General features: G+C 40.2%; 6 protein-coding genes across 12 annotated transcripts in view; 4 read left to right on the top strand and 2 right to left on the bottom strand.

Moving 5' to 3' along the window:
- The window catches only part of DRGX (dorsal root ganglia homeobox), a 14,243-nt gene extending 737 nt beyond the window's left edge, over positions 1-13,506 (top strand). The window contains exons 2-6 of the mRNA XM_085229360.1: positions 1,109-1,206; positions 1,343-1,444; positions 3,664-3,836; positions 4,329-4,441; positions 13,244-13,506. Of these exons, the coding sequence (XP_085085486.1) occupies positions 1,109-1,206; positions 1,343-1,444; positions 3,664-3,836; positions 4,329-4,441; positions 13,244-13,506 (749 nt within the window). The remainder of the gene's footprint in view (positions 1-1,108; positions 1,207-1,342; positions 1,445-3,663; positions 3,837-4,328; positions 4,442-13,243) is intronic.
- Positions 13,507-27,640: 14,134 nt separating this feature from the next.
- Positions 27,641-55,277, bottom strand: C8H10orf71 (chromosome 8 C10orf71 homolog). Of its 5 annotated transcripts, none has more exons than XM_010714481.4 (3): positions 55,220-55,277; positions 34,986-35,151; positions 27,641-33,391 (listed from the first exon to the last, which is right to left on the bottom strand). In XM_010714481.4, the coding sequence occupies exon 3, from the start codon at positions 33,213-33,215 to the stop codon at positions 28,641-28,643; it is 4,575 nt and encodes a 1,524-aa protein (XP_010712783.2). In that variant the 5' UTR covers positions 33,216-33,391; positions 34,986-35,151; positions 55,220-55,277; the 3' UTR covers positions 27,641-28,640. The 5 variants fall into 5 exon arrangements, 4 of the variants coding, with proteins under 4 accessions (XP_010712783.2, XP_010712782.2, XP_085085384.1 ...); XM_010714480.4 differs by lacking the exon at positions 55,220-55,277 and adding an exon at positions 44,715-45,025; XM_085229258.1 differs by lacking the exon at positions 55,220-55,277 and adding an exon at positions 44,715-45,025 and having other exon boundaries at positions 34,990-35,151.
- A 20,359-nt stretch (positions 55,278-75,636) lies between these two features.
- On the top strand, positions 75,637-95,187 carry TMEM273 (transmembrane protein 273). Of its 2 annotated transcripts, XM_010714479.4 has the most exons (6): positions 75,637-75,780; positions 80,235-80,282; positions 80,807-80,917; positions 82,186-82,210; positions 93,003-93,029; positions 93,716-95,187. In XM_010714479.4, exons 1-6 carry the CDS (start codon positions 75,726-75,728, stop codon positions 93,759-93,761), a joined length of 312 nt encoding a protein of 103 aa, XP_010712781.1. In that variant the 5' UTR covers positions 75,637-75,725; the 3' UTR covers positions 93,762-95,187. The 2 variants fall into 2 exon arrangements, with proteins under 2 accessions (XP_010712781.1, XP_010712780.1); XM_010714478.4 differs by lacking the exon at positions 82,186-82,210.
- A 17,318-nt stretch (positions 95,188-112,505) lies between these two features.
- VSTM4 (V-set and transmembrane domain containing 4) lies at positions 112,506-143,673 on the top strand. Of its 2 annotated transcripts, none has more exons than XM_085229266.1 (8): positions 112,506-112,686; positions 117,655-118,053; positions 123,753-123,821; positions 125,319-125,426; positions 128,717-128,750; positions 133,204-133,310; positions 133,733-133,791; positions 141,926-142,232. In XM_085229266.1, exons 1-8 carry the CDS (start codon positions 112,632-112,634, stop codon positions 142,073-142,075), a joined length of 981 nt encoding a protein of 326 aa, XP_085085392.1. In that variant the 5' UTR covers positions 112,506-112,631; the 3' UTR covers positions 142,076-142,232. The 2 variants fall into 2 exon arrangements, with proteins under 2 accessions (XP_085085392.1, XP_085085393.1); XM_085229267.1 differs by lacking the exon at positions 141,926-142,232 and adding an exon at positions 142,256-143,673 and having other exon boundaries at positions 112,509-112,686.
- An 8,268-nt stretch (positions 143,674-151,941) lies between these two features.
- Positions 151,942-274,824, bottom strand: WDFY4 (WDFY family member 4). Its single transcript, XM_031554435.2, has 62 exons — positions 274,691-274,824; positions 270,135-270,396; positions 265,950-266,064; positions 265,263-265,366; positions 263,824-263,961; positions 263,042-263,231; positions 261,998-262,187; positions 259,856-260,016; positions 259,086-259,538; positions 257,362-257,466; positions 256,020-256,210; positions 252,993-253,603; positions 250,148-250,241; positions 244,406-244,620; positions 243,515-243,627; positions 242,613-242,817; positions 242,264-242,340; positions 241,417-241,635; positions 240,370-240,554; positions 237,990-238,221; positions 236,092-236,243; positions 235,461-235,572; positions 235,139-235,329; positions 233,389-233,541; positions 232,420-232,493; positions 231,450-231,611; positions 229,753-229,844; positions 228,691-228,790; positions 227,772-227,977; positions 226,993-227,162; positions 226,343-226,468; positions 225,782-225,943; positions 225,470-225,670; positions 224,139-224,256; positions 223,519-223,676; positions 222,864-223,102; positions 221,650-221,759; positions 220,624-220,815; positions 220,077-220,216; positions 207,478-207,555; positions 206,802-207,005; positions 205,960-206,011; positions 204,771-204,937; positions 195,282-195,430; positions 194,018-194,138; positions 191,415-191,500; positions 190,209-190,271; positions 180,260-180,302; positions 179,354-179,473; positions 178,681-178,798; positions 177,925-178,034; positions 173,355-173,508; positions 172,208-172,299; positions 167,389-167,601; positions 166,725-166,872; positions 165,667-165,824; positions 164,011-164,169; positions 160,112-160,291; positions 156,683-156,865; positions 155,769-155,856; positions 153,494-153,605; positions 151,942-152,528 (listed from the first exon to the last, which is right to left on the bottom strand). Exons 2-62 carry the CDS (start codon positions 270,393-270,395, stop codon positions 152,462-152,464), a joined length of 9,582 nt encoding a protein of 3,193 aa, XP_031410295.2. The 5' UTR covers position 270,396; positions 274,691-274,824; the 3' UTR covers positions 151,942-152,461.
- LRRC18 (leucine rich repeat containing 18) lies at positions 183,523-190,378 on the top strand. The gene is made up of 2 exons (XM_085229248.1): positions 183,523-183,867; positions 187,852-190,378. Exon 2 carries the CDS (start codon positions 187,933-187,935, stop codon positions 188,716-188,718), a length of 786 nt encoding a protein of 261 aa, XP_085085374.1. The 5' UTR covers positions 183,523-183,867; positions 187,852-187,932; the 3' UTR covers positions 188,719-190,378.
- Positions 274,825-275,095: the final 271 nt, after the last annotated feature.

The raw sequence follows: 275,095 nt of genomic DNA, 5'->3' as shown, positions 1-275,095 counted from the left end.
CGTGACCCCCGCATATACCTTCAGCTCGGGGCAGGTCCCCACTCCCTGCCTCGGTCTCGGCCTCCAGCGCTCCCTGCCCCGCTCCTTGTCCCAATGCAGCCCTGTAGGAGCCGGCCCGGAGCGGGCGGGACCCCCCCGGGTACGCACGGAGGGCGCCTGCAAAGTGCGCTCCGCGAAGTTGTCTCGAGCTGTGCCGAGCTCACCGAGCGCCTGGGTAGCTTTGTTCGTTAGTTTTTGGCAGAGAGCTTTGGAAACACGCTTTTGTCTTTTTGGAGGGGGGAGGAGGGGGAGTTGTTGTTGTTTTTTATAACCGGTGCGTGCTTTTGGCGGCCCGAGCTGGGGAGCAGCCCCCGAGGGCAGCGGGCGGCAGAAGCGGGAGGGCACGGCTTCCCCGTGCGGGGTGACAGCGTCCGGCGTGGGGCATTCCAAGTGGCAGTAGCAACACCACTTCCTTACACCCCCAAAACCAAACTAACCCAAGAAGCGGCAACAGAAAAGCCCTTGCTGAGAGTGCCTTATCAATACGCCTGGAGAGAAGCGACCAGGCTCTGTGGTCACCGGGACGGCATTTGTTTCTGCCCAGGGCTGCAGCGAGTGGGGGGAGAGGACCGTTCCCCAGCGGTACTGCGGGCTGAGTGTGGTGCCCAGCCCTGGTGGCCCGAGCGGGAGCGGGGCTGTAGGACACTGGTGGGGCACTCTGTGAGTCGGATCCTGGAGATCCTCAGTGCTGCTGTTGCGGGCCTGGGGCGTGAGGACTTGTAAGGGTTTGTTTGTTCGTTTCATTCTGTTTTACTCTACGTTGTCAGGAAAGAGAAGGGGAGCTATGTTTGAACAAGGCACCCCAGCGGGCTGCCTGCCCTCTACAGGCCTTCCCCCAGGGACCAACTCGTGCTCCGTCAACCTGCCGAACCCCTTGAAACCCCTGGCCGGGAGGGTTCACCCCTCCTCACGCACACCTTCCGTTGTTTTGAAACACACGCGACCCGAAATCTAGCCTTTCCGGGAGGCAGGCTGCCCCTCACTCCTGGGGAAGGTGTGCTGGGGCCGGCAGGCTGGGATCGCCCCCCCCCATCCGCCCAGCGACCCCACCGCGGCTCTCCGCCCGCAGGCGCTGCCCCTTTCGGAGCACACTCCGCCGGCGACTTCGACGACGGGTTCCTGCGCAGGAAGCAGCGTCGCAACCGCACTACCTTCACCCTGCAGCAGGTAGGAGCGCAACCCCCTACCCTCCCCAGCCTCGCTTTCCCCGGTTCTGTGCCGAAAGCCCTCCTCCCCGACGGGCAGGATATCCCCTCGCCTCCAGCGCTGCCCTTGACACCTCCGCTCTCCTCCCCTCTACCAGCTCGAAGCACTGGAAGCGGTTTTTGCTCAAACCCACTACCCCGATGTGTTCACTAGGGAAGAACTGGCGATGAAAATCAACCTGACGGAGGCCCGGGTGCAGGTAAACATCCCGGGGATGATTGAACTCTCGGGGATTCAAACCAGCAAACTTTTTTTTTTTTTTTTTTTTTTTTTTTTTTTTTTTGACATCATGACTGCAGAGTGCACATTTGGCCAAAGAACGCAAATGAAGACGATCTGTCATTTTCATGATGCACTTTAATAACATCAACATAATGTGGAATATTAGATTAGGTTGATTAATCGGTCATTCATAATTAACTAGTGATAATGTTCTACACTAATTTGTCCGCGTCTCCAAGGTACTAAATTACATCAATGCACATCCATTTCCTTGCTTTTGGAGGGGGTGTGCATGGAGAAAAGAGCTGAGATGTGGTTCTGGCGGCCACTCGGACCACTGGCAGGCCATGGGCTGGGGCAGCTGGGGGAGCCCCGCTGCCAGCAGGAGCTTTTCTACCTCCTCAACTTTTCTCCCTTTCCTCTACTTTCGAAACACTTAATTCTGATGGCTATAGAGCCTGTAAAGCAATTCCCATGCCTTTCGTAAGATCCAACGAATGCCATTGGCCATAATCACTCTTTTCCCCCCTTTCTGTTTTCCACACTTTCCTACTTTCCTTCCTTCCTTCCTTTTTTTTTTTTTTTCCTTCTCTACCCTCCTTCCCCCCCCCCCTTCTCTTTTCCTTCCTTTTTTTTTTCTTTTTTCTTTTTTTGGCCCATGTTTGTGTTGTTTTTTTTTTGTGTACTCAGAGATTGACTTTGTCTAACTGTCTACAAGCTCTACTAAGAGCAGAACTCCTGCAGTTGTAAGAGATGGATCCATACAACTATGCAGGCATCCACACTGACTTGCAAGTCATTTTTTGAACCCAATTATGTATTCATTTTATTTATGGGGCTTTTCTGCATGCTGTTTTTGTTTGTTTGTTTTGGTTTTTGTTTCTTTTTTGTTGTTTTTTTTTGTTGTTGTTGTTTTGTTTTTTAAGGTGCTCGGGGTTAAGACTATGCAAAGATCTAATTGTAGGAAATATAATAGCTTGCCTTTTGTTCCCTAGGGTCATGTTAGTATCTCTTAAAACCCAATGGCTGAAGAGAGATAATGGAATTCACCGCAGTAAATTGGGGATTGTAAACAAATTATTTCTTCTATAATCAGATTATGCGATTCTGATTATTAAATCTGAACATGAATCATTGGTCATATGCGGGCAAATTAAACTGATTATTATTTGGAAATGAAAATCTCCTTTTGCCAGTGCATTGTAGGTACTGGCTTAAAAAAAATAATAAAAAATGCCATTTTGGCTATTGGTGTCTAAAGACTGAACTGCAAATTGAGATAAATGGGACAATTATTGAGCATTCAGAAGTGGAAGATCATAACTTCTTCCTGAAAGGTGCAAGGGTGAGATAGGGGTGGTGACAATTGGATTGCTGAGGACGGGTGTTTAGCCTTGTTGTTGGCTATTATGCAAACAGACAATAGATGCAAGCATTTGTTTAGCCTGCTTTCATGCAGGGACATGGGGAAACACAGAGGATGGGAGATATGTTTACATTTATACCCCTTGCTCATTCAAATATGATTAATGTGCTATAAAGCAGAGTCTTAATCGAAGATGATGTTGTCAAACAATAACTAAATAGGGAAATAAACGACTTCATCATGCTCTTTTCTCAGAAGCAGGCGAACTGTCAGTGCAAAGTCATTAAAATATGATAATGAAAAATAGCTCAATTAAATGTTGTTATAGCTGTGACCTTCATTCAATTAAGACGCAAGGAAGTGTCTGCATTTTGCTTTGCATTTAACTGCTCTAAATTTAGAATATAGATAAAATCATTATTCAACGTTTGCTGATATATGCAATTAAAAGGCAGCTAACTAAAATGGAGTTTGAGGAGGAGAATAATAACAATCTTGCCTATACTTGAAGTCATGTATTAAAATGTGGATTCCTTGACCTCAAGGGAGGTTTGGCATTTTCCACCACAAATATGGTGGTCTCAGAGCATCTGCTCCAAGGTAACAAAAAAATCCTCAGAACTTTTGGACTTGTTTTTGGCTTGTTTTCTATATGGATAAATATTCAAGAGAGAAATGTAATATTAAGACTCATCTAGGATAACAACATGGACACAAATGAGAGATTTTATCCAAAATCCAATCTCACCAGAGTAAAAATTTGGCAAATGTTGACTTGCTTTGTATTTGGCTAAATGTGGCATTCAGCCTGGCTTGATCTCCTGTTCCAGGTGTGGTTCCAGAATAGAAGAGCTAAATGGAGGAAAACAGAGAGGGGGGCTTCTGACCAAGAAGGCTCTAAGGAAGCAATGGCTGAGGTGGCACCTCCTGTCAGGAATTTAAATTCCCCTTCTCCAACTGATCAAACCAGGAATAAAAAAGAGAGTCTGGAGATACAGCAGAGGTAAGAATAATCAGCTGCTGTTCTTTGGGACAAGCATGCATTGTGTTTATGGACATACATGCATTGCTAGATGCTAAGCCTGCACCTGGATAGTATCAATTTCAAGTACAACCTAACCTATCAAAAGATGAACCACCATCAACTCCCTTCCGCCCATGTGGGTGTGGGGAACTGGTGGCTGTGGGAGGCTGATGTTACCCAGGCTTAGTGCCCTCCAGTTGGTTCTCGAGACAGCAGTACAGAATTATAGAATCACAGAATATCCTGAACTGGAAGGGATCCATAACGACTATTGAGTCCAATTCCTGGCTCCACATCAAGCCCCCCCAAAATCAAACCATATGTCTAAGAGTGTTGCCTGGACACTTCTCAGTTCTATCAAGCTCAGTGCCTTGACCACTGCCCTGGGGAGCCTGTTTTGTGTGCACACACGTGCACTATTTTTGGAGTCAGCTGCTCTAGTTCTAAAGGCTGCTTTCTCCTCTCCCTCAGCCTGAGTCGAGCAGTCGGTCCTACAGGACCCTTCTTCCCCTCCTGTCTGCCTGGGACTCTTCTCAACACAGCCACCTATGCACAAGCTTTATCCCACGTTGCATCTCTAAAAGGTAAGTGACTTTAACTTTTGATAGCAGCTTAAAGAGCAGCCTCATCATTGATGGATGCTCCCACCTTTGCCAGTGAAAAGTAGTTGGGATGTGGTAGATCCTTTCTGTTGCAATTGGTGATAGTTGCATTGACTGATGCTGTGGGCTCAGAAATGGGTCTCTTCTGGTAGCGTGGTTTGCGGATAAGCTCTATCATTTTACTCCATTATCTTTAGTGAGGTCAGGTTTTGCCACCAGGCAGGTATGGTTTGGTCATTCAAAGCATGTGTTTCTTTTTAAAGAGTCAAATTTATGCTACTAAATTAATTATACACACCCTTTTGCATTATACATTGCCTGGCACCATTACTGATATTTCATCCCCTCTTCGCATGCAGTTTCCTGTGCAGTATTTCTCTGCAACTCTTAGACCTTTCCCCTCTTGACTGGCACATCTTCCTGAAGATTGAACACAGTGAGTGCATGGGGACAGAGCACCATGCAAAGTAATTCTGCATTACGTGGGATCCAGGCATCAGGATGCTTATATCCAGTGTCCATATCTCTTTGGGCTGCAAAAAGCAGCAGTATGCATCTTTTAAAAATAAATCGCCAGCTGATCCATTAGCTGTTCCTAGTCTAGTAATTTCTAAGACTAAGGGTGCAAGCAGGATGAATTCAATTTATAGATTTATAGGATGTACAGTCTCATAGCACTGCCAAGCACAAAGTGGCACGTAGCTTTGCTCTGTGCTCAGTGTGGTGCAATATTTTGTGAGGAAAATTTCCCTGTTGAGGACCTTCTGCTATGAAAATTGAAGTCCTCTACAGTCTCTCGCTATGCTCCCTGGCATACCTCATGTTCCTCTTGAGTATTTCCACTTGAATCAGTGCAGTTGAGGTTTATTCCTGAAGCAATTCTTTGAATTGCAGAGTTTTGCATTAAGGCCAATGTCCTGTCCTCTCTTCCCTCTTTTTCCAAGTCTTTCCAAAAAGAGCCGAAAGCACAGCAAGTGCCATTTTGGCAGGTGATTTTGAATCGAGAAAGGCCACAGAGGTGTAACCTAAGCCCTAGAGCTCAAAGGATGACAGTCAACCCAGATGCTGTGGCAGACAGTGGCTGTTAGATTGTGCAGTCCCCTCCACCTCTGCTCTGTGACCATGAGCATCTCCACTGGGCAGGAACAGCCTCTCTGGAGTAGATACAAGCTATCTTAGGGGGCCAAAAAATCATTTGATGGCAATGTCATCCTGGGTGTGAAAATAGGATTGATTGTATTCAGTAAATAATTTCAGGTGGAAGTGGCTTCTTTTTTCCTTAAAATTAACAGTTAAGTATTTTTTGAAATTGAATGCATCAATACCTTCTCACACTTCATGCTTAAATTTATCTAAATTTTAAGGAAAATAATAGCAATAAATGGAAGCTCAGCAAAATGAAATAAAAATGGACAAATAAAACATTTGTCATGAGGGTTTTTAAAGTTTTATTTATTTGAAAGACTTATGGATCTTCTTCCCTGTGATTTTACGAGCCAGTCACTAAAAAACTAATAATCTGCTCCTTTTTGCTTGATAGCAGTTTTACAACCTAGGGGCAGGAAAAATCCTAGTCCCGAATCTCAGGCAGATATAATCATTAGGCAGTCAGTTGCCCAGGCTAACAGACAGTGCCCCTGAAACACCGTTCCCAGAAGAAAATACAGATTTTTTGTAATTTGGACAGAGATGGGTAGCTGTCTTGTGCACGTATGATGAATTTCTCAGCTACACTTTCAGTTCCTTGCTGAGATGCTTTGGTTTACATTTCCTTCGTGACTCTTGAAGTCTCTAGATATGTGCAAGGAGATGGGTATATTGTAGGGTATTGTGATTTTAAGAAATCCATCTGCAGATCCTACTGTGAGCTCTGTGTATGCCTGTTGACATGTTGTCATGCTTGCTAGGTTGAGATGCTCCCATCTTCTGCAGTTAAGTCTCAGTGATATCAAATGTTGGCTTTGGTGTTGAGAGGGAATGATTTGACTGTAAGGTGGCAGGTTTGATTTATATGAGCAGAGAATAAATGTAGCATCTTTCCTGTGGTATTACATGTGAAATTATGTCTTCTCTTTCATTGTCTCACCACTGTAAGTTCCCTTTCCCTGTTTCTCCAAGAGCAATTCACCTTGACTGGAATTGGGTCTGTTCACAGCAGATCTGTGCTTCCCTCTGTTTAATTGGCAGTCAGAAGCAGGACCATCTCTAAGGTCCAGTGCAGACCAAAAGGATCACAGGCACGATTCATGTTCTGTTTTACTCTGGTACAGAAACGCAAGTGAATGACGGTCCTTCTAAACTAATGTGATTGGGAGCACAACTGAGCTCACACGCAGGTCTGGGAGAAGAGAGTGTAGTTGTGAGAAGGAAGGAAAAGGCAGAGAGGGGCTCAATGTTCACAAAGCCTTCTCATAGCCTTCTTTGTCTTGCTCAATTCAGAGATTTTTACTTTCCTTCTCATTTCCCTCTTTGAGGTAGGAGCTGGTTTGTACAACTTCAGGTCTGTTGAGGGAGAGCTGATCCTACATTTAGGTGGAAATTACTCAGTGTTCTTCTGTACCTTAATGAAGTCTCCTAAGCATCTCCCTTGAAAATCTAGTCTCATTTTGCAACAGAAATACTGACTGAGCTCTACCATGATGATTCTGAGAGCAGAGAACTTTTGAACAACGCAAAATCCCATTCAACTGTACACAGGGCATAAAATTCCAATATTTTGCTTTTTTTTCCACAAGATTTTGCACATTTTATTGAAAAGCCATGTGGCTACGAGCTCTTTCTGGCACCTATCTTCACCCTGACTACATTTTGGAACTACGAGGAATTCTTTGTGCTTTTGAAACCAAAATAATTCCTCCAAAGTCAAAGCCATTTCACTAGCAGTGGAAGCATAGCCCAGCTTTCTTCTATGCAAATTTCAAAGGAAATACTGATAAAGAGGTCCTCTATGTGAATCCTGTAAATAGATATGTATTGTCTCAACTGGGAAAACAATTCTGACATTCTCCAGTAAGACTGTAAAGCAGACAAAAGGGCACTCTGAGCGCATCAGACACCACTGGGAAGTTTAGGCTGTTTCCTTCTGAGGAGGCAAGATGTGTTTTGTCAGGCTTGTGAGCCAACACTTTGTTGGTGTCAGTGAGTAATATTTGATGCTTTAGAAGGAGACAACTAAAATCAATATAGTGAATAACAAGTGATGATAGTGATGTAACTAATTAACAATTATTTTATCTCTCTGGGACCGTTTTCTTTCTGCCACCTGAGAGTTCACTCTCTTTTATAAAGGAACTAATACCTCTCTTTCTCCTTCTCTGACTTTGATGGTTTGGCTCCAGCCCCAGATTTCCAAGGCTGCATAAAGTATCTAGGGTACATGCTATCTGTATCTAATTCATAATGTAAGGATATAACAAACACAGTTTCCCAGATGAAGTTAGTCTAGCAGGACAGCCTAGCACTGGGCAGCAGCTTTGCTTTTGGACAGGCTGCATGTTGCTCAGTAAGCTTGCTTTACACTCTGTGTAGTTCTGCAACCCTTCAAAGGGCAGCACTCCTCTGAGCCCTGCACATGCTGCTTCTGGGTAGCTGGTGGATATGACTGGAAGATGAGTCTGGGTCTGCACTGAAAACTGAGCAGAAAACTGTTATCCCTGTGCAATTTCTCATTTGAATAATTAGTATAATGTCATAATGTTGGTGGATTACTGTGTATTCTATTTCGGGGTTTTAGATCTTCACTGCTGCTCATGGTCAGGAAGAAGTGTAGCTCACACAGATGAAATTTCAGTTGTTTGTTACTTTCTGAACTTGTCCTAATTTGACAACTATGCTACTTCATTGTGGCAACTTCGACATTTCCATGGTCTTACAAGATGAATCACTTACTGTAAACTATGCATCTGCAGTCCATTTAGTAGATTTAATTGCAGACCTCAAATATGAAGGGAAAATACTTGTTTTATTTATGGGCTGTATAACAGTAGAGTCATCAGGAGAAGCTAGCATTCTGTGCACAGAGAGACCTCAAAGTACCTTCTTAATGGATGACAGCATGAATGCAATTCATTAATGCAGAAGATGTTATTAATGGGTGTAAACAAGAATCTCCGGTTTTTAGCGGAAGTGTTCTACCATTTCTGGTGACTGAGGCCAAAAGTGTATCTGTTACATTCCGCTGAAATTTCCCCAGACCCTGTGATTCAAAGTGCAGTGTATGAGGAGAGAAATAATTACACTTGTCAGGGAATTACTTTCATAATTCACTCCCAGCTTTGCACTGTGCAAGTTATAGCTCAGTTGGTTTTTATGGCACCTCCACAGCACTCGCTGATAGAAAAGCAAGGCTGCATTATGCCCACCAAAGTGGATATTCCAGAGGATTATGTTCCTTCATGGTTTATTGCTGCCATGGTTGCTGTTGTTCCTATTAGCGGAGGCTTAATTGCAGTATCCAGGAAAAAAAATCATACCAACAAAGAAGCCCCAGTTAGAGCTGTTCATCCATTACATTTTGATTTCTATTATGAAAAGATGAAGAGAATTTGCCCAACATCGTTATGCTATGTAAGCTGAGAAAAAAGTGTTCAAGGACCTGACTTACTCCTGAACTGGTGCTTACTGAATTGAAGTGCCTCTGTTTATCTTGAGATTGGGGAACTGGAATCAGAACTTGGGAGTTCCTCTGTTTTCTCTGTCATTCATTTGTACTCAGTTACAGATGTACTGACTTTTCTCAGCATGTTACTATGACAAATCATGTAAAATAGCAAATTAGCAGGTGAATTCTGTTTAACAAATGCATTTTCCACAACAGCACAACTTCAACAGGCTACTCTAAATAACGCTGTAAGGATCTGGTGCCCCCCCATTTCGGCATTTGAGTCCATACCTTTCATATTCTTCTGAATCTCTTGTTTCACAGCTCTAAAACGTTTGGATAAAACTACCTAGTTTTACCCACTTATTCCTCAGGCTTTAATAGACACAATTTTGGCAACATATATGAAGAGCAAAAGGGAGCTTCCTTTGGAATCAGCTCTCACTGGTAAATGACACTATGAACTCAAGGTTGTTTTTGACCTTCCAACCAAATCAACATGACTACGCAAAAAGTATATTTGATATGAATGTAATATTTTCACTGCAAAGTAAACAGAATGCATTGATAGGTGATGATTTAAAAGCGAATTTTTCCTCACTTCCCCCCCCCTATTTAGCTTGCTGTTCAGCTGTTCACATCAAACGCGGATATGCACAAATACTGCAAGAGGCAGTGAACTGAGTTTTTGCATTTTGAAAGGACTGCCTGTTAAATTCGTTAAACTGTTGGGTTGAAATAGAAAATATATATTTTAAATACTCCTGTATCAATATGAGCCCCACTCCCATCTCACTCTAAGCTGAAACTGAACCTGGGAATTGCACAGAAAGTACCACAACCAAAATTGTAGATCAAATATCATTACAATTGAAATGTAATGTTGGCAGAGACAAGACAGAACTAATTTAATTTTTCCTGTCAGTCTCTGTAGTAGATCAATTAAACTGCCAAGTGGATCAAATATTTCAGACTGTATTTATGACATTAAGTATTTATGTTCAGGCTGAGCATTTAAAGTATGATCTCATATACGTGGAGGTTCAGATCAATTCAGCAGAATTTGCTCTAAGTTAATGGAAATCTAATTGTGCATTTTAATTTTGTGTACAAGAGGCAGTAAGTTCCTAAAGGAAAGAAAACAGTTCTCTGTCTGTATTGTAGTAACCAGCTCCAAATCCCATTAAAGCGATATCAAACTGCAAGAGATGTTAGAAAAAGCTGGATTGGGTTCTAAGGCTAAAGGTCTAACCCTCACTCATTTTGATGGGAGTTAGATAGGTGCCTAAACTTCTCTGAAGATGTTAAGTAGGAACAATTCCTTCCTCTCCCACTGTAAGCTCAGGTCTACTCCAATAAGATATAAGAGAATAGTGATGACTGCTAGTGTGGATGCGACTTTCTTGGGTCATGGGCTGACTGAATGAGCTGCTGATTCACATATTGTTTGTCCTGGCCTTTATGCCAGCAAAGTCCAATGGATTTCATTAGATTTGCTGCCTGCAGACACAGGCAATTGCAGGGTAGATTCGATCTTCTTTTTACATTAAATAGAAATAGGGCTAAGTCCTATTCTCTTATTCTCTAGCAAGATTGTGCTCTATATTTTTTTCAGGTGGGAGCTGTTGTTTGCAAGTGTTTTAACCTGGAATTTTTAAGTGAAAATGCAAGGAGTGATTTATGGGTGAAATACTGATAGATATCCTAGTTCCCACTGCAGGTAACTCTGCACCCTCAGGTTGCAGAGCCACGGGTAATATCAGCTCTAATTATTAAGCAAAGAGCTTAGGTTGGTACTGAAGGCTGTTAAATATTTTATCCCTCTCTAACGATGGAATGAAAATTATTCTTAGGAGCTGGAGCTGGTTTATGTTCTTTTGAAAGGGACTCTTCTCCACTTCTTCCCTCTTCCGGCTTGGCAGTGTGTTCATTTCTGGTGGAACATCTTAGTGTGTGAGAGAGCAGCAGTGCAAATACAGCTGATGCACAGAGAGACATTTACATGTTCCATTTCAGAAACCAACCTTTAGTTAGTGGGACCTACTAGCAGTGGAAAAAAAGACTTTCCACAGCTGAAAGACCTGCAGATTGCAGGTACTCTAAGTCACCAGTCCTCCTCTCCTCCCTCTTGTAATGGGAGGCATTCAGAACACCTGAAGTGGCTGCATTTCATCAGGGCAAAACATGACTTCATGAGCACAGTTAGTGGTGGCAAAAAATGTGTTACTGAGTGGATTTTGCTATAAACTTCTGTTGTGTTCAAAATGATCACAAAATTAAAGATAGATTTTCCTAGCGCAAAAAGCAAAAATGGAGGATATTTGTCAAGTAGTAATATATACTTGTGTAAATCATTTGAATGTCTAAACTCATGGAAATATTGTTCTGCTGATCAGATGCTCTATCAGGGAGTGTAATGAGAGTAAAAGGGATTACACTAAAAGGAATTACATTAATAACTTGTGCCTTGTAGAATCTTTTTTACTTCTTTTCTCGAGAACCTTACCTGCAAGCTGCTACTTTCTGATAGTTGTTGTGGAGAAGTCTTGCCAACGTCCTAAAAACAAACAACTGTCTGCCTTCATCCCTCACAAATGGGTGCTGACCCTTGGCTACCAAGAGCAGCAGTGGAAGAGAAAAACTACCTGCTCCCTGCAGATTATTAGTTCCATCAGTTAGTCATGAGCCATTTAACTCAAATATTAACTGCAGAAATTAAAACAAGTCCTTGGCTTGAAAAGATCAGAGGAAGACACTGTCAGGTTGTGAGTAGCCCAGCTGTTGCCTGCTCTGTGTATCAGCTGAAGATGTGTTTCTGCCAGGGGCTGAAGAGGATATGTAGTTTGTGTGGCCACTGATAACCCTGGGGAGAATGGTGTCCCACAGTGTCTCTCACCAGAGAGCAAATCAAAGTGGCAGCTCAGCCATTGCACTCCTTCTCCACTACTATATTTCCTGCTTGACACAGCCTGTGTTTGTCAGATTGTTGGAGTGAAGATAGTCTGGCCCACCCCTCCTGATGAGACTCTAAGCCATCTCAACAGCAGCAGCTTTAGGAGGCTTTGGTTCACTTCTGGAGACCATTCTTTTTGAGTCATCATACCTAAGTAACACAGAGGTTGTCTCTTGAAGGCAGAACAGACTCGTGCAAGCAGACTTGATGCTTGTAGTTGGGGTGTGGACAAGAAAAATCCTTTCTCATCTTACTGTGCTGTAGGAGAAGGTCATTAGGTCCTGCATAATTGCTAAGATATTTTCATTTTCAGCTTTTTATCTCTGCAGTAATCTTCCAGATGCAGGGATGGGAGCCCCACACTCACCTAACAAATGCTGCTGCCCAGACTGATTAGACTTCAGTTTGCGGGTGGAGGGCAGGGGACACCTCCAGCATGGGACTGAGGGTAGGCATGGAGCAGTAACTTGGGATAGGAACTGGAGACAAGGTCCACCTTGGTTGTGGTGAAATCTGCATGGTCTAAGCTTTGCTGCTCTCTTCTGACTCAACTTGCCTTCAATTGCTCCATCTGTCACCTGCTTGTCTCGCAATATATGAACTCTCTATAGCTACCTGAAAGGAGATTGTAGTAAGAGGGGGGTTGGCCTCTTTTCCCAGGTAACTAGTGATGGGACAAGAATCAGTGATCTTAAGTCACACCAGGGGAGATTTGGGTTGGGTAGTGGGATTAATTCCTTCTCAGAAAGAGTGGTGATGCATTGGAACAGGCTGTCCAGGGAAGTGGTTGTATCACTGTCCTTGGAGGCATTCAAGAAAAGGGCAGATGTTGCACTGAGTGGCATGGTCTAGAGTGGTCACAGACATGGGCTGATGGCTGGGCTGGATTATATTATTGGTCTTTCCAACTTTAACAATTCTACGATTCTATGATTCTTTCCCTGTGGGTCTCAGCAGAGCAGAATCTAGTTTTCTAGAAATAATCTACATCCTGAAAGCATCTACACACCTACTAAAAGTCAACTAAAGAGGGGACTTATGCCACCTGAGATTCCAACCCCATCCCTGCCTTCTCCAGGTTGACTGTTGAAGGAAAGATACTGTGTATGGTGTGGCACTTGTAGGCGTGTGTCACTCAGACCAGGTCAGAAGACCATTCCCATGAGGATGCCCTGCCGCTGGGAGTATACCTTCTCCAGCAGTGATGCTGCCTTGTCTTCTTCCTTCCCAGGGGGCCCACTGTGCTCATGCTGCGTTCCAGACCCCATGGGCCTCTCCTTCCTGCCCACCTACGGCTGCCAAAGCAACCGCACCGCAAGTGTAGCTGCATTGCGCATGAAAGCCAGGGAGCACTCAGAGGCCGTGCTGCAGTCTGCCAACCTCCTGCCCACCACCGGCAGCCCCACTCCTCCTGCCAAACCCAGCCCAGAGAGCAGCCAGGACAAGCAGCCCTCTCCACCCAAGGAGCACATGGAAGGGGAGAAGAGTGTATGAGGCCAGATTGATGCTGGCCCCACAGCCTTGGAGCCAAGACCAGACACCAGGGCTTTGCCATCAATGGAACTGCAGAGTGGCTGTGCCTCAGTAGCACATCACAGGGCCACCAGGGACCTGGTAAATCTGAGTGGCCACTCTGGCTGCCTTTCACACACCCTTGCTTCTTTTGCACCACTGTAGGTTCATTCTCCTGATTTATCGGCACTATCTGTGTTTGGAAATATTTGTGAAACTGTTTTTAGCTCCCCTTCCACATCCCAGAGATGCAAAAATGCCCAGGACACTGACCTGCTTCTGCACACCTCGGCCATGCTTCCCAAGGCTGCATTTCTCAGCAGCAGGGCCAACCCAACTGTCTTTGGGACTTGAACCACCTCTACCTGGTTCTGACCTTCCCAAGAATAAGAGTCACCATGTGGGGAGCAGGGCTGCTCCCTGAGGATCACCACTACCAATAGTCCTTTATCCTGCATGAACAGGGCATGGCTGCCAGGTATGTGGTCTGGGGCAGGAAAGGCTTCCAGGCATCATTTACCCTCATTGTGCACAGGCACATGAAAGTGCATGTTTACACCAGCTTGGCCTGATGTTTTCTGATGACATTTGACTTCTTAATAAAATCTACCCCAGGCAGGCCAGGTGTAAGAGAAGCAAAATAATAGAATGAAGCTCTTTGTAATTTTTCCTTCTTCCTTCCTTTCCCCTAAAGCCAAACTTTCAGTGGAGTAGATTACTGGGGAATTGTTGAGATCAGCTTATCCATAAATAAAAATCCTTGCACAGGCTTCCACGTGAACATTAGTCTTGTCATTCCCAAGGTTAGACATAAAAGACGCACGACTCCAGAGCAGCATTCTTAGCTTCAAATGGTAATGCTGGTATTTTAATGGAGAGTGCAGTTATGTCTATATGCAGAAAGCTGGGGGGATTTTAGCATCATTCTTTTGGAAAGAAAGACTGGAAAACAAAATCATCCTGCATAGCAACACTGCAAATATGTCCTTGCACGATGAGTTTTTAATAAATAGGAAATAAAACTTGGAAGGATATTCCTTTATGCCAGCCAAAATTAGACTCTTTTGTTCACTGAAGGCTGATTGGAATGACTCTGGACATGAAAATGTATGAATTATTACACAGTGGGCACAGTGCAGAGAAGATATTGATGCCTCAGGAAATATGCTCTTATTCCTGACCCATAACACTGCAGAGCAAAACAGAATAAGACCAGATGCTCTAGCATATTTCTTTCATGGGCAATGTAGAAGCATGTTTAAATTTAATGATAAGGACTTGCTTCACTCAGATGCCTTTTGCAGATTCCTTAGAATTGTCCACAGATGCCCGCAGTGAATAGAATGAAAACACTACTCTAAGACCATATCAAGTAATGTGGAAGCCAGTGGAAAGATTCCTGTCAGCTCCAAAGGTCTTCTGAGCAGGTCCTTTGTGAGTATGGTGCTCAGGTCTGTCCTGTTGTAAGAGGAGTCCATTACAGCCCTTGGAGTGGTGGTTTTTACCATAGGGGCTGATTTCAGCACAGAACCTCAGCTAGCAGAGTCTTCAGGTTCTCATTTAGCAGTCCAGGTTTTTCTGCCCCATTCATTGCTGACCCTGTGGTTTGAGGATGTGTTTGGAAAGGCAGCCCCAAGTAAGGTTGGCAGCAAAATTTTATGTTCCCTACCCAAGTGATCTCAGCCCACAAACACCACAGCACCTGGAATTTCTCTGGGTCTCACAGGAGCCTCCTGTGATGCTTTCTCCAAGGCAGTGTTTGGTATCAGGACCCACACGTAGGGTGGAAGCCCTGATGTACAAGGGATGGACTGACAGCACCAAGTACCTTCTTTGTGCTGGGAGTGAAGGGTGCTGGGAATATCTCCAGGGTGGGATCTATTTCCTCTATTGATGAACCATCAGGGAGGGAGATGCTAGCTCTGTCCTTGGGCTTAAGTACAAAGAAAAGCCTGACAGGGCCCACATCTCTCTACTGGAGTCATTTTGCTTTACATTTGCCACACTGTTTTTGCTTTTTTTCAGGCAGTCCTGAACTGTCCTAATTGTGGGAGTAAACATGCAGCAATCTGTGCTCCTTCAATGTGCTCCAACTTCAGGAGCTGCTCTGCTGAGCTGTAGAAGGACAGCATTTCCCTGACTGCAAATTATGGCTTAGTTTGAATGACAGCAACAACCTTCTTACACCAAAATAAAGGAGATCACGATGTGCTTTGTTGTAGGGAGCAGTTGGAGAAGAAAGAATCACTGGTTTCTTAGTGATCTTCCCAATCATAATTTGTTTCTGAGATTTCCACGGCCTCAAAAAAAGATTAAAAAAAATTATTTCCACTCTGAAGAGGCAAGCCCAACTTCATTTCAACATAATTACCTTACATTCAGTTGAACTTCAGCCCTGCTGTATACTAACTCTTCAATCTAATTGTTTGATTAAACTCGTATTTCCTCCAGAAAGGTACATAAATAAGTGAATTGTTGAGCAAATTAAGAATACTTAACAGTATTGCATCTGAAAAGTAGTTATGCTGATTAAATTTTCTGTCCTTGAGGATTTTCAGGAAATTACTTTTGATCGTCAATAACACAATTAAGTAAACTACACGCACATTAGCATGAATAATTGATAAGAAATTATGTATTACCACGAAGCACTGATTTAATAATTCATGATGCGACACTCTAGTGACTGTGCAAAACTGGATAACATCGACAAGTCTGCCTGATGTTGCTGGAAATGCTGCAATTACAAACAAGTCCATAGTTTTGTTGTACAATAAAGAAAAGTATCCAATGCATGCTGTAGTTTCTGTTTGTTTAATACATGAATAAATTTAGAAAGAACACCCTGAAAAGTTCCTGTCCTGTTTTCATTCAGATTAATTCCTCTATCCTATTTTTGCAGTGATGGCTATCTTGTTCTGCTTAGACCACAGTGATGTTGCAGAGCAAGGAAGCTCTCAGACTCGCAGCTGGAACCTGGGTGTTTTGCAACCTGCAAAATTTGGGGGTTCAACATTTTGCAGAGCCTCTTGGTAGGAGCAAAGCTGCTTTAGCCACCCTAGAGCCTGAGCTCAAAGTCTTTTGGTGCATGGTCTGATATTGCTATTATTATCATTGTTCAGCATGATTTTTTGGATAGTTGCTTTGTCAGCTTTAAATGAAACTCTTGGATTATGTATGTTTTGAAACTGCACAATGCCATGTTAAATGCCTGGCCCATTCACCTGCTGGTCTTCCAGCTTGTATCATATATGCATTCTTAGTAGTAAATCAGGGGATGCTAAACCACATTATCCTCCCAGGTTTTGGTCTGAGACAGGGCAGTGCAGCCCATGGGAACTTGCTGGAGGTTCCGGGGCAGTAGTACCAGGGTGAGAGAAAACTCAAGGGATGTGTCCCTGTTATGCCCTCATCCAGCCACCAGACCCTACTCCCTCCCAGACACACTGTGAATGAGCCACCTGCCCACCTCCTGTGCTGTCATATATCAGGGCTATCTCTCTTAAACCACTTCTGAAATGGCCATCTCAGTAGCTTTGATTAAGCTTGGCATTTAAAAGTTTATAACTCAGCTATAAAAAGCCACTCAGGCTGAACCCCAGTGTGCAAGGCTTCAGCCCAGGGGGATGATTAATATGCAGCCTGTTCCAACATCACACTTTTTTCAGTTCTGTGATAGAAAATGTAAGCACAAGGTACGAGGGACAGATGGAAGACAAAGATTTTTTTGCTTGATGATCACTGCATTTATCACTAGATCCCATGCAGTTATTCTCTGTGTATTTCTAGACTATCATGAGCCAGGCACAGTGTGAATGGCCTCTATGCAAATATCACTTGCATGATTTTGTCAAAACATCTCCAGTTCCGGGCTCTTTCTTGATGTGGTCACAGACACCTACAATGCCCAGGCAAACTCTGTGTGGGCCATCTCTGCTGCCTCTGCCTGTGCTCTCCCCACTCTGCAATCCCCCTCTGCTCTGTACACAGCTCACAGCTTGCTGCCAGGTCCTTGCAGCATGTTGTTCTGTGTTTGTTAATGGTCTCAGTGCAACACACCACAGGACCTTCACTATAAGTCTGCATGGCATCCTCTCAGACCTCCGTGTATTGTCTGTCTTGCAGATCTGTTTAGGTCTCCTTCTGCCTACCTACAGTATAGCAGGAAATGAGGAGCAGAGAATGCAGTTTCACTGTTATGCTGTTGGCCAGTGCTTCCCTCACTGCATGCTGGATAGTAATGAGATTGTTAGGCTAATTGGCTCTTTATTAAGAGTATTATTTACAATGATGCTGCAGGCCATGTGCATGCAGAAAAGCACAATCAGACTCTTCCTTCTTGTCATCAAGAGGCCGGAGATGTCCTTCTCCCAGCTCCTGGGTCTCCCCCACCCACTTATCCAGGAAGTCTGTACTTGCTTAGTAAGGGTAGCATTCATCAGGGCTGTGTGTGTAACTCCTCTCCTTGAGGAGGCTGAAGGGGAGCCTCAATACAACTCTAAAAACCCCAAGAAGTTTCTGCAATGGAGTGCTCATGTGGATCTGAAGGCAGGAGAGCCATTGCTGAATACTGTCAAGCCCTCACATGTAGGCATGGCAACTGCTCTCCCAAACGTCAGAGAGAAAATCAAAGCCACAGACCATGCTTCTCCAGCACCACTCCTGCCTCCCACACCAGGCAGGATGGTGCCGGAGGAAGTCATTTGCTATTGAGCAGACCACGAGGGAGCAGAGGATGGAGATGAAATACTTGTGGTATGCTTCTGTGGCACGCTCTGCCTCTCAAGGAGCTGCTACTTGATAAGGATCCTGTTGTGCTGGTTGTCTGTGTGGTGGAACCAGCGTGTGAACAGGGGAAGTGAGAAGCCCTGAATGTATACCCATGCACTCAGCACATAATTCAGCCCTCTCCACTGAAGGAGTCTGACATCCCTGCCATAACTAAAGGGGCAGCCTCTGCAGAGTGGAGTAAATAATGCTTTACTCTTTCTAGTTAAAAACTTCCTCTTCACTGCAGTGAAATATTGACGTGGTGACCATATTACCGCAAAAAAACCCATCTTTTCCTGATACCCACTAATGAAGTTTTTACATAGATCTGGCCTGTGAGAATGAGAATTTCTTTAGCATATGGCACATCCAGCCTTATTGAGGGTGATGCATCAACAATATTTTAATGACCCAAACACAATGCCCTCGTTGCAGCCTTGAGCTCTATGCCATGAGACAAGCAGGTGCTGCTCTGCTTCCTCAGATATCTGGGCACCATTTTTCGATGTCGTGGCAGGTCTCCTTTGGTAAACAAGAAGCAGTTACAACTCACCAGAATTTAATATACTGTTCTGCATAGTTTTTTCAGTATTTAAACCTGATGGTTTCTTATGTAGTCAGTGATTTTGCAATACTGCTGAACAGCTGAAACAGAGAGGGAATGAGATGTCATTCAGAGAAATTTAGGCTGGAGCACTAGGTACAGCACAATATCACGAGCTTCAACAAATCCAAGCACAAGGTCTTGTAACTGGGTTTGGCCAAATACATCTCATTAGCTTCCAAATTCTATTCAGTTACATCAGTGCCTGGATGCTCTGGGCTGTGCCCTTGGCCCAGGCTGGGACCATGGTGTGGTCACCAGGTATGTCCCAAGAGCGCAGCCTTACTTAGGAGGGCCATCAGAAGGCAGCCTCAACACAGCCAGCCTGAGATACTGTTCCCGGGGACTGGTCAAGGCCAGGAGAATCATTCATTTCTAATTACATTGCTTTTGCTTTGTCAGCTGAACTGATTTACCTTTTAGTTCTTCTGCTTCAGAATTTTTGTTTATTAAACTCCAGCATTCTCCAGTATTGGCCCTAGAGACTAACACTTGCTGTAGTGGCAAATTTATTAGGCCTCCCTTAGCTATTGAATAGGCTGAGGTTTTTTATTATATACACACAGCTTCTTTACACTCACACGGTACATGAGCCGATGTGTTAAATAAGATCCAAGACCCATTAAATGAAGAAGCCCATCTCTGCAGAGAAGACTCCCCAGGAACCAGAGCTCTGCCCGTTATATCACAGCTGGCTCACCCCTGCTCCGTCGTGCTGGCTTAAGCCATTCGTTTTTGGCAGATGCCTGAGAACCAAGATGTTGATGTGATCACCAGTCCTTGGCAGAGTGAGGCACAGGAGCATCCCTGGGAGTTGTTTGTTTTTATTAGAATTTTTTTTTTCCTGTAGCAGTGTGCGAGAAATTGGCTGCCGGCAGAGAAGGAAGATCTACAGGAGGATGAAGTTGATCCTATCACTCCTCTGAGACATTACTCCCGATCAGAGCAAGATCTACTTGGATCTGAGACAGGCGTTCTCCATGGAGGATTTCACAGTCACAGTTCAGTGGGGGTCAGAAAAGAAAGCTTCAAAATATAACTCAGGAACCCAAATACCTGAGGCTTTCTGCAGTGCTGAACCCAGGAGTCATCCAGATTTGTGCAGTTTGTTCGGAAAAGTGCCAGTGAGAACAAGCAGCCAGGCATTCCTTGGTGTGTGTATGCATATGAGTGGGGGCGTTAGCAAACCCAGATTTATCCTTTTTGATGAGCTATTTGTGGATGGTGTTACAAACCCAGTTTCATCCATTTTGATGAGCTTTCTCTCCAAAGGCCTCAGGACCTGCACTTGAGAGAGCCAGCTCCACACCAGTTCCATGCACCCTGAGTAGTCCAGGACTGCACGCAGCGTTTATCTCCACTTTGTTCTCTGGGTCAGAGCTCGCAGCCTATGGCCAGGGGTCTACTTTAATAACTGTGCCAGACTCCATTGTGTGTGACACCCCCTCAGTGAGGACTCACAAGCCACTTGCTGCTCTATGATATACTGCCCTCACTGCATTCTGTTATCATCAGGAGAGAGGAGCAGCACATCTGAAGATATAGGAGATATTGTTTGCCCTACAGAAATGAGTGAGATCAGGGTGGAATTTATTTATTTATATATATTTATTTTAGATAATGGCAGCCAAATTCATTACATTTTATTAAAATGCCTCAGGTCTGCTGCTCTGCACAAATGTTGAGAGAGCTGCTGAGGCTGGGAAGCCTCTTGTTTATGGGAAACTCAGGAAAACTTCCAATTTCTATTCAGCTCAGATCAAATCAAGGTTTCTGAAAAATAATCCGGTGAGTTAAGAGCTATGCATTTGTACTAGCGCTATGAATCAGAGCTTCTCATTAAAATGCCTTCAGTGACAGCCTTTTTTTTCTGTTCTACAGGGCATCATTTGTCAGTATAGCAGAAATGCTGAGTCATGGCTTGAAGCAGTGATTGAACACCCAGTGGGAAGGTAGGGCCAACCCAGGGAGCTCAGGTACATGCAATGCACCTGAGTGACCATGTGAGGCGGAGCCAAGGATCCACCCCTTTCCAGACCTCATTCAAGGGCTGGCAGTGGAGGCAAAGGGATCTTGCTGGAGATCCCTGCTGACCTAAGACCTGCTGGAGGTGAGCAGCTTTTTTTTCCGCCCCTTCATTTCTGCATCTGACACTGCTGCTTTTGGGCTTGTCCTCATTTGCTGTAGCTAAAGACTTTGCTACCCTGCTATTATTGCTGTGCTTTCCATCACATTATAGCATTACAACCAGAAACTTTGAAAGCCAGAAAGGAACATGCAAGCTGCAGTCATCATTATTAATTAGACTCTAGAATCTCATTAATGAGCCAGGAGAGAGAAGCCAAAGACCTGGAGATGCCTTGCTCCTATTTTCCCCTGTTCAGGCATGTGACTTGGCCTTCATTTCACAATCTGTTTCTCAAACTTGTCGTATTCAGCCAAAATATGTTTTGCACATCAGGGTGGGTACACTTGGGCCATGGTTTAACAAAGCTCATGAGAAACCTGTTACAGAGGAGAGTTGCATCTATCAGATGTTTGGATTTTTTTAAATGAAGACATCTGTTAACCACTCTGCTCTTCTGTGCCTCCTTCCTCCCTCCACTCTGTCTGTGACCAGCTCTTTCCCAGCTCAGCTTCTTGCATGCCACCAATGGGGGAGAAGGTGGAGGGGGGTGGTCATTAAGAGTGAGTGAGAGTTTACTTAGATTTGAGCTGGATTTAGGATTAACTGAGGAAAAAAACCACACACCAATATTCTTATAGCTCCGCCTGTGGCCTCTGAACATTATATCATATCATATCATCCTTCCTATCAGGGCTACTTAGCCCTGCCCTGTGTGGTCCAGCAGCACCCATAGTATGGATGCAGGTACACATACGAAACCTTTGTTTTACCACTTGGGTGACATTTATTTAGAGGATGGGCTTACTGCCATGGCACAAAGCTGAGTTTTGCTGACGAAGCCCTGCTGCCTGAAGATGTGCTGCAAGCACAGTGTGAACGTACCTTATAACAGTGCTACTGTGTGGCTGGAAGCTTTTCAAAGACCAGGATGTTGTTTGGGCTTTTCAGATGAGAAGCTTAAAAATTGACAGGTCTAAAGCACATGATTAGCATCCTGCTGAGTATGATCAGATAACATCACTTACTATCCTCCAGGGATACTGATATTGCACACCATTAAGCATGTCGTGGATGCCCAGAAGGATATAAAACCACAACCGGGTTCCTCTGCCATTTGAAAATGTGATTGGTTAGCAGCAGGAGCAGCCTCCAGCACTGATAACAAGACCTCCTGCACAGAGCTCATCTCACAGCAGATGTATGCAGAGATGTGGGCAGCCCAGCACCAGAGGGATCTCAGCGGTGGCAGCTGCATGTAAGCATGAAACCTACTCAGTTCCTTTTAGGAAATGTCTCAGCTCACAAGGAGGCAGCTGAAAAACCCAACCGTGAGCAGGAGACCTAGGTTTGCTCCCTGCAGGGCAGGTACCAAGGTAACTGTAGTTAAGCAGGGTAGTATGTGGCTCTTAGGAAACTGTTGGAGCCAGTGCATGTCAGAACGTCTTGGTTTCCAGTACTCCAGCTGCTATTTGACCTTGCTCAGTGTATGTGAAGGCTCAGCTGGTTGCTAAAGGGAGAAGTTTACTGCTGGTTGGAGCAGTGCTATGACTGACCCCATTGCCAGCAGAAGTGTATATTGTCTCAGGCTGACAATCTAGGGATTTCATGATCAGAAAGTCCAGCTGCTCACTCCTCTGGCAGGACAGAAGGAAGAATGAGGGCATCCTAGGTACACCTCTCCCTCCTGGACAAGAATATGGAAAGAGGTAAATATCTTCCTTGGGTAGAAGAATGTGTCTGGAAGACATAGGAAGCCCTATGAGAGGGAGAGTAGAGCTCCTATGGGACAGACAGTGCAAGAAATAAGACATGCAGACAAGTAGGTGGAAGAAGCAATGAATGGGAGCTTCAGGGGCACTGTTTAGGTCATGTCCAGACATTTCATTATAACATAAAATACTATATTTATAACAATTTAAATGGACATGTAGACATGAAACACCAGAAACACTGTTATATAGCCCTACATCCATGTATTGATGTGCTATTAAAAATAACATTCTTACATTGCATTTTCTTCTAACTTTTCTCTTTGGAAAAAACAAACAAACAAACAAAACACAGCCGATTTTGGCAATTAATAATTCTGAAATATTTCCATCACTTTCCTTGGGAAAGTATGCAGTCCCAGGAGAACTGATCCAGGCAGCACTCACCAGCAGAAACTGATTATCCCAATGGACTTTCTCAGCATGTCAAAGAAATCTCAGTATGATCAAAGAAAGGGTTTCTCTTGGGCCAGATCTGTCTTGCATCTTCTGCAGCTTATCAGCACTTGTAATAAAAGGAAGGATCTCTGTTTATCTCAGTCTGTCTGTGCCATCTGTGGCCTGTCAATGTAAAGAAAATCTTGGTTAAAGTCACCTGAGCTTACCTGAAATGCTCCATGTTGTTGGTGACTAAGGGCTGTTACTGCTATAGTGAAAAAGCACAGTCTCCATTTTTTGTTGTTTTGTTTTGAATGTTGCTACTCCCTGTGTCAGATTTAAGAAACTGGAGGGGCACTTGAGACAAGATGAGGGTCTGACACTGAATGGGTGGGAGTAGGCATGCACTAAGAACTCCGGAAAAAGGTTGGCCAAGTAAGCATAAGGGAGAGTTAGGAATGTGCAGGGGAAGATTGACTTTGACAAGCCCTGGCTTTTCAAAGCATTCCTAGGTTTAGACATCTATGACTTTTTGCTGGAGTTCAACTTCTTTCCATTGCCAGAAAAATTTCAAAGACCATCCCTACTTCTCACAGCATCTTAACTACCTCCTTCCGAAGTACCTCAGATGTTGATTTATTCATCTTTCCTACTGGACTTTGACATGGGAAGGTGTTTAATTTTTAGCATGGAAAGCTGCTTCCCCAAAGTCCTGAGTTAAATCTGTTTTAATAAAAACGCAGAGATTTAAGCAATTTGGACGTAAATGATTTCTCTTCTGCACTATTGAAATGCTGCTTCGTAAGTATGTTGAGTAAAATATTAGAAACAAGCCTCCAATTGCCCATAGAGTACTGAAGACCTGTCTACCTAATGTAAAAAATCAACATCATAAAAATTTTGAGAATACTGAAAAGGAGTAACGGAAGACCATAGGTAATTTTCAGCCATTCCCTTTCCACTTCAACCCATTATTACATTATTATCTTTAATATCAGGGGACAGTGGTAAACATAAGATCATCATAAGACTGAAATAATGATCCTAAAGAAGAAATAAATTAATTGTTGACCTCTATTGTTACAATGGGCTTTTGCACACACAAAAATCACATTAATATTCAATTTACTCAAGTTTTCTATGCCCTTTCTATCTTGTATAAGGCTCTGAAGCACAGTTTCCTTAATAAAAATGACTGATGTAAATGAGTTGCTCCAAATTACACACTTAAGTGTATTCACTAGAGCCCACGTAACCCATCACATGCAATATCACCAGCTCCTGATGCTGCTTTTGAGTGAGACAGAGGATCAAACATAGAGGTCTTAATTTTTACAGGAAGAAAACAGAGTGTATCTCCCAAATACAGAGATGCAAATCTATCGAAAGTGTTTCTGGTAAGTCACACCTAGTAAATTTTTCTGCTTGAGCTCTATCCTAACCAAGCCACAGTAACATTTTCATGCTTGGCTAGTTAGGGTTCAAAGCAGGGAGAATCTGAATGAAATTGCCTGTCGGTACAAAAAGAGAACTGAAACCTCATTTAGAAGTTTCAGCAGTATTCTGTAATGTAACAGACAAAGAGAGAAACTGAGAAGAAACTGCTGGACCAGGGGCTGGTGCCTCACCTGCAGGGCCTCTGACTAGACTGCAGCCCTCATGGTGGGGTGGAGGTAAAGATGGCTGTGGTGCTGGCACAGGGTGCACTCACTTAGCTTGCCCTCCCTTCTGTAGGACAGGTAGAAAGCAAGAGGAAGTCTTGCACGAGGCAGCTCCAAGACTTATGGTTGTGTACTCCACACATTCTTCACTGGTGTCAATTGTTTTGTGGGCATAACTAGAGATAAAGCTAGAGTGAGACATAATTGTAATGAAAAAGCTGGTTTGAAGTCATCCCAGTATTGCAAAACAAGTCCCATTTATTTTATTTGTTAATTAATAATTACTTATTTGCAAATACAGAGTGTGCTGATGACACATATGTTCCTGGAGAGATGGTTAAGAAGGACCTGAACACCCAGGGAGGGGATGTTCCAACTCAGCTGCACTCTCTGAAACAAATGCAGCATTTTGCATGAGGAAAGATGAGTTCCTGGAACTGAATCATGGCAACGGATTGGCAGACCCCATCTGTTGTGTGACAATGAGAATTGCCTTCTGGCTGCCCCAGAAGGAGAAAGGCTCAAAGTGAGGAGGCTCCAGTGACAGGGTCTAGCTGAAGGTCACCTGCTGCTTTCTGGGCCCGTGTTTGTCCCTGTCACACTTAGCAAGGAAGATCCACCACTGCAACCAAGCCTGGGAGCACCCAGGAATGCAACATGGGAAACAGAAACTGCAAGAGAAGGGAACAGTGAAAGCAATGGCCCCAGCCCCTCTCAGCCTGCTGTGCTTCTCTGCACAGAGCCATAGGCTGCTGCAAGGCTGAATTCAGCTCTGTTTGCCTACACATCCCTTCACTCTACTTTAACGTCACGGTCATTAGCATTACAAAACAGCGCTTTTTTAATAAACGTTTTAGTGATTATTGCACATTTCTCACAGCTTCCTCTCCAAAAGAGGTCAATTAACAGTTGTCATCTTATCCAGAAGACCTAGATTTTCCACTACAGCAATGGAAAATGAAACCAAACAAACAGAAGAGCGCAAGGTGGAGGGAAATATTTGTTATTTGAAGAGTTGTTGTTTTGCCACCTTTTAACACACAACCATTTTGTGTTTACCATCATAGACATTACTGCTGTCTTATACTGACATGCAAACAGCAGTTCTATAGGCGCATAAAATACATGTATATTTAACTGTAGATTTTTTTTTTTTTCCTATATGTATATATATAAATAGTTTGTCTGAACCTGAAGCAACACTTGTGTAACAGCATTCGCTCTGTATGTCAATGCACTCTGGGGACAGGTCTGAATACATGATAAGAATCATTTTCAGACTTATTTTCAAAGACCTCCAGCTCTGGATTTTATTTCATTGAGCTACAAATTCTCTCTGTGACACGTTCTAGAGAAAATGCTAAATTACTGCATGAAACAGTGACTGAGCACCTGGTGGGAACGCAGGGCCAAACCAAGGGACCAGTAGGAGTGGAGCCAGGATCCACCCTTCCCAGATCTCCTTTAAGGTTTGGCAGTGGAGGTGAGGTTATCTCACTGGAGATCTCTGTCATCCTTGAGGCCTTCCAAAGGTAAGCAAATTTTCTTCTCTGTTTCTGTGTCCATGGCTGCTGTTTTTGGGCTTGTCCTCATTTGCTGAAGCCTAGGATTGTGTCACACTGCTGTTATTGCTGTGCTTTCCATCGCATTATAGCATTAAAGCATTACACACATCCAAGTTTAGAGATTCAGTTTGCTATGAGTGTAGATCCCATTAGCTAACAGAAAGCGTTGGCTAAAGGTTTGGTATTCAAATTAGTACTGTCTCCTCTTCAGACATCCAGGCTTCGCTTTGCTGTCACAGAAATTGAAAAATTCACTCTGCTTTCCTCATGTACCTAGCAGTTGTATACTGGAGGATACAATTTTCCATAGTGAGAGAAGAATCTGAAAAAAAAAAATGGAGCGCAGAAGGAAAAATGTGCACATAAACAAACAAAAGTTAATCAAGCTAAAGGTTTGTTTGTTTGCTTTAATGCAGTTCTATGTTTTGCTAATCAAATTACCATTTTTTTTAAACGTGTACAGATACTTTGTACCCACAGACTCCTCTTGGAAAACATGCTGTTATTCTGTTTTTTGGGAGCCTGCTCACTCTTGACTTCTGGCTCTTAAGGGTATTTACATTTGTGAGATCAAGCAACAAAAAAAATGGCTTGTACATTCTTCTAGGCTTTCCGATCACATAGGTTCCTTGGAAAACTTTAATAAATCTATTTATTGATACTTTGATATGACAGATGACATCCTGTCCTACGCTGGATAGGCATTATGTTGTATACAATGAAAGCAGATACCAGAGAAGTACGGTGTAAATGACACTATGTCAGTTTGGTGAAATATTTGTGACCAAAATAAGGAAAAATATTCATAATAGGATACATTTATCTTAATTTAACAACTTGGTAAGTGATTCTTGTTTCTGAAACACTCTTGATTTTCAAATTATTTATTTCTTCCAAGATGAGCTCTGTTCTAGGTGAAAATAGATTTTCTGAGTTCCAAGTCAAAGTTCATTGAAAAATTTGAATGTCTGAAGACATTAAAATACTCTTGTACTTCAATTTTGATAAAGGAAAACTATGAAATGAGACAGGAAAAAAAGGGAGACCATTACTCCAAATATGTATATTTATAAGCAGACACATTACATTCTGTTTTTTCTCCATCTTTTCAGCAAGGTTCTCTTATTATCTGCGATGATAAAAAATATCTTAAGCAAGGATGAGTCATAGTTTGATACAGAGCTTTCAAAGAATAGTGATAATCCAAAAAAGCACTTTTTCAGGAATTAATACTTTGGATGTTGTCTCTCTTTTTTTTTTTTTTTTTTTTTTTTTTTTTTTTTTTTTTTAATCGCAGAATGCATGAAAACAAAATTAAGAACAACATTTTTCAGATTTTAAAAGTTAGCATTGTATTTCAGTGGGAGCCTAACACCAAACCAAAAAGAAAAGCATTTCAATTATATCAAGCAGAGATCTTTTCATTATAACAAAAAGTTAAATACTTTGTGTTATGGGATTTTATTCAACCTTGCTCCTTACCAAAATATTTTGGGCCAACTATCAAGAGAAGTAGAAGTTTAAAGTTGCATTATAAATAACCCCTGATGCTAGAGGAGCATATTTGGAAATTATCAACAAATGTAAGGAATTCAGCAGCATGTTAGTGGACACTACAAGAGTATATAAGAAGTCAAGAGCAGCTGCAACTGTATTCTGGTTGTTTAAATTTTTCTTTGGTATGGCTGTTGTACTGTGCATCTTTATTAATAACATCTGGTTAATCAATGTGAGCAAAAAATGAATCTCAGGTTTGTGGCATGTTTGTAGCATTCTGCCTGCCAGTACAGTTCAAAGGCACTGAGTGAGGAAAGTTCAAGAGATGCAGCATCTCTCTTACTTCTCAGGATGGACAGGATGGTCTCATAGGCTTGACTTTCTGCCATATATCATGCAACACATCTGGGCAAAAGAACGCTTGCTTTGGCAATCCCAGGCCACCCTAATGGCAAAGCAGCAGTAGCAACAAGCAGTGGCTTCATACCATTGTGTTTATTTGTTTAGCTGACATTGCCCTTTTATCTCATTGGTGATTTGGGGCTCACTCAATTTTACACTTCTTCAGAGAGACCGTCTCCTCTTATCTTTCAACATGATCATCCTTCATTTTCCTTCCCACCCAAACCATAATGAGATTCAGACATAGTGTTGTACAAACATAAAATCTGTGTGTGCTCGTGTGTGCATGTGACTGTCCAAATGGATCTTAACACCAGCTGGCATGTTTTGTTGCTTCATTTTTCAAGATACTCCTTCAGCAGAAAAATTATCTAAATTAGTGAGAGACACCAGGGCTGTATTTGGGGTTGAGCTCATGTCCTTTCCTAAGCAAATGTGAGTTTCTTCCGTATCTTGGCTGCAGGAGTGAGAGGCTGGTTCAGTACAGGGCTGGTTATCCACAGCTCCAGCGTATCTGTAGTCCTGTTGACCATCTTTTGGTAGTTCTGCCGGTTCTCCTTGTTTGGCTGACATTAACCAGGTAGATTCAGAGAGCTGAGAAGGTGATCTCAGCACTGCCACAGATGAAGCTGGTAAAGGCAGTGCTCTAGGGTAGGAGGCATAAGGAGAATTCCTGATTTCTGAAGATGAGGGCTGGTATGCATTTTCTTCGGAGTAAGGGACTGAGACTTGAACATACTTGCCAGTTTCTGGGTCATAAAAAGTCTTTACATTAACTTCAGCTGGTAAATCAACTACATAGTATTGGCCAGAATCAGGGTCTTGGAGAAGTTTACGCTGGGTCAAAGAAGGTGAAGGGCTTACTGCAGATGCACCACTAAGTCTTCTTATACTGGTTTCTGGAGAAGTAAAAGTTGAATGAGGAGCAGGATGGATAGAATACCCCAGTGGTGAGGGAGATGCTAGTGTGTGCCCAGAACGAGAAACTTTTCTCCCTGCAATGTCTGTATGCTCTGCCTGATGCTTTTTCTGCTGCTCTTCTATTTTCTTCCTCCTGCTTGCCAGCTTTTTGGCCCGCCGCAGAGCCTTTTCTGTTTTTGGTGGCACAGCAGGAGGCTTGCTCGCTCCTCTCTCCCCGAGTCCCAGTCTCTCAGCTTCCCCTGCAGGATCAAGTAGAGGATGCCTCTGTGTTGAATTGAGTATTTCTTCTGCAGATGTATCAGCTTGACTCTTCAATGCCATGTTCAGTAAGGCAGGGTTTATAGCACCTTCTGTCTCTCCAAGGCTAGAAATTGTTGGTTTCTCTGATGGTAAACTGACAACAAGAGAGTGCATTGTGCTTCCTGATCTGGGGCTTGTAACAGCAGAGCATTCAAGGCTGTCTAACAAAACTTGTGTATCTTCCATGTCTAGCATGTCCTCTTCATGGGATACAGAAAGATATGTATGGTCCTCTGGTATGGATTCAGCCACAGGGGAAATTGTCTCTGTGGTTATTATTTTTTTTGCACAAGAACCACCTCTGCGATTAAACAAACGATGGTTCTTAAAGTAATTTACCTTTCTTTCTGTTGGATAGCTGGGGCTGTTTTGTGCTTGGTCATTTTCTAGACCTAAATTTGGCTGTGTTAAGCTGTGTCTTGCCTTTCTAATCTGGGGCTTCTTTTTATCTCTGCAGATACTTTCCTCATTCATTTTCCCAACTTCATTTAACAAAGTACAAGTCTCTTCATCTTCTTCCATCAGCTTCCCTAACAAAAAGCTCTCTGTATCTTCCAGAAGATTGGGGTCCAGTGTTGCTGAAGTAGATCCAGTCTCACTGGCATCTCTCCCTCTGTCGGTTGCTCCTTCCCTCACATCCTGTTGCCCTATGCGCATCGATGCCAACCAGCCTTGCTCCGGGGCATGCAGCATGTCCTGGGGTTGCTTGCTGTGTGCAACTGGGAGTGCAAATCTACCTTCCATTTCTTTATAACTGCTGCTCACTGTATCATCTAGGGAAAAGGATCTAAACAGAGGCATCTTGACAGCTCTTATTACCTGAGGTGACCTGAATTTGTTATCTTTGATCATAAACAGACAGGGTTTGGCTGAACTTGAAGATGGTCGAGTTTGTGGCTCCTCAGACCTTGGAGTGGATGAGTCTTTTATGCTGTCAGAAGCAGAATCCATGCCATTGGCTTCTTCCTTTTTCTCTTGTCTTAGTTTTTCTTTTATCATGCTCCTCTGTTCATTCTCAGTAACTGTACCCTCCTTCCTCTCTGATGCACCAGTACCAGAGCTGACACAAGCATAATACTGCAGTTTGTCTTCCCCAACTGCATTCCTTCTCTTCTCGTGACTTTTCTTACTTTCTGCACTCATTTCAGCTTTAGTCCTCTGGCTTTCTTGAAGGCTTTCCTTCTCCACCAGGAGTTCTGGTGAAAGTTGCTCCTCCTGAAATGGTTGCTCTACTGTGGAGATGAAAGACTGTTCAGAAGAACTAGGGCTTCTTTTGCCTTGTGCTTCATGGTCAGTGACTGCCATGTTGGTTTGGATGTCGCTGTAAGGTACATCCTCTGCTGGTGAGAGTTGGCTTGGGAGTGTTTTGAAAGCAACATTTTCATTCGGTTTACCAGCCTCTCTCTCCTTTTCCTCAGCTTGGAAACTGGAATTTTGCAAGGGCTGCCCAAGTGTTGTATCTGTATCGTCTCTACTGTATAGTTTCATTGCCGGATAAGGCAAACTTTTTCTTAAATTGGGCTCTTCACACTGATGCCCTAACAAGGGGTAGTCCTCATTACCCCTTGTATTTTTAATCAGATCTTCATGTGTTGAATGATCTTGCTGCAAATTGTCTACAGTCTGGTGAAATAAAAAGTCTGCTGTTGTCTGGGGTGAACTCAAAGTCAGGTAATCGTCTGTGAAGTGTCCAGCTAAATCAGTTTTATTGTCCTTTTCATGAATACTCTCAGACAACGCTGAAGTTATATCACTCAATTCATCTTTCTCTGCCATCTTCATGCTATTTTTCTCTTGCAAATTCTCCTGTATACTTTCCCTAGCCCTATTTCTATTTTCCAAGACTCTTAATAGAGGAGAAGGGGTGTAAATAGTCTTAACACGTTTACGCACATCTTTCAAGTTGAACAATAGACTTGATGCTTTTGATTTGTAACTGTCTCGAGACCTGTAATCACTAAACACACTCCCTTCATCATCTCTCTCTGACATGCTCTCAGTAGGAGGAGGCGTGAGCGGGATCATTTCACTTTCCATGGGATCAATCTCCTGTTTTGGTGGTATAATGGGTGTTAAGAGTTTAGTGATGTTAAAAATGGGACTGACCGATCCAGGAGAGTTTGCCTGTTTAATCAGAGGAGTCACATCCTGATCAGGTTTGGCTCCAGATGCTTTTTCAGACAATAAACATGTTTCATTGCTGGTTGAGAACTCCTCTGAAGTTTGTCTCCTCTCTGATGCTCCTTTTGTAGCCCTCAGCCTCCTCCAGGGTAGACTGGTGGCTTCCTGTTTGGTTAAGGTGGCTGGGAGCCCTTGTGGAAGTGGAACAGGTGCCTGGGACAGAGATGAGGGAGAAACCATCCTGTGGGACATGGACTGGGGTGAGATGGAGGTCTGGGACATGGCAGGAGGGGAAAGTTGATCTGGAAGCGGCAGGGGTGGTATAGGAGGGGCTTCACGGATGGGCGGTGTTGGGGGATGTGGGGGAGCTGGGAGTGGAAGTGGCTGAGGGACTGGAGGTGGCTGAGGAGGATTCTGGTGCACGTGGATCCTAGGTGGAGGTACAGGAGGAAGAGCAGCAGGAAAATCAGTTCCAGAAGGGAGGGGACCCCGAGGTACAAATACAGCTGGGAGGGGGATACTAAAAGCAGTTTCTGGTGGAGTTGGCTCCATCTGAAAATCTTTCTTCTGATTCTTAGCAACAGTGGCCTTGACGGGTGGCAATTTAAGTTCACTTGCATGAGATCCTTCAATAACTGGCGTTTCTTCGCGGTATGTAAGACTTTCCTTTTCTGTTACTGGATCAACAAATTCCTCTTTTTCAGACAATTTTCTATGATGGACATTCCATGATTCAAAAGCACTATTCTCACTGTGAAGAAAATTGCCTTTTTTTGCTGGCTCATTAACTTTCAAATTTTTGTTTTTGAAAGCATTTTTAGATGAACGGGAAAAATTTGACTTGGCTACTTTTGACATCTCAATCAGCACAGGATAACAACCATCAGAACCCCAGTAACTCATATCTATTTTATTAGGTCTTTTCTGTGGCTCATGTTTGCCACTGACATGGTGGCTATCTTGACTATCCTCAGAAAATCCAGACAGTTCCTTGTGGATGTTTAAAATGGCTGTGTTATCCCAGCATGCCATATCATTTCCATGATTTAATTTACATCTTTGAAAGCTATTTTTAATGGGCTGCTTGCTGGCTATCAGGGAATCTCCTGACCCTTGATTTGCAGTCTTATCGAACGTCTTAATCAGTGAAGAAACTTTTGAAACATGTTTATTGTTCCTTGGACCAGGGACTGGCAAATTCAGCTTTTTCCTTTCCGTACCAAGGGTGTTATTCTTGGCACTCTTTTTCTCTTCTGGAGCACACTTTGGTAACTGCTGGAATGTTGAAGCCCATATTGCATTTTCATTGTTTCTTGCTGCTAGCTTGTTACAGCTTGCTGTTAATTTGATGGCATGGTTTAATGCCCCTGGATGAAATTTAGCAGAGAACTGGCGAGTGAAGTCAGGTGAAATGCCAAGATCTGGTTCATTATAAGAGTCTTCAAGTTCTGCCACACACAGACTTTTGAAAGCCCGATCTGTGAGGCTGCTCACCTCTCGGTCTGTGTCATCCAGGAGACTCCCAATACTTGAGGAGTCGCTCTGTCCTTCTGTATGTTTCTTATTTCCCTGCATTGTTCATGGGAGTCATGAATGAACTATCCAAAGGATTAAAACCAGGCGTCAAATGGGCAGATGACTGTGTTGCAGAGTTCCAGTCGTTTGCAATTTATAAATATAAAGCAATTCCTCCAGTCAGTGCTGCAGCATACTGATTCATCTTATGGAACAGGTGAAGGAATCTTTTTTCTCTGTAAAGACAGATTATGAATAATCATTTTTATATGGTAATATTATTAGAAAAAGAGTATTTTCTAGATAGATCGGTCACTGACTAATTTGTTGCTACATGTATTAAAAAAAAAAGCTAGGAACACGTTAAACAGTATGGAAAACAATTATTATTTCAGTCAATTTGGGCAGTTTGCAGTAGATAGTTACTGAAAAAGGCCATTAAGATTCCTTACTTGAGTTCTTAAAGACATAAGAGGCAAATTTCAAGTACTTTACTTTGCTTACTTCCAACACTTCCAAGTGCTGTGGAGGTTGTCTTTTTTTGGCCAGGATGAATAAGCAAATTCAAAAAAGAATGTCAGTGTACATCAGTGCACACTATGTCTTCAAAAGTGAGCCTCTCTGTACCAGTCAAGCTTTGCTTTGATAATTATCAGCCTGAGCATGAGAAAAAAAAATGGCACTGTAAGTAAAGCATTAAAAAATAATATAAAAAATAGTTTGCTGTGCATTACATGTTCCAAGAAAATATTGCTGAGGGAATATGTTTTAGCCACTCATATTCAGATATGGTTGGGTTGATGTACTGAAACTGAAGAGGCTGCTAATATCAGTTTAGCCAGCAGAAGGCAGGAGTGACTAGGGGACTCTATAAGTTCCAGTAAAGGAGTGCAGGGAACATTTGGTTTCACTTCCAGAACTGATGGCAGTGAACGGTAACCCATTCAACACAATTATAAAATATCAGTCTTCCATTAATCTCTGATTGCAATGTGAAGGCAGGATCCATATCAAGGTCTATCTTTACATCAGTCTGGAGACAGAATGGGGGAATCCTTGGGTGGAACGAATATAAGCAGTAGACCTTCTGCTATGCTTGAAATGTATACTCTAAAATCCTTCATAGTTTACTTTTTAAACAATTTAGGTAAGTATTCTCACACTGAATGGCACACTATTCACACACTATTGGCTAACTACAGTGACACTAAGTTTAGAAGCATACTTAGGAGCCAGGTAAAACCCACTCCCTAAAGAAAGTCTGATCTGTATTCCATTTTCCAGTAGAATTTCATAATTAATTTGTAATGAGCTGAAACACCAAAGTTCCCATCCAAAGTAGCATCCATCTATCCATTCTATACAGGTGGAGACATCACCACCTAGAGCTTGGATCCACTGTAGAACCGAGCAATGAATACAGAATTCAGCCCCTCCAATTGTCCAGATCCACGACTCCACTTTGGCTCAGATCTGTAAGACTCCTGGGAATGGCACATCTTTCCCCATGAGGACTCAATACTAGCAAGTGTGAAAAACCAGAGGAACTGGGGTTTCTCAGCTGAGTTACTCACAGTTCTTCAAATAAAAATGCTCCTTACCTTCCTTTTCTATTTAAAAAATTCAGCCAACATATTTATAAACTGAAATTATCATGGTGAATCTTGATTCCTGTCCTCCCAGTCATAAAATCCCAATGACTTAGGTAGAGCTAACATAGATTAGCACCAGAAATAAAATTAGCTTTTTCCTTTTACACTGTACAAAGATTTTCAAAGCTGAGTTTTGTTTCCATCACCCCACATAATTTTTGGAAATACAGGTGCATACTCGCCAATTTTGCTTCTCATCTCTAGAACTTCCTCTCATGCTTGTATTTGGCTTCATCTCCGAACATCTTTAGTGAGGAGGTAAAAATAATCCAATGATGTAGCTTCGACAGAAGTAGTTTATTGGGATGTTTCCAATCTCCAGCATTTTTGATCTTAAGTGAATTCTGTAATTTGAAAACATTGAAGACTTGTTTGCATGGGATATTTTCACACACTATACTCATTTATATATATACACATATACTCATTCATTTGTTCATTCACATTTTACAACCATTTCAGGAGTGACTTAGAGGATTTCTTACCAAAAGAGACACAGTGATAATAACCTGATAACTTGGGGGTTTGGTAGCTTGTGGAGTGCAATCAGGTTCCTAACAAATAACTGGCACAACCTCCAAAACTCTGGCAGCCCCAGCAGAGGGTTGTGCCATATGGCTCCTTCCTTGCTGCTTTCTGCCTCCCAGCTGTGCCACCCTTTCAGAAGGGCTGCAGAGGAAAATGTGCATTTCCACTTCAGATGCATCTGACTATCTGCTGCCAACAGGGATAGACAGAGGTCCATCTGCTAGACTGGGAAGTAAAGATGCTGAGACCTGAAAGCCCATCCTTTTTTCTGCCTCTGTTGTAAAGGAGAGGAAACATAGACAGATGGGATAGTGAGGGGCAGTAAACAAGGAATCTTTGTGCTTCCACACACAAGTCAAAGGACGCTAAAGGAAAGCTCAGTTATGGTGGACACAGACGGCTGCTTCGCTTTAGCTGTGCAGAGCCCCATGGCTAGTTTGTCTAACCCTTGCAAGACAATATTTATTTCCCACAGGGAAAACTGCCTGGCACTAAGGTAAGGCAAATAGGATATAGGAGTAGGTACAGTAGATTTTCCTGACATAAGAACCCCCTCTGAGGAAACTTCTGCGTAAACCTGCAGCAGCCAAAAAAAAGCCTGGAGAAAGGAGCAAGAGCTTGCTCACTGGGATGGTCACCTACACCTTATCTGAGGAAGGACTGTTGTTACTGTTATCTTAAGGACAACCATGTACCCAACAGAACTTTTCATGGTCTTTTTTAAGTTTCCTGGCTAAAAAATGTATATGTAAAAGCAAAGAAACAGAAAAATGCCACATTTGGTTGCAGCCAGATGTAGAAGAACATCCTCACCACAGAGATATGTGACAAGTTATCTCTTTGCTCTGAGGTTAAATTATGATTTTACGGCTTCTGTGGTATTCTTAACTGCGCAAAGCCAACACAGCTGTGGGAGCATATGATTATGCTCTGGCTCACTCATCAACAGAGCTGTTGACTAAATTCCAGTGGCACAATGCTTATCCACTATTTATTGGTGGTGATGTCTGAACTAGGAAGAAGCTTGGCTTTCAGATCTCATGGGCAGAGGTCTGAAGAGACATCTTGTCCCATGTAAACTGAGAACATTTGCTGAAAAGTGAGTAGGATAACAATAAACACTGGGATCATGAAGCAATCCCAGCAATTATTTTCCTAGATGGAGTCACTGTTATAAAAACTACTCAATGCTGCTGATTGAAATAGGCTAGTTTCTGTCTCTGAAACCTCTGAAACCTTTGTGAAGATCCTTGTCTCGGCAGGCCATAATGTTAGTACTTGGGCAGTGTAGTGTTTAAAGTGGGAAATGTATCCTCTTCAAACGTTCAAGATATCCGTCACTACAAGGACTGGATTGAAACAACAGCACTGTACTGGTCTGGCTATCATTTACATAAGTATGATGGCAGCTTCTGAACTGCTGAGGAAAGAAACTATTCACAGTCTGTTTGGTTATCTGATAAAATCATATTTCTCTACTTTTTTGGACAAACAGCAGTCTGCAAGAAAGATACAGTGTTTGTGCTTAGCTCAGTATTTACTCAGTTCTAAAATTTCAGATATGTGAATTTAGTCTATTTTCCACATAGTGAAAAGCAAAGCTAAACATATGAAACTGCTTGGGAAATGCTGAGGAACATGTCAGGTACCAGGCACTGGGTACCATCTGATGTAAGCTACTGAAAAACCTTGTATAAATGCACAGATTTCAAGGAGTTTAACCTCCCTTCCCTTCTAAAAAGAAGGCTTTTTCAGTGGCTCTTTTAAGTGTCTAGCAAGTTGTTGAGGAGGTTAAGTTACAGAGACTATTCCTGGCCTGGCACAGACTGAATGTCAACTGTTTTCACTAGGCACGAGCTGGGTGAACCAGCAAACTTGGCTGTAGAGAGTGACATCACTGCTGCTGCAATACATGAAGGCATGGTTTGTTCTTCCACACCCCCATGGGCTGCTATTTGGCTGAAATGTTTTGCCATCTCAGTGGCATTTTGGCAGCACCCCTGCAAGTTACACAGCAGCCTGAAGTCAAGAGCACTGCCTCCTCCGAGCATGGAAAGGGAAGGTTTATTACTTTTCTTAATCTTTGTGAGCTGTTTTCTTTATGTGGTTGTCTTTGTATGGCATCCATCCACAAGGAAGCTCCAAACCCAGAGATCAATGACTACTGGATACTTGAGCTGCCAAGAGTGCATGTGTTGTTGGTCATCCTGGGCTGCATCAGAGCTAAGTGCTCCCTCTGAACTGTCCTGGTGCCTGGGCATCTCCACGAGCACTGCTTCTTCTGACCATTACTCAGGGCATAAGCTCTGGGGGAAGGATTACAGCACCCTCAGCAAGGAGAGAAGCTCCTTGCCAAGAGAGACAGTGTCACTTCTGCCACATTTCCCCAGTTGATAAGAGAAGGCACTTTCTGGATTAAGATGGTTAAAAGGTGAAAGATCTTAGCACAAGTCTTCATTTCTCTCATCCAGCAAGATCACTTTCATTTATGCTCTGTGATCATAACAGATGGACAAAGCAAATTCACCTTCTTGGTAGAACAGATACTACGTTGCTGAGGTACTAATACCTGCACCAACTGAAAGAAGATGGAGAACTGGGTCTGCACAGTTTACAGTGAAGACCTCAAACATTGACAGAAAGTAAGAGCATAGAACAAGGTGACTTCAGTTATTCCAGCATCCAATCATTACAAAGATCAATCAGTGTAGACTGGGGTCCATTCACCTTGAGAATCTGGCCTAGCAATTGTGTCTCAAAAAGCTTGTCCTGAGCCAGAGAAGAGGAGACACTGTTCTTGACTTTGAGCCAACTTCTGTTCTCAGTTACACTTGTATAAATCTAGAGTCATGTTACTGACGTCAGTAGAATAACTGAGAACAGAATTGGTGACTCAAAATACATCTAATTCCTAAGCCAACACTGGTGCACTATCCAGAAGGCTACCTAAGTAACTGTAGTCATAGTAAAGAGAAATCCAACATCTCTCCAGACCGAAACCTCATTCCATGTGGCATTCAAACCAATACGTGAAGGAATAGGATTTGGAACTTATAGTAAATTGCTATGCTACCAAATTGTCTCCTCTACTGCCAGAACGTATTTGTGGTAATTTTGATATTTTCCGCACTTATAACAAGAGTATCTAGATCTGAGAGTGGTGTGGTAGACCCCTCTAAGACCCCCCAGACTGGATTAGCAGAGTTGGTTGGCAACCTGAATTGCCACTGTGCGACATGGCAGGCCATGAAAAATAGCACGTAATATATATCTGAGTAGTTAAAATTTATTATTATTACTGTTCTTAACTCAGAGAGAGCAGTTTTGCATGAATTAAAAATGCTCATTTATTTCCTGCATCAAACAATATTCTGATGGTGCTGTGACAGGGATGTGGTCTTGTTTTGAAGTTTCCCTAAGTAAATATTCTAAATGATGATAAAAATCTACTCCAACTATTTTTCTAGAGGAAGTACTGTTAAAATAAATATGACCATTATTTTCTTTGTTTAATCAAAATAGTTTTTTTTTCTGACGAAAAAACAGCTGAAGCCTTTTTCTCTCTGTGAGTTCTACTGAAGCTGGTGTTTCTGCTATCTGAAACTGGGGGCTCATCAGACCTGCAGCTCAAAGAAGATTGTTGCAGCCTGGTAGAAGCATGAATGCAATTAAGGTATATACATAGCTGATGATCTATCCTTACGTATCCTGCTCTGTGTTCTGCCTCCAGAGAGAACCTTCTCCAGGCCTCAGCTGGAATGTTTATTTCTTCTGTTCAAAATGCAAACCTTCAAGCACTGAGACATGAATTAAAATGGGAGGAACAGAGACTCCTTGCAATACTTATGGAGAATCATGGCAAATCTATATTTCTCCTTCTGGTTCAATGGCAAAGACCCAATGGTTATTTCCAGCTGTTCTCTAGGCTGCCAGTGTCCTCTACATGCCCCATCCTGTCAATAGGCCTGTCAAGGCTAGAAGAAAGACATGTCTCTCAGACAGGGTTGTACTTGAACTTTCTTGCAACCCCTGCTCACTTCTTCCACTACCTGAGCCCTGTTCCTTGTCTTTGTAGAGTCACTAGAACACAGAAAGGATGGAAAAAGGCAAAGGTGCAAGGCACATACCTGACATAGGCAAAGGGCAGTTACTGCACTTGACAAACAGTACAGCTCTATAAGAATCACAAGGCAAGCATGATGCTCCTTCCATGACTTCCAGCAGAGACAACTGACATTTAAGCAACTGAACCCAAACAATAAATTTCTTGGTATTAAATGTCTGACTGGAAAAGGCCACTGTCTGCAACTACATCAGTCATTATACTCTGGGATATTTATACAGCTCCCCAGTAATATGGTATGTGTACACCTCATGGTTATCCATAGAAACTCTCATTCTACAAGAAGGATTCTATCTCATTTACACTTCAGTAGTGAATACTCAACTTCAACTGATTGACTTGCTCAAGATCAAACAAAACAACTGTAGCAGGGCAAGGAATCTAACCTTTATATTCTGAATCCCAGAAGAGGTGCCTAACCTTTGGGTGTTAAGGCAAAAATAGTGTCCTTCTACTGCCCTTCCTAGAGCATGGTAGTTTATCACAAGCTGCTGCAAGAGCAAGGAAGAAGCTTTATGGTATAAAACCACTCAACTCAGTATGGTGATGTAGTTCAGCATTACATTACATAGTGAAAATCAGGCAGATCTGCAGGTGACTGTCATACTGCAAAGCCCCCATCTCCTCCTCAGGTTCCTGACACCCGTATCTCTTCTTGGGATTGTGAAAACTCCAGCCTTCCTCATCAGTTCAAAGTGATGACTGTCACTGTATTGATACTGCCCTTTTACAAAGCACTGACAGCATTTTGGCTAATTAGACAGTTATTCACCTCCTTTCATTTAGACTCAAGCAAGTCTTAGAGGATGAAAGTTGAGTTACTACTCTCTGAGTGCAGGAAAGGAGATTTTCCCACAGCAAAGCAATAGAGTACTGCAGTGTGCAATAGCTAGAGATGAGGGAGGAGGAAAAACATAGATGAGAAAACCTGGTTACCTTGTAAAGGAGTGTGCTGGACAGTCCCAACTTTAGTCAGGCGAAAATTGTAACGATACCAGCATTACCATACCATCTGCACCTTCAAGTTTACACTCAGACCACTGAAGCCTCTAGGCAAGGAGAGACTGGCCTGCACTCACTCACGTAGAATACAGTCTTAGGAAATAACAGGCTTGCAGAAAACAACTATTGCTCTTTTTACAGATAGTCTCACCTGCTCCTTTCCTTTATATCTTCTGGGTGTATCTTCTGGACACGAATTTGCACTATCTATTTATTTTCTATTAAATTAAAAAAAAATAATTCAAGACATATGTAGGTGCTAGGATTCATGTTCTAAGTAGTTTTATGACCCAGTGAATTCCACATGATATGTAACATCATAAAATATCTGTCCTATGTTACTAAAGAAACCTTCCAGATACATCAGTCTTGATTTTGGAAACACGCAGAACTTCCCAAAGGCTTTGTGAGACACAGATGTTCACAGATTGTGTTCCTAGAGTTAACCCAAAATGACATGCAACACATTGTCTCCAGAATCCAGTGCAACTAATAGTATCCCTAAGAAACACCTATCATGGAAGACACACACAAACACACAGCAGAAGAGCAGAGAAGACACAACACTGAACTGAGGTGAATATCAGCATGTGGCAACCTGTGACAGGCACAATGCTTGCCAGTTGCACTGTGAGCCTTACTATCCACGGACAGTCTCCCTGGACTAGCAGCTAAGGCCATCTCTCTGAATGACAGGGTGCAATCAGTGAGGAAACTGTCCATAGCTGAAGGACAAGAATTCACATACCCAGTTTTTATTCATCTTCAACACCTGAGTAACAAATGATGATTTTCATACCCTGTAAACTGTCTGAACATACTAAAATCAAGCCCCAGTTTAATTTTCTTCATTGAAGATTTGCACCAGAATGAATTCATCAGTTACAGCCAATCTCTGTTTTTTGTCTTTACAGAAGATTAAGGTAGGACCAAGGCTCATGAGTACGATCTGTTAACAACATCCAGCATAATGCAGAACCAATCTGGAGAAAGAAAGCTCTGCCTTAGTAACATCCCTGCAGACAGAATCAGACCCCAAGAGCTTAGATAGTGAACAGTTCAGACCAGGGGATAGAGGCATACACTTGAGCAGGGAAGAAAAGGTGAAGGTCTTGGTTTTCAAGGTTTTCTGGCTCAGGCTGCAGAAAGAGAGAGATTTCTTACTTATACCTTGCTGCAGCACTCAAATGCAGTCAAGAGAGCTCAGTTCTTAAGTAAGTGATGTGGAGGCAGGAAAATAACACTTCAGTACATGTCATAACATATGACTCGAGCACAGAGCCATCCATTTGCTTAACATCTTTTCTGCAGTGACAAACTGCACCTCAACCATTTGCAATGATAGCAGAGCCATCCCAGCTGAAGGACAAAATACAAATTCATGCCTGCTACTTGGAAGTTAGTCTGACAGCTACCCATCCATTGGAGGACTTTGAGAGGGCTGGGGAAGCCCACCCACCTGTGCTTCCAGTTGGTACCTATGAAGGTTGCACTATTTTCTTCCTTTTGAAGAGAAAAAGCCAGCTAGTGGGCTCCTTGTGAACAAGATGAAAGCCCCTTCCAATTCCCTCTTCAATGTGAAATGGGTTCTTTTATTTCCTGGGAAGTGAAAATTCCTTTTTCTTATTCAGGCACTGATTCATTGTCATGATTTAACAGTGTGTCCCTAAGGACCTTCTTCATTCTTTTACAGTTAATGCATATGCTAAGGCATTTCTTGAGATTATCCTGTAATGGTTATATAAAAATAAGAGAGAAAGAACAAGAAAATATGAAGTTTTAAGTGGAATCCACCCTTGTTCACTAAGAGGGAGGCCAATGACTGGCTTGAGAGAGGATAGCCCAGACTAGCTCCCTCAATAGCATCACTCAGCAACTTCAGTGACACTGTGACCACCCTAAAATACACCTCAGCAGAGCAGGAGTCATCAGAAGTGTGCAGAATTGTACAATGGTTAGCACTGAAGCTGACAGACAAGCCAAACTGACATGAATGTGTGACAGCTTATGCCTGATTCAGCTGTAGCCTGGCGGAGGCACACCTGAGACTGAGGGTCTGTACTGGCTGTAAACTGCCGGGTAATGCTGTTTGCTGACTGCGTGTAAAGGTGTATCTAAATGTTAACCATATGTATCCCTTTCAGAGATTTACCTCAGAATTTCACAGGTTTTCATCTATCTTTTATAATTGGAAGATATGAGTAGAGTGGCCTTCAGGTACCTGGCTCTGTCACCAAAACAGCTTCAGACATATTTTCTAAGCAACAAGGAAAACAATCCTGAAACTGTTGCAGTGCAGCTAGGTGAGAGACTGAAAAAAAAGATGCATCAACATTTGACCTGCTTAGCTCACAGGAAGGTTGGTGTGACTGTTACTGGATGATTTAGATTAATCATTACTAGCTAATGCCTTCATGTATATCATTACTTGCAAGCACAGGAGATGAATAATAAAGAAACCCAGGACTGTAATTAAGTATCTGCTTTCTATCCCTGCCTAAAGAGGTTCATTTGGCCAGGAAGAGGGTGATCAGGGAAGGCCTGTACTCTGATGGCTTCAGTCCTGCCTCAGTTTCCCTGGGAGCTGCCTGGAAACAGGGTCTCCATGGCAGTCTCTCTGATCACAATACACACCCCAGCTGCATGCAAGCCAGCACAGCTAAGCCTACAGCTAACAATCACTTGCAGAATTCCTCTCTGCCAGCAGCTTTCTGTGTGAGTAATCCCAGCTCCAGTGGAGAAATTAAAGACTGATGCAGTGGTATTTTCTCCCAAGCTGGACCATAGATTTACTGGCTTTTTACTGGTCTTACATTGTATTCTGCACAGCTCAAGTAATGCAAGCAAAGACAAGACAAACATTTCCAAGAAGGAGATAGGATTAAGAGGCTGCAGAGTGAAATCTTTGTATGTGGATTTGTGCTGCAGGGATGCAGTTACACCTGCACACCCTTCCTTGGCTGGGCCCTTCTAGTTCATAGGTGAGCACTTGTTAGTAATGTTTTGCTAAGTAAGCCATAAAAAATGCACGTAATTTAAATATTGTTCCAGTGGGAAGTATGGAAGGACAGAGAAATTTGTTTCAAGCCCCTGTATGCAGAGAATCTCTAGTTTGTTAGTATTTTTCAGAAGTCTATCCTCCAAGCAATTAACTGGGGGTTTTTGCTCCTTACATGGGCAGTTCTCTGAAGAACTAAAGGGAAGAACCACAAGCTTTGAGTCTGTTCAGAAAAGGAACTCCTTATTTCTTCTCACTTCTCCTTCCCTTCCACTCCCACACCAGCAATGGCAGGATACCAGCAAGGGATCTCTAACTGAGAGCTGACAAAGTCAGCCTCAGTCAGCCACTATGGCCTGGTGCGAGGATTTTTTTCCTTATTCAAAACTAACTGTATTGACTATTTACAGAACATATAAAAAAGCACAAGTGATTTGGGTTCCCAACCTTCACTTCAGCTATTCCCGTTCTTGCTTTGCTCTGAGTTCTGCGCTAGGCTCACAGCATGTTGCTCTTTCGGATGGCAGATGAAGAAGTTCTGCAACAACTGGACTCAGAAAAGCCTATGCCATTTAAGAAATTTTCCAGTGATTAAAAGTGGATACAAGTCCTAGTCACAGTATTTATAGTGGCCTCTTAGCACTGCTGAGGTATTTAAAGTATTTTACTTTTTCAGGCTCTGTAGTGCACTAATTGTTTCCTATAAAATATTTAAACTGTTTCTCTTCCTATTTGTTCCAAAAAAGCCAAAAAATCAAGAAACATAAAAAACAAAACCAACAGTACCAGAAATAAAAATACCTTCACACCCCTACACAAATCACTGAAGTACGTAGGAATATTTTTATCTCTAGACAGTAATCATCTAGAAAATGAAATCAATGTATATCTGTTTAAAATTGCTTACTGCAAAATGTGCAGGACAATTAAATGGAGCTTCATAGCAATTTAGCAGTCTTTTTTTAAAAAAATCCCCCTTTACTGAATAGCTGTGTCAAAACCAGTAATCACTGCATAATACACTGCATACTATATGTATACCTTTTCCCATACACAGATTCTCAGAGGCAATCCAGCATTTTTAAGAGCAGAAAAAAGCTGGACAAAACGAAACGACTTTCTACCTCTCATCACTGAAAAAAAATAAAAGTGCTGTTTGATTTCTCTAATCTAATTATTTACACGTTCACATGCTCAGACACCACTGTTCTTCATCATTTTCAGGTTTTAAAAATGCCCATATGCTTCCCCCTTACCTTTAATGCTCCAGCTTCCTGATCAGGGACAGTACAGTGCTGCACTTTCTTCCCTTAAGTCAAAGCCCCAGCACATTTTGCAGCAGTCTGCTTACTATTAGCACTTCCCATTATTTATGTGTTTCAGACTCTCCTCTGAACATGGTTATCTTAACAGAAACAGTCACTGAAAAATAAACAATCAAAAAAGAAAAGTGGAGAAGCTAACCCTTGAGTCCTCACAGACCTGCCAGGCCAGGTGAAGTGAGCAAGGAATCCAAAGTTAGTAAAATGTATTTAAATAGTTATCAGGCAAGGGGAAGCCAAACGGAGATCATGGTGGGGAAGAGGCAAACATACGTATTGGAATAACCATGCGGTGTCAAGTAACAGACAGATGAAACAAACAGTCATCAGCTATTTTTAATTCAGATTTGCCCGTGGTAATGCTTGAGAGATAACTAATACAGAAAGTAATGGTGTGCAATTGGCTTGCTACAGCCAGTGATTCAAACCTGAAAGCACCGCATTTTTGTACCCACAGGTGGGAGTTAGTGTTTATTAAGGTCACCATGAAATATATCGTGTAAGAAATATGGGCATGAGTGACACATTACTGTTCTACCAATGCCTTTTCATAAATAGCTCATTTCATCATCAGAGCTGGACAAATGTATCCAGAGTTCTTAGTGTAAGAACCTCATTCCACCCTCCTTCCAAAGCAAACAACACCAGCAGCCCTCCTGGAGGCACATGCCAGCATTGAGTTTCATTTGGTGAACTGCAATAGGACATTGAATAAGAAGGGAAATATGCCACAAAGTCAGCAAGCTAAGTTTTTGTACCACAGATATAAACAATGGACTGCGCCCTGTGCCCTGCTAGAGGTGCAGAGCTTCTTGCTGTAGTTACGGGTTTCTCTTCGGGCTTAGCACTGTTCTGGACTTGAGCTTCAGCCCACAGCAAACAAAGATCTCCTATGATTATGGCCCAACTTCTACTTTCATGCTAGAGCAGGGCTCTATGTGAGCCTGGTGTTCACCTGCATTTTAAGAAAAGCTTCTAATTACATGGATACAGCATGAATAAGGCAGCAACCATGCTGTCTCCACCGCTTGAGATTCTCTGAGCTCTGGGAGGCTTGGGATAAACAGTAACTCTCTGCAATCCAAGAGCAACCTGAACTCACCTGTCCTTAGAGGGGCAATGATCTGCCTTCCCCAAAGCAACGTTCAGCCTTGATTTTCCCACCTGGAAGAGGTGTACTGCTCCCCACATATACCAGCAGGAAAATGTTGCTAAGGCCAGTCTCCTAGGCTCCTGGTCTGTGCTTTTGGTGCTCAGCTGCTTCTGCTAATTCATCCCAAACCAAATGCTCATCTTGCCAAATATCAGGGCATTTCTGTCAAGTTCTGGTCCCAAACTGTACACTCCAACAGCTACTCATGCCCATACCTCATGACAGCACCTACGTTAAGATCCAGTGTGTGCACAAGTCATGGCCCCTATGAGCTGAGCCATCCAAGAGAACTGCTGCATGCTGTAAAAACAGGTTGGGATGAAAACAAGCAGTAGAAAAGCAGTTTTCAGGAGCCCACTGACACTAGTGGAGGCAAAACTGTCTGTATACATATCCCTGTCTCTCCCACACATTTCTGAAGAAGGGTGGAATGTATTTCTGGAATACTTGTGCTAAAAATAAATCCGTCTCTGCTATCTATGAAGAGAGGCAGGTATAGCCCGGGTTTCTGTGAGCCCATGAACTTGTGAACTGCTTAGAGGCTGAGTAACAACTAAAAAGACCCCTATGGAAATTGACTGTGGATGCTTGTGCAGGAAGGGTGGCTGAGGGCTTGGAAAATCCAGAGGCCTCTCATGGGGAAAGCAGCTGGGGCTAGTGCTGTGCATGATGAATGTGCTGTGCAGGCTCCAGCTTTGAGTGGGCTCACATCTTAGGATAGGCATTATATTCGTTCAAATACGATGATAATAAATACAAATATTTGCAAATTCAGTGCTCAGATGAGACTCTGGGATCAGATGGCCTGCCATTAAAATAAAACCACTTCTGGGGAAAATCACTGAACAGTACACAGCAAACACAACCCAGAGGCACACAGATGTTGTTACCCTACTCCCAGGAAAGTTAGAAAGCAAAAATTCCTGCTGCTTCCTTTCAGTGAGTGTGGAGCAATAACAGATCACATCGAACTTTAGTAGACAGCTATTTGGACTGAAATTCTAAATTTATGTGAAATGAGAACACCATTAACACAAATATGTCAATATCAAATGAATTTATGCAGTTTAATGAACTCCATTTTTCACACACACTTCCTCACACATACAAATTTGAAACTCAGTATGCTTGGCAAGGCTGAAGGCACTCACATGAAAGCCTTATACTGCAAAAGCAGTATTTTTTCAGGATTTTCAGAGTTGTATCCCACCACTTAACACTTTCTTCAGGGAAATAAATGGAATTCTGCCCTACTAAGGGAGTCAGGGCTTTTCTTCATTACCTTAGCTGCAAGTCCCACAGAAACAGTATTATGCAGACCTCAATGGGATAATGGACCAATTACACGCAAAAGGTCCCTGGTACATGGAAACAAAAAAATGCAGAAATGAAAGTGTGCCACTCTAGACTACGAAAATGCAAGCATCAAACTGCTTTGATTGTAGAAAGTAAATGGTTTATAATTCTCTTGGCATGGACAAGCAAGTGGCCTACTTAATATCCCCGAAGTGTATTAGGATTACATTGAGTTTTCAGTTGTTTGCTTAGAGCACTTTTTGCCCCACAGAGAAATACAGGTTCAGCCCTCACCTGGCAGGCACAGGCTGAATGATTTGTTGACTGATACCCCAGTCAATGCAATAACTTCACCTCTGGGCAGAGGACAGGCATACCACACTGCCTAATAACACCTTCACCTGCTCCACATGTACACCACCTGAAGTTTTGCAAGGCCTGTTTTTCTAGGGTACTTCTAGCACCTGCATGACTGCTCCTGGATGTGCCCAGAGGTGCAGCAGCATTGCAGGGCTGAACAAGGAGTCATGCTGCAAACCAGGCTCTGTTCCACCTACCCAAGGCCCAGTGCTGTTTGCCAGCAAGAGGGCTCCACTGCCACAGGACCTGTCTGGATGGGGAGATGGCTGCCAACTTCTGTCCCATTCCTGCAGCATGTCAGCAGACCCAAATTCTTTCCAGGCTCAAGCTGATCTGAATGCACATCGCCTCTGGTAATAGAAATACAGTTTCTGGGGAGGGAGTGCTCAATTTATTCCTCCTCTTGCAATCTCTGCATTTCACATCTGAAAGGAGGAGAGAGAAAGCCTGAAAGTGAGTCAAAGTCTCCATTTCTGCAGTCTCCTTTAGGAAGCACTGGGCTTGTCTGAGCATGTGCACATTTTCTCTCAAGTGGGAAAGCATCATTGCTTCCTCAAGCAGGTGGATTTTCTGCAAAAACTCTGCTCAGAACAGCCCCTGGCCTCTCCTAGCTGCAGGAGGCTGCAAAGGGCTGAGGGTTCTGACAGAAGTCTCCTTGTTATTGCTATTGCTATAGGTGTTTTCCCACCCAAAGAGAAACTAAAGCCGCATCTTCTAACACTGCATCAGCATCTTTTGTTAGCTAACACAGGCTATGCTGCACCTGGCAACACAGGAAATGACAAATAGATCTCTGCCATATTCCTCTTCACCTTTGTCCTTTTCTGCATTCAACCTCAACCCACATGCGAGTTCAAAACAAACTTCTGTCCAGACAAACAAAGCAGAGCAGACATAAGTGAGGGCAGATAGGAGCAGTCCTGCAGCCTGCTCCCTTGCAGCCATTTCTCCAACTTGCTGGAAGGGCTGTTTACCTTCACACCCCCAGAGCCATCATCCAGGGCTACTTTTCAAAGTACGAACCTTGCCAGAGGTCCTAGAGCTCTGACAAGGAGAGAAATTCTGATTTATGAAGTCATTGGATCTTTCCCTATTTGCCCTTATTGCAGCTTGGAAGGAAGACTAGAAAAATAAAAATTTGCTGTAAAAGAAAGCTCTGAAAGAAATTTCAGCATGGGTCAAACCAAAAGAAACTTTCCTTGATTTTACAATTCAGAATTTTACAATACATTATTTAATACAATACAAAATCCAAATTGTTTTTGGAATGCCCTTTGAAAGTATTAGGAGAGGTTTTCTTCCCACTGACAGAAAGCTATAATTCTTCCCTGAAATCAGATTTCTCCTGAAACCAACAATCTTTGCTGCATCTCAGCTTTGACTGCGCTTGTGAGCTCTGGCAGATGTTGGCTATGCTATCTTTTGAGCTCTACCTTAAATTCTCTCCAGCCTGACCTGCTCTCTCCACTGCTGCCCAGTCAGTATCACCCAGTCTCAGCTGACTCAGAGATGGCTCCTCTGGATTCCAGCCCAGAGCACCCTACTGAAAGCCCTGGGAGGTGCCTTGCCTGTAATGGCAGGCCTGGGCTCAGCAACCCTCTGATGGCTCCCAGGGACAGAAGTTGCCCTTGAAGGACTTTGAAGACCAGAAGACTTTGTGACAAATTTTGGCAAGGATATCAGTCATGACCACATCCTATCTATTTCCCCCAAATTATACTGCAGTCAGGAGCCAAGTCTTGCTTTTGACAGTAAGATAGCAGCATCACATACCTTGATCATATCTGCACAACCCCAAAAAGATGTTTTTTGCACAGCAATTTCATGTTGAACACTCTGCTGAGAGCAGAAGACAGATATGACTTAAAAGAAACCTACTATGGAAAATGCTAAAGAGCAGAAGATAGGTAAATTACTCTGCAAAAAAAAGGGTCCAATCCTGGAAAGCATTGTAGTACATAAGTCAGTAAGCAAAAAAACCTGCCAGGTACCAATCTGCATCTGGGCACCAATTTACCTTGGAAATAATTTTTTTTCTTTACTTTGGCCACCAGGAATTGTCAGTGCAATAAGCAAGAACTGTGAGAGCGTCAGCTAGTCCCAGGATGAGCAGTGAAGTAGACTTCCAACTGTAGGTTAGGAAATGAGCAGGCTTGTGACAGATCAGATGAAGGAAAAATACCTGTGAATAGCTGCAGTGACCTAAAAATTAGTCCTCTGAAAAAAACATTACAGAGAAGCCGGTGACATTTAGAGACGCTAAGACAAATGCATTAGGCATTTTATAAACATAGCTCTAATCCATCTGAGTTAAGAAAAGAGGTGGGAGGAATGTGGATTTACTGGACTAGTATAAATATTTCCTATTTACACATCACAAAGCAAAAACCAGAGACCACAGGCTAATTAAAATAGCTGGACAGCAATGATGGGAAACATAAGCTGCTATTTTTAGGGAATCATATGAGCACCCAACAAGCTACAAGTCTGGTCAACGTGGAGATGTCACATGGCTGCCCAGAGCTCTGAGCACTGTACCTCGCCACCGCAGACTGTGGACCAGCCACTGGGATTGTTTCCATTCCCTCTCCAGATCTCATCCAGATTTTGCGCAGTTCTTTGCATTTCGCACAACAGCTTGGAAGATTTTCCATACATTTTTCTTAGGGCCACTGACATCTTCTGCAGTTAAGAGATGGGCTTTGGATAGCATTTGCAGGGGTAACCCCATCAGATTTGGGGGATTGGCAGTGTTTTATGGGAGAGAGCTGTGTCACACCACAGTGCAGCTGGTATTGCAGAAGTAGCTGCTGTTCAAGTGTGGGCTCACTGCTGGGTGGGGAGGAGTCAAGAGGCAGAAGATAAAACAGAACAACTTGTTATTGGCTTGTGAATTTGCCCTGCTCACAGTGGTTTTCATTTTGTGGTTTCCAGAATATACTGTCTGGGGGCCCAAAAGAGGAAATAGCAGAAGAAAACATGAGAATTTAGTTCCTCACCAGGAAAAAAGCGTATTTATGTTGTCTCCTAAATTCAGACCACTGCACAGTATGCTCAGAAAATAAGAGGGTGCAAATGTGTGTCTGTGTTGTTCCATGTTTGAGCACTGGCGGGCAGGGATGGGAAGACCAGACTAGCTCAGGAGAGAGACCCCATTCCAGATATGAATCAGACAGGGAAGGCATTTAAATTTGCATTCCCAAACCAACAGTCTTCTGAGCTCAAAGCCTTCTTCAGAAAAGAAGTTCTGGAAACCACACACAAAAAAAAAAAATCTGAAAATGCTTCAGTTTTGCATATCCTGAACATTCCATTGCACGAGAAATGCACTCTGCCTGCGTAAAGGCACTTTGTCTTCCCCACAGCCCTTCCCCCCAGGTTGCTGCCAAGCCAACACCATGGGCACAGCACGCGAGCTGCAGCAGACACCACTGCCCAACCTGTTTCCAGCCTATTAGCAGATCAGAGTGCACCAGCTAACTGGGGAAGGCAGCCTTTTGCTTTTTCCCATTCCAGTAATCCAAGGAATTAGACTATTGTATTTCTAAAATGGTACAACTTTAAGTTGCACTAAAGGAGAGCAAATAATCTAAAATTGGCTCTCAATAGGACAGGAAACATGCGAGAGGGAACTAGAACTTGATGGCCAGCCTTTCAGAAAAAGCCAATGTGTAATTGTTCGGGGTTTCATTGAATGTCCTGAATGGAAGATTAACAAGCCAACAGATGGTGATGATGAGATTATCAGGGTTAGCAGGAGGAATCCAGGCAAACACAGAACTGCCAAGAACAGCAAAAACCTGCTCTGAAAGACAGCAAACGTGTTTTCTGTGCAGAGCAGTGCTGTATAAGTCTGGAAAGAAAGAAGTCAAGAGAATAGAAAGCAGCTGCTGCAGAGAAGCAAGAAAACAGCAATGCAGCCATCAGAATTAGAGCGAGGTTGCATAGATTCACTGCAGGCACCAGCTCTTCACCTGGCACTCGTCAGGGTCATCTACTGTAGCTCAGGACCTGGCTGTCACATCCTTGGCTCCATCTGCTTTGGAGCTTGAGTGGCTTGGGAAACTGGGGACAGGTCCTCAGCCTGGAGCTAAGCCTGGGCAGCATAAGGGAGCCTGACTGTTGGTCCTAAATATTTTGTCACAAACCCTTACTGAGGATTACCCAGATGAGTCCCTGGTTATCAGAGACTGCTCTTAGAAGTAAAGTGATTCCTGGGACTGAAACTCGCTGTACCAATATACGAGGGTTGCTCTGAATATAATGCCTCCTATTTTATTCTGTTGGCCTACAAAGTCAGAGGTAGTGAGTGGTGCGTTTCAGCAGTGTTGACGGAGGCCGTGAAGTACCTTCACTCGTGCAGAGTTTGATGAGCGTGGCATGCAGGTTTCTGTTCATCCCTGGTGAAAATGCATAGCAATGACGGTGACTATATTGAAAAATAGTGTTTTATTGCTGAGAATTTGTTCTATCAAATAGTATTATTGTGCTCTGTATCTGTTGCACTTTCCCTGAAAATAAATAGGAGGTATTACTTCTGGAGCAATCTACATACTAGAATGGCTGGTATTAATAAAGAGACAAAGGCAAATAAAAGAACCATTCTTTAGTCCCTTTCCTTTCAGAAAAGAGCATATGGTTTGAATTATGATAACAAAAACCACTGACTGCAGACATTTTTTAAAGGGTCGTAGTCTGCAGAACTCATTACAAAATTTACATTATCAAATATTTCAGTAAAAATGTAATGAGAATAAAAAGACAAATACTGAGATTTTTTCAAAGTCACAACTGTTTTCTTTAAATTTTACAAAGATCTTTTAGACAAAAAAATAATAAAATGACTACAGATAAAAGTTTTAATCCTTTAAAATATATGTGATTAATTATCTTCCTGTAGAGACTTTCCTTAGGAACAAAACTAAACATGTTTGCAGAATCAAGGCTATAAGCATGTCCATAACTTCACTCATGCAGATGTTCTCACTGATTTCAGCAGAAGTGTTTACATACAAAGTAGAGCACAGACTGAAGCATTTAAGCATGGTGACCTCAAAGTGCATTTTTATTGCAAGAAAATATTGTTTTTTTCAAAATACAGCAATACTACTCAAAGCCAGGGTGTATCTGCAATCCATTAACAGACTGTGTGTGCAGACAGAACAAAATGAAGAGGAAAAGTCTGTTGTCTCCACTGATGTGTCCATGTCACTTGGGATCACAAACCTATTGATTTCAATATTCCAGCCCTGCTGAAGGACAACAGCTCCCCAGACATTTCAAATGATTTGATGTGCTGAACTTGAATATTTTGGAAATTAATACTGACTGCAGGAGCAGCCTGGCAGATCTGTCTGAGACAGCTCCAATCAAGAGAAACCCTCCTAGAGACATGAGTGAGGAGCTAGAACACACTCTGTTCCCATACTGCTTTAAAGATGGAGCTTGTGCAGTTCTCACAGAAGGGATGCTAATGATACCTTGGGATAGTCTTTTTCCAGCCTAGCTGAGCATGACAAGCATGAAACATCTCTGTAGAAAAAAATACCACAAGTTCTGAGAGCGTGCAGACTTTCAGGAAAGCAAGTACTGAAGTTCTTAATGTCAATAATTTAAATGCAGAAAACAGGAAGAAAGCAAGAAAATGGTACTGTGAACAGAACAAAGTAGGAATTAAATGTTATTTAAACAGCAGTATTTTTACATTCTTTGACTTTGGATACTCTTGTCAATTCCAGTGTCAGGATCCACATTTGTCTTTGCACCTTTCATGACTACCATTTCTGTTGCCTATAAAAAATCAAGCTGCAGATTCACACAGTCCTTCTTTTCACTCATGATGTGAGTCACATTATTTTGTAAAGTCTCTTATTCATTCATGAGGTTTTAACAGTAATCACCAGTTATCTTAGAGGTTTCTACTGTGGCCAGTACCAGAGTAAGCAAATGCCTAACTTTGCATTGAGTGGTGATGATCTTTAGAACCACACCCCAGGTACACCTAGTCCTGTATCTTAAGACAAAAACAAACCAAAACCAAACATACAAAACAAACAAAACCCCAAACTAAACAAAAACCCCAACCAAAGAAACCAACAACTGTCCATTTAAATTAAACCATTCTGCAAAACACGTAGAGATTTATATCAAATACTTGTATCAGATGATTTCCTTTGCTGAATGGCTGCAACATGCTTGTGTAGATGTGATTTAGATTCAAAGCAACTAAATTATATAGCAAACGTTACAATAAGAACCAATAGAAAAGCCAGGAAGAGAGTCCAGATTCCAGCAATATGGACGATTCGTCAGATTAAGTTGAGTCCTAAATGGGAAAATCTCTAGGGGAGGATTTTTATTAGCACATTCTGCCTTCTGAAAATTACTTTGATATGATCATAATGCCTTTGTGCTTTTGTCTACTTATTGGTAGTATTTAGAAAGTGCCTATTACTCTCGAGTCTGGAGCTACATAAACAACAACAATAATAATTAATAACTTTTGCAATTAAATTCTGCCAAATGAAATCTCATATTCAGCTTCAACTGGATGCACTCATCTGTCTTAAGTTGTTGTCTAGGGTTGCTGTGCACTATCTAACTGTTGGTATGATCTATCCCAAAGGTGGATGGGAAACTTTGAAGCTCTATAAATAGAATATATTATTATTATTAATACTGGGAGATGATAGGACTGCAGCAGTTCAGCCTCAGGGGACAAAGGCACTCAAGAACACTTTTAGCATTTGATGCACGGATGGTTCACAATCAGTGATAAGAGGAAGAGAAAAGCTCTAGTACAAAACATCCCATAAGAGCACAAAGATGAGATTCAGTGGCTGGAATTAATCACACTCAGCCCTGGCCTTTTACACGATTAAGCTGGCCACTTAGGCTGTCTTTCTCATCAATGTAGGGCTCTAGGAGGTCTGAAATGCCTTTCTACCCACAGAAGAAATCGCAGCCTCAAGGGGTCAGTTCCTCCAGAAATCTCCTGAAACAGTCAAAGAGGGGTGGCAGAGCCACAACCCCAATAAGGGACCAAGACCCAGCACTCCCACAACCAGGAAATACAAAGGAAAGGTGTAAAGAGGAGAAGGGATATAAAGGGAGTGAGGGTACTGGGAAAGTCTTACAAAAACAGGGAAAGGGAAGATGAAACAGCAACAATCACTGGTTTTCTGGCTTTGAAACTCTGTGGGTCTGATCCTATTTCTCTTAGATACCAGCAAATTCTCTCTGGCAGGAAATATGAACAGAATAAGATTGCACAGGACCAGAAAAAGAGCGTTAAACAAATGAATTAGGCACTTGCCTGTACATTCCCTCACTTTGACTTCCTCAGCGTGACAAGGAAGATGTGGGCCTGCCTAGTGCCCTGTAAGTTCTGTGAATATAGTCAAGCACAGTACTGTTGGCTGGCTTTGCTGAGAGCTTTTGCTTTCATGCCTGAGTGTCTTTCCTGATCACTGCAGTGCAGTGGGGGTGGACACAGAAACTGTCAGCAAATCTGAGCAAGATGGAGCATCACAACAAGGTCACATAAGTAAAGGGTGTTGTATGTCACTTCAAAGTCAAGCAGGAAACAGCATTTTACCCAGAGAGATGAATAGAAGAGATACATACATACCCTCATATGGGAACCCTGCTGGAGCAGACAGTCTCCTTCCCTGCCAGCTATGCTGTGTCAGAGTATGACAGCATGACCCCACCCCCCTGCCCAGATGTAATCAGGTGCCTGCGGGGCCTTCCAGCAGAGCCTGTCGCTGACAAGAATGACAGCAAACCCTGCTTTCACCTAAAAAGACAATCGCGTTTAGGTCTGCTTCCTTTCACTGTTTGTTTGACAGCCATGCAGAGCACATGTCCTTGGCTCTTGGTTTGCTGAGCGAGGGCAAAGGAGAGCCATGGCCAGGCCTCATTTCACTAGCTGTTTGCCTGGATGCCATGGGGGGCTGAGCAGTTACGGCTTAGCTCTTCACTCATCCTAATGAGGAGCTGACATTAACTGCACCTCATTCTTCTCCAGAAGAAATCCAACAAAGGGCCACAGCTGTACAGCCTGCCCCTGTCCAGTCTAAGACAACACCAGCTGATCTCACTCCTGCATGTGCCAAGTGTGAGAGAGCTTGGAGGTAAGGTAATGCTCATACAACAGCCTGGAGCCAGCAGTCTGACCAGCAAGGGTGGAAAATCAATAGGTATGAGATGTAGCCATTGGAAGTTTGGTATCTGAGAAACATTCTCCTCCATGCAAACTCTATTACGTAGTGACGTAGTGACAGTAGAAAAAAATAGCTTGCCTCTGATTCTGGCCAGAATTATCTTTCCAGTGGTATTCACTTTGTGGTTTGTAGCTCCTAGACTCTGAGAAATGGTAACAGCCCATCCCATATGTTATCTTTCTTCTAAGATGAAGAGTTGAACTTATTTAATCAGTTTTCATGGGAAAAAAAAGTGACTTCTGAACTTTTCTTTCTTTCTTGTCTAATCTATTCTCGCATCCTTCTTGAGGTGACAGCAATTACCACAGTCAGTATTCAGAATGGCAACACAGTATGATTCTTGATTGCTTTCCCAGTCTTCTGTTTGTCTTTCTGACTGCTGAGCACAAAACAGACATTTCAGAGTCTTGAGTCTATTCTACCAGCATGGAGGGACAGACATCAAAGCTAACAAAGCAATACACTTCAGCAAAGTGTCTTTGAAACCTTTGTTCCTTTTAGTTCTGTTCCAAGAAGTTCCACCGCAAGAGCATGTACTGCATCCACTACAAAGTTGAGGCCTCAGCAACTCCTGAGACCATTTGTGGAATTTACCACCTACTTTAGCTTGTCCGTGATTTCCTTAAATACACATTCCCAGTGCATGATATTAATCACTACTCAGGGATTAGTGGTCAATGGCTCAATGAAGATCAGTGATGAGTGGTGGCTCTGTACTGGGATTGATGCTCTTTAACAACTTTATCAACAACATCAACAGTGAGATTGAGTGCATCCTCAGCAAGTTTGAAGATGACACCAAAATATGTGGTGCTGTTGACAGGCCTGAGGGACAGGACGCCATCCAGAGAGACCTAGACAGGCTGAGCAGTGGGCCCAAGTGAACCTCATTAGGTTCAACAAATCCAAGTGCAAAGTTTTGCACCTGAGTCGTGACAACCTCCACTAACACTACAAGCTGGAGGGATGTAAGGATAGAGCATAGTCCTGCTGAAAAGAATGGTGTACTGGTGGATGGCAGTCTTGGACATGTGCCAGAAATGTACCCTCGCAGTACAGAAAGCCAACTGTTTCCTGGGCTGCATCAAAAGAATGGTGACCAGTGGGGCGAGGTACGTGATCCTGCCCCTCTGCTCTGCACTGGTGAGGCCTCACCTGGAGTACTGCATCCAGATGTGGAGTCCTCACTAGAGAAGAAACATGGACCTGTTGGAGTATGTCCAGAGGAGGGCTACAAAAATGAAACAAGGAATGGAACACCTCTCCTATGAGGACAGGCAGAGACTGGGGCTGTTCTGCCTGGAGAAGAGAAGGCTCTGGCGAGCCTGAGGGTGGCCTTTCAGTATCTAGAGGAGGGTTAGAAGAAAGAAGGAGACAGACTCTTTAGCAGGGTCTGCTGTGACAGGACAAGGGGAAATAGTTTCAAACTAAAAGAGAGATTTAAATTGGATATAAGGAAAAAGTTTTTTCTACGAGGGATAGTGAAACAGGAACAGGTTGCCCAGTGACATGGTTGATGCCCTGTCCCTGGAGACATCCAAGGTCAGGCTGGATGGGACTCTAAGCAACATGATTGAGCTGTAGATGGCTCTGTTCATTGCATGGGAGTTGGACTAGATGGCCTTTAACGGTCCTTTCTAACTCAAACAATAATATCAATTTACAAGTCTGTGATAACCCTGACATAAAAACTCTTTGCTTCCTTTTCCAGTGAATTAGTCATTCACTGCCAGTGCACACAGATAAAAAAGAATGAAATTATGTCAGCTAATTTGCATTCAGTGGAAGCTGTACCATAGGCTAGCAGGAGGTGTCCTACAAATTCTTATGCACAGATTAGGAAAGTTATTTGCAGGTACCTGCAATCTAGGCTAGTATTGGTGAGGTCAGGTCTCGATGGTACAAATACTCAAGGTGCTTATGCTTCCCTAGAAGCCCTTGCACATCTGTCATGTTTCTAATGATTTTATCCAAAAGCGTGATCTATTTGCCTTGAATTCAGAAGTGCCTTCCATTTGTGGAGTTAATTAATGTCTTAACAACACCACAAGGCAGGTTTTTGTGGTCAAATATATTGCCACATTAATAACTTCAGAATATTACACGAAGCACAAAAAATGAAAATAAAAGAATAAATTAACAGAAGAAGTCTTCATGGCACACTAGAGAATTGAAGTGCCATTTTATTACACACACCTTAGAGTTAAAGTTTTAATTTTCTTTTAAAAGACAGCAATATATCATTTTCATCCTCCATGTTAAAAAACAAAAAAATAAATACTTCAGTTGATTTGTTTTTTGTTGTATCTGCAGGACAAACAAAATTGTAGTCAAGTGACAATGACCAAATCCCTAGAATTTCAGAAACAACTGAATTGTTGATATAATTCTTATTCATTATTGCTCTAATAGGAAACTTTCCTCGAAGGATTCTGATGCAGTTCATTTTTATAAAGGACATATAAGGGTGGATACTAAGACAGAGAGGGGCTAACTGGCATCGTTTTCAAAGCTACTGGCTTTGAAACAGTTCCTAGTTAGCAGTTTGGCTCAGGTCAAAGATCTAACCCTAAGTCAGAGGCAGTTCCAGGAATAATTCCCAGCCCCCTGCTTGGGGCACGCCTCCCTGTCCAGATGTATGGCTGCATACATTGATACAGTACGAGTACAGTACACACTGCCATGGGTTTCACTTGCTCTGCTGAGCCGGCACTGGGGAGCCTTTAAAAATGGAAAGGCATTCAGAGGCATCTTTTTCTTTTACAAGCTGCAGACATTTGCCTCTTAGCAAAGAAGGTCACCAACCAGGCATAGGGATCTTGGTGGATATCACTGCAGTGCAGTTTCCAAATGGCTACTCAATCCCACAGCTCTCCCCACTGCCTTATATTGCAGCCCAGCAGAGCTATATTTGGAGATAGATACAGGGGTTACGCTCCCAGGAGCCTCTCATGGAGTAAGTTCAGAGTGTGTTGCCATGATGGACATGCACACATGTGCCCTAGCAGAGTAGAGGTCAGCCATCATTCATGAATGTGTGGAGACCACTTACAGTCCAGTTACAGCATATGCTAGTAACACACATTTCCTACCCACCCTGCTTTCTCCCCAGTAAGCTGCTACATTTTTAATGCCTCCATTAGCTCTCAGAACAATTGACAGCTCTCAGCCTTTCCCTGCAATGAGCTTCAGTGTGGAAACACCACATCACTCAGCTTGCAGTCATAGGTCAAAGGAGACAAGATTTCAATACCTGAAGAAAAAAAAATAAAAAATCTACCCTCTCAACCCTACAGACTTAATATATGTTATTCATAAGAAGCAATAAATGTACCTAGCACCTGCAATATCATTCATCATTGGAAACTGGACATGCTGAAATCACAGGTAAGTGTTTGGGTTTTTATTTTTCAGTGCTTTCACATCTAAGGCAAGGTTGCTGGTCCTAAAGCTTCTATTGAGAGCCATAAGATTCAGTGTTTAGTGCAGATACATTAGCCAATCCCCATAACGCACCAATTTTTGCATTTCTTTTAGCATAAGAAATGATTCTTTCATTAAATGAGAGGACAGTAAGGCTGAATGGTTTCTACACAAGGCAGTCAGACCTCACTCTTCCCAAAAATGCTTATGCTGTTGACATTCACAACTGCAGAAGGAGAAAGCCTGAAGGTAGCTGTGTTACAAAGGTTTGAAGTGCCAAGCAAATAGAAACAAAATAAAGTACCCGCTTCTCCTAAAATGATGAGTTTTAAAGAGACGCCACCAGGCCCAAATATCGTGAACCAGTAAAGGAAAACGTACTTTGTTGTGGATAAAATGATGCTTCTCTAAGTACCATATGATTTAGTCTGGGAGCAGAAAGTCACCCAAGGCTCTTAATTGAAACATCACTGACAATTATGTTATGAAAAGTTGGCTCAGTTTTTGTGTAAGTGCCGAGCTATGGAGAGGCACAAGCCTGTTTCCTCTCAGGTGGTTCAGCTCTTCACAGCTACCAGGAATAGGAAGAGGTAAAATCATACTTCTGTCACTGAAAGAAGCAGTGCACACAGTTTGAACACCAATTTAAATCAATTTAGAAAACAATTTTGTTAAATCAGATCCATCCCTTGGTATAGTTTCTTTGATTTTAGCTTGCGAGTACAATTTTGGCTAAGGGACTGAGTGAAGCAAGAACAAAGCAGGTCACTGAAGCTGCAATTATACATGCTGTGCTGATTGCTGCCAAGCCAGTCAGGAGGCTAGCGCCCAGCAGTTTTCTGGCTTAGTCTTACTGCCCCATCTTCTCACTCTAGATCTTACTGGCCCCTTTGGACTTCCTAGCCTGACTTTGTAGAAACAGCACAGAATGAAAGTCATCTTAGCAAGTACTTAAAGTAACCTGCATCTGTCTGATAGAACTGGAAGAAGCCACAATAATTAATGTTGGCAGACCCATAAGGACAGTATAAGCCCCTTAGTAAGTAAGTAGTTATACGTGCTAACCCATATGCTAACTCAGTCTGAGCCTTAAGTTACGCTGCCTAAATCTTTGCATAGGATAGGCTGAGAGAGCTGGGGCTGTTCAGCCTGGAGAACAGAAGGCTCTGGGGAGACTGGGAGCAGTCTTTCAGTACTTAAAGGGGGCTTTATGAAGGAAGGGGACAGGCTCTTCAGTAGGTATTGTGGTGACAGGACAAGGGGAAATGGTTTCAAACTGAAAGAAGAGAGATTATTATGGGCATAAGGAAGAAGTTGATTACAATAAGGGTGGTGAGGCACAGGAACAGTTACCCAGTGAGTTGGTGGATGCCCCATCCATGGAGGCATTCAGGGTCAGGCTGAACAGGACTCTAAGTAAATTGATCGAACCCAGGTGTCCCCGTTTGTTGCAGGGGAGTTGGACCAAGTGGCCTTTAATGATCCTTTTCATCTCAAATAATTCTATGATTTGACTTGGTTCAGTTGTCCACCACAAAGCTTTGTATACCACACTGACCCTCCTTTGTTCTCCTTTGAAAGACTGGGTTACAGGTTCGTCAACACAATCACACATCAGCTGAACAACGCTGACCAGCCATGGGCTGGCTGACTGCAGTAGCTTTCAGCAAATCTGGTGTAAAATGTGTTAGCTTAAATTCCAGTGTGTGTTTAGGTTTACATCTGGCAGAATGGCAACATAAGGAAAACTGCTTTGTGAGGACATACCACTTGAGATGAGTTAGGGATGGTGCATGAGGAAGGGCTGCCTATGTCAGGTTCCCAGTGCAGGGGTCCAGTAAGGCACTTCCCACTCCCACTGGCTGGGCCATGGGGTTGTTACTCTGCCATCAAGTCTCACTGTTCTCTTGAACTTAGACCTTCCAGACAGCGTCAAAGCATGCAATCAGACATCATCTTTTAATCTTAATGCTCTCACTCCAAAGCCCTATTTTTAAAAACTATGTGAGTGTGTAGGAAAGTAAGTCTCAATTAAAATTAATCTGACATTAGCACTAAATCTCTTTGGCACTTTCAGAGACATATCTTGACTTCTGCTTGTACAGTATGGCCAGGAAAACCCTTTAATGCAGTAGCTGACAGTCTATCTGCAGAGCACAGCTCCTCGAGCTCCCAGGAAACCTTCAGTTCTGAATGAGACAAAGCCAAAACAGATCTCGTGTTAGTGATAAACTAGCTCTGAGGAGGAGACTAAAGAGATTCCTTGCTACCTATGTTCCACCGATTTCTACGGCACAGGAAGGAGAAGGCACTGGCAATGAATGACTCCACATCCATCCTTCAGCACAAGAGAGCCAACTCCTCTCCTCTTCAGCATCCGTCAGCACGACAATCTTCAAATTATATACATTTAATTCTCTGTAAATCGTGCTGAGTTCAGGAGCAGAAACACATCAGAAGACGTCAAAAAGACTTTTTTTTTCTGTCAGAGATTTCAGAGGAAAATGTGAGATGCATCTATTCTGTTGTGTCTTTAGCTCTACATTGAGAAGTGTATACTCTTTTCCTGGGGGAAAAAAATAGAAACACTGTATTGTTGTTGGAGACTTACAGATCAGACATTTCTGCTGCAATATGATACCATGGAGTTCAAGAGAGATTGTATGTGTGCTCAGAGGAATGAGTGAGTCTTTGTAAATGCTGATACACTGTAAATAAATAAATGAAGTATTAATCATCATCACCACCAAACTCTGGGAGAAATCTATCTTTGTATTATTTGGATGAGACTTTGTGATTAGCTCAATCCTGCCATTTTTAGAAATTATTAGTCTTTTATAGCAGGTCTGAAACTCTATGCCAACGAGACTGTGATTTCAATGCATATTAATTGGACAAATGGAGGAGGGGAAAGGAAGTTGATACGATTCCCTTATAGAGCGGAATACTAAATAAGAAGGTTCCAGCTGTGCAACAGGAAAGTTAAAATGGTTTGTTTGGATCATTAATATTGCAATGAAAACTAATTAAACCTAGAGCTACAAGGAGGAGCTCATTAGAGATTTGAATAGAGGCAGCTCTCAGCATCCTCTTGTCTTAGCAGTTTCTTTTATCACACCAAGTGGGATAGCAAGAGCTCACCAAACAGACAAGGGATAGTCTGAAGAGCTGAGGGATATGGATGCCCAGTCCAAGAGCTGCAAATGTTAAGAGGTACCTGACTGCTGCAGGCCTGCTTTTGGAAAACCCTGTGTAAGTTTTGGAGCTCTGTAGGATGTGGCAAGCCCTTCTGCTGCCCCTCTGCTCAATCTATTCCTACACAAAATACTGTTCTCAGCTCCATGCAAAAGTCCAGCGATATGGGCATATATAAAATTCTTCCTTAGACATTTGTCTCAGGAATGAATACTGCTCAGATTGGCTCTCCCTAAATCTGCTCAAGTAACCACATCAGCCCTAACTAAGCTACTGCTTATCCAACAGAAAATCTAGAAACAGTGGCTATGTTTCATGTCAATAAAGGCTGCAACGAGGAAAGGATGGCCTCTTAACATGACTCATAAGGGACTCTGGATGGGAAGGTTCTTACAGCAGAAAGACGCCTTACAATTTTAGTAACACTGCCTCAATGTTGCAATGATTTGGGGAGTTTTACTATTCTTAAGTCATATAGAAAACTAAATAAGATACTAAACCAGTAATACTAAACAGTACATATGTAACTCTGGAACTTTACTTGGCAGGTTGGATAACCAAATGCAAAAAAAAAAAAAACCAAAAAAAAACCCCACCAAAAAAAAACAACAGGAAATGAACCCTTGCCTCCCTTAACATCACTGTCAGACCATTTGAACATAGGAAAATCATGAAGTTTTCAGTGATCCAAGTGATAATCTTCCCACACACTGAAGTGCTGACTCAGGGATTTATTAATTTTCTTCATGTTTGTGCATCAAGAAAATAAACTCTGAACCCTCTGTTGCATTCACTTCAAGGAAACAGCACAACCAAAATGGTTGGTAAGAACAACAAAACAGAATAAAAACCATCAACAGTAGGAACATCAACAACAAATACTCAGAAAACATAAGACAGATAATTTACATCGAAGCGTAGAACAGATGAAAATTGACTCAAGCAAGTAGGCAAGAGATTGGCTCTAGCCCAAACTGCATTTTCAGGCAGGAGTTAGCAAAGCATGGACTTGCCTAGCTAGCCAAGGAACAGGAAAAAGAATAAGAACCCAAATGAGGCAAGAACGTACTTTTGATTGCCTTTGAACACAGCAGTCATGACCTGAATTCAGATGCATGAATGTACACTGAACCAGATTTATACAAAAAAAAAAAATCAGTGTTAGAGATCTAAGGAAATGTTATCTATAGTGTTTCCACTGCTCTGGGTAAGTAACAGAGGAGTTTGTAATGATGGCACTTTTGTCTTTTGGTGGCTTGTAACACTGAGAAACTAATTCCACTTTCTATTTTCCCCTCTCTGATGCTGTCCCTCAACCAAAGTTCTCAACAGCATAGTTTTGGAATGACTAATACCCAAGCTTGAGTGACTGCAGTAACCTCACATTCCCTTTTCTGGTGCAGCTTGCATAGTACAAATTCACATACTTCAAACTCAGCCTCAAATTCTTCACATAGTGGTTCTGCTCCTTCCACCCCAGACATCAGCACCTCTGAATGACCTTACATTACCTCCAAACTGTTGCATCTGATGTACTCTTGAATGAAAAGGATGGTGACAAATAAGGAGGAAGGAAAACAAGAAACCTGTCATAGCCTCGGGTTTGATCTCCACAGGGCAAACATGACCACAGAACACACTGCTTCACAGAAGTTGTGTGACCAATGGTCACCTTGTATTTTTGTGCATCACATAAGGGCTTTTAAGGACTTCAAATAAATCTATGTAACAGAATGCCAAATTTTAAGTGGAAGGGGGCAGTAGGTGACTCCGTATAGGCTATCTACAGACAGACAACACAGAGGAATGGTATCTGCCCAAATCTGGTGTGCCTCAAGGATTTAGTGGAAAAGGCAGCCTTGTTCAGATCCCTCCCATAAGATTAATTTGTGTTGTGATGCACGAAGAAACTAGTAATGTAGTCAAAGTCGAATGCTTTGGCTGTCATTTGATCATGCATAGTGATGATTTTACTAGCAAAGTGACTGTGCATTGAGACGCTGTTTCTGCTTATTGCTCATCATTAACACTGTCTCCATGGGAAAGATCCCAGGCCTCATCTGCCAGATAGACAACACTGGTTAGATTCTCTAACCCCATTTAAGCATTTAAATCCTAATGTAGGTGCATAGATTCCCATGGAAGGGGCTAAAACAGATCATCACTTACCTAACTATACATAAATACCTAAAGAAAACAGGGAGGTAACTAGGAACAAACATACGCCTCATCTCAGACAGTCAGATCAGGTGCCCTTCTTCCTTGTTTGTTCATTAACACCTTTCCATTCTCTCTGCTCAGCGTACCAGAATAAGGCAGGCACCACAGATTTTTTGGAAGTTTCTGCCAGGGCCTGAAAGCTTTCAGGTTTCCACAGCACTATGCAGAGGAGCAAAATGACTGTCTTCACAGACAATACATTTGAAGGGACTTTGCGTGGAAATGAATGATGAATGGTTGTTTTATTTTAACTTGGTGTTTATGAAGATTGCCTAATGACTTGTAATGCTTTTCAACGTTTGCAAAAGGAGAAAAATCACATAACCTCAATCCCAAAGAAAGGCAATTGGCTTGTTTATGCCTATTATATTCCATTAAAGAGGCAATATCTGCTTTGTCTCAAGAGAAGCCCTAGCTTATTTATGCCTGGTGTTAGGGCAAATATTAGTTAGCACCAAAATGGGATGCAGTTAAGTGTAATGCCATGTCACCAGCATTGCTCAAATTATAAACAAAATGACTAGCAATTACTTTGAGGCAAAACTAGGTTGTTTGTTTAAGTTCTAGTGTATGTCCATTCAGAGTTTGCCTCAACAACAAGGCTTTCTAGTGTAAAATGCAATGTTTGTACATTTAAGATACAATCTAAGCATGCTTGTTAGTTTATAAGAGCCAGCTTGCTATCCACTGGTCATCACTGCCCCTTATTAGTGGTGTGATATCACACCTTTCCCTTATTATCTGGTACATAGCTAAAGATGGTCAGGATGTTTAAAGGCTTTTTATCATTAAAAAAAAAAAAGTGATCCAAGCTATTCAGAAACTTACTGTGCTTTCTTACTAAGTTCATACTAGTTCAGTATCACACATTTTGTGCATCCTTTTTTTGGATAACTGAATTCACTAGCCAAAAAAAACCCATCCCAGGATGCATGAAATTTTTTGCTGTGCCAGTGCAACACATCATTCTGTCCTCTGGTTACAGCACATCATGAGAATGCAACTCAGTTGGCGAACCAGCCAAGAGGGAATAACAGGGATATGAAGTACCTGAATCACAACTTGGATTGGACACATCATCTACATTCTCAAAGAGGAACAACTGGTGTTTTTCAGGGGTTCACTTCTGATAGAACCTCAACTTTTTCATGTTTTATTGAAATATTTCTTCTATTGGCAATCCTATTGACTCCTAGGAACAGAAGATGTTCCTCCAGAGGAAGGAGGAGGAACACCAAATGTTCATCCTTAGTAGGTTGTGTGGAAGAATCAAATTGCAGTCATTTGGCCATAAAAAAAATTGACTTCTGCCCGGACTAAAAGCAGCAATGGATTCCTAGACTTTTCTATACATTGCCTAGCCAGCGAATTGCAAAGCTACTCTGAGAACTTCTTGTATTTATAATGCTATTTACCTATAGAAGCAGGTAGTAGCTATAAACAGTTTGTTATGATAACCTTATTATTTCCTTAAAATGCATATTACTGAATCAATTTGTCACTTTTATATTTCAATACATCTCTAAATTTCCTAGATCACTCATTCTAGCTTGCCAAGTGGCGATGTCAGCCATGATCACTTAAACATGTTCTCACCTTAATGAAGTTCTGGTGTCAGAAGCAGGCAAACCACAGATAATTTTTTTCCTACTATATTTGAGATACATAAGGACAGCTGTGCTTTCTAAGAGGTACCTGTGTACTATGAGGGATGGCAGTCAGCACAATTTTTATTAAAAAAATCAACGATATCTCACTGAAAGATGTATTTGCTCCTCAAAGCCTCTGCCTCCAGAACCAGATGCCATGCCATTGACATCATTACTCTTGAAATACTGAGAAGCTACTTTGTCAGCACGCAGCAAAATGCTGCATCCCCCATTCACCAGTCAGAACAGCGAGTGACCTTTTTGCTACCCACAGAGGCCAGCAAATGCAGATTCTTTCAGATCAGTGTTGGGAGAAGCCAGGGAAGAAATCCTCATTCCCTGCCCTTCCTCAGCAAAACAATGAGCCTCTTCATTCACATGCTTTCCTGGATGACAGCTGTTGCAGGGAAAGAAATCTGTAGCTGCATTAGCAAAAATGCTTAAATTAAGATTGAGTTTATCTCAACTAAGCCTACATTTGCATTTCATCCTAATTTTAAAATATTGCAACTAAAGACAAGTTTCTGTCATTATATTACAAGATTCACTGTGAAAAGAGTTCAATCAGCATGAAAGCACTTGAGTTCCATAAAACATCTCTCTTTTGCTCCATAGGTGTAAGCTACATGTTAATAAACACAGCCATACTGTAACAAATGATATTTTCCAGGGTGAAAGGGAGCTCTGAGGGTCGTAGTAAACCCTCCTCCATTTCTCTCTCACTCCCCTGCAGCGTCACTGGCAATTCTCACGTGCCCACCTTTTCCTTGATCTGTTGCTCATCAGCACAGCAGGGCCTGCTACATGATCCAACACAGATCTCATTGCATTTGATGAGACTGTGACCATGAGCTGCAAAAAATCCTTTCTTGCTCCCCAGCTGCCCCATCTTCTCCAACACTGCATTCTGTCCTGGGCCAAATTCAACAAAATATTTTCTTTTCCAGACACCAACATCACTAAAACAAGAAAACACACATGTGAGGACTGGAGCAAATTACCAAATCACCTCCACTATAGCTTCTGAAATCAACAGAAAATCTGTCATCTCTGACACCTTCTGCTCCCATCTCCCTTACTTGATTCTCCCCTTCAAAGCCTAACTGATTCATTAAAAATAAGTGTTATTACAGGTGGGCAGTTTTATTCGGTCATCCTCTGATAGTACATGCTAAAGAAAAAGGATGATCAGTAACTTTAAAACTATTGTTATCCAACAAACCTTAAGAACCTGTAGAATTTGAAGTCAAATGCATCAAGAGAAGGTACAGTTCTAAAAACCAGGAACTCTGCTCTGGGTGTCTCATCTTGCTCATTTCACATCTTAAATATATATATAAAACATATATATATATATATATATATATATATATATATATATATATATATATATATATATATATATATATATATAAAAAGCATAGGTGTTTTAGAAAAAAAGCAACAGTAGAAGCACTCAGTTTTGGCTGTGGTATCATTATTTTCATATTATTTGACTTCCTTATTTCTTTTCTAAGCACCCTTAGATTTACAATTAACACAGCTATTTACTTTTATACTTTTATCTTCTGGCTAAAGGTTGTGCACTGCTTTCCAAGTTAGCAGTAAAATGACAGGCAGATTTTCAGAAGTACAGAGTACCTTTTGGAGAGCAGAAAGAGTTGCTCCCTGTACCTGGATGGCAACAGCAGTTTAGGATGAGCGGGACTCAGCTTAATATAGCTGGTAGCTGCCTCACAGTCCTGCACTTCTGCAAAGCATGGAACTCTGGAGACAATATGCAAAACAAAACCCCAAGATTTCCTCTGTATTAGAACCACACACTGTTTGGAGGGGGCTAAGCTAAGTCTTCTGCCTTGATAGTTTATTCCAAATCTATGATGGTTTAATTTCCTATAAATTATAACTTCAGCTCCAGATTTTCAGAGCTTCTACCGTTTGGCCTTTTTTTCAGTATCTGCAATGCTCTTACAAGAAGTATTTATCCCATTTTACACTCAGTGGTTTCATTTCAACAAAGTCTAACATGCCTCCCCTTCTCTACTTACACAGAGTAGAGGTAGAGAGGACATGCAGGAACTAGACATGCTTTACCATTTGTCTAGCTATGAATTTTCCCAGACAGTGCACTTTACCCCCCACCACTCATGCCACCTGCAAACACAGCCATTTCCAGAGGCTGCTTAGAAGCTTTCCAAGTTATCATCATGCACTTCAAAGGTATTTTAAGACACAGATGGGTGTATCAGAATGTGCAACAACGACAAAGCTGGGCTGCCTGGGATGTTTTGTTTGTGTCATATGAAAACATACACAGGAAAAATTCCAGGAATGCTTTATCAACACAGAACCCTCCAGCAACTGAGACACACTTGATAACCAGAGGAGCAGACAATATCAGCCAGTGAGTACTGGGGCCTTCATTTAAGGTCACCCAAGCAGAAGCTCATTGCTAGAGAGTCAAGCTCACCCCCAAAGACCCACAAAGAATAGTTCATTACAAATGCAACATAGAGAGGTTTTCCAATATGATGCTAAGCGTATGGAAATCCATGTGGCCTAAGAAGAGGGACCCTTTTCTCCCTGAGCAGTCTCAATTCCAGTCTGGAGCTAAGCTTTACAGAGAAGATGCTAGCTGAGAACAATGGGGGCGGAGAAAAAAAAAAAAAAAAAAAAAAAAAAGCAGACACCTCTCTTTCCAAGCAACATAACCAACATATCTCTCTGATGGAGTTGGATCAAGTGGTGAAGGACATCTGCCAGGAGTGAAGCTCAGTGGTGCAGAAGGGCCCTCACAATGCTGCTCTGTCATGTGCTCAGCCACAGAAGCTGTCTCAGTTGCCAAAGTGCCTGCTTATGTGTATAAGTAGATTTGTTGGGATTATACAAGTTTGTTCTGCTTGGCATGGACATTGTACAATAAATAAGGCCTGTCACTCCCACAGCATGATGGGAAGAAAGAGATATGCTGAACAACTGCCTTCTTTACTCTGCTTTATTCACCAGCAGTTTCAAACGAGGAAAGGATTTGTTCTTGAAGTCATGTGGGAACATGTGGGAGAGGGAAAAGGGAACAAGAAGGAGTGTACTACTAAAGACAGTTATGGAAACGTGCAGCACATTGAGTTAACATTTCTTACTCCAGATGTTTCCCATAGTACCATTTCCAAAAAGTTTGTCTTACAGCAATAAAGTTCTCCTAGTGCATTTTTTTAATGCTGTAGTTTTTTTGTTTGTTTTGTTTTTTCTTTTAATAAAGAGAAAAAATACAAATTAGATTTTCTGGCTTTGTAACACCATCTGTTCAAGTATCATCAGGGTTAGACTGCTGAATTTTCCATAGTACAATATCTTCTACTCAATACAAGAAATCCATCTATACAATAGAGAAGGACATACAGGCAAAAAAAGCAATACATTATCCATGTGGACACATTCTTTAGACAACCAAGCCCAAAGTATTGCAAGATATCTCCAAGAGGTTGGTGAGAGCCAGGATCCATAGGACCTCTATGGATCAGCAACAGGACTATGTTGGTATGATTACAGAATTGCATATGTGTGCACATCAGACCTTCCAAAGGTATTTGAACTCACTGAGCTACTTCAAATTTGAGAGTTGAAGTATCTTATAATTGATGAAGTTTCTGTAGATTTAGAAGGAACTTCCTACCTGCTGGCTCTCTGAAAAATAGGAAAAATGAAGTCTTTCATGTGAAAAAGCAAATCAGATCAAGTGGTCTCAAGTTACTACTAAAATGTTAGTTGCTTCTATTAAAAATAAAACAAGCACAAACTACAAAAACAAGCAGAGCCTCTGTCTCCATTGACTACTATTTGCAATCTTGCTTTTGGAGAAACATAGGCTAACTTTCAGTCTTCTCAATTCCTTTAAACTGCTAAACTCCTGCACCATATGTTCCCACGCATCTCTCCCAGTGATTCATGGACTCCTATGTCTAAGACAGGATCCTGATCTGTTTCCTATTTCGTCTTTCCTTAGCTCAGTCATCTCAAGCACCCTCCTGCTTGTAGGCTCTCACAATTGACAGGCCAGCTGGTGAGATTACGAATAGCCTGAAAGACTGTTTTTTAGTAATCTTTTAACCTAAATAAACTACTTCATTCTAGACTATTTGTCTCCAACACAGCATAAACATGCTAAGCAACAAGCTCCAGATTGAAATAGGATTGTCTAAAGACAAATAGGGGTACAAGTTTCTGTAAAATCTTTCCTCTGAGATGTGGGACACAAATACATGAGGCTGTGCATTATGTTTAAGGGTCAACCAAAGGTCACACTAAGAACAAATCTGTAGGTCTAAATGTACTACCTGGAGATTGAGACCTCTCCTAGCATTTTTTTTCTTTTTTTTTTTTTTCCAATTGTTCAAAACCAGGAAGGAGTTGAAATCCTTTGGTCTAAAGTGTCACTCTGGAAAAAGTATCACCTGGTCCCCCCCCAGAATCCAAAACCTTGCTTTTGGCAGCGGTAAGAATTTAAAACTCAGTTGAAAATTAATTAGACTGTTTTAATGCACCAGATATGCACCTTTCAAGCATAAAGATTAGCCACAGTTTTCTATCTTGATTTGCCAATTCAAATGTGTGTGTTTGCCCACCTGCATTTTATTCCATCTCCTAATGCACTAGTTGATAGGCATTAATACAAAAGATATACAACTTCCCAAAGAGATGCACTTCATCATAGAAAAAGGAATTGCCTTCTGCTGTACCCTTCTTCTCTGCTGAAGCATAACATAGATCAGTCCAGTTTAGAAATGCAAAAAATCCTCTCCGTTAAGAAACAAGGAATGACACACAGATGCAGAATCCCTTGGTATAGAAGTTAAGAAATTCTACACACACAATTTTATACACCTTGTGAGAATAGAGCAAGATCTGGTTCAGGACGTCTGAAATTGAAGACTGCGAAGATGAGCTGTGAGCTGCTTTGACATTTTCTTTCATGGTGCTGCATGAAAGAGACTTGAGTACAACCTGTCACAAGGCTTTCTTCTTCATCCCCTTACACCTTGCTGTGTTGGTAATAGCACTAAGCTATAGCATCCCTCAAGAAAAATAAAGAAAAAGATATTTTTAAATGCATGAGCATGTTCCCCCATATTGAAGAAGAAACAGAGAAGGAAGAGAAAAAAGGAATAAGACTGAAATATTGAATGTTTTCCTGTACTATTCCTTAATGTCAAGGGAAGAAGGCACTAAATAATTGGTGCAGGCGTGTTTCCCTTTGTTAACATACCCAACATTCTGTTGTATGTGATTCTGTTGCTTGCTGAGAAGTGGAATCCCTCCCAGTTGTCCTAGCATCTCAGAGTCCTGACAGTGGAGGAGACGGAGAAAATAGAAAAGGAAGAGCAGCTGTGAGTTTTCAAGCATGGTTTCAATTTGTTCCGGATGCCCATAGCAAAAGACCCTCAATTTTTTGGCAGTAACCAACTGGAACATGTTTTCCTTGATTTGTTCCATGATGTCAAATGGCACGTTAATGACATCCACATACACCAGATAACCCTGAGATTGCCTAAGATCCATTGATACCCATCAAGCCATATACACAGAACTTTACATATTTTTCTTCCTAAAACGTCTCCAAGACTTAAATGGACACACTGAAAACAAATTTTGAGTCTGAAGACTGGATGTGTGCAATGATGTACTTCCACTAAAAGCTGCTAAGGGAACAAAAGAATCAGACCAGTGAATCATCTCACCCCATTTCTGCCTGCAGTGTATTGGCACTTTAGCCAATACAGAGGATGTTATCAATGGCGACATAGACCAGTTGGTGACTAAACGTCCCAGTTAGCCCCTAAGTTTACTTTTAATTGCTCACTTCAGGACTGACATGCACCCTACTGCACTGGAGTTCCCTATTTCTCTTCAAAATGTTGGATTGCCATTACTTACAGAGCATTATTTTCTGCTTAATTTATTTTGCTGGTATTTTTCATTTCACATTTTGCTGTCTCTCACACCTTGCTTATTTGTCAGATTTCTCCATTCATGCTGTCTGTGGCAGTTCTTTATATTCTTTATATTGTTCTTTATATTGTTGCCATGCTGAAAGTAACCTGAATTTCCTTCTCTCTTCCTAATACTTTAGTTCACTACATGCTTTGCCCTGTAAGGAATTAATATCTGCAGATCAAACAGACAGTCCTATCTCAAACAACTAATACCAGTGAGAAAAGTGTCCCTGCCATGAGGATAAAGGCTTTATGGAAAGTGCTCCTACATACTCAAATCCCTTTTTCAGTTCAGCATCTTCACAAACAATGCTATGCCTGTTAGAGCAAAAAGGGAGCAAGCACTTGCACACGTAGGCTCTAGGAGTCTTCTAAGAGGGTCAATTTCTGAACACACTGCAGCTTCCCTGGGACCTCCCACCATCACTGGCTCCTACACTTACCTTACCCTGTCCAGTTTGTGTCCTGCTTTATTACTGGTTTTCACACATCGGGAAAAATTCAGTAGAGAATCAAAATCTGCCAGAAGGACAGAGATTTCTTCTGAACCTCAGATGGAAGAGAAGGAACAGCACTTCAGTGTGCCTCTAATTACAGCCACCATGACAGTTCATATGTGTAGCAATAAAAATAACCATAAACCTACCTAATCATTAAAATAAAGTAAACAGCTCCTCTCTGTATCATCATACACAGGTACTGGAGCTGCTAATAAACCAGGAAGAGCACTGAGGCACTGGAGGTGCATCTTCCCTATCTCCACAGTTTCTTAAACAACTTTAGAGGCATATTTTTATTAAGTATATGCAAGGCAGATGATCTTAAACCTCAAAAAGAGTCTGTATAATAATTGTGTGCTCTTCTAATGCTCTCCAAAGGCCTATTCAGAGTCCATTCTGAAAGAGAATAATATATCAAGAACTTCTGCAAACTTCCTTCTAATGAACACATGCCAATTTGAGACCAAGAATTCTGGCCTCAGAGGACAAAATAACCACTGCTCTTAGTCTCTGGGTGTTTTGCTACTTTATTTCAGAGTGATTCAAAATCTAATTAAATTTCTAAACTCTAATGAAATTACAGAAGAAAAATCATTTAGGATTATATTATATACAATTACTCACAGCTGAAAATTACAGTTAGCCTCTTTCACCAGGATAGGGTCTCCTGAGAAATCCTTGTTACTCATATAACATATAAATCTGACACTGCTCCCACTATTTACAGGTCAAAGGTAAAAGCAGAATTAATTAAACATATATATCCTGCTCAGTGGCCAAGTGGAGGAGATGGGTAACAGAGGCTTGGTAGTGATGATCATGCTTGAAACTACATTTCCCAGCTTGGCCAAGAATTTGAATATACCTGCTTCAAAGTAGGAGATTATTAAGTCTGGCTTATTCTGATCAGTGCCCTTCCTCACCAGAGGAACTGATTGGAACTGCTCTGAACGGGAATAGTGAAGCATACATGCTCAGCAGTGCACAGCCAGCCAACTGAGTTATCTGAAACATTTTGCAGACAACCAGCAACAAGATAAACCAAGCAGCTTTAAGTTTTAGAGAATTCAGCCAAACAAATCATATTTAAATGCTTAGTTTATTCTTTGAAGTAAGAGACCAATGAACTAGGCCAGTGGAAAAAAGAAAGCAAGCAAGAAAGAGGGTCAATGTTTATGTTATTTATTCCTTCCATTATAGGTTCTCAGGATCTTAAGAGCATGGGATCATTTGCTGATGACATACAAAAACACTGAGAGTTTCTAACTAGAATCTTGCTATCTTTTACCTTCATCTGGTGCAGAGAATTTTGTTCGGTTTTGGAGTTTTCAACTCTGATCCCAGATAAAACCATGAACAATAAGAAAACAGCAGTGAATTACACATGTGTGTATCTACACACTCATAATGGGTCAAACCATTAACAAATACTATAGTTATGGGTACCACATTCAATCAGTTCTACTTATGCCTCACAAAGCAAAATGAGCCATAAATTACTACCACCTTAGAGAGTTCATGGGTCACTTTTATTTCTATTTTTAGTGCCTTCAGAGCAATATCTGTTGCCTAATCCTGTGTTTTCCTTATTCTTTCACAATCTTCATCATATCTTGCCAGATCAACTAAACACTCATTCATTCATTCTTCTGCCAAGGTGGCCATACATATGCAGTCACTAGCATTCCTTATGGCCTACAATGACCTCATTAAAAACAGACTTCTGGAAGTAGGGCTTTACAGCTGTAATTTTCTCAGCAAAAAAGATATTTCATCCAGCCTGTAGATGCGAGAATCTGCTGAAACACTACCTCACAAAGAGGAGGAGGAAATATCCAAAAGGTTTTCTCTTAAAAATTTGCACTCAAGTTTTGTTTCTGGTTATTTTGATTTCATTATACAAGCAGCTGCATGAAATGAAGGTACTAGCCAGCAGAAGATTAACCTAAAGCAGAAAAGCACATCAAGAATCAAAAAGTAAAAGCAATATGGAGACCTTCCAGAGATTACTGGGTGAAGTGGGGAGTGGGCAGTGTTTTGTGTCTTTCATCCCTAAGGAATGGACCTGAAGCAACTTTGGAAGTATAAGTTCATTTAAGAGAATGTGTTAATATTTAGTTTCCACATCACGTGGTCCCTCCTCGGTGGGAACGAGCAAAACTAACTACTGCGTTCACCCCCTGGACACAAGTATTAAGCTGTTTTACTGTCATTTGGTTTTGCAGCAGGTTAACGTGTTTGAAAATGTGAATTTCCACAAAGAAAAAAATTTCTTTTTTCCCCCACCATGGTCCAACAAATAAAATAAATGATATCTAGAGATCCCTTCCAGCCCCTACAATTCAGCCAGTAAGTTGCTGTTTTTCAGTTCCTACCATGTCTGGACATTTTTCTAGGATAGAAGTGGCATTGATGGCTTTCTTTTCCTAGGACTCACTTCTAACGTATTTGCAGCTGTGGTGAGTTTTTTTCTACTCTGTGTTCAGCCAAGTACTCTTCTCCTGAAAATATCATAATGGCATAAATGTTGACTTAAAATACATAAAAATAAATAGGCTGGCAACAGAAGGTTCTCCTTCTAAGGCAGAAAAGCCACTTGCACCACACTAGATTTAGAAGATTTCATCAGAGACCAATCCACTCTGGTTGAACTTTATCAAAGTTGTAAAAATAAATGTTAGCATTTAAAACTCCCTTAGAAGCCAAATAGCTGAATGTTGCTCTGTTTATCTTCCCCAGAGTATATTTATTTATGATTATTGTTTATATATTGAACTTAAGCCCAAAAAGAGAACTTGTTTGCAAGTTTAACTACGCAGGATGTGACTGTTACTTCCCTATACACCACGTGATCTGGCTTTTTTGTCTCCCTCTTCACTACAGAACTAAATTCAGAAAACTTGGGTGAAATTACTCTGTTGTCAAAACTTCATAATGACCTCACAAACAACCTGGATACCAGTCCTACTGACGTTTCTTCTTCTCTTACGTAAGTGGTCTATTATATTTCTTTTTCATCCTTTTAGAGAGATGCTTTTTTCCCCTGACTTTTGTGGGGTTATTTCCCAGTATGACTGCATGTATGTTGTTTAAGAATTTATTTAGTATTCTGATCCTTAGGGAAGGAACTTATGTTGAAACAGTGTAGAATTTTACTGGGTTTTCTAGCCAAGATTTCCTAGCTTGAATACTAAGGCATCATCCAGAAGACACCCTGAAATTAAATGCGTGCAACTTTGCAGATGAGATGGCAAAGCTGCCGAGCATCCTGTTTGCTACAGCGCAGGAAAGTAGTTCAGTGGAGTATAGGAAGAAATTGATCCACATGCATGCTACCTGAAACCACTTTTGGTCTCCGTGTCTCTCACAGGATGTTGAAGCTCCTGACTCAGGATGATGCTTCTATAGCTTTCAAGCCAATGCAAGGCTTTGCCACCCTCATAACTTGCCTCTTGCTTCATGGTTTCTCAGCTCCATTTTTTGTAGGGAAGAACTGGATCACACAGATTGGAAGTATCATCAGAACTCATGTTAACATTGGGGCTGAGGTGGACTACCAGAGAGGAAGGAGTTGACAGCAACTCCATAGCAGAAGCTTACATGGGTTACGGTGACCTCCAAGATGTTAGGTAAGGGGGCAGGCACCCTCTGGTGGCAAAAACCTCATTGTCACCAGACACCCCATGCCACCCTACTTTGAGCAGAAATTCACAGAAAATCACCTGTCCCTAGGGAATCCCACAGGTAGTTTTCCCCACCTGAAGCACGCAAAGCAGTCATTCCCCCAAGCATTCACTGGAAACATGCTCCTGCCTCTGCAAGCAATCCTATCCGTAGGTCTAGAGCAGTGCTCTGTCCTCATTCCATCTTCCTTAGTATGCATAGAAATTTGTCACTCTCAGTACCATTTTGTTGGTTTTTGATGTTCTCTGTGCCTTCCTATGGATGCTCCCAAGGACCCAGAGGAACGAGGCTGTTTGCCACAAAGGACATGGGTAACCAGCTGTGCTTATAGATGTGAAGAGAATGCCAGCAGCAATTGCTCCCTATTACTGACTAGCTATTGCTCAGCAAACAAATAGTGCAAGTCCCATTAATACAGCAACATTTCCCCGGAGCAAGGAGATGAAGACCTAAGAACAGCAAGATATGCAAAAGCTACTCTGCAATATACAGGGAAAATGCATTAACATGCCTCCAAGCATTACATAGAAAGGTGCAGGCAATGCCTTGGATAGAGAGGAGCCTGGCAAAGACTAGAGGAGTTCCTGCCACCTTGTAGGAGGGACACCTGTCCTCATCTATTTCTGTGGAAAAGGACAGAGGAAGGAAACCATTTACATGGATGTGAATAGTGCCCACATTACAAAATTTAGATTTAGCTTAGATTTTTGCTGCATCAAACACCAGGCAATTTATTTTATTATTTTTTTTCAAATTATGCTGTAACATGATGGAAAGTGCAGAAATGACAGCAGAGTAGCAAAGTCCTAGGCTGCAGCAAGAGAGGATTCACTCAGATGTAATAGTCATTAGTACAGAAATAAGGGGAAAAAAAACTGCTTACCTTCAAAAGGCCTCAGGTATGCAGGAATCTCCACCAGGATACCCTTGCCTCCACTGCCACCACTTAAATGAGGTCTGGGAAAGGGTGGATCCTGGCTTTACCTCTTCTGGTCAATCAGGAGCATTGCATGCACCTAAGTTCCTCTGGGTTGGCCCTGCCTTCCCACCAGGTGCTCAATCACTGCTTCAAGCCATGACTCAGCATTTCCACTACAAACGGTTTTCAGTGGAGTTATTGCCAGTAATACCTTCTTTGTTGAAGTCATTCTCTATTTGACTATGGAGTTGCTCAGATACACACCGTGAGATCTTTTATTCCACCTCACCTCTGAGCTTCCCAGTTATTTTCTTCCTTCCCCTTTGCTCCCCCTCAAAGGAGGCAGATGCTGAACCCTTGGCTACTTCAGTGCCACAAGGCCAACCACTACCTGCTTTAATGAAACGGAGAAATCTGAGAGAGAGGAGGAAGAAAGTCACATGGAAACAGAAGGCAATAGAAGGGAGTCAGGAAAGAGCTGTACATCAAGGGAGGCAAGGTGCATGTTTTTATTATGGCAGGTTACAGGAGATTCAGGTCCACTCGCAGTCTGGGGAATTTTTATATATATGGTGCAAATATGTATATATATATAAATTCATCACCTGCTTGGCTGTTTAACCTCCAGGGTAGTAAATAAAATCATGGCTCCTGGTTCAAACACAAGATGCGACATCAACAGTATCAGAAAACAGATGGCATTGCCATCTGTTGGCCTACGTGTTTTTATAAATCCACTCTGTAAACACAGTCATATTTCCATAAACTCCAGGCCTATTGGAACTAGTGCAGCCACTTCCCCAGTTGGTATCTCCAAACAACCACACAGGGTTTGTTTGTTATCAGAGGACTTCCACTGTCCCCTTGACAAGAATCAATTCCACCTTCTAAATATCCAGTACAGATCATCATAGACAAAATCATGCCATTGCAGATATCGATAGAATTACACGTAGAATGTTCTTTTAAGGTACCATGACATAATTCAAGTCACTTGCTGTTTTACCTCCTTCGCATTCTGCTCCCCACCCAGATATCCAGTACTGCAGATTAGGCTGGATTTAGGCAGGCAAACTGGCCGTACAGTGTCAGTAAAACTCAGTGGTGTCTAACACAGAGTCATCTACCTGCATTATGGTGCAAATTTCATGTTATGTATGAGTCAGCCACATTTAAGGGGTCAGAAAGCTCCATCAGTTACCTCACGATCCTTTGAGAATGACCCGGAAGTCACTCCAATAGAGATATCAAACTCATCTTCAAGGTTGTATGACCCAGAAGCAAATCTTGTCCAAGTTCAGAGGGTCTACAGAAAGGATAGGAGATAGTCTGAACCCAGAGGTGAGAGCCAGTCAGAAAGCTAGAACTGTGCTGCAGAGCATTGGGAATCACTGCTATCACCCTTGAGGATTGCGTCCATCCCCAAGAGATCAGAGCTGAAGGCAGGACTTAGATCAATCAACAACATGTATGTGTATGGGTTGATGGCTATGCTAGATGACTATGCTAGATGATCTCAGTGATATTTCCAGTCTTAATGATTCTATGACTGCATTAATCCATTTCTTTCCACCTAAGGAAAAACCAAAGCAAACAGAAGACAGCCATCTAACACTCACTCCTCAAAAGCAAAAGGTTTTCAAGGAGCATCCAGTACATGATATTAATTGTTAATTAAAATCATATTGGAAGTATGAACTGAAAACATTCTCTTCTGTCCTATGGGTTTTTAGAGATTTCCCTCCCTCCTTTTTTTAAAAGGAAACTAATAATTAAATCTCAATATATTAAACTGACCTACATAAAATATTCCATGTAAAATATTATTTCTGCCATAAAACACATAATCTGTCACTGGTTTAATTCCATTAGAAAGCATACATTAAGGTCTATGTATTATGACCATTAGGATAATAAAAGTAATACAATATAACTTTTATTATGTTTGAATTTGAAACATTCTTCATATGAGCACAAAGAATAATTAGAGAGGTGGAAGAAAGGTGGCTTTTTAAAAATTATTTTTAATTTATAATGAAATAAATTCACAGGCAAGAGCAAAGAGACTAAAAGAGACTGATTGTGAATCTGGAAACCCAGGAGCTTTGCTTTTTACACCAACAATGTAGTCTTAGTTTTATTTATTTAAGTTTCCTTTTCTTTATAACTTCGATTTTGGTCAGGTTAAACAAACATCTTTGTGGTCGTATCCGGAAACAAATTCCTCACACCACCCAACTCCCATCTCAAAGCATCATGGGATTTTTGAAGAGAAAACTGTTTTGTTTCTGTCTGTATAAAATAAATTTCCAGACATTTTGATTACGAAGAACAGTTTGGGGGGGGAGAGGGAAATACTTTCAGCTGAGAATTACAGCTCCCAAAATACATTTGGTTTAAAATGCAAGACTTTTTTTTAAGTTTCTCTCCATAGCTTTGAAGCTTGGTTCATAATTTATGAAAATTTGAGATTAGAAATGTGACTAAGATCAGTAAATAAATCTGTTCAGAGCCACCCAATAGATCAGATTTTTCGACATCGTGGCAGAATTCCCAGAGCCCATGCTCAGCTCAAGAAAGGTTTTCAGCCGTCTGCAAAGCAGACTTAAGGTGGACTCTCTAAAGGGACCAAAATGATTGGTTGTGTGGGTTTGGGAAGAAGAGGATTATACTTCAAGTTTAAACGCAATCCTATTTCTAGCATTCATTTTACTGGAAAAGAAATGAAAGCACAGCCACCAAAGAAGGCAGAATGACTCATACACCATTCTCAGTTTTATCCAGGTAGATATAGAACATTTTTCTTGATGTCCTAACAGGCTAAAATATTTATGTTTCAGAGTTTTGGAGAGCAAAGGTATATGCTTCTGGAAACTCAGAGGAAATAGGTAAGTTCATGGGGACAGAAAAGCAAAAAACTATATTCCTTTTTGCATTATATACATAGAATTCACATGTTTTTTATGTATAGAAAATCATACTCTGCTTATGTGCTTGTACTTTTCCTAGCACAGTAAAGTCTTGCCATGGGACTATGGCCTCAGCCTGATAGATGAAGTGAAGGGCATTTGGGATTTTGGGATCCATTTTGAGGGAAAAATTAGAGTTGTAGCTATAAAACTCAGCTGAGACTTGGACACACCAGATGCTAAACTTGCTCATTACCATAAAACTGCATTGAGCCCATTTGCCAACAGGCTTGCGCAGCTTCATGCTGTACAGAGGCAGTCTGGTATGTTAGTATTCTCAGCTAACCTGTCTGGCTCAGCTTTGTCAGCCTCTTCTCAAGAAGAGAAAATCAATAAAAATAAACAAAATTTTAACTTTGCAACTTTGTGTTACCATATCTGAAACACAGATCTGTTTATTAATCATTGGTGTGTATTCACAGGTTTGTTTTCCATTTTTACAGATTTCACGTATCTTATTATAGGAGTTACTCTGGGAGCCTTTCTAGCAATTGCTTTTATAGCAGTAATAATTTGCATGATCAAAAAACAAATGCTTGACCATGTCTTTAGAGGTAAGAGAAATTACTCCTGATTTCTTATTCAGAGTTCTAGATTTCCTTGTGCTCTGGATCAGCAGATCTGAGCTCTGCTGTTAGTAATTGCATGTGTGTTGCAACTCCAATTTTCCTCTGAAGAACTATTCTAAAATGTCTGAAGTGCTAGGGACCCTAGAAATTTTCAGTATAACTAAATCAGCTATTCCACTTAACTAGAGAAATATGATTCACTACAGCTTACAGCCTAGGTATCTTTTTGGGTAACAAATTTTTAAAACAAAATTCTACCTATTCAATGTAAGTAAAAGAGTCTGTTGGATTTGTAGGATGGACAGGAGTGGATTTCAAAAATCAACTTTGCAGCTCAAGTTGCATGCAAAGCACCAGCTCTGTGTAGTTCATTTTTCAGAACAAAGGAATTCCCCTAAGCTTAGCAAATTTCTACCACTTTAAAAATAAAAGAAGTTATTAATGATGTCAATCAGAGAAATGCAGTAAGAGAACTCAGTGCAGCCAGGCTGCTACAGAACAGGATTGGGAACCACTCATCCGTCCACCATATCTAGAACTTGGTTCTGCGACTATACCTTCACATTAGCCTTCATGTGACAAACAAGAAGCAATGTCCCAGCATCCTGAACTGTGTAACTAATTCAGCAGTTTACGATGACCCAGCCCTTCAACAGCAGATACAGTCTCTTGCTTAGTAAAAAGAAAAGCAGAGCTGTCTTGTGTCAAGCACAAAGTAAAGTAGACTGAGCTCCAAGGTCTCCATCATAGCATAGATTCAATGCCATTTTCAGTAAATGCTGATCTCTTAATGGATATTTTTGCAAACAGACTCCCCAAGCACCCCATGAGGACACACATTATATTGTAATGCCACTTCCTGAAAGACAAATGGCTGATGTCTTCTTTATGGGCAGTACACAGTGGTCCTAAGGGGAAACTACTTCCTCCCAATTTTCATCAAGCATTTGTCCTTGAAGTTGGTCCTCATTACACTCTGAGGATGTTCTACAAACTCAAAACAGCTAAAATAAAAACAAAAATAATTTTGAGAAAAATTGTCAGGAGAGATTCCTGACAATTGGAAGGAAGAACTGAGAAAGGCTTTAGGAATGTCATATGGCACTGCTAGTATCAAAGAGTTTTACCTCAGACAGGATAGCTTTGCCTGCTTCACCACCAGTTCTGGTTGCATCCTCACTACTTCTGAACAGGCCTATCACCACTCTGTTCCTTGTTTTTTAACTAACCCCATTTTCCTGTTCTCTCTTTAGAGTCAGAGGGCAAAATGGATAGAAGGTAAGAGTCATTGTTCCTGGGGTTTTCTGAGGTGCAGTGAGATATGCCAACTGCAGTAACTAACTCTGCTGTCTCTATGCATGATGCTTCCCTGCAGCTGTGATTTAAAAGATAACACAACATACATGCAGGTCTTTAGAGGACCATGCTACCCAGTTGTAATGATCAGAAAGATCAATTTTGTGGAATGGTGATACAGGAAGTGTAATGACAAAGAGACTAGCGCAAATGGAAAGGTGTTACAAAGAAAAAGGAAAAGTGCTCACCAGTCTCTGAAACTCTAAGCTCTCAGACAAAACTCCACAAAGGAGGGATCCCCAACCAAAGAACTTTCCCCAGTGGCAGTCAGCCCTTAAATGGGGTCTAAGAGAGGTGCAACCAGGCTCCATTCCTTGCGATCACGCAGCTGAATTGCTTTCACCTGTGCTCTCAGGGCTGACCCAGTCCTTTCCCCTGGTGCTCAATCAGTGGTTCAGACCGTGACTCAACAGTTGCCATACACCAGTATATCTAGTGGAGCAGCATGGAAAAGGGAAATCCCATTCAACAGGAGTTTGACATGTAAGAACTAGGAAAAAACCACCTCAGTAGGATGAGATTTCTTTTAAAAAGTAAATCGTTCAAATGCTTTTGATTCTGCCTATTTGTTTTGTACTACATATTATAATTGCAAGTTTTAATCACCAACCCTCCAAAACAACATCATCAAAAAACAAACCAACAAAAAACCCTAAAACTATTAAATGAATTACTAGATGAAACCCAAAGGCCTTGTTTCAAGGGTTTTCTTTCACACTGTTAGAATTTTTCTGTATTTTTTGTTTTCACGATACTGATATTTTCAAAATTGCTTTGGATTAAATATATACAAATCCAAGCAAATGGCTTTGTCCAAAGCTTCCCAGTCACTATGACTGGACCAGTTCTGAGATTTCCCTTTACCCCAGGTTCTTAAAGATCAAGTCATACAGTGATCATTCTGGAAGGGATGCATTTTTACCCTTTACTTACTTTCCCCCTACCCAGAACCAGCAACTCCTCTGTATGTTTTGAGCACCTAATGGGCTCATAGATACAAGGGGCAATGCCAGACTGCTTGGGAGATGGCTGCTCCTCATCTGAGGTCATTTAATAGGGCAGAGATGTACAGAGTGGGAAACGTAGCCTGCAAGTTGTCTGTTGGATCACAGTAATCTGCAGGAGTAGATGATGTTTTGTGTTTCTCCAAGACATTTTATAAGTAACTAGAAAAGAGATTACATAAATTAATCAGCATTCTCATAAAGTGAAGGCAACAGCTGTTCTCAGTGACCTAAGAAAAGCCTTTTAGCCTCTCTCAGAGAGGTGAATATGAGTGCTAATAGGCATGTCCCCATCACAGCCATTCCTCACAGAGGCTATACAACATATGCAGACACTCAGCTGAAGATCAAGGCAAGGACATTTCTTGAGAAAAGTACTTCAGTGTTTTGCTTGACAGAAAAAGGCCGCAGCCTGGAGCATGTGATGTTTTCCAAGGGAGATGCTTTCACAATCTAACCCAGCTAATGGGCACAAAACCCATTTCCTTTCACATCACAGAGCATTCAATTTATTTTCTTGCAAGGCACTCACAATTTCTGTCTATCAATCCAAAAATTAGGACTATCGTAGAGTCAGAATACAGAATATGAAGCATGTAGTAAGCTGTTTTGGTGTGCTAAGGACAGTATGGACAGCGGATGAGGAAAAGCAGGTGAGGAAGAAACTTAAAGCAAACCATAGACACCAGAGTCAAGAGAAGGAAGAGAATAGACAAGGAGAGATGTATCTGAATGAGATAGAGATGGCATGATCTATGAACATTCTACATTGGATTTTGTTTAACTATCATAAGGCTGCCTACTTTGTATGATATTTCCTTCAGAGACAATATGAGCATCCATGATACCTTCTCTCTGATCTTCCTAGGGGAAGTGGCTGATTTTATCATGGCAGCAAAATTTAGCAGCCTTAATGATGATCTTACACTGGCCTCTCAGATGATTCCTTGTCCCAGTCTACAAGCAGTTGCTAAAAAGTAGACGTTCCCAGTTGCATGTAAAAGTTCTGATCTTCAGGCTGGAAACAGGATGAAATGCATATAAGTTTTTTGCCTTTGAGCCACCTACACTGATCAGTGAGAGAAGCTGTAACTACAGAATATTTGGGGGCAAAACTATGTATGCTAAAGATTATGTTTTTCTGTTAAGTAGAAAACAACTGGAAATCCACCCACCATCCCGTCTTAGTTGTACTTTTTAACTTTATTATAGCACTGAGTAATTTATAAACTCCTTTGTTCTTGTTCTACTATGTACTACTCCTTAGTGGATTTTAAAGAGGTTCTATAAAATGGAAGTTGATCTGAGGAAATGATATTTACCTTTACTGGTCTTGAGGAAACCATTGTTTTGTAAGTGTAATAGTCAGTACATAATGCAAGCCTCAGTGAGTAACAAATATGTAATTTATTCTTGTTTACCTACTGTAATGATAGAGTAGCACAACTGATGAAATAATGTGGCAGATGATGCAAACATGTACATTAGGCTATAAGGAGCTTTTGAGGATATGAGTGAGAAAACTAACAACAGTATTACCTGTGAAATGCAGCTATTCTTGAGATAACACCACTTTTTAGCAAGGAAGTATATACTGTAGTTTGTTTTATAAACAAATCTATGCTATTCCACATCTCAGCAAAAACTAACTTGTTCTTGCACCATCATTCTTCAATATAAACTACTGAGTCACAGAAAAATCAAAGGAAAATGCAGCATATAAAATCCAATGTCCTATTTCATCTTTTCTCCTACCCTTTATAGGAGGACCTTTCCACAGGACTCCTATCCATACTGGCATCTCTTCTTTGTAGGACTCAACAAATGGTGGTATATGTTTTAGATTTTAACATTCATCATTTAAGTGGTTGAGGACATTTGTATATGTCTAAAAACACGATGTAGGGGAGGGAGCTGTTCCTAACAACTTGAAAAATGAAAAAAAAAAAAAAAGCAAAAAAAAAAAGCAAAAAAAACCCCTCACAACACTGCAACCCCTCAGGACGCTGGACCAGAAACCATCACTTTCTTGAAAGCCACATTTAAATATCATAATCATCAAAGTTGGAAGAGACCTCCAAGATCATCTAGTCAACAGTCCACAAATATTATTTACATTGAATACTTACATTGTAAACACTACAGTATTATCAGTTCTGTGAATTTCCACAGGAGTAACCAAGCTATATGCTCATTTTATTAGATTCATTTTCTCCTATAGGTCAAAGGGATAACCTCCCATTTACTCAGGTCAATGGAGACATGATAATCAGATCTAACCTAATTTTCATTACTTGCTTCAAGGACTCCGAGGACTCTAATTTTTAGGCCAGTGGCTCATTCTGGAAAACCCTTTTGATAAAGAAAACTCCTCTACCACAAATTGCTACCTCCTAAGTTTATTCTAATCAATCATACAGGCATTCTAAGTCATAATCAGTGTATCACTCCTTTAGGACTGGAGAGGAAAACTGGTATATCATCTGCAGACAATTTTCTATGAATCTACAGATCACTGATTGCTCAGGGAAAAGTAAAACAAAAACCCACCACCTTAACTCAACTGACACCACACTTGCTGAATTCATGTTCAATGAAATTTTGTTTCAAATTTCACATATTGTACCCATAAGTGCCTCAAGCCATCCCAGTGACTGTCATAAACTTAGGTGGATGTCATCCAAAGCAGTGTCATCATGGTCATCAAACTTACACCAGTCAAAGGAATGCAGAGAATCCCCTTTCATTCTAGAGCCCTGGAACCTAGCCTAAGAGAAAACACTGTAAGGTCATGTTTTTACTAAAGTCAGATAGCATTCCCATGTGTCACTTTCACTGCTTTCCCAAACCATTACAACAGAAGTGTTTCTAGCTCCATATGATACCAGAAGTTCACTGTGAAATAACTAACAGTGTTTACCTCTTTACTAAGTCAGGCATATAACACAACTTAAACAATCAGTTCATAATGGGATGCCCTTAAACGCAACTGAATATTTACTAACACCTGAGAAGAGAAAGAGCCTTGAAGCAAGCTGCTGTCAACTAACAAAACAGTAATTTAGATGTCAACTGACAATTATTTAATGTCCTTTTTTTAATTAATAGCTCATGTCAGTTTCAAATATCATCTTGGTGTAAGCTTAGTAAATTATAATGCCTAAAATTTCATGCAAGTTTAATGTATTAATAAAAATGTCTGGGCACATTTAATGCTAGCAATATTTTGAGTTAACTACAGTGTATGGCAGCCAGATTTATTCTGACAGGAGACAAAGAAAGAGGCATACAGAGACAAGGAGAAGGATGGAGAGACAGAGGACATGGAGTAAAATGGAACAGGCACATGTTTGAGCCTGCTGAAATAGCTAAAATAATCTGTTGCCTCAACACATTCTTGGCAGTAATGTATATCAGAGCTCATCATGCAGCTCTGTGGGTTCTACAGGGTCCTATGTAAATCACTCAGCATAAGATCAGGTTTTAAATGCAATGCACAAGTCATTCTGATATGTGAGGGAGGAGCTTCAGAGCTGAACACACAAAGTACCAAGCAGATTGGTGATTTTCTTTTGCTACCCAAAGATGCATCTAGATGTTCTCTTGAGTTTACACTTGATTTCTTCCATTTCTTTCTATTGCTGGACTTTTCCTGTGAAATGCGTGGTATGCATTTGTCTTTAGACAAAATGCAGAGGGCTTGTAACTAAACTAGATCTCTTTTTTGAAGGGAAAAACAACTCAGCTAAATACTATCATCCTTGCATTATTCTCAGCTGATGGAGTTCTTCCAGTGGGTTGTAGCAGACCGTGCCTGTTGATACGAAAAACCCTCTTTCCTAATTCTGACCACACAAAATCTGTGCACTCCAAGCATGAGTGATGCACCTTCCTGGTCATGTCAGATTTTCATAAATAATAGTAAGGTCAATAAGCAATTTCTAGGCAGTAAGATACTTAAAGACTATAATTAGAAGCAGCTCCATGAAAAGCAGTTCTCCTTTCTTCCTACACCCTCATGAAACAGGCAAAAGATGTCCTTTCCAGCAACAAAATCACATAGAGTGGCACATGATGGCACTGTGTATTCTCTACGCTCACAATAAAGGCTCACTACAGCTCAGAAATGCAGGACACAGTTGCATCTCCAGCTCAAAGGTGTTCCTCTGGGAGGCAAAGTTTAATTTTAGCCACATTTAGTTTCAGTCTACCCAGTTTCACTGCATAAAAGGAGCCCGCAGGGATGGGCTCTTGCACTGAACATCCCCATTTAACAGAGGCAAATTACAATTGCAGAGTGCAAGAAGTGTTTTGTACAAATAGCGTGTTACTGTCCAGGCTGCCGGCAATCTGTAAAGGGCCTGCAGCTGAGCAAATTCTCAAAGCTCCCCTGAAACGATAACCTTTGAGGCTGAGACAGGGTTTCAAAGTCACGGCTCATTGCTTACATCTAACCTCCCTCTAAAACCAAGGGGAAACAATCATTGCATCTTGAAAGCCTCCATTCTCTATGTTGTTCAACTCTAAAAATATTGCTATGGATTAAACAGGAGGGGTAATCATCCATTTGGAAAACATAAACATCAGAGATAGATGGCACTGCAAAGACGTGTTTTGGACAATGAAGTACAAGTTTGAATGTTGAGCTGCAGTTTCTTGCAGAAGCTCCATAGGTTATAGAAACTGTCTCAGCCTATACATTTAGGTTAAGAATCTTTTTCCTGTTTTATTACCTTTGGGCTTGTATTCAGCTGCACAGACAGGCAGAAATAACGAACATTAACAAGAGCTGATCTAAGTTTCAGAGCTTCTCATCAGGTTTAGAGTCACAAAGAAAGAAAAACACCTTATTTTCGAGTGGAGAGCAGTTCTTAGTTTTCTTTTGATCTAAGTAGTCCAGACTGGTCTATAATACCATGAACTGCAGGAAGCAATCAAGTAGACATAAGTCATACCACTGATACTATTAGTTGAAGTCTGAGCTCAAAAACTTAACTGGTGACCTTATTTTAATGCTAGGGTACTCGAGAAAGTCTCAAGGAGGAATCCTTCAAGGGCCAAAACTCACAAATCAAAATCTTTAAGTAAAAATGCATTTAAAAAGAAGAGGCCTTGCCCTTATTTAAATGTGTCATGGGGAATGGTGGTGCATGGGGAAAAAGAACTAAGATCCAGAATGTGTGCTGTGCAGGACTCTGGGCTCTGAAATGCTTTGCAATGGCTCAACCCCTGGATCAGTTATCCACACGTAACACTATACATGTCCAGCCTCTCAGCCACTCTACTATCCATTGAAATCATATCTGCTTAAGATGCAAACACATACTGCTGCTGTACTATAGGCAAATTCACAGGAAAAAGTTCTTGAAATAGCAAGATGCCAAAAATACATCTGCAAAGGAGTTCTATTTTATAGTTACTAATCAGAGTAACTCTGCAGAAAATTTTTAAATGAAGACAGGAGGAAACAGGGACTGCTATTGGTTTATTTTATTATCTTAAGCCACGATAGAGCAATTTTTGTGAATTTTAATTACTTTTCAGTGCAGCAATTTCCTCCTGTGGAAATATGTCAGCCTTGGAGGTGGATGTTTTCTTTGAACTAATGTGATGTTAAGAGGACATACTTCCCAGAAGTAAGGTGTTTCACTTTTCAGCTTGGAGACATCTGTTATAAGGCTAGTCCTTTCTTACTGTTTCATTCAAGCCATGGCCCCGTTCAGGATTCGTTCAGACATCTGTGTCCATGCTGCCATTCAGTGCTATTGTTCCTCCCTACAGAAGCTATCACTACTTCAAAGAAGCTTTCTCATGCACATTCACGGAGCATCTTGTAACAGAATTGAGGCATCAAAGGGAAAAGAATTAGCTGTAACTTGCATCTCTGTTCTCTTTAAATTCCCAGTCATCCAGGCAAACCCAACTTCCCTAGCATCACTGAGGCACCGGCATCTGTCCTTGTTTTCCTAAAACAAGCCTCTTTTACTCTCTTTTTAAACTATGACGGTCAGTGTTTTTTCTTGGGTCTGGAGAAAAATCAATCATTCAGTAGAATCTCTGACACCTTTAGGGTCAAAGATCAGAAAGCTTTCTCTTACTGTTCCTCAGCTATATATACCTTGAGCTATTCTTTCACCATTCATACTTTCTCCAGAAGACTTTCTCAAATTCTCCCAACTAATGCATTCTCCAAACAGCACAGTCATCAAGTCAATGGGGTTTTCATCAATCATTAAAGGTTTACAAATAAGGAAAAACAAAGACATAGCCTCCATAACCCAAATGAGATTTGCAAAGAAGGCATCTACTTTACCAAATCAATCAAAAACGATCCTTTGTGGTCTGCTTAGATGGCAGAGTTTCCCTTTGCACTGTCACCATGAAAAAATATCAGCAGAGAACAACTACTGCAGGAATGTGAGCAGAAGACAACTTGGAGAGTTACTGTCCACTCTGGCAGTGGGAGTGCTTTGACACTTTGCTAAGGACCAGTGCAAACCTGCACAAGATGAGCCCAGCCAATATACTGGAGCAGGTCTGATTCTTTGCTCAGTTTTAAGGATAGACTGAAGGTTGCATTCATTCCATCAATTCTTTGGAAAAAAAAATCCAAACAGGTGTTCTCAGAATGCACTCTGGGAACTGAGGTTAATGAAAAATGTTTAAAAGCTACCCAAAACTGTAGTCATGCATGCGATTGCAAGTAAACATATATAGAAACAGGCAAAGGTGGTCTAAACAAATTCATGTGTATTTGTGTAACTATATTTTAAAAAGAAGGGCAAGTAATCCTAGTAAAAATGGCTGTCTCAACCTCCTGCAAATTCATAATTGCAGAAACAAATTTTAAATACCCATTCTCTGTTAAGGCAACAAATGGAGCAATAAACTGGCTTTTCTACCTGGTTCTGTAACTATCTTGCCTAGCAGGAGGTTGCTCTTCTGAACAACCTTGGCAAGTTACTTTTGCTCAGGCTACCCTTTAAATAAAATGAAATTAATCTTTATAATTACATACTTCAAAACCAAGGACACTGAGCTTTGTACTGTGCTGTGAACACCAGGCTTTAAAAAGCAGTTGCTAAGGCAATTGGTAGGCACTTTCAGGCCCTCAATGACTTTAGCACTATTCATGAAACCAGGGAATATTTAATATACAGATGCATACACACAGAAGTAGTATTATAAATGCATAGCCCAGACTGTTAAGGTTCATTAAATCCCATTCCAGGATACTTCACTGATGCCAGCTATTAGCCTGATGGGCAGAGCCACACTTCTGGCTATTTTTTCCTCTTCCTGGCCACTTTCCACATTCTCCAGGAGAGCATCTGCCCCAAGATGCCTGTGCTCTCATCAGATCTGGGGGCTGCATTTGCAGTTGACCTTTCTACAGCTGCCAAACAGACAGGAATCCTTATTCCTTCCTCCTCCTCTGCACAACTGTTTGAGGCTAGTCCTGAATAGCTCTAAATCATTTGATTGTAAGAGCTGGTCCCAAACCTGCTGAGTCAGGAGAATGCTTTCCTGGTAATATTCAGACACCTGTCAGAGGCAATTCCTTCCACAGCCATCGTGGTCTTTGCTGGCAAACCCGCTGCTGCCCTGACTCCAGCACTAAAGAATTCTGCCTTTCCCTCGAGCTGATGCAAACCTAGATACAAGTTCACAGGTGGAAGACCACCCTCTGTACTGCTACCAACACCCACCTGGGGTAACTCCTGCCCCGGCTGCTGCAGGGCAGAGGGCTCCTGCTCCCAGAGAGCACCTACCCAGCACCCTGGCTAAGTCTGTCTTCTATCACTGCATGCACTCACCTCTATACTTCATGTGCATTTTGTATGGGGCCTCACTGGATATCACAGTTTTGCAGCCTGGTATCTGAGAGCTGAAAAAAAGAGCAAGTGTCACAAAACGAAACTCTGACTTCTGCCTTGCAGGCTGCAAGTGCCTGGGGGGTCTGTAGGCAATTTCTGAGGGGTTTATAGGGCCTTAAGACTTTTCACGTGTTTAAATTTGGCTTAAATATCATTCACAGATGCCTATACTTCAACAGAAAGCTAGTATGGACTTGTAAATAGAAAAAGACAGAAAACCACTAGCTGAAAACTAACTAGGGTATTTTCAGTGCATTAAATCACAACACTTGACCCACTCCCTAGTTTGATTTACTGGTACAGAAGAGGTGGTGGAGCCAGGAGCAACTATCCTTTAGTTAACAGTACTGCCTTTCGAGTCCTTGTGAGCTGGGAGTGAGCTTCCACTGCTCTCTGGAGCAGAGCACGGTACAAGTGTGAGCTGTTCCCAAAGGATGGTCCCATCTCAAAGAAGTCCTGCCCTGCTCCCCATTCCCTCCCAAAACATGTGTGCTCTGCTCAGGGAATCAGACCTACTGCAAATCTGCATGGCATAGCAACAACCACTTTTAGTGAGAACAGGCTGCTCAAGGATGGCCAGCACAAAGGAAGCAATGGAATTCTAAAGCCAGCGTGCTTGGGAAGGCTGGACCACCTTTTGTGTGCCAGCTGGCAGTGCCAATTGTGGGAAAGAAGCCTGAGAGTATCAGCAAGAAAGCCATTCTCTGTAAGCAACTTACCAAGTACACAGGGCAGCTCAAAGAGCATCAGCCTCCCGAGCAGTTCTTCTCTGCTCCTCCCAAATGCAGAGAATTCAAGTTATTTAGGACTAGGCTGCCAATCTCTTCAGAACAGGACTGGAAGACAGTGCCTGTCCCAGCAGCTCCCTGCCATCTCTCCACAAAAACAGGCAGGGAATGGGATCAGGTGAGCATCCCTAAACCTAACCCACTGCTGGTTCACTCCAGTTAGCTCGGATCACTTTGCACTGGCCTCATTCTGCAGCTGCCGTGGCCAGAATAAAAGTGGAGTCATTACTATTATTTTAATGACTGCAGACAGGCAGAAATTTGTGTGACTTAATTTATATGCTTAATTTTCTGTCTTTTTATGTGCGTGTGAAGAAATTTTGACAAGTTCATAAGCACTGCAGACATCAGGTCCCTGATGGTGTTTTCAAGTCTCCCTCTGAAGAGAGCTGGTATTTAATTGTAATACCCCAGACCACAGCAGAGCAGGCTCTCTACTTGGAATTACTTTGTCTGCAGAGTAGCCTGGTGAAAGCAAAATGGACAAGGTCCAGGAACCTGTGGGCTCTGTATGCTCTCCCGTGGACTTTATGCCCAGTTCAAGCTAGAAGATTGCAGATCAGCTCTTAGCTGTTTCTTACTGACACAAATAGTTGGCACAGCAAATTTCACATTAACAGATAATTTCAGCACAACCTACAAAAAGAACGATGTGATAAAAGTTTTCTCAGAGGAGGAAAAAGTTTGAGGCACGTTACAAGAAATCCATCCCTGGTTGCCTGATGTCCTGCGGGTATTTCTTTAGCAAAATCATCAGAAAATACTTATGTAGTATTGAAGGAAGGGGACTGAATGCCATTCCCCACCGAGTCACAAGATCTAAGAACACTTACAGCTGAGGGCTGCAAGGCACGATGAGATCTTACTTCCAAGTACTGACACTAGATGGAGTAAAGCTGAATAAAACATTAAGAGCAATGAAAGAAAGAGATAGGAGGAAAAGTTCCTGCATTTCACTAGCTGCAGACATACTGATGTTTTGTGCATTTCTTTTGAAGAATGCACTGAAAGCTGCTATTAATATTTCACTTGTTTTTCTTTGCAGGTCAAACATGGGATCAAGCCAGAACAGGTGTGTTTCTGTGTGCACACGGTGCTAGGGACAATCTGCCTGGTTCCTACTGACACCCAGACAGTTCAGGTCTACCCTATGTGGGCTGCAACAAGCCATACAGCTGCCTCATTCTCCTATATCCCAGCTGCACACCTGGGATTCCCAAACGTAAGGCATAGTGCAGGCTACCTACATTATGGCTCGACTGTGCTGCAGTGCAGCTGCTCCACATGAGCAGCCACTGGAGCAGTGAGCTCTTGGTGCTGCAGCAGTAGGATACGTGAGCTGTTCCCCACTGATGATGATGATAAGGGGTCTGTGGAAGCAGCCCGAAGGGCAATGATACAGTGCAATTCTCTCATCAGGATGCTGCCCTAAAGTGCATTGCATGCCCCTACCTAGCAGCAGAGGGAGCATCTAGAAGTCACATCACAGTCAGGATCCCTCATTCATTCTGTTAGCTCACTGAGAGAAAACAGGTACCTCCAAAGAGACAAAAACGTATCTGGGAAAGAAAAGAACAAGTGGGAAGGACTTCATGAATGCAATTACAACCCCAATAATAATAATTCTGTAGAAATCCTGTAATTTTTCTCTGTATAGCACCCACCTCAGTTTTTATAATGATGCTATGGATTATTTTTAGATAAACCAACATCAGAAAGTTACTACTAACCTGTAATGCTATCTTTTCTTTTTTTCAGAGATGACACCAACACACCAGAACAGCAGTGTTCAAATAAGCAATAATCCTTTTCCTGTTGACAGTTACCCAGTCTGAGAATCAATGGATATCTCTTGCCCACGAACAGGAATCTCACTAGCAGTAATTCCTTTCTTTGTTCTTTAATTGAAAGACCAATTGATTGATTGATTACAGGAAGAGCTTGCAGTGCATGCTAACTTCCATCACCTGCACCACAAAGCCTGTAATCCCCAACAGCATGTACAAGAAGGAAATGTAGGAGGAAAATAAACAAGATGAGCTCTGCTCATTAACAGATTCTATTTAGTCTGTGACAAGAGTATGATTGATTTCTAAAATCAATTAAATTCAGGGTAAATGAAAAGCTAGCAATACATTTCAGCTGCAGAATTCATAGTTGTGCTCATATTTCAAATGAGGTTGAATTATCTTAAAACTCATTCATTTGAGGTTAATATAAGATGGGAAAAATGATTTGTGTTAATTTGAAAACATTTCACAATAAAGTTATATTTTTTAAGTTTAGGATCAATATCGCTTGTTTAACTTTAGATGACAGTGTTAATTACGGCTATTTTAAATGAATTGTGGTCAATTACAAATGTTTTTCCTGTTTTGCTTTTAGAAAATTGAAATTAAGATACTGTTGTATAGCCAAAATAAAAACTTTCTAGACATCTGAAATGAAACGTTCCATTTCAACTTTCTACAAACAAGCCAATCTACCACTTCCAAAATCCACCCATCTTCATTTTTTTCAGTATAAAACAATGGACCAAATTCAATCTGAATTCATGAATAGTTTCAGTCTCCCACTCCCTTCATTCTTGTTCTTGTTCTTGTATATTCTGTTCAATTTGTTTCAATCAGCTCTACGTTACTTGGTTCTGGTTACAGCCTTCTTATAAATGACAAGAAGAAAGAAGGGCAACTGTTAGACTCCACTCCAGCTTGGAAAATCCATATCTTATTGAAAAACTCATGGGTACCAGGTGCCTCCCAACCCAGTAATTAACTTCCAGACTGTGAACAGCCACAAACAGCCCTATGTGTTATAGGCAAAGCTGATAGCCTGAGTCAGGGGCTTAGAGTCAAAACTGTCAGAGCAGAAATGTCAAAATTATGTTTCTATGAGGAAGATATTCTACTAAATACTACTTGAAACTGAAACGATTTGGATGTATTTTTGTTCTGACCATAGCAAGTCAGGTAACGTTTCCAAATGTACAAAGGAAACCCTATTACTTGGATTCTAATTTTTTTGCATGTTTTGAACAAGAAAATGTAAGTTTTATTTCAGAGAAAAGTGATATATTGAAATAATTTCCCTGGGTTCTGTAGGTGTCTGTTACCCACTTCAGTTCCAGTGCAGTTCATTAGTAGCATTTGCTAATGGATAAACTAAATGTGATACTTGCTAGTAATTATGTGCGTGTACATGTGTAAGTGAATAAAGCATCTTGTAAGGTAGGTATCGGTTAATTGATTTGCTTCCTTTAGTACCATTTTAATTAAGACTTGGAAAAGAAGAGAGCATGTGGTCAGGGAGGGAAGGTATTACCTTCCCTTATTTGTGTAAACAAACATTTCTTTTGCATCATTTCATTACTTGACAGGAAATAACAATGAAAACAAACAAACAAACAAAGAAGGATAACTTACAAGCAGTAGGGGGGAAAGGCCTGGAGAATAATAATCATGATCAGCCAAAGGCACTGGACTGGAAAATACAAAAATCTGCTCCGCGTGATGTAAGAGAAGAGCCAGATTCAACTCTTTCCAAACCGAAAGGACAGCAAATTTCCTAACAATCAAAACAATTGAAATCTGAATCTTCTTTGGTGTCTCACTCTCATGGCTATAAGTGAAGAATCAGAACATTTTAGTCAAGTATTTTTTTGTTTGTATTTTACAACCACACTTAAATAAATACAAAATAAGATTATTACAAATACTTCCACTAGCTATTCTCAAACAGGAAAACACAAACAAAGGACACCTACCAAATCTGCTTAATAAAAAGATGTTTATGCTCACCTACAAAGAGAAATATAAATGGAATGTGAATCAAAGAAAGGGCAAAGAGGTGTAGCACTGTATGATGACACAGACCAGGTATGGAATACCAAGTGCCTGCTAATGCTGAATCATAGAACCACAGAATCATTAAGATAGGAAAGGACCTGTAAGATCATCTAATCCAACCGCTGACACCATGCCCACTAACCATGTGCCTCAGTGCCACATCTCCATGTTTCCTGAACACCTCTAGGGACGGTGTGTGACTCCTCCACCTCCCTGGGCAGCCTGTGCCAATGTATCACTGCTCTTTCTGAGAAGAAATTTCCTAGTTCAGAATAAAAGTTCACCTTCTCCAGAAACCTCTTTGCCACAGTGGCTAGTAACAAACACTTGCACAAAGTCTAAGCCCAGCAAAAACATGCCTCTACTTTCCTAGAATATACTACTGGCCTCTAGCATGCTTCTGTTTAGCATCACTAAGCCAAAAGAGATGCTGTTGAGTTTGATATCTTCAGATGTACTTACTTTCCATAATCAGAAGTAGTGGATTCCATAGAAAATATATCTACTAAAAAAACAGAAACATTTACCCTCACTGTTACTACATTCATGAATTTCCATGGTCTCTACTCCCACGGTGTGAAAGCAATTCCCATACTCCTAAGAAGGCATGTTCACAATTTATAGAGAGGGGAAATGAGACATGGAGGTGCCAAAGTGCTGTGCCAAAGGCCAATGCAGCCTCAGCAGAGCAGAGAATACAGACATTTTCCAAGTCCAACGTGGGAGACCTAATTATTATTATGAGACCATCATTCTTCTTTACTGCTGCCTCCAAGAAAAATACTGCTTTTGGAATGGTTAGGTGTTAAGTATTTCACCTTATTGAATATTATTGGTCTTGATTCTCATATTTCAGGCTTTAAGCCATCGAATATCCCTATGCTTTCATTCACAGCTGTATCAAGCACTAAGAGCAAAGTCAGTGTTATCGCTCTGGGGTTGAATGCTGTGCGTAATAAAAACAAGCCCAAATGCTTCACAGGCAAACTGTGGCACAGTGTGCAGGTCATGTCTTCTGCATTTAGTTATAAAAATATCTTCCCTCTTACAAGTCATGCAGTGCTTGCAGGAGGCCAACGATGTTTCATCTGCATTCCTTACACCGCTGCTGGCAGCACTCTATCATCATGCAGGAAATCCATAAAGCCGTTCACTTTACAGATCAGATTCCACTTCTTGCTATCAGAAATCTTTCTAAGTCAATGAACAATTAAAATAATTACCTTTAATCATATTCTTCAATTACTCCACAGCACCAAGGGAAGACTCACTGGACTGGGACCAGATGCAAAGATATTCTGCTGTGATTAAAACTAGCTGAGTTGTTCCAGTGACGATAAAATACAGACAATTCGCCCCCTCTGGGAGAAACCCCTGTACATTTTAAGCAGTTTCATATTTAACGTCATTAGAGTGGCTCAAAGGAATGAATGGATACCTGTGGGGACTCCTTCAAAAGAGGTGCCACTTTGAAAGGAATATAAAGCAGAAAACAGCTACTCAGAAGCAAAGGCTGCTGCATATTCACAGGATGAGCAAAGCAGTTGTCAGTGCTGGGCAGGCTGGTTGATGAATCTATCCTCATCCTCCAGCAGCTCTGTGCCTCTGGGGGCTTGCTGTCTCTACTCAGGCCTTTATATGGGACAGTACTGGTGGCTTTTTGTCCTGGGGGTAGTTGCAGGTTGGCAGAACAGTCAAGGGACTTGGCCCGAGAACGCCAGGGGAATTGCTTTTGATAACAAACCAATGACAGAAAGGAGAACTAAATACAAAAGAGACCTGACTGGCGTTGAGAAGTACAGAAAGTGACTGCAGAAGAACAGATATAATACATGAACAAGCAATCACTTCAAGGCAGTGTTGTAACCAATTCAGAACCAACAGCGAAAGCAGATTGCTGCCAATAGACATTATTTAATTTGAAGTTTTATACTAGCTAATACTTTACTTGAGATATCGGGTCTTCAAAGTGCATGGTTGTGGCAAACCCCCCTCTAAGTTAAAATATATCGTGCTCTTGGGCTTATAGAGAATAGCTAGAAGCTCTGATCTCTGCTACAACATACAGGCTCAGAAACCAGGAAATCAATAGTAATATTAGTAATTAATAGTAGTAATAATAATTAAAAAAAACAACCAAACACAAAACTTCTAAATTGTCAGGGCTATTTTGTGCCTGCTTGCAGACATTTGAATTTTCAGAGTTGCAAACACAGGCTTCGTAATGGCAGGCTCACACCAGCTTGCTACTGGAGAGGCAGTCACTTCCCAGTGACACACATCAAGCCCAAGAAGTGTCTGTTGTACCAAGGGCAGAAGTCCTTTTGGACTTGGTGTCCAAAATGTCTGTGCCCGGACAGACCAGCTCACGCCAGGCTGAGAACCTGCAACTTGTTGCACAGTGAGTGTCCCACCTTGGCTCATCTCTGCTCAGTGCTGGAGCTTGAACCGAGCAGCATCCCAGCAACATCCACTAAAACTGGGCAGTCCCAGAGCAGATGTCGAAGCCTTCTCTTCAAGGAGAATTCATGTGGTATAGCCACCAGCAGTCCCTAAGGCACATTTTGCTGAAGGGTTTAGCACAATTCAGAACTTGTCATGGCTACAAGTGGTTTTAATTCTTCTGTTGAGTTTAGTGGGAACAAGATGAAGATATGACTGCACCATCTGTGTAAGCCATAGATGTCTTCCCACCCTGACTAAGGAAAAATAAAAAACCTCATCTTGTGGCCTTGATTATTCATGAAGTAAGAACCAGTCATGGGCCTAGCGGCATGTGGCTTTTCAGGCACCTTCCTTGGGAATGCCATTGATCTGAAACTGGAAGGAGCTAAGAGAGACTTGTCCTCAGAGGGACCAAAAAAAGCATCCACAGCTCAGGGTGAATCCAGAAGCAGAATCAGAATCAGAATCAGACCAAGTAACAGCTGCTAGCTCCCCGCTCCCAAGCTTTCCTACTGACTTATTTATTATCTCCTCCTGCGTAATTTGTCATAATCTCTGACTCGTCAGGCCAATTAATCATGCTTCAGAAAAAATGAGATTTCTCACAAGGAGATTATCTGTCTCTGACAAACAAGGGATAATTCAATTAGTTTCTTTTTCTAAACATTTATTAACTGGTTTTGGTAAATTAGTCCTTTTTGTAATTTAGCTATAATTTAGGAAGATTTAATATGTCATTAGGCACACCAAATTCTGTGATAATATAACATTATGGCTGAGATTTTAATTGCCCCAGAGTCAGGAACTATACATAAATGGCCTGATTCCCACATGGAAGCAGCTGATAGGAGGTGCACAGAGCTCTACAGAAATTCTCCTTAAAATCTCTTTTTCCATGAGTTAAGCACATGCTAAAGGACTCTGGAGAAAAGGATGCTTTCTCTGATTTGGGTAAGAACTGTCAGATAGAGAAATATTTGTGTATTTGTTTGCAGATCTTTTACACTACACAGTTTCATAGTATACATGGACTTAACTCCCCTAACAGTTCTCAAAGATGCTATTTCCCTAGAAAAATCCTAGTATCTAACCAGCAGCTGATGGTGACCTGCCAGCTGAGAATGTCTTCTATTTCATTCTGAAGGAGAACGTCAAAAGGAGTTATGTTTTTTAGGCATTCTGGACTCTTCCAATTGATAAGATTTCGAGGCATTAAAGAAGTCAACATCACTTCATACTGAGGGTAAAAATCAATCTTTTGCATGCTGGGGAAATCAAAAGCAAATCAAAGCACCTGAGTCATGTGGGAATTATAAAGCATATGAGAAGAATCAGATTCAGTGTTAAAGCAATGTTGATTAGTTTCTCACAGCAGAGTCACATTGACTTTCTCCAAACTGAAAGTGTAGAGTTGGCTCTGAGGTGGATTCATCTCTGCACCTTGTAGGCTGCAGCCTGGCTGTGGCATGGGTGCAAAGCTTCACACCTGGTCGCTGGAGCTGCTGAACTCAGGGCACATTCCCTCAGCACATCTTTACAAACAATACATTTGAAAGCAAGAACCCACTATGAAGTGATGGGATTTCTGGAATCTTCCCTTTCAGAGAATTTTGGAGCTCCATTCACAGCAGCCTCCTCCCACCAACTTCTGACTAGGTCAGCCTATGTCAGAATGTGACAAAAGGGCAGAGGCCACCAAGACAGCTCCGTTCCAGTCACTTTCATAAAGTCAGGAAGCTGGAAAATGCCCATTCTTCTCTCCAGAGTGGATCCTGGTGCCTAAGAAGACACAAAAACCTGTTTGAAGATTTTTCCAAGACTGGGGTGTTCTCTAGATAACTCTTTATAGATTACTTGACACCTAACTATAGCTTATTTAGCTAAAAAGCCATTTAAGCACACAACACAAATCTGTTCAGAACCGGACTACAGTAGTTCTGCTGCACCCAAGACAAATTTGCTTACACTTGAAGAACACAGAACACATGGCAGGAAAAGAGCCTATTCAGTTCACCCTATCAGGCTGCCATAGCCAATGTATGCCAATTCTGTGGTAAGCCACATTTAAGAAAACAGAGTTTTTTACTGCAGGCAGCTGCCTTCTGACTCCCCAGTTGGAACAACTGGTACTCATTTGCAGCTGAGGTGACCACGGTAATCCCCAAACCTGCATGATCTCATTCTCTACCTACTTTGAAAATAGCCATTGCTAGCGCAACAGAGGAACATACACTCCTGGAAAAAGCCAGGCTTTGTAACCACTCTGCCTGTGTCCTTGTTTAGGGAAAATAAAAACTTTTCTTAATTTTGTTTTATGATGAACATACTCCAGAAGCCATTGGGTGGCATGCTGTGCACTAGTTTAAAGCCATAAATTTGTATTTGAAATAACTGGCTTTTTTCATGTGTTGTTTCAAGTGGTAATAGAAGGAATGATTGTCAAGTGGTAATAGGAGGCACTCAGCTACACCAACAAAAACTGGGAGACTTCATGGAATTACTGCAGGAAAGAGTAATGCGGACAGAAGGAGAGCAGAGCCTATGTATTTTTTTAATTTAAAATGTTCCTATATTTAACTACATCCCCAAACTCAGTAGTTATTACTACTAAGGGATCTATTAGTTAATAGTCAAGGACTGTTCTGGAAAAAGCCCAGCTCACCTCAGTGGGAATTGTGCCTGAGTAAACTTCCCACTGGAGCATGCAATACTCCTTATGTACTCACACTCACAAGTATTAGCAGAACTCTGTATCCGAAAACTATTTCATTAACTCTCAAAGGTGTCAGCAGGGGCAAAGCTTTAAAAACTGTCAGGACAAATTCTCTCTGTCCGTTTTTGGTCTGAGTAGTGTCCATTAATGCTCCACAAGCAGCTGGACGAATGCACAGCCCTGGCCTGCAGGGTGCATTAAGATCTCTTAACTTTTCTTTTCACCAATGCCACTCCAGGGCATAGAGAAGATAGGTGGAAAGGTAAATGCCCCAGGGAAAAAGTACTGTTCCAGCATATGTGGGGCTGTGATGGTAGGAGATGTACAGAAGGAAATGTTCAGCTTGACAGAGGTTTGTGCAGAGTAATACCGACAAGTTTGAACATCATATTTACAGTCTGTCAGTCTGCCAGGCTTGGCATTATCTCAGGACAGCATACAGTACCGGGGGAGAACTGAACCAGAAAACTATTCTGCACGAATTCAGAAAAGCATGAGTAAACTCTCTTCCAGTGAAAACAAACCTCTGAGAAGTCCTGCACAGTCTCCACAGCTAAAAACAATTTTTCCTCTCAGAAGGATACTGGGCAGAAAGTCAATTTATTTCTGATAAAAGTTGGATACAAAATCAAGGTTTTTAACAGTCTTCAATTAAGATAGCCAAGACTCTCACAATGGAAATGGATTGCAGAAACTCACATCATACGACAGAACATACAGGCAAGATGTTTTTAAGGCAAGAAAATAAAATGGATAAAAGGCAAAAGTGTTTGCAATTGCTCTAAGACTTGACAGTTGGATTATTTTTCAGAAGAAGAGAGGAAGGTCCCTGATAAGAGAAGATTTCTTCATCGGCATATAAGACATGCATACACATATAGTCAGAGGCAGACTAAGAAAAGACCCAGATATAACATCTGGCAAAACATCTGGAATCTGCCAAGCAAAGGAAGTCACCCAGACTTGACTAAATCTTAAAGAGTGCAGACTGCTCTGATACAGCAGCTATGAGCGTATATAAAAAACACTCTTAAGTTAAGAAATCAAGACAGCTTGCACATGGATCAGCAAGCCCAAAACATCAGTACGTGACAGCACATGAGCCACAGCCATACCCAGAGCACAAAACAATGTGAGAGTCACAGTTCTCAACGAGCTTTCAAGCAAGGCCTGGAAGTTCAATGATGGCAACACCAACACTGTTACTCCTACAGAAGTATAGGCAGTATGGCTACAGACTGGGACTTGGCTGCCAACTGCAGGATGCTTATTGATTTTGTTGGTGATTTGCAAATCAATAAATGCTGGGAATGTTGTTCACACTACAGTGGTAACAAAATAAATCAAAGGCAAGACTCCAGTAAAGAACTATATGAATTAGATGTATGGATGTTTAGCTGGAAACAAGGTGATTTTCTAAGCCTGGGTGAAGAAAGAAAATCTTACTGAAGATCTTAAAGTCTGAACAAGACAGAACATTCATTGCACAAGGAGTGATTGAAACAACTAGAGAAGATTTAAGGGTACCTTTCAGGCAATTAGGAAGCTCCCAAAAAGTGCAGAACAGAGCAGAAGGGACACAATTGCCTCAAGACAGGCCTCCAGAAAAACTTCTTTGGGAACAGGGGGAAGAAGAACCAACATGGCTGTTGAACATCTGTCTGGTTGCTGCAGTGAGAAAACATACAGAACTCCTGGAAAGACAGAAATTCCCTGAACACATGCTGATAAAACAGAAATCATAGTATGGCTCAGGAAATTATCATTTTTAAATTTAAATTTTAAATGTGCTTTTGCACGTTTTATTAATCCATAGAATGTGCAGCATTTAAAAAAGGAAATATCCTATCTAGAAAGAACTACAGATGTAAGTAATTAGTGGCACATTGCTCACATTTCATCGTAAAACAGATGTGTGTATTATTTTAATTACAATGACTAATATAACATATGCCCTTTATATATAACATTTTCTGTGAGTCAGTGCTTTAAGTATGTTCTAGTTTTATTTACTTTCCTAAGTTCAGTGTTGGAGAAGGAAAGTATAGTTTTTACATGCTAACTGTTCAAAAAAACAGAAAATGTCTCTGTGCATTATTGGAAACCTGTGTTTTGGTGGTACACATTTGCAACTGCTAAGAGGAATGTTATGATCTCTGGCTTCACTCAAATTACTTCTTCTTAATGATAATATTTCCTTATCCTGGGGATAGGTCACAAACAATTATGGAACATTTTGTAGCCCACATTGTATGCTGTGACTTTTAAAAGATAGTATCATGCTTCCCTTTTTCCCCTACAATCTTTTTCTTTAGAGTGATGTTCAAACATATTCCTTTTTGAAAACCACTTTTTTGTGCCACGGCCCATATTATGTATTGGTCATTTTACACTGCAGTAACTTTTCAGTTAAAAAAATTAACTGCTTTTGCACCAACAGTCAGAGAGGAGTCTCTTCAAAATATAAATAAATCAGACCATAGAATTGTGGCAGACATTCAGAAAGCTACTAACAAATTTCATGAGTCAACCAGGCAGAATTCAGGTGCTTTCACTTACCTTCCCTCTTTAATACTAGAAGTTCTGCAGGTTCAGACACGACTTTGTGTTTAAGATCAGCATGATGTGTGTTGTGAATCCCAATGAAAGAGCCGAATCCTGCCCCTCTCTGGTTGTGTCTGCGTGGCCACGCAGGCACACACACACACTTTTGAAATGTAATCCCACAAACTCATAGAATGCCACAGAGAGGTATTGGCTATATTTACCAAGCAATCCTTATCCAAACCATGGAAATATTAATATGGAGAGCCTGAAGTATTTTAACCAAAAGATGATGCATGTATATAGGCATTATAAGTTTCACCCTCTGACACTATTTTCTCCTGTCAGATCCACAAAATAAAAAAGATTATGAAGTACAGTCATGGACCATTTTAGCAAGTATGTTGTAAATCACTATGGTGGCAAATCAGCAAATGGCACTCTTCTGTCCCCAAACTCTCAAAATGTCAGCAAATGCCTTTATCCTGCTGCGAAAACTACCAGTCAACAGAGATGTAAGGCTATGGATAACTACTAGCCTATGTGCATGAGCTCAAGTGTATCAGCTCTTCTATTGCTCTCAGCACTGCTGTGTCACATTTGCTGGCATTTTCCCAAAGTTTCATACCTGACCTTTTAATAATTTCACATTTTAAGTTCAGATTGACATATTGCTTGTCACTGCACTCAGCCGTTGCTTATGGTACCTTCCTTCAGCAATTTCCATCACAACCCTCCACTCCTACTATTAATAACTTTGACAGACTGTAACTATCAGAACAAAAATATTCTATGCATGGCCTCTCCAACAGGAGTTGTTTTCTTTTCTGACTGAGCAAATATTAGTCATCTGTTTGAAAACCAGAGAGCTTTGCCAAAATCTGACTTAAAAACAACACAAGAAACTTCTAATCTCTCCATAGGTGGGAAAAAAAATCAACTGTCATACTTCCAGGGAGTAATGTAGAGTTCAGAAGTGTCTTAACCAAATAGTAGAGAATCATTCATACAGGTTTTCCATCATTTAGAGAGCGCAGAGGAAAGCCCCCTTTTGTATTTGCACAGAGGAATTTTGCAGATGCTTGCTTTTGATTCTGCCCACGTCCCTGCTGCCCTGCACAGACATTGTTTCATGTAGCCATGGAGCCAGCAAACCAGGAGGACACAGCCAAAAGAGAGTTGGCTGTTGCTACATCACATTACAATCGCTGTGTTGGCTCAAACAAGACCTCCCCTCTTCCCCCAGGCAGCGTCAGTATTTGGGTAACTTTCTACAGCCCACTGCTGAGGCAGTTGTCCTCTCTATGCTGCAGAAGGTATATGAGGATCTTTTGTTGTTTTGTCATATGAGGAGAAGAAAGCAAGAAAAAGGGATTGGGTTCTTTTTTATTTTTAATATGTGCTCCAAATTTGAAGTTTATGAAAGATTATTTTTGAGACTGAAGAAATGCAAACTAGTTTTGCGACGTGGCAACCCTATATCTTATCCAAGTGGCCAAAACACTGCTAAGAAAAATATGTTTGGTTAAGGGGTTTATTCCAGCAAACGGTATGTTCAGTATGCAAAATGTGCCTTCTCTCATGTTCTCTGCAAAGAATCATTTAACAAATAGCACCTAAATTTATGTACTTTGAGAAAGGAAAGATAAAGACATTATTTTCCTCCTTATTTTTACATTTAAGGGAAAGAATGTGAAGAACACATGATATTCAGCAACTAATAGCTATGTGAAGGAGATGCCTTACTACAGCATTTTATTTTTATCTTAAAGGCAGATACTGTACATCTGCATCTACAACAAGCAAAAGGCTATACCTTAAAACATCCAGTATTTGACAGGCATAAAAGTCAATTGTTTTGTTTATTCAAAGCTGTGCCAAAAATTCTTCAGAGCAATTACTGTAGAAACACAAGCAAGGTAATTTTTTTCAGCACTTCATGGGCCTGCTGAGTAACTGGATGGGATTCCTTCAGTATTTCACTGCTCAATGGAAAACATAACCACGTGCCTCATCTGTAACACCTCCTAAAGCTCAGAAGCCCAAATTTGGCCACTACTCAACCACAGATAGCATGCAAATTTGTATGGAGCTTATGGCTTGAACTATCCCTGGTAAAGATCTTTACTGAGAGATTTCTTTAAGAGACAGTATGGTTTTTCTTCTGATTTAAAGTACAGAGAATTTGTTTTGAAGTTAGCAGCTGCCAAAGTGTAGCAAGACCATTCCTGATGAGAGAGCAAAAGGCAAGCACATCTTCCAGGGACATTCCTGAGGTTAGAGAAGGATTCCCTGCTTTTCTGACAACAAACCATGCTGTGGGTACGTGTGTGGGTACTTTGCTTCCAGGCTGGAATGTTTTAAAAAATGCAAAACAGAAATACATCCAAATCTAATAAAAGCAGAAACACAGGAGAGTCTAGGAGGGGATGGTAGAAAATGGAGATAAGGAGCAAGGTGCTATCTGTGTCTGAATGGGGAAAGGTACCTTGTTATTCCTTGGGATGTGAAGAGCTGAAGTGCCTTTTCTATTGCATGTTCAAGGATTTAGTATTATAAGGGAGAAAACATAGAGAGAATGTGAGATGGTATCGAACAAGAGGCTAATAAAGCTCTCTGGATCTCATTTAGTTCAACATCCTTCTGAAGAGCTGCTTGGCCACCCTTAAACTATTTCTGACACATGTTTGCGTAGTCTACATCTAAAATCTCCCATAAGAAGGGCCCCTAAGCTCCCTATTCCAGCCCTTAACTAAACTTGTGGTTAGAAAATATTTTCTGCTATCTAATCTTCCTTCCTGCAATTTAGATCCATATTTTCTCATTTTACTGTCAGTGGATGTGAAGGGTTGTTTACTCCCTCTTATTGCAAGAGCCCCAAAATACCTGAAGATTTATTATACCTCCCAGTCTCCACTGAGAAATCCAACTCTGCAGCATTTCCTCACAGGCCATGTTCACTAGAGCTGTGACCTTCCTTGAATAATGCATTTTTTTTTTTTTCCCTAGCTGTCAGCTTCAGGTCTTTCCAAAGCTGAGATTGCAGTTTCTAAAGTCACAGCAGTAGTTTGGTTCCATTTGTTAGAGTTTCACAGCCAGTTTTCCAGACATCTTGGAAGAGGCAGATTCTCAATGTATCATAGGTTTTTAGGTAGGAAGAATAGTAACTAAAACATAGGGAAAAAAATGTATTAGTTAGAAGCAATACTTGAGCCATTTTGGTTTATATCTCATCTACCTCTTCATTATTCACCTTATGTAAAACCATCATTCCATAGTCATTCATTTCTGGACACCAACTCCAACTTCAATCCTCAATGTGTGGTGGGGTAAGGACAGATCAGAAATGCCAGGAGCAGGCAAAAGGAGCACTTATTGTGGTATTTCTGGCCTGAGCAGAGCTGTCAGGCTGCAGAACTGATGTGGAGACCTTTATTCTTAAGATTAATCCTGGCTGAATTTAATAATCTGGGAAATTTGTTGCAGAGGATGTGGAATGTTTGGATAATGGATAATAAATCCAGATATAATCAGACAAATGCTAGACATGTACATTGTACGTTCTGATATGAATTCACTGCTTCTGTTGGTGTGATTTTCCATGCAAGCTGTGTAGCACCAGTTGAGAGCACTGGCTGTTTGAGAGCCTCCATGTGGGCTTCTAAGATCTATTTAATCTCAGAAAGCTTTCCCTCCACAAGCATTGTGCTTTACTGCTACCAAGGCCACATCCAGCATCACCCTGGTCAGGGAGGCAAATCTACACTGGCAAACCTTATCTTTCTTGATGTTGACACAACATCTTTGCCAAGAAAGTAAGTGCTGCAAATCATTTGAAGCTGGAAAGGTCTCCTGGGAACACAGTACTGTGTGCCTGTCTTGTGCATACTACTCTTCTCCAAGCATTTGCTGACAGCCAGAGTCAGAAAGAGGGCACTGAGCTGGGTGGATCACTGCTCTGTACTGTGAGAGCCATTCTTACCCCCTTCCATGTGATAAAGAGGTCACAAGACATCTCTTAAAGATCCAATGTTGCTAGCACAGGGTGTGCAGAAGGCACAGAGCAAATCCCACGAGGCAGCAGATATCACCGACATACCAGGTCACACTTCACCAGACTCAGTCACATCACTTACTGTGGAGGCAGATGAACCAAAGCAGGAGCCATTACAGTACAGGACCAGGGCAGAACACTCACCATGCAGCCCTGGGGTCTGTACCTCTTGAAGCTAGGCAGACTGGGATGAGCAGGCTCCTAGTGGGCAGCTTGGCGAAAAGCAGGAAGAATGTTTTAGCTGGGACACGTGCCTAATGAGAGTGCATAGCCAAAACATATTAATGTACTGAAAAGGCTCTGAAATCTATCTTAGCATGACATGTGCTCACATACTGCCAGAAATAAGGACAGCTAACATCTGCATTTTCATATATTTAGAGAACAGAGATGGAACTGCAATAGATTTTTTAGGGAGCCTTAATGACACTGCTATCTACTGCTATATGAAGCCGAGATTATGCCTTTGTGCATGATGATGCATAGTAAGACACAATAAGACTTAATCAGATTTCAGCAACTTGCTTACCTGTAAAGAAGTAGAAAATACAGAGGTTGTCTCATATGATGGAAGCTCTTAGCACTTGTGAAACACCCACAAATCTTATTTATGCAGGTTTAGCAGTGCCCTCCAAATTGTTATGACCAAACTTAAAACAAGACCTGAAAAACCCATAATAAATATCCTTTCTTCTTATGCAAACCCAAATGCAATCAATCATAAAAGTAGTAGCAGAAGCAAGTTTCCTGGACTCAGTAATGTACTCTCATTTAAAGAAAGATAAAATGGAAAAACCATAGAATCATAGAATGGTTTGGGTTGGAAGGAACCTTTAAGATCATCTAACCCCCCTGCTATAGGCAGGGATATCTCCCAATAGACCAGGTTGGTCAAAGCCCTGTTCAGCCTGGCCCTGAATGCTTGGCTGGATGGGGCTTTGAGTAACTTGTTGCAGCGTCAGTTCTCCGAATAGGATTTCATTTATCCAGGAAACATCCTACAAAACTATCAGATCCTACCCAGGTACATCAGCAGCATTCATAAATCTGAAAGAAAAGGGGAAAGTTAAAGGTGTCCTTTTGCAGTGTCTGTATTGTCTATACAGACAAACAACTGCGAACCAAAACTGTATTTTCCAAACACCAGTCTACAACGTAGCCAGGGAGAAGTATCAGGGTAGAATTTTTAATCCCAGACCAAGTTATTACACAGCTTTGGACTGTTAAAATCTAAAGTTAATTTAGCCTATTAAAGGGATGGGAAAATCTGGATTCAGATCCAAGCTCCCTCCATACTTGGCAATATGAACAGGTCTGGATGTTCTCCATCTCTAATCACTAAACATTCATTTGCAATCAGGATTCTCTGGGCCATAGACTTACCTGCTGCTAGATTCTTAAGACCTGGCTGTAACTGCCTTCACTGGAAGGTTTGGGCAGGCAGGGAGCATCCTGCATGAAGTGCGGTAGGCAGAGAATGGGCATGTTTGGAAAACCTATGGGATGATAGAAAGCAGGAGGCTGTGGCTACCTCCCCTGATTGTGGCTGTGCATGGAGGAGCAACCTGCCCAGCAGAGCTCACCTCAAGCATGAGCCCCCACCAACTCTGCTCCATGGGCGGAGGGCTCCAGGCTCCATGAAAAAAGGAGCCCTGACCTGCGTCAGCTGCTCCAGAGTGCTGAGCAGGCACTTTCCTCCTCCCAGCAGGCCTGTCCTGACAGGAAACTGGGCTGTATCACTATTGCCAGAGCTGAGGAAGCAGTATCCTGCGGGGCAGAGGCCCAGCTCGCCTGTGTCAGCACATGTCCAGCAGAGCTGGGAAGGTGCACAGGCTGACGCAGCCCTGCAGGAATTGCACTGCACACTCCTGAGGCCTCTGAGATCTCTGGTGCACAGATTGTGACCCTATCAGGTCAGCAGCACGGACAGACTGAAGAAAACATTTTATAAAAGCAGAAGAGTAAGTTTTATAATGCAGCATAATGGGTTGAAGGAGTGAAAGACTTTAGCAGTGAAATAATGCAAACCATACAGTTGCAGCCTTTCATCCGAGTTGCCGAAGTATTTACAGTCCCTTCCCAGGCCCTTCCAATCCAGTCAGAAGAAGTTTACAGATCACCCAGCTGCAGCCCAGAGTTGGGGCCAACTTGAGTCAAAGCATCCCAGAAGTCAGCACAAATCTGAGAAGATGGTGGGGGCAATGGTCTGTGTTTCCTCACTATTTGCCAGCCTGACTAGTGCTGTCTTGCCCAGAAGTACATCCAAAAACAATGGTAATAGGCTTATTAAGTATGTAAAGTGCTGTATTGCCCAACAGATGCATCTGAAATGCAGATCAGTGGCAACAGAGAGGCTCATGGGTCCTGCTTCCAGCTGAGAAAAGCTCACTCTTGGTAAAAGACATACAATGTCAGCATTAAGTTTGTTTATTTATGTCATGACAAGTACAAAAGAATTTAACTTGAACCACTTCTAAAAGCGCTTTCAGAAATTAAAAAGAAACACCTCTTTAAGAATAAGGAGCACTTCTCTCCCTGCTATATTAACAAAAGCGTTTCAGAGGAGGAGAACCCAACTAAATGCTCTACTCAATACAGAAATACCACAACACACATCCAGAGGTTGCAAGCTGCAAAACAGAGGTAGCACATTTCAGTGAGCTCACAAGCACATAAGACTGGAGAAGCCCAGGTGGGCCTCTAACTTCTGTCTATGTTGAACCACAGGCAAACACAACACAGTAGGTCTTCTCACCCACTGATTGATTCCCACAGCTCATTAGGGTTCTTGATGCAATTAGAAGAATTTAGCGCCACTGATAATGCGTGGTTGCAAAGACAGATATTGATTGAGGCTGATTCTCACAGTGCACTTTTAGGCTACCTAGGTTCAGGTACCCATAGGAGAGCTTAGGTATACCTTGTTGATATCTTTACATCAGTATTTTGTATACACCCTTAAAAGATTTTAGACTGAAGGAATTTATGATGTGGGGTGAGGCACGACAAGCAGAACGATATAAAGTAGTGCTAGAAAGCCCATTCAAGCCAGTAGTTTTCTTGCAACAAGGGCATACAGCAAATGCTTTGGTAAAGAATATAGAAAACCAGTCATCCCTAGTTCACCTTTTAGTCAGCATTCCAGGGATGTCCACAGCTAGATCTTCCATTAGGACCATCAAAATAAGTAACTGCTGGTGCAGCTTTTTGTGAATTTGCCCACTTCTTTTGAATTAGTTTCTCTCTTTGATAGAATTTTCCTTTTCTGAGTTAAAGGAGTAGATTTAAACCTACAGATCCCTCCTTCCACATCTATTAAAGAAAATGTTCTGCCTCATAAGGATCAGATGAAGCATGCGCTGATTTTTCTGTGAGCATAAATGCAGACGTACTATTCTGCCTCAGGGATTCCTAGGAAAGGGGTGGAGCAACTAAATTCTTATTAATTGCTCTATCCATGCAAGTAGGACTGCCAATATGTTTGTATCATCCGCAATTCACACAAGATGAATACTAAAACCAGATACGATCCATCATGGCTGTTGATAGAAGAATTAAGTCCCTGTTTCTGGAGATTTGTGGGCTTTCAAATGATAATCATCAAAAGAGACAGGGGGGAATGGCAGGGGGGCGCTGCCAGGTACCAGCTTCCCTAACAGAGTTGCACAACTTATGCCATACAGAAGCCATCACAGAATGAAAGTACTGGATTAGGATAATTAAGGAAGTGGTAATCATGCTCCATCTTCAGCCACAGCACAATGATTTAGCAGTTCAGCTGCCCCCTTGCCCACCAGTGCCGTTTCAGTCTCTCCATTAAGAGACCCAAAACTCTTCAGTTTACATCTCCTCAGTACAACTCAAGCCTTCCTCACACAGAAAGCAGCTGGAAAACAGTGTCAAATGTACCAAAACAGCTCCTCCAAGTGATGCAGAACTGCAGCCCTCACTTTCTGCCTTCTTTGGGACAAATTCTGGACAGACCTTTCCAGCAAAAACAGTTCAGTGAACTCCTGCCCTTTGATACCAGTCAAGGTGGTGACCAGCAACTTTTAGCAAACACTTTCCTTGTTGTTTTCAGGTCTTTACGAGACTTGGTATCACCAAAGCCTCATTCACTCTGAATGCCATCCTCACTGAGGTTCAGGATGGACTATTAGACTGCACACAGGCTGAGGCAAGGAAACATCCCTTTCCACCAGAGTTATCGCTATATGGCCTGGAACAGAGCTACCAAACAGCTACAGGTGGTGATAGCTATGTATAGGAGCCCAGAATCACATTTAGTCAGCGCCTTTGGAGTATCTTCACAAAGGAGTTAGGTTGAATGGTTCCTTATTGCCTAGAACGTTGCACTATTTGGCAAAATAAACATGGTACTCTTGGAGTGACGCACCTCAAACTGCTGCATCACCAGAGCACAAGTTGTGATGTCGCAGCACAGGTGTGCAAACAGCCTCTAGCATCCATCCCCACCCATACCTGTTGAAGGCTATTCCTCATCCCCAGGCTGCCACCAGCAAAGCCCCTGAAATGGGGGTTGGCTGTTAACTGGAATCTCCTGGAAACAACAGTCCTGCTCCAGCAGATCAGTGGGCATGGGGAATGGGCATCAAAGCCTGCAAAATTTCAGACACTTCCAGGAAAGTGGAGGATGCTGTCCCTGTCCCATGACAAGTTCTCTCACTTGTTCACAAATAAGCTTTCTGTGCATGGAAAGGGGAGCATCCCACTTGCTGTCTGCACAGATCCATGTCCTTTGGGCAGGTTGTGCATGCTTGGAGGGATAGCCAAGCCTGCAGACAGAGCAGCCCCCAGGCCCAACTAATACTTCGCCATCCCAACGAGCTCAGGACATAGGAAGGAAAAGGGAAGAAAAGAGGAGGGGAGTTCCGGAGGGGGCCGGACGGTGGGAAGAGCAAACAAGTAGGGAGGGTAGGGAGAAAGCGGAAAAAAAGGAGGAGAAAGGGGAGGAGATGAAAGACAAGGGGAGAAGGGAGGATCGGCCGGGGAGGAGAGGAGGCAGCCAGCTCAGCGGAGAGGGAAGGGACGGGACCCGGCGCCCCGCGGGCCATGCGTCTCCTGGCCACGGCGCTGGCCGCCCTGCTGGCCTCGGCCCCGGCCCCAGGTAAGAGGCAGCGCCAGCAGCCCCTCCCTCCGGCCGCTGCGGGACCCCGGCGCCGCGGGGTCCGGGAAGGGTCTGGGCAGCGCCCGGTCTGGGGGAGCAGGCAGGAGCCCGGCACGGCACGGCGGCCGGCTCGGCACAGAGGGAAAGGACGGGAGCCGCCGCCCCCGGGTGCTGCTCCTGTATCGCCGCGGCAGCAGCGCCCGCAGCCGTGGGTTCAGAGCGAAACTCCTCGCCTGTACAGCAGCTGCTAGAAAAGCTTTCTCCACCGCCTCCTTTGTCAGGCGGGACAGCGTTCGTACAACTGCAAACAAAGTTGAGGCAAAGAGGAATAGAACTCCCAGATCTCTTGTTATTAAAAACAACCCTCCGCTCAAGCCTTACGCTTCCAAAATTTAATGTGGCTTGGCTAAGGTTGTGTTCTGAAGCTGTAAAAATGGACAAGATTCTGGATCAGAACTTCAGGGCACAGTGGGGATGAGGAGGGTCACTCATTCAATAGTGATAAGAGTTGGATTTAGGATTTCTGCCTTGGACAGGAGATGACAGAGGCAGAGGTTCAGTTCAAGTTCAGTCACTGCAGAAGCACTGTGAGAGAAAGAGCCTCTGACTTGAGAAACTTGCAGATGCAGCCATTCAACTGAAAACAGCTGGTTGCTTTTGGTGATCTTTCTAGCCAGCTCCTAATTATTTTCATTTAAACAAAGAGCTTTGCTTCTTCCTGGCTCATCTGCTCTTCTTACTGTTTAATAGAAACCAAAATAAAGCAAGCTTTGACATTAATATCACTTCACAGAACAAATAGAAGGGCAAATAGTAGCCACCCCACCTGCCTCTGGTCACGCAAATCCAAGACGAGAAGGCAACTACCCTGATGGCATGCCTCTGTAGTCCCCTACATATCAGCAGAGGCTGAGGAAAGAGCCCTCATAGCCCTGAAGGCTGGGCTGTAGATTCTGCCTATTAGTTTCCGTGGAAAAAGGAGTAGGAGGAGGGACCTACATAACACTAATAATGCTAAATCCATGTAGGGTGCAGTAGTGTCCAGGAACAACCCACTCACGTGAGCATCTCTAATGAAGGATCTGGGGTTTTCCAGCAAGCATGCAGCCACCGTGACTGTTGGTCTGTTCTAGCACAGACTGTGGGGACAGCCCTGGCATGTACAGGTTTCTAGCTGCTAAACTGGTAGCTCCTTACTCCTGACAGTGCCATGAATGTATTTGGCTAAGAAATATGGCAGATAACAAAAGTCTAAACCTAGCTAATACTTTCAGAATAGGATTCTTCAAAATGGGATTTAAGTTATAGTACTATGCTTCTGTGACTGTGATGAGACAAGCAGGTGGAAGGTACCAAAGAAACAGCTAAAACACTGGGATGGGAGCAACTAAGTGAACTGATTGCTGATAGGAGAGAGAGATGCAAAGGAATCCTCAAGGTTTGACCCACTCTCCTTCCCTTTTCTATAAATTGTTTCCCTTCTCAAGTAGAAGTAGGACTAAACGCATGCTATACTGGGAAGGCAGAAAAAGAAAGACAGTGATTCCTCACTCAAAGCAGAAATCTGAAGTCTAGGAAGTCAGTGCTGCGTTGGCTGCTCTCAAGTGGTGGAGGAGTCTCCTGTCTTGGCACAGAACCCACTACTAGGACAAACCTCATGCTGGGGCTGATTCAGCAGCAGTTAAAGACAGAACAAACTTAGACAAAAGTGCGTGGGAGCCCTGAACAAGGCTTTTCCTTTCCACATGAGAGGTAAATGACCTCTTTCCTCCAACCATCCACCACTGTTCTACCTCCAGTGGGGGAGGATAGAATCCAATGGATCATTCTTCTGTTTTGTATAAAGCATCACCTGACCCTGCTCAGCATAAAATGAGAAGAGGTCACAGAGAAAGCATCAGAAATTTTGAAAGCTCTTCCCTTTGCTACACCGATAGCTGCAGAAGAAAGATAAGATATGTTTCCCCATACAAGCCTTCAAGCAACTGGCCTTTGCAGCAGATGAGATTTGCTACATGAAAGATGTAAAATTTGATAGTTCCTTACAAAAGAGCACATCTCCTGAGGAAAAGTAGAAGCCCTATTTATAAAATACCAATGTTCGTGTGAGTGTAAACAGTTAGAAAGGGATCAGAGATACCACATACAATGCTTCTTTATTTTCTCACAGAGGCTTCCATCATCACTATATCTGAATTCCTCTGTATTTTCTCTGGAGTACTTTTTGGCAGTGTTCTGCCAAGTTTCAAATTAAGCAATGATTCTTTTGCTTTTTATTTAGGGATAGTATTCTACAATTAATCCTAGCCAGCTTTTTCAAACAAGAAGTTCACATATCAGGAAAGTGACATAATTGTTTTCCTTTACAGTTTTTCGTGACACGTCCATAGTTTCAGTAGAAAAATCTTGTGTTTTGCATTTACCCAAACCACATTTTTATAATCGATTTCTTAAACTTTTGTAGCACAATTATAAGCAACTTAAAAAAATTCTATATTTCTGAACTTGTTTCTTGTTTCCTGAGCAGCACAGTCTTCAAAAATGAAATGTCATTTTGATGGCAGAGGCAGCCACCTTATTTTCACTTCTGCCTGCAAAGCACCAAGGTCCTGTAACTCCAGCATGCAATAAGTGAAGGTTTATGCCTGGAAATCTATGATGGTATTCAGACTTTGTTTTAAATTTCAACATCCCGTTCTTCCTGTGTGCTTTGTATAAATTATCTCTTGATTTGGAGCTCACATTAATTGCACACACAAACTTCATGCACAGATAGTTATAACAATAATTTAAGTCATGCTTAGCTTTCTTAAAGAAGTTTAAAAAATAACATACAACTTTCACCATATGACTTTTTTTCTTTCACAGAGTCTACATGGCTAAGATGCCTATTCTTCAGCATATATCTTAAAAAATGCACCAATCAGTAATGCTTTCTATTGAAACAAACAACCCCAAAGAATAATACTATGAACTTTCAGAGGGTTCTTTTCTTGAACAGTCACAACATAACTTTTTTAATTCAGAGGATTTAAGTAAATTGATACATTTAATCACTGCACCTCACAGCTTCTCAGGGGCCACTGAGTCTCTGCCTCCAATGCTCTTTCAGAAGTAGATGGAAATACTTGCTTATTTTGAGGATAAATACATGTTTGTGTTTCAGGAGCTGATGTCAACCAGGAGTCTGCCAAAATGCTCATCCCCTTTGTTAAAATGTTCCTAGCTGATGTGCTAGCAAAGTGTCCAGAAATTAAAAAAATCCATCTCCCAGAGTTGCAATTCTCAATAGCTTTTCAGTACATAACTGGAAGCTTAATGTTCATATCTTAGAGGATGTTTCATGCTTCTCAGAGTGTACTGCATGGAGTGCTTGCTCCCTGTTAAAATATGTTTTTTCTCTCTAGTGGATGCTATCAGAAAAATAATTTAGGGAACACAATGCCTCAATATACAACTGGTAAAAAATAGATCAGTCTGTGATATGACTAACAGACATACATGCTTAACATACATTGAGAAGGAAATAGAATGAGTGTTTAATCCCACGCCTCAGAAAAGAGGTTAAGCATGAATAAGTAAGGTCAGGAAATAAAAATCTGCTAATGAACAGCTATGGACGTCTTTTAACCCTCACCTATGTTGACTATTGGTAGAAAGAAAGGAGAGAAAAATAACTGGTTTGAGCTAGGCTCTTGATGACAAACAAAAGAATATGAGTCAGAAATTAATGGGAAAATGGAACAACTGTCTGTCTCAATATAACCACATGTCGCATTTTGTCATGCAAGTAATGTCATTAAATCAAATTTGCAGTCAGAAGGAGATGTGAAAAACTTAATCCAGATGATCATTAGGTTATGACAAGAAGAGTATTAGTTAAAATAGAGGACATAAGGAACTCTAAAGAGAGGAGTTACTCATATATGAGAACTTACTGACATATAGGGAGGTTACTAGTCTTTCAGTGACCCATCTAGGAAACAGTATTGTGTAAAGTTTGCACAAATAATGTCCTAAAGAAAGAAACAAGTACACATTGCTTGTGACTTTATCAAGTCACTGTATGATTGGAGTAGCATGTAGGAAAGACTGAGAAACAAGAAACAAAAGTGGAGCAGAACTTAGTAAGATAAGTCATGCACTTGGGGAATTTCTTGCATAAACTAGGAACTGAACCACAAATGACAAAGGAAGGAAAACATTCTATTGCGCCTAAATATAAACTGTCAAATAATCTCAAAATATAATGAGAAAGGTCAACATTGTTCTGGGATAAACATGCAAGGTATTTCTTATCACCTGGGGTGTACACTGCTATTTCACAGAACATTAGAGAGCAACAACAACGTCACAATAAAACCAAAATTGAAACTGGAACCAGTGCACAGAAAGTTACTAACTCAATAGGGAAATGAATAGGGAAGGGAAACATTTCTTTATAAGAGGAGACTAACAGAACTCTGCTTCTTTAGTTCAACAAAGTGAAGGCTGAGAGACTAGGTATTTGGAGTCAAGAAGTAAATGGCATTTAAACTTAAAAGACAAAGTTGGCACAGGAGAATAAACTGGCTATTAAAACACATTAGCTCGGAAATTCTCAGCAGGATGCATGTTGCCAGAAGAGCTGGTCTTGAAACAGCTTGCCAAAGGATATTATGGGCTCTTGCTCCAAGCTAGCTTCAGACAAGGCTTGTCTAAAGCCTTGGGTGATTGGGAGCCTGTAAAAACACCAAAGTGTCTACTTCAGCCCTATCTCGTTAGCAAACACAAGAATATTGGAGCAGACTCACTGAAGGAGGTCCTCTTGCCATCTCTCAGAATACTTCAGATTCTAGAAGCTCACTGAGTTGCTGCAGATTGAACTGATGATGCTGTCTGTTTACCTGCTGTGGACTTGTGTGCTGAGAGAGATTATTGTGCTGCTTTGCCTCCATGGGATTCTCAGTGTCTCTTTTTCCTTCGCAGATGTTTGTGAGGCTTTAAATGTGACAGTGTCTCCGGGACCAACAGTGCGGTACTCCGAGGGAGATAATGCTACCCTTTACTGCCACATTTCTCAAAAGAGAAAGACAGACAATTTGCTGGCTGTGCGGTGGGTCTTTGCTGTGTCACCCACCCAGGAGTATCTGATGATCAAAATGACCAAATTTGGGTCTGTCCAGTACTATGGGAATTATACTCATCATTTCCACAAGCAAAGACTTCGTCTTCTTAAAGAAAAACATGGAACTATGTACAAATTTCTTATTCTAAGCCTCCAGCAAACAGATCAAGGACATTATATATGTAAAGTTCAGGAAATTGGAAAACACAGGAATAAGTGGACAGCCTGGTCAAATGGTACAGCAGCTACTGAAATAAGAGGTGAGAAATCATCAATTCAGTTCTACAATTTTCCTTGTCCCATGATTCCTTCTTTCCTCTCTATCAAGTTCATCCATAAGACATTTGAAGTGATTTTTTAGTGTTATCTGTGACTATGAGAAGAAAAATCAAATACTCTGCTTTTTACTTGCACAAAATAATTTAAACATTATTCAGCTTGTAGTAGAAAGTAAAGAGGTGAGATTAGTAGATTAGTTGAAAATAGTTTATTTCCCTTGCCTTTTGCCAAAACAGCAGCAATTCAAACTCTTTTACACTCATCTACAGGTCTTTATATCTTTGCAAGTGGGAATGAACAACTGTCATTATTATTTAAATACAAAATAAAATAGAGAGAGATTAACTTATTTTCAGATGAATACACAGAGAGTCAGCCAGAGATAGAAGCTGTATGTTTTAGGTCTATGTTTTGTCCCTCTTGGTACGTTCATTGCATTTAGTTCTAGTCTAGAAGCAGTTTGCAAGGAGCGTTTCTAGCATCATGATACCATTTATAGACAGAAAACAGAGCTAGAAAAGAAGTAACCAGCCTGTTTGTATTGAACTTCAGATAAAGTTATGGCCAGCAACAAGTGAGGATTTTGAACTATAGATCTCAACTTGAAAACAGGCCTTCTATTTGGGGTGGGTGATCTCAAAACCAACACCACCAGATCTGAGCTTTCAGAGATGGGTGAAACTGGATGTTGAAGAACAAACTCCTTTGAAGAGTCAGCAGTTGTGTTGTTAGGGCTAGCTGGCAAACAAGCCCTCTCTTGTGGTTTTACAGACAGAAAAGCTGATTTCACACAGAGCCAGCTTTGAAGATAACACTAAAAATCAAGTGGGACTGCTTGGTCCATAGGTCTGGATATTCAAGAGGTTAATTGAGCAATCAGAAAAACTTGTAGGAGAAGATAGTGCTTTGTGAAGTTTATGCTGCTAATGCTGATGCTAAGTTTACTGCTGTGTTTAGACCACGCATGTTATTCCTCTAACTGAGAAAACTTAACCCCATTTATCTAACTAATGTTTTAGAGAAAGTGGCTCTAACTCTCCTCTGAAAACAATTTTCCTTTTAGAGAACCCCACTAAGGACAGGCTTTTCCAGATAAATTCAAGCACATTTATGTAGAGTCTACATTGGTAGACTAAATTTAAAGCACATTTCCTCTATACCAACTTCATTGGCATCATTCATGTTTCTCTACCCCTTCTTGGATTATACACGCAGCAGGAGGACAAGTGAAACAGTAAAAAATAATCTTTGTGAGTGTGTGATCTCCTGTGGATAGCGCTCAGATATTATAGGATTTATAATCTATGGGAAGGACAAGAGAAACAGTGTGAAAAACAAGAGATAAACATCTTCACTTTGATAAGCAATGTTTAAATCTCCCTTAAGGAATCATGGCATTAGCATAACATAATTAGTTGATTTCTTATGTTGATTTTAGCAGTGATGAAAGACACTAACAACCCAAAGCTGAAACTCTATTTTAGTAACAAAGACTGTGGATCAATTTTAAACAACAACAAAAAAACCTGAGCTAATTTTGTTACTGGGTCTGCAGAACTTTTCCTTCATTGAAGGAAAGTTCCAAATACAAAACAAGTAACTTGTTCTTGACTTGCAGGTGCCCAGGGACCCTCCATGTCAGTGACTTGGGCTCCTGGACGTACCTCAGGAGAAAGTGCTCAGTACTAAAGTTTTAGTGGAGAGAGGAGTCATTAGGAGACAGGACAAAGGGTACATTAACTTCACAGAGGATTCATTAACTTCACAGTTGAAAGAATGACCAGTTTCATGTTTGATTTCTGTTGTTCCTTTCACACTTTTGTTTTTAAGTGGAGAGGAGTAAAAGTGCTGGAGCCCAGCATCTCCTGAGCTCAGCCATATTGCATCGCTGAAGATAATTAAATTTCACAAGCACTGACCCCATGTTGGGTAGATGGAGCCAAGGCACAGTTGTTAGTCCCACAACTACGTAGGGATATGAAATTAAACTTTATTGTATGTGTGATTTAGCCTTACAGACTTCAGGCATTAGCTTGCTTGTCACTCAGCAGTTATTCTTCCCTGCTGCTCCTGCTCTTGCCTAGGAACTGGCACTCCTCCTCATCCTCCTCTCCCTCTCTCTTCCTCCTTTACTCCTCCATCTTTGGCTAAAATGAGAGATTCAAATACTGTTATGAAGGAACTGGTAGGAAGGGGGACCTTTGGGTCCTAGTATTCAGATAACACACTGTACAGGATTTGCTACACACAGGAGGTAAGGCAACACTTTTCACAATGGTGATAAAATCTCCAGTTTCCCCAGTGGTAGCACTTGAGGTTTTCAGGGAAATTTTCTTCCAAACACATTTTGTATTTTATATTATAATCAGTTACACTTTTTATTGCAAAGGGATTTAGTTATATTACAGCTAGACCCAAGATAGAGCAAAAGGAGCAATACAAATTGCCTAAAGTAAAACTTGGATACTTCAATTGCACTGCTTGTGCTGTATCAACAAAGGTAACAGTAGTTCAAAGACATTACAGTTGCAGTTTTTTCTACCATTCTGTTCCATTTAATGTGGCTGTATTATGCACTAATTCAATATGACATCTTTTTGCTAAAGCACCTGTAAATTTCATACAAGCTTGCGCATCAAGCGGACACGAAATAACATTCATATTGTTCGCTTGGTTCACAGAGGAAGGTCACTGCATAAGACAGAAAATTGCAGGGGGAACACAGAAGGAAGAGTCTTTCTGCATCTTCAAAAGCAGAAAAAGCCCAGGGCAGTTCATCACATAGCCCTTATCAGTCACAAAGCATGGCACCATCCCAAGTAAAATAACTTGACGGATTAAGCCTGGGACTGTTGTATCTAATGCTGTTTATTCGTATGCAGATTTTGTTACTTGCTAGTAAGTTTGCTAGTGTGAATTTGTGTAAGTACATAAAGAAGTTGCAAATGTATTTTCTTGCAGCACAATTCTTTGCGAACAAACACATTGCAGTTGTGAAGAAAAAAGCTGAGTTTCAGGCTATATAGCCCCTTATTGTTTAGTGGTGGCAGTTAAAATACAAGTTACATATCTACCTTCTTCTTCAGGACCTGAATACAGTTTTCAGAAAAAATGCCTCATTTGAGTTTCCCCTTTAGGTGTATTGACAATAAGATAGCAAACAATTTATGTAAATCAACTATTAAACCCTGGTAGTAAACCCCACAGAAATCCACATCTTCATGTTACCAAGAAGTGTCTCCTACTCCAGCCATGCAACATATTAAATCTAAACTATGGTGGACCTTTTCCCCTTTGCCCATCTTCTCATTAGGGGAATCTGTTCTTTTCCTGGTCTTGTCTGGTCAATATTAGCCTGAAAACAAGTTAGTAATCTTCATCGTAGTACAGAAAACACCAGAAAAAAAGAGTTAATTTGAGGAAAAAAATGCCATTGTAAACACCTTCCTATGAGAAATCTCAGAACAATGAGTAGCCTTCAGAACAATATGCAGCATCCTCTGTCATTTACAGTCGGGTAATCCGTCAAGTGCATTGTACTAAGTGCTGCACATGGCTTAAGAAGAGCAGTATGTATTCCAAGTGGTTTACGATCCAAGAGATGAGATTGTAGGAGGACAAGTAGAAAATTAGACAGTTCAACTAAAATTCTGTTGGTATGCACAACACAAACAAGAAGATCACAACAATCTCTCTTGTTGGAAAGTTTGTGTGTGAGTTTCCTATAGGACAGATCCTGAATTCTTTTGAATACTAGTAGCTTGTGATGCTTTCTCCAAGTAAAAATGTTGCAAAATAAAAGAATGCAAGACTTTTTTTTTTCCCCAAAATGAACAGAAGTCCATTTTCCAGTGAATGTATTCTAAAATGCTTGCCAAAGATCTACTGATGTGATGCTGAGTATACATGTAAAATAAATATTCTGGATGAGCTTCCCATCATAACTAAACAGTAGATTTCATCAGACCTGAACGTAGTTCCATTTTCACTGAGTAGGCCCCACACATCTGCAGGACACACCTTAATTAACTTCCTTTCCAGTAGGATACTTTTTTGTAGTAATTTGCCCTGTGAACTTCTCTTGGATGCAACCTGAAGGACATCACCTATTGTATTAGAAGGATGGCTAGCAGAAAAATTCATGGATTAACATAAATGAGATCATCTAATCTGATGTCATAAAAAAGTCAGGCTGAAGAGAGCAGAGAGGGGTTTGGACAGTGATCCAGCAGTCAGAGCATTTGGATTCTAGAACTGGGTTGTACAGTTGTTATGACACTGACATTGATCCATTTGCCCAGAGCTCTGCAGTCTGCTTCTCTTTCAGAGAGCCTGAGAACCTGCAGCCGTTTTCCCTGTTACCTGTATTAGAACATAGCCATTCTGTCAGCCCTTTCTCTAGGCTATAAAAATGAGTTAGTATGACTTGCGTGCATGCAAACTTCCTTCTCACGTGTCAGGAAAGCCCCACAGCATAGGCACAGGAATTTCTACAGAGAAGAACATGAACTATTTTGCTCTCAGCAGGCAATGGTCTTTGATATGGCAGTGACAGAGCCCTTTATATAGTTGCAGTGGTTAACCTAGTCTATTTCTACTGCTAAGCCAAGAACACTGAGTATAAGTGTTCTGCTTCCCAGCTCAGATATGCAAGTGTCTTATCTATGTATCTCTAAAAGGTAGGACACAGAAGCCAACTTCTGAGTGAAGCAGGAAAAGAAAGAACTCACAAGCAGCACTATCACTTTGATGGATTATTTGGGTGCTGTTGTAGAAATTGCAGGAAAGAGACAATCTGTCAAAGGACATCCACGAGAGCTGTAGAAATAAGGAAGCTGGGCAAAATCAAGGGCCTGGAAAGTCATTCCTGAGGCTGGAAAATCACTACTGTGTTTACAGAGATCACTTCAGTGTCAAGCATTGTCAGAGTGACTTCCCTGTTTTTTAAAAAACCTGTGCCTAATGTGCCTTGCTGAAAGTCAGTACTCAGGAAATATTCAGAGCTGTGTCCTTTAGTAAAGCTGTCAGTCTTCCAGTTTGTTTTTGTTTTTCCTTTTAGAGATGGACTACAGCCTTAGGAAGCTTTCTTAAATACAATAAATTCCTACTCTTTTAAACAAAAATTGTTCAACTCCTTTCTGAGAAATAGCCTGTTTTGGGATGGACACACAAATTATAGCCCTAGAGGTAGTACTTCTGGGTAACTGAGAACAGAGGGTGGGAATAAAAATAGCCACATACGATTTTAATGGCAGCTTCTTCCCTGGCATACTCAGACCATCCTCACAAAGCCATTGCAGATCTTACAAGCCTGTAGCCACCATTGTTCTAAAATCTAGGCTCTTTAAAGCTGATTCTTTCCCCTTCACTGCATTTAACTTCTGATTGAAGAGCCACATGCTGCATCTTTGCAGCATAAGATGACAGAAGGAATCCCATCTCACAAGCGATGTAGCCCTCACTGGGGCTACCAAACCAGATGAGATTTGATAGAAGATATTTCAGTAACACCATTTTATAATTGAAGTGTTTCATTGAAAGTTAATTATCCAGTGAGTTAAATTACTATCTTGGTGCACTGATGTGTGAGGCAAAACAAACTTTACTCCAAGCAATCCCAACACTTTATGCTCTGTATTTTTAGTTCTTGTTATGTCCTCTGTTTTTTTTTTTTTTCCAGTGATTTCATCAAAAACTTCTGATGATCCCACTTACAAGAAAAAACATGAAGCTTGGAAGTTTTTCGAAGGTAAAGATGCATCTAACTGCTGCTGGTTGCATACAACATGTTAGCTTGGCCCAACACTTCAGTACAGCTGAAGTGCCCACATTGGGCCTGATTTTGCACACTGTACAAACTCAGGCTGTGCCTCAGAAGGCATCCCAAAGAATACCAACTGCTAGAAAAATGAGAATGGAAGGTTCCAGTTCCTTATACATTTGTTACAGTCAACGCTGGAATACTCCATGCCTGGCTGATTGTGAAATACAAATGCAGACTCTTACTCAGAGTGGTGCTGGACATGTCTGAAGGGGTACTCAGCACTGTGTGTTCCCACTAGCCTTAGAAATGCTTCTCTGCATTGCGAGAGCAGTGTAAAGCTCCCTGGAGTTTCAAGGCAAGCAGTATTTTCTCTGTAGATTATGGAACATCTGCTCCAAGATATTTGGAAATCCAGAACGTACACTCAGCTGGGATTCCCTCCTCCTCCTCCTTCTCCTCCTCTCCCCGCCAGTACCAGCAAAGCAGCAGCATAGTATTCACAGCCATGCTGCTCTGCTGCACACCAGTCTCTGCTCACACCATTGTATGGGGAGCCTTGCTGTTTAAACCACAACTTACAGACACTATTGTTCTGTGTATGGCGGATAGGCTGCAAATGAAGCACAGAGCTTCACAGGGCAGGGGGTCTTGGTTCAGTAGTGTTATTTTCTGCAAGAACACCTGACCTCTGAGGCTTGGTTTCCTCTCTGTAAAACAGGAAAGAAGTCAATATACTTTGCTAAGGGCAAAGCTTGAAGACATTAATGGGTAGAGCATCCTTGAAGTGTGCTATTTAGAATTCTAGTAAAAGCAGAATAAGTCATCAAAGCCTTCTGCTTCTGAACAAAATACTCTGTCTTGATCTGCCATGGTAGAACTCCTGGTCCCTCAGGTGAGAATGTGCTATGGAAAATGACTGAAAGCCATAAAGGGAGTCTGATGCTGTAGATTGAAAAATAAAGAAAACATATAGATAACAATTTCAAGCCAGTACTGCAACCAAAAAAACAATTGCAGACTTCCTTCCTTCCTTCTTCCTCATTCAGCACTCCCACATCTCTCCCTAGTGCCACTTTTAAACAGTATTTTCTTTTTTTTTATTTTTAAATCAGTACAGCTGTTTAAACTGGGAAATAATCCAGCTGAAGTTGTTCTGTTTTTTGTTAGCCCCACCAAAACCAAAACAAAACCAAACCACCACCACTACAACAAGAAAATTAAACAAACAAACCAAACCAGCTCTCTCCTTCCCAAAAGTGAGTCCTCATAAATACATCTAGTACTGTTCATGGAGACTTCATCCAAATTTTAAACTGAGCAGGATACTGTATGAAAATTTCAGGAGAGTTTATTACTCCTGAACAGTTACCCTAATTCTTTCAGGCCATGTTCTATTTCAGTCTTGTTGAGATAACATTTTTTGTCTTGTAAGCATGAAACATACAGCTGCAGCACTGAGCCTCCCCTGTGCTTGCCTTTCAGATCTGTATGTGTACGCAGTGTTTGTGTGCTCAATAGGAATCATCAGTGTTCTCCTTTTTACACTTGTGATTCTCTGTCAGTCACTTCTGAACAAGAGGAGATGCACAGGTGAGTAAAATGTCATTCCTTGCTGGCTGCAAAACCCATACCAAAGAGGGAGAGGGGAGAAGGAGTGTGGAGAAAATGCAGGACAGGAGAATATTTCCTTACTTTGAATTTAAATGAAAGCTGTATATATATATACATACATACATGTGCATAGGTAGAAAAGACCACTTTATTATTGTCAGAAAAAAATTGGATTCCTCCACAGGTTAATTAGAACAAAGGCATTTTGCTCCCTTTGAATAACTATTTCACTTTGAATTTGAATTGGACTTTCCAAAACCTTTCCACTTTTCATAAACATGAACTGGAGGTTGTTAGGACTTCCTTCAAAGGAGACTAAGTGCTGGACTATTCAATTGCATTTTGACAAGATCTAGCTAAAATTGTGAAGGAATGGCATTTCTGCAGACATGTTTAGAGGTTTTCTTTTATTCCATTTCCTCATCCCTACCTGTCTGGCTGTCAACATACTTAGGAAAATGAGGGTTGTTATTAGCACTCATTGTAGTGTGCTTTGAACCTAAAGTATCATTTTGTTATTCAGATGTGCTTTTTTACTGTAGTCTTTCAAGATGAAGGACTACTATTTCATTTTTTTCCCTAGAGACAGTTTTTTAAAGAGGCTAATCCTGCATGGAAGCAGCCCTGTTAGAATCAGAATTGCTACTTCAGATCCGCAGAGTAACCAGTGGCAGCTCTGCTTTCATTTCTGTTTAAGAATGGTATGTTTTAGAGACCTCATACTGGCAGAATTGAAAGAACAAAGGGCCATTTCCAAACAGAAGCTTTGAAAAAAAGAGTTTGGTTAGTTATTCGTTGTGTTAATGACAGGAGAGAATCATGACTCGTTGCTTCTTCAGCACATCACATGTACCACAGAGGAATATGTGACTCAGATACACGAGGGAGAAGACACGTAAACCAGAACATTGATTTCTACAGAAGCCCTTGCCTGACCACAGCTGTATTTCAGGCTGCAGCTCCATTTTCCCGGTAGTACACTCAGTACTGTAACTCAAGCTCTGTTTGAACCCAGCAATAGCGCTTGCCAAAGAGGAAGAAGTAAGATCAATGTTATTCTTCCTACCCTGTTAAGTGATGACAAAGGTTTTGTGCCAAGGGAGTACCCATAGTTAAGTGTGTTGGCCATGGTGAGTCACCTTGCAGCCACAAGCACTGATTTATCCTTTTTTTTTTTTTCTCTAGCCAACATTGAGCTAGATTTTGTTTCTGCTTATGTTTATTCACTCTGGCATAAGTGAATGAGCATGGAGAATATCTCTCTTCACAGTGAACCAACAGAAGCTAAATATAAAAGTAATATAGAGTACAAAAAGTATGTACAAGAGAGAAAAAGTAATTTCTTCTGAGCTGCTAAATTCTTTTGTCGCTACACTAGTATCTGAATAAAAGCACACAACCAAAATTTATTTAGATTTTGAGCGCTGTCCAGAAAACACTGGCAGCATTAAATGTGGTTCCAATGGAAATGTAACAATAAAATTTAGCAGATAAGGACTCAGTATTCAACACTTACATATATAGCAAATATATATATATATATATATATATACACACACACTCAGTATTCAACATATATACATACATATGTATATATAGCCTTTCACCCAGGGCTACCTGGTCAGATATTTTCCAGAGCATTAAGCAGCAGGGAATTAAAACAGCAGTGTTGTCTCATTCAGACAGTTAGAATAAGGCGTCTCTCCTCAAAAAGTGTTATCTTACCTTCTTTCCATCCTTGTCACACTGTACCTCCATCTTCCTCCAACATGGTGAAGCGATGGCTTCCATCAACTTCCTCCTCCTTCAAGAGGAACCTGGCTCTGCTGTTCTCCTCAAAACTGTGTCAGAGGCCTAGGACAACCAAGCTACCTCCTTGGCCCACCTGCTGGTGTATTTCCATTAGGGCTTCTCTCTGACTATCTCCAGTCACTCTGTCAGGGGAACACACCTGAAACAAAGCATGAACACACCTGCAGCTCCCTCCACTCTCCCCTCACCTTCTCTCCAAGTTCCTCCCAGTTTCTCAGTCCTAACACCACGAAAAGGATTACCTGCCCCAACCCCATCCCAGGCAGACAGCCCTTGGGCTTTGGTAGAAGTCTGCTCTTCACAGTCCTTGGATCAAAAGATGAGAGCTTTTGCACTAGGGCAGAATAAAGTCATGCATACCTAGCAATTGTCAAATGCATTCCAACAGTGTGCATGGTATCTCTTGATGGATCAGACCTACTGTCCTAACTGTACACCTGAAGAAAATAGCAGAGATAGATGGAAGTCCTGCCTTAGCCAGCCTAGAAAGGAAGACCTGTCTCTGGTGAGTTAGCCCCAGTTCTCAGTGCTCTCAGTTCCCCTTTCCTTGAGGTCTGAAATACAGCCCAGAAGGGGCTATGCAGCTTCCTTAGGATTAGACAATTGAGGTAAGAAAATGTGAAAAATTTTGTGCACAGAAGAGTGTAATTTGGTAAGAATTGAGAAAATTAAGAGACAGTGTTTGTGTGTCTATGTTGCATTACAAAGGGGGCACCCTTTTTTCTTTCTGAGAAATAAATTGGCCCAAGTTAACCAGCAGAACCAGAGGCTCTCCTCCTGCCTGCCTTTCTCTGTGTTTAGCACATGGTCCAGCTTGGGCAGAGCATAGAAACCACAAAGCCACAGAAGAGCATCTCAATAACCCTGGCTCCTGAAAGGCTGCAGGAGGGAGGCTGCCCTTGCTCCAGGCTACTGATTCAAAGCATTATGAAGCAGAAGGATTTAAGCAGTTCACACACACGTGCTGACAGAGGTGGCTCTGGCTGTTCTAGACCTCCGATTCTATCCCAGGAGGCAACCCCTGTATGCCTGAGGCTGCAGCTTAGTCTGCATTATGAATGGCAGTGGCTTCTATGGCTGAATGGTTTATTTTGGGCTTCTGGAAATAAATAGAGGCACCATAAGGGAAGTAAAAGTCTTCAAAGTAAAATTACTGGCCTGCTGTGCTTTTCCTTAGCAAGCCGTCACTTGGCTGGGCTGACCACTGGAATGTGAGCTGCCCAGTACTTCCTCAGTAGATTGTTCTTGTTATTTGATACATTTACCTCTCCCAAACACAGCTTTGAGACAGACTGCACTTTAATCCACCATGTACGGTGCTGATTGGCAGCTCTCCCACTATGACCATTTGACACCTCTGCAGTCCCAGGAGCACTGGTTTACCTGCAGTGTCCATTTGTAACTTATAAACTGTGTTGGTGGGAAGCCACATTTTCTTTCTTTCTTTTCTTTAACAGTGAAGCATTACCTGGTGAAATGCCCCCAGAACAGGTAAGAGATTACAGTTCTCTTTACAATAACCAAGGCACCAGTTCTTTCTTGGTTTTGCTGTGTGTCAACCTTCCCAAAGCAGGTGATGGGAGCTTTAAGGCCTCTTCCAACCTAAGCCATTCTATGATTCTTTTCTTCCATGAGTAAAGCTTTCTAAAGTGTCTACTTTAGTGGCAAGCTTTTCCTTTACAGTCTGAATTGCCTTTTGCAGAAGCCTGCTTTGATCCTGTATGGCCTTCCAGGGTTTCCCAGCACCTCACCAGATGTCAGTGGCCTAAGCCATCCTCCTGCACAAAGCATACCACAATGTGACCCAATAAATCCTGCATACATAACCTGGACTGGGGCTCAAATCAGATTTTCTAGGCCCATACTCTGTTCCCAGCTGAAGACTCCAAGGGATGGGAAAACTCTATTTCTGTTGCAGGCATTAATCACTTTAAATAGTACTGACTGCCAAGTTTTCAATTGCACAATGCTATAAAACTGATTTCCAACATATGAGCTTCTTAAGATATAAACTGTGCTGGACCAGCAGTAAAAGAAAGATGACAAACATATTTTACAAACAAAAAAGATTAAAGAGTGATGCCTGATGCCTCATAATAATGCAAAAGAACAGCTGTTTCTCAGTTTTCAGTGACAAAAAACGTGTTTCTAGCATTATAGTGTAAATCTAGAATCACTTGGTATCACAGACACTATTTCTTGTAGTATCTTTTTAGCAAACTGATTCTGTGCCAAGTATAGCATGTCCTAGATGCTCAACTAGTGTAATTTTTAGTGCTGTCTCATGGGATAATGGCTTTATTCAATCTAACCAACACTCATATGTAAGCAAAGTCAAAAAAAGGCTACAGAGAGTTCAAGACAGGTCAGTGCAAACTGAAGCTTTCATGTTATTCATTGAAGATCTTTGTTCTGTGACCCTAACCAGCCATTGCACCACACCAAAAATGTACGGACAGCTCAGCAGTTTTCATGTCTCCCTGGAAATGTGCTGACTTCAGGGCTTTGAAATTAAGTGCCTATGAATGTATTATCAGTATCATGATTTTTGTTCTATTTCACTCTTATTACCTTTTATTTTTCACTCTCTACTCCAAACATGAACCATCAATTTTTTTAAACACATTAGGACTGTTCTTGTACCTAAATTTGTAATTGGTATTAGATACTATGATCCATATCTAATGCAAAACATTTGAATGGAAATTCACTCCTAGCCAAGGGTGCACTTCAAGACATCACAAAACCTGAATTCCAAGTAGATCTCGTATTATGGCTCATCCAGATGTGTTACTGCTGTAGGTAAACCAACTGAAAGGAAAGAGATGCAGTTGTGTGAGCTGGCATCGGGCACTGCTCAATTCTAGCTAGGTGCCACCAGTGCACCTGCAGTGCTATGTTTAGAAGTTCAGAGACAATTTGAAGTGATAGAGGATATGAGAGGTGTAACATAGCCTCATCTACCTGCATTGCAGGTAGATTCTTCACCTGCTATTCCTCTAGAAGTATTTGCTAGCATATCTTGGAACTTAATTCCAAACATTTGAATTCTTAATTCAAAACATTCAGACTTGGAACCCAGGTCAAACTGATGAACATATTTGCATGAGATTCCTGCCAGTCAAAAGGGTTCAGCCTAGACTAGAGAGGCTTAGCTCCAACTGCCCTAGCAATATTTCAAGCTGTGAGAGCAGTGAGAATCCAGTTTCAAAATTACATGACTAGTCTGGTGTCTAAGAATTGTCAGCACTCCCACTGCAGTAATACCTACGCATCTTAAAATATTTCATATTTTGACATCATAATGATAGCTTCACTTAATTGTAAACTGAAGCTAAGTGATTTGCCCCAGGTCTCACAAAATAGCCTCAGCAGAAAAGAAAATTAAATCCAGATTTACTTAGTGGAACAAAGCAAATGTTTGGGCTTTGGTTTACTATTTGACCAATAACAAATTAAGGGAAAAAAATGAGTTACCCCAAACCCATTTCTTTCCCACATTTTAAAAATAAATAACTAAATAAAAAGTATGGTTATTTTGGGTTTTCCAAACCACGTAATTCTATTTTCTGAGGTTTTCTTTAAATATCCTCTTTCTTTAAATATCCTCCTTTTTATTATCTGCCTTGTTGTTGGATCATTTTGCCAGTGTTCAGATAAAGAAACCCTCAGGAGGTGTAACTTTGAAAATGGGATTTTTTTCCTGCCCTTTATTTATTCGTTTTGGCCTAAGCTCTCCTCCAGTCCTGCCGCTGCTCTTCCAGAGACAAATAATTTGAGGTGCAAAAAGCATTCACCTCACCAAGCCATTCATCCCAGTGCCTTGGTCCCACACCACCAATCTAGCAGTGTAGGAGCAAGTTCTGCCACACTGAACCAGAACCAAGTAACCAACCCCCAGGCACCTTCCCACAAAGCCATCTGTGTGAGTCCACCTGTGCTGCCCAGGGAGGTGGTGGAGTCGCCATCCCTGGAGGTGCTCAAGAAGAGGCACTGAGGGACATGTTTAGTGGGCATGGAGGTGATGAGTTCATGGTTGGATGAGATGGCCTTCGTGGTCCTTTCCAACCTCTATGATAACCCATGTCAGATCATTGACAAGAGGGAATAGCTGACCAAGACAGCCAGAGGAATAGTCCCACATCTTAAGGGTAGCAATGCACCAAACAGTTTTCCAGCTCTTGGCATAGTGTACTCCAAAATTCCCAGCCACAACCTGCAAGGAAACTGCAGTCCTGGTGACACAGCTCTCAGCAACCTCCCACCGGCTTTCTTCTCCCCAAACTCCTGTATCTTTCTCACTCTAAAAGCTCATTAGATCCTTCAAGAAATGCACGTGACTGTTGAAATAGAAGCTGGGAAGCCAGAAAAGGAGCTGGAGATGAAAAGTAATTTTCTTCCTTAGGGCAGAACAAGACAAGCTCACAAAGACACAGTGTTTCAGAGCCAAGGAGTCTTTTCTGAGCCTCCTTGTTTGGCTTGAGGAGCTCAGTTAGGAGACAGCAAGCACAATTACTGTATCTTTCAGAATCAGTTAACCCTGTAGAGCCCTGGCGCTTACAAGAAAAGTATAAGCCACAAATATATTATTCTGTAGCTTCGCATTTTCAGCGGCCAAGCAGGAATAATGAATGCAATGAAGTGACACCGAGCCTTTTCATATATTGTGCTAAAAGCAGCAATGTTAGAACAGTAGTATCTTTAAGCTGTATGTCTGCCTTAATGATCAAAAACACCAAACAAAAAGTCACTTCCCTCCCCATTTTGATGTGCTCTGTCCTTTGCAGTTTGCTGTGTTTGAGCAATGGAGCTAGGCAGGACAGCTTCATTTCCTGCTGGTTTAAAACAATTTAACATCTTGATTTTAATAGAGAAACAAATGGTTGTTGTGGGATAGGTTCACAGTTATGCAGGCAGACTTTAAAATTACTTTAATGCAGCCCTCAGTTTACATAATTGATGTGATTTGTTTATAAATTATGAAAATATTTTACCTCTTAAATGTTTTTTTAAGAAATTTGGAAGAAAACTTATGCTTTAGAGTGAAAACGAGGAACAGAATTCAGCAAAATCAGCAAACCAGAGACTTTTTTAATTGACACAAGCATAAATCCAGAGTGATTTCACCAATGATGAGACATCTCAACTTTCATTAAGACTTTGGCCCTGTTTGAATATTTAATTCTATTAATAAAAAGAGAATGTTTCATTATGCAAAAGAACCTGGAGAGGAACAGCATCTTGGGACAAATGACTTAAAATTCAGAGAATTCAATACTGTCTGTATTATTACTGTGGAGAACCTGACAGGGTCCCATTGTGTGGTGTAATACACCAGGCCAGGACCATTCCCACAGCCATCCTACATCACTATCTTTATTGTAGAGAACTTCTTGGATATAAGGAAGAAAGCTTTTACAATAACAGTGGTGAGGCATTAGCACAGGTTGCCCAGAGAGATGGTAGACCAAGCTCCATCCCTGGAGACAGCCAAGGTCAGGCTGGATGGGACTCTGAATACATGATCTCACTGTAAGTGTCCCTGTTCATTGCACAGAAGTTGGACCAGATGGCCTTTAGGGGTCCTTTCCAACTCAAATAGTTCTGTGATTCACATTAGTTGCAAGCTAGCATGTGGTGACAGAATCAAATCATTGCAACCTGACTGCGTATCCAAGCCCCTCAATATTCAAAGCAGGTTCTATTGTCTGAGACTTTGGGACATACATTTGATAGTTGGACTAGGTGATCTTAGTGGCCTTTTCCAACTTCATGGCTGAAGAAACGCAAGAAATTGCAACGCCCTCTCAGAGGCTTTTCCCCGGGTCAGAATCCAAGTTGTTGGGCTGGGACTTGCACACGTGAAAGGCAGTATGTCTGCTTGCACGAACGCATTGGCATTATTTGTCCCTGCATTGCCTTCACTTTTCTCTCTGCATTGCAGCTCAGGGGAGACTGTGACCAGTGTGACGAGCATGTCCCCTCTGCAGCCCAAGAAGGTGAAGAAAAGGAAAGAGACAGCAGAGCTGCCACCAGCCATCCCAGAAAAAGGTATGAGAATGGAGATGCAGAGAGAGTTCAAAGCTGGGCACACTGAGGAGGGAGAGTTGTGTGTGTGGTGTAAGTGCACTGCCAGCAGTAGGGAGGGAAAGGAACTGGAGGATTTCTGTGTATCATATCACAAGCGACCAGCTCTCAAGAGTTGTGTTGACCCTGGCTTCTGCATACAAACAGTATCTTTTGCATATCAGATCCTTGAATCTTACATTTTTTTTCCAATTCATAAGCCCTATGCTTCATTGTAAAATAAATTATCTGAAATACAGCTAAGATCTTATACAAGTGTAACTACAGGTATTTATTTACTCCCAATCCACTATACATCTGTGATTTATAAATTGCTAATGCATACTCTAAAAAATGACAGTAAATTACAGTAATTTGAAATGACCCCTTAATATTTATTTCCACAGCACCAATACCCAATATTCCTAAGCCCAAGCTCTTGAAACCTCAAAGAAAATTGATCCTGGTAAGTAATTTTCTATGACATTTTCTCCATATTTTTCTCTTTCAATGTAATTGCTGTAATGTTGCCAGAACTCCAGGTTCAGAAAAATCACAAAATTTTTTTTATACAGTAACAATTACTGGCACTGCTGCCTGGAGAGCTATGGGTGTCCCAACCCTGGAGACGTTCAAAGCCGAGCCCTGACCTGGTGGGGGGCACTAAGCCCATGGCTGGATGATCTTTAACATTCCTTCCAACCCAATCATTCTGTAATTCTATGATTTTGTAAAGTGATGAATTATCCTGGCCCTTTTCATTTTAAGCACTAGGTTACACTAGGTTATATTTTTCCACTTTCTTGCAGTTGTTGTGCCTACAGATTTAGCTTGTTCTTAAAAGAAACTTACTATTGATTCTCACATGGTGCTGGGAGCTGGTGCTCTGGAGAACACATCTGTCCTCAGCAGATAATAGCTGTGCTGTCATGCTGCCTTTGTGACTTTTCAAGTCAGAAAGAGTGGGGCTGGATTCTGCCCCATAGTGGTGTAAGTCAGCAATAGCTGAAGCTGAGGGAATGAAATGTGTGTTTGCAGCTCATAATAAGGTAAAAGAAATCTTAGATCTGTTTTCTGCTGGGTGTGACTTTCTGTTAATAAACACCTATGGATATTTGCTAGACAAGTCAGCTAGATGAGCAGGTGTAACATAGCAGCACTTGGCCCAGACATCTGGAGTAGCAGAGACAGCTTTATAGCAGTTATTTCAGCTGCATCCATGATCAGGCCCCTGCAGGGGTTCCTATGGAGTCAATAGACTGAGGTGAGTTGGAGCAGGAGCCCAGCCAGGTGCTCTACATTTTTGGGGATACTTTCTCCCTTCGCTGGTGATGGAGAAGGTGACTGACTCCCTGACTTCAGCACCTGGGTGGATATGGGTGCCTAAAGTTACGTTGTGTGAGTAACCCAAATGCCTCTACAATTGGCTCACTTTCAGGTGAGGACTGGGATTGGGAACCTTCCCACCAACTGTCACAGAATATTCCCTGCCCTTTTATGCATGGACAGGGCACAGCCTGGCTACCTGGGCACAGGGCCATTTTTTTAATCCTCAAAACTCAGATTTAAACTTTCAGTCCCCTTAGGGTTGAAAAAACATTATTACCATCCTGCCAAATGTCTGCAGGATAAGAGATTGCTTTCCTTCCAGCTGTAACGATTGCACAGCTGGTGTCAGTACTGGGCCTTTTTTCACAGATGGCGGAGAGCTGGAATGAGAGATTCAAACTATTGAGTTTCAGGGCTTCTTCTGTAGCTTCCCTGTGCAGCCCAAGGAAGTACCACACCAGGAGAATATTCCAGAAAACCTAAGCAAACAAGCTTGAGTATAAGGAAACATTACAAAATAATTCCAGTGTTTTGGGAAAATTTTTGTAATAACCTAAATACTGGCAGAATTATTTCCAGAGGACATGTGCTTCTGGTTTCTTGAAAGATGTTTATAATAAACCAGCAAATTTCTTTTGTTGTTAACGTGCTAGAGTGGATTGCAGTATAATTTTACAAGAATACAATAACCTGGATAAAATATGGACATAATCTCAATGAAAATTAAAAACAAAAAGAGAAAACCTAATATCATGTTCAATTGCACAGCTTTGAGTAAAGCCTTTTAAAAACTGCTTATGTCATATTGCTTTTGCTTTAGCCAGAATAACAATTCTATGCTCCCATTGTTGCAAAAATATTCCCCATCAGTGTCATTCTCTATTAAGATCAGTGAGAAATGTGTACAGATCAGAGGAAATAGAGATGATGAACTGCAAAAAGGGATGGGTTTTATAGCGTGCAAGAAGCACAGAGAGTCATTAGGAAGAAGAAGATTCTAGAGAGCCACAAATTCTTCTCTCGAAGGAACATTCAGCTACAGCCTTAAGTACATAGCCCTTTGAGTTGGGAGATACAAACCTTGCACTTCTTCAACCAAATTTTCCGCTAAAACTTTCATTGCCTCCTAGAGGTTAGTTGTCATAGTCCAAGAGTTTCAGATGCTGAACATAGAAATGGAAAGGTTTTCACAAACGTTTGCACCACCAAAGATAGGAGTTGTTGTGAGATTCACTAGAGCTAATGGAAATTGCTAATGGAAATGGATTTCAAGTTATACCAAGTACTGCAAACTTGAATAAAACTTTTAATTGACTTCATCACCTTTACATTAAATTATAAGGAAAGGAAAGCCTGAGCAGGTAAGGCAGAATCCAGGGAATATTCCTGATTCTGCCACTGACAAGTCAGGTTGTCATCCCACTTTGTAAACAAATGAATTCATTCCATGTTACAAATGATGCCTCTGGTCCTAGTTCCTTCGATACACTATGAATGTAAAGCACATGGTCCATAGGAGTTGGCTTCTACTGCTCCTGCATTGACTAAGTTGTTACTGAAGGGCATCTGAGTTCTGTTAATCACAGAACACATACTGGTCCTGTTTGTCTTCTAAAGCAGAGGGCTTCCAGTGACCGTATTTGAGCTATCTGTAAGAAGTATCTCTCTACCTACACCCTGTATGGTGCAGACAGCATTGTTTATTCTGGCAGGCGCCAGATGAAATGGGAAGCTCGGAATTTTTTTTTTTCCAGCTTTGAAAAATCCTATCCTTATTTACTATTGCAGGCTAAGTGCTGACAGTGTGCTGCATGCCAGGCAGTGCATGTCAGGACAGTCCCTACGCAGAAAGTGCTGACTCTGCAGTGAGCAGCGTGTCTGAAGACCTGCCATTTGCAAGTAACTCATCCAAGCACAGCTGTCCTGATTCTGCTGTGTCTGTAAGGCAGAAGGGAATTGTTTTGAACAGGAACTCATGTTTGACACCTGTGGAACTGAGAAGTCCACAGTTCGCTCTCGTAGTCCGCATGTATTCAGCAAAATTAAGCTTATTTCGCATTTAGATCAGTGTTGATCAAGTGTATGATCCTAAATCAAGCAATGAAGAAAGGCGCTCCTAGAGCTGCCCAGAAGCTGAATGTTCCTTCACCTGAAAAATCATTTTGACTTTTAGGTTTCAGGAGTATGATTTCCATTGTACAATTAACCAACCAGACCCACTGCATATCTAAAGCAGTGACTTTGGAGTCCTTTTGGGAAGGATCTAGGTGTGCAAGTGAATGATCTGCAGTCTCAAAATTGCTTCATGGAGCCCTGAAACATACATAGAGAAGCTCCTTTGACTTTTTGCTTGCAGGGGAATTTGTGCATTCTAAATGATGCTCCAAGCTGTTGTCCTACAACTTCAGCCTCACAAGAATACAGGAGCAAATTTTCCCATTGCAAGGTTATTATGCATGATTAACAGATTTTTTCCTCCCCTCTTTTTCATCTTACAATTAGGCAGTACATTATTCAAAACCAGTCTTATGCCATATTCAGCATGCCAGCTAGGAAAAATGGGCTCAGGATTTTTTGTGCAACAAGTAGAACTCCTAATAAGTCTCAACATGATCTTTTTTTTCTTAAACAAAAGGCAAATGAAATACTGCTCAGTAAACTCTAGGACTCCGGATCAGAGAACTATCATGTCTCTTTTCCTTCTGCATGATTTTAAATTAAAAGCCACTCTCTGCTAGAGGTTGTTTTCTCTGCAACATGTAACAGTCTGTGATTTGAGATTCCAGTTTCTCAAGGTATTATTTATCTCCACAGACTTCAAGTAACGTTGTACATATGATATACAAAGAAAAATTGAACTTTTTTTTTCCTAAATTCCCTATGATCCTTGAATATTTCCGTCCAGTCCATATAATTTATTTTTCTGCCAAATGAGCAGTCTCTTTTCAGCTGTATCATTTATATTGTCAGGTTAAAACTCAGAAGTCATATTCAAAACTGTTGAGTTATGTCTGCTTTCACATCTAGTTCCAACATTGCTACCTTTACCCCCAAGAAAGAACAGGTTATTTAAATACAGAAAAACTCTTACTGGAGTTGTGCTGAGATTTGTGTATTTACAAAATCCTACGGTGGATGATTTTTATGTGATAACACCTTTGGAACACTAATCATGTCTCACCAGAAAAGTAAAGTCCTTGAGCCTTTTTGAAGAACAAAGAGAAATCAACCTGATCTCCAGCAGTGTTGACTTGGTTCAGAATCAAGAAATAACTCTGCCACCTTTTACAGTGGCATAATGCATTAGCAAAGGGAAAGAGACTCTTCTGCAAAAGCTGTTAAAACAGGACAAACCTCTGCTAGGTACATTAACTCTATTAATGAAGAAAGATGAACTATCTGCATATAGATACCACTAGCTCTATGTTTATGGGATTCTGTTTCTTTAAAATAAATGTTTCAGTGGGACTTAGTGAATCATCTTTGTTTCTGACTGGGTTATCATAACTTCTGTGGGATTCAAAAGCAAAATTAAGATGTGGTGCTGTAAGAGGGCTCACAAATTTTTGTGGATGTTGTTTTCAGCGATGAAGCCACTTCTAGGGATTAAAAACCAGGCATCTTAGTGAAAAGAAGCCATCATTTTTTTAATTTGATAGTGCCACTAAAAGACATACTTCCCCCTCCAGAATTTTCCAGTGTCATATTTCTGAGCCTTGGTACAGAGAGCACAATGGCTCTCTTGATACTGCAGAACTCCTACTGGCCAGCAGTTGTATTTCTGAGGGATAATTCAACTCGCAGATCTAGCTTCAGCTTCTCACAAAGGTCTGTAGAAGTCATTTTTGAAGTTCCCCTGTTAGGTAATAATTCAATTTGGTCTATAAGCAAAATTTTCTTCACCTCATCCCTTGTTAAAGTCATTCTGCATCACATCCCAAACAACTCCTTCACATGTGATTATGTGGAGACAGGATTCTAAGGCAAATGTCTGAAGCAGTAGTCAATGACGTACTTAAGACTGTAATGAATTGGGAAGTGAGACCTTGCCTGCTTACTTTTGATGGTAAACTAGAATCAATAGGGTATCAATATTATTTTTTAAATTAGAAACTTACATTCCATGATTTGATTTGCTGTTTTCACAATGACTGATAAGGTGGTGAAACAGTGAGGCTATAGAAATCTCTAAGTGGAAGCTGGCAGCAGTTGTTTTTCATAGAATCGTAGAATACCTTAGGTTGGAAGGGACCTCAAATATCACCTAGTTCCAACCCACCACACTTGTTTTCCAGGCAAGTTAAAATTATGAGGTTAGTATTTGCTTGTTTTCTCTATACCTATTTCTGAATTTGGGTAGAAGTAGTCTTAAGTTAAAACTTAAAAAATTCAGTCTAACATTGCTCACAGTAAACATCCTTGATGCTGCCAATAAACAACCCAGCTGAGCTTAAGAAGAACAAAATTCACCCATCTGGTCATAATCAGGACATAATCAGAGTAATTTTCATTAAAATCTCAACTCATAAAGGTCTTTTCTATGCACTTTTGTACTGGACAAACTCAATAAACAAAATTGTGCCTACACATACTGTAGCTTTTTTTTTAAATAGCTACGTGTCAGACTTCACAGATTGTCTTTTTGAAAAAATGTTCCTATAACTGAACTCTTTCAAATAGTTGCCCAAAGAAAGAGCTGTGACTGAAATAAATAAAAATTAAACTGGAAGTGATTTTGTATTTGCTAGAGGATACACTGGAAAATGATGACTCTTCCTAACATGTATTTCTGCAAAGGTTGCGATTCCAAGACAAAAACAAAACAGATGAACAAGATAAAGGCTGCATCTAGAAATGTCACTTTGGAACAGAATTATTTAAAGAAATAATTTCAATATCATTTTAGAACAACAATGTAATTTTTCAGAAAAAAGACAATGTAGCCATAGAAATCTCAATGACTTGCTATGTGGAGAGCCAGGATGGAAAGAGAGAGGTGAACAGTCAGTCATTCCCTGCCTCTCCCTCTTCTGTCCAAGCGTCAGTCCCACTTCAAACATCAGTTATTGAAAGTCACATTGTTGTTACAAAAAGGAGGCGGTGGCAGGATTCCAGGCTTACATTGCCAAGCTGCTGACCAATCCAAATGAGAGATGAAATCACAGAATTAGTTTTCTTTCTCTACCTGCTCAAAAAAATAAATAAATAAATAAATAAATAAATTGTGTTTAGACAAACAAACAACCAAAATTAAATTAAATATGTGGTTGATAAATGAAGTATGGAAGAATGCATGGAGAAGCAACCCTGGCTACCATAGGTACTCTAAAGTAGCGTTGGCTTCCATGTACAGTTATTACACATCCTTTGCTGAAAACTGTATACACTTCACAATTTTGAACCTCCTGTGTGTTTCCTCATATTTTCAATCAAATTATTACATACTAGAAATATGCATAAGGGAAATTATTCTACACATTTTATGGTGTGCTGTTCCTTGTAGCAGTAATTGAAGTACCTTTTCCACTTATGAAAGTACTAATTTTATTTGGTTTTATTGCTTTTCTAGATGTAATTATTTATTTAGTGTGTTTTGGCTTTATTAAATTATGTTTACTATAGGAACATCATAAAAATGTATGAAAACAACACATCAGCCACTACTGCCCAATGACCTGTTTTGGGGAATCTAGTGTTATTTTTCATATCCAAACATAATAGAATAAAGTAAGAATAAAGAGATAATCTACACTGGAAAACAATGCAATTTTGAGATAATACAATAAAAACACCTGGACAATATGATTTCATAAATCTTAGTTCTGAAATTTACATGAGTTGGGCGTTGATGTGGCTATTTTAGGACATGCTGCATTTTCTAAATGGAAACAAACATAAAATGCAATTAAACATCGAAGGGGAAAGCATATACAGATTTAGTATACCCTCAGCAACTGATTTCCACAGAACAATGAAAACATTTCCACTTCAAAAATGTACTGGATTGGTCTTTGGAAAAGTGGAGTTTTAATCTAACAATGAACAACAGCTTGTTTGTAATCAGATTTTTTGTTAGGAACCTTCAGTGTTTGCAACATGTCATTCTATTCAGGGTCTGAGGTGACTCCCACTAAAGCCAACAGCAAAACTCCCAATAACTTCAAACAGAGGCTAGATCTATTGAGCTACACCAAGAATAAAATCTTCAGCGTTTGCAGGAGTTACTGTGATGTCCACCATCAACTTAGCTCACTTTCAACTGAATAGACAGGCAGGTATATTTTTGAGGTCTGTAAAGGAATACTAAACAAAAAAGGCAAAAACAATTGCTTATCTAACCCTGAGGTTAGATACTTTCATGTCAGAAGGAGGAGAGGTGTAATTAATCACAGCAGATAGTCGACTAAGAGCTTTTTTAAGTCTCTAACCCATAGCATGGATGCCTTTCTGACCTTTAGGTCACTCCCAATATGTGATCAAAAAGATATCCTTTCTGTGCTATTTATGAGATCCAGTTGCAGTCCATAGAATGTTCTTTTATATCATAGCACCAGAAAAATCCACAAAAGTAGGAAGTTTTGTGAAGTCAGTAGTGAAGCACTCAGTAGCAAATGAGAAGCAGAAGTTGAGATCAAGTAGGGCTACCCATGCAAGGTAGGGGAAGACCATATGAAGAACCAAATGCAAAGATTAGAATCCTGTAGATGGCCTTTACTCACACACACCGATCAGCTGACTGCAGCAATACCACTTGCAGTAGCAGCTGCACAGAGTATTTCAGCATCAGATCTACAGAGGAGAATTAAGATTAAATTCATGCAGGAGAAGCGTAAGATGATCCACCCAGGGGGAAACAATCTGAAACAAAGAGTGTGAGCAACTGTCAGGGCACAATGAAAGGATTCCAGGAAAGCACAAAAGACAGGAAGCGTGGGAGCAGGGGGACCGGTTTCAGAGAATATTTAATATTTATTTTGAATATTATCTTAGTCAGAAAGTAATATAATAATTATTCAAACACCTCTAAAGGAAACAGGAATCATGTATTAAGTCAGAAGGGACAAGATAGCTGTAACCAAAACGTAAAGGAATCTTGGTTCGGGAAAACATTTTTTTGTGTATGTTTTTTTCCCCCATTATAATGCTTAAGTACCTTACTTTATGAATTTTGAGTCAGTTTTCAGTTTGCAGCTGGAGAGCCTTTCCTGGTCTCATAGATACTTTCCTATGACGTGTAGTTTTGTGGCTGCTTTTTTAATTGTCCTTCTCAGTCTTCAACATGGGAACACCAGAGACTTTGCACTTTACCCTTTTCTGAGGAACACAGACTAACTTTCCACGGACAATCTGGAGCCGGGTTGAAATCCAAGGTTCAGATACAACCTGAAAGCAACTCCTTTGTTTGTGGCTATAACTGGTGAGGCACAAAAGTTACTTTTATTTCCTCTATTAACTACATTTAGTACGGAGTAAATTTGTTGGCAGCAGAGTAGAACAAGCATGCTTGAGAGAAGAAGTACACTCTATTCAATTGGATATTTAAAGTGATTTTTACATTCAGTGATAATGGAATTATAACTAATTTGTTGTTTGTCTCCTAGCCAAAAATCGCTGAGGAGAATTTAACATATGCTGAACTTGAACTTATGAAGCCGATTCAGGAGGCCAAAGGCATTCCCAGTACGACAGTCTACGCACAGATACTCTTTGAGGAGAACAAGCTGTAACAGTTCATGCCTGTATAACTGTCCTTTGTCTGTGTTCTATTTAATTCTTGCTGTGCTGTTTATTTATAAAGATCATACAAATGTCCATATTTTTTTATTGACATTCATGTGCTTTTGTATTTCTATATGACTTTTAAACAAAACGTAGTTGGAAGTAACCACAGAATAAGCAGCTGATTGACAAGTGACATCCCAGAGACACCCTTGCAGTGTTTGCCTCCTCCATTTTACAGAGGATAAAGCTCCACTTTGGGCATTCTCAGTGCTAATCTTCATTCCTTCTTTGACACTAATGTGACAAGTCCAGCTGCAAACATGGACATCTGAGCCACCTCAGAAATACCAGCAGCAGGATCAGAGTACATCGGCTTCCTCCACCAGAGAAAGATCACTGACCAGAAGTTCATCAAATTTCTGCTGTTCATCCCATCAGAAGAATATTAATTCAGTAAAATTGAGATTTTTTTTCCATGGAAAATGGATATCTAGAATTACTTTTTCTGCCTTCCCCCAGCTCATAGTAGTTATTAAAAAGTTTGGTTTCTGTATTTCCAACTTCCCTTTCCATGTACTCTTATGTACTTCAAATCAAACACTTCAAAATAATCCAAAGGAAACGCTCCTTGTTAAACCACACCAATATGAGGAAAAATATTTATAGCTTGGGAACATTTTCCAGGATTTGATGCTTTTATAGTTCTGTTTGAGAATAGGAAAAAGTTGATAGTGTGAAACTTCCAGAGAACCAGGACACTGATTTTGGCCTTGCTGTAGGCTGGTGCTCTTAAACCTGCAAAAGTTGTCTCCCGTGGCCTATTAGCAAGCTGCTGCTATGAAAGGAAAATCACAGGTCATCTCCTTTAGCACAGAGCAGACTCTGTAATACCCTGCTTACTTGCCTTGGAGTTGTTTCTCTGGAAAGGCTATGGCTTGGGAGGTAGGAAACTGGGCTGCAAAAATGCTCTTCTTGCTTGCCCTCTTGCTAGCTGAGAAGGGATTCTTCCTTTTCCTACGATATCCATTGATGAAAATTGGTTATTCTCTGGCATGCCAGTCATAAAAGGATTGGTGTTTTCAAGCTCCTGAATTTGCAATGCTCTGTCTCCACTCATGGTTGGGGTTGAACACCCAGCACCTTTCTGCTGTTGGAAGCTTTAACCCTTGGGTAACTGCAGAGTTAACAGGGACATAAAAGCATGAGTTCTTTAGCCTACTCTCAGGCCTGGATGTCTAAATTTCAGCACATGCCAGGTGCTCTCCAGGCATGCGTAAGGCAGAGGCAGCCCCCTGATGGGCATTCATTCAGCAGTGTGTGAGTTTTTGAGTAGCACTGGTGGGCCACATGCTTTGAAATTTAATCAAGTTTATCCAGGTACCTTCTTCCTTCGCAGGCCAGGTCTTTATAGTGACACAGTAAGTTCATGCCAGGGCTCAGAGCACAGCTGGGAACCCTCATGCTGCTGCTGCCATTAGCACTTGGGAACACAGGGCAATAGCAGTACTTCAGGGAGGAACATGTGACAGAGAAGAGCAGTCTTTGGATGACAAGTCCATATAAACTACTTTTAAACTTTTCTTGAATGGGGATAGAGACTACATTTCATACACAAACTGTTACCTTACAGACAGGTTGAGTAAATGTAAAATGCAGCCACCTGTTTCCATGCTAGTTGAAAACCTCTTTCATAAGACAAGAATTCAAGATTTGTCAGGCTGGCCTTTGTGTACAGTACTAATCCCACCCCTAGCTCCTCATTGAAGTGGTTCTTTCCAAACTAAAGCCAGCTTTTATTAATAGGTTTATTGCTGCAATTATTTGCATTTTTTATGTTTGGGTTCATGAGCTGTCAAGGATGTTTGTTTTACCTTCTCATTACTGCAGGAATTTAATCACTCACCAAAACAACATGGCATCATTCTTATTCTCTCAAGAGCTTTCAATTCATTGACCAAAAAAACCTGGTGCTTACAGAATCATTAAACATTCAGGGATACATTCCGTAACATTCGGAGTCTGAATATTCAGAGAGGAGAGCTGTAAGGAAAGCATTAGAAAGTTACAGGGCTTATTAGTATTTTTAATTCCAAAAGAGTTACAACCCTAGCACATTACTAATTTGGTCACTTAATTGCAAAAACTACACAAGTTTGGTATATAAACATTGCTTTTATATTCAACTGACCATTATGTCCATTGTTCAGACAAGTTCTCTACTGTATGCTTATGCCCAGTATTTTAATGAATACCATTCTTTGTGTATTAATATCTATATATATTCTTGTTTATGTTTTATATCTAATTCCCCAAAATAATAGTTAATTGAGCTAAATAAATTACCTTTTTTGTTGAGATAATTTCTCCCAGTCTGTGTAGGATTTATTGCTTTTAGAGAATGATATGAATATAATTATTTGTCAAAATGCAAGGCACAAGATGATCTCAGTAGGTGAGAACTGAACTTTTCATTCTGCAGGAAATTCCATGATTTTTAAATGTTTCCCATTTGTGACTGATGTAAATCACAACAGAATCCTGACAGCTGAGTCAGGAGAGGCTGGAAACAGTACTTAGGGTATTCTAACACTTGTCTTCATGAGCAGATATCTTCTAAGCTGCTTCTTACACAGTATCCATCCAGATTTACTAGTATCAGGTCATTTTACTGGAGAAAGTAAAACATCATCCTTCCTCTTGCAAGTAATTGTGTATCCTTATGTTTCAAAGCAATTCAATTCTACAGAGAAGAAACTTTCATCGAGTATAACCTAGTAGAAATACAGAATAAACTGGATTTAGTTCCTTCTAACAGGAAATGCAAGGTATAATTCGCTCTCACCCAACTCCATCATGCTTAAGCAGAATAGTAGCAGAGCTGAATGTTGTCCACTGTGGTGGGTTCTTTTGTTTGTTTGTTTTTGTTTTTTTTCTTTTGTCTTTTTTTGTTTGTTTGTTTTTTAATGACAGGAGCTCCCATGAAAATTCTTAAGACCTTATTAAACAGCGATTGAAATCTGCTGAGTCACACAATTTTGGTTACTCCTTCTGGTGTCATTGGTAAAACACAGCCCAGTGCTGAAATTTTAACAAATACAGCTCTATTAGCTTCATACCAATTTAGTGTCAGATTGTTAAATGTTAATGTACTGCACTCTATAGCTGTAAACAGAATTAGAGATGTTTACAGCTTTGGTTAAATGCGCCTTGTTCCCCCACATTAAATTTTATTACCAGAATCCTCCACCAGCAAATAGGAGTAAATCATATTAGTGTTGCAGGCTGTGTGGGGGTTGATTTTGCAGCCCAAGGAAGGGGAGTTTTTATCACTCTTTATTACAACTTTCTAATGGTAGGTGTGGTTGGAATGTCATTATCTCTGTAATAACCACCAAATTATTTGTTTTAGAATAACAGTAACAGAATAGTGGAGTTCTCTTCTTTTAGAAGTTCAAACAACTTATATCCTTAGCCGGGGTTTTGCCAAGTTCTGCTGGCATAGCTGGACTCAGATCAGATGAAATTTTATTTACCTTTTATATATAGGTCACAGTCTGTTGAATATTTATTTATTTATTTTGAGATCTTTTCCAAATCAAAACTGGTAAGCAACATCATAGTGCGACGATCATTTTGGCTGTCACAGTATAAACTGCCAGGGTGAAACACATAATCCCTAAATTCTACTAGATAATGGTTGTTCTTTTGAGTTTCGTCTGCTGATCTGAAATATCCTCATTTGGTGTGTTTTGTTCCACATTTAGCATGTCTCAATTTTATTACCCTACTTGAGAGGTAGAGTAGATGGAAAAGCTGCATATAAGTTGAAGACTCCAAGTTTGAATTATTCTTCTCAGAAAGGAGAAAATAAAGATGGAGGTGATTGTGAGATGCCAGCTAGTCCATCATTTGATCTAAAGGTTGGATTAACTCAGCCTGACTTAACCTGACTCAGTGTGTTACAGGCTGATCTCATCTGTTTTCAAAAACTCAAAGTGATAGGGTTCCATATTCTCCTCTCCTCTGTTCTCACAGCCCTGATCACTCCATGCCATTGCTCCAACTTGTGAATCTCAAACATCTCCTCTCAGAGCTGCCTCAACTCTTTCAGCAAATTGGCAGCTGTTGTGCATTGCAACATTCTGCTCAAAGGCTAAATGAAGCAACATGCTCTACTGACTGCAACACCAATAGGTAGGGCAAGAACCTTACCTCTCCTGCCATCATATTATGTTAACTTTCTTGCTCCTCATCAGCATTGCTGCTTTCTTTGCTTAACCCTCAAGGCTTTTCAGTCTTTGACTGCCCCAGTCAGAAATGAAGCTTCTGTTATGCTTCTAGCTGAGAGCTGCACACGTTCTTTATTTCAGTAAATAACACAAGTTGATGCAGTCAAACTTTTCCCTGCTGTGCAAAACCTGGGACTCTCATACATCAAAAACCAGCGGATCATACAATTGTAAAGTATCCTGAGTTGGGAAGGGTGCACGAAGATCATATACTCCAACTCCTGGCTCCACACAGGACCACCCATAATTCAAACCGTATTTCTGAAAGTGTTGTCCAAATGCTTCTTGAACTTTGGTTAAAATCCAGCACCAATATTTCACAATAAGAAAGTGAATGAGAACACAACAGTGCATTATGGTTCTGTATGTAGAGAACCTCATGAAATGAGATCTTCTTTGGTTTTTTTTTGTTGTTTTTTTTTTTTTACTTCATCTTCTGTGCTGGCACTGGACATATTTGACAGCAGATACATTACACAGTTAATTACAGCTCCACATCTCTGAGAAATTAAACATAGATCCATTTGGATTATCTTCAGGAAAAACGAGGCCTCTTTCCACTGCACTCATCACAAGGCTGAGAAGTAATTGAAGAATCCTGGCCTAAGTACTCAGATCAAAGAGGTTGCAAGCCAGCTGATATTATTCTATATGGCATCTCTATGCCTGAAATGGTCCTGCCTTGCAAACTCACTCCACTCTCACTGAAATCTGTGCCCTTCAAATGCCCCCGGCAAACATAACTACACTCATTTCTACCCCTACTTCTTCCTCGCTTACTTCCAAAGATCAGAGAATAGAAGAGCTCTGTCCTGCCAGGGAACCAACTCAAAAGTCCAAATGAGTAAATCATTGTGCACATGATGACAGCAAATGGCAAAGGCCACTTCCATGCATCACTATAAAAAATAACATTAATTGGGATGCTTTGCAATTTCCTGTACAACCCATAATTAGGTTAGATAAGAAACTAGCAATGTCTAAGTGCTATAAATGTCTAAATTAAGTTATTTTGAAAGTGCCCAGCACTTTGACATTTGAGAGTTCAGAGTAATTGGAGTATTGAAATAAAATTGCTTCTGTTATTTAAAAGGTCATTATCTTCTTCGGGTAGATATATGAGGACTATTTTCCACTCTACTGAGCCGTTCTATTTGGTACAATTAGACCTGCTTGAGTAGATTTCTAGTGGGCCTCCTCCCACTTATCACAGACCTAGCATTGCACAGGGAAGGGCCTGTAAATATACAGCCCAAACATAGAGTATATATTTAGCTCATAATCGGGCTCTGAAGAGCCAAAAGCAGCCCAGAGCTTCAAACAGACACCCATCAGGAACACCACGTGATTACACTCCTTATGACAGCAACTGAGTCCTTGCACAAAGTCAACAAAAAATCAGATTACAGGCAGAGGACAGCCTGTTAGACAGGCAAAAGTTATGGAGCAAATGAACATTTCACCTTCCCAATCAAACTAACTCCTAGGTTGGCAGCAACCACAGTTATTTCAGTAAAAACTACCAGAATCCCTTGTTTATAATGTGCATAATCTCACTGTCAGAGTAAGTAAGTGTCTTTTGCTTGTTCACCAACTGCAACATTCAAAGACAGCAACTTATATTACTACACTTTGCATCACATTTTGGTTATTCTTGTAATGTCAAAAAAATAAGAAGGCAGGGGATATAAACACAGACACTGGCAGAGGAGATGTAGTGTTACTGTCTCATCACTGGAGATTGCTGCAGGCAGAAGACTGTGGAAAATGGTCTGAACTCATAAGGAGCTAAAAGAGCACTCCCACTGTTCATTCCAGTGGCTGAATTTCTGTGCTACCTCCCATGGGAGCTAAGCATATCACCAAAACTGGAACAGGTGTGGAAGCATTACTCCTGCATGCCCCTCCTGGCTAGAGCACAGATGTACAAGGAAGAAATTAAGTTCATAAAGTCTTCTGCCCAAATTGAAAAAAGGAGACAATTTCTGACTTCAAACAGGGTTAAGTTCTCACATCACTGCTGCATTCACCCATAGAGATGGCTTTTTGCAGGGCTCACAATGTTCTTTCCAATTGAGAGACTCATCTAACATCTTCAGTTACAGCCTATTATCTACCGTGCTCCCCCTTGTTCTCTGCATGCACATGGCCAGCAAGACTCTTGTGTATGAAACGCATCAGGTGATCACTGAACACAGGCTCAGCTGCTCTCATTGCAAGGCCTACGTTGGTTCAGTATTTACTGCAACAAATGTACTGCTGGTTGCCAAGATTCTGATGTACTTTTGAAACTCACTTGGTTCTGAATTCCAGACTCCCTGCTAATGATTTTAGCTCATATGGTTCTCAAATACTACCCTCATGACAGGGATATAAGACCCTGAATAAGATGATATGCTTACCAATTCCTCCTTGTAACAAGCTTCAAGATCCATGGATGAAAAATCCTGGATTTTTCATGAATCACGTGAAACTTTCCTGTGGGAATTGCAAATAGGTTTGCATGGATTTTCCAAAAGTATATTTGAGCAAATCGTTGTTTTTTTTTTCCCATGAAGATACAAAGGATCTGCAGTACATAGGCAACTCTGCAAATACTGCTTCACTAGCATTTACTAGTCAATAGAAACCAACAGAAATCAGACGGTATTCAATGCTCACTGTAACAATTATAAAACTCCTATTCCAGAACCAGGAAGCAGCATGGTCTGTGCAAAAACCAAATAAGTGCGATTGAGGCATTTTAGGTTTCATAGTCCCCAATTAGATTAAGCTGGTTTTTAAAGTCACGTAAATGCTGTGCTGTTCTATATTTTACATCTTGGTTTACCTAAAGAGCAGAGTTAAAACTGTACCTTTATTTTGCATTTCATCTTCTAATAGGATTGGATTTCTTTTAAAGGTAATTCTCACTCCAAGCTACCTACCCCTTGCAAAAGTTGCTTCTGAGATAATTACAATGCTCTAGTGATATCTGCATCATGCCACTTACAGTAGCAATGCTGAAAGCATTTGCTGTGGAATTGCTCTACCTGCTTATTTTCAAAAACATATTCTAGATCTTCCACCCCTACATCACATTAGCTATTAGAGAAGCTATTATATTCTCTCAGATTAAATATCCTTGAGTATTAAAAAAGGTTGGCTCATAAAGACTTTTGTTCTTAACCTGATGGCTGCCATTCACACACATTCTGGATTTGTTCTGTGATCCAAAACAATTTGATGTCTCATTGAAGATGTAAGAAAAACAATGTAAGGCTCAAGGAGATTAGCCTGCCAAATCCATGCACAGTTAATCTGCACCTTCAAGTGGCCTCTTCTTATGCCTGAGAAAGCCAGGTTGCTATCTAGAAGACTGTACCACTAGTGCTACTGTGTGGGCAGCAAAGTAGTTTCTGGAGCCAGCTCCAAGAAAGGTAATGTCTGCTGTTGGCAAAGACAGGCTAGATGAAAACACAAAGGGAGCAGATAATTAGGAAGCCATCAAAATGCCCAATAGGTAAATGAAAGCATGGGTAGCAAGCTTTTTCCATGGCTCTTAATTTCCTTTATGATGTTTCAGCAAAGCTATATTCACAGTTGAAAGGAGTCCAAATCCTGCTGTGTAGCCAAATCACAGCTTACTTTTAAGGAATGCAAGGAGAGAGAGAAAACTTAAAATGGAGTGTACCTAATTGTTGAATTCTCTGGCAATTGATCTTTCTCCAGTCCTCAAGAAAGCTGGGCAAGACAATGACAAGAGGGCTATCTGGAATAAGGGTGGTGAATTTTAGCCTACTTCCAAGTGTATGTTTTCACCAAACACAGAAAAATTGGTATTGGAGTCATGAAGTCATGCACTTGGGAGGTTAGGAAAGATAACCAGGGAGGTCATCTATGTAGACATAATGCAGCCTTCCTTGTACGCCTGCATCATGAGCTGATCACTAATAACCATAGGCAATCACCTCACTCATGATGGAAGTTAGGCAGGACATGAGGAAAGGGATCTGTCTCAACACTGTGGAAGCCAGGAAGCTGTTTGCCATAGGAAATCTTGCTTATTCGACAATATAGTTCAGAATATAAACTGTGAACAAAGCACTGACCTACAGGAAGACAAAAGATGGTGTATAAGCAAGATAAGTAAAATCTACTCCTGATTCCTCCTAATGATGCTTGCAAGTTTCTAAGCACCAAGATTATGACATACAGCAGTTCTGCATGTTCCTTGGTCTCTGGCTGTTCAGCACAGCACACACATGGCTTCTCTCCTGCAGCACTAAGCAGTTAGTGCAGTAGAAATCATGGAACTCTTGTGGCTGTGGCTGTCCATGGGTACACATGCTGATATGAACACACAGATCTTCACGGACACAGTGTCCTTTGTATTCATCCAGGCTCCATCCTTATCCAGTCTGTGATGTTCAGGAAGCCACTCTGCCTAACTGGTTTCTCAGGCCTTAATAAGCTAAGACATACAACTTCTTTACCAAAGCAAGACAGGAGAAGAGAGGGGGAAGAAGCAATTATCACTAATATAGCTCCCTCAAATTTACTAATAAAATGTTGTACAGGGCTGCTGAATCATGGCCGGAACCTCTGATTGATCACCTGAGGCGAGCAATGAGTCAGTCACGGGATCACAGGTGAAGGCAATTCACCTGTGCTGCCAGAAGGGGTGGAGCCTGGCTCCACCTCTCCTAGACCCATTTAAGTGCTGACCATCAGTGGGGAAGGATCTCTTCTGGAGATCCACTCCACTGGAATTTCCCATGTGAGTCCACGATACAGGTGAGTGTACCTATTTTTTTTTCCTGCTTTGGCGTAATAACATCATAACCAAGCTCTCTGCTATACTATAACATCTGTATATTCATTAACTGTACACTGTTATACCATAACATCGGTATATTCATTAATTGTACAAATGTTAAGGAGCTTGATTTTTCACACTCCCTTCATTTCAACTAGGAACATAAATCACATTTGTATTTGTTATATTATGTCCTCAACTTTCTTACAATACAAAAATCCACTTCTACTACACAGAACAATTATGAAAGTAAATTGTGATACTGATAGTCAAGGTAACATTACAACATGTCTAAGAAAGAAGACAGGAGAGGAAAATAAAGAAAGAATGTTGATCAGCTGTGTCAGATCATTGTGAAAAAGTCAGTAATTTCAAAATAAAGACTGCTTCATAACGTATTTACAGCTGCCTCGAATGAAGGCACTGCTGTCAGTCTAGGATCTAGGAGTTCTTACCTTCATTTTGCAAACAAAATATCTTTTCTGAAGGCACACATTTATTTTCTTCATGCAGATTCAGGAAGAAGGAAAGGCAAGAAGAGATTAACATACTTGTATGTTGGTAAGAACAAAGATTCTGCTACAAATTCAGTTAATAACAGTTTGAAGATTCAGTAGTTTTTGATCTCATGATAGTAAAATTAGAATTGGTTCATTTTACTAAGCTACATTGCTCTTCAGCACAAATCAAGAATACTTTATTTGCAAGCCATTATTTATGAACAACAAAGTATTATGCCAAATTCAGTATTTAAAAACATTTAAAATACAGACGTTTTCAAGGACAAATACCATGAATTCTTATTATCTGTATGTCTGTCAGTGTCTTTCCCGCAGCTTTAGAGTCCATTACTTGATTTGAATGAGAGCTGACTGCACTCTCAGTCCAACAATTCCTTTGAGATTCAGTCCCCAGCCATATGCTTCTGATATCTGACTCTTTCATGCTCTTCTCTCCATTCAAAAGGCTGAAAACATGAGTTCCTGACTAGTCCTTCCCTACCCATCCACAGACCAGCAGCAGATTCTTCCCCATTCATCACCAACTAGAAGTTTGGAGGAATTTCTTGAAAAAGAGAGAAAAAGATGTTTAAGAAGCAAATATGATAAGGTCTTCTCCTCTATGTGCAGCAATTAGGAGAATGCAACAGGCAGGGCAGCAAGTAATCTCTCATGTTAACAATGATCTAGACTAGACAAAAGACTGAACTTGGAAATAGATTCACATTTTCCTGAATTTCAGAGGGTTATTTATAATGATCAATCCAGATCCGGTGCTTTTAACCTCCTCTGATCCAAAGAATCTGTAACTGTTAACTAAATCACCCAGGCAGCTTCAGAATTCAGACTTGTCAGCATATGGAAATCTTTGCTGAGTGCAGAGTCAGCAATACCTTCCCACACATATAAGTATCACATGAAGAGCTCTAACTCTCAATATAGAAAATATAGGGATCATTTTAGCAACCATCAAAATGCCAGCACTTCTGGAGATGAAGAGAGCAGTTGTTTTTCAGAACATTGCAACATCATGGGGAAGAAGATAGCAACAAATACTACAGCCAGATGACACTGCAGGAGGGGGATTGAGTAAACTAAAATACTGCTGGCTGTGCAAGCTGAATTTAACTGCACAGTTATTCTTTAGCCAAAAACTTCCACATTACATTTCTTTTGAGGAGATGGCATTTCCAACAGTTCCTCGGACAGTGTTTTTTCTGTGGTACAGAGACAGCATAGCATCCACTAATCTTTTCAACTATTCTACTCAAAAGCTGCTGCTTCTTCTGGGCTTTCTCTTCTCTGACCATTGCCAGTTCCAACAGACTTCAAGTAATGCTCCTAGCCAGGCTAGCTCCTAGAATGACTGAGTTTGGCAAAGAGCAATTTGAATGAAATTTAAAAAGCAAACCCCAAACAAAACAAAAACAAAACACAAACTTCAGAATAAAATAACTTGAGAATTTAGGACAGAGGCTGATGCGTTGCCCTCTGCCAGGCATAGCTACAATGCAAAGGACAGAACCATACCTGGACACAGCGAGCGCTGTCACTGTTGGGTTGTTCTTACTTGGTTTCCCAGACAAGGCAAGGCTGGGATTCAGTTCCCGAAAGAGAACAAGATGCTTTCCACACTTGTTACCTGTTGTTTGGTTTAAAAAATAAATATTTAGAAAGTGTCTAGGAGGCAGCGTGGAAGGGATTGTTATTTACAGTCAGCAAGTTGTTGAGAACAAATATATTCAATCCTAGCCTGTGCTGTTGCAAAATAGGCCCATCCCAATTTAATTTGTGGCTATGATAGTTACATGTGCTGACGTGTGGCTGTATCAATTGTGTGCTAAATTGGATTTGTGTATTATTGCTTTCTAAATTGCATGCCTAGTTCAGCAAAATTGTTCATCAGTTTTCACTGGCTCTATGCTTAATAAGATGCCCCACAATACCCTGCTGCCAGGATATAATACAGCTCATAATTGCCTAGTAAAAAGAAATTACATAAAGCCCCGTTATTATCAACTTATCTAAATCTGCTCATAACAGAGCCAATAATTAAATGCTGAGAATATTTCACATACACACACATACAGAGACCTAACAACATAATTCAATCATAGTTACTTTAGTCTTCTTAATGACTTGTGTTTTGTATTAATTTTATTTTCTTTAATGCGTAGAATGAGATGTGGGAATACTTGGCCACTTAAAATAATTCTGAAATCATCTGGATACTTTAAGGGAGAATGCCACAGTGCTGATCACACTTCAGCTCTTCAATAAGAAATGCTGTTGCTGCATGTATCTGAGAACATGCCTCCTTACACTTGTGTGAGAACAGGTGTGTGTACATACACACCTAAATATGCTTGGTTAAAACATGTCTTCCTTTAGGATCCTGCATTAAAAAGGCACAAACAGAAGTATCTTGCTGTGCTCCCATGGGCAGCTTTTAAGTCCTAGCTTAGAAAACTGGTTAAGAAGATTACTTTTTTAATTTTATTTTTTTTTAATAGCAAAAATCTCAGTTTGCTGACAGACAAAAACTATGCAATTGCATCTGAGTAAAACTAACATGGAAATATCTACTGCAGGGAGTGAAGGACAAGAGTTTAGAAAAATCTTAAAATTAATTAGATGCTTCTACGTGGAAAAGGAATCTGCAAAGTGACTGCTGAACGCTACAAGGATTCTGGAAAGAGTTAAAACCTGTTCTTTGACTTGCATCAATCTCTGCTTAGAGACTACAATGAAACCAGACCAGCCCAGCTTCTGCAGACAGACTGCCTCACATCTGGCATCTTTAGTGTTATTGCTCCTTCCCTAGAAACATCTGGCTCTACCTACTCTCAGAGATGTAACAAAAGGGAGGATGGGCATCTGGTCTGGCATTTTCAATATGCCTCTGTACCTATAAATATTTCTACACCTCAGTCTAAGTACTTCAGATGCCAAGTTCCACAAACAGCACTTCTGAAGACCTCAGTGGTAATGCCCAATTACTGCATAATATCTTTTTATGCAGATGTTACATCTACAACTACCTTTATATAAACTGTATGCCTAAAACTGAAGCAACAGAGAATGTCTAATGAGGTTCAGAGCAAATAAGTGGCATAAATTATACATGTTAACAATACAACTTTTTTTTTTTTTTAAATAAAATACGTTACGAACAGAAGCAAGCTGTACTATCAGGACGTGCCTGAAAAGCTCCCTGGCAGGCTTCAGTTCCTGTATTTGGTAGAACAGAAAAGCGAGCCTGAGTTGTTTTTAATACCAGTCAGTGCTGTAGCACTACCACCTTGTTCATCTCAGCACTGCAAGAACTCCAGGGCATCAGCTTCAGCTTGGCATTGCTTTCAATATACAGCACCATGCTGCTGGAATGCAACTGGTTTGGAGGAACTCTGACTTCATTTAAGGCAGCACAGACAACAACCTGCCTGCTCTGACCTCTCAGCACACTTTATTACAGGCTATCAGCAGATGTGCTAAGAAAATGGGATTTATGGAGCTAGGATCGTTCATTAGTTTCATAGGTTTACGGAGAAAGGTGGTCTATCAAGCTTAACAGAACCTATGAAGAACCTCTCAGCTTCATCCACATCAGATTTGTCCATGAAACTAGTGGCTGAGGGCTGTTCTGTCCCTCTAAGGCACTACTGTTGCTGGTTACAGTCACACTGTATCAGTGCCTGAACCCTCCCAGTCACACTGCTGTGCTCTCACACCCTGCTCTTTCTCAGAATAAAACAAGGCCTGCAGTAAGTCACCCTGCAATTCACAGTCCACACTGTGGTCATACCTGAGCTGCTTGCCTCTCCCGCGGCTCCTCTTTGTGAGCTCAGGCTAGCAGCTTGCCCTGGGCCAGCGGTGTATTCAGTCTTCCACAGCTATGCCAGCAAAGAGGGGAAAAGGAGAAGAAAAAAAACCAACACAACTGATTATAACAGAACAATCACATGGGAGACAGGGCTGTTTTCTTCCTAGTAAGGGGTGAAAAATTGGAGTTTATGATCTGAGCAGGTTTCGGCATGGTTCTCTCTTCCCTCCACTATGTTACAGTGTGTCACAGTGGAGAAAGGTATGCAAGCTGGCAGGGCTTCCGAACAGGGCGGTAGCCACGATCCCAGTCACGCTGGAAGCTCTCTCACCAGAGTGGAGGCAGAACCAGAAAGAACTTCTGCTCCTGAGAACATGATATAATAAACTAAGCTGTGAACGAACTCTCAGAAACTATGGATCCTGAAGGGTTCTGTAGTACTGATTTATGCAAAAGTGAATCTCAGTGCTTTTCTCACCAGCACCACATCTATGTCTCCGTTTATGAAACAAAGGCAGTGCATACTGATTTTTTTTTTTTTAGGCAGTATATTGCCACGCACTAGCAAGTGCTACAGAAGTGCTAGGCACTATGTTTTCACTGCAAGGAACTGTTTCTCCTAGAAACACAAACATATTTCTGATGGGCAATAACATTTTTGTTTTCAAAAACAAACCAGATTGAAAAATGTATTTTCAAAATTCTTCCCAAATGACAGACACTCCTCACTGAGGAGGACGCAACCTGATAAGAAGGAAGTCTTTTACTCCAGTTTTCAGTCTTTTTCCTTTGTGCTGCTCTGTTGAGAAAGTGGCATGGGCTTTTAGTAGCTCTGTCCCTCCATTCAGGTTTACACTGAATTAGGATTCCTCCTTTTCTCACCCCTGGTCACTCACCCTGACCACTCCATCTGTGCTTCCTGTGATGACAATGCTGCGTGTATCCCAGTCCATCACTTCAGCAAAGCAGCAGCAAGCAATACAGCTCTTGGGGCTGCAGGTGGTGTTAACACTCACAAGAGGCTGGCCATTGACTGTCCATAGGTGGAGATAGGATCCAGCACAGGAGGCAATATCACCCTGTAACAAAACAAAAGGCAATGTTTTCAAGATCCTACACTGATTCTTCTCACAGGAGGGCAGAGATAATGGATTTAAAAGGATGCAAATCAGCAGTAAACCTTTGGTTCAAGGTGGGGAGGCCTTCACATATTCAACAGAAACCATTTAGTAACTTGGGCTAGAATTGCAATGCCCATTCATAAAATAAAAGATGCTGGTGACATTTTGAATGACAATTTCCAAAATACTTTAAGGCTATAAAATATCCACAGAACATCACACCCTCCAATCTACTTCCACCCTTCTGTAGTCTTGCTGGTTCTAAAGCATTTAATTACTGGGCACATTTTATTCAAACTGTCCCAGCACCTCTTTCCTTCACATCCTCGTAAGTAGGCAAGCCTCAAGACTTGTTTGTCTAGTTTTGTGCTCTTGACTTCCAAAATGATCTTAGCTCCAACTGTTGATAAAAATGCACAGACGTGTCAGATACAGATCACCTGATGCTATGTCAAAAAAAAAAAAGGGAAAAAAGCAATGCCTTGTTTCATGCTAAACACAAATACAACCTTGAGATCCATTTCCTACAACTGGACAGGGGAGGATCAAAGGAGGTTCTCAATATCATTCTGCAGTCCTGGGCACACATCACAGCCAGGCAGCCTACAGACTGCGCAGGGTTACAGCAGAGTGGGCTGCACCAAGATAACAGTCTTACCTTTATGTCAGGCAATCAAAAGAATCCTCTCCTTGCCCATCAAGAAAGACAATTTTTGAGCATGACAAAGGATTCAAAGAATCATAGAAAAAGAGATAAACAAAGAAAAGAATACAGAAAGCTAATTGCTATGCTCTGCCCTTACCTTTCAGTCAGCGCATAGCCCAGCAGACCATCAGCTGATTCCCTGCTACTGCCAGGGACAGCAACTGTACACAGTCAGTTCCTAGTGCAGATTCTGGGCCAGAACTAGAGCTTTTAAATTTTACTGATATACAAATAAACGTTCTGTTAAATAAGGACATAGTGTTTACTTCCTTAGCTGTGAAGCCTTTGGCGATTTCACAATCTTCCTCTGCCCCTCACAGGGAGTTTAATGTCATCGCATTTTTATACTGCTTTGCATTCTAGCAATAACCAGCTCAGCATTCAGTGAGCTGCACATTCAATGCAGAAAACATCTTTGCAATCGTATTTCTCCTGTTCTTTCTGTGTAGGTTCATGGTCTTACCAGTGACCGTACATAAGGAGCAAATACACACGTAATCCCTTGGAGTAACTTAGAAAACCACAAGCCAGTGCTGTAGCTTTAAATAACATTATCAAATAAATAACATTGATCAAGACACTAACTGAAATTCCACCCAAATTTTTCACCCTCGATGCATTCTAAGAACCAGTTAAATAGAATAGTATCAGCAAAGTCAATGATTCTGGGAATGGCTGGTGTGCCCTTAAAGCTAGCAGTGCACATCTGGTTTAAAGCAACTAGAATCATAGAATCCTTAGAATTGGAAAGGACCTTTAAAGGTCATCTAGTTCAGCTCCCCTACAATGAACAGGGATGTCCACAACTAAATCAGGCTGCCCAGTTTACTAATGCTGTACTTCATCTCTGCCTGATTTGAGCATAGAGCTTTTCACACTGGAGGGCAGAATTCTTCAGAATTCTGAAGATAAAACAAAGATAGCATATTTGACACAGAATTACTAGTAATTAAAAAGATTAAATTTCAGCAAACTCATCAGCATGAGAGTACACAATAATCTGAAATTTGTTTCCTACAAATCTTCTTGAATTTTTCAGGAAAAAAACCTCATTACCAAAATCATAATTCTGTGTCAACTGGAATATTTAACACAATGTAAGCATTGTTTCTATCTTCACGTCACACTATATGAAGATATAATTTAAACAAAAGTTTCAAAATGAAACATCCTGCTATGCTTACTCCTTGAAGTTTCAAACAATTTCCCAAGGTTTCTCTCTCAAATGAACCTTTCTGCAGGGTATTGTCCAATCAGTTTTACCATTTACAATCCAACAAGTTGGAGAACTGTTTTTGGCTCCGTCACCACAATGTTCCTGCCACAGACCATCCTATTTTTCGATAGCTCAGATAAAGAGCCACCAGCTGAAACAGCTACAGTTTATGGTAAGTTGACTTGCAAGATGAAGAGGACTCCATTATCTTGAGGTCTGAAGCCCATGCTTTTTTTTTTTTTTTTTTTTTTTTTTTTTTTTTGCCAGCCCACCCTATTGTTTCTGAATGCTTAGTACAATTTTAGCTACTATCTCAAGGGATCACCAGGTATTGTGAGTTGGCTGGTCAAAGCCAACAGCCATGTAATGCTAACCAAGACCCCTGGGGCTGAGTGCTGAGCTGACACTGAACAGACTAATTAAATCCCATCCTCAATCATACAGCCATCAGACTGTATGGTTAGTAGAACTCTAATATGACACAGGTTAAGTAGAGAATGTCTACTTAGTTTTACTGCTATTAAATAACTTTGCCTCTCTTGGTACAAGCCACAGTGCTAGATGCAAGCTCAAATTGTCTGAGCAGCTCTAACCCTGCTCTAGTATACTAGAAGAGATATAAAAGACAAATGTACAAGCAACATTCTTGGGAGATAGAAGGTTGGAAAAAAAAAAAAAAAAATCACACCAACGGTGTTTACAGTTCAAATCCAACACAGAATATTTTCCTATGAGCGTGCATGCAGTTGCAGCTATGCCTAGACCACAATAAGATTTTTTCCACTGCTGGTAAATGCAAATCCAGCCATTGCTATCAGCAGCATGCTTCTCAGCTGGTGCTGGCAGGGAAAGAAAAAACAAAACAACACTGTCACTGCAAGGGTGTAAGAAAGTTGTCAGCTGAGGTGGCAGACTGAAGTCCAACAGGTATTAGCTGGCCACGGTCTGTTGCATGAATGTCAGGAGAAATTAATGGAATAATGGAAGCAACAAGGCTATGGGTGAGCCAGAACCAATACTTCACGCTTTGTAAGCTAAAAGATTTTTAATCCTGCTGCCTACCTATCCAGAGATGCTTCTGCTTAGCTACTCAGTCTAAGATGCTGCTTTTAGTGCTCCCCTCTCATCATTAAGAACACTATTAGCAATCTCAATAGAAAGAAAAAAAAAAAAAATCAATGTATCAGACTCAGGATGTTTTTCTGTTGGGAAGAGTACCCATTAAGTTATCATAAAATGTTCACGGATGCATCAGAAGAAAGATGATAAATGAAGATCTTACTGTTGAATTGTTGATGGCAACAGAAGAGAGACTCGCCCCGTGGGCAGGAAGCTGTGTTATGTATGTCAGATGGTTCAGGTCCCAAATGATGCAGGTTCTGTCATCAGATCCACTCACAATGATACTGTAGGTCACAGACGCAGCAAGGCAGGTCACTGACTGAGAGTGTCCATACAAAGCCTAGTGAGGGAAAAATAATCAACAAATCAGAGGGTGGCTGAATTATTAGGAAATCACAATCCTACTGCCATTTACTTAGCTAGAACAAGCAACCTAGTCACTTTTCAGAGATCTGAAAATGGTATGAAGTAAAAATCCTGAAGTATCTCACAGAATTATTCTTGTCTACAACTTGTAGTTTAGGAAAGTTCAGTCTCCAAAGAGATTAAATGACTTGATCTAAGTTGCCCAGTAACTCAAGTGGAACAACTGAACTGGTTTACATTTCTGAGTCTACCACAGTGGTTTATGTGCAGGAACAAATCGCCTTTTATTTCAGTCAAGACTATCTAAAGCAAGTAGAATTTGGACTTGAGAATTATCACTTTTCAAAATTTAGAAATCATTTTAAAATAAAACTTATCAAATGTTTCTTTCTCTTTTTCTGAACAGGCAGTAACATTTTCCCAATTTTAGTTCAGAACAGAAATAGCATTTGTAGGAGAATTTTTGCTTTAAAAAACCATACACCAATTCCTCTCACATCAATCATTAATCCAGCACATTTTTTTCTGTTTCCCAGGTTTCAAAGTCATACAGAATACCTAGTTTAACTTGAAACAATTTTATAACAAATACATAAGCGAATTACACTTTAGACAATTTAATGTCACAGAAGTCATAGACAGAAATATGCTAACGACAATTGTGTAATGCAGCATTCTCAAGTGAGAACAACATTTCTGCTGCATAATCACCAATGACACTAAATTCTGTAGGGCAGAGAAAGATTTTCATAACTTTCCTAAAAAGTCTTTTAGGGTTCAATTTTTAACTGCCTTACTGTGAAAAATCAGAGCCACCAGTTTTATTGCTGGTTTTAACAGTAACTGCATACTCCGCGCTGACTTTCTGTACATGACATAATTACCAGATCTTCAGGGTCTGTGTCAGAGAGCCACATATCTCAAATGATTTTTGCAAACACATCTCGTACTCTTTTCCAGCCTTTGACTGTCAGACTGAACTCTTGTTGGCTAGCATATGCTACCAGTTGACAAGGTTATTAAGACAACAGTATTCAAACATAACCCACTGGTACAGCTGAGCTGTAGCAGCCTATAATGTACAGGAGGTGTCTTGCAATTGCAAGAGATGAATTGCAGTTTGCAATGTATTCTATTGAAGAGAACCACCAATTTAAAATACTGACAAAAATGGGGTCTTTTCTCCAACAGTGGTCCTCAGAGGTTCTCTGCAGTAACTTTGACTGGCTGTAGAACAATCTGTTTACAAAGGGCTGGGCATAACCTCATGTCTGTGCTCAAGAACTAAACAGGACCACTGCAGAAAGGGCTGGGATGGAGCAAGATCAGGGGCTCCAAATTTCCTCTCCCTCCCTCAGAAGGATAAAAGGAAGCATACCTACTGTGACAGCATCCATATTGCCAGACAAGCTATGCTTCTATGCAAATTTTAATCAAGATTTTTTCATTTTTAACTCAGGAAGACCTCCTGCTTGGTGATGAAGTGTTTTAAATGCAAGCTAAGAGTGGAAAAGAAATATAGATTTGAGCTCAGCTAAAAATCTCAGCTTCAATCCACCAGTGTTTCAGTATGCAGTAATGCAAAAAACAGACAAGTGCTGTAGCTCTCAGCATCTCATTATTCCTCTGTGAAGACTGGGGAAAAACTGAGAGGCCTGTGTCCACAGTAAATTCACTAATATCAACAAACAAAAAAGAGGATCAGCTTCACTGCAGAAATGCTCAGTCCGTGAAAATTAAACTGGGTTATGACCATCCAGCTTAACTGGCTGACACGAGCACAATGACTCCACAGCTATCTATGTTCAGCACCTCCCTGGCAGGTCTGCACAGCAGACACGGCACAGCTTGCCTAGAGGGCTTCTCCAGCCTGATTCATTTGGCCCAAAAATTCTGGGGGTTGGATTGCATGGGTTGCTCTGCTCATGAATACTGAGGGAACTAGTAAATTACATGGATCAATACTGAGGCTATTATACTCAATCTTTAGTGTTCCACAAAACTGTGGAAGCAGCCCCTGCTTGAGAGGAAAAACAGACTTTTTATGGTGAAGTACAGTTTCTGCACTTTACTACATTCCAAACCAGAATGTGTCAGTCCCGTGAGACAACTGATAAGTGAATAGCATCCACTTTATAGCACATCAGCTTTACTTAAGCAAAGCTCACTCTTTCAGGAAAGATGATACCATTCTTTTGCTCATCAAAAAAAAGCAACAACAACAACAACAAAAAATAGCCCCCACGAAACACAGAATGACATGAAAGCAGCATGTAATTTACTGGAAGTCATTTAGAACCATAGTACAAATTTACATCTATCCCAGTCATCAAAAACCAAAACCTCTGCAAGTAAAGAAAAGGAAAAAAATAGATACAACATTTGTCACTGAATGACCTCATGCCTTTTGATGGACTAATGGGTAGTATCAGATTAATCACAGTAGAACACATCAGCAAAGCTGATTCTGAATTTCCTTTAACAAAAGAGAAAGGCATTGTACCGAAGATAAAACAGAGCCTCTTCAATGAATTGCTTGAAACTCAAGTAGATCCCCAGATTGGTATCATTTTGATAGTCATGAAGATTACTGCTTACATTTTCTCTATTGCTATTTCTTCCATTTCTATATCCATCTCCTGTCTTTGAATATTAAACAGAGTGATTAGAAGGTCATCACTGAAGAGCTTGTATCCTATTTTTGGTTTCTTCTTAGAGGGAAACAAAACTCAGGGAAAAAAAAGGCTATTCTGAACTGTTTCCATTCTAATTTCAACATCCCAATATTTCAGATAAATGAAGGTCTTGAAGCTTCTCCGGCCTCCTAACGGGAATTGATGTTTTCATGTTATTTAATGACAAATAAAATGTTTTTAGAACAAGTAAAAAGCACTGAAATATCTCCTGAATATCCCTCCAGAGCATTTGAACAGAAGTGTCTAACAACTGGAGTGTTCAATGCACTGTTTATTAATTCAGTTGAGAATGGCAGAGAGGTTTCTGTCTCTTGAATACTTAGGAAAAAGAGGTCATTGGCTCCTTTTTGGATATGATAGTGTTCCATATTTTCTTGTAAAGTTGAGAACTCTCCATAGCTAAATTGCACAAATCTTGCATAAGAATTCACTTTCGTAAATAAAATTGCATTTATACGACCAGAGATGAGCTCCAAATCAACAAACATCAAACGACTGTGGACAGTGAGGTCACAAACTATATACTTGTAGGGATCCATCTCTACCTCATGGAGTAAATTCTGAATTCAGGTTGAGAGAGAAGTATCAATGTTTTTGCCTAGTTAACTGTTAATCTCCATCAGTTACATTCACAGAGTGTGTTGGGGGTCCACACTGCTCTAGCAGTACAAGTGAAGACAGGAGATGCTTTATTATCCCTTTCTTTTTATCATAAACTTTGGAAATGCTGTCAAAGCAAACAAGCAAAACAAACAAACAAATAAAAAAACAAAACAAAAAACAACCAACAAGCAAGCATAATACGTAATTATCAGGTATAGGTATAAAAGCATATAATCAGCTCCTGGCCTGACTGCAGGTTTTCACATTATACTGGTGACTATAACCTTTTTCTGTCCTTCTGTTTCACTGTAGCATGTGTTCTCTTCTACTCATCAGACAGAAAGAAACTTATCTTTTGTTTTTTTATTAAATTTCTCTAACAAAAGTCTCTCACCTGTCTCAAGCTTAGACGTTTCACTTTGTCCTTGACCAGAGAAAGTTCCCAGACACACACAACTGAGCTTGTTCCAGATGTGATTATAGTAGTTGCTGAAGGACACACAGCACAGAGGCATTTTCCCCAGTCTGCCATGCACTCAGATGTAGTCATATTCTGTATGAGAAAGCAGCTGTCAGGCAAATACCATGCATTTATTAAATGCAGATTTCATTTTCTGAACTCAGCCTCCTTTGTCTTCAAAACCCAGGAAAGAAAAGCTCATCTTATCCCACACCTGTGTTAATATACAACTGCAATTTATGTACAAGGGCTCATCCAAAAGTAACACCTCCTGTTTTATTCTGTTGGCACACAATGTCAGATGTGGATGTTGGTGCTATGACAGTAGATGAACCTTCCTACCAATATTCCATTCCGTTTTGGTGCCACATGACAGATGGCAGCAGAGAGGAAGTCTGACAGAACACCATCTAACACGGAAGTGTGTATGAAGCAAAAGTTTGGAACAGAATTCTTCCATGCAGAAAAGAAATGTACCCATTTACAGTCACAATGCTTGCTGAGTGTTTATGGAGACCAGTGGATGTCAGCAGAGTCAGGCAGTGGGAGGTGCATTTCAACACTGGGTAAAGTGACAGTGGCTAACCTCCACTAGTACAGATTTTGAGTGCAGCAAGCAGATTCTTGTTTTCATCACCAGCTAATGGTGGTGATCATATTGAAAAATAATGTTTTGTAGAGAGAAGTTGCTTTATCTATTAATTTAGTGTCTTAGGACACCAGAATTCCAACCCCTCATGTTACGGACTTCCTCCATGGCCTCAAGCAAGTTCGTTCTGCTACCATATAGTGACAACATGCAAGCATCCAATGTCAATTAAGAACAAAGCTCATGTTGTTACAGCCACCACTAATATTGGAACTTATGGAAAAATCTCTGTGATTTTATAGGGCACAGAACACAAAATAAATCTCTTTGTTTTTTTCATGTCCAGTGACTGTGGATATGTCTGTAAAACATAAACATGTGGCATGCAGCGATACCCAAGCTGAACAACGTACCCTGCTGTTTTGGTATCCAAGCTAACATGCGTGTCTTAGTACATCATAGTATTGTCCCAAAGACACCCCAAATCAGTGTGTTGGTAGCAGAGAAAAGCTGAATCTGCTCAGTGCCCTGGCCAGCAGTGTGGTGACACAGACTCTTGATTTTTAACAGAAGCAGCATTACATTGAATGAATGCACTGGACTAAGCTTGGAAGCCAGAGGGGAATTGGCAGATGGTTCTATCTAAATTCCAGCATAAAGTTCTGCACAATGAAATTTCTAATCAGAGGCTAGGAGACCTTGTTTTGTCCTTACAACCTATGAAATGAGGTTTCTCCTTCATTTGATAGACAGCACAGTCACTTGAAGGAAAGCTCGAGATCATTTAGAGGGGAAATGTCACATTTTTCAGCAGTGGAATGATTTTGTACTCCACTGGAATAACCAGTTTGATTTTTCTCAAAAAGCCTGACTGCAAAAAAAGTATTGCACAGCACCCTCCAGAATCAGCTTTTCAACAGCCTCTGAAAATGGTTTCCAAACAAACCAAAGGCTTACATAACATCAATTTCTGAAACACTTAGATTTTTTCTTATTTTTACCTTTTCAGATCCATAGTTGCCAAAGCAGCAGGTGAAGTCATCAAATCCCCAGCAGAATGTTTTGTTCCAAAGAGGAGGAATCAAAACTTTATTTTTTTCAACAGCCAGAATGCCTTTCTCAGTATGAACAATGTGTCCAACAGCTCCTTTTGGATATTCTGACAAGACAAAGAATGTATTCAATTCTATTGTTTTTAGTACACTAAGGTTAGCTTATTGCCTTACACAGCTTTGTGGTGAGCTGGCAAGCCCCACAGCTGGGCTCAGTGAGTGGTGGCCAGGTCCACAGAAAAACCCACTCCACCACTGCAAATCCAGGCAAGAGCCGAAACTTCCTTTTGGAATAAATCCATGCAGAGAGGGAGACTGGCTCCAAAGGAAGAGATTTAACAGCACTGCCATTAAGCTTCTTTTCACTGGCAGATTGTCATATGCCATGAACTAGAGGATGTAGGGCATGTCACCAACAGCCTCTGAATTACAGCTGCAGGAGCCTGCTACCACCACAAGGCTGTGTGATGCAAACACCACTGCCATGGGATTAAAAAGTACATACACTGAAATTTTTCAGGATTCTACATCTTAAGAATAACAGACTAAGAAGATGAAGACCAAGATAAAGAGGCAGGAAAAGAACATATTTACTTTGCTAATGAATATAAAAAGAGAGAAAGAAGGGAAAACAATGAGTATTAAGTTTTACTTTGATATATTCAGAACGCTGAAGATAAAAAAAAAGATTTAGATGTCAAAAAATCTGCTCTGAACACAACAAAATAAGTTTCAAGATCTCTCACGAATATCATAATTTTGAGAGGAGATGTGGAGCCAGGAGATGACCTTGGTGTCCTTTCCAACTCAGGATATCCTGTGATTCTGAATACTTTGAATGTCCATTCACATTCCACAAATAACTTGCAGAAGGGATCTTGGTACCAACTCATGTGAATTCACACAAGACTGTGCAACTATTTTTGTGCTCCTAAAAACTCAGGTTAACCCCACTTAAGAATTCAGCGCTTATTAGCTCAGAAAATGGAACACAGCCCTTACTGCACCTTTTACTGTAACTGGAGAGAGCTTCAGATTTTGCAGGCTGCTGATAAATGGAGGAAGAATTCCATTTGATTGAAAGGACAGTACTGCTTCTCTTCCTGATGAACTTTTACTCTGAACATTCCTGGGTGGATGTGGCTTAGTGAAGAGCTAGAACAAAGGAATGAAGTTGAAAAATGCATCTCCATCAGCTAGGTTGTGAAGGAAACGTCTTTTTAAGTCATTAATCATAGACTCCAGAACTGTAATACACAAACTTCTTCATTAAATTCAGATCATCTTCTCCTTATCATCCCATTTTCATCAGGCTACAATACATACATAGGTAGGAAGCTAGTCCCAGTGATTTGGGAGAAGAGAATTCTCACTGTAGGTGAGAATTTAAGCTGCCTTTATTCAACTGTACTCAACCCTAGACTAGTGATTACTCATGTGACTGTACAGAAGAACCACCCAGATTTGACACCACAGCTGTGTGGTATATGACAAGAACAGTGTATTTTAAGAGTGGAGACACAATCTGGAGAACTCTACAGGCCATATTTCAGCAGATTTAAATCAAATACCATCTCTAATCTAAGTTGCTTGCTTTCCAGTTGAAATATTTCAAGATCAAAATAAGTTGTGCTTTCTGCTTTTCCTTCTACTCTCATGATAAAGTGATACCTGCTTTGGTATCTGTCCGAAGTTGCTGATAAAACCCAGGATGGTACTCTTAATCAGAGGATCTTTGATGTTGTTGAGATTCATCTTGTCACCATAGAAGTAAGGATGGTAGGTGTTAACTGCTTCCACAGCAGCTGAGCCTTGTTGCTTGTGGCCAAAAATCAGGTCTATCCAGCGATGGAGGTGCGCACTGACATAGTCACTTTCCAGGGCCTGAAAAAAATGAATTAATTCAGTGGAGCACATTCATTGCAGATGCATTATCACTCCCAGTTCCCTGCCTGAGTGACAAACTCTCAGCAGCACTCACTGCTGTCTGACAGAAGCTTCATGACTGCTTGGGTTTCATCAGTACACACATTATATAATCCTTACAGGGTTTAAGCAGAAAGCATTGCAGAAAACAGATTCTCTCATGCTGGAAAACCTCAGGGTGTGTTTTTTTTTTAATCCCAGTATAAGAAATGTCTATTTTTTCCTGACCAGATCTGCAATCCAAGTCACAGGCGTGTGAATTAACATAACCAGAAGAAATAATTACTACTGGAGAATACCATAAGAGACACTATACGGCAGCACACAACCAAACCCAACATGGGCTCCCTAGAAAACTGGGTGATCATAAATAAAATTTGTGCTTGCAAGACCCAGACAAGTTCACAGGCAACAGCCACAATTTCAAGTCAAATATTTGCCCATCTCCAGATTAGTGAGCCTTACCTATGAAGCTTCACTAAACATTATTGCCCCTGCTATCACGTACAATCACCAAATCTTCATGCATCCCCCAGAGGCCTTGCCCAATGATTCAAGCACCACTGTTAAGCATGATTAAAACTTTTCTATCTCCAAATCATTTGACTGTGTAATACTCCCTGATGCTCATTTAAAGGTCTCCCAAACAGGCCATCCTACCCAAAGCACAGCAGAATTAAACACGCTAATGGGATCCAGAACAATGGCTCATTTCACAGAGCAGACAGTGAGCCCAGTGCAGCTGGTTTAAATGACCATGCCCACAGCTGAACAGCTCACAGGGCAGCTCAGAGAACAAGTACAGTGTATGATTTGTCCCCTGCAAATAACATGAAAACACAAACCAACTCAGAATTCATCCTTATTAATAAAAGCAGTTAGTGCATGAATTACAAACTATAAATTCTGCCTAGCTTCACTACCATAACAAAATAAAACAACAGAGCTGCAACCATGCAGTCACTCACTATCTCTCACTGAGCATTGCAAGGTGCCCAGCAAGAGAGAGAACTGTAGTCTAAAAAGAGAGTAAAAAATTTCTTTATGTAGACCTAACCTGTAGATTCCCAACTTAATACACATGAAACAGGGAGCTACTCCCAGACTTATCTCAAAATCAATCTTTGCTATCGTGCTCCTTAGAGAAATAGCCAGGTTTGACAACAGTGTTGACCTGGATCTTTTTAGTTCTTCAAACTCTGTAAAGCCTCCTGAAAAGGACAACACCACCAGTAACAAGTACATCTAGTATTGCAGGTGATTTCAGAGGAGAGAGAGGCTTTGGCATTATGGAGTTCAAGACCTCTAACTCTTCACTTCAGGATTAGACAAAGCTTTTCCAGGCAGCCTAATCAACTAAATTTCCATGGCAAAATTTCTTGCACCCTCCTGTGCAGCATCTGGTGCCAGCTATGGTTGGAGAGAAAATATTGGACTGACTGTATTTGATGTCTGATCAGGCCTGGCAAATCATCAAGAATATGAATCTATAAGCATGATTTTCACTTGCTAAACTGTTCCTCTTTGAGATTTCGATTAATTTCTACAAGTCATGTGACTTAATCATCTGTGCCAATGTTATCAAACAGTGCAGCTCGGTGGAAGCAGGTCTGCAGAACACAACAGCTGGTAGAGAGGACCCAATACCCACATTACTTGCACTGTGGGGGCTTTACTTCAAATTAGATCTAGTCTGCTCCCTCAGGCTGAATGCCACCAGTGGCAAAAGTATACCCTTAGGTGCACAACTGGAGCACAGCTTTTGGTTTTATTTCATCCAAAACTAATCTAGTTAACAATCAGAGATCTCTTTACAATGAAAACAGAAGCATGTTATGCAGGGATGACTGACAGATCATTTCAAAACTGCACCCTTGCTCCAAACTACATGGCTAAAGCAGATGGTCCCATTGTATCTAAGTGCCTTCAGAGTGGCCAGCATTACACAAGAAATAAGGAGCAATGCTCAGTACTTTACATCCAAACAAGCCAGAATGTAGGCCAGAATGCCTCCCTACACTATTCTTTAAAAAAATATCAGTAAAAATTGCAGCAGCTCTCAGGCATCTATAGATTTCTGTTTTCAGTTTTTCTCTATTAAGGAAGGACAGTGTCATTCCCATATTTAGTTAATTGGAGGACAGGGATTAAGCAACTTGTAGAGTTACGGAGTGAGCATGAGACCGAGCAGAGGAAGAAACCCAAACCCACACACCTTCTTTGGAGTCTACACACCTTCTTTAGAGTCATTGGGAAACACCAAGGAAGAGTTACGTACTTGATGGCAGTTATCAAAGCCTACATGCGGTGGGTAGCACTGAGCTGCTTCCCTGCAAGTGATGGAACTGGGCATTCCTTAGACTCAACTCTTCATTTTGGAAATGACTGTACTCGAACCAAGCACGCACGCCACCCATACAACACTTACAAGAATCTCCTTCCTTACAGTAGATGAATTATCATGTGGTGATGAGCACTGATTAGAACTCAGTATCTTTCAGCGTGTCTACAGCTCCAAGCCTTTACACCACTCTACACACTTTTTGTGTTGCCTAACTCAGTAATACCCATTACTGAGTACGTACAGGAGCCTGAACAGCCAAAGATTGAAAGTTGAAATGATTTATTGAGAAATGTCCTGACATCCTCTTATTTTGTCAGACATATCAACTCGCTGTGTGCTTGTCAGGCCAGTAACACTGAGTTATACATTTAACAGCTACAGAAATACGAGATAAACAAAGATAAACATAGATTCTGTGAAGTAACTTATAAGTTACTGAATGCAAAGTTCAACATACTGGTTTTAGTTATTTATATAGCAACACACCACAGCATCTAGCTACTAAGCATGGGGACACTGGAGACTCAGTAATTTAATACTAAGCAGCTATTCACCCCACTGTGTGACTTGTAATATCACTAACTCACTAGCTAGTATGCAGACATTGCACATTACCAGGAGCCTGTTCTCTTAAAAAACGTTTCATAGATAAAAACTTGCCTCCAGGATAAGTTTACAACCTGTAAACCAGCTTATAAGGGATACATATTTAAAAAAAAAAAAAAAAAAAGGATAAAAAGGCTTTGCCAAACATAGAACTATAGCAAGATTGCTGACAGTACCCAGGTGGCTGCAGGGACAAGAAATTGTGAGAAGAGATAAGAACAAATGAATCAAGCAGACACGTACAGGAAGAGAAACCTTAGGCATGAGGAGCGGAGACAGAGAAATCCCAAACATAAAGGCATGGTGAAGGAGGCTTGTATGTAACACTAGTCACATGAAGATCGTCTCCTTCTAGTTCTCTGACGTGAAGTAAGGTATGGGTAGATGACAAAGGAATGAAATGAAGATTCAAGAAAATACCCAAGAAAAACTGGAAAATAATTTAGTAGTAGGGATAGTGACAGAAAACATGAGCCCTAAAAGTTGCGCAGAAGTGCAAAGCAAGGGATATAAAAGCAGTGGTAATTTAATGGAAGAATGGCAGTTGCTGTCAGTTATAAAGTAAAAGTTGGAGAAAAGAGTATTAAGAAGACAAGAATTTTGTCTGATTTTTGTTCAAAACAGGAATAAAAAGTTGATACAGTCATTAAGAACATCAGAGACAGGATCTAGGAACCAGCATATGGGGAGATAAAGTAAGGAAAGACTTATTCAAAGATAAAATAGAGAAGACAATCACATCCATTTTTGTGCAGTACAGTCATGTAATGAAGAGACTATAGAATAAACAGTGGGCTACTTGCTTTGTCACGCCAATGCAAACACACAATTGCCACATGCCTTGCACAAAGCAGCAAACCTTCATGCACTCACAAACACAGCTTGTTTTTTTTCCCAGCAGAAATCCGACGAAATAAGGTAGATACATCCAGAAGGGGCAGGTAGTACAGCCCATTCCATTATTACCTCTAACAGAGACCTACACAACAGCATTCAGCCGCAAATTCTGTGTTCAGTGAAAAATTTTCCTACAGAATTGCCTTTGCTCTCATTACTACGTAGAAATTCCCACATCTGTCCTGCTAACTATGGACACACCAACTGCAGTAAGTTTCCGGGCCTTACAGCTATAAGCATTCAGACTGTCAAGGCTGACTTTATTAAAGGCAGAAACATTACCCCCATTAAAACACCAAACTAACCCTAAAATATTAGATTTTACTTCCTCCCACTCAAAAAAAAATTACAAAAAAGTAATTGCAGTGCCGGCATGACTCAGATAGAGGAAGGTAGTTTGAATACACACGTAGCTGCTTAGCAACAACATGGGACTGCATGCATGTGGATATCATGTACATGCATTAAAATATGTTCACATGCTCTTACGGACTGAGATCAGATCTAGGTCTGTGGCTTGAATCTAATTTCACCCAATCTGCAAAGTTGATCTTGAGTGAATCGTCAAGCAGACAAGCAAAGTCCAAAACACAACATGAACTCCACAAAGGAAGGATTTATTTGAGTCTAACATCTTTGTTGTGACTCTGACATTAGGATTTCATTTTCAATGGGAACTAGTTCAGCACTATGAACCAAAACACCATATTCACTAACCTGTCTGTGCAGGAGAATGAATTTATGGGGATCTCCATCTGCCCAAGGAGGAAGCTGGACATCTCCCAGCACTGTCCCATCCTGCATGCAGCCTGCATGAATTAAAGGAAGAATTAAAACCAAGAATCACACATGTTGCAAATAGTAACAGCTTTTCCAAAACAGTGAAGTCAAGGGAAATTTAGGTGACTTTTACACAAGCAGTTTCAGATTATATGCTATAGTGTCACAGAACACTGGAGAATTTTTTTCTCCTTGGGTGTGTCTGATCTAGTAATAAAGCACTGAGAAGATGTAATTAATACAGTAAATATATGCATGTCCTCAGCACAAACCATTTTAGCCCTGAATGCAAACTCAGTCAAGACAGACCTGTTGACACAACTTTTTTCTTATACATAATCCCACTGGACTAACTGCCAACTATTTCTGCTAACGCAGCCTCTAGAAAGGATTTTGTTCTCAAGTCCTTTGCAGTTTGATTCCTTTCAGAAGGTAAGTATAAATTCTCAAATCAGGACAGGAGTTACACAACTGGATGATCTAAGTTAAGGCCTAGGTCTGAGACTGCAAGTTTCCTAACAGGACAGTAGTGAACAGATTTGAGTTATTGGATTGACCTATTGCAAAATATTTCTATCTATTTGCTATCCATGAAATTCTGGTTCCTTTTTTAGGTCTTTCCATTTAATACATCCAGGTCAATTTCTGGATCTTTTTATCAGCTAGGCTCTGCTCCTTGGTCTCCTCTCAAAGATGAAAATGCCCAAATTCCTTACAATATTTTAACAGCCTTCTAACATCCATTCTCTACTTTGCCTTTTTTATTGTATATTTCACTCCACTGAGCTCTTTAGTACAATTTATAACTACATCTCAACATCACCCTACAGGTCTAGAGAAAGTGTACACTCATTCAGAAGGGACTGTGATACTGCTTGATGCCAGGGATGATGTATCTAGTTCATAAGACTTGTAGTGAATCTTTCCAAGTCATAGAGAGGTCACATGTGGCAACATTAAACACCACAGACAGCAGATTTTAAAAAGACCTTTAATCATTACCATTTAGCAACCAATTCATTTCCAAAAGTTAAATTAATATATATTACATAGCCATAGAAGTGAGGTCCCTTCTAGCACTTACCAAGTTCAAAGTGATTGGCATTGGTGAGGAACTCTGGCAGGTAGAAGAATTCAGGGATGAGCTCCCTGACATCACTCATATTGTCCCTTGATGCTGATTCCCACGTGCTCTTGACACTATGAAACATCCTGTCTGCAACATCAAAGCTCCCACCCTGTAAAATGGAGACAGACAAAAAAAAAACTGCATTGTGAATATTCTGTTAAACAAGAAACAGATACAGAATTTCAGCCAATTCTGCAATAATCATCATATTTGATGAGGTGGTACCTCAAGATCTGTCCCAGGTCTGTTTACTACCTCAGTCCCAACTTGCAGATAGGTAGATTAAGAATACCATGCAGATTGGAGACTGTGTAGCTTGTAATAACCTGGAGGCAAGCAGAAACAATCTGCTTGAAAATATCAGCATAACCAATATTAATGCTTCTCAGTGTAACTCCTTTCATCAAAAAGTGATTTCTAAGCAGTGAACACAGCTTCGGTGTTTTCATCTATGACCCAAAGAGTTGTCTTAAGTTCAGTCTTCTTGAGATCCAGGCAAGCAGGAAAGGCCCAGTGGGCAGCAGACAGCAGGAAAGGAAACATAGCATAAAGAAAAGACGGGAAGAATGTCTGAAGATAAGGCTAAATTGCTGCATGTGGAAGGAGAAACAAAATACCTCAAGTCCTAAGAGCATTTGGATATGTTTACTTTAGTAACAGTCAAGCACTAGATAGCAGCACCCTTGTTAGCCTTAACTACCATTATGAACCAAGATCTTTAAATAAAAATAAATCACCCACTGAACAGAAGATGTATGCTTTATGTTGGAACTGTATTTCCTACAGGATTTTCTAATGGGATTTCAGATACACTATGAATTTGTGAAAATCCATGTGCACATCTGTACAGACATTCCCTCACTGAACAAAGTATTTATTTAACAAAGTTTTACAGTAACAGAAATAACCCAATAGACAATCAGTTCCTGGAGATCATAACACCAAGTTTTTTAGAATGAGCAAGTTGATCTAGATTACCAACAAAAGCTAACGTGTATTCTAGATGTAAAGATCCTGTTGCTGTTTCCCCTGAGGCAAATTCTGAAAGGACTTTGGTCCAGCCTCAGCTCTAAATGACAGCATAGTCCTGCTTTACCCCCTTTACCCCCCTTTCATATCCTTCATCCTTATCCCACCAACAATTGTGAAGCTTTCCCACACCCACTGAAGGGACTGAGCAAAGAAGTGGCTGAAATCATATGAGTAAGCCTAGCTGGAGTTAATCTGATACACAAGGTCATCTTGCTCTTCATCATTATTGGAGAGGGACCCTTGGAGTCAAATTCAAATTGAAATTAAAACAGAGTAGAAGCAGCACTATAAATAAATCAACAGCTAACAAGTATCTCATTGAAGCATATTAAAGGGCTTTGTATATTTAATCTGCACACAGTGCGCTGTGTCTGGTGGTGATTGATGCTTTTTCATCTTTTTTTGCAGCTTTTATGAGAGCTGATAGTAATCTCCTGAGAAACAATACGATTTGTAATAAAAAGATTACCTGTATTAAATAAAAATAATATATACATAGGAAATGCTGTTAGTGTGACAAATCTGGTTAAAGATATTACCACCACGAAAAAATGTGATTTTTTCCCTGGCTGTCTAATTCATTTTAGGGAAAAGTAATATCTTTAAAACTTAAGCCTGTATTATTTATAAAGGAAGCAATAACTGATTTTCCCATTTCCTATATTAATAAATTTATTTGCATATATTTATATCAGAATTAATGAGTTTTCTCTCTATGAATGCAAAAAGTGCACTGAAAGGAAAAAAAGAATCAAGAATTGCTTTATGCCTTTAGATTGGAAGTCAATGTAAACTCTTACAGCTTTTCTATAGCTAGATACACTAAGTCTGTTTTCTTTCCTGTCAGTAGAGGTTAAACTATGAATAAAGAATACTGGTGAAAACATGCTTTTCAAAACTACAGTACGAAATATAAAAGGCAGCTGGTCAAAGCGATCTCTAGAGTGAAGTTAGAACTCCACACATTCATAAAATGAAGCAACACTGAGTCTTTTTCACAGCCAAAGACATCCAAGTATTTCTAAGAAATGCTCACATAGGTGCAAAGACTTACCACATCCCCCCAAGATGCAATAACCTGCAGATAGCGCTTAAATGACTGCTCAGCAACACAATGAAGAACAAGAAACCTGTCCTCTCTAAGTACCTCATAGGGGCAAGCACCAGGAATATCAGCCTGCTAGCCGAAATGCAGCAGTAGGATAAGAACAAAAGGGAATAAGAAACATTTTGATGTTGTACTAGGGGACAAGGTTAAGTAGGGAAATACAGGTGGTAAGCTGGATGGTTGGACTGGATGATCTTGGAGGTCTTTTCCAACCTTGGTGATTCTATGATTCTAAAATACAAGGTGAATTGCAAGTGTCACTAATTACTGAGCCCACAAAGCCCTAGAATACCTTTCCAACAGAAACACTAAGCACAGAAACCTTTACTATGCTTTTGTGACATGAGACCAATTCCTGAAAGGAGTTTTATGAGGTACCTAAAAAGGTAACTGCAGGAACCAGTGGAAGAAGATGTACCAGTAAATGCTTATGTGATGAGACAATCTTCCATCCATCCTAGCATAATATGCATAGTATATACATACTTCCCTTCAGTCAGATTTCAATACACTTAAATTGTGAAATATAAGGTTTTGTAAACTCCTGTACACTGACTTCTTCTGTGGTTAGGTGCAAACCATGTATCCGATAAGACAAACAGGATGTTTTGCAACATCAATTTTCCACAAGGAGTACACCCAAGAACCTGCCTCTCCTGTCATGTGCATTCAGAAAGGTATTTTGGGGTTGTAAGCATATCTTTTCCAATTTTTAAGATGTGGAGAAGCTTTGCCAGCTCCTGACTCAGCATCCTTCCAAGGCCTTAACTTTGGGAATACTTTTCCACTATGTTCTTTACTAAGTATAAAGGTTTCAGATCCGCTGTTTGCCTGACTGCATCTCACACTTTTTAATTCATATGCCACAGCAGGACTGGTCACCTACAGGAAACAAGCTCAGCTTAACATGTAGCAACAAAAAAGCAAAGGAATGAGCATGTGAGTTCAGCAGGTTTAGTGAATCCATATCCAGACATTTTAAATGCTTTATATCTCAGCAGTCCTTGAATATTACCATCCACACGGAAATGCCAGTTACCTGCTAATTACGCTAGCACATCCACAAAGCAGGCTAAAAATCTGTTCTGCACAAAAACTGTGCCAGTGAGACATAGCAACCTTTATCACTTACAAGAAATAGCTGCTCCACAGTAATACATAACTGCAGCTAACATATGGCTCACAGAGCACAATGGTAACCATTGCCTCAGGTGGTTCGCTAACTCATCATCTACTGCTGGTAACAGCTGATATCATAGGGCTCATTATTTAATTACCATATTGCTTTATTTGTATTAGCTCATTCTGAAAAATCAGAGAACAGCTCAACAGCAAAGCTTCTGGAGAGCTTCAGGACATATCACCAGCCCTTGCTGTATAAGCAGCCTGTAGAAAATTCTGGCCCAGCTGCCTCTCTCACATTGCCCCATAAACAGAGGCAAACTTCAACAAGAGATCTCTTAAATTACGTTTGACAATTTGTCCTCCTGGTAGACCCTCATATAACAAAACATATTACAAAAATGAGAGCAACAACTGTCTGCTTCAGCCTAAGTTGCCTAAGATGCTTGTGCATCACCAACAGCATGAGGAGAGCAGCCAGGAAATCTGATGCCCCCGTATGCTGACTGGCTGGGAAAGGCAAATATATGGCTCAGTTTCCATGAAGTTTAAAAAAAAAAAAAAAAAAAATGGTGCCAGGTTCAGAACAAGTAAAATCAAAATATTCCTTCTGGGGCAGTAGATCTATCTCACTCTACTTCTACTTCAGATACACCATTCCCATGACTCCTGTCATACTCCAGATGGAGCCTTCATTCTGCCAGCTCCATGTGCTTGCCAATAGCCATGTTATTGTGTGAGCACTTGAGACTTTGATGACAGGTATTCTAAGCACATCTGCCCCAAAGTCAGAAGGCAGTGTTCAGAGCAATAGTAAAACACTGACTTGGTGGCTAAATATCTCTGCAATCATAAAATACAACACAGAACCAAAACAAAATAACCCTTCTGCATCATTCTGCTCCATTAAAATGTTTCCATTGAATTTAGCAGTCACAACACATGGTCTTCATTTAACCCAGAGTCCAATACAGAATAGATTAGAGATGCCGAAAGAATGAATCTCTCTTCGTTACATGGTCATAATTGTGTGCTCCATGATCACCAAATTGTTTGGGTTGGAAAGGCTTGAAGACCACCTAGTTCCAATTTCCACTGATGTGAGCAGGGTTGCCAGTCACTAAATCAGGCACTAGACCAGGTTTCCCAGGGCTCCATCCAACTTGGCCTTGAACCCATCCAGGGATGGGGCATCCACAGCTTCTCTGGGCAACCTGTTCCAGCAACTAAGGAGGTGTAAGATGGAAGCTATCTTCCCCTTACCTGAAGAGAACAGAAGGTCTGTGTAAATGGCTCCAATCGGACCAGGTAAGATGCCACTATAATTGCTGAGGAATAGTGAGTACAGTAATGGCACTGGGCTGACAAGTCTCCTGGAAATTCAACACAAAATCAGATTTAAATGGAAAGTGTCACCATTTCAAGTCCATAACGCTAATTTATTTATTGCACAATTCAGTAATTCTTTAAAGTAAATGTGTTCAAAGATGTGCAAAAAACACACCCTGCATATCTATATTGAACATGCAGTTACAACTATCTGTGTATTCTTGTGCTTTGCCTACCACTTTCATGTTCTGATGAATAAAGTCTTCGTCTTCATCCTTTTATATCACCATGTTAGTAATGAAAAATGGTCTAAATCTCCAGAGGTCAGTTTCCTCCTCTTACTAGCAGCTATCATTAGCTGTACTGCATGTAGCAGTCTTCTATATGCAGTTTAGCTATCAGAGAAAACCGATACATACAACTTAACTAACAGACCAATCTTTTCTCAGACACTGTCTTCTGCATATCTTTCTGCCCAAGGGAAGAGGACAGAATGCAGCAGTTTAAGGCACATAAGAAGGAAGTGTTTGCAAGACAGCTATTTCTCTTTCAATCCTCAAGCACTCTGTATGCAGAAGCAAGTGGACCTCCTTAGTATGATGCTTCCCATGACCAAAGTTTTGAAAGACCAAAGGATTCACAAGCATGCCTTAAAGCCTCTGCTATCTGTTAGCCTTCTAAAATGCTTACCTTCACTCTTCTCCACTTCCTTGTAGCGCTGAATGAACTTTTGTCTCCTCTCCACAGTTTGTGCTCCCATTGGCTTTGACAGGTCCCGAAACGTGTGAGGATTACTAAGGTTTAGAGTCTGAAACACAAAAAGAACAAACATGGGATTTTTTAGAACACAGACTAAGGCATCATGACCATCTCAGTGATACTGGATTATAGCAAAGCCGGTTAGAAGTTCCACCTGTACAAGGTTATCACAGATTCGGTATTGAAAGGACTTGGAAATGGAATGGCAACATGTACCACTGAAAAGACAGCATGTACAAGATGCTTCACAAATGAAGGACCTATCAGGAATGAATAAAAGTCTTGGCACATTTTAAATTGTTTTCAAAGGCTCTTCTGCCTAGATCTCCTTAGCAGGTGACAGAAGCCTGCCACTGACTACTTGCAAAGTCAGCTTAGCCTTCCCTTACGTAGGTATGCACATAACAGGTGCTTGTCCACTTTACTGAGGCAGAACACATCCCTTCGCAAGCTGACCTGGAGACAAGGCTAATCTGGAAATAATCAGTGCAGTTTGACTTTACTACATCAAGTTTTGAATCTTTGGTCTAGGCCCTTATACTGCAGTAGAATCATGCAACAAATTACAGAAAGTACTGAGTCCCACTAAGCAGCATGCACTGACCTGGGAGTGATAGTCAGCAAGGACCCATGGAAACACAGGATACTGCATGTAATCATTGTAGCTGCGGCCAGCAAGTGTGTTCAGGTACATGAGGTAATCAAAGTTGCTGATCTCCCTCTTCTGTCAAAGAAAATAAGCAAATGTTAAAATCTCCTAACTCCACCCCTGAAAACCATGCCCAGAGGCAACCTCAGAACTTCATAGCTCCCCCATTCACCAGGATAAACATTAAACATAGTTGGAATCGATCACCTATCACCATTCAGATCAGCACAACAGTTCTTATGCCACAGTCCATTCAAGACAATCTAAGTCTTTGTTCTGTCTCTTCTTCAGACAGGCCATTTTTATTTGTCTATAATCAACCCATTTTGATTACGTGGTATTTGAGCAACAGAGCACTTTTTTTGGATTTTGGAAGAGCCAAATGCAAACAATCTGTGTATTTGCAAATCCTGGACAACTGCTTGTATGGAAAGGATTACAAAGTGCTGCATATAATCAAAAGGATATAGATCTCCTCAGTGCGCCTCGAACCACCAAGAACAGGAGTATAAGAAAGTGAGTACATTTCTCAGCTCAATATAAAGTCAGTGAAGACAAAAGATGTACACTGATTTAAATATTTGCCATTCAACTAGGTGACTATTTCTGAGCTCCATTTTAAAACATGCATAGGATCACACAATCTGTCAGATAGTTGACCATATGTTTCACAGCGGGAAGAGCAAAACCTCTGCAATAACCAGATGTAAATACTCTGCTCGTCTTGCCAATATCCTCACCTCCAGCTGTGAGAGAATAGCTTAGGCTTTGAAGCACATAAACACACAATATATAACTGTGAATGGACACACGGGTAATGAAAATCTTAGCTTAATCATGTGCAGACAAGATTTAGTTTACCTGCCACTTCTGGAGCATTATTTTTTCTCCTCCTGAGTGTTTCCTGTATGGAACAGATATTTAATTTAAATAACTGTTTTAAAGCCATAAGAGAAAGTCAATACATTAATGCCTGTGCTCCCTGAGCCCCTATTATCATCCTATGACATAAGAATACTGAGATTTCAACAGAGTTCAAATCATTTCAAAATCAGAGAGCGTTGATGCTTATGTTAGCACTGCAGGATCCCAGTTTCATTACCACTTTCACAAGGAGGCAAGGTTCTGCCTTATGAACAGGGAAGGCCAGCTTCAGGTGATGGATGAGGTTACCATGCCAGCCACTCCCTCTAACTGCAGAGTGCTAAGCTATGTGCCAGATTGCTTCTGAAAGAAATATCACCTCAAGTACGATAACTCAGAGACAGCTCAGAAACTGCCAAATGGGGAGAGAAGATTCCCCTGCAGCAGGAACAGGACAGCTGAAAACAAAGGTCTCTCATTCTCCATATGAAAGATTATTTTTGCATGAAGCGCTTTTAAACTAATGCAGTTTTGAAAAAGTAGTTTGTTGTGTTGTTGCTTTTTTGGTTCGATTTTTTTTTCTTACAATTTTTTAAAATATCTTTTTCAATTTCTTTGTTCTCAAAATTCAGAGCAACTTCTACTGAAGCTTTAAATCAATATAAACCAGCTGAAGGCAGATTCTAAACAGGGAAATGTATTTGAAAAAGTGGAAGGGTCAAAGGGTCAGAGGAGGCAAAAGTACCACTCCAGCAGGGCTGAATCAGGTGTGTTAGTATCGGAAGGGCATGGATTTGTTCTTGCTAGCTGCAGGCAATCAAACTGAGACAAGTGTTGACTTCTTGATTAAAGAGACTCTCTATCTGCCAGAATAAAGAGGTTACTGACACGATATGACATAACTGGAAGTGGAAGATGCTTTTCCTTTTGAGTACATAGCTTTACACCAAAGTTAAGATATCAGTTCAGAGACAAAGTTACTAACTTCATGAAGCATGATGGAATCAGTTCGATCACAGAAGACAGAACTGCTACAGGAACAAGGTGCGCTCGGTATTGGATCACACTAACAGTCCACAAAGCTAGTCTCAAAGCAGTCTCAAAGACCTAAATAAAATACTAGGATGGTCTACGATCATTACAGTTTTATTGAATTTGTGGCAGTAAATTCTTGTAAATGACATTTCATCTCATGATTATGAATCATTCTTTTACTGCCTATTCCGTCTCAGACCAGCTAATAGCATACATTAAGGATAAACGGTACTGTTTACTCAACAAAGTATTTTATTCCTTGCTTAGGAATTCACGCCAGAGGTAGGTTGGTAGGTAGTTGATGCAAGGATTTTGCACAGACTGAATAATCTATTTCATGAACAAATGCAGAACCCTGGACCAATTTTGGCTCATGGTCTACAACTCTTAAGCTCTGATTAGTTTTCCTGTTAAGCATATGAAACCTAACAATGATGGGTTATATTTATAACAAGCAGGAAACACAAAAAGGTATTATTCATATCTGATATGGGAAGATGGGGCCTTGACTGTTTGTCTGGAAAAAAAATATAAAAGGAATTAGTACATAAAGGGAGCTTATAAACAGGAAGGAGACTGACTTTTTATAGGGGCAGATTGTGATAGGACAATGGGGAATGGTTTTAAACTAGAGGAGAGGAGATTTAGATTAGATATTTGAAGAAAATCCTTCACACTCAGAGGAAGAAGCAGCACTAGCCCAGGCTGCCCAGAGAGCTGTGGGTGCCCCATGCCTGGATGTGTTCAAAGCCAGACTGGATGGGGCTTTGCTGCGTGACAAACTGACCCACAGCAGGGGGTTGGAATTGGATGATCTTCAATTCCCTTTTAACCCAAGACATTGTCATTTTTCAACAATAAAAAAAACAAGAGATTAAATGATGTTCTAATTTACACAGTGTTAAATGGGAGAAAGTCTTCTGACTGGAATAGAATTATGCTGGTTTGCACCCCACTTTGAGCCATAAGTAGCTCAAGAATGTAGGAATTCTCAACTGGAAAGCACATCTGTGGGCCTTTACAATACAGAACTACTGTACTACAGTTTCACTGAGTTTTGCTCCACTGGCCTTTGTAGGGTCTCCAATGGCTATTTGCCTCTCAGAGCATCTCAAATGGAAGGTACAGGATCAGGAATCCAGGCACAATGTGTTACTGGATTAGAGTATTTGTCAGGTAAGGAGCACCTTCGGTTCTTCCCTTCCCACAAAGGTAGACACACTCACTAAAACTGTCCAGCTTTATTTTGGATTTATGGTTGAGTTAAAAGGCAGGGAGGTATGTCATGTAGAAACCTGCTCAGTTTATCAGTCCTCCAGCATTTTATAGTGGGAATATCATAAAGGTAGGGAACTAAAATATTACAGACAGGGCTAAACTGGCCTAGTCTATGAGCACGCTATACAAATATACAAACAAATGTTGATTTGTGCATGCCATTTTCCTCTTTCTATTGGACAATCTTGCTCTGTCACAAGCCCTAACCCAATAAGAACTACTCTTCAAGAGTCAAAACAACCTCCTCTAAATGGAAAGTACTGTACAACATAAAGTTCATCTCCTTATGAGAACATGCAAGGCTCAGAGTAGTCATTCCCTGAAATAGCCGTGCTTCTGGGCCTCAGTGGTCCAAATGGGATGCTCTCTCTGATCTTTGAGATCTCACTTGTCAACTCACAGGTTGACTGCATTAGATGTATCTCTTCAGTTCTTTTTTTCCAGATACCATTTTGAAATAATTGCAACCAGTTACTAAAATCATGAGCTGCAGCCATACAAAAAAAAATAATAATTCCAGGAAACTCACATACAAGAGGAAATTGTCGCAACTGCACTTTTGAAGAGTCACAAATAGATCAATGCAAGCTGCAGCTTAGGGCAGAACAAACTTTCCCTCTTAGTCTGTATCTACTCAGTCTGACAGATGCTATGGATGGTATCACAAACGTCGGGAGTTCTAACATATACATACAGGCATTTCACACTGAGTTACAGCTAAGTAAAATGAAATAGTCAAATGACTAAAATGGACAGCTAAGGCAGCAAGCTGACAAATAGCTTCTAACCGGGTCCAGATGCTTTTTCTTTCTGCGTAATTTGAAATCTAACATTTCCAGACATGACATGCAGTTTAGCTCTTTTCCCTCCAGCCTGAACTTGCATGCTGGAACCACACATTATGCTAATGATCTCCAAGGACCTAGCACTGCTGTTGCTTAGGAACAAAAGTTTTACAGGCTGCAGACGGAGAACTGAACAGAGGCACTGTAGCCAGGGAAGTCCTTTTTCAACTCTTCTTCCCCTCAGTAAACTCATATACACAATAGTTTCTTGAAGGTCCGCCATTTTCCTTCAAGGAAGTCCAATTAAAAATTTACAGGCCTCTGAAAAGGAAATTATCCTGTGCTCCCCTGCTTTACCAACTGAAAGAAATTCATTTCTCACAGAAGAGCAGACCAGAGGAAGACTGCACGGTAACAGACCATGAAGGCTCACCACACATTGCTGAAAGAAAGAAGCAGCTTGTGACATCGGTACCACGGCTTTTAAGACTGCCTATCTGCTAGCTGGTAAGATCTTAAGCAGGGGGGCGGCAGAATTGCTTAGAGGATGCAGTACTTCTGTATATCTTTGGTGAGGTGGGTTTTGGTTTTAAGTGACCTTGCACATGTTGATAGCACAGAAGCAATCTAAAGTAGTAAGAAAATTAAAGAAGGAAAATGCTCAGTATATATTCATTCCTGTTAGGATTTAGTTTCAAACAGCCTGTTAGCAAGAGACTGCATCTAAAATAGTCAGGGAATTAATCTCTCTTCCACAATAGGTCGTATCCAACAACAAAGAAATGGTAACAGGCTTGTAAGCAGGGGAATAAAACGGTCCTCTGGTTGGAACTGGTTGACTTCATGCAACATCATTTGCTGTATGAATGCTGTTTTAAAGTGGTACGTGAAATGGTTTCTTTTGAGCCAGAACACGTTGCCTCACTGTCCTGGTCCCAGAAAGGACCAGGCTCTGCTGGACTGGGCAGGCCTGCTGCTCTGCAACATGCAAACTTCCAGGAGAGAGAGACAACTAATTCTTCCACATGCAAGTTCAAGATGGAATTGAGATGGCTCTGTATAACTTTAGGTGCAGCGAAGTAGGAAGCAGCAACACATGGTAGGAAAAAAAACAGGGAGAATCCCAGAGGAGATCTTGAAACACCCAGGACAGTGTGGGCAGAAAGCCCATCTCTTCGTGCCAGCACTATGCTGAAGAAGGAAAAAGAAATGCTGAGACTGCACCAGGGTCCAAGTCTGCATTCTTCTAGCACTGGATCTGCTTCCTAGGACAGGCCTAATCTGCAATGGTTCATGGCAGGGTCCCGTGCAAGTAAGGAGTAATCTGCAAGCCTTCCCTGGCTCACAACCGTAGTCTTCATGGTCTAGTCTTCAATCAACTAGAAATGCAGCACCTTGTCCAGGGGCAAAAGCTTCCCAGCAGCTCAGAGAGTGAAGGGTTAAAGTCAAATGCAAGTGAAGTTCCTGTTTGGCACCGTTGTTTCTTAGGCAGTGGGGTATACATGTACCTCTTTCTCTGCTACCACCAGAGATGCACTGTGAGCAGGAGATCAAATGGGCATAATTAATATTTACAGCAAGGAGGGCTCCTGTGATTCCTGAATTTTTAATATCAGTGGCTACAGAACTGGATCGCTCTTACGCAAAGCTGAAGAAAATGAGACATTGCTAAGTAAGCTCCATTATCTTCAGCTACTGCCCTGCAAAACACTGATAATTAGTTTACAAGCATGCAGAGATGAGAGAGCTATTCATGCTCTGCAAGCTGGTATGCTGCAGTGGTGCTTAAGGACTCTAATGCTGATCTTTGTCTCTGGGACTGAAAATCACTTTAAAAAAAAGTTATTTTAAAACATGGATCCCACTTTCAACCCAAACAAACAGCCCCTCAGTAGTGTGATCACACCTCCTGGACATGTTTACCTGATCACTGCATATGAGGTAGGATCGAAGGTACGATTTTAAAAAGATCCAACTAAAGTGACCTGACCAAGGTGGTTTGAAATCTGGCCATTATCCAGTGCGTCATACTAAGTGATCTGTCTTCAGGAAAATTACTAACCTGTTTGGACTAGTAAAACTCTGAAAGACCTAGGTTTAATTTTTTTTTTTTTAACAAGTCAGTAAGGGTCATTGGTAGAGAAGTACCTCAAAGATTAAGCTAAGCTCTTATTCCTGACCAGCATTCCTCCAGCACTCATGTGTCCACTCCAGGCTCCCTCTAGTGTTCCCAGGTGCACACAGCACAGAATAACAACAGCTCTGGGAACTAGCATTAATAGAACAAAAAGTTGTGTCGTTCTATTTTTTTTTTTTTTATTTTTATTTTAAGACGACTGTTTGGGATGAAAGTAGAGCAATCTCTATGGATTGCTCTCCCCCACTCTGAAACCCCCCCTCACCCTCAGGATTTTCATTGAAAAGTTTCAGAAAAAAATCACTAAGAACTGAACAAAATGTCTTCCTTCGGAGAGTTTTAAAAGAATATTTTAAAATACTTTAAAAGACATATCATTTTGAGTTTAGAAAACAATTTTTTTTTCCATGAGGCCAATTCCATTTCTATTAAAGACACATTTAGCTGAGAAAAAAAAAAAAACCTTTCACTAATTAAAGCTGAATGGTTTCATCAACTTGTCCAACATCGACAAGAAGTTCAAGCAAAAAGAGAAAAGTTGGATCCCAATGTCACCAAGTTCACATAAATTTCAGGAAGCAGGAAATCTTTCTCCAGCCTGCCCAAGCCTAAAGCAGTTGTCCTGCAGATCTTTTTCCATCAACTCCTTTAAAATATGAGAATTTTAATTTAAAAAAAAAAAAAAAGATTTGGTTCCTGCACAATCCTGGGCAAATTATTTAAGCTAACATTTAAAAAATGCTTAATTTTCCACTGTAATTTCTTGCTTCCTTCAGTTTCCAGTCTATACTATGAAAGAAATAGCACTGATACTGCTCCTGGAGCAGTAACTTTACATATAGAAAAGGGTGAGTAGCCTTCGGATATAATGTTAATATATCCCTGTAATTACTGGTGAGAGACAGAATCCTGTAGGTTTTAACCTTTTAAACAATTTAGAAAAAAAATCAGAATGAGTCAATTTTGGAACATACCTTAGGGCAAGACTGACCCCACTGTGTGGCTTCCTGGAGCAACTGCCTCATTATGGAGCTCCTGGGAATGCAGAGATCATTTTGCTTTTGCATCATTTTTGGCTATGGCATGTATTTGAAAGGAGCTGAAATGCCTTCGTTGTAGCCTGAGCTACCCCTTCATGTATTTGCACATGATTAATGAGTAGCCAAAGAGCCTGAGGGTTTGTAATGAAGCCTTTTTAATAGGGAAATGTACTGTAGACAAATCCATATTTTGTCACAATCAATCTCCCATCAAAGCTGCAATTTACCTCTTCACAACTAAATGCAAGAATACCCATACTATCCCATGGTTAGCCAGCTTAACCCATGCTCCTCTCAGCATGAGTCATTCATTTCTAAGGGATCCTTTGTCACTAGCTGTGACTATTATTTGTATTTAATGATGTTCAATTATATAGACAGGTCACAAACCCTAAGACTACAGTGGACTACTACTCACACAGGTCCCCATTCACAGTACATAGTATGTATTTAGTATCAGTGCTGACAAGTTTGACTAGAACCCTTACATGCATTATTTGAGGACAAAGCACCTTCACCACAGGAATTCATTTATCCTACAACATGTGTGAAACAACAAAGTAGAAGTATCTAGAGTCTGTGCTTAAGAGCACAGACACTCTCTGAGATCTAGCCTATCCTATCAGTGAGCAGTACTGACGCAGCCTCTGTTCAGTCTGCCCTGCTAAAAATATATGAACTGCAACCAGTTCTGGCAAATCTGTGAGCCAACTGGGTCTCTGAGATCCCACTTAAAGAAAAACTCTTGATCATTTGCTTTAAACATTCAGTTTTTCTTTCAGTAGTGTCCAGAGCTGAAAGTCTTGGGTCCATTCAATATGATACTTAACCAACTTATCCTCCAATGCCAGGACTGTAAAAAGAAAAAAAAAAGTAACCTTTTGGTCTGCTAGAATACGTACAATGATGCTTTCTTTTAGTGCTGTCCTCAAGGACTGCATTGAGATCCATAATATATTTCACCTGAGTCCTTATACAGCAAATGGATAACGTATTTCATTCAGTTTCATTACATGCTGGGCTCAAACCAGTATCTAGGGATGAAAGACAGCAAATTTCTCCCACTTGTAATACTTTTAATTTCATCCTGTAATACTGATATTGCTTTACAGCAATGCAAGTGTCATAGTGCAATAAAATTATATTTTTAATAATTAGAATTTCACCTACTCAAAATGCTTTCAGGAAAGCCTTTCGAAGTTGCAGCCCAAAGGTTGAAAAGTCATGAGCTTAAAAAAAAAAAAAAAAGACTTCTGATGAGTTCTACAGTCATGTGTTAATTGATGACTAAGACATTATTCTGTTTTTAATTAGGAATTGACAGTCACTGCTTTCAAAGGCTGGGGCTCCCTACTTCTTCCAGAGTCTGGTGTGTTTGTCTTTCTCTGAGGAAAGATGGCCAAGGGAAAAGGAAAAGGTCCTAAAGGAAAAAAAATTACCTTGAAAACTGCGAAAAATTCCATCAGGATCTCTTTTGATGGAGGTCGCCGTCTTGACTTAAGTAAGATGGGTATCACTACCTTTCCCAAATGCATTCTAAAATTGGCTGATGTGGATGAGCTTGATTTGAGCAGAAACATGCTAAAAAAGATCCCAAACAGCATTGAGAAGTTCCAGAAACTGCGCTGGCTGGACCTGCACAGCAATCAGCTCGAAGAGTTGCCCAAGACAGTAGGTACACTTCAGAATCTTTTCTACCTGAATATATGTAACAACAAGCTGACCAGCAAAAATTTGCCAGAGGAGTTGAACCTTCTAAAGAACCTGCGTATTCTCAATCTTGGTTTGAACTGTCTTGACAGCATCCCTCCTACACTTGGGGCCCTGAAGGAACTTAAGGAGTTAGGTCTCTTTGACAACTTCTTGACCACTATCCCAAACAGTGTGAAAAGGCTTCCCAAGCTCCAGAAAATGAACACAGAAAGAAACCCTTTCCCTGAGTCAAAAAAAGAAGAGTATGTCGACCCCATCAAGCGCGTAGAATCGCTTTACTTAGTACAAGAGAAAGACCTATGCTGTTCCTGCCTGAAGACCTGTCAGGGAGAACGGGACAAACTAAACAAGTTTAAGAACATAATGCCCTGCCCCTCCAAGAAGCTCAGTTTTCCTTTACTCCTTACGCCCAATTCCACTGCAATGGATAACCAAGAACAATGGAGATTAAAAGATGAACATCTGTGAAATGTACAAATGTGCTCCATGGGCCACGTCCTATGAAATCCAGCTCAAGCTAATTAAAAAGCTATCCGCCTGCCCTTTTCTGTAGTTATCTTCATTTAAAGATATCCAGTTTTAGAAGCAGATCTGAGGCGGTATTTAAAACCAAATCCCAAACAAGTAAAACAAATGTACATTTAGAAAAGGACACATTGGAAGGACTGCTTTCTAGCAACTGGGCCTGCTCCTACAACATGTTATTTTGGTTCTTTTTGTTTTTTTTGTTTGTTTGTTACGAATCTTATGTCCTTGTCACATGTCCATTGAAGGGAATCTTCACAAAAATAGTTATTTCTAGTAATTATCTCATACCACTTAGCCCCTTAAACGTTAGTCTTGTTAATTTTCATTGGGTGAGGCGTAATCCTCCACAGTCTCAGTGAATACAATACACAGGTGCAAGCAATGAGCAGATTATAAAAGTAGTTGAACATGGCACATGAAGAACTGCTGGCTGCAGCCTCAGTAACATATGTTGACAGCACAGATTTAACTGTATTTAAACGAAGAATGAAGTGCCATGGATGAAGCACTCAGTAGTCCAGAAATATCAAAAGAATTATCATTTTTAAATGGCACAGAACACAGCCATCTCCATAAAGTTAACCATCGTTTCTGGCTCAGATTGTGCTCTAGCCAGAGCTGTTTGCACACTGCAATGATACTTCTTGCAAACAGATGTGTAGTACTGAAGATGAAAGTGATCACTTCAAAGATAAGTAAAGACCTGCAACAGGTGGAGTGAAAACAAAAACAAAAAAAAAAAAAAAAGAAGCACAGGTCATACAAACAAGATACTATAACTCCACAGCTCTCAACAATATTCTGCCTCTAAGTCATCATTCCAAAGTACACCAGTCAGGCCCTTAGGGGTGTATTCCTCACACACCCAATTTGAAAAGAGCTGCAGCTGTACAAGTAACTCAGTATCTGCACTGAACATGGTTTCATTCAACTGACACTAGAAGGGAAAGCTTTCTTTTCCTGCAGCGGTAAATCTGATGAACAACAAATTGGAATCTCCAGTGCGCTGTTACTGTAGTATGCCAAAACGTCCACGGACACATCTGTCATTGTCTACTCTGAACATGCAGTAAACAGCCCATTATGTAAAAACATTATGGATTAGCTCTGTAGCCTCACCTCACTGACTGTCTCTATCCCACACTAACCATCTGTGTAGAGTTTACCAATAAAGTCATATTAAGGAGGTAATAATTATTAATCAACTAAGCACTGTCAGCTACTTAACGTGTTCCTCATGCCTTCAAATCATGGATGCTATACACTAGAACACCTTAAAGTTCTGGAGACACAACTGAATCTTTAAAATAGAGAACACAAACAGCTAAGTTTCCAATTTCCATTTTTTTGTTTGTTTGTTTTTAAGGTACAACTTAATCACGTATTTGCTCTTATTTTCTACTGTTATCCAATGTTCCCCCTGTTTTTACCTTATATTCAGGGACTCTTCTGTTACCCCCTTTGACTTCAAAGCAGGTTGGAAAAAGCAAAATCTACAGAAAAAAAAAAAACAACAATCTTTTAAGCAGTTATTTGTACAGAGGATGTATGTGTATCATTTCATATCTGTATATAATCATTAAATAACGTCATACCTTAACTGCAACTTTTCTTATGAAGGATCACAGAATAATAGAATGGTTTGGGTTGGAAGGTTGATCATTTTGTTCCAACCCCCCGCTATAGCCAGGAACATCTCCCACTAAACCAGCTTAGAGGTGTCCCTGCCTATAGCAAGGGAACGTCCCAGCCTTTCACCAACTCAGAATAAAGTTGCAAGACAACACAGCAAAAACATACATTTAATGTTAAGGAAGTGTTTGTGGGCTGGATAAAAACAGTTGCTTTCCTAAATAGGGCTTTAAATTGATCAGTAATGACTTATGATCAGGTGGCTTACGACAGAACTAATTAGAGGAAAAGAATCCTCTCTGACATTTACCAGCCTGCTGGCAAAAGTGGCAGAAAGGTACACCAATTCACATATCAGCCTCCCCCTTCTTTACCTTCAGTAGGTTTTGGGTTTTTTGTTTGTTTTGGTGGGGTTTTTTTTGTTTGTTTTAATGTCAGACATTAAACCCATAGGTTTGGTAAGCTGCAGCTGAATGGCAAGACAGGCAGTTGAAGACTAATGCACTGTCATGAACTGCCTCAGCAATATGACTCCAGCACATGTATTTCAGAGCTAAGAAACAGCTAAGATAAGGACTAACAGCAACCATCTCTGGGGCAGAATCTGGTAATTTTAAGAAGTCACACTATGCATCCAGTTTAGAAAGGAAAAGTGGATAAATTCACATTGGCTTTTTAAGGAATGCTCCATTAGAGCGCTCAGAGATTTCAGGAGCAGAAGGATCTATGGGAAAGGAAGCAGCACAGCTACAATTGCATTTCTCTGGGATGCAAGGATATATAAAAACACGCCATCAGGTGCTAGAAGGTGCATTATCTCCCTTGATAAATCAATGACTATATAATGTTCCAAAGAACTCATGTGTCAGCAAATGAAAAGTTTCATAGCTTTGTTTATGTGTAAGTCATTAAAGACCAAAAAGTTGTAATCAAAGAAAGAGAGAGCACAAAGACAAATTTAAAGCCAAGATAAACACATTCACATGGTATTATGAAGTTATTACCTCTTAAATATCTTTTTCCGGTCACAGTCATGGAAGACAAGAAATCTGGAGTAACCATTCTTGAAGAATATTTCTAAGGCGATCTCCTAGAAAGGTAAACCATTTGCAGGTTGAAGCAGTGCAGAGCTAACATCAGCGCTGTGAAGAGCCCACTACGGGCTGTCAAGTTCTTTAAGGATTTAAAAACAAAGGCCATGACTTTGTAGCAAGTGTGAAAAAGCATAGCAGAATAGACCTAATGTTCCCAATTTCTCCATCTATAGAAATGGTTCTACTGGGTTGACTAGAATCACAGAATCACAGAATTGTAGGGGTTGGAAGGGACCTCTAGAGATCATTGAGACCAACCCCCCTGCCAAAGCAGGTTCCCTACACCAGGTCGCACAGGTAGGCGTCCAGGCGAGACTTGAATATCTCCAGAGAAGGAGACTCCACAACCTCCCTGGGCAGCCTGTTCCAGTGCTCCGTCACCCTCACCGTGAAGAAGTTCTTACGCACATTCGTGCAAAACTTCCTATGCTGCCGCTGATGTCCGTTTCCCCTCGTCCTGTCTCCACGTACCACTGAAAAGAGACTGGCCTCACCACTATGGCTGCCACACCTCAGATATTTATAAACCTGGATCAGGTCCCCTCTCAGTCGTCTTTTCTCAAGGCTAAACAGACCCAGTTCACTTAGCCTTTCTTCATAGGGGAGATGCTCCAGGCCCTTCACCATCTTTGTGGCCCTCCGCTGGACTCTTTCCAAGAGATCCCTGTCTTTTTTGTACTGGGGAGCCCAGAACTGGACACAGTACTCCAGATGAGGCCTTACCAGGGCAGAGTAGAGGGGGAGGATCACCTCCATCGACCTGCTGGACACGCTCTTCTTAATGCACCCCAGAATGCCATTGGCCTTTTTGGCCACGAGGGCACACTGTTGGCTCATGGACAACCTGTCGTCCACCAGGACGCCCAGGTCCCTCTCTGCGAGCTCCTCTCCAGCAGCTCATCCCCCAGCCTGTACTGGTGCATGCAATTATTCCTCCCTAGGTGTAAGACCCTACACTTGCTTTTGTTGAACCTCATCCGGTTTCTTACTGCCCAGCTCTCCAGCCTGTCCAGGTCTCGCTGAATAGCAGCACAGCCTTCAGGCGTGTCAGCCAATCCTCCCAACTTCGTACCATCAGCAAACTTGCTGAGGGTGGCCACTATCCCCTCATCAAAATCATTGATGAAGATGTTGAACAAGACTGGACCCAGCAGAGACTCCTGGGGGATGCCACTGGTTACAGGTCTCCAGCCAGACTCAGCACAACCAACAATGACCCTCTGTGCTCTGCCAGTCAGCCAGTTCTCAACCAACCTCACTGTGACTAGGATTATGAATGCTTCTGTGAAGCAAAACCAAGCCCAGATACTGGTCCCATTACCCAACATCTTCTACTTCTAAAGCATTTTTATATTGAAATCTTGGTGTGATTAGCATAACACAAATAGTATTAACTTCTAAATAGGTAACAAAAATAACAATATGAAGGGGGGATCCTAAGTAAAAGTTTCTTCCAAACAGAAACCATGCAACTTTCTAAATGAGTAGTAAGCAACAATTTTGTACTAGAAGTGGAAGAGGAAAAGGGAGTTTATGATGTTTCTCACTGAATCTTTACATTAGAAAAGTTGATATCTTCAGCCTTTTTCCACAATATCTCCACACAGGTTAAGTTGGTCATTTGCATACACTCCTGTAATTTACCCAGTGATCAGTCCGTTCTTAACCCTCCCTGAAGCCAGGTAAAATTACAAGTGATGCATCATGTCTGGGAAATCAGACATGAGTTTCAATCCAAAGACAGAAGATGTAATACGAATCTAAGAAAACAACAGAATGACAACAGCCCACACATGATTCACAAATGAAGTACAAAGCAGAAAGGGCATATGAAAGCAGCTATGACAATAGCTGTTGATCTGTTGAAGCAGTTGATCTGAAGCACATTTTCACTTAAGGTCCAATCAATGACTACTTTCACTTGTCTCTATTTTTCAGTTTGTGTAACATAAAACACTTCCATTTCTCATGTTCAAAAAAAAAAATAATCCACGTATACATACAAATATATGTGAAGAAAGTAAGATTCTACTTTGGAGGAGAAATGGAGGAAGAGGTGACCATTCTGTTGCTCTGATTGTTCATCAGGTGATGTAAGAAAATGTGCTTCATACAGTTACTCATAGCAAGACTTAACAATTCCGTACATGTTTGGATAGTGACCTAACCACTTAAGTACCCCATACCCTATGTCCTGAAGTAGGTTTCATCTGCTGAAACTGGTCATCTTACATACATCATGAACTATGAACTGAATATCACTGAAAAATTAGACGCTTACAGGAAACTTCAGTCAAAACAAAGATTTCAAAGCTTCTTTTCAAAAACACTGAGATGGACTGTAAAGAATACTGTCAGCCTAACAGCTAATGGGCCGATCACTACATTGAGGGGTGTTTTTTGCTCAGAAAAACCTCAACAGTTTTAGTGAAAATTATACAAGTAGTTTTCAGTCACATAATATTACTGCTGCAGCAGCTTTCACTCAAATGACCAAGCATGTTAGTTCCTACCTGCAGGAGAAAGCGCATTAGACGGATCTCTTTTATATCATGATATGAGTAACGGGAACACCTCTGATCTCCCACAACATGCTCTTTATGACATAAGTTGAAAATGAACGGATCACTGATGCTGGAAAAGGAAAAACAAAAGAAAAAAATGAATTTTAAACAAAAGAAACCTGGAAAACCTTCACGAACATGGTAAGTCCTGTTTGTAAGACAACTGGAATACAGAGGAATTGAAAACAAGGCTGAACTACAAAGGCAGATTTTTTTTTTTTTAAACTAGCTCTCAAAGTAATAATAAAAATAATTTAAAATTTGAAAAGTTTTGTTGTTTTTTTTTTTTTTTTTTAATACAAATGCCTGTGGAGGTTGAAGGTAGATTTGGATTGATGATTTTAGAGCATGCAAGTACATAGACAGCAGTATTATGCATCTGTTGAAGTCTGAGTGAAAGAATTGGGTGGGATGAATGCCAGGGTCAAAGGCAAACATCATATGGACATGCTACTTTTATTAACCTCTATTAATTGGAACTAATTCATTCAACTAAAAACTATTCATTATTACTAGAGGTGTGTACATGTACTTCAATTGATACCCACAATCTAACCTACAGAAAAACCCTTAGAAAAGCAACTCAAATTATTTAATCAGACTCTGTCCAATCGATCTGTAAGTCATTTGATCAGATCGACTTGTATCGGATTTAGTAAGAATCAGATGCACAGCAGACAGACTTTCAATGAGTAAAAACACTGAGTTGTTCACTGTCCCACTGGGCCTTGCACATGAACACATAGTAAGAGCAAAGAGCTAAGTGTAACAGACTCATTTTCAATATCGATCAGTATCAATAAATCATGAGTGAAAGATGATAGTGTGCCAAATATTAATTACTATTATCTCTGTCTTGGAGAAACAAACAAACTTATGAGATAAAGGAAAAGACTCTTGTAATGACTGTTTCATATGAATAAAAGATGGGAGCCAGCCAGAAAGGAACATTAACAGCACTTGAAAAGAATGAAAAAACAGGGACATGTTAGACTGCTCACATCTCCATCTATTGGAACTGGGAGTCCTTGAAGCACCTCCAAGCACCTACAGTGAATTAGATTAAACAATTCTACAAATATAGAAAAGATGGCAATCTTTTTGCTGGTCTAATTTCATCCTGAAATCTCCAAAAGTCTGTGCAACATCAAGGGCTGAATGTGCTAACATTGAAGTTAACCAAGCAGATCTCTGGAAGGAAAGAAAGACTCACCTGGACAAGCAGTGCTGCGTACAGCAGACCTCTTCTAGAGGGGACAATACAAAGCATTCGCAGATGTAGAAGTGCTCTCTGCCAAAGAGCAGTACTCCTTCTAAAGCTGTGTGTCCTTGCACAACTGCCACAGAGCACTTGAATGTAACCTATTATGGAAGTAAGCATAATCAAGTCAAGACTGGGTTACACAAGCAAGAGGGACAGCAGGAGCAAGACTTAATGATGCAGAAAGACATACATTTTGCACCAAAAGGATCACCATTTTAATTTGCAAGTCTATAAGGATGCAACCACAAAATCACCAAAAAATTAAGATTGTATGTCTTTCTGGAAAAAGAAGTGGGAAAGTCTGATCTCCTTTCCACCTTTCCCATCTACCTGGGCCTGCATCACCATAGAACATAAGGGTCTTGCAAATGTTGCAGAAGACTTGATTGCAAAACCTTGTCAGCAACAGAGATGCTACAAGGGCATGGGGTTGAAGCAGAGGGGAAAGTAACTTACATAAATACAGTAGCATATAACAAATAGCTGTATAGAATACAACAAAAAGGGAAATAATTTTGAAAGTAAAAACTACACTTATAAAAAAAAAACAATAACAAAACCTCACAAGCAGGTTCCAGGAATCAGTGAGTGAGGAAAGGATATAATACTCTAGGTATTAATCTATTTTTGGTACGACAAATCAGCACAGAATAGAAAACTAAGTAACACAAAACTCCTTCCACTGGTACTTTCCATTCCTATATTATAAAAGATGCCAGTCAAAATATACAAGACTATGATTTCATTTGCCATAAAATAAAGATTTATTTTAACATTCTGGAATAGCTAAAATACCTCCCTTGGCCTCCTAAGAGGTTCACTATCCTTTTCTTCCTCCTGTGCAAAAAAAGTTGGCTCTTAAAACAGAGAAATTTTTAACCCACAATTAAGTCGTGTTGGGAATTTTCATACTTAATAGCTTTGCAGTTTATTCTAGTTTATTGAAAGATTTCTTGGGAATGGATCAGTTTTGATTTTAAAAAATCCTTTCCTAAGGTGCAATTCTTAAGGCTTAGAGATGGTGCAGAAAAAAAAAAAAACACCAAAACAATAGAGATCAAAAGAATTTCTAATGATTTGGAAAACTGGTCTGCAGGAAACTTCAGTAGAAGTTCTGATTTTAAATCAAGCAGTGTTTCAGTGCAAAGAATTTTCTTAATGTTTAGAAGCAAGACGCTTCTTGTTTTTGTGTGTGTGTGTGTGTGTGTGTGTGTGTGTGTGTGTCTGTGTGTTATTGCACTCTTAAAGACTCAGTGATCGTATCTCTATGAAGCTTCATCAGAATAAGAGTCCAGTATTATTTCTTGCACATGCAAAAATGGACATTCACAAATAGCATTGGTTCTTGTAAATCACATGAAGTCTTCAAATCACTATGATGAAGGTACATAGAATAAGTCTGGTTTTCTACAGTCTGCATGTTTCTACTTAGCTTTCTGCCCTTGTTACCTTGCTTTATTTCTGGAGGCAAACGTACAACCCTACTTGTCTCCATCCCAAACTGCACACAGGGTTAACTCAGGTCTGCTGAAAGAGACCTGCACTACTATATAACCTTCCAGTCTCGGATGTTAGCTTGGTGAAATTATAAAGTTTTCTGCTTTGAAATTCAATACAGAATGAAAACTGTATGAAATGGAAAGATGCAAGAATTCAAAGTGGTAATTCATAAATAATTCAAATAAAGTTCTGATTCTACATTTAAAAAATTTTAATGAGAAGTAGTTCTTTTCACCAACAAAATGGAGGTGGGAGTTCATTTTTAAAATCACTTCTGTAGGAATAGAAGATTGGTTTCATTCAGCAGGAAAGAAAGAACTCTAGAAGATTTTTACAAACAACTTTTGATGAAAATCTCTTCTCTCCCTTCCTCTTCCCACTCTAATTATTTTTAGGAGGAACCTAGCATTTCAGTCACCTCTTCTGCTGATCCCACAAGGATACCTCTCTCCTGGCAATATGCCACCACAAAACTCTGAACTGGAGTGCCCACGTGTGCACATGCAATTGTGTGGTTAGAGGCATGTATGCTTGCACTGAGAGTGCTGGGGTATTCTGCTCACATCAGTGAACCACATGGCTTCCTGAAGTCATATAGCAGAAAGATTGCTTCTTCCCAAATGGAAGGTAACTGAATAATGAAACATCAGGCAGTTGCGTAAAATAGCTAAATGGACACAGAGTTGAAACCCATACTTCTAAGAAATCTGCTTCAGCAAAACCAGCACTTTGTTCCATGTGAAAGAGCCAATTTAACATTGCTTTATTATTTTGTTCCGTTGCATACACAGCTATCATGGGGCTCTGGGCAGGCAGCAGAAGAAATGGACAGACACAAGTCAAGTAGAGGAAGGAGATTCTCAAGTAGAAGAACTAGGCATGAAATTGTAGGTATAAGGGAATAAGTAGCAAGAAAAAGGCAGACCAAAAGGGAGCAAGAAGTTTGTAAGAAAAACAGCAAAGGTGAGTATGCTTGCATCTCTGATCCTTTTGAAAAGCAAAAAGCCAATAGGAATGGGGTTTGGAACAACTCAAACCACAAATATGGAACTGAACAGTATGTAGGGTAAAGCTCAGGAAGCAGCCGGGTCAGTCCCAAAATCATACAGCTTGATGTAGGATTAACACACCAACAAAGCTAAATGCACCAGCATGAATGCACCTCTCCTATTTATGTCTTATGCCAATCTGAATACCAGTGTAAGACATCAGGCACAGTATACTGACTCCAGATATACAGTCACAGTAAACAGACAAAAGATTTCAGTGAAAGCCCTTTGACTGTATGCATGGTATGAAATCACATGCTGGTTAGAACAGTGCAGAAGGCAAAGCTGCTGCTAGGAGCAGCAGATATGAAGTGAGAAGAAAGGCAAGCAGGGGAGACCAGGTAGAGCCATGAGATAGGTTGAAAACCCTAGAAGAACTGCAGCTGATCACCTAGGTAGTTTACAGCAGCCAACAAGGGTCAAACTACACACAATTCCTGGAGCTTTATTGTGAATCAAGATTGCACAGTGTGAAATGAGAAAGGTCTGCAGGTCAACCCGAGAAAGTATTACCAGTGCAGTGGAAGAACCACAAAACCAGTATCAGAGCTCTACCAAAAACACTGCTCAAATGATGAACTCAGACTAGAGGTACAGATTGAGGTGGGGGCCTGCACACAATTACTAACATAGCAGGTACAAATACCTGCTTCAGTTTTAGGGCAGGACTAGATCTTGAAGAGGAAAGCACATGTACCTCTCCTTCTTAGTACAGTCTGCATTCTGTACTGTCAAACCACTAACAGTCACTGGTGCCAAATCTATTTCTTCATCTCATGTTAACACCTCCAATGGAATTAAATATGCTTGCACTGTTAGAAATAGTAGAGCCCCTTGGGCTGAGTCAGTTTCTCTCATTTGGAGAACAGGGCTCGTTTTTATTCCAGTTGAATAATATAGATCTGACAAAGAGGTGTACTACAGAACACCCCCACCAGGACAGACTTGTACCTACAAGCCTAGTATCAAAACAGCAGACAGTCTGAAATTACCAGAAATTACATAAAAATACTTTACTTTTCTGTCAAAACAGAATAGAATCTAGTTCATCAGCTACTAGAATCATTAATCAATGACGCAAAGCTGACATAAAATAATTGAATGATTACCTTCTAAGGTATTGCCTAAAGCTCTGCATCTCTTGATTGCTCTATTCATTCATATGAACAAAGGAATTAAAGCTAAGGCATGTTTTTTGAGAAGGTTGAGGGAAGGGGGGTGGACTCTCCCTTTTTCCTGTTTTTCAGAAGAGCTGTTGATATCCAGTTGCAGTTTATAATCCAGTTGCAGTTGAACAAACAGCAATAAAACCACACCTGTTCTGTAGTTCAGGAGTCAGATTTCCAAAGGAATTACATGCCTGAAGATGCAATCAGTCTTTAAAGGGCTTACAAAAACACAAGGAAGTTAACCATCTACTCCTACAGAACCTAGCAGTGTTAGGTTAGTATTGCCCTTATAGAAAGGAAATTTAAGTCATAGAACCCTATCAAAGGAACATGTTTACCCATGTCACAGAAATTCTGGAGCACAGCAGTTTTATAGCATATGGACAAAAGAATGGATACTTGAGTCAGTTAAGAGATCCATCTAAACTGCCCTGAGTATTAGTAACAGAAGCTTATGGATAGACTATAAGAAACAAGCTAGATATTGAATATTTCTTCCTCTTCATATATCTTCTCAGCAATCAGTGGCTTAATAACATCCTGAAGCTCCTTCTTTCTCTTTAATGCCACATCTTGCATTCCTCTATAAACACAACCATCTCTAATCACTTGCTTGGAGATGAAAACTGTATGTGTATACTATTTTTGTCTGCTCTGTTGTGTATCAGGGTGCATCAGCTATAACAGATCTGTCAGTAAAGTCAGATCAATGTTATTTAGAGCCACAGAGTTTAAAATGACTAGGAATATATGAAACAGAATACATTGCTTTCACAACTTTTGCTAGGTAAACAGATGCAAGCTTTCCTGGTGACAGCTATATACGTCCAGCTCTCAACACCACTCACAAGATCTTTCCTGCAATGTTTGTTAAGTTGCTTGTTGTTGAAGACTCATTTTACTTTGCAACAGACACACATGCAGCTCATTAATCACAGTTTAAGAGTACATGACAGGTTGTTTCATTCTCCTCAGCAGCTCAATGACCAAAGGAAACTAAATCAGCTTGTCTTTTGTGGCAATGGTTCCAGGCTGAAGTCTGATCACATCTCCACTGTTACAAACATCAGCTCAAATTCCTTCTACTTGGAATTGAATTAAACTATTGTATACACCAGAAAGATAGTTGCAAGCCTTGTGGCCACAACTTTGCTTTGGAAGATCCACAACACAACACTTTTCCAGGTAGCTTCTATCCACCTCTCTTCTTTCCCTCCCAACATCTGTTGGAGCAAAAATCCCACGCACAGGAGATGTTTCTTAAACATGTGTCAGGTTTTTAACGATTTCCCAAATACTGCAGGAAAAAGAATATTAGGTATTTGGGAGGAAGGAGATGGAGGAAGAAGGTTCATGCCTGTACATGGCCATGGGCACTGTAGCTTCTCTTTGTCCTTGCTTTCTGTGCTGAAAGCTGCCATCTGTCCCAGCCCATCGCCAGCAAAAGAAGTTGGCATCCTTTAGCTGATGATAGCATCTGGAAGCCAGCACTAATAGGATTGTGCTCATACCTCTTGCACACTCAGACATCTCTGTCTCACTCCAGGCTCCTCTCAAACAGAAAATGCTGCCAAAAACTAATTTGAGTCCTTTAATTTTCCCTTACACCAGTTCACTTGAGTTCATGCCCTTCCTCATGACTCCCAGAAATAAACACAGCAAAGCTTGTCAAAACCATACCCTGTTCCATCACTCTACAGAAAGTGACTGTGTTATGGAATGGGCTGTGCTAACTGGAGGGAGCAGTCAGGGCTCTGCAGTTTGTTAGGAGCTCTGCAGAGATCCTTAGAGCAGCTATGGGCTTACAACTGAAAGGCATTTTTCAAAGCAAACAAAAAAAAACACAGAAGCACATATGAAAGGAGGTGGGAGGTATTCGAAGAGTACAAAGTGTCATGATGAAGCAGTAAAGTCAGGAAAGCAGAGAACTGGCTGAAAATGCGCTCTGTTTGTTTTTTTGGGTTTTTATTTATTTATAAATATATATTTTTTTTTTACATAGTACAAATCAGACACTGTCCTTTGCACCTAGCAGCACAGCTGCTGGCTGAGCTGGGGTGGGGATGCAAGAGGGCGTCCCCAGAAGCCACTCAACTACAGCAGAACCCTAGAGGAGGCAAGTCAGAGGAGTAACCATCTGAACATGTCCTTCTACGGGCAGTCCTATCTGAACATAGAATACATATCACACATGAAAACACTTTTGAATTTTCAGCACTAATTTCAGCAGCAAGGCAGCAATTAGAGCTTCTGCACATACAGCAGGGAAGAAAGAAAAGAGGCTGAGGCACAGAAAAGGAGAATTACTTTTTCAAACACCTGGCTTCCCACTCTCCAGCCTCGATTCCAAGAACCAATTCATACCGCACATCAGTGCATGCAGAGTTCTTTCAAACTAACAAAGCATCTTTGAACTGCGCTGAACTGTAACAGTGCTCCCACAAAAACAAACTGCCTTGGTGTTCTACATGCTGTGAAGTTAGTGCAATCCTCCTAAGATCACTGGCTCCACTATGTGGATGCAGAGTTGCTGCACACTTCTGTCTGCTCCAGATGCTGAACCTTACAGCTGCTCACTCCTTCAGCTGAACCTGTTCTTTAATAAGCTCCTTGTAGCCATGGATTTCATCCCCTCTCTGATTTATACTAGTCATTTCTATTATTGTCCTTGGCATCTTCTGTGCTCTCCCCAGCCCCTCCTTTAAGGAAAGGCATTGTGCCCAGATTTCTGCTAGGCCATGCCCTCTTGTTAACTTCAGATTCATTACTCCAGCTGCTTGGATTTCTTAGTCTCCAATGACTTGCTGGCAAACAGAGCTTTATTTTTCTCAAAAAAAGAGTCAGAGTTTCTACGCCAAAATAATTTCCCAAGCCTTTCACACTTTCTTCATCTATTACATGCTAACTGCACATTAACAACCTGGAAGGATTGCTTCAGGCTTGTAAAGATCAGGGAGGTAATCTAGCAGCTGGGGACTCAGGCTACAGATACAGGAATCCAGGCTCCCTGTCTCTGCTGGTAGACCAGGGTTATTTATAGAGGAGTGGCCCCATTTTTTTGGTAGGCAAACTGATAGTCAGAACAGATTCCTATCAGCATTTCTCTTAAACAACTCCATAGCATCACGTCATCACCCACATCACATATTACCTCTCCCACCATGCCCATGACATATACAGTCTCTGTATACTAAAGACACACACAAAGCAATCTTCACCTGTATACAGACACTGCTATGGTACAGTTCTCCTAAGCCCACCAAGAGCTGTCCTTTGGCCTAGCTTTAACAAGTGGTCCCTACTAGGGCTATTTGTAAGAAAGGAGGTGAAACATCAAAATATTTCAGTGCCCTGCCTGCCACTCTGCTTTTATCTGCTGACAACTGCCCTGAACCTCCATTCTATGAGCCTAGACTCAAGGAGGGGCAAGCTACAGACATGTACAAGTCTTCTTACCAATTACTTGTTTCTTTTTGTACCACCACAGAGCCAAATACAATGGCACTCTCCATCTCTAGTTTCACCAGCACCACACATATGGTTTTTGGCTTTTGGATCTGGCACTAACAGATCACTTGAAAAGTGATAGGATCTTGGGGAAACTGGTGCAGAGTATGTAAAGAGACAGGAAAAGAACTGCACACAGCCTTTACAACTGGAAATTCTAGTGATAAGTTACCACTGTGAAAGGAAAATGCCCAGAGGCTATAGGAGTTCTCACTAACTGTAGAACACTGAAAGTGCAACAATGTGTGTTACAAGGTATCTGGTTGGAAAAGGCAAAACTTACAGTCAATACAACTAAAACTACTTCCAAGGTACATATTTGTATATACCTTCAAATCCTATGTATTGGCAGAGCAGAAGGGAGTCTAACGACAGACTAGTGATTATGTCATTAAAGGCTGCAGTTGCACAGACCTGGTATTTGATTTCTGGAATTTTCTAAATCAGAGTGCTTGACTTTGAAATCTGAGAAGTGTGTTCCTCTATGGTCACTTTAATGCGTTGTTTTTTTTAAGTCAAAAAAAAAAAAAAAAGGACTTGTCTAAAGACTGAACTTCACATTGATTTGTTGCTGATCAAACATGATATAAGGGAGCAGTCAATCTATTTGTCTAAACAAGTGACTAGTTGACATTAGTATAACACCCCACCTGCACCCATATGTTCCTGACTTGCCGATAAACTGAGCCAACAATATCAACAGCATTGGATCTGCTGATTTTTGCAAAAAGCCACCTCACATCTGAATACGTACAGTTGTCTGTTTAATGGCAATACAGAAAAAGCAACAAACATCACTGCACAACAATATAAAACAACGACCAATATCCAGATTAGAGCTATCCCTGTGCTGCAGAAATTAATCCAGCAGCTTCCAAGGCATCACGATGTGCACTCTGTGCAGTGCAGTAGGTAAGATGGTTCCAGTTGCCTGGTTAAAGTGCAAACAGCTCACGAGGCAGCCATTTACAAGGCAGGACTGCAGTGCACTAAGTGAGCGCAGGACAGTTAATGTCACCCCCCACTGCTTTTTTTAATACTTCTGTCAGCTCAGCAACACAGTGACTGCTGCTGGAAAAAACATGCCTAGCATTTCTGACAGCTTCCTGTGGAGTTACATGGAGAAGAGACAGACAGCCTAAAGGCACAAAATGAGATCAGCACACGGAAAACATGCTTCACATTTTCATGCCTGTCTCCTCCTGTTGCGGAGAGGTATGTGGGGGCAGGGAAGAGGAGCAGGAGAATGAATTATGTTGTATAGACAGACAATGTACCAACAGATCTAATAACATAAGGAAGCCATCACACTGGAGAGCACCAATATAACCCCTGGCAGAATGCCACAAAAATTCAGCTGTGATATTGAGACAAAAATAAAATAACTATTTCTGTATCTAGGTGCAAGCATCCCACAGCACTGTAACAGCTGAGTTTAAGTGATTGAGTCTAACCCCTAGCTCCCACTATGGGATGCTAGCTTCTGAGCCAACTTGCCACTGGAAGTAAGAGGTACACAGTAGAAGATGAGAGAATAAAGTCAGAATTTTGTGACAAAATTTCTCACAGTTCTGGGGAAAATAGCTTTGAGCAGTATATATCCAACATCAAGGATTTGGCCTGAAGACACCATTGTGGAGACTATGCCAAAAGTGGAGGGCAGGTTGCCAGGTCTCTATGGCCTCAGGGGGTAGAGTCTGTCCAGTATTCAGGGAAAGGTGTAGAAGAAAAAGGTGTGTGAAGGGACAAAGAAAACATTTACTAGTATTGAGCAGAAAGCGATTATAAACATTACTGAACTAGCATCTATACAAAACTGGCATATCTTTACAGGAATGATAAATTGGATCCAGACATTGCTCTGGGCTTGAGTAAAGATAGGGAAGTGAGAGAGAAATCTCAGGTTTGCAGAGTTTACCACATCTCAGGCAAATTCAAATACTATTTTCTCCTAGGTACCAGAATACCTTTGTCACATTCCTGAAATCTTTGTTTCTTTGACAGAATTAGTGTTAAAAGCTCTTCAAGAATAGGTTTGGATGAGTTTTGTACAGTGGCTGGGAAATTGCAAGTGCTCTAAATCAACATATACTGATGTTTACTCTATGTAGACTGAATTCACCTGTACCAAAAACTGAAAGTAACAGGTAGGCCTTCACATCCAATTCATCCTCTGTAATACCAACTCAAATTTTCTAGCTCATCTTTACTACCTTTTCATTCTCTGCAAACTCCTGCAGTATAATTTGTCTCTCCACACACAATTCCAAGAAGTCTTCTGAATGGAAACTTTCATGTAGAGCAGGGAAGAATGTTAGCTGGTTGCAGTCCAATCCTTTCTCATCCCCCTCCTTTTCTGCTCCATTTAACATCAGCTCTCCTATATCAGTAAGAAAGAGATTCTAGTTTTAGTGGCAGCTGGATGACAGCACAATCATTGGCAATTTAGACATTTGCCCAATCTGTTCTACCTTGGGAAATTGCATTATTTATCTGCCAAAAGAAAACAAAAAAAGTCAAGAAGTGTGTGCCTGCTGAAGTATGATACATATTTCAACTAAAATCAGGTCCATATTCATCATGATTCAGGAAATTCCTGTAATTACTGAAGATTCAAACATTATTCAACAATAAGAAAATTCAACAACAGCAAGATTCAAAAATTATATGATATTCCCTTATACTCAACAGCGTACACAAGAAGCTTGACTTGGAGCAGCCATAGTAATGGCTGAAATCCACAATCTTAAGACTGAGCTGACATTCCTGAACACAGTTCTTTCTCAATTTCCCCCACCCCTAAAAAATTATCAACTTCTGTACTGTATTTCACAAGTCTGTCCTTTTTTTTTGTTATTATTTTAAGCTCTCATGTAACAGAAAACCTGGCTTGGAAAAATGAAATATGTTGACAACCATCATATTTTGAAAAATCTGGTTCTATTTTGAACACTGAAAAACAATTTCAGAAGCTAATTTTTTTTTTTTGGCAATTTCTCCATCGTTCTGTCCACATCTTTGGAAAGTCACATTTCCTTTACCACTTCCCTAAGCCATTTATCACCTGTTTTTAAGACTATTTTAGAAGTAGAACTGAAGTATCTACAAAATCAGGGGAACAGCTATACACTTTTCCTTCTGAGGTTAAACCATTGGGAACTTTTCAGATGCACAGGAAAGCAAAAAAGCGTTCATTTTTATTTAGCATTTTCTGCTTTCAGACCTTTCTGGTGGCAACATAAAAAAGAAATGAAATGTTTATATACTGCCAAAAAAAAAAAAATTGGCTTTTTAGCCCAGAATACTATTTTTCCCAAGACTAAATTCTAACTCAGAACTCCATCCTCCATCTCTCTTTGTGGCTACCCACTACCACAATGTAATTTAGCCTTAAGTGGTTACCTGAATCCACTTCAGCAGTAGAGGTTGTTTCATTTCTGTTTTCTAGGAGAACCTGAAAAGAGACAAGATATTACAACACTGGAATATGCTATCAGGTAAACATAACTCAAAGCCTTGCTGCAGAGCAAAACACAGATTTAGAACCATGTTGCAACTAAATGCCTTGGAAATTCAAATAAATGCATTTTAAAGAACCTAAGGGAAGAATTAGACGCAAGAGTAAATGTCAACAATTAAGGAAAATCTATTGCCTGTTTAAAGATGACCCTCCACGAGGCCTTTTATAGCATAAAATGATGCAGTCCAGCCTACAGAAGACTGTCAGAATTAGAACTTCTCATAAGAACTGAAGATGCCTTGAAGATAGGAACCTCTTGACATTTTAATTGCTTCATCTTCTGATTGATAGAATTTGGCACTTAGACACTATGGAGACAGACAGTACTAAATGCCCCACATATACAGTTCAATGCTTAGTTCAAACCATTTTAGCTCTTTTTTTTTAATCATCCACCAATTTTAGCAGCCTTAGTATGCATAAGACTCTGCTGGATACATTCCAAAATATACTTTTGGGATATTGCAACCAAAAAAAATGTCCTGGGTTATAGTCTCACTTATCTGGGGATATTTCACATCAGAAAAATGGAAAATCATTCTGTGGCTGCTAAATACACTGTAATTGTTGTTACTGTCTCCTGAAAAAAAGACGACTCATTGGATTCCATATGCACAGGAGAGCAAATTGGTAAATCAGCTGATAAGAATCAGAGGAAAGAGGAGAATATAAATTCATCAGCAATTACTACAGGATTTGTGCACTTCCTGTAAAAGCTTTCTACCTCACTCTTCATTCGCATCATTGTCGCTTGGTTGCTTGCCTGCCGAATCCTCCTCCTCATTCGTGAAGGCCCTTCGTAACAATCAAGAATCCATCGTGGATTTAAGGACTGTGAGGCAACTCCCCATGGGCCCTGTCTGTTGAAGAGTTGCTCCTCAAGTATCATCCAGTCCTTAGCTGCTTTGCTGTAACCACACTGCAGCACCTGTAGGACAGAACCACTTTGTGTCATCGTATGTGCTTCCTTCCCCCCATTCAGTGACAGCACCCCACAAATTCAGAGGGACCAATCTGCTGAATGGGATCACTGTAGACTGCTGCAGACCCAGCACATTCAGAACCAGTTGATCACTGAAAAAGTACTCTAAGAAATGCTGCTAGTCAGATATAGCAACAAATACAAGAGAATGCAACAAACTTCAGTCTCATTAAGAATAGCTGTTTCATTAGATTGACAGCTTAAAAGCACTGAGCCAGGAAGGCAGCCATCACAGGACTTATTCACTCAATTTCTTTTCTGGCCAATGTTCATGTGTAACACCAACAACTATGCTCAGTGAAGGCAAAGTCTGACAGTCCCAGAAGTATATTGTGCTCCCAATAATCCTGGCATAAATCTAAATACGTATTCCTGGAGAGAAGGTGAGGAGGAACATGAAAAATATTGCTATGTTTACCTGTACATGATTCCTGTACAAAGAGGCATACAGCTCCTGCCCAGTTCTTCGGTACCGTTCCATACAGGACACAAATCCCTAGGAAAAAAACATCAGAACACATTATGCCAATATGAGGTGCTGCAGATCAACTGTGAGAGGCAGAAGTAGGCATTACTTACTATGTCTTTTACAAGAATAATTAGGGACTATGGCCTGTGTTTGTGAGCTTGACAGCTCTACAGACAGTAAAGAGACAAGGCAAATATCTATGAGCAAGCTGCACACTTACTCCAGGAAGGTGAACGCATCCATGATCTTAACAAGGATCATTAGTGGAATTACTCCAGAAGAACGAAAACATTAAATGAAATTGTAAGGTTTCTTCTTTTGGAGCTGAAACAGTACTCCAAATAATACAAAAGACAATTATCTGTTGTTGAGATTCCAAGTGAGGTAACGATCCCAGGGAGGTTGTGGAGTCTCCTTCTCTGGAGATATTCAAGTCTCGCCTGGACGCCTACCTGTGCGACCTGGTGTAGGGAACCTGCTTTTGGCAGGGGGGTTGGTCTCGATGATCTCTAGAGGTCCCTTCCAACCCCTACAATTCTGTGATCCAAGATTTCTAATTATATGTCTGCTCCTTGCTGTATAAGCAGAAAGTGCAGACAAAGGAATGAGCCACGTCATCGTTCTGCAGACAGGAAACCAACTGTTCCTAAAAATATTTTTGATATTTAGGAGCGTGAGTCTACTCGGCAACAAGATTTTCACTATAAATACATTACTTACTGGGAATGTGACACAGAAATCTGAGTTAGCTCTACAACTGGAAGATAGTAGAACTGTGCCAGTGCAAAGAGGCACTCACAGTAACTGTCTGCTTCACTACACAGCCCTGAAACTCCATCACCACCCAGGTACTTCTCGAAATACACGTTCCAAAGTAGTCTGACAGAATTTCCTGGCCACTTTCCTTTCCAGAATGCACACAGAACAGTGAAGGTGCATCAGCATTCATGCATTTCATTTGTTATTTTATTTGAAAGAACTTCTCAAGGTCTCTGTTCAAGCACAAGAGTGATGCACTGCTGTCAGGAGATTGAGCTACGCTCTGAACTTCGCAAATAGATTGTTATCTATTTCTGCAAGATATGCAATTGCTTTAAGTCTCTACCTCTCCAATCACATAACAGAGAATATAATACAAACTCACAGAAGTATACAGGTTAAGTGGTCCACTGTGTTGGGATTCTTAAACTCAGAAAAGAAATGAAGTGAGTTTGATTATCTTCATATCTATTCCATCAAAACCTACATCTTTATAAATATTAGATCACAAGATACAACACTCACAGCAGAGACCTATACAGAACACAAACCAGAGAATTTCAAACCATACTTCCTATCTAAGCCTCCCTTCTGGAATGAGAAAAATTAAACTCAAGGAAATACATCATAGGCCAAACTAGTATCATCTGAATTGAAGCAAAATAAAACCTAGGGTATTTACTGTCATAATAATTCATCAAATTCCTATTTTAAGCTTCACTCAAAGACAATCTTCCAAGCTTTGAAAATGCCAGTTTGGTCCTTCTCTTTCTCCTAGCAACTTACTGGGTCCCAAGAACTTGAAACAAGACGTTTTTGTTGTCATGGTATCTGTTGCCTGATCAGAGACACACAGCACACTGAAAGACTGTATATACAGCTGAAGCACCAAGCCATTGCTAAGTAAGCTGCTAGCTTGTTTCACCTTATCTCATGAAGGCCACTGAAGAAACAGCTCAGAGTTTGGCTTTAATAGACTGTCCTGCACTCATGAGACTTCTCTCCAGTGTTACACTCATGAGACTTCTCTACACAAACAAAGATTGTTGATCCATCCATATCTCTCATCGTTCAGTATCTTGCCCTGTGACTACCAGCAAGTAGGTGCTGGGATGAGTTCATCACCTTATTGTCCTTAAGTAAAAAACAAAAACAAACAAACAAACAAAAAAAACCACAAAGAAACTACCTGTTTGACAGTGTATTCCCTAGAAAAATATTCTACCCTTTTACAACTACAGGTTGCCATGTCTGACAGAACCCGTTCATAGGTTAGAGAGCCTCATGTACCACGCAAAAGTTCTCATGCCCTCCAGATGGGTTTCTAACAACAGTAAGATTCAGATTGCTGTGAGTCACAGCCCAAGTCTAAACAGGCTGTGGAAATTCCATATCCTTACTACCTAAAGCCATGGATCAGATGGGTAACTTTTAAACGCATGGACTCTGTGCCACGCTGGCAGTGATTCCTCACAGCAAACTGTCTGACTGCTGCTTGCACTGTGCTATAATTAAGTTAACACACAAGGTCTATGTGGTGTGCCGATTACTGCTGGCTGCCAGCCAGGTCTGTACCCCTGCCGCGAAGTCACATTTATTGGTGTTTCCCTGCAGGAAGCTCCTGTTTTACACTAATGAAAGTCATTACATTTTTGTTTGTTTAAAGCATCATTAAACCTGTAATCACAGTTGTGGCCTCACAAAAGTATTCCATAATTCATATAAAACTCCCATAAAGGCTGACCTACTAAGCAACAGCATTTCTGTGCTGTTGAGCCAGGCTCAGTGCAGGAGGAGAGCAGAGACCCCAGTTTTTCGTGGACATAGGGTAAAAGCCATTCAGAGTAGATGAACAATTCCTTCGTGTATTAGCAACCATTTCAGATACCCACAGGCTATTCAAGCAGAGCTGGAGCCCTACTGGCAGCTGTTTCAAAGTTGCACATAGCTTGTACTTCAGTCATGGTCATCGATCACACCCCTGAGGTCAAAGCCCGCACTCCAAAGACTCTCACCGACTTTGTTGTCCCAGCCCATAGTCTTTGGAACACATATAGGGCTCTAAGAAGGAAACACTTTGTCAGATGAGGCCAGTAGAAAAGACTAACCACTCTGGGTTCCAAATTAGCAATAACTAGTCATCTTCAACCAGATGAACACATCCCCAGCGATCACCCCTGCAAGAAAACCATCTGGTTATAAAAATGAATGGCTAACAAAATTGGAGATCACTGTTACTAGGAAAAGAAAGAAAAACTTTAAACTATATCCAATAAACTATAGTATATAGACTAGGCTTTCAGTGTTTGCTCAAAACAATTAAAATATATAGCAATAATTGATGAGTGATTATTTGCCATAGCCTCCTAATGAATAAGCAGCTTCTATTTCCAAGACAACTGAAATCATATGCTATAGGTGGCTACCCCTTAAAATGGCAACTCTTCACAGCAGATTTAATGTAACAGTGCCACAGTTTAGTATTTAGTTTGAACAAAAAGAGAGGCACTGGCTTTGATAATTGTTAGTATTGTGTGACATAATAAGGCTTGTGTTTTATATGTAGAAAAGGAGGGAAACATGACCAGTATGCTAAGGAAGATCAGACCTAAAGGCCATGCTGATCCATGCTTAGGATGATATCATGCTTTAAGTCTTCTTATAGCAACTCCTCTACTTTGCAGACCTAGGCACTTACATTGAAGTACAATCAGGTCATCTTGCTGCCTCACATTTTCCAGATATACATACAGCTTGAAAAGTTGATGGAATTTACAAGCTCTGTCTAAAAAACACCACCACCATCACAACAAAACAGGCAAAAAAATCCACAACACAACCACCACCAAATGAACAACTAGAAGCCAAAGCCATTTTTCCTCTTCTTGCAGCATGGAGACATCATGCAAATAAAAACAAAAATGATTAGCATTGAGGAACAGTATAACCAACAGGGAGAAAAGTGCTGGAGCAGAGAAAATTATCATCCTAAAAATGCCCAGTGAGTATGTTTTCTATCATTTCTTTCAACGAAAACAACTGAAGGACATCTTGCAATAAGAAATGGTTGGGAAAAAAAAAACAAAAAAAAAAACACAATTGAGGTGTGACTTCAAATTAACAATTCTTTACTGAGCTTTGGAATATTTTATATCTATACTTTCTTTTATTATTTTCATATGTGTACTGCCTACACACACACACACACCACTGCTGCAGTCCATCAGTATTCAGACTTTCCATAATAAACTCACAAAGCATGATGCAGATTCCATATATGCCACAATTCAGTCTTAAAAATATATATATTACATCATAGGAGCTCCATGCTTTGAGGCTTTCTTTTGTGAATTACAGGCTGTACTTCATCACAGAACACACATGTACAAAAAAAGTATGCAACAATCCTCTTAAAAATAAAGTAATGGAGATCTTCAGGTAAAAATCTATTCAGTGATATTATCAGACTGTGCATCTGCAGAACACTCAAAATATTAACAAAATTGCACAATTTCTTTTACACATAACTTTTCTGCTACTCATGTGAGGCACAGATGTCACTGTAAATCCAAGCATTAAGATATAAATTTGGTATGTAATAAATGCTTGAACACCTTAGACGTGACAGTTAAACAGGCTTAAAACCTTTATGGGCAAAGATTGCTAAAGCCAGTATACAGAAAACTAGCATCATTAGAAAAGCAAAAAACACGTGAAATTACTGCAAGTTTAATATTTCAACCATTCATCCTGTCTTGAATTAGAGAAATGCATTTTTAATAACACAGAACTCAAAGAAATGTGATATTATAAAGTTCAGTTTTACTTCAATCATCATTTAAAGCCAATAATTGTTTTAACAGAAAATTCCCGAAAAGCTATTACATAGCTACAGAGCTAGATTGGCAACAATTAAGTTTTGAAGCTAAACTCTTCCAAAATACAAATGCTATCTTGTAGTATTCACTTCATTTCTCATACTCATTCTTTTTCCACTAATCTAACCAGAACTCCTTCCCCCTTCACAAAAGTACGCAACTAAATCTGAATACTTCTGTAATTTTCCTGCTAGATCACGGAAAATAAATCAGCCTCAGAAGCAGAGGATTCCAGTTAGCATCCAGAGCATTACCAAGAAGCATCCAAGTGTCATAGTGAATTACTAAAGCTGGCTGAAGTCCTGGGTTCACTGGCTCTTTGGGACTCAGCCACAGAAGACAAAGGGGCTTTCCAATGAAGGCCAAGTCAACCACCACTTCTACATCTAACATGGTGAATAAGAGGCCAGATATCCCAAGCAAACAAGCCACCCAGCCTGTGACTCAACTACTTTTCAAGGAACAGATCATGCACTGGGAAGTGCGTAGGTTCACTACTTAAAAAGAGAAATTGTTTCATTAGACATCAAGTAGCAAACATTATACTAAGGCAAATAATGTTTTTCTTAGCAGATCAAAGAGTAGTTTGTCCTAGTCCTTGGCACATACTCTTCACACTGAGGACTGTTTGCACTCTTTTGAATCACAGAATTGATATTGCCATGTGGATTTTATTGTTACTTTGCCAAAATTCATTTAGCTTTTCAACAGACTGTAGCTCCAGCAGTTAAGTGTGGCATGTAAGCCTCGTGCCTCAACCCGCTAGGAGGCTAATGCACACTGCCAACTGCTCTTAAGGATCATGGATGGATTCCTGGCATCACCAGTTGGTTGGGGAATAGCAAACTTAATGAGAAAAACCTCCGTATTTCAGTGCACCATAAACATACCCACACACAGGAGTGATGAGTTTCAAGAGGATAAACCCAAACTACAGGGTACATGTGATGAGATTTCTACACTGTATTATCAGCTACACTTTGGCAGCACAGAAACTGCCCTACTTCTATAGCAACCACATGTAGTATGTATATAAATGTGCACACACATCCCTCTTCAACAGTTGATACTACTGAAGATATGAATTCCTGTCAGAACAGTTAAAAGTTGCTTCCTAATAGCAAAAAAGCACAATGTAAAGAGAGGCCTGTTCCTTATTCCTGCCTCTGAGAATACCTTCTGTGACTGAGTGAATTATCCCTAAATCTCTTGAGCACAGTTTCCCTCCTGTTACAGCAGAGATAGTGAGCACTGAAAGGAGAGGCTTCAGCAATACTATGACACTAGTATAGGCTTAGCTCAGGGTCCAGAACACAAAGAAAACTCTTTCTCCTGGCCTCCAGAATTATCCATTTTATAAAATGGCACATAAATAAAGGCGATACGATAATTCTATAGATTTTAGTGCCTGCAGAACAATCCTGTATTCCACATGATTCTCTGCAACAAAGTGTAAATGGAGCACAGACAAGTGCAACAAAGCTTCAACTTAGCTAACAAGGGTGAGAAGAACATGGAATGATGGCACAGGTGGGAAACCTGTGCCCTCATTCAGAAGAAACATTTAAGATCATCCTGCAGAGATTTCTAGGACCTCTGCTGATTTCCTGTTCTTCACTTGCATGTACCACCACCCAGTTATACTCTCAGCTCTTTCCAAGCCCTGCTCTCTGATAGAAACTTAATATTCTCACTACCTGAACTCCTACGTATACTTTATACTGCTCCCTGCATATAAACTCATAACTCATGGAAAAGTAAAGTTGGTCATAATTCTTCCCCTTTTAAAGATTTTCAATAAAAATTAACATGATTTAGAAATCCCTGTGTAAAGCAATTTGAATCAAATAATTCTCCTGAAATTATTATGAAGCGTTGCATCAAAACTCCTGAAGAAAATGGACGTCTCTGAACCAAGAAATATGGAAAATGATTTTTCTTTCCATATATTCAGCAGAGAAAAAAATAACTGCCTCAGTGCCTAGCATCTGTTTCTAGGGCCTCTCTGTACCAAAATAAAACTTTTTTCATCCACATCCACACCATTCAATTCAATTGGCCCAATCTCTGTTATGTGAAAATAAAACTCTACATCCAGCAGTTCTTGAAAGATGAGATTTCAATGCTACCAGCTTTAGGCATTAAACTCCTTGGCCTGAAATTCCATATCCAAGCTTAAACTTGAACCAGATGAGCTTGAAAGGAAAAATAAAATCAAAATAGGAATAAAAAGATGAAGGAAACAAAAAAAAAAGTTTTTTTCACATTATTTGTAATTAAATTAAGGGACTTGGTACTTCACTATCATAGGAAAACAGTGTAAAAAAAAACATTGAAAAATTCCCTTGGAATAATTGCCAATAAGAAGTTTTGGAAGGGTACTGGATCTTGTGTTACAGGTTTTAGATGAATGTAGCTGCTATAAATCAAGAAAGGAAAAAAATGTTCCTAGGATAGATTCCCTACTGTGCATTGTGCTGTCACACGCCATCTCCTGTAGCAATTGCTGTTGGCTTTTTAGGGGGAAGGACTGTGGGGGAGACAGCCTAATGATCTACATACACCATAATATTATCTTTATATTCTGACTTCTCTATTAAATAGTGGAAATTAAATTCCAAATATTCCAGAAATGTCTATGATTTGTATTACATAAAATTACATAGCCCTGTATTTTTTGTTTTCATTCGACTGTTAGCTGATCTGCTGACCTCTTGGGCTATTTCTTTATGATTTTCAAAGTATCTGAAATTGATAAATGAACAGTACATCAGATAACTGCTTAAAAGGACATAAAAAATTCTTTGTTCAAAGTTAAAGAAACTTTTCCAGCTTGCTGCAGCATACTGTAATTTAGCTTTGAGCCAGTTATTAAACAAGACAATAATATTATAATGGAAATTGTTTAATATACATCATTAATAGCAAAGTGCCTGCTTTCACTGAACTAAAAATGTGTGCTATGAGCAGTTTGAAATGAATATTTGATTCCAATCTTCCCCTGTGCATTTAATGACATGCTAATTTACATTTTAATTACTTCCTAAGAAATCAAAGCATTTGTTGACAGTGGAACATAATGTCAACTTCACAGTGCACTGTTGGTAGATGGTTAATGAACTTAATTAGATAATTAGTGATGTTAATTATCCTTCTATTATGAAGACAAAAATGTTACACAAGTAATGCACTTTTCTAAGAAATACCATTATGTATGCTTGTTTTAACTCAGTTAACTTGAAAAGCTGGTAGAAGACTAACAGAGTGACTGGGACAAAAAAAAAATATTTGTTTAAATAATAATTGTGATTGTTTCAGAAATTTTTTAATTTTTTATTTCACCTACCATGAACTGTTAAGCATGCCCCTCCCTGTATCCCAAATGTTACACATACATTTATAAGTTCATTTTGTCCAATCCCTCTCTGTTCTTCAATACTCCTACTACAGTCATTTAATGAAGGAGGCTGTAACAATACAGGAAAAAAGCAGCTAGTGTTGGATAGCACTGACCCACTATAGGCAGCTGAACAAAATGCTGAGCTTTACATTTTGGGCGATTGTGGCCAAGTCCAAGTTCATATCCATCACACTGAGATAATGTTTATTTACCACAGATATCAAAAAAGTCACTGGCAGCACGTTGAGTGTTAATATTCACTTTATGTGCTGGGGCCAACTATTCTCTGCCCCAGCAAAAGTCTGGAGATGCATGTCACCCTTCCAGTTCAACATTAAACATTTCTGGTTGAGAAGTTTTGTTTAAAACTACCCTCTGAAATGCAGATATCTGCACACGAATGTGTGACCCAATAGCTTGTGAATGATCTAAGAATTTTAGTTTCTAACAAGTAATTTCTCCACATTCCTTTGTACCTAATGCAAAAATCAGTACACGTACAGCAGCCAAAACTGGGAAACAACATTAACAACCAAGAGAGAATGAAGGCCTCATAGTCTTTCTTGATGGACTCATAGAGGGGGTGGGGGAAAAAACCCAGGCAGGACTAATTCTGTATCTGTGATGTAGTTGTGATTTGTTCCAGATAAGTCAGTCAGCCTTGACACTGTACAAAACAAGTTAAAAGCCTCCTATTCGGTTTGTAAGCACTAAAGAAGCACCTGCCTTTGTCTAGTAGTTTGTTCTAAATCCATAGCAAATGTTACTACTGCTTCATGTTCTTCAATCTGACTCCTTATTGAATGCAAATAATAACTCACTAATCAACATCCCTTTCCTCTCTCTACTGTGCAAAGCTTTCAAATTTTGTCTGGCTTCCTACAACACCATTCTCGAATTCACAAATATTTTTCTCACTTAGGAACAACAGCGCTTAGCTCTCAGTAAATATATTTCATCTAGAGTACTGTGTCCAGTTGGAGGATCCACAGTAGAAGAAACAGATGGAGATGCAGGATGGAGTCCTGCAAAGAATCACTAACACGAGCAAGGATTTGAGCATCTCTTATATGAGGAAAATAGGGAGAGCTGAGACTATGTTGTCTAGAAAAGAGAAGGTTCAAGGGATTCTATATATGTATAAAATGTCTAATAGTGCAGATGCATATCTGAAGGCTAGGCTGTAAACAAAAGCAGTGCTTTCAGTGGCACCTAGTAACAGGACAATGGGCACAAACAAATGGATGTGCCATCTGAACATCAAGAAATACTTTCTTATTGTGAATGTGACTGAGCACTGAGGTTGCCCAGAATGGTCGTGCAATTCAAGTCCTTGGAAACGCTTAGAAACTAGCTGGACATGGTCCTAGCCAATATGCTCTAGGTGATGCTGTTTGATTAGCAGATTTGAAAAAGATGATCTCCAGGGATATCTTCCAACTTCAGCCTTTATATAATAATTATCTTTTTCCTTCAACAGATGCATTTAAGATAAGAAGCCATAATATAACACCGAATCGAGTTCCAAGTGTTCTTTGACATTATTTACACATTTTCCATCACAGACATTTTGACATTAGTAAGAGACTATTTCCATCTATCAATCCCTAGTTGTAACCGATAGTCATTTCTATACTGGTACAGCAGTGTAGAGACACTCTGCAAGTCCAAAAAACTTAATCCAGAATACAATTAAATTAAATCTGCAGAAACTTATAAATTGCATTTGATAGGAATCTCATTTACTTTAAATGTAACCGGTACTCCTAGCTTACTTTGATACAGAGAAACCCATATTTTATTTTTCTTATGAAGGAAAAGGACTATGGAAAACCATATTTTCTTACCCTCAAATTTCTGTCTCTGCAAAGTGTAATAACCTTTTTCAAATATTGGCTGGAGGGAGAAGTAGGGAGAGTGGAGGACAATATTTGGAACTGTAGCTTTGCATCTCAATGAGAGGAACAATTTATCAGAGCTACGGAGCTGTCAGTCCTTGACATGATAAGGAATAACATCAGATGAGTAATGTTTCCTTCAGACCCAGCTCCTTTAATTACAAGCCGCTTCCTTGCAGAAGAGAGACAGAAGATGCAGAAACACCAATTTCATGCACTTGTGCCTGAATAATGTCTCTGCGCTGCCTTTTCCAGATGGCAACCTTTTCACTGGAGGAACTAATGATGTGGGCATATTTAGGGAAAAACCAATAACGGAGTCTTTAACCTTCAACAGCAGAAAGCATGTTGTACAAAATGTTCCTTGGGATACATTTACAAATATCAATTACATTGCTCACTGAGGTGTAATCAGCTGTAATAATCAAAATTAATTTTAAAAAATAATTAAACAGACCCCAGGGCAAATAGTCGATGCTCTTGCAGTATGACATCACAGTCTACATATGTACCTGAGAAGAAGTTGCTCACTCTAAGCGGCAACATGATTCTAAGGAATGAGAAGGATGCTCTGGCATACTGAAAAAAAAGACTGCTGCTCAGCAAGGCACTATCATCAGGCACATTACTTGGGTATCATAGCCTCTCATCAATAAACCTGAAAGTGAAGCAGTGATCACTGGAGATAAAGCTTCAGCCTGCTGCAACTTGAGCTAGAGGATTCAAACTCCTTTAGCTGGTGCTGTAGCAGTCTCTTCAACAGAAGAAAAGGCCTTTATACCTTCTGCACTGCATTAAGATGAGAATGCCAAATTCTAAGGTGACCCACTGAAACAGCTCTGAATAGTTTGTCAATGCAGTGCTTCCCCACCCTATAGCTACTCTAGCCACAACGCACACAACTAACTGGTTTTCTAGACAATCACCTAGCAAAAAAGAAACAACACAGAAATGTCTCTCTCTCCATGTGTAATGGAAAAGCTTACAGATGGAAAAGCAAGTCCAGCTGCACCACTTCTACTATGGAACAAAGAACATAGAGGTTGGCAACAGAAATGCTGCGTACACTCCAGACCCACCTTTGTTTTATATAAGCTCTCCTCATCTCTTGACAAAAAAACTAAGATTTGGACCTTAAATCTTCAACATTAGGTAAGAAATGAGAGAACAGTGCTATGGTAATACCTGATCCTTTCTTCTAATTCAACGCCTTAAGGACAAGTTTTACATAGTAGTCAAAAGCAACATCATTAACACTTTATATGTTAAGGCTGCCTAAGTAAGTTCTTTAGATCAGTGACCATATTAATGGCCATAGCTCGATACTATTACAGCATTACAAATAATATATCCCTGGCTACTGTAACTTCTTAGATATCACTTAGTAAAACTTAAATTCTTATAGTACTCCATTTTACAGCTAGCAGTGTAGGATTCACCAAGACTCATTATACAAAGGACTACAGATAAATGAAGTGAAAATGCACCTATATGTAGGCACCACCAATTCATTGTTAGAGTTATAGCCTAGAAACACAAATACCAGGTTCCCACTCAAATAAGTGGGGCAAACCTTTCTGGATCAACCATTCTCACACTTCACTTTTTCTCATAATAAAAATCAATATTGCCAACATAAGTAGCTCATGAAGGGAGATCTCAGTGACTCCCAGTCTTTAGTTTGTCACCTGGCTATTCTGTTTTCTACTCTTCCCACCATAAAAATACATTATTCCCTTTCACTTTTTTTTGTCTTTCTTTTTAAACTCAATTATTTATAAAGCTTATAACGTTTTCAAACATCAGAGTTAGATTTAAAATTACAGATATTATTATGCCTCAGTTACTTAAAAGCACTACAGAACTAACAGATAACGTTGACAAGCAGGATTTAAGTCACTAAATGGGAGATACATGAAGGAATATGAAAAGCATGTGAATGACCAGAAGCACTATTAAAAAATCCAGTTGGTAGCATTATAGGCACAACTTCTGAACTTCCTTTTCTACAGAGGCATGAATTTCTAAATATTGGACATGCATAAAGTTTTTCCAGCAAAAATAGCTACACATGCACACAAAAAAACAAAGTTTCTAGGATAAATTATGTTTTCTTACCCCATGTAAGCTATATAATCATTCCATACATGGGCAGATGATCTGTTAGTCTAAAGCTATTTTACCACGTATGTCAGTGCTGTTCTAATAAGACTGATCTAATAAACTCTAGATGACTAACTAGGGTCATGTAGATACCTCTGCCCTGTCCCTATGAGTGCTCCCAACACTACTGCAAAAACATCTGGACTGCCCTCAGAGAGTTCCAACATTGCTTATAAAGTTAAGCTCTAGATCTTCTCCCACCTCACTCACTGAAAGGCAAACCCAAAGTAAAGCTTCCTGGCAACTGCTATCCAGGAAGTCAGAAAAAAATTACTCAATTGTCTTTTCTTAGTCTTGAATGCTAGGAAAGCAACTTTAGTAGCAACGGGTGTCTAATTTCCAAAGGAACATTTTAAAAGACATACCCAGAAGCCTTCCAAATCCAGACAAATTCTCCAGAACCATGCCAGAGGAAAAGAAGAGACAGAAAAGACAAAAAGCAGATGTTACCTCAGATTTGCATGTCATTTCCTTTGTATTTCGGCTAGGCATCAATCTCATAGCTGAAGAGAGGCTTTCACTCCAGGAACTGTGCTTGCTTTGAGACAGGCCTAGTACTGATTTATTCTGGAGAACTCTCTTTTCAGATGCTGTCAGCCCAAAAAGAAAAAAAAGAAAAAAGATCTTGAAGTTGAGCTTTTGGGAAGGTCATGTATAATGTATCATCTTACACTAGCGAACACCTTTTACTTACAAGAACATTGAAAGCCTGTTTTTTAAAAGTCTTACTGAGGTTTGCCATAGAAAATTGTCATTGGGATAACCTTCTTCACCCAAATACTTCCCCCTTCCCCCTTGCCTCCCCATTAAACAGTTAAATTAAATGGGATACAATTGTCAAAGAAAGCCTTTCTTGCAGGTCAACATCGAAAACAGTCATAGTGAATTACTGAAAATGAGATGATACAGCCAAGGAATCAGCAGCTTTAAATTATGTGCTGTATTTACTGCAATACCTTTGCTCGCTAAAGTGAGTGTTACGTAAAAAAGTAGAGACCTAGGAAATTTTGCCAAGCCTTTGCCATCATTTCTTCCCATAAGGGAGTGATCTCAGTTATCTTTATGTCCCTTTCTCTGTCACTTCCTTTTACAGAAAGATCCATGTTGTAAATGTCCTCCAGTGCCTGCCGCCTCTGCGAGATCAACTGCTTCCAGATGATTTCTATTGTTCTCAGAATCTCCTGATGAACTAAGACAACAATATGAATGAAGAATCAATTTATCAGTAGCACGTCAAGCAGCAGACAAAGTAAAAACATCTAATTTGGAAAAACACTGCTGGAGTCTGTAAAGTTGTTTATTCTACTCACTGCACCCACACATTCAAAGCCAGACTATTTAGTCTAATACACAAGAACACATTTCAGCTGCCTGAGTGGAGTAGGAGCTACAAATGATTCTTTCTAGTTCCTCTTTCAAAAAACAACAGGAGTTTGATGATCTTATCACGTGGAGTTCTAAAGCACCTAAATGTGATTCCTCAAGTCTCAGAAATGGTAGAAAGAAACAATCCAAACATGCCAAGTCATGAAACAATCTGATATAGCAGCATGAGATGTACAAGGAAGCGCTGAGCTGTTCTGCTGTCTTTCCTTGCAAATCAGACCAATTTGGAGTATCCCTCTGCAGTAAGGTTCAACTGACAGCCTCCTCAGTGAATCGTGCCCATATATTTTAACTTTTTTCTCTAAAGAGCCACGTGCTTCTTCCTATGTATAACGGATAATCTATATGCATCCTGAAAAAAAAGAATCAGAACTATAAATAGCATGTAGCGGTGCACTGACAGTGGTAATGATCTGATGAAGAGATTGCCAAACATATCTATTATTCCCAAGGACATGGAATATGAATTTAGAATTAAAATATATTGCATAAAAAAAATCCTTTCCCACTATGTGATTTGCAGCTCCTATAAACTCGAAAGAGAATTCAGCAGCATGTGCACAAGCTGTTTGGATAGCTGTCTAGGCCAGGCACTTTCCTACTCTGTAAGCAGAAGTCAGCGTGTGCAATGAATTACCATCATCTGGAGTAGGCAGGCTGCCCACCTCTTCTTCACTGGGTGCAAGGAAAATTTGGTGATATGAAGCCAGTTTTGGTTTTGCATCCACCCCAAAACCTTCTGGATAGCTATGGCAAAAGGAAAGGAGAGCATGTGAGGAAAGGAGATGTACAACAAACCAAGAACAATGAAAAAAGCTAGAGATATTTCCACTCATCCTCTGCTATCTGATGCATGTAGCAGGTCAATATTCCCAGGCTCAATGGCTTACAACACCAATCAGATGACACTGCAGGATTTACAGGAAATGGAAACTAAATGACAGCCAGTCTGGCTTTCCAAGTTACGGAGCACTCATTAAGATCCTATGGATCATTATGTTCTACATGTGCACAATCTTATCCCTGCAATCCGTGGTATAGCTGTAACTACTATTTACCTCAATTAGCCAAAGCACAGGACTGTTCTGAGAGGTAGCCAAACCACATCCACCTCTTCTGCATCTCTCCTGAGCACCTTGTATGCAGCCTCTTTGCACTAAATTTCTTTGCTGGACTTATCTCCCATTATGCAGTAAACACTGTGTTGCTATATCCTAGAGCTGATCTGCTTACTTTTGCTGTTTACAAAAGCATTCAGCACAAAGCCACATACTTTAGCACCATGTTACTAGTATCACATATAACAGTTAAGAATACTCTGGCCAAAAAGAAATATAGTTGTTAGGATGTGGAGTGTCAGATAATTTCAGTAGATCAAGAACACCAGGAATTTCAGATAAACAGTAATACTTATTTTGATAAGTGTCTGGTGGCTTTATGAAGTTTGTTACAACTTGTACATGGATCCAGAAATGCTATCAATAGCCGGAGAATAAAATATCGCAACCCTTCTTAAAATCCATGCAAGTAAAATGGACCATAACAAAATCTAAAGCAGTCTAAGAATGGTCAGGAAGTTCATGAATTGAGAAGACTAGAGATTGAAAGAATCAAGCAGGGAAGCATCACCTAGCATTTGCCCTGAGCTCATTTTTCTCTAAGGGCTAGAATTAGACAATGTAGGAGTCAGGGCCACCTAGATCTTTGTTCTGACCTACTTAAGGCACTTGTAACATGCTATATTATTTCAACTGTAAGCAGGCACCACTGCAAGATGCTCCCTTCGGTACCCACTGCTATACATGATAGCACAGAGTTAAGTAGACATCATACTGAGACAAACATTTGTACCTGCCAGAATTCAGTTGGCAAAGGCAGTGCATTAGGCAGATAATGAAATTATTACTTGAGTTGTAAGTTGCAAAAATAATGTCCCACTGCTCCTGTAGAACACTGAGAGCATTCAGGACATTAAACTGTTCTGGAAGAGACTGTTGTGGTCTGGACAGGCAGTAGAGGATGGCTCTGTTTAAACAGCTGTACATGGTACTGAGGAAAACATCCTTTTGAGAAACAGGGGCTTCTAAAACCTGTGAAAATAAAAAAACAGTAGTGTACTTGGTTTGTTCAAAGAACTCCCATCACCAAGGATCCATTCCTTTCACTTCTTTTAGTTGTTGTAAAGTTATTTCAGGAATATTCCCCCAGACCATTGGTTAGGTACAAACTCACTCTTCCTGTAGTTCTGTGGAAGTCTCTTGAATTGTGGGTGAGTAATTTTTTCTCATTCAGTAACACACATGCAGGCAACAGACAGTGGCGCAGGGAGAAGAGCTAACAATCTAACTCTGCTTATCATTTACTGCCACAATGAATTCATGCAAGAAAACAGGAATAACAACAATAAGCAGATTACAGCCATCTTCTAGAGAACTGTGGCATCACCACCACGATGTGAAACAGAAAATGTTGACAATGGTTTGAAAAAGTCTTACATGCGACTCACCCTTGTAATCTGCTTGGCAATGAAGAGCAGGATTTGCTTGAAGTCCGCGGCAAACATTTTGCTGTTCATTTTCTCAATCAGCTTCTGAGCAACATAAGTAACGTTCATCATGGATGCAGATGCAGTTGATTCTGAAGAGCTATGAAGATCACTATTCCCTGGAGAGGATGCAAGAGGGTGATCATCCCAAAAACATGCCGAGATGTAAAATATGAGATCTGAGACTATCAGAGCTGAGACTTAACAGATTGATGTCAATTACTCAGAGGTGGGACATGTCTAAGAAAACTCTATGTCTAGCAAAAACAAGTTAATTAGACTGGGAGGGACAGAATCAATCTCACTAAAATGCTGCCATGAAGGACTGGTCCCACCAATGACTCAGCAAGTAGAGCAGCAACAATTAAGTTAACCATGGCTATTTCCAGAAGCACTCAAGGAATACCCTAGGTCTATTGTTATAAAACTACAGTAATTTATGCAATCTGGTCTGTGGCAGAATTAAATACATAGACCAGACTGTTGAATAGAATCCTACTATTATTGTTTCCAAGCCTGCCTAATAGTTACAGCTAAATAACAAACGTCAGCTAACTAATGATCTGCATCTCACCACTCACCTCTTGGTCTTGTTTTCCCTTCACCTTGGCTGATAACATCGAAGACATCCATAGCAGAAAGCAAGACTTTTGTCTGAAAATGTTTCTTCTGCTCACTGGTGGCATCCTCTGGAGAAGCCTGTATAGTCACCATGTACACATTACTACAGCAGAAAAACACCCAGAAAGTTAGACTCTGAAATTCATTTTCAGCCTTTATTCAAAGGCCTTTGATTTCACTAGATCTTGTTTGGTAAAAGTTTTGCTCACAGTAATGAGAAGAGATTCCAAGTGAAGCAGCATAACCTGAGATAGCTTTACATTGTCAAACATCTCCCTTAATACCCTAGGCACTGCTTTAGAAAGTTAAGGAGAAAAACACCACAAAGAACAATAACTCTATTTCACTTCCATGCTTTAAACCTTGGTGAGGGCATATGAAAGCTGATGCAAGGTGACAAGTTACCCTTGACATCATATTCACAGAGAACTGGCAAACAAAGGCAAAACAGTAGTTCTCATAGAAAGCCTGCGAGAAGTACATGCCTGGACAGTTAACAGACAACAGATGTAGCAGCAGACCCTCATACCCTATCTGGCAGAACAGAACATCTTACATAGGTCTACACTCTAACAGAGAGCCAGCACAATACCCTTCTGCATACTGAGCACAAGTGAAATTTTGCACAAGGATAGAATGGAGGCTCACAGGTGGTTCCCAAGAAATCTTGTCCTCAGTGAATCTGGACTATTGACAATTTGCTGATTGAATCTTTCCAGTGCTCTGAGTGGTTGGAATTCATAACCAAGGTTCAATTGTTACAGATTTTATTCATCTATTTTAAGAGGGAGGAAAGACAGATGATTTGGAGTTATTTGGGTACTGAAAAGAAATTGGGGGAAAAAAAAAACAGTATACAGGAATGCTTCATGTAAAATCTTTTGGTCTCAAAATTCAAGGGGTAGTTCTAAAGATACGTAGGCATTACTAAGGAAAAAGAAAATTTTCCATGCCTTATTTTAATGTTAGGTTTTTCCTGAAAAATGCATTTGCTGTTGTCTAGAGGTAGCATTCTCTTAGTTCACACAAATGCAGACAAAATAGAAAAGAAGTCTCTTCCTTACAGATAAGGTTGGAATTCCATTAAGTATGTTGTCCAGATCTGCCAGAAAGTTATTCCTGCTAAGAGCTGTGATCCAGCCTTGTTCTGGGCTGCTGACATTGCTCACTGAACACATCTCTTCGTCACTCTTAGCCCTTCACTAGGCCACTAGCATGTTAATTGCCTTCTGTCCTTCCACCCCTAGTGCAAAGCAGAGCAGCAAAAAGGACTGAGGACTACAAAAGAAACCTCAAGAAGCAGCTCAAGTGGATGTTCTTGTTTGTTTGCTGGGGTGTTGAGAAGACTGTCCATCAGGAGGATGTGCATGAAATCCCACACTTGTTTCTTGGCAGGATGTGAGAGGCGTGGGAGAGAAGAATCAGTACAGCCTTTCCCTTCAGCGATTGCTGGACCATCAGGAGTCAAAAGACCTTCAGAAGTTTTACCTCCCTGTAAAACACAGATGAACAAGAAAGGGATTTTAATTTATAACCTTCTTTGAAGCTTATTTTTCAAAGCAACACAGTTCTGAAGGGTTTGTGCTGCCTCATGTTCACATACCTTGGGTGGTCCAGAATGGAAGGCAACCACAGCCAAAGTTTTCAAGAAGTCAGGACAGTGCCACACTGGGTCTTCAGTATAACTGTGATAGATCAAGCACAGAAATTGTATAACATTCCCTGGATAGACAATCTCCCAGGAGACTTCTGCACCTGCAATGGGCTGAACACAAACATACATCTGGTCAAGGCAGCATTCCACACTCAGATAAAGCTCACCTTTGCTCCTTTACAGGTATTCCTAAGCAGGTAAGCAAACATCATCACCACAGGGAAGCCACAAAAGGCACAAATACCTAACCCCCAGCTTGCAGACTGAAGATTTACCCAAACAAGATATGTAACCTTTCTGATCATAAAGAATGAGCAAAATGGGTGATGCTGGGAGTAAAACCCTAACCCTATGTTCAGAATTCTTAAACACGAGCCTACTACATCAAATGTACATGCAAACATTTTGAAGTCCATGCTCACAGTTAGGCTCAGTACTGCTATGAACCTCTAACACTCACATAATTCATTATGCCATTCACCTTACACCTTTCCTTGCTACAAGTCTTACCTTGTCCACAATGACTCTAACCATTTCTAGCAGTAAAACAGCTGCCTCTGCACACAACCCATTTTTGAGGACATTCTCTGTAACGTGCTGCTGCAAGATCCACTGCAACATAGAGTCAAGATCTCCCTACATCAGGAAAACATATTTTTAAGAAGGGATCAGATTTATGACACATCAAGAACACATGCTCAAAGGAAAAAAAAAAAAAAAAGAAAAAACATCAGAAAAAACATCAATTCACATCTTCACATCTAACACTAGTGTATTGTCCCTTTCTGAAAGTCCTCTTGGGCATTATTTGTGGGGTGGAAAGCCTTACGCCTTCTCAGGACACCTGGAAGAATTACCCAAATCCACTAACTTTGAGATTTTAATGAGTCCTGACAACATAAGAACAGATAGGAAAACTAATCTGAATTGCCTTCTAATGAGCACTAGGTATTAAAAGACTTGAAGAAATCTGCTCTGAACACATTGCCTTAAATCAAACTTAACTTACTTCATTCTTAAAGTGTGAATGACCGATTTTAACTATCACAGAAACTAAGTGCGTTAGCTTTCTTGTAAATCCTGCTATACAAAAGGCCATAGAGAATGCCAAAGTAGTAAAGTTACAGCAGCTTCATGCTCATCCACTACTTCTTTCTTACCTTGGCTGCTTCAGGTGGCTCACTGTATGGAGTTGCCAGAAAGAGCCCTGCCACCAGCAGGTAGATCTCAGGGATGTGGACATGATCAGTCAGACATTTTTGCAACACAGAAAACCCAAAAATCAAGATGGAGCCACTGTCAGGTACCAGAGGATGAGTTTTCAAATTATCTTTAAAGGAAAAGGAAAACGTTCTGAGAAAGTGTCTACAAATGAATGCCATACTGGAAATAAGATTACTGACTCAACTTGATCCTCCTTTGTATGTGCCCTAGGCCACTCATAACTCTGCTAGATCTCAACATTAAAAGTTCACAAAACTACTTAAGACTAAAAGGTAACAATTTTTTCCCATTGCCACTTATGTTACAGGAGACTGTCCCTGAATTTTTCCTCTTTTCCCTTTATTCTTACCTAACCACATATCTATTGTTGAGCTGGGAAGAAGCCGAAAAAAAACTACTTAGAAAAAAGCTGGAAAAAAAAAAAACTTAAAAGGAAGATTCAGCACAGAAGCTGACGTGAATTCTTCACAGGCTTGTGATGTAGCTTGATTTTAAGCATGAAAAAAAGTCACATCTCCAACTTCTCATCAGAAAAGCCAACTAGTGCAACCAAGCAGCAATTCTTTCTACCTTTCACCACAGAAGAGCTGAGGTACTAGGATGAGCCTGCCCTGAAAAGTAATACCAGTTCTTGATCTAGCCAGATTCACGAGAATTCTGCTACTGAGTTTGATCAAGGGATTGTTTCAGGAGCATTAAACCAACACACACGTACCCATTAGAATACTCAATCCAGCAGTGCTGTTTTCCAGCCAGCGGCCAGCCACTATCCCTTCCTTGAACTTGTTCAGCAGCAAACGATTGTGTAGAAAGTACAGAAGTAACTTGATTCCTAGCACAACTGTGCTAGAGTGCAGGTAGCTCTGTGTGAACAGCAGAAACCAGTCTGGCCCTAAAGCTAAAAAAGCCTCCTCTTGTACCCTGGAATAAACAGAGAAACGGAAGTACCTGAGAAGATATAGGGAAAATAAAAGTTCCTTCACTTTTAAAATCACCTCTAAGTAATTTTGACACCCAAGTTTTTCTGAAAAAATTCTGATTAAAGTTTTGCCGCAAAACAGGCTGATGAAGATTTGAAGACATTTGCAGTTCAAGCCATTTCATTCTCACTAAATTCAACCTCTTTTTACAAAAAACTTATTAGCATGATGCATATCAATAGCTGATATAAACTACATCACCAAATAGGTCTTTCAACCTAGGAAATTCAGAATTCCAGTTTAAATTTTGAAGTCCAATGTAAGTTAACAAATGGAAATGCACTGTTATAGCATCCAGCAATCCTCCTTTTACTTACTCAAGGTACAACTATAACGGCATGTTTATGACTGTGATAAGGGATTTTAATTCCACGTTAGATTTTCACAGACAGTTGAGATTTTTCCAATTCTTGTAATGAAGAAACAGCAAACTCTGCATTCCTTTGAAATCTTTTTCAGAGAACTTGAAACTTTTTTTTTTTTTTTAATGGAGATGACTGAATCCCAGATAAATTACTGCCAAAATAATTCTGAATCCACTATGAGCTTACCATTTGTCTAACACACAAATAACATCATTGTGTTTTGTCATGATCAAACATCAAAAAAGAGGAAGTCTAGGAGTCATTCTTACCTCCCAAATTTTCTACTTACTCAGAGGACAGATGAATTTTGGCTGAGCAAATTACATCTAACAGCATCTTCAGTAACTGGTTTCGAAGCCAGATTGTCTTTCCAGATGTTTGGCTTAAGGCTATAAATATCAGAAAGTATTAAGAATAATGAAGAAACTAAACTCACGTTCCATTGCTTTGATGAACAAACTTGTTTGCATTACATTATCCCAATGGAAGTACTTCCAACAGTTCTTACAAAGTAAAAAGATGCCGATATCAGATTTTACACAGAAGAATTTCTACAAAAATTAGAAATGACTACTGATTACATTATAAAAGTTCTGTCTTTAGAGCTTCTTAAAACTCATCTGAACTACACGTTGAATAATAATCCATAGGAAGCAATCTCAAGTTAACTAGAGAGGAAAATGTAACTAGGAAGTGATGTGCATTTCCTGGCTGTGATGTCTACAGGTACAAACTACAGTTATCAATGTGTGCTTCATATATTGTTTAGAGGTGCAATAACCCTTTATAGTCTAAACTGAGAGGTCACAGGCAAGGAGAGTCAGTTGTTTGGAAGCTCCTCCACATATAGGAGACTTAAATGAATGGATATATTTAGTAGGTGCTGAGCTCCATATAATTATCTGCTACAAGTGTAGCAAGTCATTCATAGAAAATCCAGGACGTCAAATGAAATTTTATTCCATCCAGTACGTTGGAAGCAATTTCAATGTAATTGGCCTTCAATTCAGTGTGCATCTGTGAAATCCAACATTATGTGTAGGGTCTGCACAAAGCAGTTAAAATACTGGTGGCTTAGCAGAGGGGAGCATTCTGCTAAAGACCAGGCCTTCCGACATAAATATTGTGACTACCACTCCATTATTCTTCACATTGGGACTTTGTAACAATGCAACTCTTCCCCACAATTTTATGTCACATGAGCACCTTGCCAGTCAGTTGTCCAAGCTGCACCTCTTCCTGTCACTGATGGCAGCAGCAGTATGTTACATTTAGAGTTCATCATGCTGTAGGAAAGAGGGGATGTTGTCAGCCATCTATGAGAACATATGCACCAAATGTAGTTCCTCACCTTCACTGGGCATCTCAGCTGAACTGTCCAGGCATAGCTGATTTTCATCCACAGAAGAGGGCTTCAAAGTGTAAACAAGGAACAAACCAATCCTTCCAGAGAAAAGAAGTGGCAGTTTTGGTCAGCAGAATAAAAAACATTTGTCTGATTACTTAGAGATAACATACATACCCTAATGTTCATTAACAGTGAATGTTAATGATGACTGCTAGAAATTCTAACAGCTTCAAAAATAAGCTTGAAATAGGAAGGTAAAATATTATAACCTAGGAAGTAAGCAAAAAAAGATATTTACCTAATGTAAATAATACCTACTCTACTGTGCAAGTGGTTTTGTCTCCTAATTTTAAAGGTCTTTTACTCTAAGGATGGCAATACTGGGTTAAGCACTCTGTTTACATAGAGCTGGAGACAGAGACGGACTCTGAACTTGGGACATTTGGATATCACTGTCATTAGCATTTGGTTTCCAATTGTATAGTAGAAAGCAGAGAAGCCTCAGCAGCTACTCAGGAAGGAAAACTGGCAACTTCTTTCCATCAGTAGTTTGCCTTAACCCATTAACTGATTATACAGATAGAGATGACATACGCATTTTGTGCAGGTGTATAACCTCCTATCCATGATTAAGGTGTTCCTTAAGGGATAGAATATCATTTTTTCTGCAGGAATGGTCCAAAAGATGTGTGTAAAATCTAGGAGCAGTAGAAACCTCAGCACCTTTCAGTGCTGTAGAGAGCCTGCTATAGTCTCTATTCTTCGGCGGGTTAAAAGATGGTAACTATTTTATCCACTTACGCAGCACCAATGGACCTGACAACCAACCAAATTACCATGGAATAACCATTTATGAGATTTTAAAAGAAAGTTTTATGCTCACTCCCTAGCATAATACAAATGTGATGTAATAAATCCATTACTCATATCTCTGTGAAAAAAAAAAAAACAACAACAGAACACAGGCCAACTCATACAGCCCAAGGTAGGAACACACATACAGACAATTTCACCAAAAAAAATAGGGCTAGCAGTAAGTTCATGTTAGCTTACTCCACAGTAATGACTTGAGATACTTTTACCTGTCAATAGAGCTAATAGCTGACTACAGAGACCACAGATTTCAGCAACTGTCTCTACAATTTACTTGGTCAAAGAGAGCTTTAAAGCAGCCGTCTTCTGTGCAGTGCATTTGCTTTGTGTTAAGTGGGAACATAAATAGGACACTATTTGCATTCTTTGGAAAGCAAACAAGTATTGAAACACTTCACTTCATGAAATCCTGACTATCGCATGTTTAGCTGACAGAAATTCAAAACCAAAAAGTACAATTACTGGGATACAAGCCAAGCCAATATGATTGAGTAAATAGATAAATGAGGCCATATTCCAGTACTAAAGGGGTTGCAATACTTCAAGGGCAGGCTTTAGTGAGACAAATATCAAGTACAGACTCTATGTAGTCCCAGTTGCATCAGTGGGACTATTTGTGCCATCATTGTAAGGGCCATCACCCAGCATGTGAGTTACATAAACATAAGCTTAAGTAACACTGTTTTGAAGGCATAAGAGTCATTAATCAGTGGGGACTTTGGAGTTGCCAAACCTACCAAAGGCAAGGTTAGAGAAGTTCTATCAGATTTCTCTCAAACACAGGCAGGAGAACTGCAAACAGAGAAAGCAATAGACCTGAATGTTACCTGAGAACATCCTTTGTGTTAAAGTATCCTTGCAACAGGTGGGATAGGATAGTGCAGACCACAGTGATCCTGGAGTTACTGATTTCAGGATCACTGAAGAGGAAAATGAGCTTGGGTACCATTTGCACCCGGTGGGCAACTTCAGCATTCTGACATCCATCTCTGCATCAAAGCACAGGGACTATTAAAAGCTTTTACTGGAAAGAACAAGAATTGCTAGGTTTCAGCAAATCAGGTTGCATTGATATTTTGCACTTTTGGCTTCTGATGCTGCCTTGGCAACCAACCAAACACTGTCAGACAAATTGAATATGTGTTGACAATGTAGATCTAAAGACTTCTTTGTGTGTTTTCCACCTTTTGCATCTGCCCTCTCCCCTGGAAACTGCTGCATTTCACTGAGTTCAAAGAAAATACTATTGACTTTTCAAGCAGTGAGTTGGTGGTAATAAATGCTGTTCTTGTAAAACTCAGCAAGGGACATCAAATAGTTCTGCAGAGATCTTTCTGGTGCCAAATGAAGGAACCTATCATCCTGCTGTACTCAGCCCTTCTGCATTGCTGCAACTCTTCAGATATGCTTAACTGTAGTGAACTGGTTAAGAAAGTACACTATTTAAAAAGAAATCCTCCTAGTTGCTTTAAACATATCACTTCCAGCCCCCCACAACTTTTTTTTTTTTTTTTAAATAAATTCTACACTCCTTCAGAGATTCAGATGCCTCTCCCTAGCATGCATTTTAACTTTTATTGTGCACTCATAGTTTCAGATAAAGAAGGTCACCAGACAGCTTTCCCTAGTCTGGTCTTGATGTCATCTGTCTGATCAAATCACCAACTCCACACCTGAAGTTTCAGATCAGTACAGATAAATCATTCATGCAGAATCCAATTATTCCAACTAGGATAGGGCCCACATCAATCTCTCAGCCTCAGCCACATGCATCTGATTTAAATACTAGCTGTGTACCTGGAGCACTGCAAGATCTCCACAAGATGTGCAAAAAGAGTAAGGTCAAGATTTTCTGGTGCTTTCATCCAAAGCTGAAAGATAAAGGAAAGCAGAGATTTTACTACTGTGATGAACTGACAGTACAGTAACCTGTGGCAGGGGAAGAGCAGTAAGTGGTTCAGAGAAGATAACCTCAAACTACTAATCTCTGAATGACAATGTGCAGAATTCTTTATTATCATGCATGTGTACAAAGATTAAACAGTAAATAAAAGTACAAATAATATTCTCAGAACTGCATGAATGGTTTCTGCAGTTTGGGAAGGAGGAACACAGAGTAACAGGCATATTTTTGCAGACAAAGAAAGAAGTGAAAAGGATGCCTAAGAAGTACATCCACTTACAAGGAACACAATTTATAGGAGGAGCAGGAAAATCACAGTACTTCTCTGCGGAATAAAGAGCTAAAACCAAGCCATATCTGGGAATAAAAATAAGCTATCAAATACCACAAAAGAAGGAATATTTTATTTCTGACACAGTAACTTCCAGACATTTGATGCCATATAGATATTGCTTAGAGAAAGAGATCAGGAAGGTGGAAAGAAGCAGTGTCTATTTCCCTGCAGGGACATAACAGGATAAGGAGAAGCACAAAGCCTCAGACTACTGCTCACCAAGGCAAGCTATTTCCATACAGGCACTAGAAAACCCCAGTGCAAAGAAATCCTGCTTCTGAGACAGCCTTGTGAGGAACAGGCCCTTAAGCTCTACAGAAACACTCCAGGAACTGCACCAGGGCATGACAGGGAGCCACAGTGCCAGAGCAGCAGGCATTCCGGGAGCCAGAACCTCACTAGGTGAGCCATGGTGTGAAATACCAGCACACACCACTACATCCCAGAAATCAGATTCAGAAGGTGCTATGAGCAAACTGAACTTTATAGTACAAAGGCATCTTTTTTGAAGTCAAACCCACAGTTTTACCTCAAAGTTGCAGAGAATATACTGGAATGCATTATAATTCTTGATAACTGAAGATCCAAAACCAAGTTCGGCCGTGCCCACTAGGGAAAACATTAATTGTAAAATCCTGTTGTTTAACAGCTGTGTTTTCCTCTTTAATAGGTATGTCAGCAACTGGAAAAAAAACCAACATGTCAGATACTTGCTGAACACATAATTGTAACACTATTTTTAAATCCAAGTCAAATACACCATTTGCCTGGCTGCAGCAATCATACATGCGTTCATACAATATTATAACATGATGCATAAGCATCACGAAGTAAAAATTTGAGTTCAGACAAACTCGTACAATAAGTGAAAAGTTAAATTTTTGAAGGTGTTTGAAAATTGTGCCATTGAGCAGGCACAATACGTATACTATATTATGTTGAATGCAATTTATGAAATGCAACATACAAATTGTAAATAACCATTTACGATAAGTCATTTCAAATAATCACAGTAGATTTTCTACTCTGTTCTTTAAGTTGCTTGCAAAGTGTGCTAGTTAAAAAATTATATTGATCTCTTCAAATGAAAGACATCTTTGTGAAACATTTCTAGTGCTTCCACTGAAACACTTTTTAATTATTCAAACAATTCCTGGTACAGTGAAAAATGTTCAACAAATTACTACAGTTTAAATAAGTTGGAAGGAATGGACTTCCTTTGAAAATATATATCACAACACATGCTTATCAGTCACCTACTTAAAATAAAAAAGGTTCAGACATATAAAGAGCAAAATCATTCCATTGCAACATGATGAGAATACTTTTTAGCACAGAGTAGAAAGGAACAGCTTGTGCACAATCTTACCAATCATCTACAAGAAAGTACTGAGCAAGAAGTACCTAAGTATGATAAATATATTCATAGGAATGAAGATCAATTCATGAAAAACTGGGAACATGGAAATTTTATAATCAATCATTCATGAAGCCCTAACATTAACAGTGTTTTTTCTTGAAACCGTCTCTGCACAATATGAGTCTGCTTAGCCTACAAAGCATAAATAAAGTAAACTATATTGAACTGAAACTCCACACTCCAGTCTTAAAACACCCAATATTATATACATAGTGCTCTAAACTTGCTCGTTCTCTCAAAGCTCTGAAACAACCAAACTCTGAAGTCCAAACAGCTTTCAGTTTTTAAAGATCAATTTACAACAGACTTACATTCAAACTGCAGACAGCACTTATTTCTTTCAGCACAATTCTTCATATATAGTAAAGACTGAGGCATAGGAATTTCCTATCAAGCCTGCACTATACAGTCTCTGAAAACAAATCTGAGGCTGGATGAACCACAGCCAAAATGTAGATCTGTTAGAGAACTAGTCTTTGTGGGAAGGGTGAAGCATGTTGGTAAAAAGGTAGATAACTCACAAATCTGCCACACTGACTTTACCAACTATACTATTCTTAACATAAAGAAATGACACCTTTCATTATTAGACCGTGTCTGACCAGGATGCATCTGTCCTCACCTGCACAAGTGGATATAATGTAATAGAGGTTCCCAGAAATCTTAATCCCAGAAAAGAAGGAATTCAGAAGAGAACTGTAAGCACAGGATTTTCATATTCCCCCCCTCCAAGATCCCAGAACTTATACAGCTCCAATCCTTAGGGCTGGTAGTCAGTATATTCATTGCCGTTGACATGTTTTAGAATAATGTCTTCTAAAGGAAAGACAATATCCAGAATGGACAAAAGAGCACCTACCTGGTATCCACCAATGTGTCTCATCAATTTTTCACTCATTGGGCTACTATTCAGGATGGAGTTCAGAACTTTGACAGCTGCATACATGGTGTGGTCATCAGAGGCCATAGCAATGAGACCCAGGAGAATGGAAGGGCCTCCAATGAAGTTCAGGCTAGTAGCTGCTGGAGAGGACTTGAATACTCTCACCCCTAGGAAATTGTAGTGTTACTCTGTCAGGAAGTCAGACAGACTATATCTATTATCAGACAGTGATAGACCCAACTCTTAAACAAAACCACACAACACAAAACTCAGAAACATTAAAGCATTGTCCATTTACCATATTGGCCCACAGCAACTGATCCAATTGTCCGCAAGGAACCTGAGAGGTGTCCAGCTATATTCTTGGCCAATAATATCGGAGTTGAACCATCCCGAGAATTAATCCCAATCTGAAACAGATAAGAGACATCCTAGGAAAAACAGTAGAATTACTGGGACAGGCTCTAATATTTCAGGTTTTTTACTTCTAGAATACAAAAAATGCCCTGTATATAAAAACTGATTTTTTTCCTCTAAGTTGATCATTAGGACAAACATCCACCCACCAAAAACACAGCACAACTCTCTCTTTGACATGCCAAGTAGGCCTGGGACTGTCAAGAATGCAATAATAGTATATGAAAAATCATTGAGAAGGCTTTGAGTAAATGAACTATCCTTAGACCTTAAAACTATGACATCAGGTGGTGTTTCAAGAAAGGCTTTTAGTTTTGTTTCACACTTTTCCATCTATTTCTCTCTACAGATAAAAACTAAAGCAATTAATAGAGTCAAGTAAAGAAATGGGTAAAGGAGTTGAAATGATTCACTGAAGGTATGGAATGAAGAAAAGTCACAAATGTTGCTCAGGTCAACCAAACAAATGAAAACATGTTTGAAAGAAATGAGGAATAAGGAGAACAAGAGACCTCTTTAGCTACCAGACGGCCATCCACTTCATTGTAGGAGCTCCTTATGTCTTGAATGGTACAGAAAGATGAGCACACAGCATTGATTCCAAAAGAAATCTTCTCTTCTGCCACCAGCTGTGCAGGATTCTGCTCACCATACTGGTTCTCACCTAAAATGAGAGACTGTAAACCTCTGAAATAATTTTTCAACTTCAGCAAGATAGAAGAGAGGAAGTTGAAAAATAATTGGAAGAAAAGAAAGTTCAGACAGGAACTTAATTTTGATTTAACTAGAATTAGAAAAATCCCTGAATCTTCAACCCAGTGCATGACAGCTTGCCAGCACAAGTACCAGAAGATGAGCTTAGTTTGTCTCCTCTTGTTTCTTTTTTGTCTATATGCTACGTCCTATCCCAGATCCCAGGAAGATCAGAAGTCCAGAAAATAACTTCCTGTTCATTCAATATAAACAGTCAAGACAGAAAACATTTCAGATACCTTCCACATTACTGTGGGCTTTCTCAGATAGGTGCAAGGATTCATGTGACAGAAAGTAAAGGACAAGTGCAAAAGTTCAGAGCTTCCAACTTACGACATATAGGGAGCTACCAAAACATACCAAATTCAGAAGTTTAACAATTGTATGAAATTACATGCTTTTCTTTAAAGGAGTTTTTATTCCTACTTGCACTTGGAAAAGTAATCTTTTTAAAAAAATCTTGTCCATTTCATAAAGTAGAAAAACTTTGATCTATGAAACTGTTTAGTAATGCTCAAGACAGTTCCTAAAGGCAAATAGAATTATAGCACAGTATTTGGGGTTTTCATGCTGAAACTTAAAGTCAAAGTTCCTATTTGAAAAGTTTCTCTGGATATTTTGATGGAATAGGAATATGTGAGATACTTCCCAAAGGGGGGCAGAGAGAAGGATCATTTCGCAGTGATCTGATTATGTCAAGGACATCACTGGAGTCTACAATACATGTCTAGTTCTGAAGTCATCTGGGAAGACCCGCATGCAAAAGCGAACAAGCACTACAGACTTGAAAACTCAGTACTTCAAAAAAAAAAAAAAAAAATCAAATCCACCTGACTCCTATCAGTATTTTTTATTTTTTTTATTTTAGGAATGTATTTTTCATCTAATTTATCTTTCAACCCCACACATCCTCCTGTATCCTGACTTAGATTCTCCCCCCGCCCTCCATACAGACAATATTCTGAAGGAGGACTTTCAGCCAGTCTTTTCACTCTGTTTTAACACATCATTAGGTGGGGCTATCCTGCTCTTTTCTAACAGAAGATGATCATCCTATTTCACCCCTGATTTATAATACAGAGAGGAATGCATTACTTGTTGAACAAATAGTAATCAGTAACTGAAATGTTTTATCTGCTTGTTTAAAAATTGAAGCTAATAATATGCTTTAGTTAAAAAGCCTCTTCATTAAATGGAATGTAACTTATTTCTCTACCCCTTCTCTTTATCCTACTTTGCAGACATTTGCAATGACAGATGTTTCTTTCAGTACCATATTTTTCTGTAGCACCATAAATGCAGAAAATCTCTGTTATAAAGCTCCATCCTTAACATTTGTGCAACAGAAACTGCAATCTTACATCTGAAGGAAATGTTATCCCTCTTGAAAAAAAATCAGGATAAAATAGATTCTTCCTCTTCCCCCCCTTTTGTTTTTTTCCCCCTGTTTTGCAGTATGTTAAAAGATCCTCGTTGCATCTTACTACAATTTTGTACAACATCCATCAGCATGGAATTCCAGGCTTTTACAGAGAACTTCATGCACAGCTTACGTTCTAATGGCAGTTTGCTTAAAAAAAAAAAACAAAAAAAAAACAACGAACTTTGCCCTGAAAAACAAAAAAACAAGTAGTGTCAGAGAAGAATTATCACATACCTTGAAGCTGTACTGCTTGGAAATTGCTGCAATACTGTGGACCAAGCTTATTAATCACCTCTATGGTTTCCACAGAAATGGCTTCTTCAAACAAGTATGTGGGGCCAAGGCGCCAAATCAAGGAGGACTTCTGTTTCCAAACTCGAGGAGTAGCTATGTACCCATAGACATCAATAAAAGAAGAGGGATCCATGGAAATACAATTACCTGGTAACATCTGGAAATACCGCATCTGCAATAGAGGAAGAATTTACTGAAGGGACTCATTGTCCCTTGAGGTCCTGGTCTTGTTCCAAAAGGTACAACTTGCCTCCTCTTTCCTCAGTGAAGTCTCACAACTGTGTAAGATGATTATCATCAACTACTGCTTAGAAATTGGACTTTCATAAGTAACACAAACATAAGCATCGTGGGAAGTTCAAAGCTTTTTGTTTGTTCAGGGAACACAGTCAAAATCATTTCAAGTGTTCGTAAACAAAATTCGGTTGTTTTCTGTTTTTAACTTCATAAGTCAGACTGACTTTCAGCACAGAAAGTCAAATTGTGCCTTGTATTAGCCACTCAGAGAGCAAACAGTTTTTGAAGAGCACAAAGTACTGAAACGCATTAGTTAGTGTCAGTGAAAGCTAAGTAGACCAGTTATTTTTGGTAACAAAATAAAGATTCAGCTTCCTCAACTGAGACAATTTTAGAAAGAACTATCTAGAACGTTTTTTGTACTGTATAGTACTTCAGTGCTTCACTCAGCCTTCAACAACCTGCTGTTAGGAAGATTGCTGAACTGACCAGTCTCTCACAACTGAGATACATAGCACAGTGCTGGTCAGTAACAAGAGGCAGGACTAAGTGCTTAAATGAATGACTGTTAGTTCTGGTGCAACATCATATACCTCTCTCCCCCTACCACAACCCAAAAACAGTTTTTGATATTAACAACTGTTGTACAACTATCGTTTATTACACAATCTTTTTTTCCACTGTAAGTCAAGGTTTGCATCATATCAGAGATCCCAGCATAGGGACCATCTTTTATTTGCTAAATGCTTGTTTTATTTATTATGAGCTGTTTCACTGAATGTTAAACATATTTGCTGTGAATTCTTTAAGCAATTGCAATGCTGATGCCTAGCTTTATTGATGACTTTCAGCCTCATTTGAAGGAAGGCAAATTAAATTAAATTTTCATTCTTGAAATGGATATAGGTCCCAAAAGACATTTAGAAGACAGATCATTTTTCTCAAGTATGTTTAAGAATATTTGGAATTAAGCAGGTTGCTTTTACAAAGGAAGTAGAAAGCACACAAGTGAGCTTTACATATATTAAGACTGATTTGAAGCATGGGAACTGACTGGAGGAGACCAAGGTTGCAAGTTCCAATTAATAAAAGAAATCAAAAAACCTCACAAACCAAAAAAAACACCACACCAATTAGAGCTGCAATAGAAATAGGCTGCATTTTCAACACTCATGCATTCAATATCTATAAATCAAATCACAGTAATTATGTGAGATTAACTTCAAACCCAGGAGCATGATGATGATAGAAACTAAGAGCTCTTCTCATTTGTCCTGTAGATTGCTTTCTTGTGATATCCCATACAAACTGTGAACTCTAACTCACCATTTTTCTATGTGAAAACCACTATGCAGAGGACAGACTGCAAGGAAAGTACACCTGCTTTTCATGAACACAATCCAGGGCTACCTGTAAACCAAGTTGAGTATAACAACTCAATATTACAGAATCACAGAATTGTAGGGGTTGGAAGGGACCTCTAGAGATCATCGAGACCAACCCCCCTGCCAAAGCAGGTTCCCTACACCAGGTCGCACAGGTAGGCGTCCAGGCGAGACTTGAATATCTCCAGAGAAGGAGACTCCACAACCTCCCTGGGCAGCCTGTTCCAGTGCTCCGTCACTCTCACCGTGAAGAAGTTCTTACGCACATTCGTGCAAAACTTCCTATGCTGCAGCTGATGTCCGTTTCCCCTCGTCCTGTCTCCACGTACCACTGAAAAGAGACTGGCCTCACCGCTATGGCCGCCGCACCTCAGATATTTATAAATATTTATATATTTATATAAATATTTATATATTGCCAAATTATCTGCTTACTAGGGGGAGGGGAAACAAGAAAATACACTCATAACCTAATTCAAAGCATCAGTGTAAGCTGATAAACTTCTGAACAGCAGCACAGATATTTCCTACTTTATAAGGATCTCTCTTTCCATTCAGGTGCAGTGTATATATGTATATCTTATGTAAGCAAATATGGTTGCACTGAATAGACATGATATGTGCAAAATGATACAAAAATGAAATGCTATGAAAGGCAAATGTTAAGCTGTAAGGCATAAGTTCTGTGCAGTTCTCACCTTTGCAGAACCAAGCATCTGACCATTTATAAATGCTGACACAACGCAGTTCTTCTTTGCTTCCTTAGCAACTGTCACTGTGAGATGATGCCACTGGCCAGTGACCAGCAGCTTGCCACAGCCGAACTGGACTTCCTCTGGAAATGGGGAGATATTTTGGACCTCTCCCTCAGGTTCCATGATATCTAATGACAAAAACAGTGGACAGTCAACAGGAAGTCTCTCTCACCTCCCCCTGTTCCTCTGGAACACAACTATCAAATGTGACAGAAATAACAAGTCTGTGAATATAGAATGTGCTGATGCTATTCCACTGAATGTCTAAAATTTATCCTAAAGGGACCTGAGACTTACACAACTTCCAAGACTCCTCCAGGAGTCTTCTTGAACGCTGTAAATCTAAAGAGAACTAGAACAAATTCAAAATATTAGCTAGAATGAGAACCCCTTAGGCTACCCAATGACTTAGATGACAGAACGAAATTGCTAGTACATTCAATAGATAAAACTGTGTAAATTAATTTGTAGTTCTTATGAAAAGAGGCAAGCTGGGATTTTTTACTTCACCTAGAGGAATCAAAGTATTCACAACTACCATGAAATTCCCACCTACGTTCCATTTCCATCCTTCTCTGGAAAGTTCAATGAAATCCACATTTGAAGTACTTACTGTACTCGGTGAGGACAAAGGGACAAATGCTAACAAGGAAAGATGATGAATAGGCTGGCATGATAAAAACATGCAAAGTGAGGAAAAAAAATAAGGTGTTTAATTAGGAAGCTAGACTCAGTCCTACTCTCCAAACCTATAAGCTGTCAAACTAGGACAGGAACCAACTGGTTCTTCACATTCAATCACCACAGCTTTGCACAGCTCATGTTCAAAAGTTTCCCTAGAGTATCCGTTAGTTTCATCACTTAGTGCAGTCCACAAGATAATTCTCAATGCTTAAAGCAAACTTAAATATGATCAAGAAGAAAACTGAAGAGACAGAGTCATTAACACACCACAGGACAACACTACAGCTTGACTGAGAAAAGCCTCACCAAGTGGCTGGAATTCTACTTCTTCTGTGGAAATGACCAAGGAACAGTCCTGAGGGGAGAAGCTTACTGAAAAGCAAACAAATTCTTGCTCTGTTCTTGACATGTGCCTCACAATAGTGAGGAAACGGAGTGGGTGACTGTTGTGCACCATGCCAAATTTGCTAACCAGAAACCAACAAGAGAGAGTCAGACCACTTGAGGGAGGGAACATTCTGCTGCCTGTAGATAAGAAACAAAAGGTAGTTAGAAAGGTGCTTTCTCTCTATGCAGACACTAGCAGACTTTTTACTGTTTGATTTGTAACACAACATTAGAATTTGAAATTTCATTTCCCATCTGTTTTACTAGATTTTACTGCCTATCTTCAATATCAGAGACTGCATATGCAAATGCACAAGTGTGTATAGTTGAACTAAAACTGACTGCTGAGAAATTATTACTAATCCCTGTGTCACAGACTTCAGCATTTGGGCAGCACCGAGTCATAAACAACTTTAAACAGACTCCATAACAATCAGGAAGCAAAAGGTAGAAATAACCACTTCCCACTAAACGGAATAGAGGATTTTCAGGTGTAGGAAAATCTCATTAACTGACAATTTCTACTCTCTCCTTGGAACTTTAAAATCTGGTATTTCTTACTTATTTACATAGTAGCTACATTTAAATTTACGCTGCTGAAGTTAATGTCAACATGTAACACTGCTAAGCCGAGTTCTATAGCTGCTCAGAGATGTACTGGGACACAGATGGAAGTGTATTAAAGCACACAGTTTATTTGCTACCTTTAATATGCCAGAAAAATCAGTGTTCTCAGTAATCTGTAGGTGAAGTAGAAAATACTTACACATGCCAATTCCACCTGAAACAGATTGCTCAGCACTTGGGCCCAATACAGTGGCTAAAGTAGGGAGATATAAGCACCTACAAAAGCAAGCAAATACTCATTTGTCAGAGAAATGGAAAGTCATCCCTAAAGGGCAGTGTCTTACTACTGCAGAGTCAAGATAGCAAGGCAGAGTCCATGCTGTCAGCAATAAGTTGACATGCTTTCTCTAGGCCAAATACAATGGCAAATTCGCTGCAAGGAAGGCAGCTAAAGGGCATAAAGGAATAACTAAGATGAGAGATCTGACTAGAATAAGATCTCGGGAAGAGTGCAAAGCAGCTAATGAGGAAAACAACAGCAGCAATACCCATATCCTTCCATGGACATATCAAACTCCACAAACGATGGAGCCAGAGCAGTGCTGCTGTGTAGCTGTAAGTTCCGTGGTGATGTCATGGAGATGAGACTCATTGCAGTCTGGAGCGCCAATGCAGATCTCTTTGATGCCCAAGATGAGTTGCTGAGAGGCACAGCTGTCTGAAGAGCAGTTTTACTGTCTGCTACCACCTCCTCTGCAGATACAAGATCAACAAAGTGCAAAGTCAGACCAATAACTGCTATGCTTTGACCGTATTCAGTTCACCACTCTTAAGATCTAGCACTACATGAGGCATTAACTGTTTAATTAATACAGCCTCAGCAGTCTGCAGAAATTCTCAACAGCAGACAAAAGTATAGGACTGAAAGAATCCCAAAATGGCAGATTGGCAAGATGGATGATTTTGCAGAAGCAAGCCAAGGTATCTCTCCATGTCTTCAGGCAGCTCTGAACTCCATCTCCAGTAAAAGGTTCCCAAGTTTTTTTGTTCCATTTTCCCTCACCCTTAGAAAAGTAATAGCACCATAACAAATGTTTACAATCAACATATGGGAGAAGATCTAAAAAAAAAAAAAAAAAAAAAGACTGCAAAGAATTTAAGTCTCGAATCTGCAACATGCTATATTAGGAATCTTAAGTATGGTAAGAGCAAAATACAACCACAGTAGCTTTTCATATGAAAAGCATGAGAATAGTTAAAAGGCTGGGATAGCAACCAGACCATATGAGGAGTAAGACTGCTAAGAGATCCTAGGGATTACAAAAAGCAGCTCTTATTCACGTTTAACTATTTCCAACTATTGCTCATTCCAATAGCAACTTTCTATCATTATACAGGCATCTATAATCCAGCTACAGTATCAGTAATAGGCTGTTCATTGAGTGCTTACCTTCATTCAAACTTGCTTTAGATGAATCACTCTCCTGACATGAAAGGACCTCAGTACGCTTTGTGTTGGGTGGGGAAGGTACTGACAAAGAACTTCCCAAACAAAGAAACTGTCTGAAAAACAATACAAAAAAAAAAAAAAAAGAAAATACAATCAACACAATTTTGGGAGTAATAGCAACCTTGCAATTAAAACTCAAGTCAAGAGATATTTTCTGATTGGAAACAAAATTTTTAAAGTTAAATAAAGCAGAAGGAATGCTTTCCACTTTATCATCACAAATACCCTTGGGCTTATACTTTCCATTTCAAAGTTTTCCTGTTGGAAAAAAATTCAAGGTTTCAATTTTTTAAGCAATACTTTTTTATTACTACTAATTTGCTTTCCTCCCCCTCTGCCCTCTCTCCCTCCAAAAAAATCTATCCTTAAATAATGAACTTCGGTTCCATTTTTTATTAAGACAAATGCACTACACACCTGCACTGTGATCTCTACCAGGTATTTCATGGCAAGCTTCTGGGAATTTAAGGAAAAAGCACATCCTCAACATAGAAACAAAATTTCACTTTTTATTTCTGCATCTGTCATCAACGTTGACCTGTACCAAGTGAATCACATCAACTCTTCAGGAAATAGCTTCTTCATACCAGGGCAGAATAATCCTAAGTAATTCTAGTTGTTTTACAATTACTTAGTTATCATTCATGAATGGCTTTACAACCCTTGCAGAGATGGTACAGGAGACTGAGACTTTTACCAGTTTCAGTAATTCATTTAGTCATATATCCTGTCTTGCTGAATCAGGTGTAATATGGAGTTTCCAGCTATCACAGACTTTAGAAAAATATGCACCACTACAGCAAATTCATTCAGTTAAAAACAGTGCGATACCTTAACACATCTGGCTCAATAGACTGTGAGGCAAGCTTTTCAAAAACTCTTGTGAGGGGCAGATGCAGTGGATGACTCTCATTGCGGAAAGCATCCTGGCAGGAAGTTATGATAGTGCTCAGCAAGCCAGATCCACACATCACCTGACGGCTTTTCTCTGACTTCACCAGGGACTGTATATGATCAGCCACAGCACATTGGATTTCCTGAGAAATCTGGAAGACAGATCTGAGGTCAGTGACCAGGAACTAAAAACTGTACATGACAAGTGAACTTCATTTTGCAATTGCTGAGTCTCTGGGCATAGAAATCTGGCCCCTCAAAAGAACCCTTAAAGCCAGAGTCTCACGTGCAACTATATGGCTGTTCTATAAAACTGCCTGAACAGTCTGGATACATCCACATCTGAGTAACTGCTCAGCTATCTGCAGTTAAGCTTTCCTGTCACACCACTGTAGTAGCAGAAGAATGACAGCAATCACCTCTCATGCAAAAGAGGGAAACACCTATGGCAGGTTATTAGACATAAGTTTCAACGCCAATACAGTTACTCAGAATGTATTTAACATGGGGAGTCACACTGACGTGATCTGCTGTGTTCTGAAAGAACTGTTGTTTAAACAAAACAGAATAAAGCAAAGCCCTTAAGCACTTAGTGCTTTTGCTGAACTGATGTTTTACTTCTTCACTGCTTCTTTATGATCTTAAAGAAGCATCTGAATTCTCATAAATTATCTTTAGAACATTTTTCTGCCACTTAAGAATGAAATCTACCCTATTGACCGAACTAGATTTCTCTCAAAACTAACTGTGCACTATATTTAAACAAATTTTTCCATTGTTCTTCATCCTCAAGAGTTCTTTGGCTTTGATACACTCTTCTAGGAAAGATACATAAACAAAAAAAAAAAAAAAAAAAGACAACTGGTGGTGGCAGGCACTGAGACTATGACATTTGGATTTGATTTTATAACTCAAATGAAAAGAAATTTCACTGGATTTTGAACAAAATAGTTTAAGTGTGAAGTGTGATTCAGGTCTTTTGTATACAGGACCAATTTGGAGAGCTAAAAACAAATACAGGACAGATAAAAAAGTTTACAGGAAAGTTCTTTTTAAGAATACCCAGCAACCAAAAGCCTTAATTGCAACACCCAGGCAATAAAACTTCTACTTACATTTTCATAAACACAACTGGTTTTTATACCTGAGATTTTTTCAGAAAAATCTTCTCTCCTATCTCAAAACATTCATTGCTGGTGAAACAAGTTCCAGCGTGTTTCCAAATAAATACAGAAATCTCCCACCAGAACAAACTTACATCATTGTTCTTCAAAAAAGAGGAACTTATTTCTACTGTGAGTATCGAAACTTCACAATCTTCTTGGAACATTTAGTTGTTATTTCACACCACATTTTCCTTCAGATGAAGGAAAAACTCTGGGTACAGAAAGCCAGGAGAGCACAAATTAAGAAAGGTACAGGTCTCGGCTAAGTGAAAATACTGGATTACTCCAAAATAAAGCCAATAAAACATAATGACATAGAAAAATATTGATCATTTTTATCAGCTTAGCAGCTTTGTCAATACTGGCATTGCCTTGTTTTGAATAAAATGTACTATTTTCAAGGATGTTAATTCCAGTAAAATGAGATTTTAGTGGAAATATTAATAATGGACAGAAAATAAGGCTGTCTGTTTCTATACATATGAATTGATTTTCCTAACACATATTACCTGCACCATGAATCAAGATACTGAAGGTGCAATTAGAATGCAGTTGGGCTCACAGCTGTACTTCAGATTAGAGTTAAAAGGTCAAAATGTCAAGTAGCAATTTGCCCAGACTGTTTAAGTAGATTCCAGATTCTTGCTCCTAAGAACCTATAGTTTCAAAATTGGTAGGTATTTTTTAATCACTGTTACTCTATTTGATAATGATTATGTGATGTGGAAAATGATTAAGAACTTTGAACCTTCAGTAATGAGGATTAATTTCATAAGGATTTTCCATTTTCTTATGTTTAAGAAATTTTTTCAATCTCAGAGCACATCTCACTTGAAAAGCTATCAGCCCTTCATAGAAAATTAGAATTAATTTTCTAACATAGATTGCAATTTCCTGGCAAAGAAATCAAGGCATCAAAAGAACTGTTTTCAAAAACGTCAGAGTTTATATTATGCTTTATATTATGCTTTCAAAAGAAGTGAACATTCATGAGTTTAAAAACCATTGAATGTAGTTTGGTTCTACTTCTGAAAAATCAGTTGTTTTAGTCTTTAAATTATGTATAATAAAAAAATCACTCCTAGCCACAAGCACATTCCCATCCTGTTACAAAAATTTGCTGGTTATTCTCACTCACTGGTCTTAAAGTTTACTTTGCTCACAGTCTGTATAATTTCACTTTACAAGCTTTCAACATAACTGGTGCTCATGTCCTCCTCGCAAATCAACAGAAAAAAGCAGCACTATGAACTACATACTACTGCATACATGAACTGATTCTACTTTTCCAGCAGGATGGATACAACTAGGTCCATCTTAACTGTACCACAGAAGTTCTCTCTGTCACAATTTCATCTTTCATCTTAGTAGAACTCGTAAAAGAAGCCACAGAGCTTTCCTTCTTTGAATACCATGTCTGCCACCTTCTAGAAAAAAAAATAAACTACCTGGTTTTGACCATTTGAAGTTAACCAACAAAAACTTTTTGTAATATTAAGAATTCCTTTATTACTGGCACATGAATCCCATGCAAAAATAAGACCAAAAACCTCTGAACATCTACCAACTCAAAGACTGTTCTTAGGAATTTAAAGGCTCCTCAGCAATGTTTCATATCCATATAATATTTATATGATGTTATCATATCTAGAAATTGCAGCAATATCTGACCGTGACTTCTAATTTTCTTTCAGACAGTCAGAAGTAACACTTGATCTGCAACACAGTCTGTTTTATTATTTCTTTTATGCCAACATACCCTATGTTACTTTAGCCCATTATTGCTTGGGTCTGATAAAGGTCACCCATCAGTAGCAACTTTGGCAGGAAATAGATATTATTTCAGAATCAAAGCATGTTACTTTTATAGCGTTCCATTAACATCTCTCAGGGCTTTCTCATTGCCATTCTGCTGAAAGCAAAAGATTTACACTTGACCTGGCCCTATTCTGATTATTTTTCAGGGTGACTCCTTAGAAGATCTATCATAGCACTAAAAACAAGCTGTAAGACATGAGCTACACTATCTGTTCTTCACTATTGCTCCTTAAAAATACATGTTATTTGACTCAGCGTTGAACTCAGTGCAAGAAGCCTCCTTGGATTTTTTTTAAAAGAAAATCTTCATTAAGAAAGCTCTATCCACAAAGAAATTACTTCATCTCTCATAACTATCAAACTAAAAGAAAAAAAAAGAAATAGCACCGTATTTGTTACAGAGGAAAACTCCAGGGAAAACTCCTTCACTTTCTACCCAGTTTCTCCTCCTTCATTAAGTCACTTAGTTCCATTTGTTGCATCAGATGTTGCCTGACTTGCATTTTCCAAGAAGGACTTCATTTCACAAGTTTTTGTGTAGTGGCATACATTAAAAGTAAAGGTATTTAAGTTCAGTATTTTGTGTCACTGCCTGGTAGCATCATCCAGTCGCCCAAATAAGACAATGTTCCATTCATTCACTCAGCATCCTTGAACAGAATTAGTCACCAAAAAGTATGGTTAAAGCTTCCTCCATCCTTTTTTGTGGTTCATTTGATGAACAAAATGTCAAGATGCGTTAAATTCTATTGAGTCCACTGAGCATAACAGTAATCCCATTCTACCTGAGGCAATTTTATTCACAATAGCAATACTAAACAAGAACTATCAGTAAGAATTTCTTATTAGCTAAGAAAAAAAGAACAAGAAATGAAGAAAAAATGAACACATTTAAATGCAAGATTGAAATTGCTTGAATTTTTGCTCCAGACTTTCATATTTTTAAGAACACTGCCATCTACTGAGGGTCTCACAAGCTCTCACAGCTCAGCACAGAGCCAACTCTGATACACATCCTTAATAGCACTCTCTCATCCAATTAACCATCCTACTTGTTTTCCAGAAATTAATTATTGCAATTATCAAAGTTTCAAAGCTGATGCCTTGGTTCTGTTACACAGAGTTGAGATGTGCCAGCAGTTAGTTGCAAACCCACTTAGCATAGCTCTGTATGAACAATCTGGTTTTATTTCAATTTCTCTGCGTATACATTAACTATTCAAATACTTAAGAAAAGACAGAAGAATATAGTGTAGGCAAGTTACTTGTTCTGATTCCCTGTATGGGAAGCCTGACAAAGCAAAGGGAGTCTAAGTTACGCTGTAAGTTTATGGACTGATAGATTAAAAGGGTCAGATTATTCTGGCTGCTGGATATATTAGCAACATTTCAACAATTATCAGTGGGCTAGTTCAGTTCATTCTTTGCTACCACTCATCCGATTTTATAAAACATATCAAAGCCCAGCTTACTCAGGATTGCAAACAAAAGCCACATAAACAAGACACCGAGGCACGGGTAAAATTGTTGATTGTTTTGAAAGAAATTTTGGCTACTGTGTTGCAGATGGGAAATGTAGTATACAAAAAATACAGTAAAGCAAAGTCCCTGGGATTAAAAGGAATATAAAAGATGAAGATATTGAATAATTACTGGTGATTGCATTGCTGGTGTACTCAAATATTAAAGAGATATAGCCTGTGTAGTTTGTGGCATCTCAGGGTCAGGCAGTTTTAGCTACAACCATAATAAATGAGCTTTTTACTAAGGTGCTCCAGAACCCATTCATCTCCACACTAAAAATGTCATGCTTGCACATGGCTTCAGCAGACTTTCTCAGAATGAAAAGAAAGGTGGAAGGTGCAGAATGAGAGAGCTTGAAATGGAGACAAAGATGGCTGTCTGTATTTAAGTAGCTTCTGTACCTGGGTACATAGAATGATGTGTATAGTGCACCTACAAGTGTCTGTGTTCTTTTATCACTGTGAGGAATCACGATGCGGTTCCTGATCACAGACACTCCATTAAGTGAGGCCAGTGGCAGAAATATTCACACATGCAGTTTAGACAACTAAGCAGAGCTTTAAATATTTAACTAATTATAATTTATTTAAAGGAACAGTAGTAATTTTTGTCAGTTAGTGGCTAGCTCAACCAACCATCGGAACCACCATGCTTATTTTGTAATGGAACTTAGAGGCCAGAGACAAGCTGTTTAAAACCGCTTCACCATCATACCAGAAACAAAATTAAAAGTAACATTCACTGGCCCCATTCCCATTTCTCTACTTGAGCATAGAAATGAAGAGGTTTTTCTTCTTTCCTTCACTTTTTCTTAGTCATACCCTCAGGAAATAAATGATCTCACTTCAGAAAGTGAAACTATTCTCTCCCCACATTGTTCCTTGGGTACAACTCCACATTTTATAGTGAAAATGGGACTAAGATCTTACTCTTGCCTTTGCAGTATCCTGGAACCCAGATCAACACACTGCATCAGGTAGGTGTGAGTGCTTCGTCAAACCAATATCCATGAAATTTTAATTGTTCTTATCTGGTCTGAGAGTGGAATTTTACACTGTTACTGCCAAAACTCCGCAATAAATTCTACTCTTTTCTAATGTGGAAATATTAATTAAATCTCAAAAATGGAGCTAGAGAAGTGTAGCAGACAACCTATATGGCTCATACTCACCTGAGAGTGTCCCTCTCTGTACAACTTGGGCAGCAGCCTCACCATAACACAGACAGCACCTGGATTTACAATGACACAGTCCCTCATTTCCCACCTGCAGGAAAAAACATGTAAGACTTAACATTATCATTAACAGCATCAAAGATTTTGTCCAATATTCCAGCAGAGTACAGCTTAAAATTGCCTGGCAGTAACAAGGCTCAGCATTCTTAACAGTAACTACTCCAGGCACCACAGGTTCAGCAGGATCAGAGAATTATTTCTGGGTGCACCTCTGAATTGGAGTTGTGATGCACTCTGTCAGAAACACCTGCTCCAAATAGATTTTGTCAGGAAAGCAAAGACAGCACCTAACAGACAAAATTAGGCAGAAAAAAAAAAAAGTGTCACAGTGTGCTTTAGAGGCACACTGAGTTTAAGAACAGGCATTAAAATTTTGGACAAGGGATATAAAGGAAGATAAAATATTATTAACACCTGTTATTCTAAATGTCTTAGAACAGCAAGTAACATGTAACACACTGCCACGCTGTGACAAACAACTCCTACTGCACCCTTAAGAAATAGTACTTCAAAAGCAGTAGCTCATTTGCTGTATTTTCTTCCCCCTCTAGGAAATTCATTTTCAGCTTAAGCCTGCTGTAATAAAACTTCCCAAAGCCTACAATTTATCCAGCTTTAACACTAAAGTAAAATGCCAGGCAGTGTGTACAGTTCTAACAACCAACAATTTTTCTGAAGACTTGATCATTGAAGAAATGCTGTTACCTCAGAATCCCATCATTCCTTTCAAATATGAATTTTTTCTCTGATATGCCACATAGCAAATGTAAAACGTGACCTACAAAATCATAAACATCAGACGACAAAGAAGTAAGATCATCCTTTGAAAAATAAATAAAATCATTAAATATTTAAGTCTTTGTCATGGTTTTCTCACTTTGAACACTGCCTGGTAGGCTTAGCACTATTTTGAACTCAGAACAAATGAGGAAAATCCAAAGCCGGACCAGTACCAATCTCATCCTGTCAGCACTCACTCCCTCAAAAATATCAGATCATTGTATCACAGTCTTATCTCTGTCCTCTGCAGTTTTCTGAGATGCCTTCATTTGCTGGCTGGTATCAGCAGAAAAGCTGTCTCCATTTACCAACTCCTCGCTCCTACAAATATCCCAGTCTCAGGAATATCCAATCAGCTGACTAATCCAAGCAACTACTCCCTTTATCCCTACACTACTGGTGTACTCCCATATTAAAGACATGTAGCCAATGCAGTTTGTGCTTGTGAGTTTGTGGTGCCTCAAGGTCAGGTAGTTTTAGCTACAACCGTAATAGATCACTACTGCTGCATGGATCCCAATGGACTAGTGCATGGATCAGCACTAGTCATTACTTAAAAGACAAGATGGCCTGGGGATAAAATGAAAAGCTACAAAGTTCCATTAGCACAGTTAATCCACCCAACAGCAGCTGCAGCAACCATTCTGCTGGGGTGGGCATGAGAAGCCCCTTCCCTCCCAAAGTATGGTCAGTCTTACTAACATAGCTTGCATCAAGCAGTCTCAAATCACCATGATCAAAAGGAAAAACTGAAGATGGTTCAAACATTAACACAAGAGCAGGAACATAGAGAGCCATTTTTCAGATAGGAAGGAAAGGGTGAATTCCCATTACCCAGCAGCTCGTTGCACAGAACAGTGTAAATAAAGGGATATGAATATTATCCAGTATAAATGCTAATTTTCCCATGTCAGAGACACAGGCTCCTAGAACTACCACATCATAACCTTATCCCCCTCTTCAAGGCATGTTAAATCCATGTCACAGGACAGGGCTTTGCAGGCCACCAACACTGACTGCACACAAGTTCCTCCTTTCAATTTGCATAGCTCCCTGCTGAAGGTTTCAGGAGGAAGTGAGTGTGGAGTACAGCTGGGAGGAAGCTGCTTTAGGGGAACTACAGGCTTGCAGGAGCTCTGAGAATGTGATTTCTTGGTTTTATTTTCAAAACAAAAATTACTACTGGAGAAGTATACACTCTCTATGTCATGAAAATTGACAATTTCCCAGAACACATTTGGCCTTGTTTGTATATAGTGATGAGTGAGGATTAGTTTAAAACAAAGATTGAAGGAATCGCCCATTACAAACATTGAACTTAACTTTTTTTAAACTGGAGTTGCAATCAGAAACATTTTTGAGAAAAGGACTGCAGACACAGACAAGGGTTTAAGGTCTCAAAAAAAATTATGAAGCACAAATAATTCAGAAATGATTTATAGCTGAAAGTACGCTGATTTCTAATATAGCCTTTCCTTACTGCCATACTCCATTATATCAGTAATGCTCATGACGATTCCTTTTTCATTTTTCTCTGTGCTGTACAAGTAGATGAATTGGCACAGGCACATGAGGGCACACATGAATAGGGGAGAATTTAAAACAATTTAAAAGCTTCTGTTTTATCAGATGACTGGAAACATCTTTCCATATTATTAAAAAAGCCAAAATCAATTAGGGAATGTTCAAACACATTAAATGCTAGCTTCAAGTCTCAACAACCCTCTCCTCAGAATCCAGTCCTGCTCACACACTGCATGCGCCAGAATCTTCAGCACTAACTGCATAACTCTCAGCCTTTTGCATCCCACTGCTCCACTAAACAGTAACGCTTACCATTACTTAACCTTTCAAAAATATATGATTTCTGATGTCCTGGGATTTGGGACTGTATGACTGAATTGTTTGTTCTAGGGAACTTTTGCCACACCTTGCCTGTTAACTACCATATAAAATGCAGTTACTAGTTTTATTATATTGCCTGTACTAAATCAGAACTTACTTCTCTTCGAAGTTTCCCCATAACCCATAAGCAGAGGCACGTAATTCACTGACTGGTCTTTCGGAAAAAACAGGATGCTCCCCATGAGCTTGAGTTCCCTCCTGATCCTCTCTTGATGCCTCACCCATCTCTGAATTTATTTCCTTGAAGTAATTCTCCAGATGGAGGGTTCCTTTGATCATATGATCAAGAAAACTCAGAATCCATATGCAGTTCTTCAGCCATGCTGGGAAAGGTTCTGAAGAACAGAAAGCTGCATCCAAAAATTCTGTAAATGTCCTTGTCTTCTCAAGGCTTAGAGGGATGTGCCATTCTGTGTGTGTCCAGAAGCAGCCAAGTGACCCAAGATCCTCTGCCATCTTTTCAAAGAGGCCGTTCCTCTGAAAGAAGTTGCTGTTTACAGGGTCCAAGTGCAGAGCTGCTGTTATCCCCTGAAGTGTATAGAAAACAAGCTCCAATATGCAATTCTGTCCAACTGCTGCCCACAGCCCATATGGAGGATCCTGCAAGGCACCTTCCATGTCTGAGAGAAGAGACAGGAGTCCATTGAATCCACTGCAAGTTCTGAATGCAGAATGACTTTTGGGACTGTTCAGTATTCTTAAGAGTGACTATAAACATTGGGAAGAAAGGAAACAAAAGAACAACTTAAAATAAAGGGCAAATATGTAGAATATTTTTAAATCATGAGGTTTTTTTGTGAAATTCTTTCAATGAAACTTCACTATCAACAACAAAAATTATTGGTTACACCACTGTGTAGCATTTCTCTTTTTACCTTTCTCCATGTACCTCTAAAGTCAAGTATCCAAGATCAGAACAATCTCAAGAGAAAATCTACATAGTGATCCTGTGAGGTAGGGAATAGTGCTCACAGGAATAAAGAAAAGAAATCAAGTTGTATATCCTAGCTAATTTGACTGGAGGTATTGTTTCAGACCTTTACCTATTCTCTGACCAATCTTTTCAAACGCTCTCCAGAAATCTTGAGATTGAAAAAAAACTGGAAGAAAAAAAAAAAAGAAGCCCTGAAGTCAGATCCAAAGACAATTAAGTCCACAGGTTTTCTCTATTTTCAGAGCTTAAATCAGGTTATATGTTAAGTGTTACTTGACAATAGTACATAAGCATAAAAACCAATGTATTCCACTTGTAAATTTTTAATGCCACAGGTTTGCCGTTGCAAAACAAATCTAGTAAAGTCATTAAGAGCTAAAGCAGTGGAAGTAAAGTCAGTGGGAAAAAAACCCAAGAGGTTGTTGGAAAACAGTCTACTGTAATTTAATGTATTTTATCTCAGGTTTTTCAGATGTTCCACTATTTGTTTTGCAAAGATGATGCCCTTTTAGGAACCAGAGATGTTCCAAATGCCAGGCTGCATCTTTTCACATAGCATGAGATCATTTTAAATATCAAGTTTTCCTTCAGAAATTCAATGAAAGAGATTCACTTCACAACCTGCTGAAGAGGAGCAGTTCTAACAAATATATCTCCCTCCAATGGGATCTATGACTGCAAGAAAAGGTTCCTAGAACTAGAGGGGGAAGGAAAACATCATTACTGCCATTCAGTTTTGTATGATAATGTATCAAACCAGGCAGAGAATTCTGAACAGAGAGTAAATTTAATAACTCACAGTTGAAGTTATCAGGATGGCTTTAACACATTTCAGAGAAGGTCAACAGTAACCACATTTCCTCTAGCTCTAACTCAGTTAGAATTTAATCGCCTATGAGTTAGTATTCCTCTGTCTTGAATCTATAAAACTGATGTCTGCTGGAAACCCCCTAACTCAGTTAACGTTAACAGAATTTATTTCACATTCCATTATTTGTTATTCCTCATAATTGTCTACATGCCACACTGGAATACGGCACTCCTAATTACATCTGGGCTCAGGCTTTAACAGCTAAATATATATTAGCAAATCAATCTGAATTTGTGTATAATGCAATCACAGTCCCAATAGACACAGATAATAAATTCATTTGCTTACATTATGTTTTAATACAGTTATCATTTGTCAGAATTAGACACTGAAGCTGCATTTATTTTCATATTAGTTTGGACACTGTACTCAACTTCTGCATAAATATTAAGTTTACTTTTTCATATCAAAGCTATAAAAACAAAAATGAAACAAAGTTTAGGGTAACATGGTATTTTTATTACAAAAGCAGCTGCTATATTGCACTGAAAAGTGAATTCCATTTACACTTAATAAAGAAGGTAAACATTGATTTAATTTCATGCTAACATACCACTGCTTTTCAGTTTGCTGTCCATGAACTAAACCAAATTAAAGCATGTGGATTCTTTCTCCTGTTTCAGTTGCTAATGGATCAAAGACTATACACACAAAAGAGACCATGAATAGTTCTAATTTCACCCTCCACACCTTCTCTTTTTCACCAATTTACCTCTGTTTTTTCCCTGACACTGGTGTATCCAAGAGATTACCAAAATAAGGACAGCAAAGCTACAACCTTGGAAGTGTATGAGAATCAACCTTGGAAGTGTATGAGAATCAACCTTGGAAGTGTATGAGAATCAACCTTGGAAGTGTATGAGAATCAACCTTGGAAGTGTATGAGAATCAACCTGTTAGCCTCATGCTTGCCTACACTATCTCCCCATCTTATTCTTCTACCTCCTCTCACATCCTCTCTCCACATCTCCATTTCATTCACATTAGATTGTCTTTTCTCTCTCACATTACATAGCTGCACCTACAACAGCCCTAATATTTGCCACCTCTGTTTCTCTGCCCTGCATTACTAATTAAGCCTTCAAAATACTTCACTCTAATACTGAGTGAAAGTGCTTACTGTGCACACACACCTTGATAAAAAAAAAAAAAAAAAGAGGAACGATCTAGCAGAATCAAAAACTAGTTCATAGCTTTTTCCACTTCTGCTCTTACCATCTTGGAAAAAGACAGCGCTAGGGATAAGATTAAAAGCAATTTGCCACAAGCCAAGCAGTTTCCAAGAAAACAATAAGCAACTTGGAAGCCATGTGAATTACCTTCAGCAGATCTAGTTTCAGATGTAGTTCCCCTTGAGTAGAAGAACAGAGTGCTCCAATAACAATGCTCATATATTCCTCATAGTTGATGACTGATAGCTGCTCCAATATGCTAAGAGTAGCACCCCTGTAGCACTCATCATCCAAAAATATCTTGATATATGGCACCATTCCATAGTCCTTTAAAACAACTGGGGACAAGTAAGGTATCATTTGTTACTTAAACTATCCTTTACTTGTAGTTCTCAAATGCATATTTTCAGTGTATGGTGCCACATTTCTACAAATACTGAAGAGAGTCAAGAAGAGCAAGTTAAACTGAAGGACACAAACCGAAAAGCACAAGTAGGAATAAAATGACAGGATGACAACCGTCTCTAATCATTAGTAGTCATTTCCCAATACAATAATGCATGAAATAATGTCTAATTAGTTTTCAGATCAAACATTCCTCCAGTTTATGAAGGAGACTTGTTTGTAAAAATACACTCTCACCATGCAAGTTGAATGTACTGAGTGGATTCCGGTATTCAGAAGATCCTTTTCACTCCTGTCTTACACTTTTCCATAAGACTCTCCACAAAACCTCTCCCAAGCGTGCCAAAACTGTATTGTATCTAAAGGGAAGCTAAAAAATGAACGGGACAGACTCTAGCAGGGTCTGTCATGATAGGACAAAGGGAAAATGTGATTTCTGACTAAAAGAGGGGAGTTTTAGATTTGATTAAAAAAGGTGTGCTTTTTTGTTGTTGGGTTTTTTTGTTTTGTTTTGTTTTTTGTTTTTTTGTTTTTTTAAATGAGAAAGGTAATAAGGCACTGGCACAGGTTGCCCAGAGAAGTTGTGAATGTCTCCAAGGACAGGGCATCCAAGGTCAGGCCGGATAGTGCTCCAAGAAACCTGTTCAAGCTGTAGATGTGTAGACATCCCTGTTCATTGCAGATGTGGCAGACAAGATTATCTTTAAGGGTTCTTTCCAACTCAAACAATTATATGATTCTGTATACATGAGTGTGAGCCAATCCATGCCTGATCACATCAGGATTTCAAATACTAGATAACACGGAAAAAGGACTGGATAAACAATCATTACACAAAACTCACATGCACTGTTTTGTTTTCCACAGCTAAACATCTTAGAGGTACCCACATGGAAGGAAGCAGAGCAACTACTACAGCAAGATTAACTGTGGAGAATGTGGTACCTTTACCACGTTTCTTCCTAGAGCAACACCTCTCACTGAAGCACAAAAGCCAGAAAATTTGTTCATGCTTCTTAAGAGGCATCATGACCACTTATCATATAGTATCACAAAGCTCATGCAGTCATGCATCATTTCTTACCAGAGTTTCTCACACATCCCACAGTAAGGGCAGCCACCATCTTCAGCATTACAGCATTTAGTTCCTTATCAGTGCCTTCTTCCACACCAGGCAGAGAGGTTCCAGCTATCAGTGTATTGTTAACAACAGAAATTATATAAGATTTAGTTAGGTGTAGTAGAGTGTCTTAAACAAAAAACAAAACAAAACAAAAAAAACAATCCTCCAGCAAATTCTAGCTCTATCTTAAATATTACTTATAGGCTACTTGAACTCAAAGGCAAGCAACAAAACACAGACATGGCAGTGTGTAATGATTAGTATGTAATCTGAGACTGGGAAACACAGGTCTGACTCTATGCTCTGCATCTCACATCTCTTGCATAACTACAGAAAATACTGATAATATCTGTGTTTTTACTTCCCATTTATAAAGCCGATGTAGTTCCCTTTTTGGTGATACCTAGCAGGTACACACATGATAAAAGAAACACTTTGCCTTCGGAGCTGTAAATTGGTAAAATATTGTAGCAACAGGGAGTGCTTAAGTACATAAACTGCAAGTGGAAAACAAGAACTCCATCCATGTTCATGCATGTTCAAAGGCAAACACTTCCAGGATCAGGCAGTGTAAGTTAAGTTTTTGTTAGATCTAAAGACTTTAAAGTGCGCAGATTAAATTTCTGGATACCAAGAGAGGGAAGCGATGACCTCTTCACAGTGTTCTCATCTGCCCCTCTTTATTCATGTATCCAGTGTCATAAGCTACCTAACTATTCAGTCACTCATTCTGTACTGTTTACATCACCAAGCAATCTAAGGCTTGGTAAATACATCAACTGATAATTTTAAGTTGCCAAGAACTGTGGTATTTATCTTGACATTCCTTATTTAGGAACTCTCAAAAATATTAGTTCTCTGATATCAAGAACACAAATCTGTTTCCTTGCAGTTAACAGAACCCACACTGTAGAATTTGTTGCAATTCATATTCAATATATTGCTTAAAATAAATGCATAAAATGATTCAGTTTTGCTTGCTCCATTAGAAGTTAAATCTAGTACTTTGGGTTTCTTCTTGACTAAATAACAATCATACTGAAATTTAAATGAATTTTCCAATTCATACAGGACAAAATTTTATCACATTTCATATAAATAAGCAGTTTAAAAAAAACCTTCCAGATATGTGAGTGTATACAATAAATCAGCTAAACTCAACAGTTACCACACCTGGACTATTACCTTCCTGTGAAATAACTATATAGGATATAACTATATCAGATGACAATGGGTGGCAGTAATTGTGATTAATATACGGCCAAAATTCAAGAAGCCACCTTTCATAATCAGTCCTCCCAACTAAGTGTTGTTTTCAGAGGAACTAAATACTGTGAAAAACTTTCTATACTGGCAAGTCGTAATCTCGGAGAACTCCAAGTCAAGATCAGTTATAGAAGCACGGGATGAACAATACCCTCCCGAGTAATTTATTGTACACTGGTAAAGAGCAGTGCATGAACTCCTTAGAAAAGTGCACAGAATGATATACAGTTAAGATTTCAGAGGGCACCTTAGTAGGGCTTGGCATGACAAAAACATCCCAGTTTTAAACTCGAGCCACTTGATTTCCAGACAAATCTAGCTACTTGGTATATAAAACGTATAAATTAATTGCAGAAAGATGCATTCATTCCTATTGGTACGCCTGCCTCTGCACTCATCATGAATGAGTTAAGTTATACCTGATTTCCTTAGGATTTTGGCTTGCTTCCTTAGAACTGCCAGCAGTAGGCCTAATAGCCCAGAGTCCCGGAATATGTCGCTGAATAGCAGATCCTTCTTGGTAATGCTGAGAAGGCACTGGAGAGCTGTCAAAGTGCAGAAAGGCACTACATTTTCCTTTATCAAATACTGAACCTTCTTCAGAATTTCATGGGGAATGTAGGACAGGTCTAAAACAATTGACTCTACCAGTCTGAAGAACTGGACTTGGACTGGATGTGGTTTGAAATGGATTATGTCAATAAACTGGTTGATAGGCTGCAGTGTCCATTCCAGAAGAAAGAAGTTCACAGTGTCCCAGGCCCATATGGTACCAATTGCTCCTAAGACTGTTCCACACAGGTGCTGATCATTACTTTTCTGAAAAATTGACTGCAAAACCTGAAAAGCCTGGAGGTTTTTGACTGTCATTCCTGCAAGACAAACAAGTGAGATACCCCTTTTTTCATGTACGTTCTGTTTTTAAAACATCAGTGCTATTTAAGCACTGCAATTACAGTGCTTAATCACATTCGAGACCAGAAACAAGATTCACAGACACACATCCTCAACCCGAAATAAGACTTTACAGCTGACAATCAGTTCATTTTGGTGTAGGTAACATTCAGGTTTCTGTAACATCCACTGATCTATGCACTTAATGTTATCTCATACTCCTTCCTCCATCTAAAGACATACAACAACGTTTCATTTTACTACCCACCTACATTGCCACACATATATACCGTACCAGAAGACCGTGTCCATTCATAATCAAACTGAGGTAATTGTGGATGTATAATATTGCCAGAAACTTTCAGTTCAGTTTTCCCACAGGTTGTAAGGCAAGTCAGCATGTCCAGAATCTCATTCAGATAGGGATCTCCTTCATTTTGCTGCAACCCCTCACATCTGGCAACAAAGGTTGGGACAGTCACATGTAAGGACAGCCTTAGCAATACAAAATTTTTTGGATAAATCACTAGGCATTGAACACAAGAGCTACTACTCATTTCTCTCTCCTCATTGATTTTGTCATCTTTCTGCTTTGTTTAACCATCCTTGAAACACCTTGTAATTTCACAGCTTGGTGGAACATTTCCCAGGGCTTTTTCACAATCCAAGCCAAGGTTACATTTAAAAAGTAAAGGCAGACACATGGCTGGCAAGGGGAGGAATCTCCTGTGATAACTAATAGAAAGAGCTCACTCTTTAGGAAGAGAAAAACACTGTATTGCTTGAGCTTTGTGAATCAAATATAAAACACAGCATGTCTCTCCTCTAAGTAGTGAAATAGGCTGAGCTGTGATCCTAGATGTGCCATAGTTTAGACTGAAGAGAGTGCCTGTCAAAAGTCTGATACAACTGTTTTTCATGTCATCCTACTCAATACTGCATAGAGGAAGGATAATTCTCGAGGAAAACTGCAGCATCTGGGTATGGTTTAGTGGCAGAGCAATAGACACTGGAAGTTAGGAAAATCTCTCAGAAGAAAATAACATTTCAAGCTGAGTAAGAAAAAAAGATTGGCAAAGGAAAAAAGTGTCCGCTTCCAGTAGGGAATAGTGTGATCATCAGGATTTTCTTTGTTGAAAAACAAATTCTAAGCATCAGACAAGAAGAAACTTGGCATAGTTCAGGAAAGTAGACATGAAATTGCAGCTTTGAACATCTGTATACTCTTTTAATCTTCGCAGTCTACATCAGTTTAAAAAAAAAAGAAACCTTACTGATAAACATTAGATGCTTTCTCTTATATCATTAGAGCTTCATCAGAAATACCCATCTGTATGGAAACTGCTGAATCACCACCTGAACCTCTGATTGATTACCTGAGGCAAGCAATGAGTCAGCCACAGGAGCACAGGTGAAGGCCTGGCTCCACCTCTCCTAGACCCATTTAAGAGCTGACTACCAGTGGGGAAGGATCTCTTCTGGAGATCCACTCCACTGGAGTTTCATAAGCAAGTCCAGGAAACAGGTAAGTATCCTATCTTTTCTGCTTTGGTGTAATAACTGCATAGCCAAGCTCTCTGGTACATCTCATAACTATAACATCTGTACATTCATTGATTGTACACCCATCTCTTAGCACAACCTATTTATAAGAGAAAGTTAGACATTCCATGGTAAATAAACGCTATCATAAAAAAAAAAAGAAAGAAAACTTGATCCAATTGTAGGTGTCATATTTATTGCCCTGCAAAAGATCATCAGAAATAATATGTTTAGACATCTTGGGATTCATCATCCAAACCACATACCCCTAGATCCAACTTACAAAATGCCTCTTGTGTATGACACTAGTCAGGGACCTAAGTTCTTTAGCATGTTTGAGTAGTAGTACAAGAACAGGCAAAGTCAGAAAGGAAACAATCAACGGGAACAAAGATCTGGAAGTGCTCTCCTCATCTAGTAATAAACAAGAACAATGATTCTAAGTGTTTCTGGGGAAGTGGTATAATGTACTACTTTGACATATCAAACTCTGAACTTGATTAGTCAATGCAAATAACAAGAGTAAAAGCTTCTACTTTGTACTACTGATGAGGAAGAGAAGCAGTGGGAATTTGTTCCAGTTCAAATTCATTTCAGTTCTCTTCTAATACTAATAATTGATGAAGAACCTTTGCCATGTTCATTAAGTCCCTACCCCACTTACAGACAAACTGCTCCTCTTGAAACCATAACAAAAATTAACTGTATCAGAAATTATAAACTGCTTCCTCCCTTTTAAAATAGCAATGAAAAATCCAACATCAGAGCCTTTGTTACTGTTTTTGCATCCACACAGAATTACACATGTAACTAACATTTAAGAACACACCACCACGAACTCTGAAAATGAAGTTCTACCACCTTTTAGAAACCCACAGAACACCTCTATACTTACCTCAGTAAAACTTTTAGCAGGAGTTGGTAGCCATCATTACTTTCAAACTCTGTTAATAAAGCTGATGATATAGGATAGGAGTCTTTCACAAAGCACAGGACAATACTAACAGCTTCACACACATCACAAGCAGGTAGCGTATCAGCCAGTTTAAAGAGATTCTGAACAGCTATTTTAATACAGTCTACAGCTGTGGGGCAGAAAAAAAGCAGCTATTTAAGAATTGATAGTCAAATAAGTCCAAGGTTACTGATAAAAATGGAACAACAAACAAGTTTGCTTCTCAATAAGACATTTAGCTCTTTCCAAAAAGAAAAAACAGAACATTAAACTTACCTTACCTCAGGCTAAATGCAGAACACGTCTGTTTTTAAAGCACGCACACATTCCTTTGCTTAACTCAGAGAAGCTCACTCTCAAGAACATAAACACCAAGCCCACCCACCCAAATTCATAATCCGTGAATTCAGCTGCCTTAGTAGAAGATAAGCGGGAAGCAGACATTTGTCATGTACTAAGTCAATCACATCCTGTGCAGAATTCACAGATGAATTTTCTGCTTAATGAGGCATATGTATTGAGGCATATGCATTTTGCTCTGAGCAACGAGGACTAGTTGTTCTTGTCTAATTTGATGGACAGTCCTTCCAGGATAGCTTCCAAATTACTAAACCATTCAGTACTTAAAACTATTATTCCTCAATCTATCAATTTAGAATGTTTACAAGCCCCATACATTGAGTCACATTACCTAAAAATAAATAAAAACCATAATACATCTTTTGCTAGTCTACATTAGCGTGATTAAGTGACATGGACCCTTGCCAGTAGTTTTCTTTTTGAGTATGTAGGAAAAATCCTCGGTTTCCAGATGTCTATAGGCACTAAATAATGTTTTTGCCCAGAAAATCAAGAGTCTGTTCTTTGCAGCTGACCGAGTACCAGATTACGTAGAAACAAAAATCTACCCTAGAGATCAGTTTCTTGAGAATTCATTCTCAGGGCAACCTCAAGGAAAGGAGAAGCCAAGTTGTGAAGCCACACCTTGTAAGTACAGGATGCTGTTTTTGGTCTGAGCCTTTGAAATTGTTCGCAGCACAAGGCCTGTGGGTACTTTCCATGGATGGCTACACTGGTCCCAGAGGGAAGCGGCTGCTATAATTAATGACTGAAGCTTATCAGCTGCCAAAAGTTCCTCTACACCTTGTTCCTCTCTGTACATGTTAAGCATTATCTGTAAAGAAAAAAACAGCTGGAATAAACACCTTTACAAATGCTTGGGAAATAAAGGGAAATGAAGGCCAGCACTAACGTACAGTCATACACATGCACTGAAAAAACAAAACAGCAGAAAATTCTGGGGCATGTCACACATAGCTTACAGGGACTGCTACACAGCACCATAGTATCAAAGCCCTACCAAACATCTGAACTGTATTGTAAAATGAGAACTGAGTATTGTGAACCAGGTCTGAGAAACAAAAATCTAAACCATTGGTTGCTCCATCCATCGGTAGTTTTGGAGAAGTTAAGTGGGGGATGAATGGGGAAATATAAACATTAAAAAATAAAACACCACAGTTTTTATACAGGTACCAGAAGATAAAACAACAACTTCTAGTAGGATATTCTGGAGTTTTTTCCAGTTTTAATTACTTTTTTTTATTAAACACAAACAGAGATTACTGCATAATCTCAGATTATTTAATAATTTTCATACCTATCTTATTCCTTTCTTTGCTCATTTGAATCACCACGAGCTCCAATCCCAAGCCAAGTAAACATATGAGTACTCGGAGGAAGAAGCTCCCAGAGGGGTATCTCACCTCAACAAGCATCTTCTGAGTTTCATCTTCATTTGTCTCTCCATCAGTGTTTCTTTTCAGAGGAAAAGTAAAGAAAAGGTACAGGCATTGCAACAGAGCAGCTGGAAGTCCTGATCCAATGATGTTCCACATTGTTTTCTAAGTGAGGAAAAGAAGAGTCAGCCCCTCCTGAAGCCAGCTGTGCTTTCCTTGTTTCTACACACTAAGAGTAGTCATGAAAGCTGAATTGGCTACTTGAGAGTTTTATTCTTAAGAGTACACATCGCAATCATACCACAGCTCTACAAACTTGCCTAGAAGAAGCAAACACACTGATTGTGCATTGCCATAGCTGTTCCTAGGACTTTCCATCCCAGCAGAATTACATAGCTTTGACAGATCCCATACTCTGCGTAAGGATATCTGCAGTTGATAAAGCACGCAACCTGCAAACTAACAGCTAAAATAGTATTATGACAGAGCCTTCTTTATCATTAGCTCAAAGGAGATATTCTGTAGCTAGAGAAGCCTGGAAGGACAACAGTATGAATTCTCCAATCCATCCTTGACTCAGCATAGAGGTAATTTAGCTATAGTTCTGTTATTTTTCTAACTTACCAAATAACTAACAGTTATTATCCCTTTTATAAATGTAAGACACTGTTTCTCTGCAGTATTTCTCAGCACTTAGTTTCTTTCTATTTCCACTGATGACTCTGTACAACTCAGAGAAGTGGCACCCCAGGGTGCCAGTATGGCATGCAATAATCAAAATAAAAATCAGCAGCAAACTAAAGAAAAGAGTGGGGTTTGTGATATGAAGTTTTGTGAGAGTCTGTACTACAAAAAACATCATTTTATATCTGAAAAGCACAAATCTCATTAGAAACTTCACTCTGTGTCTAACTATAGACTTCCCTTTGTGACTTAGACTAGGTCTACTAGAATCATTCATCTGAATAAGATAAACTGCACAGCTGGATACCAGGGGCAAACATACCCCTCACACCCTAGTACCAGGCTGTAGTATTGATAGCAGTCTGCATTGAGAGCAGCTGTACAGACTCTACATACTCTGGAGTGCTTCAAAATAAAAATCCAACCACTGTGCTATCAGACAAATAGATCCTTACCAGTTACCCGTTTGCTGCATAAGTTGGAGCAAAAGAAAAGTTAAGAATCAGAGGAAGACTAGAAAAAACAGATTCCTTTCTTGTTTTGCTCATCAGGCATCTGAAAACACAGAGCACTTACTTCCTTCTTTTAGAAAAGCCTCAGATATAAACCATGCCATGTGCTCTGACTGTGTACCTGAGATATGCTGATGCATAAAGCTTTAGGAAGAACACAAAAATTATAAGATCTATAAGGCTTCACTGCTGGGGCAGCTACCCAGCCTCTCAGAACGACAACAACAAAAAATAAATAAATAAAAAATCCCCTGTAGTTATTTCTCTTACCAAGTCAGTCCGTGAGAGCAGATACACTGATTTCAGGAGCAAATGGCCATCTTCTACTTCCCCTTTCTGTTGTAGCAAATGCTCCAAAGCCAGCCGAGCTTCCTCTGTTAGTACAAAAACATTAAACTTCAATTCCTTAATGAAAGGTTAAAATATTACACTGATCTTTTCTTAAAAGATCTGACAAATTTTATAAAATTATATTAGCAAGAGCTTAATGAGGTGAATGAAAATACATTAAAGGGTTTTGATCCAACATTAGGCTCAGGCCAGTTTATGTAAAATGCTTTTCATAAACTGATGAGCTTCACTGGGAATATCATCTCAGGACATGAAATTCGCCAGCTGACTGGTGCAAAGAATGCATAACAGCCACCAGGAAAGTCATATAGGGCTAGCAAGTATTTTTCACATTATAGAAAGCTCTTTGGAATATTAAGTGTAGCCTACTCTTTCACTGCATAGCAAGTTCTGAAATAAGGTCAGCATGGCATACAAGGCCAGATCTTCAGTGCAGTCGTACAAGACCAATGCTAGCTGACACCTTCTAGAAGGTCTGGCTTCCTACACCTAGCATTTTCTATTTATTTATTTATTTTCTTTCCTTCATATTAAGCATACCACTGCAGCATAGAATACAGGCAGATGAGAGCAAAATCCCAGTGGATGAGCAACAGGAATCATTACCTGCAGATTTGCCATTGAGGGTCCTCTTAATCTCCTTCGTCAGAAGCTTGGAAACCTCACTGGCTAGCAGTTGAACGCTAGGGAATACAATTACTCCAGCAGACTGTTCCCAAGCCTGAAATCCAAGTTTGAAAAACTGTTAAAATGTTTCTGATAAAGCATGTCTTTGATGGATTAATAAGTACCAATAAACATAAAATTCCCCCATAAATTTCCAGTCTTGTTTGTCTAATGCTTCCAAACGCACTGGTAGAAGCACTCACACTACAAATACAACAGTCTACCTGGAACTACCGTTGTGGATGCCCCGTCCCTGGAAGTATTCAGGGCCAGATTGGATGGGGCCCTGGGCAACCTGGTCTAGTATTGAATGGGGACATTGGTGGCCCTGCCTGTGGCAGGGGTGTTGAAGATTCATGATCCTTGAGGTCCCTTCTAACCCAGGCCATTCTGTGATTCCATGATTCTGTGTGAATCATGTAATGCATCTGCCAGACAGTAATTACTTTATTTTCTTCAGTGGATACAATCATAACTGTGTAAGTGTCTGTCATAGCCCCTGTGCCAATAATTATTTGTATCAAAAAAAGCATGCTAGTGCTTTTCCAAGTTATTTGTTCCTCCTTGTTCTGCTGAGGGCAGATTGCAGAGAAGATGTTTCATACCTACACAGAGCAAACTGTAAGCAGAGAACAACTTAGGCAGTAAGGCAAGCACTTTTGTTTCACTTCATTAGAGTTTCACATAATTGTCTTCTCTGGAAGTGCCTCTTTTTGGAAGGCTACATGAGAGTGAAATGCAGGTACACAGTGTCTCTAGCAATTCATTTTAAACTAACAACATTATTCAATCAAAGGTTCATAACAATGCTACTTACAGATCAGGCCACTAGCATTTTGGTTTAATTCCATGGGTGATCATCCTGTGAGTCAGATGCTAACCCCTAAAATACAGTCTCCTCTAAAAACGAATTAGTTTTTAACATATAAAGATCTGTATCTGGAAGAAAACCAACCTGACTGTGTTCCAGAATGTCTGCCTTCAGGGGAAAATCAAGTAATGTGATGTCAACCTAATCTGTTCTCTCTTCCTCTTAAGCCTGGCTGTTTCTACATGTTTAAGATTCTGTCACAAACTCCTAGTCTGCTCTTACCATCTGTCCTTCCTACTCACAGGCTGAGGGAACAGGCAGCAAAGTACAGATTCCCAACTGTTTTATAGAGCATTACGTTAGAATTGCCTATGCTGAACAAGAAACTGTTTCAATGTAAGGAGGATGACATTTCCCTCTGAAGTTTGAGCAGAGCTGAATGGAGAAATGCTAAGCTGAAAGCCATCCCTGTAATAGAAGATTCTAATGTTTTCTGAGGCACCAAGAGGGAAGATACAAAGATCACATTAAAATGTCTCCCAGCCTACTCCTAAATAGCTGACATTTTTCTCTTCTCCTTCTGCTTGAAGGATTGTTGGTGAGTAATGAGCGTCCACATTTCAGCTAGCTCCTAGTTAGTGCCTTCTCTACATCCAATAAGATCCAAACCTCTCAGACAGTGATGCATTAGCACCTGTATGGTTCAACAAGGAAAGAACAGATAAAACCCTTAAGGGAGAAAGAGGACTTGCATAAAGCCCAAGTAAGAAGAAACAGAGTAGTTAATATAACGAAGAACTTTATAACAGATACAGCTTAAACAAAGATGTGCTTTCCAGGCCAAATGAGGGACTCAACGTAAAGTAGAAAGCTATCAGAAGAAGGAAGTAAAGGTCTTATGGGAAAGGACATGATGAGGCAGACATCTGGTCCTAAATGCCTACAAAGCATCTCAAAGATCTTCTGATAAATTTGAGAAAACGGAAGGTGAAGAATCCCTCTCTTAGAACACAAAAGGAAAGCGTTAAGCTAACAAGAAATGTTAGAGTATATTTTGTAAACGTAATATCCTTTAGAAATTTAAAATAATTACTTCACTTCAAAGCAAGCAAATCAACTCCTAGAACTTGCAATACACTGCTTAGAAAAGAGGGAGTGGGCAGTCTGGAGAAACTATACTATACATGCAAGCAATCTTAATTGGAATCAATTTATATCTTAAAAGCATTAAGGATTGTATGCTTTCCATGTAGCTTCAAGAGGAGGAAGGAAAGGAACTCTGAAAACTGTCCTAGGAAAAATAGAAAAACTACATCCTAATTCAAATGGAAAAGTTGCCCCTCATTGTCTCAGAGAAATAACAGTGCAATCTGCAGTTAGTTATTTAAAAAGTAGATCCATGAAATAAAACAGTGTCTCACCACAGAAAACTGTAACATTATCAGTCGTGACTCTATTCTGAAGAGCCCTATTTGAAAACTGAGAGGAGAACACTGACTCTTTTCAAGGCCATAATTCTGGGAGTTCAAAAGGCTGCAGTGAGATCACAAGAGAGCCAAGTCTGTCCATGTACTTGTAGTGCCATATGCAGGGAGAGAGAGACTGAGATTCATTTTCAGTGGCAGGAGAGTACGCACACACACACACAGGAACAGTTCTACTGTCCAGATACAGCTCTTGGTTCAGAAGGGACACAATTCTATGCAAACAAATTCAGAAGATGAAGTTGTGAAAAGTGGAAGTTTTACTCAGTCGTTATACAAAACACATGTAGAACGATTCAGATTAAATGAAAAGGCCACTTCTGAGGCTCCAGGCAGTGTACTCATTGCCTCTTCAGACCCTTCAATTCCTTTTGTCTGCACTGCCTTGGATCACAGTGAGCTTGCATTCAAATGTAGTAGTTGCCAGATACTACCAGCAACTCAGTCCACACTGAGTTTGTTTGCATCACAAAGATACCAAAGGGTTACCTCGTTCAGTACTGTTAACTCTCATCAGCACCTATAGCATTTTCAAAGCCCTCCATTGCACCAAGATTGAACCTGCGAAACTTGTAATTCTTCACACAGCTGAGTGAAATACTTTTGACTGTTTGGAACTTATTTCTCCTTTGCCACAATGGACAGCAAGGATTTCATAGCACTGAGCAGTTATTTCCCTGCACACACATTTCAATACATTCTTCATAGTAACATCACTTTTTGTGTCCCACAATGCTCTCACATAGATAGTTACCAAGTCTAACAACATTTTTTCCTCATTTGCCCATTACTTTTTAGAAAACTGGCTCAGATACATAGGGAATGGACAGATCTGAGCTTGGTCACCTAAGAACACTGAAAACACATAAGTACAGACAGATAAAATATGCCATCATTAAAATACAGTTTCATGAAAAACAAGCTTTTGTTTTCTTTCTGGAAGGTTTACATGATGAGAGAGTGCAGAATCTCCTCTACACCCATAAATATCATAGGTAAGTCAGGAGAAAAAACTATACTACACAGCCACAATACATTTAAATATAGGACAGGTTTTCTGCCTCTCTCAAGATTATGCTGTGCTATCCTGTCACTGTACAGCTCACTCAGGCAGCTCGCTGCATTTTTCACACACTACAAAAAAAAAATCAAAAAGGTTCCAATTGATTAAAGGGCTCTTCTAATTTCACCTTTCAAAATCGCCTGATTAGAACTTGTTGGCTGATGAAAGATCTAGGGAACATGGCAGAGTAGCTTATTTACTGAAGTGTTTTACTTCAAAGCTCTTTTCTTACCCACAGAATAACCTTCCACTTTTCATGCTGCAGTTTCCCTATCTGTAACACCTCTTTCAAGCACAAGAATTAGACATTAGTGCTGCCCCGTTAACCCCAAAATTCCGCCTTTCACACTGCAACTCTGCACTTCTCCAAGCTAGCTGCATACCACAGTCACATTTTCCCCAGACAGAAACTATGCCCAGCCTCCACTAAGTAAGAGAACAGTAGAGGCATACATGAAGTAACCATTTCTCAGTGTACCCACCTTGAAAGACACCTCTACCAGCAGCATATTCCAGCAAGTTAGCCATTCACATAAGCAAAGCCATGCTTCGCTATATACTTTTTTCATGCTAACACAGGTTAGTTAGATGAGAGGTGAACAGGACACTGTGTTAAGGCTCTCAATGAAATAAAAGAGTCCATCTCCTAGCCAGAGTTCATACACTAATCAACTCTGTTGGCAGTTAATGTGGCCACAAAACACACAGAAACAGAACTTCAGTGTACATCCTTGGCATCTGCATCAAAGGCAATAAGGAGAACAAACCTTTAAGAAGAAGGGAAGAAAGTCCAGCAGCCTTCTCTGTTGTTCCTCTGGGATGAGAAATGGAGCCGCCTGCTCATATTCTACAAATTGTCTGCATAGAGTCTCCCACTGGAGAGTATGACTCTGGGGTAGGTTGTCCTTTCTGTGTGCAGGCTGTTCAGGCACTTCTGATTTATCAACATGATCAGGGCTTTGCTCTTGCTGCCCTGCTTCGCAAGATGAATCTTCCAGCTGCCACACAAGCTCAGCTGCTTTGTCCATACTGAAATCAGAAATGAAGTTAAAGATACTGTATTTACAGTTGACATCATCCCATACTATCCCACTGTCTTGAAAAACTAGACTTTGATAGTCAGAGTGATTGGAGTTAGTATGTTCATAGGCTTGCAGCCACTGATTCTTTTCTACTTTTAATGGCTAAGCACCCTGCTTCTGCACAATAGCATTATCACCCTGCAATCAGATGAATGAGCTATCTCCCAAGAGACATGCATGTTTTTTTTCCCCCTACACAATACATATGGGCTTTAGAAGGACAAACTGATAAACCAGGTAGGAAATACGGATTCTAGATCCAACTTTGATACTGAGTCAGTCTTCTTCAATTGTCTCAGTTGTAAAAGAAAAAAAAAAAAAAGTAATTATTACCATAATCAAATCTACAACAGAATAGCACAAAAGATCCTGGTTATAAATTTCATTAAGTATGAATGCTAATCACTGGGCAGCACACTGTCTGCAGCAAGCTGACAGTCCCACAAGAGACCTAAATTTGGATGCAGATACTGATCATTCACAATATAAAGGATGGTAATTCTACCATGGCCTATACTCAATCCTTCATTAGGAGGTGAAGGGCAATGAGATTTTCATCACCCTTCAACAGTGTCAGTCTGGAACTTGCTACCTCAACAACAGCTCGTGTTTCACTGCTGTTGTTTTTCTTAATTATCTTTGTCAGAACAACACATCACACTTTTTCTACTCACAGGGCTGACTGTAAAGAGTAAACAGGAAGACACTGTTCCTCATGACTGTGTGGGAGAAACATTTGTCATATGTTATACTTCGCCCTGGTACAGGATTTCAGCCCACTTGAGTCATCACAGTGCTGTACCATGTTCTGAAAATGCCTGGGTACTGCTTTACAGAGTCAATGAGAGCGTAGCTCAGAGACAATTTTTCAAAGAGGCTGCAATCACATCCCAAGTTGCACCATCTTCTTACCTAATAGAAACATCTTGCCTTGGAAACTACTCTGCTAAGCTTAAATAAATGCTAAGTAATAAGTAACCCACTCCCATCTCCTAGATTCACCTTGATCATTTGTATAAGAAGCTCAAAGTTCTTTACAGAGGCAGTCATTTTACAGATGATGAAATCAGGGCAGAGGGGTGAAATGCAGTGCTTCTTGTTACATCACAAGACCAGCACCTGAGCAATAGTGGCACTACCTGAACAGAGCCAAAAATATTTACCAATTTTTTCCTCTTTCTATTCATAATTTACTTTGCAAGCCTTTCCTCCTGGCTACTAAGAAAAGAAATCAGCAGCACCCCTCCACTCTCTACTGAGGAGATGTAGACTGGAGAGGAACCCTCAGAGGTTCTCTGGGCTGAACAAACCTAGGGACTTCCATCACTCCTCGTACACCTTGCCCTCCTGATCTTTCACCATCTTTGTAGCTTCCTTTGGATGCTCTCTAATAGCTTTATGTTCTTCTCATGTTGTGGCACCCAGACCTTGCAACCAGCACTGAAGGTGAGGCCATACAGCACAGACAGAATGGGACATCCCCCCTTTGCCTGGTGGCAGTGCTGGACCTGGTGTGTCTCAGGGTACAGATGGCCCTTCTGGCTGCCAGGCGCACTGCTGGCTCATTCAACTTGCCATCAGCCAGAATCCTTGCATCCCTTTCCATGGGGCTTCTCTCCAGCTACTTGTCCCACTATCTTTACACATACCCAAAGGATTGCCCTGTCCCAGGTGTAGAATCCAACACTTGCTCCTTTTAAACTTCATGCAGTTGGAGTCTGCCCAGTCCTATGGTTTGTCAAGATCTCTCTGCAAGGCCTCTTTACCCTCTATGGAGTCAACAGCTCCCTCCAATTTAGTATTATCAGCAAAATTACATAGTGCACATTTGAGATCTACATCCAGATCATTTATTAAAACATTGAAGAGAATTGGAGCCCTGGCAACTACATAAGATACTAACACACTGAAATCTTTAATTTCTAGAAGTACTTGAAAGCAAAATGGCAAATGCAATTTACCTCCTTATTTACTCCAGTTGTTGAGACTACAATAGACACACTAAATTAGATGTCAGACACCGAATATACTATTAGTCTGTTCTCTCCACTTGCATCTTCTGTTTTATATATTCTTAATCCTAATAGTTCTTTCTTGATCTACAGATTCATTTGGGCTTTTAAGTTGTTCACATTTTCTGTTGCTCATGGAAGATAACTAATCCCCTGGAGCAGTCACCATATCTCAGAGTCTAGGAATCAAGTATCTTTGAAAATAAGGGTAAATTAGATATTTTGAAAAGGCCTAATCTTTGACTTTCTACTACACCCCAACATTTGTCCTAATCCTCATTTTAAATTAAGAGCTCCTTTCACTTTTTGGTAAGTTATAATTATCACAATTATAGAAAAAGTGAGTTTGAATAATAATATTTTAAAAAGACACAGAAGTGAAAATATACAAAAGAAACCTAATGCTATCATTCAGAAAGTGGTGTCAGGAAACAGAGAGGAAGTGGAACTTATTGCTGTGTTTTCCCTTTTGTTCTAAAAGAAGCTTGTGTGAAATCACACTGCAGTTAGGCTTTGTATTTTCAGACAGATAACATGAAAGGGAATAAAGACTTTACCAAAGCTGGTAGAAAGGCAAGTAATGTTGATATTAAAAACTTAATGACTGAACCCAAGCATTAGTATTTTTTAAAAAACATATTTTTAATTAAAAATTATATTTACCTGAGATTTCAACTCCACCAGCAGTTTAAAGGATGATTTCATAATGCTACAAAAAAAAAAAAAAAAAAAAAAAAACCACACACCTAATCTGCACCACAATCAAGAATTTCACTTAAACATTTAAAATCATTTGTTATCAGTGAAGGGTCTCACAGCAAGGTGGTTGACCTAGACACAATGAAGTCTGATACCAAATTTTTGCAAAAAATTTTTTTAAGGAAATTTAAAAACTAGGACTGTTGACTGTTGGAATCACACAGATCACAGCACCCTAAAAATCCACTGAGCAATGCCTCTTTACAACCCCTTTCCTCTTCTGGGCAGCCAAGATAGCTTGCTCATTGAAAAATCATGCTAGTCAATTTTCTGAAATACTAGAAATAGGGATTCCACTACCTCTCCCCCAAAAAGCTGTGGAAAATATTTTATTTCTTTTATGAACTGGTTTATCCCATAAATTCAACCACAAATTCCCTCTTTGTAACTCATACCATTCAATCCTTACTGGTACCTCTGAACCAGCACTGTGCCAGACTATCTACTATTTTACTTTTATATCTCCTAACCACTCTTGTTCCTTCTACTGAGCTTGCACTCATATTTACACCTTTCAGTCCTATGTCTAGTGATCATACTTGACATATTATTTCATGAGACAAAATTAAAAAGGCACACCAACAAGATTCATACCTTGATGTCATCACACTATTTATCTTCTCCCTTATGAGGACTGCAAAGATCTTTAAGATGCAGGACTCAGTTTCCTACCCATCATTTCCTGTAGATTTTAACTGTAGATTATTTGAGAAAGGGAATTGCCCTTCATAACTTCTGACACAACACTTCATACAAGAGACCTAGTCTGGTTGATGATTTGAACCAAGCACTGACAAAATGCAAAATAAAAAGAAATCTTAAAACACCTGTCAGCTTCGCAAAGGTTGAATACTGTTTAAAGAACAAGTTGCACTCCAGTAGGAAACACTCCTACCGTTTTCCAGCAGTTTATCTTTTAAGATCATCTCCATGGAATTCAAAAAACATATAAAAGTGTCTTAAGCTGCCTCTCATGCATTCACTCTTCATTTTTTTTTCCTGTTTTAAAAAGTCATGTCTAGATATCTATTTGGTAAGTTTCTTCTCTGACTTGTATATGCCTCTGATGAAGCCAAGAGAGAAGCAGCTCAGGTACCAGTAATACCTGCTTTTGAGGTATTTTGTCCTCCCTGCAACTCAAGAGTAAAGAGAATAATTCTATTTAGTCAGACAAAATAGTTCTACAAACTCAAAGGAACATGACAAGGGCAATTGTACTTATCTCAAAATAGTAGCTCATTATAAGGACAAAATCTGATTAGTTTCCACTATCAGCACCAACAGAAATACTCTGTTAACATTCCTAGAATATAGAATGCAAACAAACAGCTCTGCTTTTTCTTTCAATTTACATTACTTTTGCTGTTAGAAAATGATTCTACAAAAATAAACCAGTTGCAAATCATGCTGCAGTTCCTTTCAGTAGTTGTATCTGTTCCTTTTGCTTTCGCAGAAAATTGTATGACATACCTGGGCTCCTAGATCCAGCAGCTCCTCTTACAGTCAACAGGGACATGCATATAAAGAGAGCTTTACTGCTTCTATCCAACTAGGGACCTTGGTGCATGCAGAGCTCTCACTCTGTTCTTTGAACTTTCCACTGTGAATCACTTGATGAGCTGCTACACTTATTTCCTGAGGAAAGCAGAAGTGAAGAACAACAAATGAACCACATGCTCAGGACCTACCAAGCTCCCAAAACAATGTAATTCAGTTGAAATACAAACCTGTCAGGCATTGCATGCCTCTGCCTAGATCAAGATTAACCAGGAATTCCTTCTGAAAACCATATTCACAAAGAAAAGCGTGTGATCATTGTTACTTTTGTTTTTAAATTGGAGGTTTACCAAACTACTGCAGGAACAGAGCACCACA

The sequence above is a fragment of the Meleagris gallopavo genome, chromosome 8, assembly GCF_905368555.1.
Source record: "Meleagris gallopavo chromosome 8, MGAL_WU_HG_1.1, whole genome shotgun sequence".
In the NCBI taxonomy this organism is placed as follows: domain Eukaryota; kingdom Metazoa; phylum Chordata; class Aves; order Galliformes; family Phasianidae; genus Meleagris; species Meleagris gallopavo.
Note: the sequence above shows the minus strand (reverse complement) of the source record. Positions and strands in the feature narration are given on the sequence as shown.

Bases quoted from the DNA above. Each gene is read 5' to 3' on its own strand.
- C8H10orf71 (XM_010714481.4), bottom strand. From the start codon at position 33,215: ATGCAGGGAAATAAGAAACATACAGAAGGACAGAGCGACTCCTCAAGT.
- TMEM273 (XM_010714478.4), top strand. From the start codon at position 75,726: ATGACCTCACAAACAACCTGGATACCAGTCCTACTGACGTTTCTTCTT. The intron at 80,918-93,002 runs GTAAGAGAAATT...TTTTCTTTGCAG, and splicing joins GCTTGACCATGTCTTTAGAG to GTCAAACATGGGATCAAGCC. The intron at 93,030-93,715 runs GTGTGTTTCTGT...TCTTTTTTTCAG, and splicing joins ATGGGATCAAGCCAGAACAG to AGATGACACCAACACACCAG.
- VSTM4 (XM_085229266.1), top strand. From the start codon at position 112,632: ATGCGTCTCCTGGCCACGGCGCTGGCCGCCCTGCTGGCCTCGGCCCCG. The intron at 118,054-123,752 runs GTGAGAAATCAT...TTTTTTTTCCAG, and splicing joins AGCAGCTACTGAAATAAGAG to TGATTTCATCAAAAACTTCT. The intron at 123,822-125,318 runs GTAAAGATGCAT...CTTGCCTTTCAG, and splicing joins AGCTTGGAAGTTTTTCGAAG to ATCTGTATGTGTACGCAGTG.
- LRRC18 (XM_085229248.1), top strand. From the start codon at position 187,933: ATGGCCAAGGGAAAAGGAAAAGGTCCTAAAGGAAAAAAAATTACCTTG.
- WDFY4 (XM_031554435.2), bottom strand. From the start codon at position 270,395: ATGGACAAAGCAGCTGAGCTTGTGTGGCAGCTGGAAGATTCATCTTGC. The intron at 263,232-263,823 runs GTGAGATACCCC...TTTTCTTTACAG, and splicing joins CTCAGAAGATGCTTGTTGAG to ATAATGCTTAACATGTACAG. The intron at 260,017-261,997 runs GTAAGTATAGAG...CTTTGTTGCCAG, and splicing joins CTGCTAAAAGTTTTACTGAG to ATGTGAGGGGTTGCAGCAAA.